Source organism: Phyllostomus hastatus, unplaced genomic scaffold, assembly GCF_019186645.2.
Source record: "Phyllostomus hastatus isolate PE091 unplaced genomic scaffold, TTU_PhHast_1.1 phas_contig_41, whole genome shotgun sequence".
NCBI lineage: Eukaryota > Metazoa > Chordata > Mammalia > Chiroptera > Phyllostomidae > Phyllostomus > Phyllostomus hastatus.
This window is the reverse complement of record NW_025333876.1, coordinates 4,427,777-4,716,134: the sequence shown is the minus strand read 5'-3', so window position 1 is coordinate 4,716,134 and position 288,358 is coordinate 4,427,777. Positions and strand designations below refer to the sequence as shown.

Sequence of the window (288,358 nt, the reverse complement as noted above, 5' to 3'; positions counted from 1 at the left end):
GGGACCTAATTATTTGCAACACTGAACTTACTCATGTATTAGCTCTGTGGAATAATTTACAGGGTAAAGAATTGAAAATCCCTGGAAGACAGCTTAAAGATCTGAAAACTTCTGTGCAAAGACAAGCAGGAATCTGGATGTCAGCAGCTTTTTCTTGTTCCTATTCATGCCACATAAAGTCATCTTTTAGGCACTAGGATCGCTGGCCGTGTTGCCTGAACATGTGGGTAGTTGTCTGAGCCTTTCTTTTATCTCTAGAGTCCAAGAAGAGCAAGTGCTTTACAGAAAATAGATATACCCACTGTCTGAGAATAGTGCCCGTTCCACCTCAGAGAGGTTTAAGAAATACTTTCTATTATCATAAAGGTCCTCTCTCTTATTTCCTGCCATTTATCTAGACATAATGACCCAAGGAAAGAAGGAAACAGATTCAAAATATTGTCTATTATAAATAAGAATTTTAAATAAATATGAGAGCACCTTTGAATACATAATAGGAGAAGAGACTAAGTGTGAAATTCAATTTTAGTGGATTATTTAAAAGGGTAGAAAAATATACTGAAGAACATGTATGCAGAAGCATGTAACCCAATGGCCTCAGGGAATCCAAGTTTATATTCTGATTTTGACATACATCTTAGAAATGTTAACCTTTCACTTTATTTTAATGAGAACTACACATGCTATTAGAAGAAATACATAATGATTGCTTAACTATGCTTATTTAATAATAAGTAAATTAAAAATATATTTCAGACGAATCCTTTTCCACTTATATATGCAGTGCTTTTTGCTTCTACAACTTTAAATTTTGACCCTCTTTCCACTGGTACAAATTGCATCTTCTTGGTGAGAAAAATCAAGTCAGTCAACTTAGAAATTAATTTTATGTCTTTCAACAAGAGTTTTGGAAAGTGCCTGGAAACTAAAGCTATAGGGTTTTGAAGCACTGAGTTAGTGATTTTTCTGAAAGAATATCAAACCCACTGGTTGCTAAGCCCACTCCCTAAAGTCACTCAAAAATGTATTTAGCCCTGGCCAGTGTGGCTCAGTTGGTTGGAGTGTCGTCTGATAAACTGAAAGTTCACGGGTTTGATTCCCACAACCAATCGAAGTTTCTCTCCCATCCCCTCTCCTTTCCTTCTCCTCTCTCTAAAATCAATAATTATGCCCTCGAGTAGTGATTTTTTAAAAGTATATTTAGACTCCACAGCAGTAAACAAAAAGGAAAAAAATTTTCCCCAACATTTATGTTTTTGAGTGTGCTTGCTGTGGTGAATATTTGCACTGAATGTTGACGTTTAAGCTTTTGTCTGCTTATTTTAATTTGAGTCCTCTTCTTTGGCTACTCTGTATGTGTTTTAGATATGTGGAAGATGGCATATGTTATCTTTAAGTTTCTATATTGCAAAAGTTGTTAGTGTTCTGGAACCAGTTTAAGCCCCTAGGTGCATGTACAGCACCATCTATTCAATACTAGTTATTGATTTACTTTGAATCTCTTGCGTCTGAATCTTTTTAGAGTTATCTCCAGAGAAGTAATCCTGATCCATTTCTTAATGATATTGTAATAACTACCTCAGCATCTAAATTAGAAAATAAAAAGTAATGCTGGTAAGACTTTTTGTTTTGTTAGGGTCGTAGTTTCCAAAGTTAATATATTTTTTAAAAATATTTATTTATTTATTTTTAGAAAGAGGAGAAGGGAGGGAGAAATAGAAGGAGAGACATATCAATTGGTTGCCTCTCACATGCCTCAACTAGGGACCTGACCATCCACCCAGGCATGTGCTCTGACTGGGAATCGAACCAGTGACCTTTCACTTTGCACTTTAACACCCAATCCACTAAGTCACACCAGTCAGGGATAAAGTTAATATGTCTTCATTATTTAAAGTTTACCAGTAGTAAGATAGACTTACTTCTGCTTTGGACACCATTTAGTATATAAGCTACTTTTGTATAACCCCTTGATATATTCAGTGGGGTCCAAATGTTATACAACAACTTTGTAAGTCTCTAAAGACTTTGGCTAAATGTTTTCCTCTCGGTTTTAAATCATTATTTTGTCGGGAATATTTAATTTAAAAAAATGTTTCTTTTCTAACTGCAGGCCCATCCACTGAGCCAATAAAGAATTTGAAAACAATTCCCAGCTTCTTGAACTACTAAGAGAATAAATTTTTTTCCCTTTAATTAGTATCTTAGATTTTTTTTAACCAATGCCAAATGCAATGTGAGCTCAAGTTTTTTAATTCAGTTCTAAACTTAGAACCCGTGATTTTCAAGTGGATTCTAAATTTGGCAAAAATGTCTTCTCCCTGCCATAGTAGCTGGTGTTTTCCCATTCTTAACGGTTCCTACATCTTATTTTCTAAGCAAGTTGTACTGGTTTTGTGCACTTTTTAATAATTTTTCCATTTCCCTTTTGTGGAATACCAAATTTAATGCAACATTTTTTAGATCATAAAATAAAATAGATATGGCAGCTTTTTGAAAGATGAAGGGGGAAATGGTTAAGAGGGAAAAAGTCTTTTAGTTTCATTCCTATAATGAGAAGATAAATACCGTATGTCTTAGATACTGAGTTACACAAGTTTATATATAAGTTGATAGAAATCACCAAGTCAGAATTCAATTCAGATGCCTATTTTTTCTGCAAATTTCTGCATGAATTCACATGAGTCCTGGTTCCTTCTGGAGAAGAACCTGTGAAAAGGTCACCACTTACAGAACTGTGTCCGGCAAAGCCATCTCCTGCCGTCTGTTTTTGCTACATGTTTCATCCTTTTGCTGCATATGAAAATATTAAGGCAAAGGGCTAAATGGAAAACTCAGACCTAGCAAGCCGGGGACACTGGCCTCTGCGGAACACAGGTTATTAGTGCACAGAAGTTGTAGGTAGTTGGAAATAGCCACTTCCTCATTCTGCGGGGTATGGGAGGGAAGGACACCAAGATTGGTCCTAGAAACAGGCACTCACAGGCTTTTCACTCACCTGCATTTATCTCTGCCCTTCAGGTCCAGGCTCAAATCGCTCAGATCTCTTACTGTCAGATCTCTTACTGTCATGTTCCTCGAACCCTTTTTCCTCCCATTAGAACCATCCTTTCATTAAAATGACCCAGAGGAAAGAAGGCAAGTGTAAAGAAAGGGAGACATGGGGCTTTTGTCCCTCCCGGGACAAAGTTTTGGAATCTGATCCCTGAGCTGCACACCTCTGCAGCAGAATGTTTGAGCAGCTTCCTTCCCTTCCCATGATTGTGTTGTTTAGGCATTTACATATGTCACCGGAGCCCAAAGGGACGGAGATCAACCACAGAAGCTCAGTCCCTCACACAGCATTCCCCAGCACGTTCCTCTAGATCTCAGCAAACAGGCATCCTGTTTGCTCAGGTCTCTCTGGTCTTTGCCCTCCTCTGCTGGGAAGGAAGAACCAACAGGCCTCTTCTAGCAGGGGGAGGCCTCCAACAAGAGAGCAGCCTTGACGGTCTTGTTCAACAGGTTCCCCTGCTTTATTTTCTCTTGCTTCTGCAGCACCAAAAAGGGAGGACTAGAATACTTAAGATATTTCCCATTCCCAGTCTTCCAAGGTACCGAACATTCTGATGACCGGACTCCCAACCGAAGCAGCAGTAGAATTTTGGAGGATGGACAGCTTTCTCATCCTCCATACCACTTCCACTGGCAGCTGTCTTCCCTCCCCACCCTGCAAGTGTTGGTACAGTTCCATCCACCTCAGCGTTCTGAAGGTGGTTGACATTGGCCTGGACATCCAACCTTAAGGGGAATGCAGCAAAGCGAACCAGCTTATATTGTGCCCTGCAGACAGCATTGGTCACTCAAGCCCAAGGAGTAGGTGCTCCAAGTAAGAAACTCACATCAGCAGATCAGCAGATCATCCAGGACAGTCTCCTGCCTCTGACAGTGTCACAAAGGGTGATTTTGTGAGAAAACATTGTTGCTCTCTACCAAGTTAGCCTCAAAATTTTAGGTTACTCCACACAATATGCTGGTTTCCCTTAATAATACATTATTTATGTGGCCTTGTACCCAGCTTCTCTATTTTGGGCTTCAATCATCTGTCAAAATGTGTTTATATGAAATAATCAAAAAGAAAGAACATTTGTTAGGCTAGGAGTCAGGAGACACAGGTTTAGTCTTAACTCTGCCATGAGGTTCTGTATGACCGTGGGCAAGGCATTTACAGGCCTAGTTTCCTCATCTAAAACATTGGGGTGGGGGACAGATTTTATTATAACTGTTCTAAAATTTCATGAATCTTCTTTATTACTTAATAGTAAATATAAAATAGTTTTTAAAATACTATTGTAGGATAATATTTTTCCCCACAGTTGTCTCTAAATTACTTTGGTCACACCGTAAGTAAGGATAGGTTCACCCTATCTGTGCTTTACATGACTGAATTAACTTCATCATGCTCCCCCTTTTTTCTTGAGCTTTACTGATTGCAGACCTACTATTTTTTCTTTTGATAAATATACTTTTATTTAGACAGTTTCAAATTGCTCTTAATTACTTTTACTACCCATCTCTAGCAGGACCCCAGCTTTAAAGAAAGTAATGTGTACTTAAGTCAGGGTTATGGTGTTCTCTGTGTGTTTCCTCATGATCCGCTGCAGTGTGGTGGCTTTGTGATGGCAGCAGAGCACCAAGTTGGTGCCTTTTGGGGCTGCCCATGTGTCTCCCAAGACCCATGTGCCTTCCTTTGCTATAAATAGGAGTCCAAAGTCCACCATCTTATAAGTACATTCAAAGTATTTTCTACCAAACACTTGACTCTTTGCCACATGAATTCCTGTCTCCCACTTTTTTGCATGTTCACAACACTTTGAGAGACCTTTTGGCTATGTAACCCCTTGGTTGTTCAATACCTGGAGCAAGAGTCATCTACAGAATTAAAGGATTTACAGAATTAAAGAATTACAGAATTAAAGAATCTACAGGATGTTGAGTGAGGAGCAAGGTGAAGGTCCTTCTTGAAGAATGTGGAAACTTAGCATTTGGTTTTACTATGAATTTCAGTAGCTGGTGGCAAAGTCATGATTAGACTCACATCTCTTTATTACCTTCCCAACTTATTATATCATGAATTTAGTGGCTCCTATAGGCTAGGTACTAAGCTAGATGCTGAGAAAAATGGTGACTAAGGTGCCCCCTGCCCTTGAGGGGTTTGTAGCCTGGAAGGCTACAGACACATGGGCAATTGCAGACCTGGGTGAGAATGCCAAGGGAGAAGTGGGTTCAGGATGCAATGGGAGGGGAGTGCACACCCAGGGTTGGGCTCAGACTGAAAGACAAGCAAGAGTAGGTAAGTGGAGGATTTTCCTGACTGAAGCAATAGCAATTGCCTGAGGAAGCATACACATCTCAGGACCTCCCAAGGGTTAAAGATGGTGGGATCTTGGGGCCTGGGCCTGGGGAGAGAAGTGGGCGCTGACCATGAATGGCTTAAGATGTTCTGCTAGGGAGGTTGAACATTCTCTTAAAGGCAAAAGGAAGTCATAGAAGGATTTTTAATGTAGGGGCACATCACGATTATATTATATCAATATTTACTTTAGAAAAATTGCCTGAAGTTTTCTAAGGGATATTAGGGAGTTTGCTCAGGGATATTGGGTTGTTAGAAACCATGGGAGTAAACCAAGCAGGAGACAGTGACTTCAACTAAGATGGTGGCCTTTGAAATGGAGAAAAGTGTTAGCTCAGAGACATAAATTAAAAAGGGAGAGTCCACTGAATTTGATGATTTGTTGACTATAGGGACTCGTGGAAAGGGAGGAATCAATGATGAAACTCAGGTTTCTAGGCCAAGCAGCTGAGCTAGAGAATACCATGAGAGGTTTTAATGATGAGTGCAAAGGCGAATCAAGTCCTGAGTCTCCAAGTTTCCAGGCCCTGGTGGACTCAGAATGTTGAGGGCTATTTTCAGAATGAAGTGGGTTTTCTTTGCCTACTTGGCCCACTTGCCTTTGGGTAAAACACGCCTGGTGCTACCCCTTGGCCACCCCTCTGACATAGCATCCATTCCATTGTGGCTTCTCCTCAATAATTGGCAAAGAACACCAATTTCCTCATTCCCCAATAGATCTTAGAAGAAGGCACTGTTGCACCATTTTGATTACAGCTGTCATTTTGCTACCTTTAGAATACATCTTTTTGTGATTTTTGGTTTTTAGTGCCACAGCAGACACCAGGAGGAGACACCCAAGCAGGGCGTCATGTTAAGGGCTTTGGAGCTAGAGAAACTAACTGGGTAAGCTTAGGCAACCTTAATTTTCTCCTCTGTAAAATAGGAAAATAGCACCCACTCCAAGGACTTGCTTTGAGAATAGTAATGAACCATAGCATTTACAGTGCCTAGCAGGCAATAAATGATCAATAAATATTAGTTTTTGCTCACTCTCCCACCCCGACTCATGGACACTAATAGCCTTGAACAACTCTGCGTTCTCACTCTGATAAAGGAAGTTCAATGCTACCCTTACTTTTACCAACTTAGTAATAACTTTTTGTGTGTATATGCTCTCAATTTCTTAGACAATGGAGAGAAAGAGAAAAAAGAGAGGAAGAGGAAGGTATTCAAATTAAATTTAGGATTTTTCTAAGTAAGTGAAAATTTTGCCTGAAAGATCTCCTTCAGGTTTCTAACATCAGTTCTTTCTCAACTACAAATGAAATGTTAACCTAGTGCTTGTGACAATAATATGTGTCTATGGTAGCACATTTAAGATGCAAAATACTTGAACCGAGCTGGAATATGAGCTAATAAATAAGACAGTAGCTTCCTTCCTTCAGAGGCTGACTTTGCTCCACGAGTCTGTCTTCAATCTTGCAGTTCTAAGCTATGATGCAACTGGCATCTCTCTTTAGGAAAATGCAGGTTTCCTGCCTTGAGTCCTCTCCAAATCTCTAAGCTTTTGGAAATAGCCTTCTTATCAGACTTCTTATAAGCCTTTCTGGATGTAGATAGCGTCTAACCCTTGCAGGTGATAAATGTTCAATAAATGCTCAATACATGGCCCACCTACTCCCTCAAGCACCTTTCTCAGATGCAGAGCAGATTCAGGAAGCATTTCTGAGTGGAACACTTTGTCTTCTAGTTCTTCAGCCTCCCCCTAGCCATCCCCTTCCCCTTCTTTCCTTCCATCGTTCTATCAGTTCCTCTTCTAATCTCATTTATGTATTTTTTGCTTCATGCAAAAATCTCTTTGTAAATGATACAAAGTTCAGTTTTAGCCACTGAAGAAATTATAGCCACGTAAAAATGTTCTTTGAGTCTTCCAGTTGTCATTAATAAACATAGCTTTGAAGACACATGTAACCCTATAACACTTAGGTCAGGATATAGTTTCTGACTGCAAAAAAGTTTACATTTCTTTAGGTAAGGTGAGAAAACACAGGAGGAAAAAGATTCAAGAGACTATCTTTGAAAAGATAGGAAACCATAGAGATAGCCTCACAAAATCCATTTTTTCTGCTTGGGATGAGATTATGAATTTCCTCAGTTATTATTTCTCCCTGAAGTGTTGAAATAAGTGCCTTTTGATGCTTGAGCTTGAGAAAAGCTTGTTCCCTAAAGTCACATGGCAAGTATAAATCCCAGGAATGAGGTATTTTAAGCACTGTGTTTGTGGAGCTAGAACTATTGTTAAGAGAGAAGAAGGCAGGGAATGAGGAAAGTGGGAAAGTGATGGTAGTAGAAACCACAGCAGTGAGTGGGAGTGACCACACTACAGGAGAGCAAGTTGGTCCACTCTACACCCCCTGGGTGAGGACTCCCATCTTCACACAGACATCCACATCCCCTAAACTAAATCTGGAGTCATTTTGTGCAAGTCCAAAATGATTTCATCTAAATCTAAAACCTAGATTGAATGCATTGAATTCAACAAGCACACATTTTTGGTGTCAAAGCACCATATTTCTCCTGTGTATAATGTACTTTTTTACCCAAATTTTTGAGGGGAAAAACAAAGATGTGCATTATATATGGACAGTACTAATTCCGTATTTATAGAAATGTTAATTATTTGTATGCTTATGCATTAGAAGGGTAAATCTAGAAAGCAATAACAATATCCATATATAAAATAATACCCTGTACAATACAAAAAACAAGTATCTACATATAAATAAAGAAATAATTGAATTAAAAAATTAAAACAAGCCCTGGCTGGCGTAGCTCAGTGGATTGAGCACAGGTTGCAAACAAAAGCATCGCAGGTTCGATTCCCAGTCAGGGCACATGCCTGGGTTGCAGGCCACGGCCCCCAGCAACCACACATTGATGTTTCTCTCTCTCTCTTTTTCCCTCCCTTCCCTCTCTAAAAATAAATAAATAAAATCTTAAAAAAAATTAAAACAGAAGATTTTTTTCCTGAAAGTTTGGGCCAAAAACATGAGTGCTCATTATACAGACCAAATACAGTAAATTTCTTTCTTTCTTTTTTTTTAATCCTCACCTGAAGACATTTTTTCATTGCTTTTACAGAGAGAAAGGGAGAGAGAGAAACATTGTTTGGTTGCCTCCCTTGTGCACCTGGACCAGAGATTGAACCCACAACCTAGTTATGTGCCCTGAGTGGAAATTAAACCCTTAACCTTTTGGTTATGGGATGGTGCTCTGAATAACTGAGCCACTCTGGCCAGGACTCAAGGTAAACTTCTACACAAGAAGGATGGTAACATTTGGGGGGAGTTTATAAACATTTGTGATATTTTGTAATATGCAGAAAAAAAACCCTGTGTTAACCTCAAAAAGCATCTTTGTTGCCACACAAGTATAGCCATTTAGAAACCCAGCATTATTGTTTTGACTTTAAAGATTTTTAATAATATACATGAATTAAAACAAATATATTTACAAGCGTCTCAACACCTCACACAGTAAAAACTTTGGTTTTTACTATTTTTGAATAGAAAATCTGTTAAAAAGACTGATCATAGAAAGATTGCCCAAAGTCTTTAGAACATGGGGCCAGCCTTTGAAGAACTGAACCACATGAAGTTGCCAGTATCACTGATTTTGACCAACAAACATGATATCATGACCATATGTTTAGCTCCATGCACCCAAAGTCAGTACACTAGAATGTGATGAAATCTATGGAGGGAAGGGAATTCTAGACATAATGTATTAAAACTGAATATCAACAATATGATAGGTGTGGACAGAAAATCAATCAAATATGACCTTAATGAATAAAGTTTGGGAAGGTTTAAAAGGACAGGTTGGATTTTAGCAGCAGAGATGGGGGAAGGACACTACAACCAGAAGAAACAATGTGACCAGAAGCTCCAAGGTAGGACAGTACAAGGTCCAGCTTGATTGGAGATTAGGAGAACAGTGGGGAGGGAAAGCAAGAGGGAAATTTTGCCTTATCAGGGAAGGTTCTGAAGGTCAGGTAAGGATATTGTAGTTAATTTTGAAAAAAATTCTATAATTAGATGGGAAGTTTTTAAGCAATAGACTTTGGTGCATTAGGAAAATATTAATACCACTTTTTAAAGTAACCTAAAATAAACAGCCAACATCGGTTGATCATTTACAATGTTCGAAGCAATTTACATACTAGGCTCAGCTCTGTTATGAGCTACTTTAAACTCACAGCTCCCCTTTAAAAAGGATATTACACATTTTACAGAAGCAGCTGAGGCTCAGAGAAGTTAACTCACTTTGCCTAGGGTGACACAACTAGCTAGTGCTGGGCCCAGGATTTTAACCTATGGGTGTCTGTTTCCAAAGCCTCCATTCTAAACCACAAAATAATAAATACCATAATAAAGTTGACAATAGAAATGGAAAAAATAAAATGAAATGATTCAAAAGTAGTGTGATATGGATGTTGTAAAATTTGGTGTGAGAGAAAGGGAAGAAGGGGGATCAGACCCCAAGAACTGGAGCCAGTTTGGGAAATTGGCAAAAGGAAAGAAATTGGAAAGAGGTGTGGTTTAGAGAGCAGACTGGTGAGCCTGAGAAACTGGTAAGTGTTGGGGTCCAAGAGAGAGCCTAAGTCTGCAGGGGAAACTTAGGGTCATTTACATAGAGATGGAGGTTAAAACTATACAGTGAGTTGGTCCCCGAGGTCTCTAAAAGAGCTGAGAAGCAAAGAATATGATTCAGGACCAAATTATGGGGAAAAAAGGAATAGCCATTAAAGAAGACACATGAGTAGAGGTGAGAGGTAAAAGTTTTCAAGTAGACAATTACTGATTCTGCTTTGTGTTATCAGAGCAGTCACCTTAGAGATGCTGTGGTGACTTTAGAGCTAGAATAAATATGCATAATCTTTATAGATGTTGTATATTTCCTTGTAGGGGAGAGTTTCTAGAGCAAGGAAATCTGAAATTTTTTTTAATGATCTGAATCTTTGAGTCTTTTATCAGCAAATTTCTTCTCTTAATATATTGGAATTTTAATATAATCTTGTACAATTGAAATCTATGTAATTGCATTAACCAATGTCACCTCAAAATTCAATTTTTAAAAAATACAAGAGAAATGTTTGTCAAGTCCTGTAGCTACACCAAACAATAAATTGGAGGCTTTTGTTTCTAATTATAGAACTAATGTGAATGGATTGTACAAAATTGAGGAAATATTATAGAAGGAAAAAACTATTACCTTTCACCAGAAATGAAAGATAATATTTTAGTATATTCTTCCAGTTTTTTTAAATTATGTTTTATTGATTATGCTATTACAGTTGTCCCAATCTTTCCCCCTTGGCCCGCCACCCAGCACCACCCACTCTCTCAGGCCATCCACAAACCATTCTTCTTGTCCATGGGTCATATGTATAAGATCTTTAGCAACTCTATTTCCTATACTGTACTTTACATTTCCATGGCTATTTTGTAACTACCTATTCATGTTTCTTAGTCCCCTCATCCCTTCACTCATTTCTCCCACATTTCCCTCCCATCTGGCAGCCATCAAAATGCTCTCTACATCCATGATTTTGTTTTTTGTTCTTGTTTGCATAGTTTGTTTTTTAGATTCAGTTATTGATAGGTATGTATTTATTGCCATTTTATTGTTCATAGTTTTGGTCTTCTTTTTCTTAAATAAGTCTCTTTAACATTTCATATAATGCTGGTTTGGTGGTGACAAACTCCTTTAGTTTTTTCTTGTCTGGGAAGCTCTTTATCTGCCCTTCTATTCAAAATGATGGCTTAGAGGAATCTTGGCTGTAGGTCCCTGCTTTTCATGGCTTTGAATATTTCTTGCCAATCCCTTCTAGCCTGCAAAGTTTCTTTTGAGGAATCATCTGACAGTCTTTGGGAACTCCCCTGTAGGTAACTAGCTGCTTTTCTCTTGCTGCTTTTAAGATTCATTCTTTATCTTTAACCATTAGCATTTTAATTATGATGTGTCTTGGAGCGGCCCTCTCTGAATCCATCCTGTTTGGGACTCTCTGTGCTTTCTGGACTTGCATGTTTATTTCCTTCACCAAATTAGGGAAGTTGTCTTTCATTATTTTTTTCAAATAGATTCCCAATTTCTTGCTCTGTCTCTTTTCCTTCTGGCACCCCTATAATGTGAGTGTTGGAATGCTGGAAGTTGTCCCAGAGGCTACTCATACTACCCTCATTTTTTTGGATTCTTTTTTCTTCTTGTTGTTCTGATTGGTCTTTTTTTGTTTCCTCATGTGTCAAATCATTGATTTGATTCTTGGCTTTATCCACTGTACTGTTCTTTCCCTGTAAATTGTTCTTTATTTCAATTAGTGAATGCTTCATTTTTTACTGGATCTTTATGTTGTTGAGGTCGTCACTAAGTTCCTTGAATATCCTTATAACCAGTGTGTTGAACTCTGCATCTGATAGATTGCTTGCCTCCTTTTTTTGTTTCTGGAGTTTTGATCTGTTCTTTCATTTCGGCCATGTTTCCTTGTCTCCTCATTTTGGCAGTCTCCCTGTATTTGTGTCTATGTATTAGGTAGGGCTGCTATAACTCCCTGTCTTGGTAACATGGCCTAACACAATAGGTGTCCTGTAGGGTCTAGTGGCACAGCCTCCCCTAACACCCAAGCTGGGTACTAGAAGTACATTCTCCATGTGAACTGAGTACATCCTCCTCTTGTAGTTGAGTCTTGAGTGCTGTTTGCAAGTCATTGGGAGAGATTGAACTAGGCCAGTCAGCTGCAAGGACTGGCTGTCACCACTGACCACCAACAGAGGGTGGAGGATCAGCTGTGCAGGGGCAAAGTGTTGGTGCTCTTACATGGTCTGTAGTTATCCTCTGGGTGTGCAGGCTCTGGGATTTCCCAGGTGGTGCAAGCAAATATCAGCCCTAAACTGTGTTCTGCTCAGGGCCACCCTGCATGAGCTATAAAGAAATCCAAGATGGCTGCTACTTGTGCTGGGCTTGGAGATTCCCAGTCAAAGCCAAAATGTGAATCTAGGCTGACTGCTGCTAGTGCTGGGCCTGGGGCCACTTAACAAGAGGTATGGGGACCGAGGGCTTACTGAGGCCAGCTGTTGCTTGTTTGCAAGCATTTAGGAAGCTGTGAAGCATGAACCAAGACTGGCCATTCATATGGAAAAGTCATGGTTAACAGTTTAGGTGGTCCTGTAAGTTGGGTGGGATGGAGTGTCAGGGGATTTCATGAGGTAGGGAAAACAGTGTTAGGCAGGATGATGGAGTTTCAAATACAGCACCTACCTGCTGACTCTGTGGCTCTATGGGGGGATGGCTCAGACACAGGCAATGGCTTCTGACTGCCTTTCTGCCAGAGAGAAAACTGTCCCCCAGCTCTTGCCTTGATGCCAGACGCTTCAGTTCCTCCCCTTTGCCACTGGTGTCTTTCAAGGTGCTACCCTGGTGCTGGAGCTCAGAAAGAGTGAGTCTTGAGTAAGTCTGTGTGTGAGTTTTGTAAGGGGAACTGCTTGGGACTTCCATAGTTCCTACACTGAGCCAGTCCCTGCTGGGTTTTGCAGCCAGAAGTTATGGGGACCTGTCTTCCTGGCACTGGGACCCTGGGTGGGAGACCTGGGCTGGGTGGATATGGTTTCTTTAATTTCATAGTTGTCAGACTTCCATTCAACTAGATTTCTGACTGTCCTCAGTGTCAGTTGTTCTACATTTTAGTTGTAATTTTGATGTGGTTGTGTGAGGAGGCAAGCCTATGCTGTCATCTTGACTGGAAGTTTCTAGTCTTTTTTGAATTCACATACACACTTTTTTCAAACTGAGGAATACTTCTAAAATGGTTTTTGTGATGATAAAATATTGTAAATATTTTTACATGACATTAAATGTATTATTCATAACAATTTGATAGTGGCATAATAGTAATCCATCATCCAGGATGGACCAAAATTTATTTAACCAAGCCCCTTTCATTGGACATCTAGGTTGTTTCCACATTATAAATAATGCTGCGATTAATATTTAAATATTTATGCTCTTCAATTATTTCTGATTATTATTTTCTAAATATTTCCTAGAAGTAAAGTCACTGGTCAAATGCCATGAATGTTTCTAAGACAGAGTTCATTTCTGAATATACACATTAACTATCAATGGCTGGTAGTACTTATGTTAAAATATACTAAATAGTGCTATGTCTTTCCTACTCCCTCATTTCTTACTTTGAAAGTCAAAAGGAAACCTTAGAACAAGGGTCAACAGCAACCTTTCAAAAAAAGCCTACAAGTTTTTTATGAACAACAGATAGGGTTGGCAGTTCCCTTCCATTTAGCCCCAATAGCCATTGTTCTTTTAAACAAAAAGGCCCAGAACCTTGGGAGAGGAGGCTGTCTTCCCAACAGGTCCACCTCCCCACTGACAACGCTGAGGTGGGGAGCTCACCAGGTAAGGAATGTACTTACTAAGTCACCTAGGATTTCTTTCCTAGGCCTCAGGATTTGCAGGCACCTTCTTTGCATTTCCTGGGTCCCTGGCCTGGAATGCCTGGTTTTGTCTGAGGTCTCCATGACAGAGGGCGGCATTCTTTCCTGAGTCTTTCTCTGGGATAGTCCTGCAGTTTTGGCACCACCCCTGTTGGGTGTGCTGGGGAGCTTTGGCTGCAGGTTCTAGGTGCTGGGCACCTCTCCTGACATGCTCCTCTCTTCAGTCCTGTACAATCAGCCTGCAGCACTGGGACTTGTCAGTTAGGGTGGATGTCACCCTTGATGGTAAATGGGGCTTATTTGCTATAGTTCCAATGCAATGTTTTGCTCTTAGCAGGGCCTATTGGTGGGTTTGGAAGTTTATGATTTTAAGAAAAAACAAAATCAGATTCCATCACAATAATGGTAGGTGTTGTTTCATTAAACTTTTTTCAAATTTTATATCTGCCACATGTATAGGTCCTATTCTAAAACCTTGAAAGCAAGGCTATAAACTTGTGTCAGGACTCCCTTGAGAATATGAGGTATGCTTAGGTGGGAAATGTGATCCGTGTTCATTTTATTAGTGAGGCTAGTGAGTGGAGGAAGGTCATATGGCTTAGTGGTGAAAACTTTAGCTTAGGAGTCAGAACCAAGTCAATATTGTTGCTCTCTCACTAGCTGTGTGACCTTGGTCAACTCCATGATATCACCAAGCCTCCTTAACATTATTTGTAAAAGAGAAATAAGTATCCTAGCCAGTAGGGTCACTGTGAGAATTAAATGAAATAATCTATGGATAGTGCTCAGCACATAAGAGACACATGATAAATAATGCTTATTTTCTAGCCTTTTGTGCGGGCCATAAGACATCTTATGCAGAATAGCTATATTCTCTATTCCTCATCAAGAGTATATCACCAAAATGGTCTGTTTCTCACTCGAGGGACCCCTCTAGTTCAGTTTGCCACTCTGTTATGTGTGATAATAAGTGATTCCTATGAGAGGAATCTCTGATGATGAAAAATTTACAATCACAGGTCGTAGTCATGAAATATCAAGGACCCAACTTCAGAAGCCAGGTAGATGACATGAGTAAGTCAGGTAGAATGACTAATCAGGGAATGGTGGGGACTGCAGCAAACTATAGAACACATACCCACTTCGAGGAAGGCAGCCCCTTGTCACTCCACCAGGTTGTCACCCTGCCAAAATGTGCATACAAGCTTATTAGGTCCCTGATCTTTCCAACTTTTAAAAACATGATGTTGGCCACATGAAACATCTGTGTGTCAGATAAAGCCAGAGGCCTGCCAGTTAGCACCATCTGACCTCACCCTACAAGGCTCAGCAGATTTACTGCAGCTAACCCAGGCTCTCAAGAAAAACCTCACAAGGTACCCTTGAAAAGCACTCTTTTAATACTTGTTTTTGAAGTTTTTATTTATTTATTTATGTATGTATGTATGTATGTATTCATGTATGTATGTATGTATGTATGTATTTATAGAGAGAGGAGAAGGGAAGGGGAGAAATATTGATGTGTAAGAGAAATATCAGTTGGTTGCTTCTCATATGTCCCCTAACCAGGGACCAAACCTGCAACCCTAGGCATGTGCCCTGACCAGGACTTGACCCAGTGACCTTTTGCGTTGGGGGACAATGCCCAACCAACTAAGTCACACCAGTCAGGGCTTTCTTAAGACATTTTAAGGACAGAATATGTAACCCCAATAATAGATGAAATGTCCACCTAATGAAGAAAAAGGTCCATTTTCACATGGTATTTAACACCATGGCCTACAAGAAGGTATTGGGTACAACTGGCAGGTAGGTTGTGTGCTGTTGTCCTATTCTGTTTGATTAATCAAAACCATTCATAAAACATTTATAAAACAGCTTATTGAGATATAATTCACACACATACAAATTCAATGATTTTTGGTATTTTTATAGGGTTATATAACCATTACTATAATCTTAAAATGCTTTTGTCCTCCTAAAAGAAGCTCCATGCCCATTAGCAGTCACTGCCCCTCACCTTTATCCTCAACTCCTGGCTACTACTAATCTACTTTCTACTTCACAAATATTCCTATTCTGGATATTTTATATTAATGGAGCCATATAATATGTGATCTTTTGTGGCTGGATTCTTATACACTTAGCATAATGTTTTCAAGGTTCAACCATGTTGTAGCCTGAATCAGTGCTCCACTCTTCTCTTGGTTGAATAACATTCAAATCATACAAATAGACCATATTTTATTTATCCACTAATTCACTGATGGACTTTTGGGTTCTTTCTACCTTTTGACTATTACAGATAATGCTGCTATGAATGCTCATGTACAAGTTTTTGTGTGGGCATATTTCTGTTTTTCTTGGGTTCATGTCTAGCAGTGGAGTTGCTGGGTAATTGATATGGAACTCTATGTTTGACTTTTGGAGGAACTGTCAGACTGTTTTCTAAAGTGGCTACACCATTTTACATTCCCACCAGCAGTATCTGATGGTTCCAGTTTCTCCACATCCTCACCCACACTTGCCATTGTGTCTTTTTTATTATAACCAATCTTGTAGGTATGTTAAGATATTTATTTTTAAGGTTTATGGAACTTTTAATAGGGCAGCTGAATTTGGTATGTTATGTGGTTCTTGAGATCAAGAGTTAAAATAGTGATCTTTTCTGAATATAGATCATCATTTCATAAAATCTTTTACTAAGGAGTAATCCCTTTTCATGTGTTTCATTCTTTGACTAACCAGAGAACAGGCATCTAATATATAAAAAAGAAACAAAAGTAAAGTTATGATATTTCTTCCTTATTCACCAGTAAAATATTCCAATTCTAGAGAAATTATTGGTATAAAATAGTTTCTGTACCATTTTTCATTGATGACCTCTGCCATCAATGCTGCCCACAGCTGAAGTCCCTGATTTTCCCACCTGCAAGCCACATTTGGCCAGAAACCTCAGGCTCAGTCAGAAGTACTTAAGCAGCTCAGGACAAGGTTCCCCTTCTCCACACACTGACAAATAGAACATCACTTCTCTGCCCTCTGCCTCTGGTACCTGTCCATTTGGTTCTGTAACATCCTTGTAAGTTAGATAAGGTATCATAGCCCTCAGAGTTAGAGAAACTGAGCACAGTCGGTGGGATTGGTACTCACTGTCCTATTTTGTAGTGCAGAGTTCACAAACCTTTGCTGTTTTCTTTTCCTGAATTCTTCTCTCCTTTATTTTCAGCATCCTAAAAAAAAAAAGTTTTAAGTATGGTTGTCCTCATCAGACATTTTGGTTTACTGTTTCTATCTTTTTCAGAAACTGGCCCTTTTTGAGGAGGAGAAACAAGAGACTTCACATAGATGGACTTTAGGATTGATTGCAATGGGAAGAATCAATATCCCTTAGTCAAAGACTTATGGTGTCAGTATTTTTTTTTTTACATTAGAGTTAAATTTCAAAGGCCTGTTGGAAGCAACCTTTGGGCAGACATTCTGGTAGTCTCTGTGATAAATTCTTATTTGGCTTGCTGTAGTTCAGTGTATCCAACAAGGAATAACCTTGGCCCTCGTTGGGAACTGGTAAATACTAAAAATTTCAGTGTTTGTCTAAACACTGAAAAATTTGAGATCCTCTGAGCCCCCCAATTCTGTCTTCCTCCTTTTAAGTTATAAGAATGAGGTGCAATTGGTATCTATCTTCAATGCTGTACCCTAACATGAACTTATTATTATTCTATTTTCCTACCTTCTGATTTAGAGACCCCAATGCTTATCTCTGAAGATGGAAATAGATTAAAGCAATAATTTTCAATAAATACTTTTCACCTATTAATTCATTTATTCAACAGACTTTATTTAATGCCTGCTATAAGCCACACACCCTACTAGGTGCTTGGGAAACAAAGATAAGACAGGGTCTGTGCTTATAAGGGGTGCAGTACAGTGGGACAAACAGATACATAACTGGATAATTACAATTGTGAGCACAGCAATTAATACACAGAATATTATAGGATCACAGAAGGGAGGCACTTCACCTACCCCAGAGGGGATAAAAGTCAGGCTTTAAGAAGGACATAAACTATACTAATGAAGATCTATAATGAAGATTCATTTGGGTAACTTGGCATGGGAGAGAGTGTTCAGGCTTTCTGAATTAGACAACTCTGTAATTTGGGATAAAATACCCAGTAACTCTAAAGTAAAATATATGCCAGATTTGTGGTTAATGATTCATTTTGAAAAAGGAAAGAGTCTAATATCATAAATAAGTAAACATCAAGTTTGCGGGACTAGAGCTAGAAGTTGCTGGGTTTTTTTTTTAAGTTTCTTTCCTTTTTATGTTCCTCCCTGCCTATATTATGGAAAAACAAATATGAGAAATGTTATGCCCATAAGGAAGGTTCTTTTCTCTGATATGGCCTGTGTTACATTTGAAAATAAATAAAGGGACCATCACTAGACTGGATGAAAATCAGTGCTGTTTGAGGCCAGAATGTATTTATTTTTCTTTGTTTTAATTTTTTTTTAGATTTTTGTTTATTGATTTCTAGAGAGCAGGAAAGGGAGGGAGAAAGGGAGAGAGAGAAACATTGATGTGTGAGAGAAACATTGACTGGTTGCCTCTTGTACATCCCCATCTGGGGACCTGGCCCACAACCCAGGCATGTGCCCTGACTGGGAATCAAACGTGCAACTTTTCAATTCGCAGACCGGTGCTCAACCTACTGAGCCACACCAGCCATGGCTGAGACCAGAATTTTAAAAAGAAAAACATTAATTAGTTTCACAACTACTGCTGTTATGTAAAAGTATGAGGAAAAATTCAATGTTAACAGCATTTGAGGTTTTCTAAGTCATGGGTTTGAAGGGATCTGCATAACAATTTTAAATCTTTGAAAAAAAGTTTAGTCTTTCTAACAACACTATGAGCATTTCATAGAGGAGAGAATTGGGAGAATTGAAGCACAAGAGGTTAAAAAAAACCCTTGCCTAACTTCTCCAAGGAGGACATACAGAGGATCCAGAGACACATGAAAAGGTGCTCAATATCGCTAGCTATCAGAGAGATGCAAATTAAAACTACAGTGAGATACCACTTCACACCAGTCAGAATGGCCATCGTAAACAAAGCAACAAACAAGTGTTGGAGAGGTTGTGGAGAAAAGGGAACCCTAGTGCACTGTTGGTGGGACTGCAGACTGGTACAACCACTATGGAAAACAGTATGGAACTTCCTCAGAAAACTAAAAATGGACCTGCCTTTTGACCCAGCAATTCCACTGCAGGGACTATATCCTAAGAACCCTGAAACACCAATCCAAAAGAACCTAGTCACCCCAATGTTCATAGCAGCACAATTTACAATAGCTAAATGCTAGAAGCAACCTAGGTGCCCATCAGTAAATGAATGGATCAAAAAACCGTGGTACATTTACACAATGGAATTCTATGCAGCAGAAAGAAAGAAAGAAAGAAAGAAAGAAAGAAAGAAAGAAAGAAAGAAAGAAAGAAAGAAAGAAAGAAAGAAAGAAAGAAAGGAGCTCCTACCCTTTGCAACAGCATGAATGGAACTGAAAAGCATTATGCTAAACGAAATAAGCCAGGCAGTGAAAGACAAATACCATATGATCTCACCTTTAACAGGAACCTAAACAACAAAACAAAGAAACAAGCAAAATATAGTCAAAGACACTGAAATAGAGGACAGGCTGACAGTGACCAGAGGGGAGAAGGGAGGGAATTTCAAGGGAGAATGGGAAGGGTTTACAGGAACAAATATAAAGGACACATAGACAAAAACTGGGGTGGGGTGGAAATGGGAGGGAAGTGGGGAGGGATGGGTGGGTGCACTGGAATGGGAGTAAAGGACAGAAAACTGTATTTGAACAATGATTAAAATAATTTTTTAAAAAAAAAGGCAAAACAAACAAGAAAATCCTTACCTAAGATCATACAGCTGGTTAGTAGCAGAGCTGGGGTTTGAACCCAGTCTGTTTAAGTCCAGTGTTTATTACTCATCATACCATCTAGCTAAAATAGACACTAAAATAGAGAACAGGCTAGCAGAGACCAGAGGGGAGAGGGGAGGGAATTTCAGGGGAAAAGGGAAAGGGTTTACAGGAACAAGTATAAAGGACACATGGACAAAAACTAGGGGGTGGTGGAAATGGGAGAGAGGTGGGGAGCACTGGGGAGTGGGCTGGGATGGGAGTAAAAGGCAGAAAACTGTACTTGAACAACAATTAAAATAAAAAAAAAGAAATCTGTGTGGGTCCATTGCTGTCATGTTGTTTTCTGGCAGGAAGAAGTAGACAATTAGTGAAGTGTGTGATTGGGCCACTATAAATCCAATATACAATATAATGTGAAAATAACAATATAAAAGTTAACTTTAGATGTTTACTTTTTACACTGAGTGTACCTTATACTATTTTATATATTCTTCAATATTATACACTTTTTCATGTGCATGTGTTGTACATTATCTGTTCATCAAGACTATAATCCCTGATTCTAATCATGTATTTTAAAAAAGGAATAAACATTAAAATCATAGGTCAGGAAAAGTTAATGAAGCTGATTCTCAAACACCTTAAGAAATTAGAGCAAATATATTAGGTTATGGATGCTTAGAGTGGATATAAAAAAATAAAAAATCATAATAAAGTGATTAACTTTGCTGTATTAAAGTGATTTTTCAACCCATGTGCAGCAAGAATTTTTAAAACATGCAATACCTGACTGTTTAGTCAGGGGCCCTGACCTCTTTTCCCATAGATTGTCAAATTTTTTAAAAAATGACAATAGCCAGCACAACAGATAGCTGTCTGGTGTGAATCAAAATTACACCAATTTTTTGCCTGATCAGCAAAAATTATATTTTTTAGTGTGTCCCAGAATTTTAGTAATTAGTTTATGTGTGCTGTGAGATGAAAAAGGTTGAAAACCGCTGATCTATTACATCAGGGGAATTGGCTGGTGGATTTAAAAATGTATAATCATAGCATTAGAGTGTGAAAAAGGGGAAGTCTGTTATAACTGAATAGGGGTGTGGTCTGCTCAGGCTAAGGAGGACTAGATAATGGTTTCATAAAGCCCTGATATTTGTGTATGGTCTTCAGAACTGGCTGATATAGCTATCACATTTTCTTTACAGACATAACAATACATGCATCTGTAACTACCAGCCAGCTTTGTAAGCTAGAGAAAGCACAGCCTGTGGATTTGAGTGTACAAACTCTGTGCCTCCATCTAGACCTCAAGGTAACCATATCTCTACAGCTCCTGTAATCCTAGAGCAAGTACATGGATGCACTAAGTGGTGTGATGGGAGGGAGAGATAGCATCACAAGGATTCGTTTGATTATAACAGTAATCCACACCAAGTCAAATAAAATAGCCAAACAGTTAAAAACGTGGTCCCTAATGAATTTGCTAATTCTAGCAAGCCCTCGCAAACATTTCCTGCCGGAGTGCCCCATATCAAAATGAAATAGCTGTGCTTTAATTACATGGAATAATTATTCGATTTCCAGGAAGTTAATACAGTGCTTTGTATTTAAATAAAAAGTTCTAGACACGCTGTGAAACTCGATCAAACCAACAAAAAGGGTGAAACCAAATGCCTGTGCTGTGAGTCAAGATTTCAGCTGCTCAGCAAGCCTGACGTTACGGCTTACGAGCCCAGAAAAAGGGGCATTTTAAAACTAGCCAACCGGATCATGTCACTTTCTTATAGGAAAAGCCCTGCTTTTGCAGAGATCTAGTGTAATGTAGCCACGTGGTGTCGAGGGGCCCCAATCTTGCTGTCTTCACCCCTGTGCACTGGCAGGAGCCCCACTTTTCAGGGGACGCTGCCTCAGACTGTCGCCCTCACTTTTGAAGGTCTGCTCAAATTCTGGGGTCTCTTAACTCAAGCGCTTTACGAGTGAGTTTGGGGTAGGGAGGGGGGGGAGGCCTGTGGGTGTCTGTTTTGCATGAGGAGTTGGAGACTCTTGTGGAGAAGTCAGGCCTGCGCCGCTCCGGCGGCCGCTCCGGCGTGGGGCCGGCTTGGGTTAGAGACATGCACACACACCATAGAGCTCGCTTTCCCGTAGCAGCTGCTGCCTCTGCCTCTGCCTCTCCCGCCTCAGCCTCTTTGCCCGGCTTCCACACACATTCAGATTTGCGCGCTGTTTCAATCCTTGATGACGTGTCTCCGGAGACAGCCAATAGCCGACGGGCTCTGGTCAGGACAATGGGAAGAAGCGGACCAATGACCGGGCTCGGTGAGTTGGCGGTAGCCAATAGGAGGCGCGCTGGCTGGAGAGTAATGTTACAGAGCGGAGAGTGTGAGGAGGCTGCGTCTGGCTCCCGCTCTCACAGCCATTGCAGTACATTGAGCTCCATAGAGACAGCGCCGGGGCAAGTGCGAGCCGGACGGGCACTAGACGACTCTGTGCTCGCTGAGGGTGAGTCCGGGGCAGCGCCGCGGTGGGGAGGGCGCCTCCGGCAGCGCCCGGCACGCGCGGCGGCGGGATCCCGCGGCCGGGAGCGGCGGGTCGGGATCCACACAAAGGCGGATGAGGGGGGACGGGGGGGAACTGCGCACGGAGCGAGCCTGGGGCGCCGAGCCCTGCCCCGCGCAGGACCCCGGCCCCGCTCACCGAGCGCCGCAGCCCCGCGCCCGTGCCGCCCACCCGCCGGCGTCCGCGCTGACTGGCGCAAATTTTTTTTTTTATTAAAAACATTTTTAACGTGTTTTCAGCCCCCGGGCCGAGCGTTCGGACGGCCGCCGTGAGCGGGGGACGGTGGGGCCACGACGGGAGGGCGGGCGGCGGCGCCTCCTTGGGCTGCATCGGCCGCCGCAGAGCCGGGCGCGGGCGGGCGGCGCGGTGGGCCCGGCGGCCTGCGCCCGGGCGGCGGCGCGGCGGCGGGGGGAGCGGCGCCCTGCGCCCGCTGGAACATGGCTGACTCGCCCGGCGCTGCCGGCGGGGAGAAAACAAGGCGGCGGGCGGGCGGGGGAGCGGGACGCGCAGTTCCGAGGCAACTTTTTTTTCCTCGCCCCGCTCCAGCCCCGCGTTCCCCGTGCGGGGGTGGCGGGCGCGCGGGCCGCGGAGGGAGACGGGCGCGGCGGCGGCGGCTGCGGGCGGGAGCGGGCGGGAGCGGGCGGGGGAGGGGAGGGTCCGGCCGCGCGCCCCCCGCCCCTCCCCCCGGCCGCAATGGCCGAGCGTGCGCCAGAGCGCGCCGCGCACCCCGCCCGCCCGCGCTCGCACTAACACACTCACACACATACACACACAAAGGGAAGGAGCCATGTTCGCGCTCGCCCTCGCGGCGGCGCAGGCGGGGAAGACGCGCAGCGGCCATTCCGTGCGCGCCGGGCCGGCAGCCGCGGGCGGAGCCAGCCCCCATTTCGAGCGGGGCTTCTCTCTCGGCGAGCCCGACAAAATGGGGGCGGCGGGCGCACGTGGCGGCCCGCGGTCCACGCCTGCCCTCCCCGTGCTGCCCGCCGCCCCCGGACTCCTGGGGCTAAGTTGCGAAAAGGTGCGTGGAGCCCGGACGCTGGGAGCCCGCCCTGTGCGGCGCCCCAACTTTCACGGATAAAAAAAAAATACTCCGATGGGGGGGGGTCAACCCCAGCTACAAGCAGGAGTGGCTTTTGTCCCTCATCCTTGTTTACGCGGAGAAACTTCAGACCGGACGTGTTGAGTCAGAACTGAAATACATCTCGGGGCCAAACCGATAGGAGAGAAGCTGCCTCGCGATGCGGTGGCAGCGGCACGGATAACGCTGCCACCCCAGCCTGGGTCTGAGCGTGGCAACTTTCTCCCCCGCCCTTCTCCCAGGAAAGTTTATACCGAGCGAGTGTTTTTCAAGTAATCACTAAACATTAGTGGTTTAGGCCCATTATTGGGAAGGGCCTACTTACTACTTCCTTGGGCTTGTACCTGTTTATTACTTAGGTCGTTTAAATTTACAAGTCTGCAACATTAGTTTTCTGACATTTGATTTTGTTGATTTAAAATGGTTTTGAACGCATAAGAAAAATATTAGAGAACCTTTTAGGTATTTTGAACAGACTATACAAGTATACCATTGTGCCTACACTGTTTTGAGAGTACACTGAAGGACCGTTTTCTGCTTGGTATTGCTGCTTCTAGAAATTGGCTATTACTACAATTTTTTTGGTTTGGTATTATGGGAGGTTGATGTCACTCCTGTGTTGAGTAACCAGTACATTAGTTTTTATACACTCTCCAAGAAGTCAAAGTGCTCTTAAATGTCATAGTTGAATTGCAGACATCAAACGTTTTATTTTTATATTTTTTAGAAAAGTAATTAAACATGGGCAAAGGAGATCCTAAGAAGCCGAGAGGCAAAATGTCATCATATGCTTTCTTTGTGCAAACCTGCCGGGAGGAGCACAAGAAGAAGCACCCAGATGCTTCAGTCAACTTCTCAGAGTTTTCTAAGAAGTGCTCAGAGAGGTGGAAGGTAAGAGGGCTTAAAACATAAGAGTTCCACTCCTAATTAGGATTTTAAAAAGCCTGTGTGCAATTTGGGTAATGTGAGGTGGTAATGTTAGAACAGGCTACTTATAACAAGGGACACTGGTTTTATTCATTTTAATACTTCTGAGGGCAGTTTATTGAAAATTTTATTTTACTTATAGTCTACAAATAATTCTTTTGTAGACCATGTCTGCTAAAGAGAAAGGAAAATTTGAAGACATGGCAAAGGCGGACAAGGCCCGTTATGAAAGAGAAATGAAAACTTATATTCCTCCTAAAGGGGAAACAAAAAAGAAGTTCAAGGATCCCAATGCACCCAAGAGGCCTCCGTAAGTATCTTGCCATTTTTCTTTCAAGGAGTGTTTTGCAGTAGAATCAGAAATTCAGCAAAGCCACCTTGTGGGTTTGGAGTGTATAATCAAAGTTTCTTAGCTAATAGTGGGTCGCATTGGTATATTTAAGTATTGTAAGTAAAATTCCTGTGGGGTGGGAGTTTAGCCAAAGCATTTGAATTTGACGTTTGTTTCCTTGACCTATTATACTTTTAAATGTAATTTTGAGTCTTTTCTCGAAAAATATGTCTGACATACTTAATTTGTAGAATGTCTTGTTGGAGGTGTCTGACATTAATGTATGTTCAATTGGTGTCAGGAGTTACATAATTATAAAACAATTTTGGTTATGAAGGATAATTCGCATATTATGGTATTTATACCTTATCCAATGCATGCTGGAAATTAAAGCAGTTTTTATATAGCAATACAATATACACTTGATAATAAACTTAAAATTCTAAAATGAAATTCCTCTTCGTAGTTCGGCCTTTTTCTTGTTTTGTTCTGAGTATCGCCCCAAAATCAAAGGAGAGCATCCCGGCCTATCCATTGGTGATGTTGCAAAGAAGCTGGGAGAAATGTGGAACAACACTGCTGCAGATGACAAGCAGCCTTATGAAAAGAAGGCTGCTAAGCTGAAGGAGAAATACGAAAAGGTAAGAAGTGCGGATTTGCTTGGTGTGATGATGATGAAAGGGTATGCCAGGTGTTAGGTAATTATATCTAATACCGCATCTTAATACTTTATTTTCTTAGGGATTTCTAAAGTTTGATGTGTGATGCGTTTTTTTAATACTAACTACATTCACTATGTCAGTGGCTATACTCTTAAGTCCTTTTCCTTTCTTCAAATTATATAGAATATTAAGTTCGGTGATAATTTTTTTTACTCTATATAATTTGACTTTGGTAGAGGCCATACATTTAGGGTGGGTTTGTTAATTCCCCAGTATGTCCAAATCTATAAAATTTTTGATAGTTACTTTGAATGAGATGATTAGTTATTTTAAATGGTCACAATATAAAAATGGGCTAGAGAAAATAATATAGATTGTGTTCTTCATAAACATACCTTGGAACATTTATGTTCTCTCCCCTAGATAACAAAAAAAACCTCAATTTTAAGTTAAAAAGTTAATGTCTATAATAAATTGATATGAAGAAAAATATATAACCCCTATACTATGAATTGAGATTTAAAAAGTTAAATTTTAGCTTACTTAGTTATTTTTAAAACAAATTTCTTACTGTAGATTAGTGTCTGACTATATAAACCTGTAGAATGCTTTTTTGCATTCAGAAGGTGGCAGTGTCTACCCTTTAATCAAAGTCTCTACATTCTAGTTACAATAAACGAGTTAGGATGTGGTGCATAATTTCACGTAAGTGAAGCATAACATAGCAAATGTTAGACCATGGCATTCAATGAGCTATGGGTTATTAACAATCATTTCAGTATTTTTATGCATTTTTCAAAGTCCTGATTAATTGTGGAGTTGGAGTGAACCTTCAGATAAATGTGGTATTTTCATATAATTGGGCTTGGTAAGTTTTGGCATATTAATTTATTTCTTCTCTTACTTAACTGTATTGTCTTTCCTACCAATTTCTCCTGCCCTTATTTTGGAAGGATATTGCTGCATACCGAGCTAAAGGAAAGCCTGATGCTGCAAAAAAGGGAGTTGTCAAGGCTGAAAAAAGCAAGAAAAAGAAGGAGGAGGAGGAAGATGAAGAGGATGAAGAGGATGAGGAAGAGGAGGAAGACGAAGAAGATGAAGATGAAGATGAAGAGGATGATGATGAATAAGTTGGTTCTAGCGCAGTTTTTTTTTTTCTTGTCTATAAAGCATTTAACCCCCCTGTACACAACTCACTCCTTTTAAAGAAAAAAATTGAAATGTAAGGCTGTGTAAGATTTGTTTTTAAACTGTACAGTGTCTTTTTTTGTATAGTTAACACACTACCGAATGTGTCTTTAGATAGCCCTGTCCTGGTGGTATTTTCAATAGCCACTAACCTTGCCTGGTACAGTATGGGGGTTGTAAATTGGCATGGAAGTTTAAAGCAGGTTCTTGTTGGTGCACAGCACAAATTAGTTATATATGGGGATGGTAGTTTTTTCATCTTCAGTTGTCTCTGATGCAGCTTATACAAAATAATTGTTGTTCTGTTAACTGAATACCACTCTGTAATTGCAAAAAAAAAAAAAGTTGCAGCTGTTTTGTTGACATTCTGAATGCTTCTAAGTAAATACAATTTTTTTTATTAGTATTGTTGTCCTTTTCATAGGTCTGAAATTTTTTTTCTTGAGGGGAAGCTAGTCTTGCTTATGCCCATTTTGGATCATGGTTTATTACAGTGTTTGTCTTTTCATATAATTAGCTGATAAAAAGCTTTTGTCTACACATCCTGCATACTTGTGATGAGGGTAATAAGAGCTGAATTGAGACAGTTTTCATCCATAAGTGAAACTCTAAAATTGTGATCAGTTGGTATCAAATTTCACATAGCCCAGTTACATTTACAAAGTGAAAAGTAACCACTCTACTCACAGCATGGGATTAGAATCAAACATTTTGAAAGTCTGTCCTTGAAAGAGTAGTAGAAAAGTATGTTCTAATCTTTTCGTGAGGACTCTACATTTTTAAACTCCCATTACCATGTAATGGCATTATATTTGCAGTTCCTACATTAAAGAAGACCTGAGAATGTATCCCCAAAAGCGTGCGTTTAAAATACAAGACTGCCATGTGAAGTGTTTTGTTGACATTAGTCCTGGCGAAGCCTCTGGGAAAAAAATGCTGGCTGTAAATGTCTTCTATTTAAATATGGGTGGCTTAGGAAACAAGACTCCATTAAAGGTATTTTTAATTAATTGGACCTACTTTTAAAATTGTATGCTACATTTAAAATCAGGTATATTTTCCCAATTATTATTTGCCCCTTTATAAACCAAATAGATAATGAGGGAAGACAACACTTTATATCACAGTATGAATTGTCCAATTTATTTGAACTTGATTTTTCCTTGTAAAACTCAAAACTCATTAGGGTCATATGTTTATCCACTTAGCCATTTAGGAAATGATTTGGCAGTTTTTGTGGTTTTTGACATTCTTACAGTGCCAGTGTTTTAAAATAGCATTCTTGTAATTTTACACGCTTTTGTGACAGAGTGCTGTTTTGTTATATAATTTGACGTGGACCTTTCCATTTGCATTTGTTTATGTAATTTCAGGAGGAATACTGAACATCTGAGTCCTGGATGATACTAATAAACTAATAATTGCAGAGGTTTTAACTATTAGTTACATGGCTTTCACTTAAGATTTTAAGATTTTGTTATGTACATACTTTAATCTTGTTTTTGATAATAAGCAACACCATTTAAATAAGGGCTGGCTTTTAAAATACTCTGCTTATAAATAGGTTAATGGGCTGATAAAAGGTTTTTGTCAAATATTCCAAGTGGTCTCAGATATTAAATATAAATGAGGAAAAACTAATTTTGTAGAATTTTGGGTTAAACAAAATAGTTTCTTAAAGAAAGGCACATAAGTAAAAAGTGATTACAAATATAAAAAAAGTTTTCTAAGCCAAATGACAACATAAATGCTGAAATTGTGTCCAAATTTATCAAGTTTTTAGTCAAAAGGAATAAATCAGTATCATCTCTTGATTTATATGGAAGTTTTTGCTATGGCTATAGAACCACATTTAAAATACCAGTTGCTGGCAATGATGATCCCTTTAAAAGTGAATTCCTCAAGGAAACTAGCAGTTTAGTAATGGAAACTACCTTTTTTTTGTTGAGGATCTGAACAAGGCTTTTTGGGCTAACTGGCTTCAGATAACTGGAAAAGGATGAAAACACTTTCAATCTGAAAGCCATTCTGCCCAGTGTTTCGACAGACCCCTGGAAGGTGGGCAATTCAGGTAATTCAGTGTTAAATTACACATGATGTTTTTTAAAGTTACTGTAAGGAACTTAATGTTTAGAAGTGGTTTCAGGACTATGGTGCATAAAGATAAAGGTATTAGCATCAAGGAAAGATTAAAAGGTAATAAATTTAAGTAGTTGCATTCTTAAAAATTGGTATACTGAATGAACCTTAACATAATCCAATTGCCTAGTTTTCCTGTACAAAGATTGAGAGCTACAGCTGGGTAGTTATAATCTAGGTGTTGGTATTTGCCTTATCTTTTTTTTTTTTCTTTTGAGCAAAATCTAAACAGTTTTTGAGTCCTATGCATCACCAGGGTAAAAATTAAATGATAAGTGTGTGATAAGAGGAGCCATTTGACAAATATTTCACTGCCCAGGGAATTGGAAGTATTGCTCAGACATCAGTGTAGTATCTAGCTATACTGAAAACTACATTCAAGAGACAGGAGATTTTTTGAATGAAAATCATGGCCAGCTGTTTTGGCAGCATGTAATCTATGATGAAAGCTCAAGTCAGCTTGGTACAACACCTGAGAGGTCCTGAAATAGCTCTTTTTCAGTATTAGCCTGGCACCTTTTCCCTATGATAGTATTACTGCATATTTGCATAAATCCAAATATATTTTCCGTCTTGGAATTAACTATTGCTTGATTATGGACCACTGGTTAGTAATTAGACTTTTATTAATAGTGATTGTGGTAAGTTATTTAAAATGTTTTCATATTTGTGCTTTGCCTTTTTCAAATGGCTCTGAAACTTAAAAACTGCATGAAAGCCGGAAAATTTGTATATCTATGCAACATAAGATGCAAACTGGGTTTTTTGTCCTCTTCTAAGCAAAGAAGTGAACAGCAGTGCTAACACTTGCCATAACTTTGGAAGTTCCCTGGATCTGAGCCAAGTTGCTCCCTGGAGTAATAAGACAAAGTATAGCTTTAAGACTGCTGCAACTTAATGATACACCACAGCACACAAATACCACACAACACGGAATGACAAGCATAAGCCACACTCCAGAATATACAACACCCATTTTCCAGTGGGTTTCAATCTGAAATGTATCTGCCAGGAAGAATGTGATAGCGTATGCCTTTAGGCATATCCATTGATTGGTACCTTTGATATAATTCAATTTATTGGTTACCCACTCAAAGGGAAGTAGTAATACAGCCCTGGGGTAATGAGGGATTTTGATAGGTCTGTAGGTGACCACATGAAGAATGGCAGGTGAAGGTTGGTGTGGAGACTGAAAGCCTTGTAAATTATGAAGTATTTATTTTCATTTTCACATATAAGCGGCATTCCATAATATGAAGCCCATAAATTGATAATTCCTTTACTGATGGTCATTCACATTTCCTATTTTTTTTCTACTTCTAACAATACTGCAGTGAACTGTGTACATGTCTCTTAGGCACATGTAGGTCTTGAGATACGTCAGAATAGAATTGCTGAGTCAAAAGGTTTGTGCATTAACAACTTGGCAGACTGACAAATTGGCCCCCTAAAAGGGTATACTTTAGAACATTTTAGCAATAATTTTTTAAATGATAAGATTTTTACTGGCTATTCTATGGCTCCATGAAATAACCATTTTTAAAAGGTACGAAATTAAAATACTGAAGTATTGTCATTTGTTCAGAGCCACCCAAACACAAGAAGACAAAATCAGAACTAAAAGACCTTGTATTGGCTATTAATTATTTAAACTACTGAACAAATTATTTCTCCAAAAAGTTACTACAGTAACTAAATATTTAAGTTAATTTGTTGTGTGAGAATGAGGAACTTCCCATTTGACATCCTCCATGCTAAATGGGAGCATCAGGTAGTTTTTACCTGGGGAGGGATTTTCTAGCAGAGACTGTCAGTCTACAAACATTTGGAAAAGCAGTAAGTTTTGGCTACAGATTATTCTCAAGGACTGTGTGGACAAGTTTCTAGGCACTAGGAGATGATTGGTTACTTGGAAAAGTGAATGGACACTGAAGACTTGCTTTAAATGGGATAAAGAGGACACCTGCTTCACCTCCTGGGGATGGTAATTTAGGGTGCAGGACTCATGCCAATGCATTTGTAAACCCTTAAAGTGGAATTAAACTTCGTTCCTTAGAGTTACATAGACTCGAGTTACAGGCTTCACCATATTTTTGTTCATTGGGTTTTAATTAGAGATCATCTTATAAAATGTTCTGAACATAACCAAGTAAGAATAAAAGATCCTAAAATACAAGTATCAGGTGAGAGAGAATACTCGTACAGAAAAACAGGGAGCTCAGTCACCACATCCTCAGATACCAGTGTGATGCTCAGGTGTGAAGAGAGAGCTTGGAGGCTACTCAGCAAGGACATGGCAGCCCCCTCTCTGATCTGAATCCCAAGGAAGCTCAGGTCTTGCTGTGCATCTGGTGTTGGCCTGCCTGGGACTTGAGTATAGTGACTGGGTGAGGCACGCTCAGACTGTGAAGCAGAGAGCCTGACCCAGAGCTTCTTTCACAAGAGGAACAAGAGTTGCCCTTGCTTTGGGGGCCAGTGCAGGCTCATAGCACATTAGAGGCAAAGGGCTTTGCCAGTCTAGCCTGTGGTTTTTACAGAGTAGAGGGTAGAGGCCCACAGAGACTCAGAGGTTTGCTCAGACCAAAAGTAGCATCAAAACAATAGAGCAGTGCCAGGCTCACAGCAGAAAAAAAAGTGAGTTCTTCCCTCTTCTTTATTTTTATTTATTATTTTTTGTTTTATTTTTAAATTGAATTTATTGGGGTGACATTGGTTAATAAAATTACATAGGTTGCAGGGGTACAATTTGATAATACATCATTTGTATATTGTGTGTTCACCACCCCAATCTTTCCTCTTCTTTTAAGGATGATAACAAGGGTCTGGAAGGCTTCCTCCCAGTCCCTCACTTTCATGCCTGGTTCTCATATCATGACTACAGTTGTTAAAATGCAAGCAGGGCAGCACTCTGCCATCACTGTGATTCCTGTCTGACTTTCCTCCTCCTATTTACTTAGACTCAAGACACTTCCAGACAAAACAAAACAAAATTACTGCTTATTGTATAGGACATTATAAGCTACCCAATTCTAAAGAGCTGAAAAGCACCAGAACTGTGCTCCTTGGAGTCTTTACATTAGCAGCATGAACCTCCAGAAGTAGAAGGTAGAATTGCAATACACTACACACTGCAATAACTTTTGAAAAACCCTACCTTATTCTGAATGAAATTTGCACTAACTGAAAGAAAATAAATAAGAAAATAAAAATTATAGACCGATAACAGTATGGTGATGACCAGAGGGAAAGGGGAATGGGGGAAGTAAGTGAAGGAGATTAAATGATGACAGAAGGAGACTTGACTTGGGGTGATGAAAATACAGTATAATATACAGATGATGTATTGTAGAATGGTACATCTTAAACCTATGTAATTTTATTAACCAATGTTACCTCCATAAATTCAGTTAAAAAGTAATAAAAAGCTACAAGTCTAGTCAGAAAGACAAAAATACTGTGTGCCCTTCAGTTTATATATAATATATAAATATATACATTTAATAAAAATATATAACACTTTAAAAGCTATGGGAGATTCACATAAAATTAACCATTTTAAAGTGACAATTCACTGGCATTTAGTACATTTACAGTATTGTGCAACCACCACCTCTATCTAGTTTCAAACATTTTCATTGTCCCCAAAGACAAACGCATACTCATTAATTTCCCCAGCCCCTTGGCCCTTGGCAACAACCAATCTGCATCTATGGATTTACCTGTTCTGAATATTTCACATAAATGGAACCATACAATATGTGGTCTTTTGTGACTGGCTTCTTTATCAGCATGTTTTCAGGGTTCATCCATAAAGAGCTTTTATATTCAAGTAATTGCAGGACTTCAAAAGAGAATGTATAGATTAATTAGAGTGGGTGAAAAAACTTTGAAAACTTTACAAAAACATTACAGCTTTCTTGATTTTCATTTCATTATATCACTGTTCTTAATTATATAATTTTCGAAATCTATTAGTTGTTTGTATCAGAATTTTTTCTTAAAATAAGATGAATTGTATTTTTACATGTAATTAACACTAAGACATAGGTCGACAGTTATAGAGAGTACATGTTTTATTTAATGGCAATCAACAAGTCAACATAAAATTGGATTAATTATAAAAATTTATCTTCTAGTCAATCCCATAGGAATCTATTTTATCCGTTGATGAGCTTGGACTTTATACTATACAGATCAAACCTGAAAAGCAGTGTAAATTTCATGTTTCCTTTAAGAACCTAAATTTTTTAAAAAAACTACATTTTAGAGGTCAACATTGCAAAATTTTGTCATCAACTTATATGTTGAGCTTCTCAGATAATTATAATGGGCCATTAGAACAAATACTGATTTTATTTTTTAAAATTAGATACGTTATTGTTAAATAACTTTCTATCTCTATTATACATAATAGATATCTGTTACATATATCTATATCTCATTTAAATATAATACTTGAAGTTTCTTTTTAAGATTTTCTTTATTTATTTTTAGAGAGAGTGTAATGGAGGGAGAGAAACATACATTGACTAGTTGCCTCTCGCATGCTCCCAGCTGGAGGCCTGGCCCAAACCCAGGCATGTATCCTGACCGGGAATCAAACCAGCAACCTTTTGGTTTGCAGGATGTCCAGCCCACTAAGCTACACCAGTTAGGGTAATACTTGAAGTTTTTGAAGAAACTAAATATTAAGGTCTTGAAGGTTTTTAAATAATTGTGAAAAAATCAACTGATCTGGAAAAAACACAACAGAGATGCAGTTTGTTTGGTGATTTATTTTTGCTTTGTCTTCATTTTTAGGCCAAATCTATTTTTTTCTCACCTTTATGACCAGTCTTAATAGGCTTTTGCTTATAATAATGTTTAAAACGTCACTAAAAAATCATAAAATTACACCCAGTTTTTTTTTATAAATATTTCTCTTTTAAAGCGGGAAAATTCTTAAGAAGCTGCTGTTCCAAACAGAAATTACTGGGTTAGCCAAATGTTAGTTTATTCTTTTCTGTAAAAGACATTTTTAATTTTCACCATTAACTTTATTGATTTGGATATTTTGAGTATGTTGACTATCTCCCGTGTGGTATAACCTTGATTTTTCTTAATTAATGTCTTGATTTGATCACTATTAACTTCAGCTGATCTACTTGAACCAGTTGAGCATCATCCAATGAGAAATCTCTAGTGTGAAACTTCACAAACCACTGTTAACACATTCAATCAGTCACAGCACCTTCTCCATACACTGCACAAATCTTTTTGTTTGTTACAGTTGCATTTTTACCTTTCTTGAAATAATAAAGCATAATATGCCAAAAACGTCACGTATTTTCTTCCACCTTCAATATTAAAATGGCTACAGAAAAATTCACCAATTTTGATGGTGTTTTTTTTTTCTAAACATACACTGAGTCCTGGCTGGTGTGGCTTAATGGTGGATTGAGTGCCAGCTGGTTGAACTGAAAGGTTGCTAGTTTGATTGCCAGTCAGGGCACATGCCTGGGTTGTGGGCCAGGTCTTCAGTTGGGGGCATGCAAGAGGCAACTGATTGATGTATCTCTTGCACATCGATGTTTCTCTCTCTTTCTCTCTCCCTTCTGCTTGCTAAAAATAAATAAATAAAATCTTTAAAAAAATAAATGCACACCAATATGACAGCTGTCACAATACAACCTAACAAAATTGTTTTGAATGAAGTTAAAGACAGCTAAGCACTTACTAGAACCATCTTACAGAAAAAAAAAAAAAGAAAGAAAGAAAAAACTTTTTGGCCACCCCTTGATGGCATTCATACCTCCACCATCAAATAGGATGAAAGGATAAAAAAAGAATGAATGAACGCTCATGTCAGAGTTTCATACGAGACTTGGCTTCTCTGTAGATCAAGAGGAAAGCATATGATGAATGTGTAGAGTCTGATAGTTTGGGGACATTCTAGTCTCATTTTGGGAAGTGTGTGGACAATGCTGGCCCCAAGGATGTTGGTCAGAACTGTCAGCAAGATAACAGGAGCTCAGCTCCAGCAGGAACTCCCATGTAACCGGGATGAAGGGCCCGTTTTAGGGAGTATTTTTTTACAACTCTTAACATTTCCTTCTTTGACAGGAACTGAATGCTCAATCAAAGCACCTCCTTCAAAATGGAGCAGCCCCTTTGGAATCATATACCAGGGAAAGGGAATCTGGTACCATTTTTTCTAGAGATAGGCAACCTGCTACAGGTGTGCTATGTAATGATTTCACTGCAGCAGACTTACAAGGAATAGCTTCTGCTAATTTTCAGAAATATTAAAAAATTCCTAGAACCATTATTCCTTTCAAGAGCTCAGGAATATGGATCCCCTTGAGTTTCTGGCCTTTAAAATTCCAGGAAGTCAGGTAAGTAATAGACATTGTCAGATGAGAGTCATCTTCTTAGTATCTACTCTGCATTCTTTCCCAGGACCCAATTTTAGCTAAAAACAAAATAACACCCACCTAGTAGCACTTCAAGAGTTAAGAGGAGAAAGTCTGAGGAAGATTTTTAAACAATAAACTAGCAAAATACACTCATAATCAAGCTGATCAAAATCATGAGTGAAATCTAATTTTAACCCAGTATGAAGAAGTCTTTCAATGTTTTATAAAAGGAGTTTAAGAGAAATTTTATTCGTCTAAATGTGTTTGCTTCAAGTACATGATATTGTACCATTCAATATATGTAGGTGTTCCCTCACAGCCTTAAACTGGTTAGCATGACGTCTATTGTATAAGAATGATCAAAACTGGGAAACACTCACATGTATTTTCCTTGAGAGTCCAAGGTATGTGAAGACCGCTGGGTAACAAGTAAGCCCCCTGATCTATAAATTCTGTAATGAGGCCAGCCCCAGCCTCTCCTTTCCTCTTAGGAAGGTTCTACTGGTCACACCAGATCCTTCCTCCCCTGACCCAAACGTCCAGTGAAACAAGGTGCCTGTAGCCACTAAGGAAGCCAGTCAGAACCTCTGCCATCTCTAGGGTCTGTGCACATCCCACAACTCTCTCCAGTGGGGCTGTGGCAGGCCTCATCACCAAATTCTCTTCTAGTCTCCAAAAATCTGTAGGCAGTGGTGTTGGATTCCCAGTCCCTTATCTCCAGGCACATTATCTCCAAGCCAAGTCCTTTCCCACAAGACTTCTGTTTTCTACTTTCTTTTAAGAGAAAGGTAGGGAGTCAAAACACAATTCAAATTACATGATTGTTTGCAACTCTGTTCAAATGATGTGGTTATGTTTTTCTGGCAGGGCTGTCAGTTCCAGGAGGGCTGGTACCACTCCTGTTTTTGACTGCTGGACTACCTGAGCAGCTGCTCATAAGTAAGGGCTTCAGAAATAAATTCATTTTCTATACCACAGCAAACTACAAATTCTAACATGTTGTTTCCAATACTAAATGGGATATAAGTAATTTTTAGAAATTTAGGTTGACATACCCTAGCTATCACCCAGTTACCTGGGATAATGCCAGCGAAATATGGGGATGTTTCATTATAATTATAGTGAAATAAGTTATAGAATCTGAGAGCTTTGGAAGAATGGACACTAATATGTCCAGTCAATATCATAATTGTTTACAATATCTCCAGATGTGTGTATCATTATCAGAAATAATTGTCACTTTGATAAGCTTTTTCTTTTCAGCTGATTTTCTTCTTGAGTATAAAATATTCAGGTTTAGAGAACATTTTTTTAATAGTTAAGACTCCTTCAGTTCCATTAATACATAAAAGTAATTTCATTAATGTCATTAAATGTTCCTAATACATAAAGGAAAGAAATCTTCCTTTCTTCCCTTAATAAGAATCTTCTGAATTCTTATTAAATACAACAGACTACATTGGACCTGTCACTAAGTCAAATCTGCTGAATTGAACTGAGTCTTTCCCAAATGTATTTTAACCAAGTTTTAGGTGAAAATCATCCTCTAAATGTGCTTCAGAGAATATTATTGTGACTTTCTAGTTATCCTATAATTTAACCTTCTTTACATGATATCAGGTTATTACATTAAATAGTGACAAGTGCAATACATCCCATGGAGAAAATGCAAAGACCACTAACATTTTTTAGCTGAATCGCACACAGTGGGTTGGAAAAATATATAAACCCAGGGAGAGTAAATTTCCTGACCCCAAATAAATCCAATTTCTCTCCACAAGTTAGGTGGAGGTCAAGTCAAGAAATCCAAGGAATGGGTAGCCCGCTAGTGGGATCCATATGACACAAATGAGTCAGGCACCGTCCTTGGCACTAGAGACCCAGAGTCAAACAACATAGACCAAGGCCCCCCTCACCGCATTTCCACGAGCTTATAGCGTCGTGGAGAAGACAGTGAGCAAGTCAACACAACACCTGAGAAAGATAATTTCAGATGCTAAGAGCCATGAAGACATAAAGTAATGTGACAGAGGGTGAGTAAGGAGGTGGGCTACCAAGGCGGTCCGGAAAGGCCTCTCTGAGGAGCTAACAGGAAGTTCATCCATTTTCGAACTTTATTAGGACCGCCGCCAGCTTACTCTGTAGCAATTGGCTAGGACGATTGCTGACGGGCTAATGTCTAAGGGTCCCCTGGGGCAGCCCCAGCGGAAGTTCCTCAGGACCCTTCCACGATCCCGGAAGGCCCAGCCTGTTTTCCGTATCCACCGCTCCCTCTGTGTGTGTCTCACTCACACTCTCCTAGCAGAGGCTCTGTATCCAGTCCTCAGGATGTGGAGAGCTGCAAATAGCACCGACAGCTGCAGCTGGAGGTGGCTGCCCGGGAAGCGCGCCAGCTGCCGCCGCCGCAGCAGGAGCCAGGCCTGCCACGGGCGCCTAGAGCCCTTGTGAGTAGCCTAGCAGAACCCTCGATGACAGGCCAACGCACTAGTGCAACTTACGGCTTTTGGTTTTCCAACTTGTGCACACGTAATGATGGAAGACAGGAAAAGAATATGTGCCTTAAGTGTTTTTCGACACATCTTCAGGCAGCCTCCGAGGTCGGTGAGCACTAATAATTACCTCTTCTGTCCAAGGTGAAGTGGGTACATGACTTTGAGCAGAGCAGTTGAGCCAGGAACCAGGACTCAAATGCAGCCCTCTGTGTTCCTGGGGCATGGACTTTCCCTCAGAGTATGTTCAGTCCCTTCACTTTAGCTCCTTAAAATATTTTCCTCCTGAGCTTTCTGCTAGTTCTGAGACTCACATTCTCTTTGGCCACATTCCTACACTTGAGAGTATAAGTATTATTTATAGAGCACCACGGGAAATTTGTCTAGGGAAGAAAGCCTAAAAAGATTAAAATCCATCTCCTGCTTCTGCCACACACGGAACAGGGATGGGGTCAGCCAGGCACAGCTCCCGTCAGTTCTTCCCAAAGGGAAGTGGGAGAGGTGACGTTTGGGAAACAGCTCATTCGGCGTCCAGGGGTTTCACCCTTCTGGAAGGTTGGTGTTTTCGCGCAGTTTTGCCTTAAGACCCAAGACCGCTCCCCCCCCCGCCCCGCCCTCTGCCCCACCCCCCTCACCTCGGGCAGCACTGAGCTGGGTGAAGACACATGGCTCCTTCTGGACCTACCCTTGCATGGGGACATGGATGTGCTTCCCCCTGGGCCCTGCGGGGTGCTGGAGGGGAGTTCTGGTCCCTTGCAAGGCCGATGTAGCCTGGCAGGTGGCTGTAGATCCAGTCTGAAATGGGCACTTGTCCAGCAAGGTGCGATTGTGAGTGCTGCTGCAAAAGGAGAGAAACTGCTGTCCTGAGGTAAGTGGGCTGGACAAAAACACGGCTACTGGTTGTTGGCCCTGGCCCTGGCCCTGGCCCTGAGGGAGCATCTCAGGGCAGGTTTAGCTCCTCTCTTAGCTTTTATGTGTGAAGAAGAGACAGAACACAATCCAGAAATGAGCAAATACTGACAAATACAGCACAGTAATTGTCATAGGTAACTGCTGCTAATAACACTGGCTTAAATTGTATTTTCATCTTTCTGTCTTCTTTTTGTTTTATTTTGTGTTTTGCTATGCAACCAAAAAGGTTAATATTTATAATCTAAATGTTAAGACTTCTGCTGGTATTTAACACATGTTACTGAAGGGACTTACCTAAAAAAAATCTTTTAAACCCATACATGTTTACAGGTCAACACCTAAGATTTTACAAAATAAGACTTGCAGTGAACAGGAAGCATTATTACATTCTGAATTTTTTAATGAAAGTTTTTTTTTAAGATTTTATTTATTTATTTTTAGAGAGATGGAAAGAGAGAGAGAAAAAAGAGGGAGAGAAACATAGATATGTCAGAGAGACATTGCTTCTTGCCCACCCGCAACCAGTGACCTGGCCTGCAACCCAGGCATGTGCCCTGACTGGGAAGCAAACTGGTGACCTTTTGGTTCCCAGGCTGGCGCTCAAGCCACTGAGCCACACTGGCCAGGGCTATATTCTGACTCTTTTTCAACTAAATTTTCAACATGCTTTAGCAAATATTTCTGTTTACTCCAGGTGCATGTTTTGTCTCAGGCTTCTTTTTTGAGTGCTATAAGTCGGCCAGAACCTCCCTTGAGAGAGATCTTCATGTGGGATATTAACTCCACTGCCTATAATACCCATAAAGCCAGGCCTACCTAACTTCCCAGGGTGTCAGAAGTTGCTTTTGTGTGCTGTTTGGAGAGGCCTTGGCATCCAGAACAAACTAAAGTAAAATAAACCAGAACCCCAAAGAGATAAGACAATGAAGTACAAAGACCTAAAGCTGTTCTCAATTTTAAATCACTGGTTTTCAAAAACAACTCAGGCATAGGCTTTGTGGTCACACTACTTTCTAGCAGCTCTCAAGTTGACCATGTGCTTGTTGAGTGTCCTTGGGCAAGCACTTAACCTCCTGAGGCTCAGTTTCTACATCTGTAAAATGGGAATAATAATCACATATGTGTGTGTGTGTGTGTGTGTGTGTGTGTGTGTATATATATATGTATGTGATTAATTAAATTCTCTCATATATATATGAGAATTTAATAAAATAATCCACATAAAATGATGGCACAATGCTTGGCACTTGGTTAGAACTCAATAGTCAGCTATTATTTTAAAATTTTTTAAATATTTACTTATTGATTTTAAAGAAGGGGAGAAGGAGAGAGAGAGGGAGAGAGAGACAGAGAGAGACAGAGAGACAGACAGATATCCAATTGTTCCACTTTATTTTTATGCATTCATTGGTTGATTCTTGTACGTGCCCTGACTGGGGCTAGAACCCACAACCTTGGCATATATTGGTGATGCTCCAACCAGCTAAGCCCCCCCAGCCAGGGCAGCTATTACTTTTTATATAACAAAATTAATTATGTAAGAAATAATTAGCTTGCAATAATTACCATTATGTTATTACAAAGTCTCTTTTCTCCTCCAACTTAAGCTTCCACCTGAATGTAGAACAGTATAGCAGCTTCATTCCTAATTACTTGAACTTGATGTCAGTGGTTCCCAAGCTTGTCTGAAAACTGGCGTCACCTGGTCTCACTCCAGAGATTCTGATTTAGATGATCTGGGCTGTAGGCAGGGCTTTGGGAGTTTTAAATGCTTCCCAGAATTCTAGTGGACAGCTAAGTTTGAAGATCAGTGCTTTTTGGTGTTGTCCTTATCCAAAAGGCAAACAGACACCTACAGTTTAAAGCAAATTAAAGCAGTATGTATCCCAAGCTCATCATTTGACTTAATTCTGCTGCATTAGGCATTCAATTCAGCCAGTCAATCGGACTTATTTTTTCACTGAATTTATGTTTTGACTGATTTGACCAATTAATTCAGTAAAGAATTTGATTCAATATAATCATATGGCCACAGCCTCAAGTGAATTGAATTTGTTGGGAATCAGCTATGATGGTGTGGTTATTTGGAATCTTTTAGATGATACATTACCACAGAATTCACATTACTTAATTTCATCTTATACATTCGCTAATCTGGATATTAAATAAAAATGCTGATCGTTTTGGATTGACTTAACCAATTCATTTAGTTAAAAAAAAAGATTTCTCAAGCTCCTGTAGCTGCAGCTTAAAAGAGGTTGAATTTGTGGGGGACCAACTAGGGTTGTAAGTGTAATATAGATTAGAACTGACTACAGGAGTACACATCACTTAATTCCGTCCTGCACATTTACTAACCAACTGAATGTCAAGTCAAAATGCTGACCGTTGGAGTGAGATTAATGTTGTCTCATCCCTTTGATTTCATCTTGGGACCTCTGAAGGCATGTAGGTAGCTATTGGCTTTGTACACTACCGGCTATGTATTATTAACCTCTTTAAAAATTAATGAGCATGTCCGTCCACTTAGTGCTTTGGTCATACTGACCCATCGGATGAATCATGAGTGAGGCAGCACTCAGCCTCCATCAACTTCCTGTCAACATTTTCCATTAGAGGCATGAAATGGTAGGTTAGAAAAAGGTCCTGCACCCCAGGAGTTCTGCATATGGCCATGGACTGGTTTTTCACAAGCCCCTTTCACTAGCTGGGCAGAGCAAACCTTTCTGGGATGTCTCTGTAGTCAGAATTCAACAACCATGTGTCTCCCAGGGCTTCCATGTAAAACATAAAACAGTTATCAACTAGAAAACCAGGCAATTTTATGTGTATGAGCTACTTACTCCACCGTAGAAGAATTATTTATTAGGATATTTATTTGTAACACACAAAGAAATGGTATCATTAGAAAATGGAGAGCGTAAGAAAGGTATTTTTATTTTTCCCTTTTGATTGTTTTATTTAAAAAGGAATTTTAGCTGAAGATTATGTTTTAAAAAATAGCTTATAGTGGTCAAAATGGTCAGAAGGGAACTAGTATTTAGTATGTGCCTATTGGATGCAAGGCTTTGTCTGTGCACAATCTCTCTAATCCTTACAACAACCCCTCAAGATAGAATCAGTCCCAATCCATAGATAGGGTAACAAGTTCAGAGAGATTAAGCAACCTGCTCAAGACTGCACAGTATGAAATCATAGAAGGGATTTGAATCCTAGCCAGTCTACCCCAACATCCCATGAGCTATTCACTGCATTGTCAGGGTGACTCAGAATCCTGGTTTGCCAAGAACTAAGGGATCTCCTGGAACCTGGGACTCAGTTTTAAGACCAACCCTGGAGAACCATGACAAGCTAGCTATTCTACTTGATAACCAGAGGCTAGTGCTCCCATAGGCAGCTAGATTCCAGGCCTCAGGTCTGCCCTGCTGGGAAGGGCACTTATTTCAGAAAATAACATATCCAACCATATCACACTCCCACTGGAAAAGGCATGTTAATGACACTTCTAGCCAAATTACTATATCCTCAGGTCATGTAGGTCAAGGATCAGCACACTTTTTCTCTGAAGGGCCATGTTTGATATTGTGGGTCACTGGGTCTCTGTCACAACTACTGTCATTGTAGTGGGAAGCAACGGCATGAATAGGTATGACTATGTTCCAAGAAAAATTTATTTACCCAAACTGTAAGTTGTCTGGATTTGGCCCATGGATACTTTGCTAAAACCTGATGTAGGTAAATAAAGAATCCTTTGTATAGATTTGAAAGAGAATTATTTCTTAAAATTACTTTAATTGGAATAGAGCCAGTGACAGTTGGGAGCTGTCTGTTGGACCAACCTCTTCACCAGTTAGCCATATCTATTCTTTTCTAATATTTGGGGGCTATGGAATTTGACTTTTCTAACCCTAGACAAAATCACATTGTGGGTGTATGAAGGCAGCTGAATGACATCTCCCATCACAAATTTATATCCCCTTTCTTGGTTGTGGGGAGATATTAGTCACACTCATTTCTCCCTGGTCTTTCCAACTACTTCTTTTATTTCCAAATGCCATTTAAGAAGTAATTCTTATTGCACTCTACATAAACTGAAGAAATACTCATTTGCTTTAATATAGCATCTTGTTTATCTATCTATTTATTTATTTATTTAGATTTTATTTTTAGAGAGAGGGGAAGGGAGGGAAAAAGAGAGGGAGAGAAACATCAATGGCTGCCTTGAGCATGCGCCATGACGGGACCAAACCCACGGCCCACACAACCTAGGTATGTGCCCTGACCAGAAATTGAATGCGACCTTTCATTTCACAGACAACACCCAACCAGCTGAGCCATGCTGGCCATGGCATCTTCTTTATTGTGTGCTGAGAACACCTATTAGATTTATCTATACTGAAACACAAATACTCATTTACCACTAGAGCAGCCTCTGCCATCCCAGCATGCATTCATTCATTGGTATCCTCCCTCCTGCACTCTGGGTGCTTTCTGAGCATTTGCTTTTTGAGGTGAAGGAGTGGGACCACTCCAGACTCTGCCCCATCACAGAGATGCTCCCAAGTGGAGGAGCCCACACAGCTTCTCAGATCCTCAAGTGCAAAAGGAACACAGGTGTGACTTGAGGACCCACAGGGGAGGAATGCAAATTTGGGGGGAGAGAACAAATGGGAAGGATTGGGCTCAGGAATAAAGCAAGCACAGGAGGGGACAATGAATAGATTAACTCAGGAATGAAAGACGCTCAGCCAGAAAGGGCCAGTGTTCAAAATAATTTCATAGGAATCAGGAAGGTGTTGGGAGCATCACTAATTCCAGAAAAATTGGGAAGAGGTGATGCTCATTTAAAAAGATGATTTCAGCCCTGTCTGGTGTGGCTCAGTGGATTGAGCACCAGCCTGTGAACCAAAGGATCACTGGTTTGATTCCCAGTCAGGGCACATGACTGGGTTGTGGGCCAGGTCCCCAGTTGGGGGTGTATAAGAGGCAACCAGTCGATGTGTCTCACACATTGATGTTTCTCTCCCTCTCTTTCCATCTCTCTAAAAATAAATAAAATCTTTAAAATATATATTTAACAAATTTCAAGATTCAGCTTGAAAAACTTCAGATATTTTCATGCTCCTTGAATAAAGGTGTTCTCTGAGCCAACTCAGGTAAGAGATTAGGACTGTGTTTTATGTAGAACTCTCTATACAGATGGTAACTGAACCAGGCAAGGAGTTTTCAGTGTTTTTTTTTTTTTTTTAACTTTCACTTTCTTAATGGTCTCTGCCTAAATTAATGTGTGTCTGAAGAGCAACGTTGGAACTAGTGTCTCCTCTGACTTACTCTGGCTGCTCAGTGCACAAACCTGCAGATGACATCTATACTGGACACTTCTCCACTAATTTTAACTTCCCCAAATTATGGCTTTTGAGGTAACCTGTGAGTGGCCTGAATTACCAGCTCTGGCTAGGTTGGGTTCTGACAGCTGGTTTTCATTGCTGGGTCCTGCCTGTCTTGCCCACGCCATACCAGTCACTGAATTGGTGATTGGTAAACTTGCACTTGACTTAGGAGAACTAAATCAAACTGCTTATGACCCTAAAGGAGAATAATTTAAAGAAGTTATTACAACATTTAGGAATACATAAACACATACTTAGATAAATATTTAGATGATGCATGCACTAAGCAAGGCATTATTTTGGTTTGATAATAAAATCAGAATCAACTATTCGCCTGAAAAAATGCTGTAATTGTTTATCAATTTAACCCACTGACTACAATTTTCCAACCTTATCCTTGTAAGAAAGGCATAAATGTTGAAGATTACAGTGATCACCAGTATAGAGAATACAGCAATAAATAATTTAGTTTCTTTATGCTTCAGTTCCTTACCTGAATTACTTATGAAACAGCAACAAACACTGGTGCTATTGGGAAGTTGACATTATTACCTATTTCTTATTTAACAACAGAATCATTTAAAAAGAGAGATAAGGGACACTGGCAGGGAGAAACTCATTGTTGTATTAAATACAGATGCTGTATAGGAGGAGGCTACATGTTTGGTTTAGCTAAAGGATATTCAAAAGCCACTAAGCAAGAGAATGATTTCTGTTGAGGCCCAAATCAACACTTTTTATTTCTGTTTTCCATAGACAAGCATATGAGTTGAACACAGCTTATTTTATATTTGTACATTTGGGGAAAACATGTAGACTTAGAATCATCATACTATGACACATCCCTTATGCTCTGAATGTTTCCTTACTGCTTTGGGAATGCAGCATGAGCAAAGAATATACTAATTAGTGACCTGGTGACATTCCAGTAAAGTGCTATCCACGGTCTGAGATAGTCCACACAGGAAGAGCCATTCCGGAATCTTCAGTTATGTGAAAATCTATTGTATAACCTGTGCCCAAATGTCATAACTTACCAAATTGAACCCTCATTGCCAGGGAATTTTCCTGTAGACTTACAGAGATTATCTTCCGGATCTCACCAGAGATGGGAGCGTCTTTCACTCTCCATAAATGCCAAGGTTTTTCCTCTTTCTCCAGGAGAGGAGAGTGTTCTGAGGCAGTACTCCTACCCCTCAGACATAAACATGTGAAATGTATGCATTTCCAGAGAGGCCTTCGCCAAAAGTTCAGGCATCTTGAGAGCCCTTTTTATGAAATATTATTTTTCTACACTCTGCAGTTGCACCTTTCAGACAAGATGTTTACAATAAACTTTGTAAACCTCCACATTTTTAGAAAAATACTTTATTTATTTTTAGAGAGGGGAAGGGAGGGAGAAACAGAGGGAGAGAAACACTGATATGTGGGAGACACACCAATCAGTTGCCTCTTGAACGTCCCCAACCAGGAATCTGGCCTGCAATCCAGGCAAGTGCTCTGACTGGGAATTGAACCAGCAACCTTTAGGTTCACAGGCCAGCACTCAATCTACTGAGCCGCACCAGTCAGGGCTATAAACTGCACATTTTGAGAAATCAGTTGTAGGTGTTATGACTGCAAATAGAAGAAATTAATGAAAAGAAGTTACTGATAATGTAAATAAAGTCTTCAACCAGTACTTGGCACATAGCATGTACTCAATAAATATTATAAATGGTAGATACTGTTTTATTATTTGGGAGTATACATATTTAATGACAAATGGTAGTATGTATATACATACTCATAAATATATGCACATATTTATGTATATAATGGGTATATACAATATAAACAGAGAAGTGTCCGACTTTTCTAATTGCCAAAAATAATCTTTGCCCATGAATTAGTTCATTGCTGTTTACTGTTATTTGTTCTCCCGTTAAGAAAGTTGGAAAGGTGAGAACTACTAGAGGTGTGAAATGGCTCATCTATTTTAGTTAATTATTAACCCAGAAGCCTCACCATAATTATTTTAAGCATAGCATTAAAGCAACTTTGGTAACTGATAAAACACCTAATCAATGAATTAAAATTACAAAACATACTGCATGATGTCACCTTTATCACAGAATAGAAGGTGAGAATAAGCAGGGACTTCATATGGCCTCTAATACAATGCCTTCAAAAGTGCAGAAAGTGGGGCCCAAAGAGGTAAGGTGACTGGGTCAGAGCACACAGTTAAGTATCAGAGAGGTCATTCTGAGGCTGGACTTTTGCCCCCACATCCAGGCTGTGTCCTGTCTCCTTGTCTGTGCTTTTTCCCCTTCTAAAAAAAACAAGTATGATTACACTGAGTCTGCATGAAGCCATTACAGTCGGAGTTGCCTCCTTGGCCTCTTGTGGGTGATGACCTTGTAAGCCTCTCAAATGCAGTGAAGAGGGATTATGATTCTAAGATGATTGAACTAGTTTCCCCTTACCCTCACCTTTTCTGCTCTGCTGTTGTAGACACCCACAAAAAAAGAAAAGAAAGAAAAAAGGGTGCCCAGCAATATCACCTCATTTTTTAATAAAAAAGGGCATTATTTTACTTTTGCTTTCCAAGTGTATTTTTAAAGTCTTTGAAATAGGTCACGGGAATCTTTGTTATATCCAGACATAGCATTTTTAGCAAGAACTGGTTATTGGTAAGTTCAAGAAATCACTTCTCTCTAATTCAGCTGTTTGGAATGGATAGTCCAATTGGGTGAATTAGCCTAAAACCCTACCTGCAGAACCTAAAATGGGGTAAGGGCTGCAGAACCAAAGGCAGAATTTGGGTCTCCTTTTTGTTTGCATTTCCAGCAGTAAATATGGGCTTGGGACATTGTAGGTGCTCTGTAAAGTTTGTTGGCAAATTAATGAAAGAAGCAGCAAACGGAATTTCTGATTCTTCAAACCGTCCATGGGAACAGAAGAATATGTTGATCTAGCAGCGGGCGTTTTTGCTTTCTCAAACTGTGTACCCTAAACATGATGAACTGGGCCGTTTCAGTGGCCAGAAAACCAACCAACCAGCCAAACAAAAACCCAAACACCTTTTCAAACTTTCCATTCACTTCTAGTGGCCACTGCGAAGCCTATTTCCATGTCTAAAGGGGCATCTTTTGAACTTGAGTGGGTGACCCAGGAGTGCACCTCTCCTTCCTATGGAAGGCTATGCTGTTCAGAGATGCCAACATACATCATTTGCTCACTGCACGGCCAGCTGACCAGCTGCTTGTGGCACCTCACCTCTTTTGGGCACACCTATGCCAAGGCCCATTACCAAGTTTCTTGCCATGGTGGGGTTGTGTGTTGTGTGGTATTTCTCATCAAGAAAAAAATTAACACTTGAGTTTGCTTGATGACATTTTAGAAAATTTCGTCCTTTATGAAGGAAGGCCTTGCCTCCCTGTCATTAGAATCCCGGCCAGCCTGACTTTGGATTAAATTTGTCCATCAAGTGGTAGAAGATGCTTCAGTGTATGCTGTCGAAAACATGGCTCCTCAGACAGCCGTGCGCTGCCAAGCTATGCTATGCCTGTGGCCTCATGGTAGGGAAAGTCAGAGCAGCAGAGTGTGCATGTCAGTGCTGCCCAGAGACCGTGCAGGGCATGAATGTGTGTATTTCAAGGAAGGAGCAACAGTTGAGAATGGACAACAGACACAGCCAAGGGCACACTCCCAAAGCCTGTGATTGCACCAGTAACCAAAGCTTTCTTGAAGAAAGCTCAGTCCCGCTCACTTTTAGAGTCTAAAATCACATCTGAAGATGTGTTTTTGGGGTGGGGGCACTAAGGAGCCTTTAATGTCAGTATCAGCATAAAACTTTATGTGACCACATTTCTTCTTCCCACAGACATCAGAAAGGAATAGGACCTGCCTTGTAGGGCTAAAAAGGACACTCTACTTCCTTTCATAAAACCTTCCACGATATCCTTCCACCTTTGGTTTTGAATTACAGAAAGACAGATATTTTTGTCTCTGAGCCAAGAAGACTGCATGCCATGTGTCTTTTATACGACAGCTACATTTCATAGAAGAGATGTTTTTACCTGATTTTTTTTCCTGTGGCATTTAAAAACCCTGCAGTGGACTTTGCCACATTTATTTATTTATTTTTCTGTCCCCAAGGCACCACTGTGAGTTGGTGAGAGGAAAAAATACTAACTTCACACAAGCCTGAAGAGAGGTCAGCAACATGTCCAGAATCATATGGTGACTGGTGACTCAGAAGACCTGCTTGGGCGGTTTCTTAATCAGCTGGAAGGTTGGCTATTTAAACAGCAGGAGATGTTTATTCATTTTGGAAGTGTCTCACATTGTGTTTCTAAACGGCTAACGTTTAGATTAAGGGGCAATCACTTAGATTTTACTCACTACCCCAACTCAACCAAGTAAAAATAAAAATATATTCAAGTTTGTAGAAAATTTATCTCATGATAAATCAATAGTTGGTTATTATTAAGCTAGAAAAATCTATTTGAAAGATACCTCAAGCTTTTCAAGTTGATTTCATGGAGTGGGTCTCTGCCCTCATGACCATCCCCCCCCACCCCCCACCCCCCCCCCACCCCCCCCCCCCGCCCGCCAGCACAGCCACTGTGAGAGGAAAGCTGCAGGGTATCAAGACCAACACCAAAGCCCACTGGAAAGCTTTAAAATTTTCTTGTTTGGGTGAAAGCTGACTTTTCAAATACCTGGGTGACACTTTTTCAGTCTTTATCATGATGCTTGTACTGTGGACAAAGTGTCAGAGAATTGAGGTTCTATTAATGAACTCATGGCAACTACTGATTCTAAATCAAAAGTTTGCTCTTTTTATGTTCAGCTGTGGTTGAAATTCATATTTCCTTTGTATCGATAAAATAATCTTTCCCTTCCTTTACCCTTTGCAGGTTAAACAATTCTAGTTCCCTTAACTATCTGATCTGTTTCTAGCTCCCTCTCTGGCTAGTTGTGTGATTACTCTCTGAGCCTGCTGAGTTTCCTGACTGCGTTCTACCTGCACCCGCCAGCCCTCACCTTCCAAAACAAAACAACAAAACTCACATATTCCCCCACCTAACAAGAGTGGCTCACCTTCCCCAGTCAGCACGTGTCATTTACGTCATATGTATTAGTACCTGTAGTCATTTGTGGGATTCTGTGGCCACTTTATTGAAAAAGTTAAATTCTAGATAGTCAAAAGTTTAATAAATTGACCAGAAAAGTCTTACCTACCATCCCCCCAATGAAATAAAAACATATCTATCATGAAGACATTGGTGGTGACCATGATTAGAGAAGAAACCTCTGGAATTCTTGGCAACATGGTGATTTAATGCTGCTCACTGAGATACATGGGTTTCCTTGAAACGGCAGTTATCATAAGAGCTGGTCATGCTAGGTGTACAAAAGGGAACTTAAGAAGGAGACTTTCTTTACAAGTTGAAAGTAAAAGAGGGTAGGCTGATAACAATTACTGTAGATTTTAGCTATGAAAAATTAAAGACACTGGTCCCATTTATTTAAAAGCATAAACTTAAGCTTTTTAAGCATATTTAAAGTTCTTATTTTTTAAAAAATGTGTTCAAACACAGCTTTTAACAGTGTGATTTCTAAAATAATATAAAAGCAGAAGAGTGACCAAATCTGGATGTATCTGTACTACAAGAGGAACTGTGTCACCAGTTACTAAAGGGAAGTGCAGAAGTCCCATTGTGCCTGTTAAAGATCTTACTGGAGAGGTATTGGGACGGGGCATGAAAATGTTACCAATGAAAAGGAAAACCTAGGCATGATAAAAGATCCTGCAAAAACTAGAGCTGAAGAAGCTGCTTCTTTTTGGCTTGTAAAATCTGCTTTTGTTTGTTTCCTTTACTGATGCCATCTGAGCCCCTTGCATCTCCCCTCCTATGTCTCCACCTTGAGCCTAAAGTCAAGACACCCAAGTTATGGGGTATGTTCCAGGTATTTCTATCACTAAGTCAGTTCGGTGGGGGGAAACATAAATGAAAACAAAAGTGGATTTCTTACAATTATTACTGTGGCTTTGCATAGGCCCAGGTTCAAAATTTTCACCCTTATGCCACCTCCCATCTTAACCCCCTAGGGAAGAAAAAGAAGTAGAAAGGAATGGAGCATATGATTTCTTTTTTTTCAGGTTCTCTGAGTAACCATGGGTTCTGCACTGTGTGTTAACATCATGAGGTCTCAATTCTTATCCTATAAGAATAGCCAGCTCTTATAGTTTTAAAATTCCAGCTGCTCTTATGGGTAGGCCCATCAATTCAATGGCCACTTTCAAAGGTGGTCCATGTACACATTCCCCAGTTAAGTTCCGATGCATCAGTTTAAACTTCTACTAAGCACAGCATCTTGCCCACTTATTAGCATGAGTGTCCATGGTCCAACCACATTTAATTCTACTTGTATATTTACCAGCTGTCTGATTAAAAACTGGTATGTCTTCTACAAAGTGCATCACAGGACAAAGTGAAATCCTTGGTGTTTTGTTTCCCAAAGACTTTCCATTAACCCAGTTCATTTTTCTTAACAGGAAGTCAAATGGACTTGGGAAATGATAAAAAGTATGCAATTAGGAGCCAAAGATGACAGCAGGTAGAGGTCAAATATACAAATATACCCATGCAGTAATAGAAAGAATACATTTTGAGGCATTTTCACAAAAAGTTACCTTTTTAAAGAAGAAATTAAATTATATTTCTTTACCTGAATTTTCAGATGTAATCCATTTTGTAGAATATTTGGAATACTGAAATCCCCTCTCATTTTTATTATCAAATTAGACTTCTAATATTTCTCTAGAATGAGTATTGCATCCAGAAAAATACAAAGAGCTCAATAATGCAACAAAATATACCTAAAAAAGCACATATTTAAGGATAAGATTATCTTTTACTTATAAATTATTTAAAGTACTACTCAAAGTAACTTATGGACTATGAATGCAAAGTAGTCAGTTGTTTTATATTTGACATAACAGCTCAGAGGCTGAAAAAGAAAAGCAGTAGGATAACAGAACAAAACAAATGAGAGCAGAGTCACAACTTCTATCAAGCCTAATATTTTGTAAGAAGAGAATATATATACAAGTTGTGCTTTTAAAAGCCTGTTGTGGAAACTTAATGGCTTTTGGAAATGAGAGGTTAACCTTGGGTAAAGCCTAAAGGAGATACGGACGTTTTGTTTCCAAATTCATCTGCATAACAGCAGAGCACTCAGTCACAGATAGAATTGCCACTGAGTAAGGGTTATGCAGACCAGGGTTGGGAAAGAAGTACACCTGGCAGGGAACTGAGGTAGGAGTCAAAGCAAACAAGATTGCAGCAAATGGCAAATGTCAGGGCATAGATAATGATCGAATACACAGGAATTCAAAACAGGCTGTTTATGTGGCCTTTCTTCCCGGACTAGAATAGAAGTTCCACGTGGGCAGGGATTTTTAATTTGGTCACTGCCATACTCCCAGCTTCTGGAACAGTGCCTGGCTCACAGAAGTTGCTCCATAAATATCTGATGGGTGAAGGAACATAAACTGAGTTTCGAAAGACAAATCTGTCAAAAGAAATTAAATTCCACGACTATCAAATGAACACCTAAGCATGCTATGCCAAGTGCCTACGTGTAACATGGAAATAATTGTTCTATCAGACTGCAATGTGACACGAGAATTAAATGGTAAAATGTCAAGCTCCAGAGCCCCATTTAGGATTTCCTGAGTCAAAATCCTGGTGAGAAACCCAAAATGTGGCCTTTTAAACAAGTATCCAGGTAAGTCTACATATCAAAATTTGGATTCTACTGAAGGTTTTGTAGTTAAGAAAAAAGATACAATACAGAATTCTCTCTCAGGTACTCACATCAGTAAGTAAAATCTCAAGGATAAGGGAAGCTAATATTTAGGGTGATAATTGTGGGCCAGGGACTGTTGAAGATGCTTTCACACATAATAATTTAATATTCAGTAATGCGAGGAAGTAGATTTATTATATCTATTTTTAAGGAAACAAGTTCCAGGACAGTAATGAACTTGCCTAACCTTGCATAACAAGTACCTACAGAGAGTACAAGCCAGGTTTAAGTCCTGAGGCCACATGCTCCAGGACAGGGACATTCCATGGCACCTGTCTTCAGGAAACATAGATAGAGTCAGTTTTTGATTGGCTGAGTCTGTCAAGATGAATTTGTGGAAATTGAGATTTTAATTATGAGTGTTTAGGACTAGACCTAGAGTATATAAACCATCTATCACTTTAATAATAATTTTTTAAAAAGGAGAGCACTGGGTAATGTAGTTTGTTTAAGGCAGAACTAGAAAACTCAGGTGCACAGGGTGGGGAGGAGGGGATAACAGAGGAGGTACAGACTGTCACATCTAACATGGGCTCTGCCCTGGCAGGCCAGGCGCTCTGGTCTTCTCATGTTTCAAAGGAAGTCAAAAGTCCACCTTACTGTATGAAACACCCTGGTTTTTAAATACAGATAACTAATTCAAACATTTAAAAACACACCTTGAAGGCCTAACAGGTCTGGAAAACAAGGACAGGCCGATGGGCACCCAACTGCAACCTCTGGTCGGGATGATGCAAACCCCAGGAGTACAGCTGCACAGATTAACTGATATTGTTTAGTGAAAATGGTGCAGACCAGAGGTGTGTGTCTGCATCCTACACACACGAAGGCAGAGACTGACTGTCACTACTGCTGATTCAATTTGATAAAACACATCACATCGTCTTTTGATTTTCTACAGATGTATCAGATGTGGCCTGAAGGCCAAATTTGTGTAAACTGAACTGGGCCTTTCTAGTAACTTAGCATTGCAGGGTTGCCTCATTTGGGTTTCGATCTTCAGCTGGCATTGACCAATTAAAAATTTATGATTCTCAGTCCTTTCAGCTCCTTTTAAAGGTAAACGGTGTAAACTTTGGGGGAAGAACTTCAGTTTTAGGAAGCACCCCGTATTGCTTTATAATAAACGCATTTGGAAATTTCCTAACTGGGACTTCTTGCTATTAAACAAACAGTTCAGGTTGCTCTGTTTCCAAGCAGAACTTCTCTCACACACAAAAAGACCTGATATACTACATGATACGATAAACGTGCTAGAACTAGCCTGTGAGGTTATTTTTTAACATTACATGGTCTAAATAACTTTCCATTCTTTCAGTATTGGCACTGCTTTAGGGGACATTTTCATGTCTGTCACAGCAGGGCTAAAAAGACCACTCTCCCTCTGTGTCTTTATTTCTGCAACGTGTGTGCATTTACTTCATGTTATCCAGAGGGGCGATGTTAACCGACCAAAGCAGACGTCATCATTAAGTCAAGTTCCTACAAAGCACCGTCCCAAGTCTGACGTTGCTTAACACAGTACAGAAGCATCAGCACCGGTGTGAACGGACTGAAAAGGCACTTACAAGGATGGGCTGCCAGGATTCCTTGTTTCAAGCCCCGACCAAAAGCCTCCAGGAAGTGAAGTCGGAAGGTTCTAATCTCATTTTCACGGCTGTGTGTGTTTTTTATTGTAGTTTTCCACTGTAAGACGAAAGAGCATCAAAGGAGTCGGGTGGAGTTTTCAGAAGAAAAGCCGCCTCTCTCCTGGAAGCGTGGCGGCGCCGAGTACCCGGAACTGCGTCCCCCGCGCGCTGCCGCCCCGTCCCGGGGCAGAGCCCAGCCGGGCCGTGGCGACAGGCGGACGCTTTTTTTGGTGGGTTGTTTTAGGAACGCTCCTGGCGGTAGCTCCTGGGCTTTAAACTAGTCTACCTGCTCCTGAACTTCAAAGAAACTAAAGAACTTAAAGAAGTTGCTTATCACGTTCACAACCTCCCAAGAGTCTTCTTCTCTGCCCCTGAGCAGGGTTTGCAATCGCTACCAGGTCCTCCAGCAGCTGGGGGGCTCTGAGCCCTCCCTCTCCTTTTACTACTTACTCCCCCAACTTTCTCCGTACCCTCCAACGGCCTCCCTCCTTCCCCCACTTCACTCCTCCCCCAGTCTCCCATCTCTTCCTTCCTTCACTACCCCCCTCCTCTCCCTCCCATTTCCTCCCGCCCCGGCTTTCTCCTCCCCCACCTCCTCCTGCCTCCCTTCCCCCACTTCTCTCCCCCCTCCCACCTCCTCGTCTCCCATCTCCTCCTTCCCTCATTCTTCCCTCACTTCCTCGCCTTTCCCTCTCCTGGCGTCCCCGCTTTCTCCTTTCCCACCTCCCACCTCCTTTACTCCTCTTCTCCCGCCGCCTAGCTCCCCCGCCGGTCTCCTACTTCCTTCTTCCCTCACTTCTCCCCTCATCTTCTCTTCCTCCCTTCTCCTCCTGGCCCCACTGCTTCCTTTCCCTACTTAAGGCCCCTAACCCTCTCCCATCTCCCCTGACCCCCGGGGCTGCGGGGCTGCGGGGCTGCGGGCGGCTCCCTCTCTCGATGCTGTACACGGATTTGGGCTCTCTGTGGCTGCAAGGCCCTGGGTCAATTATTTAGATGAGAAAGTTTGCTGGCAGCCCCACTGGCTGCTACGCTGCAGCCGGGCCTCCTTACTCCTCTCCGGTCAGCCTGCGTTTGGGAGGCCATCCTTATGCAAGGGCTGGTGGCTCCCACCCAGGGTCGGCGGTCTCAGAGGGCACGAAAAGAACTGCGAGGGAGCCTGTGAAGGAGGGGGAAGGGAGGTTAGAGCGTCGTGCGGCGCAGGCGTAGGTTTGGGTGCGAGCAGGGGAGGTAGGTGTTAAGAAGTGATGAGTAGAGTTGTGGGGAAGGAAGTGTGTAGTATTTCTGTTGCCAGGTGTGATGACCACTTCAAATTCACTGGATCCAGCACTACAGCCTGAGAGCACAGTGCCTGCTTTCCCAGGGGACCGGCCCAATATGTAGTAGGTACCTGATTTAAAAAAAAAAAAAACACCTAACTTGTAAGCCGTTGTGCTAAGAACTTTGCCAAATTTGTTGCATTTAATCCTTGTAATGATCAGGAGAGCGTTTTATTCTCATTTTACACATGTGGACACTGAGGCATGGGCAACCTGAGAGACTTGGCAGTAACTGCACACTTCTTAGTGGTCCACCCAAGACTTAAACCTGCATCTGCCTGGCTCCAAAGCCCACATTGTAGTATTTGCTGATGTGAAATAAAATGGTTTACCTTTAGCACTGATGAAACTGACACCTTGTTTGGAAGATAGGCAGGTTAGGTTTTGTGAACCCAGAGAAAGGGTGGGGGAAGACACCTAAGAAAGGCTCCTTGTGGCTATCGGGGCTCAAATAAAAAAGCAGAAGGTAAGTCTGGCAGAGTGGTTCAGTTGGATGGAGTGTCCTCCCACACAACCAAAAGGCTGTGGGCTTGATTCCAGTCAGGAAACAATGGGTTAGCCAAAAAGTCAGTATAGTGTTTTTTGTTTTTGTTTTTTTGTATGCTGGCTCTAGTAATGCTTAGTTGTCTTTAACTTCATTCAAAACAATTTTGTTAGATTGTATTGTGACAGCATGCATTTAGAAAAACATCAAAATTGGTGAACTTTTGTGCAGCCATTTTAATATTGAAGATGGAAGAAGATATCCAACATTTTCAGTGTGTTATGCTTTATTATTTCAAGAAAGGTAAAAACAACTGAAATGCAAAAACTTTGTGCAGCCCTGGCTGGTGTGGCTCAGTGGATTGAGTACCAGCCTGTGGTGGACTGAAAGGTTGCAGGTTCAATTTCCAGTTGGGGCACATGCCTGGGTTGTGGGCTGGGTGCCCAGTTGGGGGTATGTGAGAGGCAACTCATCTATGTTTCTTTCCTCTTTCTCCTTCCTTTCTCCTCTCTATAAAAAATTAGAATGAATAAATAAAATCTACAAAAAAAAGTGCAGTGTGGAGAAGGTACTGTGACTGATCAAACATGTCAAAAGTAGTTTGTGAAGTTTCTTGGTACTATTGACATTTTGGCCAAATAATTCTTTGCCGTGGGGCTGGTTTATGCATTGGAAGATGATTAGCAGCACCTCTGGCCTCTACGGACTAGAAGTCAATAGTGGCAAATAGCTGACATAGTCAAAATATCCAAATCAATAAATTTGTTTGTTGTTTGTTGGATGTTTGTTGGTGAAAATGAAAAACGTATCTTTTATTTTACATGAAAAAAGTATATGAACTTTTTGGCCAACCCCGTACTAGGTTGCGGGTTTGATCCCCAGTTGGGGCATGTATAGGAGGCAACGGATGGATGTTTCTCACAGCAGTGTCTCTGTCTTTCCCTTTCTGTTCCCCACTTCCTTTCTAAAATCAGTGGCCATATCCCTAGGTGAGAATTTAAAAAAAAAAAAAAAAAAAAAAGAGCCTAGCAAACAACTCTACACAGGGGCCTCATATGCAAACTACACTTCACGGTCGCACTAAACAGCTTGCTTGTATTGTGTTTCTGCCTTCTAAACCAACCCTTATAAAGGAGTCCCTGGAGTCTTATTTCAACCAATGGGACCAAAGGCTTTCCTCATCCAATCAGAGCTGTGCAACACTAACCAATCAGGGCAGTACCATTTGGATCAGTCAAACTGCAAGGATTTGGAGTCTTCATTTGCAAGTAGACTTGGGTGGGTGACTCCTTTCCATATAAGGCAGCTTTCCTCTGGCTTAAAGAGAACACTTTCTAGTGAAGACAGAAAGTTGACACTCCCTTCCTGAGCTGAAATACCAATCAATATCTTGCTAGAGCATACCAAGACAGAGCAGAGCTGTCCAGCCAGAGAGGGGCCTGGCCACAGGGCTGCCTCACCACTGCAATGTTTTCACAGCCATCATAGCCATGAACTGTTCCACAGCATGTACAGTATCACAAATGAACTGTTTTGCACTGAATAAAGTTTTCTTCACTGTACCCCAAATTCGGGGTTCCTGTTGGTTTCAATTGGTGCCAGTGACCATGGGTTGACAGTTTGTAGGTAGGTAGATGCTCAAAGTTCTCCTAGACTTGTATCTCACTTGATTATCTCTAGGACAAATCAGCACCTCTCTACCTTTCAGGATGTAACATCCTGAGGTCTTTCATTAGCAGGAGCCTGAATCCTGCTAATGAGGAGGAGTTCCCAGGTGGGAACTAAGGAGCTATTGTTTCTATTAGCCAAAGTCTCCTGTGGTTCCTTAGGGAAATCCCCAGAGCCGTAGGCTGGTAACTGTGCCTCCTGTTACTGGTTTATTCAATAGGATTATTGAAGAATTCCCATTCTGCTACAAAGGAATATTCAGTTGTGAGGAGGCAACAAGGGAAGTTAAACTTGAAGATTTAGTGGGACCTTTTCAACAAAGCCAGAAATCTCTGCTAGATTATGAAGAACACTGAGAAAAAACTGAGATCCTTGGTCCCTGTGGTATTTTATAAGGTGTTCACTCTGGACACTAAGGAGATGGATGGTTTGTGGTGATGGCGATGGCACCTTTGTTCAGCATGGATGTGTGTTCCTTTCCTGTTTATTCCCAGAAATTATAAAGGCATACCTGGTGCTGTTGGGCTCCTCCAATAGTTTTTTTGTTTGTTTGTTTTCCTGAAGGTTTCAAGACACCACTAAGGATGTTTTTGCTTAGTAACTATTTTTACTACCACTTAACATCTATACTCCTAAGTCACCAGAACACACCCCAATCTTCACCCAAAAATGAAATAAAGATTTGACAAGCTGAGCCTTGTAAGAGAGGCAATGGGAAGCCCGGTTCTCAAATACAGTGTTGTACACGTGTTCCAACAGAGTGCAGATGTCCTGGTGTTTAAGACACTGTGTGTGGATAATACCTCAGGGTGCTGTCTGAGAGTACATTTATTTCTAAACCTTGTACAGCTGCTCTGTTGAAAAATTCCCCACAGGAGCCCCAGGAAGTTACCCTGCTGGTTATTACTCCATTTTTATAGGTGAAGAGCCAAAACCACCAAAAAGGGCTTATGATGACCTGACACCCAAACCTTGTGGGGGTGGGTGAGGTAGCAGGCCTGTGGCTCCTTAGGTGGACAAGCAAGTAGAGAAGAAAACATCCCCTACCATGGAAGAGGCCTCAGGGGTTCCAGGCAGCCTCTCCACAACAGAATTGGGCCATTTTTTCCAGGGTGGCCAACTTTCTGGAGAATCCTGTTATGACAGCCTGATGGTAGTGGCTGAAGCCCAGGCTGCCTCTTCCTTCAGGTACCTAAATCAGGCTTTCCTTGTGAGAAGGAGGAGTTCTGGTGGCTGGCCAGACAGTCTCCTCCCCACTGCAGGGCACCCAAAAGAGGGAAAGGGAATCATGTTATTCCACACAAGCACAGACACTGCAGAGTCTGAAACTGACAACCCACCTGCCTCCCTGAACAAGTACAATGGCTCAGAGTAGGTCCCTCATCTGGCCCTTGGAGCTCTCTGCTGTTTGCAGGCTGCCTTGTCTGCCACTGCCACGCACCAAACCCCTGACTTTTTTGTGAGACACACCGGGCAATGCGGGTGTTTGCCTTTTGACCGCCCACCCACAAAAACACTGTGTGGGTCTCAGGTACGGCTCTGGGGCCAGGCACTCTTAGGCCTGTGTCAGAACTGTGAAGGAGGCACTCAGGCCTTTCAGCACCTCTTAAATCTTCCCAGATAGAGCCACATACTTCCTCACACTCAGGCTGCCACTGGCTCTGTCGCCAGAAATGAACCACAAGTCATAAAATCAAATGAAGTTCTGTGTAAATCTTGCCAGCTCACAAAGATTATAGAAAGTTGAAGATGAAAGTTCTACCCCCTCATTCTGCAGCTATAAAGACTGAGGCTGGGGTGTGCTGGTGACTTGATTGTCTCACAGCTGCTCTGTGGCAGGAGTCGCACCAGCCTCCCAGGGCTGTGGCATTACCTCTTTGCTGTCCCCCTTGTCTGCAGCACTACAGCATCTTTCGACTTCCAAAAACAGCTATGAAGAGATTAGTTCTCCAGCCTCTTCATCTCTGTGTTTCTAGCTGATTAAAATGGACACTTTGGAAAGTGAGTGGCCCCACTAGTCATGGAGGGCCAGTGCTCTGGGGAGTGCTGATTGAGAGGAGTGGAAAACAGGCAGGTGAAGGAAGGCATAATTGCCAGCCTTTTTCCCCCCGGCACCTGGGGATATCTATCATTCAAGTCGCTGGGTTTGTGCCCTAGGCAAATACCAACCCACAGAGTCTGTACTTAACTCCAGTCACCTGATTGTTGGCCCTCTGGGAGGGAAAGCTGGAGGAAATGCTATTTCATCAGCTCGTTGGCCTGGGATGGGAAGCTGTTTGGGCCCTGCAGAAGCCTTCACAGTGTCAGTAATGCAAATTCAGGACCTACAGTGACCTTGGGCCTTTCAGGGAATGCTGTAGAGAAAAACTCAGAGATGGTTCTGGCTTTGTCTTTACCTTAGTTAAGACCCTTTGGTTGCAGGTCATCAACTTGAGCTTAAGAGAATTATGTGTGTAAAGCAGTATCTCACGAGGCCCAGGGACAGATGGCTACTGTGACCCCAGGCAGGACTCCTTCTCTAGCTCGGCTTCATGTGTCTCTCTGTCACCAACTTTCCTTCCTTCTTCTCTATCATCCTCAACAATTACCACCATTCCAGGTCTGATCCTGAAGGGGTTAACCCTGGTGACTGGCCATGCTGGGGCCAATACCAAGTTCCTGGGAGAGATGTTTTTTTCCAATGCTCAGAACAGTTTTTGAACTCATCAATTTTGATACCTTTTAGTGCTTCTGCCATTTTTTGTTTCACCTCTTCCACATTGGCAAAACCATTCCCTTTGAGGACTGTTTTCATCAGGGAAACAAACAAAAAAGTCACTTGGGGCAAGATCTGGTGAATAGGGAGGGTGGGGCATGGGGGTCATGCTGTTTTTGGTCAAAAACTACTGAACACTCAGTGAGGTGTGGGCAGGTGTGCTCGTAAATCATCCGTCATGAAATGGGCAAACATGTTGAAAGAGTCTTCAAAAAGAATTCACTGAAGCCAAACACAGGCTCTCAGAACAACATCAGCTGGCACACGGATACAGATGGGCTCCTAGAGTGCTTACTTAGCAGGGGAAGCCTGTGCTACAAGGGGCCTGCCCTCCAGAAGATAATTCCATTTTTTGGGGGGGTCCTCCCTCATATATATAGGTAGGCATGAAATATATTTATATATGAATGTAGATAGATATAGATCTACAGAAAAAAATATAACTAAAAATTGTTAACACTAGAAAAGAAATAAAAACCAAGAAGAAACAGGTAGCTATTGAGCAGAGTGACAAGAGATGGATGGACTCTAATTCCAGGCCTGGACTGATAGTTAAACTTCACTGTGAGCTTTAATATTCAAGGCAAAGACAAAAATGTTATGAATGAAATAGCTATTATTTATTTTAAAGGAATAAATATTTAGAATAGTGGTTCTCAAAATACAGTCCAGGGACTCCTGGGGTCTTCACAACTAGTTTACCTCTTTTACTACCCTTCTGTCAAGAGTGTACAGTGGCATTCTCTAGAGACTCCGTGGCATGTCACGTGACCATAGATTGACTGCAGAAGCAGATACAAGAATCCAGCTGACTTCTACTAAGTCAGACATTCAAGAGATTTGCAAAAGTTTTAAATGATGTCACTCTCCTCACCATTGTTGATTTGGAAAATATATATTCATAAAACATTAATTATGTTGATATATGATGGATTTATTGCTATTATTTCAAATGAATTAATAAACACTTAAATTCTTGTTTTAATTTCTAGTATGATAAGTATTCATAAGTATACCCTATATAAGCAAAAACTCTTTGGGGTTCTCAACAATTTTTAAGAGTGTAAAGACCAAAATGTTTGAGAACTGCTGATTAAGAATATTACTATTATTTGTACATCGGAGATGGTGATTTTTGCCCCGAAAGTTCCCCTCTAGAAGGCAATGTTTATGTCTACATTCAATCCTACACAAAACTATAGTTGTTAGGAATAGATGAGGTATCATTTATATACATACATTCACTTATTCCTCATTGTATCCATTCCAGAAATACTCATTGAGCAACTGTTATACATATTCCAGGTATTAACACCGACTCTGTGAATCTAATGAGGGGCCGGACAGACTGATCCCTGTCCTCGTGGGGCTGTGGTGTGGTTCCCCAAGGAGGAACTATGAGGACTTGAAAATAATTCAGGGTCCATGTGAAACTAGATGGAAACCTCTTTTGTTTACAAGCTACCAGTTACAGAAAAATACTATTTATTTTACTGAGGCTGAAGATTTGAAGTGAAAGAATTTCCTGGCAGCAGGACATCACATGTCAGGTACTGGATTTACTGTTGATTTAAGCTATAGCAGCCCTTGTCTGTAATTATTGTTTAAATGTATGAAGCGTTTTAGAGAAGTTGAGTATCTACATTAGAAAGTATTATATTTGTATTACAAAAGGACTTTCACTTTGGAAACACTGGACTTACAAAAGAAGTACCATAATCAATAAGATTATTGATTAATTGATCAGTTCATTGTATACTTAAAACATGATTCAGATAATCACATTTGACTCACAATTTTGTAGTGACATGTATAATGCATTTTGTAGGAGGACAAAGTTGTCTGGTAGAAGTTACAGTAAAAAACAAGAGAGCAAGCTTCTAGGTATATCCAGTGTCTGATGTTAGGTGAGCCTCAAGCCAGGAGAAAAAGTCCAGGGCAGGTAAAAGAGAGGTATCCAAGAAAATATGAACTACAAGGAGTAAGAAAAACTTAATTTTTTGTTTGACATTTCTTCTGGCATGGTTGGGCAAGAAGGTCAAGGCAATACATATAAATTTCAGTATGACGTTAGACAAAAATCTTTTATAGTGTCCTGTTAATTAATGGAGAGATGTAGGGTAAATTAGATTGCTTTGCAGCTGGTCGAACAATCACTTCCCAAATCTCGGCGATGGATCCATTTTAACTTTGATGGAGGTCTCTATTGACTTGCCCCAGGTCTCTATCTTCAGCCTTACTCACTCAGCACAATATTGTTCCAAGTGATGCCCTGCAGAAATCAGCCATGACAAAGAGGGAAAGAATAGCTTCTATATTAAGGTGCTAGAATCAGGGCCTGAAAATATTTGTAAAGACTGGGAAAATGTGCCAGGTCTAACAGGATAGAACAGGGTAGTATCCACCATTGGGCCCGGAAAATCCATCCAAATTCAGGATGTTTGAAACTGGCATGTTTAAATGGAGCCAGGATGAGGCAAATGCAAAAACGTATCTATAAAGACTTTGTTATAATCGGGCCACTGCTTGGCTTCTGGGTGTTTCCTGAAGCTCTGTGACTTTAGTAGGTGTTGGGCCACGGGCCAGGAAGGTGAGGGTAGGGAACAAACTCAGATGAGGAGTGTGGTTTAAGAGTGTAACATGTGAAAGAAAAACAATACACTCAGTAAATGGCTTCTTTAAATGCTGCAGGAGGGGCCCCAGATTGCATTAACAGAAATACTATGTCCAGAAAAAAAAGGAGAAGTTAGGCCTCATGTGGAATATTGGAGGGAGTTCTGGGTTACTCTCTTTTACAGAGACTGAACATTTAAATATGGAGAGAAGACAGCAATTAAGATGAAAGGGGTCTTGAAATCACATCACATCCTTGCTCTCAACTCTGCAGAGTGTGACCCTGTCAAGGCCATGTGACTCCTGGCTACCTCTCAAAGCTCACTTCTGATCTTCTCTTCACTGACTGTCTCCACTTCAACCATACTGACTTACTTGATATTCCTCAAACATCAAGTATTTATCATGGTAGGGCCTCTGCTCTCCCCACATGTATTCACATGGCCCATCCCCTCAGTTCAGTCAGGTCTTTGCCCAGATGTCACCACCTCGTTAGGACCTAGAAGCAGTCCTATTTTCTAGTCTCTTTACCTTGATTTTCCTTAAGTGTATGTACCATTACATGACATTACATTATAAAGTTGCTTGTTTAACTGTTTATTTTCTGTCTTCCTTAGTACAATATAAGTCCAGGAGGGCTGGAGCTTTGTTTGGTTTCCTCTTCCATCCTTTGCTCCTTTACCTTAGGGATTCAATGAGCACCCTGTGACAGGCTCAGTGAATAAAACAAGGCCATACTGCCAAGTACCAAGGAAAGTCTCTGAGAGCTGCGTCAAACGCTGGAGGAGCTACTTGATGGGAGAGGCTTTCCCCAATCGGCCAGCCTAGAATGACCAGTGGGCACTTGAGAAAGAGGTTGGGAATCTTGGCTCTGTGTAAAGAGAGGTTTCTAACAGATGGAAAATGTGGGCCACTCAGAGCCTCACAGCCATGAGGCGAGTTTTCCTCAGAAGTGAGAAAGCCATCTGCAAGAAATTTTGTTTGGAACTGGGATTAGAGAATATTTAAGACTTTTTTCTGTTCCAAAATTTTATGAAATCATCACAGGTCAGGCCACCTCTTTCTTGTTTAAACATTTTTTTAATTTGGTCTACTGAAATTTTCTTTCTTTGTTTTTAAGATTTTATTTATTTATTTTTAATGAAGGGAAGGGAGGGAGAAAGAGAGGGAGAGAAACATGAATGTGTGGTTGCCTCTTGCTCGCCCCCTGGGGACTTGGCCCACAACTCAGGCATGAACCCTGACTGGGAGTCGAACCAGGAACCCTTTGGTGCAGCTCAATCCAAGGAGCCATACCAGCCAGGACTGGTATGTGAAATGGTTCTTCTATGTGAACACATTTACACTGTGTTGAATGTGATAATGGAATTCAATCTGTAGAACAATGTCTGTTTTTTGAAATATGGTTTAGAATATGTGGGATTTAGAGAGTTTTAACGTCATGGGAAGTGTGTGTCATTCTCACAGAGCTAAGAGGGATTGAAATGTACCTAATTTTTCTTATTAACACGTCAAGTGTGCTTACCAGCCTTATAAATAATTATAAGTGTTGCTTTCTGAGTATCACTCTAGATAAGACATGGCATCTGTTCTAAGGAGAACGATTTTAGCACTCAAGGGCTGAACTGTCATCAGTTCGGGTCGTCGGGCAGGAATTATCCCGGTATGGACAGCCAGACAAAAGAGTAAACAAGACTCTGGGATGTCGTTTCAATGGGGCAAAAGTTTCCTTTTTTGAAAAGAACACTCAATGTTGAGTATTAACATAGAGCTTAGAGAACACAAAGATCTGTGTATTTTTGTAAGTTAAAACAAACAAAAAAACATAACACTGTAGACGACTCTGTGTTTCTCACTCAAAGGAAAAGGGACAAAATATCAGTGAGGAGAGACTCCAGCTGCCTCTCAGCTAATATGTCCAGTGCGGACTTATTCCTACGATCCTGAAGCAGGCCAGGAACAGAGATACGGCCCGAAAGTATGTCATGGGAATCTGTGACTGTTTGCCTGGCTATGTGATGAGATTTTGCTGCCTAGACACGTCAGAGGTTGGAACCCCATGGCTAGTGTTCTGGTAACCTAACAAGTAGAAAGTCTTTCCTGGAATTCTGAATTTTGAAAATTTATTTCAAAAAGCCCAAACATAATTTCAGCACATGAAAACAACAATAAATAAAACTGAGCTGTTTGAGAGCTACATAAAGTCTGGCTGAACCTTCTCTCTCTCCCAGAAGCAACCAGATTCTAGAACACAGTTTCATGAAAGGGGAGGAAAGTACAATACATGGTTGTTTGATATTAGTTCCCAGGAACTTCCCAGGAGATGAATTTGTAGGGAAATGGGGTCCATGAAGCCAGAACAGACCCAAGCTCAGAAACTGGGTGGGGGGGGGGGGGTGCTCCTATTACTTTGTTCTGGGATACAAAGCAACCAATATTCTTTCTTGGGCATCTGCACCAGAGAGGGGTTTTTCTAAGGAAAGTGGCTTTCCTTTGGGTCTGACCCAGGGCTGCCACCGGGGGTCTAACTCTCTGGGTTCATCTTGTGCTTTACAGAGTAAATCAGTGCAATCAAGACAACCAAGTATCAAAGCAATTCCGTTGGAGTTTCTTGTCGATGCTTCACTGGCCTCCCATCCCCACTGAGCTGCCAGCTGCCTTAGGACAGGGGCACATCTCGTTCACCATTGTATCTCCACGCACCTAGTACAGCCCCAGTGTCGAATGTGACTGAAACTGAAAAGCTCCAAAGGAACACAAGTCTACATTTACCCTCTACAAACCCACAGCACAGATCACATGGCTTAGTATGACAGTGGAGTTTTCTTCTGCCAAATTGCCTTTGATTTTCAAGGCAAGGCACCAGTGGTGCATCTTGTCACCTGAAGACTCAGTTCCTGGTGGTCCGGGGTTGAGGGCAAGGACTGAGTCCCCGTTCACCTGAATCTCCCATACAGTGCCTGGCACCCTGCAGGTGACCAGTAAACATGTGTTGAATAAAAGAACATAGTGATGGCTATTGGCCCGCCTGGAGATTGGCTGGCTGCTGTCATTGCCCAATAGATGGGTCTCTTTCAAAACAAGACATGTTAGGAAAGTGGATTTCCCTTAAGGGGAAAGCTGTGGGGGCAGCGAGCCTTTTTCCTACCGCTTTCTGGGAGGGTAGGAGAGGAGAAACAGGAGACAAAACTTCCCCAGGTCTTGGTCCTGCTTGAGGACTTAGCGGGATCAGGCGCTCCCGGCTCAGCCGCTTAGATGATGAAAGCCCCAGAAACAGGAGCGGGCAGGTTTGGAGGCAGACAGCGCAGCGTTTCCTCTCCATGTGACGCGGTGACTCCGAGCGCTGCCACCAAGTGTCTCAAAGGTGAGGAGGCAGACCGTGGCCGCAGAGGCGACTGCCCGTCATGCAGCTCCTCCTCGGGGCCTCCATTTGCTGACTCTGCCTGGGGCTCCGCTGCCAGGAAAGAGACACCTGCCGGTGGAGCGCGGCAGTGCGGGTCTGCGTGGCCCTGGAGACAAGCAGGCCCAGGCCCGGGGCGGGGGAGGCCAGGGAGGGGCCCGCAGTATGCCAGGTTCTTGACAAGCCGGTTCCTGAATTACACTTTCAAGGGCACGATGTAATCTCGTCTTTGCACATTCTATGAAAGACTGTAAAACAGGCAAATGGTCAGGTAGAGGAGTGTCCACATGTTCCCTGCCTTGGTCCTCCTTGATATCTTCAGCCAGCGAGGCCCTCACACCTGCTGTTCCCTGAGCTGCCAGGCCAAGAGAACATAAGAACAGACCCCAGACTTACAGGGTCCTTGAAAGGGAGGGCAAAACCTCGCTATATTTAAGTTCAGGTAGGCCAGCCAGACTGTGGGAGGGTGGGGGCGGGCGGGGGGAACACTTACCCATGCTCTGTTTCAGGCAGGGCCCCCAAACTTGCACACGAGGAAGAAAAGTGGAGGGAAATTTGACAAAGTAACTGGTAAACACTCTTCAAGAGTGTTAAAGTTATAAAAATCAAGAGAAGTCTGAGAAACTGTCACAGATTCAGGAAACTATGGGAGAAATCATCTAAATCCAACGTGGGATTCTGGAGAGGATCCTGACACAAAGGGGACATAAGTGCAAAACTGGGGTCTTTACTTTTGTTAATAGTATTGCACCGACGATAGTTTCTGGTTTTGACAATTGCATTATGGTTTTAATAAGTTATATGATTAATACTAGGGGAAGCTGGGTAAGGATGTCTTAGGTCCTTAAGGCTGCTATAACAAAATGTCACAGACTGGGTGGCTTATAAAAACAAATTTATTTCTCATAGTTCTGGAAGTTGGAAGTCTGAAATCATGGTGCTGGCAGATTCTATGTCTGATGAGGACTGCTTCCTTGCTCATAGGGGGTGCCTTCTTGCGATGTTCTAGGAGCTAGAGAGCTCTCTGGAGCCTCTTTCATAAGGGCACTGATCCCATTCATGAGGACTCCCTCCGCAGGTCTTAATCACCTCCCAACACCCCACCTCCTAACATCATCACATTGGGCATTAGGATTTCAACATACCAATCTTGGGATGACACAAGCATTTAGACCATAGCAAGGGATATGTGGAAATCCTCTGTGCTATTTTTGTGACTTCTCTGTAAGTCTAAAATTAGTTCAAAATAAAAAGTTTAAAAACAATGTATTTTTGTATATGTGAATTGGGGTGGGCAGCGAGTGGTTCATGATGTAAAATAGGGTGAATTGTGGAGAAAAAAGTTTGAGAGCCACACTGCGTGGGTGTGGAGGGCATGTGGGCCATGCAGTGAGGGCCAGCTCCTGGAGCTGAGGTTCCGGAGGATTCTGTGGGTGCTGTTGGGGAAGGTGAGACACTGCAGACCACACACTGTGGTTAGTGAGGGGTTGGGGTTGTCATAGTGCCATCAGGCAGTTAGATGTAGTCCTCAGTTCAGCTGTTTGACAGTGGCTGTGGATTCTGGATGGGGAGGAACTCTGACCCCAGCAAGTCTGAGAGGTGAGTGGACACTGTGGATGTTGAAGCTGTCACAAGGCTATCCTGCTATCACCTACAATATCCACTTTGGGGGAGGTTACATGCTAGAAGCAATCCCATGCTGCCTAGGGGAATTTGATAGTCTCAGTTGTGTTATTTCTTTTATTTTTTTTGGTGGGGGAGGTGGAATGGGAACCTAATTTCAGGTGTCTGTTTCATAATCTGTTTCACAATCAGAGTTATGATTGAAGACCTATTTCAAAACTGAAACTTCTCTCAGTCCTAAAAGCCCTAGGCAGATAAGTGTCCTTCTTTCACTAGAAATTCTTTATGCAACCTGGAAGAATGAAGATTCTGGTAATTCAGTAACTTCTAACCTGCCTTGCAGATGTATTGCGTTAGAGCAGTGATTCTCAACTGAGGGCAGTTTTGTTCCCCAGGAGACATTTGACAACATCTGTGGACATTTCACTTGTCATAACTCTGTGTGTGTGCACATGCTACTGGCATCTGGTGGGTAGAGGCCAGGGATGCTGCTAAACATCCTGCAGTGCACAAGACAGCCCCTCCGCCCCACAGCACACAATTACCAGCCCCAAATGTCAAGAATGCCGAGGCTGAGAAACCCTGAGTTAGAGGAGGTGAAAATGTGAAGTCAGTTTATAGTCAGGAGAGTTGCCTGGGTGCTTTTAACAAAAGTAGGGTATTAAACTTAATTTCTTGGCTTGATTTCAAGTGGATAATTATAACTTGTCTACCTAAAATTTACACTTCATTTTTAGCTGGTATCTTCCTTCAGTTTATGCATAAACGGGTCCAGTGTGATTGTATTCCTGACAAAAGGGTGACCTTCTGTGCCTCAGTTATAGGCCAGCAGTGGGTGAAAGGGTTGGTCGTGAAGCGGTTTGAAACCTTTGGAGGATAAACAGCACTAAAATGAGAAACTCAGCATATTATTGTCAGTATTAATTATTAGTAGTATTTCAGCATGCATTCAGCCACTCTAAGTATCCCGACAGGATTGCCATTAGTACAAAGATCAGATTCCCGACCTTCGGTCTAACCAGATGCAGCCCGGAATTAATACGTGAGCCTTTAAAACCAGGGAGTGAAGGCTCTGCAGCCCTGGCGCCTGCTCCCAGCCTCTGGGAGAGGCTGCACCAGCAATACCCAGATTCAAAGAGAATCTTCAATCTTCTATTTGTACTCACTGTTCCCAAATTTAGAGCAGAGCAGCACATACTTGTCTATTGCTTCAAGGCAAGAGCAAATTTTGAAGGTATTAAATAGACTCTTACTTAAGAAAACAAGACAGCCCAGAAAACGTTCGGGACAAGGCTTCGCCTCTCCCTTTCCTTACTTTTTAAAGGCTATGATCCTGTACAGTGGCAAAATTTAAAATCAGAAGTCGGCTGCTTACTGATGGACAATCCAAATAACTACCTTTCTATAAGCCACACAGATTAGTTTGTGAAACTGAATTTTTTTTCAAATATTTTTACATTAAACAAGCCTGGACAGCTACCGGCGGTGTAAAAGGAGCAGGTTGGGCCTTCTTTTTTTCCTTTGTAGGGTTTATTTTGGGGGGGAGGATGGTTGTTTATTTTCCCTAGGATTTTTGTATTGGGAAAGATAGTATCAATCTCATCTGTAGTAATCTGGACTTTCGGCAAAGTATAACTTCTGGGATTGTAAATGGTGGTATATGGGGTTTCTCTGCCTGACATGTCTTTCTTTAAGTAGATTTGGAATGGAGACTCTCCTACCTTTTGTATACACACAAGATTTCCACATCTTCATCCACACCCTCTTACTTAGCCCCTTAAGAATATTATGAAGGTGCTAATTTAGGTGAGAGGCAGAAACTTAAGCCAGCAGGCAGAGTTTGTCTTTGCAAATCAAACTGGTATATCCCAGACAAAGCTTGAGACCCTGGCTCCTGGTTGGGAAGAATCACACCATAATACATGTTAATATTTATTGGCTGTTTAGTAGGTGCCAATCTGAGTTCAAGTTTTCCTGTGGAATGGCTCATTTAAGCCTTGCCACAACACCTTAAAGTGTGTGCTACTTGTAGCCTTTATTTTACAGATGAGGAAACTGAGGCTCAGAGAGGTCAGATATTTTACCCAAGGTCACCAAGCAGAAAGGTTCCCCTAGAATTTGAAACAATCCTTGTGCCTCTAGAGCCCTTGCTCTTGACCTGTTCCAAACAAACAAACAAACAAATAAACAAAATTAACCATGAATAAGCCTGGCCAGGTGGCTCAGTTGGTTGGAATGTTGTCCTGTACACCAAAAAGTCGCAGGTTTGATTCCTGGTCAGGGCATATACCTAGGGTATGGGTTTGATCTCTGGTCAGGGCATGTGTGAGAGGCAACTGATTGATGTTTCTCTCTCCCTTCCTCTCTCTCTGAAATCAATAAACATATCCTTGGGTGAGGATTAAAAACATATAATATTAGCATATAATAACTAAATAGTTTGTTTTTTAAAAATATTTCAAGCTATTTTCACATTCATCACCTTTTTTGTTCAGGAGCCGTGATGGTGACTACACTCCTGAAAGGTGTCTCTTCATAAACTGAACTTTGAAAATGACAAGACACAGCCATACGCACTTTCTTCCCAATGCCTCATCACAGAAGGCTGACTTGAGCAAATCTCGTGCCTGAGAGATCACTTGTTTATTCTCCTCCTGCCCAAGACAAATTTAGATGGTGGGTGTTTCAGGTTTTCTTTTCATAACACTTCTCTTTTTCTACACTTTTCCAGAACACGATGCAATGGACACCCTTTTGAAGTTTAATTACACCTCTGGCCTTGCACTGCACGAGCATTTTACTTGTGGCTGTGTTTCTGGAGGCTAAGAACATGGCAGGAAGGGCATGTTCATCTTGGAAATGATACTCGAGAAGTGAGTTCCTCCCTTGAACATGGCCTGAGATGTATCACCACCCCATCTGGGAGTCCAATCTCGGGTACATAAGGGACTGACTATAAATTTTAGCAGTGAAAGAGAGCAAAAAGCCATTAATTTGGATAAAAGTTGATGAGGCAAAGTACAGCCATCTATCATTTCTTCCTGTTTTTGTGCACATATGTCCCTCTGCTGCCTCCCTACTTATTCACAGTGGTGGGGGGGGGATCAGAATAGTTAGCAAATCACCACCTTCCACAATGTCTGTTCTGGCCTCAAGATGGCCTTTCTGCATGAAGTTGGAAATGGAACAATTGATAAGGTACAGACATTCTCTGCTTATGAGAAATGTAGCAACTTGTTGGCACAGGCTATGATATGGGGCCCTTTGAAATTGGTTTCCAACCTTTGTGTCTAGATATAGCATCTGCCACTCTCTACCCTGCAGCTATACCAGATGTTGTGTCCCCTTTTACTCCAGGTGAGGGATGAGGCAAGTCAAAGCCACGTTTTAGACTTCTGAGTACTGGTTTTCTACTTCCTCTAGGCTGCAACTTTGAGCCTTAGAAATAAGACTAGGATGAGTGCTGTGGTCTTAAGATGACCAACTTGGAAAGCTCAAATCTACAAGAGACAGGGAATTTAAGGTAGGAGGCATTTCATGCCTCTGCTCAGTCCATCTGTGTGGCTTCCTCATCCCAGAATGCCTTTCTTTCTTTATCTCGAATTATATTTTCCTTTCCATATCTAATCATCTTTCAGAAAGAAGCTTTCCATGCATGCTTTATTTGTTACTTTCTAGGCCCTAATTAAGTATAAATACCTTAAGCACCATCACAACCTTAAAGGCACAGGTCAGGTGTTATTGGTGAATCTGAGCTCCCCTGAGCTCCCCTGAGTACCCTGTGCTCAGCATGAGGACAGCCCTTCCCATCCCCTCATTTTCCTGAGCTCCTGGGGATCAGGGGTATTCCCCTTTCACGTTTCTATTCCTCACAGCACTCAACTTAACAGTTTATGTTTAGGAGCTCACTGTGTGTCTGGGCACTGAATTGGATATAACAACCAGGACTCATGTTAACTGGATAAACACCACTCTTGTAGAACTCCAAAAGATACAGGAACCTGGGTAAGCTTCATAGTTAACACTGAATGGTTTGTCCATAGTGGGCCCATGAGAAGGGTTGCACACAACCTGGAATTTTCCAGACAGTCTTGGGTTGAAATAATCTATCTTCTTCTGTGCCTGAGTATATTGCATAAATCTTACACTAGAAGTTCTAATTTGGGACTTGGAAAATAACAATGATTGCTTCATATGGACAAAACCAAGGGGGAGGGTGGAAGCAAGGGAGGGAGGTGTGTTTGGCTGGGGATGGGAGAGTGGTGGGGTGGAAATGCAGGCAACTGTAATTGAACAACAATAAAGTAATTTAAAAAATGATTGCTTTATCTGTGGAACATCCAGAATAACAATAATAATAATAATCCACCCAAATGAGTCAAACATTTGTTAAAGACAAGCATAGAGGTAAGTAAGCATGACCACAAAATGAGGCAGGTAGGTGAGAGAAGTTCATACTATTTTTATGGCTTTGTCATTTGTATGTTTTTCCTAACAATTTTTCAGTCTACTTGAGGTTCTTCATTTTGGGCTCTGCATAGGTCTGACCCAATGAAGGTGTCAAGTCTGCTATAGAGCTGCAGCAGAAGTCTCCGATACATGACCTGTTTTTGGGTTTATGGATTACTCATGGCGACTGTCAGCTCTTAATATAGATAACAATTTGAGGCTGTCCTAACCACTAGCTTAACTTCTTCCAAGGATGCCTGTGGCTTTTCCTTGTGAGGGTTACCCTTCCTTTCTTGCAGCTAAAAGGACCCTGTTTACTTAGAATTATTAAGTACTGTGGACCCTAAAAAAGAAAATATCTACTAAGAAGGGTTCCTGATGGCTAACTGGGCTATAAAGACAAAAAACAAAAAACAGAGCCTAGCAGCCATTTGTACACAGGGGCCTGTCACACAAACCACATTCCAGGAAGAAATCTGCACTAAGCTGCCTGCTTTCTGCACTGAACTGCCTGCCTGCACTGCATTTCTGCCATCTGAGCCAGCCCTTATATAAAGGAGTTCCTGGTGTTCTATTTCAACCAATACAACTGAGGCTTTCCCTGTCCAATTGGAACTGTGCAGCTATATCCCCCCCATCAGCATCTCTACAGACCAATCAGAATCTCCGTTCTGACCAATCTGAGTAGTGTCTTTTGGATCAATCAAATTTGCGTGAGGATGGACCAATCAGGGACCAGGAGTGGGGACTTCTGTCTATATAAGTCAACTGCCCTTTGGCTCTGGGAGTGCACTTTTCCTTTCCACTGAAGACTGAAGACTGTTTCCCCTGCTGGAGCCAAATGCTGAAGATACCTTGCCAGCAGATACCTTGCCTCAGGGCCAAGTAGACTGGTACAGAGCAAAGCTGTCTAACTGGAGAGAGGCTTGGCCCCAGGGCTGCCTCTCCCCATAGCCCCTAACAGCTGTGTGGTTTCACAGCCATACTGCTTCATAATTGAGCTCTAACACTATTGAGCAGTTCTACAGCCTTGCTGTTCTTACAGCCATGCCGTATCACAGTTGAGCTGTTTGCACTAAATCAAGTTTCCTTCTTCACCACACCCCCACTGAGGGATTTCCTGTTGGTGTGAAATTGGAGCCCTTTATATAAGTATAGAAGGCTCCTTTTGTTTCTGGTAACATGCACTATTCTATTGTATGTTAAGTCTTAAAGCCAAGGTAGAGGACATTTACAACTCGCTGTCTACAATCTCTTCTCTCGTGCTTCCTGGGATGTTCTTCCCTCATATTCCTAAAGCCCAGCTGTGGTGCCAACACTGCGTCAGGCATTTCCCATGACCTGCAACACCTGTCTGTTAATAGGCGAGAGAAAACTTACAAATGCAGGCACAGTGATTTGTTGCAGATCTATAACATTTTCCATGGAAAGCAGTGGAAACGGGTCAGGCAAGTGGTGTTTAATCCTTTATCTTACTCATATGCTATCATTTTTCTTGCGAGTGAGTCAGATCAGGGGCCAGAGGGCTGGTGAGGGTGAGAATGGCCCAATGAAGACTAAGTCCTCATGTCTCTGGGCTGTAGGCATCACTGAACTAGGCTGAAGGCCAAGAGAGAAGGTGTCATGGTCCATGTGACCACTTTTTAATTTCAACTCCTTGGACATCCATCAGAAGGGTTAGGATTGGTGGGTAATTCCCAGAGATCCTGCTGCTATGATGGACACAACTTCTAGGGCAAAGAGTGTTTGGGGTTACCTGAAACTCCAAAAATGTCCATTCAATCATCTGACATGCTTAAAAAATGCGTTCTATTGTGGTAAAATACACATCATATAAGATTTACCATTTTAATATTTTTAAGTGTACAGATCGGTGGTATTAAGTACCTTCACATTGTTGTGAATTACTGCAATCCATCTCCAGAACTTTTTCACTGTCCCAAACTGAAATTCTGTCCTCATTAAACACTAACTTACCATCTGCCCTCTCCCCAGCCCCTGGCACACAGCATTCTACTTTCTGTTTCTAAGAATTTGGCTCTAGGAACCTCATATAAGTAGAATTGCACAGTATTTGTCCTTTTGTGACTGGCTTATTTTACTTGGCACAGTGTCCTCAAGTTCATTCATGTTGTAGCTTGTGTCAGAATTTCCTTCCTCTATTTTTGCCACATCTTCTGTGAGAATGAAGGCCATTCTCATCAGTCAGCATGTCGACATTCCCGAAAATGTCAACATCACTCTGAAGGGGTGTACAGTTATTGAGAAGGGCCCCAGAGGCACCCTGTGGAAGAACTTCAACCACATCAATGCAGAACTCTGTCTCCTTGGATAGAAAAAGAAGAGGCTCCAGGTTGACAAATGGGGAAATGAAAAAGGCACTGGCCACCATTCACACTATCTGCAGTCACGTACAGAACATGATCAGGGGTGCTACACTGGGCTTCTGCCACAGGATGAGGTCTATGTACACTCGCTTCCTCAGCAACGTCGCTGTCCAGAACAGGCCTCCTGTGGAAATCTGAAATGTCTTCGGTGAAAAATACATCTGCTGGGTTCAGATGAGGCCAGGCGTTACTGGTTCAGTATCTCAAGGCCAGAAAGATGAGTTAATTCTCGAAGGTAACAACAATGAACTCATATCGAATTTAGCTGCTTTGATTCAGCAAGACACAACCTTTAAAAATAGGGTGTTAGAAAAATTTGGGATGGCATCTATGTTTCGGAAAAAGGAACAGTTTAGGGGGCTAATAAGTAATACCTAGTTATCTAGCTACAAAAACGGCAAGTTGCTGGATGATGTTAAGACCTATTTGTGATATTTTAAAGATCCAATGAAAACCCTGTAGTGAAAAAATGTCCCTTCTTTTTTAAGGCTGAAAAATATTCCATTGTATGTACACATCACATTTTGTCTAGCCGTTCATCCTCGGACACTTGGGTTGCTTCCACCTTCAGATGCTGGGACTGCTGGGACGTGAGTGCACAAATATCTGTGACCTTGCTGACAGTTCTTGTGAGCATATTCCCACAAGTGGAATTGTTGGATCCTATGGTAACTCTCTGGTTACTTTTTTGAGGAACTGCCATGTCGTTTTGCATAACGGCTGTACCACTCTGATACTCTTGGCAGTGCAGGTCTTTGCAAGAGGCTAGCTTGGAGAAGACATGAATGTTCTTTAATTTTTCAAGGACTTGATGCTGAAGGTGTTACCAAGTTTCTGCCTTTGGTCCCTGTCTACAGAGGGGAGAAGGCTATTACTGCTCTTATCAGGAAAACCGGGGACTACGAGGAGTTGTTGAGATAGGCTGGGAAAAGAAATCTGGTTTCAAAAACCTTGAGCTCCCAGGGCCAGAGCCTGTGCTCTCCCTTCCTCCAACATGAGCCACCCCTCCTGCAGATGCACAGATCAGGGCTGGGGATGGCTGGTGGCCACGTTTGAGTAGCTAAGTTCTCATATCAGTCCTGCTGATCAGACAGGGATATCAAGGATCTTCTCTGAGGTCCTTGTAGAAAGGATCATTCTCAGTCAGCAGACCACTGTGCCTGCATTTCTGACTTTTAAGCTTGTCATCTTCCTCTTCCTTTGGTGTGGCATACACTTCTGGAGAGAGGGGTGTCTACTGAATGTCCATCAAACTCTAATGAAGATTTCATTAAGAATATGATGGCTGCATTCTTTCCCTCAGCCTCTCCCTTCCTGACCCCTGGCCGGTTCTTACTCAGGGTGCCAGAAGCACTGCCTAGGCCCTGTCAAAGGAGAGAAGTTCCCATGCCTGTCTCTCATTGAAGAGTACAAACAAATTGGCATCTTGTCCTTCGGAAGGCGGCCTGAGGCTACACCTTGCCCCTCTGGCACTAGGACAGGCTGCCCTTTCGGCAGCTCCTGCCAGAGTTGCTCAGGAGTCCTGAAGGAGGACTGTTGGAGAGGCCGGGAAGTGGAGGGCGCTGCTGCACTGGCTGGAACTCTGTCCTGCAACATCTTCATCACAGCTCACGGAAAGGTCACTCCTGAAGAATTCTGCAGTGTTTCTCGTCAGGCTGCCAGCAGCCACGAGCCAAGCTAGCCACACCAACGACTCTTGTCCATGCGGGATTAGCAGCAGGGACCTCATTATCCTTCGTGCTGACCTAGAGCGTCTCTAAGAAACAAGTTCCTACCTGTATCTGCTCTCTCCTTTGCAAAGATGTGCCTCTTGCTTCCAAAGCATCAGCTGGCAAATTCATTAGGCCTTAGTGGCCTGGAAAGGAGGGCCCCGTCTTCTGAGCCATGGCCATGATACAGACGGGAGCCCGAGGAGCTGTGTCCCCATCCCAGTCTCCTGGCCGGGGCAGGTCTCTTGGGTGTGGCTTCTGGGAGATGACATCCTCTTTCCGGAGTGAGGGTCTGTGGGTGGCAGCAGGGGTCCCTCCCTCCCTCACCTGGAATAGCACCAGGCAGAGGAGGCACTCCATGAAGACTGTCCCCAGCTGAGACCTGGCCTGGGTTGGAGAATGGGCTCACCTGCTGTTCTAGAGGACAAGCACTGCTGGGAAGTGACTGCTACGGGGAAGCCCTTGGCAGTCTCACTTAGAGAAGGCCTTGGGCAGCGATAACCAGTGCTGCTCCTCCCTCCTCTTTTGTAACTGAGCCCTCACTGAACACTACCTTAGAGATCGAGAAAGCAAAAGTATTGCCAGGCTTTTTCCAAATGGGGGAGGGGACGACTGGAATGGTGGTGGGGACCAGTTTAAAATGTGCATAGTAAGGATGCCACTTCCAGGGTGGGCTTGGGGGGAACTTTTTGAGGCCATTGCACATATTTACATATCCACACATACAACCAAACCTGCCAAGGGGCACCCAGCTTTTCCCACCCAATCCTTCTGCTCTCTCCTTTGCAGGATGTGCTGAGTCGAAATTTAACTGCTAATGTTTTACATATCTTAGGTGAAAAAACCCACAAACTGAACATGCCATTTAAAATTTAAATGAAAAAAAATGTCATTTTTAGTTTCCAGGTTTTGTAAGTAACGAAGAGCATATTTCACAGACTTTTTCCAAAGAGGGAGAAAGTGTCCATCTTCAGCTGGAAAACAAATATTGGATTTACTTATTCTTTCTTTCTTTATCGGTGTGTGTTCAGTCTTCTACCTTAAGCCAACAAGAGGGCTAACTTGGCTTGGAGAAATTGAGTCTTCTTTTCTCGGGATTATCACACAATTTCCAAGTGGGAAATGGATTCTCACTTTAGAAAACAAAAAACTGTTTTCTGTTGCTTAGAAATCACCTCCCTGCACGGACCGAGGGGAGCCTGCAGGCTGGAACGCTGGGGGCGGGTCCCAGGCCCGCAGCGCGAGGTGTGACCCTCCAGGAATCACTATGCCAAGACCAGCCGCACTAGCTATTAGTTTAACAATAAGCTTGATCTTTTTCTTCAGATACAAAGGAGAACCGCAGCGGCTCCAAGTCACGTGCCCCGGTCACGTGGTGCTGAGATTCTGAACCCGGCTGGCAGTCGTTAACTAATGCTGACGCCCTGGGTGAAAATACAGGTTTTGAAAACACGAGTTCAATTTTTACAAAACAAGCAGGACTGCGATAGAAGGTATTGGAGTGGGTGGGTGTCTTAATCTTGCTCAGAGCTTTCCGAGTAAAGGAAAAGAGCCAACAACCATTCCCTTGCTTTTTTGTTGCTGCGCACTTGCCAGCTGGAGCCCCCGTTTTGCAAACCTGGAGGGCTCCTAGGCTGCAGCGTCCGGGCCTTTGAGTTGAGGGAGGAGCAAGCACTGGGCCCCGTGGCTTTGGAAATGGAAGGCAGAACTCTGAAATTAGTAGAAAGCAAATTGTCGCTTCCTTATTAAATTCATGCTTCTGGCCCAATCAAAGTTCAGTTGGGGCGCAAAAGACACAGTGAGTTTGTGGGCTGTTCTGGAGTTTTCATGAAAATGAAAACGAACATTAAGCTTTTGTCTCCTTTAAGACCTTCTGTGGTTAAGAACAGAAACAGGGAGGACTCAGCCTACATGAATGTTTCCTTGCTCAGTCATTTGAAAGAAAGAGGTTCTTTCACTTTCTCCAACTTATATGGTGTTGCTTCATGCTTTCAAAAAGTAGTTATATGCTGACTTTGTTTGATTTTAGCACAAAAGCTACAATAGTGGGGGTAAATAGAGTTTAGAATCTTTGCTGGAGGGAAGGGATAGATAAAGTACAGATAAAAGACCTTAGCAGAAATGGCCAACTTTTTTTTTAAAACATAGGTGTGTTTGATTTCACACTATAGAAAAAGTATTTTCCCCAAACAGTATGCAATATCGACTCAGCCTTCCCAGAAAATCCACCTGCATAGTCTGGAGCCCGAAATTCTCATTTCATTTAACTCTTTTCAGAAAGAACAAATCCATAAAGGATTTCCAGTTTTCTAGGTTCACTGTGTCACTGAAATATTTCAGGAAGTTTAGTTATGGAGTTTAGTTGTCTCCCTCCTCACCTTTCCCCCACTCTACTCTCTCAAAAAGATGAAAATATGTGACCTAAAGGGATGGATCCTGGTTTTCTAGAGCCTGAAGCTTATATAATTTGGGAGGCCCTTTTGAAGAAAATATAAAATTGTATATACAAAGTTAGGCATTAAAGCATCACAAAATTCAGAAAAAAAATCATTTGCCTAGCATACCTCTAAAATCCTTTTACGCTATCTTGCATTTTGGGGTACATGTTTTTGATGGCCTCATATTCTTCTTGAAAGGAGAGAACTTTCATCTTGACCAGTCATCAATTTTAAGTGTGCCTAGAATTGTCCAAGGTTGATGATTGAAAAAATTTCCCTGGACTAGCTTCTGACTGGTTTGTGCTGGCTGCATTTCCCATCTTGTGTCCCCTGCCTTGGCCCACAATACCTCAGGTGCAGGATCTACTCATATCAACCTGACCTCCGGGTCTGAGCCCTCACATCTCCAGGCCAGTCCGTGGGCACAGTGGGCCCTGGAAATATTCCCCAAACCCTCTCTACTCCAGAACAACCAGTAGTCACTAACTATAAACACAGTTTATAGATTTATAAATATATCTTAACCCAAAGCACAGGTATCGCGAACTGAGATTCCTTTTGGCCAGATCCCAAAATTGCCCATGGCCACTCCGGAGTCACCCAAAGAGCAGCAGTCTTAAGCAATTAAAGTCATAGTGTGTTACCATTGCCAAGTTTACAAAAGCAAATGACCACGAATGTGCAGCTGGGAGGCCTGGAACTTGATTCTCATTAGCTTCAATCTGGGTTTTGGTGACTGCTGGGGCATACTAAGTATGTCTCAAGGAGTCCTTTTCTGAATCCTTGAATCAAAGATACTTAACTTTGAGGTGCCATTCCATGGACACCATGGAATGATTCGTCAAGGTAAATTCTATTTAATAAGAAGCCTCTCTTGGGCTCTGACTCAGGCCCCCCAGTGTGGCCTTCTTGGGGCTAGGCTCTCAGGGAGGCCAGTCCTCTGCTCTGGACTCACAGTAAAGGGAGGAGGGTCGGAGGGGGCAAGGAAGCAGCTTTGTTACACATGTCACACCTTAAGGCTCAGGACACCCCTGTGGAGTGGCTGTTACAATTAGTCCTGTGCTCAGAGAGATGGTTTCCTGCCTGCAGTCCCAGGGTGGGGTCCTTTCAAAGTTGGAACTCAAAACCAGGCAGGTCTCTGTGACTCCCCAGGCTGGTTCCTTCGAGGCAGTCATAACTCTGACCTTATACTTCTCATGATGTAAATGTGACATTCATCCTGTTTAGCCACTGGAGTGGCCCACTGTATTTCCGGGTATTTCTGGTGCTAGCCCCGCTTTTTCCCTTGGTGCTAGTGTTGTGAGCTCATTGCCTGCCCAAACAGGGTGTGGGGCCCACAGAGTTCCTTGAAGTTCCCCTCTTCCCCTCTGAGGGAATGTTTCCTCCTGGCCTTACCTGCCAATGCCCCTTTAACCTTATCAACGTGACTCTGCTCTCACCAAACCACCCCCTTGATGTCCCTAAAATATGCCTCCCTCCCTTATGCTGCACAGCAGAAAGAGTCACCTTGTTGAATCACTTGCTTTGCTTGTCAGGATGGTATTTTGAATTGGACAAGCTTGCCAACTTGCTGTTTAAGGGGGAAAGGAGGCTGTCAGTTCAGGCAATCCACCAAGACACTAATTAGCAGGATGGAAAGTGCCCAAATGTGAGCCAGCGATAGCTCTCTCCCCTCCCAGATGAGATAACCCATCAGATATGTTTCCAATGGCTGGGAGTCTTCCTCCCAGGCCAAGCTGCAGACACAGGCTCAAGAGTATTACTGATTTCTTTAGTGCAGGGTTTTTCAGCTTCAATGACATTGACATCTTGGGCTGGACCAGGATGAGGGAGTGAGGACCTGCCCCTATGCCCTATAGGATGTTTAGTAGCATCCCAGGCTGCTCCCCAACCCCAAATTGTGATAATCAAAAATATCTTCAGACATTGCCAAATGTCCCCTGTGGGGCAAACCACCCCTGGCCGAGAGCCACTGCAGCAAGACCCACCAGCAGACTGCCCCCATCAGCTCTCAGTTGTGGTGATTCTTAAGGTGCGGGGTCAGGGGACAGAGGAGTTCTCCGCTGTGATAGGGAGGTGACCCCACAGCGGGGATGTTCTAAAGCAGGCACAGGCTCATGGTGCCAGCCCTTGGTGAGAGTGTTGTGAGGAAAAAGGTACACAAAGCTTTGAGTACAGAAATACACTTATTTCTCCACAGAATTAACCTGAGGCTGAGGGGGTTGCCTTGAAAGTTTAACTTGGAAGTTAAGAGCTCTGCAGTCAGCTCTGGCTGCTTGTGCCTCAGTGGACCATCATAGCTCATCAGCTGATGAACGGGAAGGCCACTGGTTCAATTCCTGGTCAGGGCACATGTCTGGGTTGGAGGCCAGGTCCCCAGTTGGAGGTGTGCAAGAGGCAATTGGTCGATATTTCTCTACCTCTCTTTCTCCCTCCCTCTCCTCTCTTTAAAAATAAATAAATAAAATCTTAAAAAAGAAAAAAGAGTTTTGCAAGAGACCCAGGTTTGTTTGAATTCCAGCTGTGCCCCTGAGTAGCTGTATGACTTTGGAAAAGTTACTTTACCTATCTGTGTCTTGGTTTCCTTATTTGTAATGTGGAAATGATAATGTCATCTAACATGAGGATGGATGGTGGGCAAAGTAAGTTTTTAGTTGTGGGTACATGAAACAGTTCCTGTTGTATTATTGTTTACTTATTAATTATTGTATTATTTATTTGTATTGTCTTCTTACTGTTTTTATTCTTTCATGTCCTTACTTATGATTTATCTTTCAGTTAATGATGGCTGGTAATTTAACCTACTTTTGCCCACCCCTGTATCTTAAAGTTGTTCTGAGAATTCAGTGAGAAAATACATGTGCCTGACTCATAGTAAGTGCTTTGCTAATATAATCTACTTTTTAAATTTCTGGACCAATTTTTGATTCTTTTAAAAAATTACATAGATAGGTAAATTCCTCTCCAAACCCTCCAGATAATTGTGTCAACCATCTGCTTGACTGATTCTGAAAAGAGTGCACCAAGCACCAACTTTAGATGACTGCCTTCTTGCTCTTCCTGGGCAGTACAGATGCCCTGTCTTTGAGAACGTCCATGGTGATCTGCAAAGCTGTGCTTGCCACCACTGACCCAGCAGGGTTCCTGGCTGCACAGGCCCACAGGCTGCATGCTCTGTTCGTTGTGAGCCTGGGGTGTTTTACAAGCATTTTAACCCCAGTATGTTCACAAAAAAATTTACTAATCCATTCAATTACAGACAAAATATAATTTTTTTAAAAAAAATGGAAAACAGTGAAAAAAACAATGAATGTACCATCATTTCCCATCAGGCCAGATTCTAAAGGACAAAAGGCCATATGTCATGTATAAAACCTGCCTTGCCCTGTAGTCAGAAGTAATCAGCCAGGTCAAGGAATGGACAAAAATGAAAGGATCTGAAGTGTCGTGTTTTGGAGGCGCCACTCAACAAAGACTCCACCAGCCTCCATCAGGAGCACACCCAGAGTTTCTTTGAAGAAAGTCTTAGAGGCTGGAGTGATGAAATGTTTGCCCCAAGCCATGGCTATTTTCTCTGTACAAGCCCCCTTTGAATTTGCCTGACTTCAAAGTGCAGTGGGGTGGGGGATATGAAGCTGCTAAGGAGAGTTTGCAGATACTATCTCTCTCAGTGCACTTTCAATGTAGGGGGCAATATACATGAGAGAATACACACCAGTTAAGAGGAGGAGCATATGCTTGCTTTTAAAACACTGTTATTCGCTTGGCACCCATCTTCGGGCTGCAAGCCTCAGCCTTCCTAGGCAACTGGATGACAAACAGTGCACTTAAGAACAGCCTTTCAGGATCTAACCTGCTTGTACATAAAGAGCTTCTGAACATGAACAGTCTTGCTATCGCCTGGCAGCTACTTAGTTATTTCCTCACAAATATGACATGTAAGCTCAGATTTGTAAATACGGGGATCATTTTTAAAATTCTGAAGGCAGAAACTGGTGGTATAGTTACAAACTTGACTATATCATCCCATAATCTTTTGGACACAATAGAAGAGTGGGTAGCTTCCGCAGAGGATTGAGCTGCACAGCGCCGGAGGCAAGAGCAGTTTAGAAGAAGAGCACAGGAAAGCAGCTTCCATCCCTACGGCTATTGGCTTCCCTTTCCTCTTCCTTTCTCTAGTCCAGTGAAGTCCAAGGCCTTGGAATTCAGGCCAAACTTGTTGGCTGCTGTGGAAGAGAACCAGGGAGAGAATCAGCTAGGTTGCTGGCCCATGCACCAATTGGGCGTAGCTCTTTCCATTTGTAAGTCCACATTGTTACTGAATAAGCCTTAAACGGTACCAGTGACAGGTCAACGTACGATGTCAGATGACTTTATGTACTTTGAAAAGGCTTTGTATTTTGCAATAAGTTTAGATTTACAGAGAAGTAAAAATTGTACGGAGGATTGCCCTCTATTCTTTGCCTAGCTTTTCTTCATGTCTACATCTTACATAGTCACAGTCCACTGAGTGAGACCAGGATGAACTCTGATATAATACTATGAACTGAACTATAGCTTCATGTAGAGTTTACCAGTTTTTCCTCTAATGTCCTTTTTCTTCCCCAGGATCTAATCCAGGATTTCACCTGGCATTTGATTGTCATTTCCCCTTGTCTCTTCCAGTCTGTGACAGTTCCCCAGTCTTCTCTTGTCCATCATGATTTTGTCACTGTTGAAGAATACCAGTCAGTTATTTTGTGGGTTGTCCCTCCATTTGGGTTTGCCTATTGATCTCTCATGGATTTTTAGCAAAGATGCCACAGAAGGATATGCCCTTCCTTCTCAGTGTATCATATCAAGAGATTGATGATGTTGATAATTCTTATGATCTATGACCTATGATGTTAACCTTGATCATTGCATTAAGGGGCTGGGTTTCTCTGCTGTAAAGTTACTGTTTCCCCCCCTTTTTTAAGTTAATATCTTGGGGGAAAGATTTAGATTATGCAAATATCCCATTTCTCCTCAAACTTGTACCCACTAATTATAGCATCCATTGGTGAATTTTACCTGCAATAATTATTTTTGTGGTGTTTAATGGTGATTCTGTACTTTCTTCATTTTTTCTGTATTTGTTAATTGGGGTTTTTCTGTAAGGAAAAGCTGCCCCTTCTGCCCCCTTACTTTTCTTTTAATCCTTCTTTCCCTTCCTCCCTTCCCCTTCCTCCCTCCCTCCCTCCCTCCCTCCCTCCCTTCCTTCCTTCCTTATCGGTATGGACTCATGGGTATTTATCCCATGGGCTCTAATCTAATCACATTGTCATTTATGCTGTAGGTCACAGTGTTCCAGCTTTTGCCATTGGCAGCTCTTCCAGGTTGGGTTCCTGTGTCCTTTCAATGTTGTACCTCCATCTTGTGTCAGCACTTTCTTAACTTCTCACACCACAAGATCCTCAAGGCTTATCTTATATTTTCCCTTTCCCAGCTTCTCCAAAAGAGCTCTGGCTACCTGCAATGGATCATAGTATTTATAGGCCAACATTTGGGCACTAGGTGTGTTCCCTGTGATTGGGTGTCATTTCTTCTAAGCCATCTCAGCAGACAGAGCTAAGAAATATGTCCATGTATAATAATCCATGTATACACACATATTTATATTTACTTTGTCTATCAATCTGTATACATATTTTAAAAATATGGGTTCATACTGGTACCTCTGATTCCACCCAGCACCACAGGGTTCATTCTAGCCTTTCCCTTTCCCTCATTTGAAACGTTTTTTCTGATTATCAGAAGCCTGGCTGTCCTTCCTACACTGTATCTACTGTTTTGTTCAACTGTAGTGTATACATAAGTGATTTGAGAATTGCTAATCCTCTGAGAAACAAATTTATTAATTAGAGTACAGTATTTGTGTAGAGTTCTTTTTGTCTTAAGCCTTTCCATATCCTGTTAAGACAGTGTTTTCAAAGTTCCAAGGTTCTTTTCTTCACCCCTTTTGGGGTGGTTCTGTGATGCACTTAGGTTAATTTGTTAGAGTTTATATTCCTTTTCTGGTTCTCCCCACATCCTGTTTTTTTTGTTTGTTTAAATTTACATATAGCAAATTTCATTCTTTGTGGCTTATGGGTTTTGAGAAATGCATAGAGTTGTGTATTCATCACTACAGTCATGATGGAGAAAAATTCCATCACAAAAATTCTCCTATGCTGCCCCGTTATAGTCATCTCCTTCCTGCACCTTGTCCCCTGTTCACTGACCTGTTTTCTGTCCCTATATTGTGGCCTTTTCTAGAATGTTAAATACATGGAACCATACAATAGTCTTTTGGATATGGCTTATTTCACTTAGCAAAATTCATTTGAGTCATCCAGTCTATTGTATGAATCAATAACTTGCTCCTTTCTATTGCTGAGTAATATTCCATTTTTTAGGCACTGCAGGCTATTGCTGCCATCACTGTCACACTGTCTTGAGTCAAGAATGTATATGCTAAAGGAAAAAATGATACTGCTGGTTTGGTGTTACCTTGGAATCTGGTCATTTTCCTCAGTGTGCCTGCTACTATTTAATTTTCAGAGCCCTCAAACAGCTGCTGTGTTACTCTATCCAGGTGTTATATGGGAGACTCCAGGTGGAGAGTGTGCTCACCATCTTACCCAGAATGGGAACCTCAGTCTATGGTCTTTTTGCTTTTAAAAGTCTAAAGTCGATGTGTTTCCTGATCCTTATAATTGACCTATTTTATCTCCATGGAAACCCATAGGATCTTTACTTGGTCCCAGTGGTACCCCGTGTTTAGAAATTATCCAGTGATGTTCCTTGATCTATTTTCATCCACTGTGTTGGGTACTTGGTAGCACCTTTAATTTGGGAAACTCATGTCCTTCTGTTCTGGGAAAACTTCTTGAATAATTTTGTTGTTAATTTTTTCTCTATTTCTATATTACCTCTTTCTGAGGTGCTGTCTATTATTTAAATGTCAGACTACTTTTTTCTTTCATTATCTGTCTTTTTGTTTTGTAGCTCTAGTTTCTGGGATATTTCCCACTAACTGTATTTTCCAGCCTCTCTATTTAATTTGTCATCTGTGCTCTCATGTTTTTAATTTCCACAGGTTCTTTTTGTTCTCTCTATGTTTCTTTTTAAATAGCATTCTGTTCTTTTTGCATGGATTGCCTGTCATCTCTGAGGACATTAATTATTTTTTCTTCTCCATGCATAGACTTCAGGTTGCTTTCCTTTTATATCTGTCTTTATGATAAAGAGCTGAGGACCCAAAAGCTGACTGGGAGCTCCAAGCTCAAGACAGGGCTAGTTGACTCTGAGCTTCACTGTAGGATGAGCTGGCTAGGTGGACCATTTCTGGGGCATCCCCTAATTTCAGTGTCTTTGAGACATTTCTCTCAGGTTACTCAGATGCTGCAGAGCAGTTTTAAGCCTCCTGCCTGGGAAGCTTAAGACCTGGCTGCCAGTGTTCTGGGAGCTAAGTTGGGGGAAAAGGGCTGGGGGCACCTCAACACTTAGCATTCCTGGTGCATATATTTATTTAATCTTTATGGTTTTGATGTAGTGCGTTCAGCTTCCCAGTCTAGATGTTGCCAGTAAAAATGGGGTCCTTGTGGTGTTGCAAGAAAAGCATTTCAAGGAACACACATGGGAGGATGAGGTATGCTGGTAAGATTTATTGAGGCCGGAGCAAACACAAGGGACTGAACTGGGTTCAGCTCTGTCCCACTGAGGAAGAAGTCCAGCTTTGTCTTCATCAGGTCCAGAAGGAAGGCCAGGGTCTAGAAATTCTGTGTCATTGGTTCAGTTCATATTAAAGCTTAGTCCCTTTCAGCCTCTGTCCCTGTCCAGCTGACGGAGCCTGTATTCCTGGCTGTGCTCTGGGCCAGCATTGCTTTACCACATGGCTGCTAGGCCTGCATGGCTGCTACAAAGAGAGAATGCTGAACAAATGGGCAAATGAACTTGTGTGTGTGTGTGAGAGAGAGAGAGAGAGAGAGAGAGAGAGAGGGAGAGAGGGAGAGAGAGATCGAGCATGTGAACACATGAGCCCTTGACTTTGGTAAGCTCTGGTTATCTTGGGTTTAGGAAGGACCAGGAGCTCTTTCAAACTAAACAATTTCCCAATCCTTCTACTGGGACCTCCCCTTAAGCAATCAATTTCCTAGATCTTCAGGGGTTCAGTGTTCCTTCTCCAATCTGATCCTTCTACCAGGCTAGACACTTCCTCCTTGTGGTCCCATTTTAGCTTCCACTGTGCATGTGCTTACCTCCCCCTGCCATCTTGGCTTTTACTGGGTATGCACCCAGCTGAGGAATTTTCCCCCTTCTCTCTCCAGATAATCCTGGTATTGTCTGGTTGTACCCTGGAGAGAGCGGAAAACTGGTCCTTCCTCCCTACATGGGGTGATGGAGAGATGTTATTCCCTTTGGCAGGGCAATGCTATGATTGCCTGGGATTCTGAAACTGTGAGTTCTGACCTAATTAAGCCTAGCCAGTTTTACTCCCTGCTCTTTTATTAATCTAGCTACCTATGCTAACACAGACACTTCTATTTTGCACTTTTAAGAGCGTAAAATCTCTAAACTCTGGTCGATTGGGAAGAAATCAATCTTCCAATGGTGCATGGTCGGGGAAGAAATCTGGAGACCTGTGTCTCTGGAGGCTTTACCCAGTCCTTATTTTAGTCACCCTCTGTGCCTTCACTTCCAGAGGTATCTGGTGCTGTTGGCTCCTGAGCTTTTTGAATATTTTTTAGTATAAAATAAATTAATCCTTAGGTTTTTCTACTGGCAACTCCAGGCCTGCATCATCACTTTCTAGCTTCTGTAATTTTATGGCTGTTGTCTCCACTCCTCCCCTGCCTGTTCTGGTGAGGTATGTCTTTAAAAAAAAATCCCTTTGCTGTAGTTTTACTGTTTCAGTAGTGAGCAAGTGAGATGTGTATATTCAGTCTTACATCCTAGAATGGAAGTCTAGACTGTGTTTTTTGTTGTTGTTTTTTTTTTTGAGCCATTATAACTCTTAACACTAAAATAGGACCTAGATATCATCTCAACTTTGCCAGGCCTCAGTTGGGCAAGTGATATATATAAAGCCACACAGTTGATTGCTGAAGAGCAGCCTTAGAATCTGGGACCTGACTTGCCTAATGCTGTTTGTTCTATACCACCCCAGTGCTCCTTGTTATCATGAACTAAGAAGCTACACAATAATACATAGAATTTGCATGCACCCTTTACTCAGTCCCCCAAGGATAAAATCTTATATAACAGCAGTGTATTGTCAAAACCAGGAGCTTGATGTTGGTGTAGTGCTCTTACATTAGATACAGGCATTTAAGTAACCTTCAGTATATAAATTTGTGTATTATGCTAAGCAAAAGCCAGAAAAAGACCCAATCTTTTCATATTAAAGAGGTTACAGTCTAAGTGGACATACAGATATAATTAACCAAGCAACACTTAAATATAACCCAAAATACATTTTAGGACTTTTTTTTTTTTTCAGAAGAGTGAGAGGTGATGGAGAAACTATGGGATTTGAAATTAGTCAAATCTAGGTCTGAATTCAGCTTGCTGCTTAAGAATTGAGTGTTCCCAGGCAGGGAATTTTCCCAATTCTCATTTTCTTGATGTAAAATGGAGGATATTATTATTCACTTCTTAAGATGGTGAGAATTAAATTTATATGTAGAGAGAGTCTGGAACAGTGCTTGGCACAAAGATATTTAATAAATGGTCCACATGATAATAATTAATAATAAAATAATCTGTAATCATAATTCTCTAGTTGCCCACATGATCTCCAGTTGAGCTCAAACACCAGGTCAGTCCTTCTGCCTTTTAATTTACTCTGTGAAGTTTAGATAGAAATCAAAGAACCAGCAGGTGTTCCTTGCGAAGAAAGAGAATCCTAGAGAGGACAAAGTGACTCTGCCAAAGAGGCAGCACAGGTGGGTCCTCGGAACCTCCTTACTCCCACATCCATGTTTCACAAAAGTTCGGGAAGATTGTCAAACATGCAACATGAAGCACGTAATGTACCTTTTCTTTTATTTTTATTTATTTATTTTAAAATTTTATTTCATTATATTTAGAGAGACGGGGAGGGAGGAAGAGAAACATCAATTGGTTGCCTTTCACACACAACCCAGCCAGGACCTAGCCTGAAACCCAGGCATGTTCCCTGACCAGAATTTAACTGGTGACATTTTGCTTTGTGGGAGGACACCCAACTGAGTCATACTGGTCAGGGCTTACCTTTTATTTTAAAGAAACCTTTAGGTAAATGTCTGTGATTCTTTTGGGGGTAGTAGGAAGTGGGAGTGTGTGTCTAACAGCCCAAGGAGTAATGTTTATCTGACCCATGTGATCAGTTTACAAGCAATTCAGCTCAAGCCCAGGGTAAGATAGTCTTTGCTCCATTGCCAGCCTCCCCAATTCCACATGCTAGGCCAGGGGTCTCACCCCAAAAAGGAAGTTTTCATCACAGGCACAGAGAATGATTTGGAATTTAGAAACCCATGCAAATTCTTAACTGAGCTTAATTAAACAATGTGAATGAAAAACATAAATCACCTGGCTGGCATAGCTCAGTGGATTGAGTGCGGGCTGCGAACCAAAGCATCGCAGGTTCGATTCCCAGTCAGGGCACATTCCTGGGTTGCAGGCCACGGCCCCCAGCAACCACACATTGATGTTTCTCTCTCTCTCTTTCCCACTCCCTTCCCTCTCTAAAAATAAAAAATAAAATCTTAAAAATAATAATAATTTTAAAAAAGAAAGATCTGTCTGAAAAAAAATATATATATAAAAGAAAAACATAAATCAGTGTGTGAACTCGCCACTAGGGGCTTTTCAAAGGCCCACACAGGACCCTCCTTGGCAGGTGGTTGTCCTATAAACATCCTGGCTTCACACCACACCTGATCTTCCCCTGCCTCACTCTTGCTTGGATTCCCTGCCTTTGGAATCAACAGAAAGAGGGGCTCACAAAGGCAGCAGCTCCAGTTTGGCCCCGCAGCAAGAAAGGAGCTCTGCCTGGAAACTTGGCCATTTGTTCAGGTCAGCAAGTTATGATTTTCCTCTACAGGTTGGGGGATTAATGGGGGCTAAGAGGCTTCAGACCAGACTAGGCAAACACCTCATTTGGGTCTCCCTAAGCAGGGTGATGGTGAGACAGGATCTCAGCATAAAGAAAAAGCTACTTTGTAAGAATGTCTCTTTTCTAATTCCTGGAACATACTCACTACAAAGAATAACTACCAGGTCTTGCCCACGCACCCACGCCTATCTCCACCTCCAAAAAGATCTCATTTCCCTCTGCCTGTTTATCTCTTGTCTCTGTGTGGGTTTTTTAGGGCCTGAGGTATAACTTTTGGTAGTGTAGTAGAATTTCTAATTCAAGAAAATCTCTCTTCTATTAATCATGCAATTCACAATACCAGAACATCCTAAAAGAAATTAGTCTATGTCTAAATTAACTGTGTTATGCTATGCTAAAAATGAAAAACATGGTTATGAACTGAAGTGTGACCCCCTACCCCTTAACCAGATTCCTGTGTTGAAGTCCTAACCCTCAGCTGCTCAGAATTTACCTGTGTTTGGAGATAAAGAGGTGATCAAGTTAAAATGAAGTTTTTAGTGTGGATCCTAATCCCATATGACTGGTGTCCTTATAAGAAGAGGATATTAGGCCCCAGACATGCACAGGTACAGAAGGAAGACCATGTGAGGACACAGGGAGAAGGTGACCATCTGCCAGCCAAGGTGGTCACAAGTCTGCCTGAGACTGTCCCTGTACATGTTAGTCCCACTTGGCTCACCGGGAATCCAGGTCACTGTGCCTTTTCCAGAGTGATTTCTCCCCAGTTCCTTCCTTCCACATCCTCATCCCCAGAGACTGGAGCCCAGGTGGGCCACTTCTGCCTTGAGAGGCTCTGAGATGGATTCTGTTCCTGGGAAGATGAGTTACAAAGGAGTTTGGAGTGAACCCTCTGTCCCAGGGTATGCAGAGCTTATCATTGTTCCACTGTAGCCTCCAGACAACAGATGCAAACTGTCAAGCTGCCTGTTCACCACCACAATTTGTGGTCAAGTTTCTTCTCTGCAGCTTCTACGGCTTGCTTAATTCTCCTGAGTATAGGCCTGGAGATGCGAGTTGGGGACCAAGAGCAGGTGTGACCAGCGTTCAGGCAGGAAGTTCCAGCCCCTTCCTTTAAGGAAGTCACAGTGTCACCCACAGATTTTGCAGACCAGGGCATGAGCAAACTGTTCTAAAATTCTGGCCTTGTGTACTAGTGTCAGAAGCCAAGCTTTAAACAGAGAGCAGTGTGACAAGCAGGAGGGCTGGGGACTGGAGACAGAGGGTCTCCAGGATAGCACCTTTTCTTTTGATTGACAGGTTGTGTGAGTGTGACTCTGCACACATTTCTCAACCTTTCCTTGCCTCAGTTTCTTCACCTGTACAAAGAGAAAACTCTTCCTCAGAGATTCATGAGGATTTAGTATAAGGTGCTTGATACATGTTTTCCAATGGCAACAGTTATTGATATGTATAGCGAAGATGGTCCCAGGCTTCATCGCTCACCAGATATGCTCAGAAACTCGAGTCCTCATCTCAGTGTGTGGGTAGTTGGAGTGGAGTGGAGACCCCACTTGTAAACGGGATTCATTTGCCAGGGGTCTCACCCTGAAAAGGAAGATTTCATCACAGGCACAGAGAATGCTTTGGAATTCAGGAACCCATGAAAATTCTCAACTGAGCTTAATTAAATGATGTGAATGAAAATATAAGCCCTTTCTGGCATGAGGCAGGTGTAAAAATTATTTCCTATATTATACACCCATTGAGTAAGTGAACCCTTCTAATGATGGGCACTGGAGATTCAGTCTTAAAGGAGACAGTATCTGTCGCCAAGGATCTCACAGTCAGGGCCCTGGCTGACACGCAGATCTAATCACACAACAGTGAGCCGGGTGTATCACAGGGATGTACGTGGTGCTGAGCCCAGAAGAAGGGCAGTGGAAGCTCTATCCTGCGGGCCTTTGGATGCCAAGCTAAGCAGCTGGAACTCTTATTTTGTAAGTTCAAGTAGTGGGGTGCCCCACTGGGAGAAAGAGCTGATTGAATTTGCTTTTGGAGTCCTTACTTGTAGCTGTGGCTGGAGGGATGGAGGACAGGCTCTGCTGCAGGCACAGAGACCACCAGTCCAGGGAGCACGGTGAGGGGATGAAGAAAGGCCGTGAGTAGGTTCCAGGGCTGGTCACAGGTCTTTTCAACAGGATGAGGTGACTGACTGGATGTAAGGAAAGCCACGAGGCAAGGACTTGGGTGGCTGTTGGGCTTCTGGCTCATGTGACTGGATGAATGGTCATGCTTTGGGCCACACTTTCTTTGCACACAAGAACAAAAAAAATAATGGAATAGTCTTGGTAATTCCGATTTTCCATGGGTTACTTTTGATACCCGAGTTCATTTAATTGTTCCATATTTTCTAACACAATTCTGTCTCATAACTAGTGGGGACTGTGATTAAAACATAACAAGGGTGGGAGTCTTTGCCCTTTTCCCCAGTAGGAAGCAATCTAGGGTAATCTATTTGCTGTGACCTTATACAGCCCACCAGAGAACAGAGGGAGAAGGGTTACTGCTTGGCAGGCAGGGGTGGGATGATGATGGTGCTGGGCAAGTGGTCAGAGCTGGGTCTGGCTTAGCTCCTTTACCCAGCACGAAGCCCACAGGTTATGAAATATTTAATCCCATATCTGTATAGGAGCTATGCAAAGGTAAGAAAGAAGTGTGTTTTAAATGTGGTCTGCCCAGCTCAATTGACGGGCTTAAAGAACAGGGACAATTCTGACTGATGGATTTAAGGAAAAGAAATGAAAACCAAAACAATCAAATTGCATTTTTCTTGGATTTGGGTAAACTTGGAGGGAAGCTGTTTGCTTACTTTGAGAGAGAATGTTTCTTCTAATTAAGATGAATTTCATTTTTAATTAAAAATTAATTAATTTTACAAAGAACCCAGGTAAACTAGAAAATTTACTGCTGGGAATTTTAAAAGGTGAGGGAACTCATATTGGAAGAACTAGGCTACAGAGAGTTTGAGACAGATGATTCAAGTGTCTTTTGTATTATTAAGCACTGAGACTCCAAGCTGCAGAACATACATGCTTTCTGTTGGTATGTGTTGGTATGTATGTGCATGCTTGTGTGCATGTTTGTCTCACACCAAAGACTGAAATCTCAAAGAAACCACAGTTAGCAGGTGTAACGATTCTGCTACCAATGCACCGGTCTACTTTGGATGGCTGCCATACCATTATTTTCTTCAAACATATCTTTCTGGTGTAATGTTCTCTTCCTGAAAGCAAACGACTTCTAATACTGGATTCTTGAGTGAGTCATTAAGCCTTACCCAACACAAATACAGCTCAGATTCTTTCAAAGTAATGGCCCCAGCAGCCATTTATCTCTGGCTGTTGGTGCAGCAGCAGTGGATCTAGGGAGCATAAATGAGGTAACCATCCCTGAATATCGAACTGTTAGAGCCCAGCCCTCCGATTAACACCACAGCATGTAGGAAGGGACAGGCGCACGTTAGGTCGAATGCTACCTGAGTGTCTTGCTACCTGCGACAATGCAGAGTAGCCTGAGCAAAGGTGAGTCTCCAGGCTCAGTGAGCTGCTTGGAAATCCCCACTGGAGGACTGGGGGTTGTGTGCTTACTTTTCTCAAATCAAGGTAAAGGGACAGCAATACGAGGATGACTTGTAATTTATAACTGAGTGGCTATGCTTGACCAGCCTGATGGATTTTTGAGGGGGGACCCAAAACCCAGCACAAGTAGCAGCCATCTCTAATTCCTCCTGGAATTATTTTCTGGAAGGCAGGCCCCTTGTAGTACAGGCTTCCACTGTTAGATGAGTGTTCTAGGAACCCACCTGTATCCGTGTACCAGCTGGCATTGTTGTGAGAGGCTGTGTTTGGCTCCAGTGAGTTTTTTTTTTGAAGACTCTTTCAACATGTTTGCCTATTTCATGACGGATGATTTACAAATGCACTTGCCTGCACCACACTGAGTGTTCAGCAGTTTTTGACCAAAAACAGCATGATGACCCCTGTGCCCCATTCTCCTTAGTCCCCAGTCTTGCCCCGAATGACTCCTTTTTTGTTTCCCAGATGAAAAAAGTCCTCAAAGGGAAACATTTTACAGATGTGGAAGAGGTGAAACAAAAAAACAGCAGAAACACTAAAAGACATCAAAATTGATTAGTTCAAACACAGTGGAAAAAACTGTTCAAATAGGTGTATTGCATCAAATGGTATATACTTTGAATGAGACTGAAGTTTAAACTTGTAAGAATAAATACACAAATATAAAAAAATTCCATGGGGAGTGGTGGAGGGAAAATGCAGACAATTGTAATTGAACAATAATAAAATAATTTTAAAAAATTTCCAGGACTTTCAGTCCAGATGGCAGCATAAACACAACTTACCTCCTCACACAGCCACATCAATGTATGACTAAGTTATAGAACAGCCATCTCTCAGAACTGTTAAGAATCGAGCTGAATGGAAGTCTGTTAAAACTACAGAATTAAAGAAACCACATCCATCCAGACTGGTAGGAGGGGTGCAAATATGGAATAGACTGGTCCCACATCCATGTGTGGTGCATAAAAAATCAAGAGGAATATCTCAGGAGCAAGGAGTCTTAATCCTACACCAGCTCCCCAGCCCAGGACCCAGTTCCAGGAAGATAAGTCCCCATGACTTCTGGCTGCAAAAAACCAGCAGGGACTGAGTTGGTAGAAGAAACTTCTGGAGTCCCAAGCATTTCCTCTCAAAGAATCCATATACAGACTTACTCAGACACACTCTCTCTGAGCTCTAGCACCAGGGTAGCAGCTTGAAAGGCACCAGTGGCATACAGATAGGAATGTGAAGTGTCTGGCATCAAGACAAGAGCTGGGGGACAGCTTTCTCTCTGGCAGAAAGGTGGGCCAAGGCCACTGTACCTTTTCTGAATCCTCTCCCCATACAGGCACAGAGCCAGCAGGCAGGTGCCATATCTGGGATTCCATCAACCTGGATACCACTGTTTGCCCTGCCCTGGAGATCACCTGAGACTCTGTCCACCCAACTTATACTCCCATCCAAGCTGTTAACAGAGACTTTCCCATATAAATGGCTGGTCTAGGCTCATACTTCACAGCTTATTAAATCCTCTCAAACAAGCAGCTGCTGGCCTCAGTAGACCCCAGCCCCTGTACCTATTGCTAAGTGGTCCCAGGCCCAGCAATAGCAGCAACCAGCCAGGATTCACAGCTTGGCTTTGCTTGGGAATATCAAAGCCCAGCACAAGTAGCAGCCATCTCTAATTGCTGTATAGCTCACAGGGTAGCCATGGAGAAAACACACGTTGGGGCAGACATTGGCCTGCATCACCTGGGAAACCCCAGAGCCTGTGTACCTAGTGGACAGCTACAGACCATGTCAGACCACTACCACCCTGCCCCAGGACAGCTGATCCTCCACAGAGGGAAGAGGTTGGTGGTCAGTGGTCACAGCCAGTCCTTGCAGCTGACTGGCCTGGGTAAATCCTTCCCATTGATCTGCCAACAGCAATCAAGGCTCCACTGCAAGAGGAGGGTATACTCAGCCCACATGGAGAATGCACCCTGAGTACCCAGCTGTGGTGATAGGGGAGGCTGTGCCACTGGACCCTATAGGACACCTACTACATTAGGCCACACTCCCCAAGACACAAAGTCAAAGCAGCTCTACCTAATACATAGAAACAAAGACAGGGAGGCTGCCAAAATGAGGAGACAAACATGACCCAAATGAAAGAACAGATCAAAACTCCAGAAACAAAAAAAGGAGGCAAGCAATTTATCAGATGCACAGTTCAAAACACTGGTTATAAGTATGCTCAAGGAACTTAGTGAGGACCTGAACAACATAAAGAAGATCCAGTCAGAAATGAAGCATTCACTAATTAAAATAAAGAACAATTTACAGGGAAACAACAGTAGAGTGGATGAAGCCTAGAATCAAATCAATGATTGGGAGCATAAGGAGGAAAAAAACAAGCAATCAGAGCAACAAGAAGAAAAACGAATCTGAAAAGGTGAGGACAGTATACGCAGACTCTGGGCAACATCAAACATTCCAACATTCACATTATAGGGATGCCAGAAGGAGAAGAGAAAGAGCAAGAAAATTAAAATCTATTTGAAAAAACAATAGAAGAAAACTTCCCTAATTTGGTGAAGGAAATAGACATATAAGTCTGTTGGGAACCGCCCTGACTGGTATCAGAAGCTGAAACCCCCACCTAGGCTAAGGCTAAGGGAACACCCTTGGAACCGTAAGCCAGCAAGGAGACAAAAGCTTATCTCCCTGGCAGGAATGCTGCTTCTGCTGCTTTATTCATAACTGAACCCCTAAAAGCTTGGTCGGTTAGCCAAAGACAGGTAAGATTCCCCAAGGGGGGAACGACCTAAGACAGACACGATCACTTTGGGAGGCCCCCCAAAAGAAGGACTTTGGGGGCTGCAGCAAAAGGGGGTGATGGACCCTCGCTCCTCGGCTTTGACATAGCCTGAGTTTTCATCATCTGGGAGAAAATCTCCTTATCTCTTGGTTGCCTTAGTTCCCTTGCTCCACCTAAGCCTGAAACAATGACAAGGTGGTGCAGCTCTGTGCTGGAAAGGGCGGGTTCCCTGGGTGATCAGGCCTAAGAAAGAATATGTAAATTACTGTGAAACCTTCTTTGTTTAGAATGCTCTCAGTTGAATGAGAGGGGTCCAAGGAGGAAGTTAGTTGGTTCCTCAAAGTCTTACAGCTCTTTGACCCTGACTCAAAATAGACTGGCAGAGTTCCTTGTTTTCTATGGTTCCTTACTTCCCCCTAATGAGTACTGTACTTTACCTGAATTATTATGCAAAATGAGCCCAATAAAAGCAGGTATGGACGGTATCGGCGCGTTCCCCACTAGAGGGGGTGGCCATTTCGTCCCTACTTCTCCATAGAAACTAGTTTGTCTCTGTGCATGTTTTTTCTCGCATGTTCTCGTCGAGCCATCCGCAGCGTTCCGTGATCACTGCTGGCCGGTGACCCACACTTCATAAGTCCAAGAAGCACAGAGAGTTCCAAACAAGATGGATACAAAGAGGTGGACTCTGAGACATATCATAATTAAAATGCCAAAGGTTAAAGATAAAGAGAGAATCTTAAAAGAAGCAGGAGAAAAGCAGTTAGTTACCTACAGGGGAGTTCCCATAAGACTGTCATCTGATTTCTCAAATGAAACTTTTAATTTTTAAACAATTTTTTGAAAAGATTAATTATTTATTTATTTTTAGCGAGGGAGAGGGAAGGAGAAAGAGATAGAGAAAAACATCAATGTATGGTTGCCCTTCGTGTGTCTCCCACTGGGGACATGGCCTGCAACCCAGGCATGTGCTCTGACTGGGAATCAAACTGGTGACCCTTTGGTTCACAGGCCAGTGCTCAATCTACTTAGCCACACCAGCCAGGCTTCAAAAGAAACTTAGCAGGCTAGAAGGGACTGGAAAAAATTATTCAAAAGCAGGGACCTACAGTCAAGATTGCTCTAGCCAGCAAAGCCATCATTTAGAATTGAAGGGCAGATAAAGAGCTTCCCAGAGAAGAAAAAACTAAAGGAGTTTATCATCACCAAACCAGTATTTCATTATTATATTAAATGTTAAAGGGACTTATTTAAGAAAAAGAAGATCAAAACTACAAACATTAAAATGGCAGTAAATACATACCTGTCAACAACTGAATCTAAAAATCAAACTAAGCAAACAAGAAGAACAGAGACAGAATCATGGTTATGGAGAGCATTTTGATGGTTGCCAGATGGGAGGGTGTTGTAGGGAAAGGGGCAAAGATGTGAGGGGATTAAGTACAGATTGGTAGTTACAGATGTACTTAACATCCCCATTGATAACCATGGGGATGTTAAGTACAGTACAGGGACTAGGGTAGCCAGAGAACCTATGCATGACCCATGGACATGGACAGTGGTGTGGGGATTGTCTGAGGGAGTGGGGGTGCTGGGTGGAGGTGGGCAAAGTGGGGAAGAAATTGGGACAACCGTAATAGCATAATCAATAAAATATAATAAAAAAATTAATAAATAAGTAAATTCCACTTTGGAGGTCCCCCCTCATATAATCTTTCAAAGCCAAGCACCAAGGCCCCTGTGTATCATTAATCATCCCATGACAACTTTCCTGTTCATCATGCTATTTATCACCTCAAAATCTGAAATAAAGTAATTTTTTCCCCAAGTTTTCCCTTGGAGTAGAAAAGCTGCTTCTTTAGGTTTTGTAAATCATAGCATTGATCTTTTTCATGGCACTGGTCCATGGGTACTGGAACTACAGATGTGTAATATGGCAGTTATGTCATGTGGCCCAAGAAACCACAGGGTACCAAATGCTTCCTGCCAAGCAACCTTTGGTGGCTGAGGGCCCTGTGCCCCCTCTGAGCCAGTATACATGTGCACACAGGTCCCTGCTATTCCTAGGGTGGCTGGTGCCTGCCGGAAATGCTGAGTCATCTCGCTCTGCACTGTGCAGCACTCTGCTGTGAATGGAGTGGCTTGGTCAAGTGTTCACTGGCAAGGATGTTTGTTACTTTGCCTTTGTTTTTATAAGAAGTACTGGTGTTTAGCATGAGACATTTCCTGCTTTTGAATCAGCGTAGAGTACTTTCCTACTAAAAGGACAAACAATAGCTTTACAAGGATGCAGAGCATCCTGCCCCGTTGAACCCTGGAGGAAGAAGGCCTTGCATGGAGACTGTGGACAACCTGTTTGGTTGTGAATGCTGGAGGTGTTTGAACCTGGTCTGGCTCACATTTCAGGCCTCAATTTGGATACTGAGAAAGATATTCAGGGCTGAGTGAGAAAAGGCAGTATGAGTCCTTCTCTCCCCCAGGCCTCTGCTCTACAGACTCTGGGACATGTTTTAATAGTAAAGAGATGTCCATAGAACAAGATACCATGTACTGGTTTAGGGGTGGCCCTAACTTTGGTATTTCCTCTTGGAAGGCTGGAGACTCCTAGGCTGCAGCTTGCGCTATAGATTTCCATCATATAATTCTGCTCTAGGATGGGCCAGGTGCTATTCTGTGGGCTGGTGATTCAATAACAGTAGAAAACACAGCCCCTGCCTTTAAGGTGCCCTAAAGTACTTCATAGAAAAAGACAACACATAAACAGGCAATATCAATCAATGGGGTCATCCAGCAGTATGCACAGGGGATAACAGGACCTCTGAGAAGGGTATTTAACCTTGGGAAGGAAGAGGTGGGATCAGAGATGACTGGCAATACCTGCTGAATGTCAATCTTCAAAGCAGAAGGAGGTGGCAGCATGATCAGGTAAAAGCAACAAGAGACGCACAGTTTTGTCTTGATGAAGCTCAAAATATTCATCAAGGTGAGGTAGAGGTGGAGGTGGGGCCATGCGTAATACATGAAGAACCTTGGGCTTCTTTGACTGCCCACCAGTGATGGTGTCATTAGTTATGCGAATGGCTTTGTAAGTAGATCTTCTAATAGCAGAATGGAGGATGGAATGTGTGGGGGAAGAGGCTGAGCCAGAGACCTAAGACCTGCTGTAGGAAATGCAGATGGTTGATGAGGGCCTGAGCCACAGGACTGTGGCCCCAGGAAACCCAGGTGCATGAAATGAGCAAGACTTCATGTTTGATTGGTGATGGGTGCAGGGTTGGAGAAAAGAGAATGAGAATTCAGTGTTGACCCCAGGTTCCTGGTGTGGGTGACCTACTGTGTTTGAAATTATAAGAGAGGAGCTGGGTCAGGATAGGAGATGATGAAGTTAGTCTTAAATCTGTCCAGTTTGAGGTACCTGATGGCTGTTTAGGTAGAAGGTCCGGAGGCCTATGCTAACGTTGTTACCTAGTGGGTTATTGAAACCTCAGGGGAGAAATGAGCTCAGCAGGGGACAGACCACTGCCCTCAGAAGCAGACTTGATCGCACTGGCAGTCTGATGCTGTGATGTAGGCAGCTCTGGGCCTCTGTGCAGACCAGGCTCCAGTGGGCTCACACCGGCTTTGCAGGAGCATTCAGCACAGCCAGCCTCTTTCAGGCTTGCAACATTGTGTTCCCAGCACTATTGCAGGGTTGGGAGAAGGGAGGATGTGGGGAGGAGACCTGACTCACAGATCCTACTGGCCAGAGACTCTTTAAAATGGGAACATTTAAACCACTGGAGAAACACCATTAAAGGTCCTGGTCACTGGGTCTAGGCAGGAGTTCCTAAGTAGGTGAAGGGGCAGAAATCACTTGTTGGCCTGGATTCAAATTGTTCATGCTCTCCTCCTCTCCTTCCCATGGGCCTCTATGATTCTCACAAACCATAGGCTGGAGACAGGATCTTGGGTGCTGTTCTCAGGGCTGGTGGCAGAGTGGGTCCATTTTGAAAAAGCTTCTGGGTGATTCTGATACATCCTCACTGCGTAGAGCATCCCAGGGAAAACCTAACAATGTTAAAGCCACCATTTAGAATTTCTACACTTTTATTCACATTGCAGTAAAATAATCATAGCATTGTCACTTAGCCATGCGGCATATTAAGAAGGTGAGGGAGAATACCTGAAGCCAAGGTGCTGTTTGTAGAATATAATGAAATATTGATGTATTTATTTCTATTAAATAATAAAGAACAATTTTATGGGTGGAAAGCATGACTCTGTAATATATGGATACAGTCTAAAATTATCACTGACTGTCCATGAAGGAAAAAAATCAGGCTTTCACCCCACGCCTAATGGGTTATTTCTGTGGGGTTTTTTTTTGCTGATTTTTGTTAGCTACACTTATTTGTTTTGTTGTATAAGTGTTCAATGGCAGACAAGTGGTAGCAGTTGCCAAAGTTTTAAGAAAAATTTGAGACAAATTTCAATGGAAAATATTGAGGTTGAACACTCTTTATGAACACTTTAGAACACTCTTTTGATTCCACCACCCTGAATCCAAAACTCAGGAGCATAGTTTGAGAACTACCAGATTTATTGCTTCTTTAACTGTTGACCAGTAACTGTGTTTATGTAGGTATGTATGTGTGTGTGTGTATATATATATATACAGATAGATAGAGATATATAGATAGATAGATATAGATATAGATTTTGTTTTTACCCAAGTAGCGGGTGAGCTCTGTGGCATGTGAGTCAAACCAAAAGGCATCTCCTGTGTGTTCTTGCTCTGGGTTCTTTCTACCCTGAACACCTTCTCCTCTCAATCCACATCTACAATCAGTCTTCCTTCCAGGCTCAGCTCCCAGGCCGTTTGCCAAAATCATCACCCAAGGGCTGAAGAACTCACAGAGGCACCAGGTCCAGGCACTAGCCTAGTGCACCCGAGATTGCAAGATTCTCATGAAGCACTTTTTTCCCCACCTCCATCTTCTAAAATAACCGAACTCTTAAATTTTGCTTTGTGTTTGCTTCCCCCTTATAGTATCATTCTTTGGGTACCAATCATGTCCTACAATGGTTAAGGGCTCAGGTTTTGAAATCATTTGAGCCAGAACTCCAAAATCATAATTACCTTCGCCACTTAGCAGCTGTGTGCCTTTGGCAAGTCACTTGACCTCTCTGAGCCTCAGTTATCACATATGTAAAATGAGAGTAACATTAGTATCTATTTCAAGGATTTTTATGAGGACTAAGGTAATGGATGAAACTGTCTTACAGATAGAAAGCTGTCAATTAGTTTAGATATTATTATTCTCCCTTCTCCTTGATTACAGAATTACTGGGGACAGGGACCTCTTCTTGGCTGTCTTTGCATCCCTCCATAGCAGTCAGCAAAGGGCCTGTATGAGGAATTTAATAGCATACAACATGAAAGAGACCGGGCTGAACAAAAGATAATTATTTGATGCTGAGATAATTTGAAGCAGTTAATTGAAGTAGTTAAAGCCATCAGAAGGCTGAGATATGTAATGCCAATGCTTTAGCAAGAGAAACAAGTGGAGCAGAAAGCAGAACCCAGAGCGGGATACAAAGAGCAAGAATTATTTAGAACAGGAAATGGAGAAGAGACTGGGGAAGGGCATGCAGTGTCAGGTCACATTTTGGGGCAAGAAGGAGCAGAGACACGCAAGGATCAAGTGCTAATTAACGTGGTGAAGGAGGACAGGGTGGTATAGTAAATGTCAGCAGAGCAAGGAGCCAGCCTTGAGGCTGACCTCACACCACGGGTTCATTCAGAAGGAACAGTCCTTCCAGCTACAAATCATCGTATGAGCCTGCCACACTTCCGTGGATCTGTTCTTCTACTCTCATGGCTATATAGATATGATGGCAGAGTGACCTGACACGTCCTAACCTTAGAACCTCTCCTACCCCCTGAGGAGGCCGTGGCCTCTTCCTGCCACCCCTTCCTGTCTGTGCCCTGTACTTGCTCATCCGGGAGCAGGAAGCAATGCCATGCCGGTGCTTTTCTGCAATTAGTCTTCTAAACCAAACAAGGAAGCTAGGTGTTTAGGGATGTTTAAAGACTAGCTATCAGTTGAAGCAAGGAGAGAAAAAGGGAGGCCACTCAGATACTCTAGTAGGCAGGGGACTGGTAGGGATTCATATTGGGTTGGCTTGTGTTTATTCTGTACTTCAAAATGACTTTGAAAGTACATTTGTTACTTCGGGTCAAAATGGCAGCATGGGTACACATGCTTGCCTCCTCGCACAACCACATCAAAACTATAACTAAATTATAGAACCATCACTTAGAACCAGCAGAAATCAAGTTGAATGGAAGTCTGACAACTACAGAATTAAAGAAACCACATCCACCCAGACTGGTAGGAGGGGTGGAGATGCAGAATGGGCTATTCCCACAAACACATGTGATAGATAAAAAATTGGGAGGGATATCTTAGGAGTCAGAAGTCCCAGCCCTATACCAGGGCCCCAGCCCAGAATATCGGTGCCTGGAAAATAAATCCCTATAAGTTCTGGCTGCAAAAACCAGCAGAGATTCAGTTGGTGGAAGAAACTTCTGGAGTCCCAAGCAGTTCCTCTTTAAAAACCCACACATGAACTTACTCACACTCACTCCCTCTTAGCTCCAGCAATGTGGTAATGTAAGAGGGTACAGCCAGGGGGCCCCCAAAAGAAGGATTTGTAATGGGGTCCAGAACTCAAGGTGTCCATGAAATATTAGAAAGATATATAGGATGTCCTCACCCCTGCCCCACCCCTGCTTCCCTCTCCCCCCACAGGTGTGGGTTGGGTGAAGGGACACATGGACCAGGGCCATTGAGAGCTGTTTTGCATAGCAACAACTTTGCAGCTAACCTCTGGCATGGTCATTTAACATACCTATAACCTTTAACTGGTTTCATGGATATGTTAAATAGCTGTGGCCATGCTTTGAGCCAGGGAGAAGGGAGTGACTTCTACCTAAGATGTAACTGCGAGGCAACTCCCCCTGGTTACAGCACCTGCGTGAGAGCTTGGAGATGACTGGCTCCATGCCAGGGGGCCACGCCTGCTCAGACTCACTAAGGTTGCCCAGTGAACCTGGAAGGATATGGGAGTCCTGGCAAGTGTAGCTGATTGTGGGCGGAGTCAGAAATGGGGCTGCAGAAGAAGATTGGCTCAGGGATTTAAACCCAGCCATGGCAGCCATTGAAGAGAGGACCACAGCCAGTGCAGAGAGAGCTATGCGGCTGTGGCAGTGGAGAGAGAACCACAAAGCTGCAGCCATGTAAAGAGGACCATACACTTTTTGCAGAGTGGGGACCCTTACAGCCTTAGGGATGGAGGACCACGTGGCTTTGCCCAGAGTGGGGACCCCCCCTCACCACAGCCATGAGAAGAATCACCGTGCGGCTTTAGCAGAGAAGCACCACGTGGCTTTAGCTATAGATCCTGGCAACACAGCTGATGGTGCCGGGAACCAAGGGAGGCCTACCTGCCAAGCACAGATTACTGGGAAGAACTGGGGGCTGCCTGAGCCATGGACTTCTATTTCTTTTCCTGAGATGTGGTACCCTGGACTGGGCAAAGCAGGGAAGGAAGGACTGTGTGTGTTTCTGGGTGTTTTAAGGGATTTGGGGATTTTGATGAAGACATTAAGTAATTACTCTTAAGTCTGTATAACTTGAATAAATAACTCTTTTCCTTTTGACCAATCTCTAACATGGAGAGCTATAGCCCTCTGGCAAAGGGAAAGGTGAACCTAGTACAGCGGGACCCCAGGAGAAAGGGGGGTCAATTCGGTAGCATCGTGGGACCCTCTTCCCTGGCGGCCAATCAAGGAAAATCATGGGAGACCACATGCGCAGTAGCTTTAAAGTAATATAGCTACTTGTACATGTGCAGTAAAATCCTGCCAAAACTAGCCAGGAAAGATCCACCCTTTAAGAAGAGTCCCTCTAGCCCATGAGGTCAATCTCTGCTTGGAGTTGGCCTGCTCCCATGTTCTCTGCTATAAACTCTGGGTGTTTGGTTCAATTCTTTGTCCCAATCACCAAGAACCTGGTTACCTGTGCCCACCGGTGACAGTAGCAGCTTGAAAGGCATTAATAGCACACAGGGAGGAACTAAAGTTGCTGGTATCAAGAAGAGAGCTGGGGGACAGCTTTCTCCTAGAGAGAAAGGTGGGCAGAGCTACAGAACTACAAGGTGAGTGCCATATCTGAGACTCTGTTAACTTGGCTAACACTGTTTGCCCCACCCTGGATATCCCCTGAGGCTTCATCCCACCGGACCTACAGCTCTTAGGTCCATTAACAATACATTTTCCATATAAATGGTTGGTCTTGGCTCAACCTTCACAACTTATTAAATCCTCTCAAACAAGCAACAGCTGGTCTCAGCAAGCCCCCAGCCCCTATACCCATTGCTAAGTTGCCCCAGGCCTGGCAATAGCAGCAGCCAGCCAGGATTCAAAGCTTGGCTTTGCCTGGGAATCTCCAAGCCCAACACAAGTAGCAGCCATCTCAGATTGCTCTATAGTTCAGGCAGAGTGGCCCTGGGCAGAATACATGTGGGGGATGAACTTAGCCTGCTCCACCTGGGAAACTTCAGGACCTGTGCACCCAGTGGACAGCTACAGGCCACATTGGAGCACTGCCACACTGTCCCTGAATAGCTTATCCTCCATGGAGGGCAGAGGTTGATGGTCATTGGTTTAGCCAGCCCTTGCCACTGACTGGCCTGGGTAAATCCCTCACATTGATCTGCCAATAGCAACCAAGGCTCAACTACAAGGGGAGGGTGTAATTAGCCCACACAAAGGTTGCACCTCAAGTACCCAGCTTGGGTGATAGGGGAGGCTGTGTGACTGGAGCCTCTGCAGCCTCCCCTATCACCTGTTAGGCCATGATACCAAGACAGGAAATCATAGCAGCTCTACCTAAAAAACAAAGGGAGGCTGCCAAAACGAGGAGACAAAGAAACATGGCCCAAGTGAAAGAACAGATCAAAACTCCAGAAAAAGAACAAAACAAAATAGAGGTAAGGAATCTATCAGATGCACAGTTCAAAACATTGGTTATAAGGATGCTCAGGGAACTTAGTGAGGACCTCAACAGTATAAAAAAGATCCAGTCAGAAATGAAGCATTCACTAATTGAAATAAAGAACAATTTACAGGGAACAAGAGTAGAGTAGATGAAATCTAGAATCAAATCAATGATTGGGAACATAAGGAAGCAAAAAACAACCAATCAGAACAACAAGAAGAAAAAAGAATCCAAAATAAGAAGGATAGTATAAGCAGCCTCTGGGACAACTTCAAGCATTCCAACATTCAAATCATAGGAGTGCCAGAAGGAGAAGAGAAAGAGCAAGAAAATAGAAATCTATAGAAAAAATAATGAGAGAAAACTTCCCTAATTTGGTGAAGGAAGTAGACATGCAAGTCCAAGAATCACAGAGTCCCAAACAAGATGGATGCAAAGAGGCCCACTCCAAGACACATCATAATTAAAATGCCAAAGGTTAAAGATAAAAGGAGAATCTTAAAAGCAGCAAGAGAAGAGCAGAAAGCCACTTACAAAGGAGTTCCCAAAGACTGTCATCTTATTTCTCAAAAGAAACTTTGTAGGCTAGAAGGGACTGGCAAGAATCATTCAAAGTCGTGAAAAGCAGGGTCCTATACCCAAGATTGCTCTAGCCAGCAAAGCCATCATTTAGAATTGAAAGGCAGATAAAGAGCTTCCCAGAGAAGAAAAAACTAAAGGAGTTTATCATCACCAAACCAGTATTTCATTATTATATTAAATGTTAAAGGGACTTATTTAAGAAAAAGAAGATCAAAACTACAAACATTAAAATGGCAGTAAATACATACCTGTCAACAACTGAATCTAAAAATCAAACTAAGCAAACAAGAAGAACAGAGACAGAATCATGGTTATGGAGAGCATTTTGATGGTTGCCAGATGGGAGGGTGTTGTAGGGAAAGGGGCAAAGATGTGAGGGGATTAAGTACAGATTGGTAGTTACAGATGTACTTAACATCCCCATTGATAACCATGGGGATGTTAAGTACAGTACAGGGACTAGGGTAGCCAGAGAACCTATGCATGACCCATGGACATGGACAGTGGTGTGGGGATTGTCTGAGGGAGTGGGGGTGCTGGGTGGAGGTGGGCAAAGTGGGGAAGAAATTGGGACAACTGTAATAGCATAATCAATAAAACAGAAAAAAAAACCCTAAACAAATAAAAAAAGCTTATGTGTATATTCTCACCCAAGAGAGGAGTCCCTGGCAAACTCTCACCTGTACAGTGTATCTTTTGGAGGGCAGAAACTGTTCTGGGAGAGCCTAGGGGATCAGGCAGAGGGGACAGGGCCACCCACAAGCTAACCTCCACCCTTTCTCTGTGCTGTCCATGGAGACGTGCTGGCCCAGTTGCAGGTATTAGTGTACATTGGACGTGTGCAGGAGCTGTCACACAAGCCCTCTCCCAAACCTGGGGTCAGGGACAGGCAGAAATCTGCAAACACTCGAAATCGAAGCTTAGTTTGATTTTTTTCCCTCCCCAAGAATCTGCTGTTAAACATTTACCAGCTCGCCACTATGTACAAACAAGACTCAAGAAGCACCAGTTAACCTACTAGTGTGAACAAAGACTTCAGCAGAAACTGTGTGCAGACAAGCAGATAAGGTCCATTGTATTATGTACTCATTGTTAATAAAGCCTGCCAGCTATGCCACCCAAGTGAATCAGTATTAGTTCCATTTACCATGTAGCCTGGGAAGTTATAGAATGGGCTTCTAGTATTTCTTTTAATTATTTTATTTATTTTTCCCTAAAATGGAGGCCTGCAGATGTAAAACTTTCAGTTTGCAGACCATACATGCCTGATGGGCATGGAAAGTCCACAAGGGCCCAGTCTAAAAAGTCAAGGTGTTGCCTGCAACTGGTATGTGGAGGAAGGAGGGGGAATCTGAGAAGTGTGGACTGGAGGCTGGTGTTTATCTCCAAGTTGAATTTTGATCCCTCTCTTTTTAAGCTTAAGACAACTTTCCTTCAGTGTCCCTAAGTACCAGGAGTGCTGTTGAGGCCTGGGAGCAGAGCATAATTTCCTAGTGTTTATCAGAAGTAGGCCTTTATGCTGTTTTGGAATCACTCTCCATACACTCCCAAAATCTCAAGCCTCAAGGTCCACTCCACTGGTTGGTCTACTTTCGTGGCTGAAAGACTACGGCCAAGCTTCCTACAGTCCTACCTATGTAGACTCTAGCCTCCCCCGGAGGCTGGGACCTCTGGTGACTACTGAGTTAACTTCAAAGACCTGGAATGGTGTAATAGAAAAAGAACAAAATGTGAAATATGGAGTTGGGAGTCAGAGACAGTTTCAGGGCACACTATTCTAAGGCAGAGAAACCAGAACATGATTGAGGCATTACTAGGAAAAAGCATAGGAGAACTTCCTGGGTGATGAAAATGTCCTATATTCTTTTTGGGTGTTGGTTACACAGGTATATACATTTGTCAAAATTCATCAAACAACACTGAAAATCTGTGTGTTTAATGGAATGTAATTTTTACAGCACTTTCTAAAAGGGCAAGTTCAAGCTCTGGCCCTCTCTCTTACTGTTTAGATAAGTGCCCCACCCTTTGAGCCTTGGTTTCCTGTCTATGAAATAGCAGGGCCACTTGTACTGGCTCTCCGGGTGATTGTGGACATTAAATGGGACCGCGTGAATCAGAAGTGCTTTGTAAACAATAAAAAGCCCTCGATATTGTGTTATGCTTCTCATCCAGCTACTTTCTAGAGCAGATTATTAAACTGGTACAAATCTGTGAGCTCTACCTTGCAACTTCCCTCAGAGATTAGTGTTTATCTATTTTAAGGAGACTCTGGAGATATCAAAATGCTGCTGAAAAGCAAATGGAATATGGATTTGCTGGGGAGAGGAGGGTGGGCTGGAAGGGAACAGCTGGGGAGAAGAGAAAGCCAACAATTTACTAAATGCCTGCAAGGGAGTCATGACCAGTAGGAACAGTGTGAGTTAAAAAAATAAAATCACATCTTGCCAAACAAACTGGGTCACATTTGTGATGGACCCAAGCACTGAGCAGAGCCGGGAAAGCATTTTCAGGGGAAAAAGCAAATGGTTTGGGGCCCCTGGTGACCCCGCTGGAAGTGGCAGAGGCCGCTTTGGCCTCCTGGTCTGGTTTGGCAATGAAGTGAAAGATTGTCCCTGTGGCTCCTCCATGCGTCACATGTTATTTTGGTTTGAACTTGATCTTTACTCCTAAAGTCAGTCATGAGCAACCTTTACATTGGAATCACAGCACACATTTCAAAATGAAAAATCTTAAGAGACAAGCCAAGTTTAACGACGACAGGGCAAGTGAGAAGGCCATTCCAAGTTCATCCTCGGATTTCGATTGGGAGGTGACAATTGCTTGAATGACATCAAACTCTGTAGTGATGACACTGACAAATCCTTTCAACTGAGGAACTTTAACATCAGAGCAGAGAGCAAATGTCCTTTGGCAACAAAATCCTATAAGGTGAGTGAACAAGGCTAAACACAAATTGTAAACTATTGGCTCCAAAGATAAAGTTAAAATTGGAAATGATTTAACAAGAAGAAATAAACTATAAGAGAAATCTGATGTGTGAAATTTAAATTTTATCCTCATTATAAAAATTTTGGTGTTTTCTGCTAGATATTTCTGCCAAGAAATGTGAAATGTTGAAAAAGAAGAGGAAATGTACTTGAGTTGCTGTGATTTATGAAAGGCCACTCAAAGTGATGGGAATCAGTGGAGGTTCTGGATGTTCTCCCAGTGACCGAGGTTGTAAAATTAGGGACTTAAACTACTAAATCTGAGTGAGGAAACAAAAAAGAAAAACAGAAACAGCTTTAGTAAAAGTGACATTTGGATTTATTCTAACTTAACTTACACTTCCTCCCAATGTTTGCCTTTTCTCTGGGCATGTCAGATCTCTGTGTAGTTCCTGCCTCTGAAAGCTGACCTCCTGCATGGGCACATATATCTCTTAGGCGTTTGATGATGACACCAGGGACCCAAGTACACGTAGTTTGGACCCACACACTGTGCAGCATAGGGCAATGGCAAACCACTGCTGCTTTTTCTTCAGGTACCTCAGGAGAAGGCTGGAGGTAGCAGGAAAAGAGAAAGACCAAGTAAGAGATTGGTTGACTCCATAATAAAAGCCAGAGGTACGAATCTGTAGGAGCTGAGCAGGGCTGCTGAGCATAGGACATTATAGGCGTCACTCTTTCATAGGGTCACCAAGAATTGGAGCCAACTCAAGAATGTGTAACAAAAGCTGTCCTTATGGGAACAAGGTAGGGGGTTGGGAGAGGTGGGGTGCAGAGGTTTCTCTCCTGTGACTTTTTAATTGGAAAGAGGGTATGAAAGCCATGAAATGCCAACACATGCATGTGGGGTGTACCAATGTGTGGATGCCAAAATTCAGGATGCTGAAGGGAGCCTGGGGAGGGGGGAGGAGTCTTCCCCACCCAGGTTTTTATCTACTGGACACAACACTTAAGGACTTCATTTTCTAGCTGTCCCACTTTGTTAATCAGCATGCGGAATCTGCGCCTGGGCCTTCTGCAACCTGGCGCTGGCTCCATGTGCTTCTTCCAGGTCCTCAAGAACTGATAATATAACTTCTCCACTAGGTCATCTGTGGGCTGTGAATCCTAAGTGAGTCTTTGATTTCTCCCTGGCTTCAGGGCTACTGACAGGGGCTTATACTTCAGGTCCATCATTTTAGCCAGTCAGGAAACCTTTATGAGCACTGATTTTCTTGCTTTGAAGATGGCACAGTGTAGGTAAGTATCCAATATACACATGCTGTAATTAGCTGCTTAACATTTTTGCCAGTGACTTGAATAAACACTTAGGGTGAGATAGCCACACCAGCAGGCAATCAGTTATCTTCTAACTGATGGAAGGGAACAAGAGAGACCTCTGATCCTCAAACACTGTGTTTTTGTCCCAGATCAACTGTCTAAGTACAGCACTGAGGACATGAGATTTAATGGTAGCATCTGTGGGATCCTGTGATATAATAAAATATAGTTATTTGGTTTTCATCTCTGGTTCCTGGTAAAAGAGCTTCCCAAACTCTTGGAATTTCTTCCTTGATAGGGTGCAAGAAGCAGCTTTTATTATTCATTATAAGACCCTTTCAAACATACCTGAGTTCATGCTAATGAAGAGACTTCAGGGGTGGTGGGGGAGTGGTGGCCCACAAGCGCAGAGCCTTGAGAGCTTCAGGATGGATTCAGGATGGATGGCCAGAAATATTCAAAGTCATGAAAAGCAGGGACCTACAGCCAAGATTGCTCCAGCCAGCAATGCTATCATTTAGAATTGAAGGGCAGATGTGATTAGAGGGTTGAAACTTTCTGTCTGTACCCTGCGACCTCTAGGGAGGAGAGAGCGGCTAGAGGTAAGTAATCACCAATGGCTGATGATTTAGTGAATCCCACTTATGTCGTGAAACCTCCATAAAAACCCCTAACTGAAGAGGTCTGGAGAGCAGCTGGGTTGGCAGATACACTGAGGTCCTAGGAGGGTGATGTGCCCAGAGAAGGCATGGAAGCTTCCGCTCCCTCTTCTGACACTTTGCCCCGTGCATCTCCTCCACTCAATTGGTCATTTATATTCTTTATAATGTCCTTTATAAAAAGTGGGTCCTGGTAGGTAATGTGTTTCCCTGAGCTCTGTGAACTGTTCTAGCAAATTATGGAACCTGAGGAAGGAGGTGCAATTGGCACCTGAAGTAAAGCAGTTTTGTAGGACTGAGCCCTTAAGCTTCGGGGTCTGTGCTCCATCTGGAGAATTAGTGTTAGAATTGAATTAAGTTGTAGAATAGCCGATTAAAGTCCAGAGAGTTAGAGAATTGGTTGGTGTGGGGAAACCCCACATCCTTCTGGTGTCCGAAGTGTTGTGAATAGAAACAGTTCATACCGAAGTGTTGTGAAATAGATTGAGGAGTCTGGCCCACAGTGAGCCCTGTGGGGACTGGGGCAGGACAAAGTAATCTGATTGTGTCAGAGTTCTTCAGTTGCAAGCAATGGAGACAGATTCTGACAAACTTAATTAGAAAAGAAATTTGCTGGAAATGTCTGGAATAGTTGTTGGATGCAGAAGAGCCAGGCCTCAGGAGGAAGAGGAACAGGCCACTAGCAGGAATGAGTGGGCAGACTCTGTGTCTCCCACCCGATCAGAACTGCTCTGCTCCATGGTGTTCTGTTGCTTCATTCTCCCCTAGACTCAAGACCCAAGGAACCAGAGTCAGAGTGGCCTATATTGCGTTCTTTGTGTCACCAACCTCCCAGTAGGAGGGATAGGGAGAAACTCGACTAAAGGGCCCTCAAGACTTCTCACAATAAGGGAAAAGTTATTATTTCCCAGTGGGAAATCAGAGTACTTTCACCCCAAAAGTGCAAAGGCATGTTTGACAGGCCAAACCCAGAGATCTCTGGCTTGCTGATTTTGGGCTCGACTGTTAAAAGACGGGAGGATGAAAAACAAGGGAATGTTCCATCTCACCCTCCCAGGCCTGGATCAGGCACAGTTCTGGATGGGACAGTTCTGGATGGGAGGCCTATGACTGCTTGGGAGGTGTTCAAAAAAGGCCACTGAGATGGTGACCATCTGGAAAACAAGAAACATAAGAAAAGTAAGAAATGGTTAAAAGGACTGAGGAGATTGAAACTGAAGAGGAGAAAAGACAAAGTGGGCTTCTAATGGTCGTTCTCAGACAGCTGAAGGTCTGGAACATACTGTTCCAGACATACTAATTTTGTATTTAGTATAGAACATACTAATTTTGTATTTGGTGGCTCCTATAGTCTTGGCAGAGGAACAGCTATCAGCCTAGTATATATAGCGAAGATCTTTCAAAAAACCTACCACTGGAAATTAAACAAGCTGAGGTAAGGTCGGGAACTTCCCATCCCTGGGAAACCTCAGTGTATAGTTAGTGAGAGCAATGCACACCCTCCTCACACTGGATTACAGCACACCAGACTGGTGGGACCCTGACCTAGTGCTGTCTGTAGAACAGCACTCCCTGTCTGGCCACAACTGCTGAAGAGTGCTTTCTCCTACGTGGAGTTCCAGGTGTGCACAATGTGTGTGACAATGCATGGAGAGGACAAGAGGGCCCCTAAATATCCTTTCTAACCACCTGTTCAGGCCCACATGCTACAAGCAGACCATGGGAGGGTCCTTAATTTAGAGCATTGTTCCACCCAAGGGCTTCTTTGGGTTGCCTTGCATTAATGTTCATCCTTCATAAACCTTCAAGTGCAGATTAAGCCAATATCTTACTTTATTACTGAGCAATATTCCACCAAAATAGATAATCTCTTGGGCTATGCCTATTATTAGAAAGCTATCATATCAGAGTTGGAAAGGACTTTTGTGATCAATGAGTTGACAATGCTTGAATATATTCAATGGCATCCTGGACAAATTGATTTGCAGCCTGGACTTGATTTCCTTCAGACACACACAATCTCCAAAAATAGTCCGCACCAAGTTGGGAAGTTTTGGTTGCTAAAATTCTTTCTTACTTTGGGGTAAAATCTACTCACTATGTGGCTATATCTATCAAAATTTAAAATGCACACATCTTTTGACCAGCAAGTCCACTTTTACCAATTTATCCTACAGATATATTCTCCACAGACTTAAGACATAAGTGCAAAGATATTCATTGCAGTAAAAGGCTGGAAATAATTTAAATGTTTAACCAGAGGACTGGTTCAATAGATTATGAAATATCTCTTGTATGGAATAGTAGGCAGTGGTTTAAAAATTAAACCATTCTTATGCACTGACAGGGAATAGCCTTTACATCAGTTCTTCTGCTCCTGGCCATCTCTAATTCATGTTAATGTCTGAGAAAAAGAGAGTGTCTCACAAAGATATGTGACATTTATGGGATTGAAAAGAAGAATACTTATGAATATATGTTTGGGTCTTATCTGAAAACATAGTGGTGGCCGTGGTTGCCTCTGGAGAAGGAAATTGAGAATGAGTGTCAGGAGTGGAAGGGAGAATTTTATGTTTATATCAATATCTATATGCAAACCTACACATGTGTTCCTACTTACCTCTCTCTTTTTTCCTTTTGAGTTATTTTACCCTGTGCATGTATTACTTGAAAAACTTCTTTAAAAATCTGCTGTTTTAGGCAACATAAGCAAAAATAGACAAAAGGGACTATATCAAAGTTAAAAATTTCTTTGCATCAAAGGGAACAATTGACAGAATGAAAAAGCAACCTACAGAATGGGAGAAAATATTTGCAAATCATATATCTGATAAGGGATTAATATCCAGAATGTATGAGGAACTTCTACTGGTCAACAATAAAAGACAAATAATCTGGTTTAAAAAATGGGCAAAAGACTTGAATAGAAAATTCACCAAAGAAGGTAAAAAATGGCCAGTATGAAAAGATGCTCAACATCAGTAATCATTAGGGAAATGCAAATCCAAACCACAATGAGATACTACTTCACACCGGTTATTATGGCTGTTATCAAGAAGTCAACGAATAAGTGTTGGTGAGGATGTGGAGAAATTGGAAGCCTGTGCCTTATTGGTGGGAATGTAAATTGGTACAGCTACTATGAAAAACAGGATGGAGGTTTCTCAAAAAATTAAAAAATTAAATTACCATGTGATCTAACAATTCTACATCTGGGTATTTATTCAAAAAATTCAAATCAGGATCTCGGAGAGATAATTGCACATCCAAATTCACTGCAGCATTATTCATAAGAAGCAACAAGTGGAAGCACACAGATGTCAATCACCAGATGAATAGACAAAGAAGATATGATGTACACATACGGTAAAATATTACGCAGCTTTAGAAAAGAAGGAAATCCTGTCACACACTATAATATGAATGAAACTTGAGGACACAAGGCTAAGTAAAACAACGAAGTCACAACAGAACAAACACTGTATGATTTCACTCCTGTGCAGTATCTCAAACAGTCCAAGTCATAGAGACAGAAAATTGAAAGGTGGCTGCCAGAGGCTGGGGAGAAAGGGAATTAGTGTTTAACGGTGTAGACTTTCAATTTTGCAAGATAAAAAAGTTCTGGAGATCTGTTGTATGACAATGTGAATATATTTAACACTCTTGAACTGTACACTTAAAAATGGTTAAAAACCCCCCAAAATCCTGATCTCTTAAATTCTAGCACAGAACCCATCTGGTTCTACCTCTTAAAGCTTTACTGAACATCTTAATCTCTTTTCAACAATAACATGCATTTGAAGATTCCTACCATGGTCCCTTAAACTGGCTGCCTCTTTTCCAAGTTGAACAGGCTCTCCAAAAAGCTTCTTCTGCTCCTGGCCATCTGGCCATCTGGCCACCTGGTGTCTGACTCTGGCAGACACAGACCTGTGGTGCTGCAGTAGGACTATGGTGTCCTTGGAGCACTGAAGCCCACACACCATGGGAGAGGAGTGCTCCCAGAGGCACCCCTGCCCAGGGAGACCCTGTCCTGAGCAACTAGTGGACACTGGGTATCTGGGGGGACAGGGGAGGGGCATGGACCAGGAGGGAACTGAGGCTGGGTATGCAGAGGCGGGCTAGGCTGTGTGGTGCCATGACTGTTGGGCATGACTCTCCCTACACACGGTCACGAGATGGCTGGAATAAGAGAGAAAGCCAGAATCCCTTAAATATCCATAGCCACTTTACATATTTTAAGGCATTTTACAAACTAGATAAGATTTGCTATTGCTACAACCCTTTGAGGCAAGCAGTTAGCAACTGTTTTTCTCATTTCATCAAGAGCTGGCCTTGGCCAGAGAAATTAAGGATTGGCTCCATCTTCTGGGTTCTTCCTGGGTGGACCCTTTCCACTTTGCGGCCTGCCTTTGATTTCACATAAAAACAAACAAAAAACAAGCAAAACCAAAAAGTAACAAAAAAGACCATTTACTAAATTGTCTCAAGTCTCATAATTTTGACAGATTAAGAATGTTGTCTGTAGAATGAACAAGTCCCCAGATCACATGCACATCTGTGGGCACAAAGGCTGTTTGTGGGGTGGCCTTGGATAGGGCCTGGGCCTTTTCCTTGACTCCACTGGTGAATCCTGAGCCTGCCTCCACCAAGAGTGAGACACCAACTAAACTTCCCATTATGAGAACAGATCACCCCTTCCCCATGGCTGCGTAAGAGGAACCCAAAGTGTTCTTAGGGATACCCTCAGGTATGTGACATGGGCTCCATATAGGGCCCTGGGAATCCCTTTCCTGCAGGGGCTGGGCCTGGAGTGGCAGCTGAGAGACGGGGAAAAAGGGCGGAGGGTGGTGCAGAGAAGTCATCTAGCAGCAAGGATTCAAGAATGGAGGCTTCCAGAGGCCTCCAGCCAAGCCACTGTGCTATCTCCATGCCCTGGCCTTTCTTCCAGGCTGTACCTCCCCCTTTAGAAGCTCTCCCTGGCCACTTTAACCTCATTCCATTGGGACAAATAAGTTAGGGAAGCAGAAGGGAGAGATACATAGGATGATTTCCTGGCAGCCTGGACAACCAGAGTTCCCATCAGAATGAGAAAAAGGTTAATCTTCCCTGCTCACAGAAAAAGACTCTTTATGTGAAAGATACTCTCTGTCATTGTAAATTGGCCAGCACTAAGCTAGGGAGAAAGGGGGCAGGAGAGGAAGGTGCGGAGGGTGGGGTTCTGCATGAAGTCCTCTTACTGGTGGACACATCTAGTGGCAAGAAGGGATATTTAAAGTATTTAACAAGTGGGCCTGACCAATCAGAGCTGAGCTAGCTCCTGGAGGCCCTCTGCTGGGCCATGTGTTCTCCCTTTGGTTGCAGGCTGGTGGGAGGCAGGGGGACCCAGAGACAGGGCAGGGGCTGGGGCTGCTTACCTACCATTGGAGAAGTTTCCATACAAACACATGGTACAGCTGTAACATTTCACAGTAGCTGAACAGAGGTCTCGATAAGGATAACGACTGGTGGTCTTGATCACCTCTAACTGGTCCTTCTTAAGTGCTTATTGCAAATTGCTTCCAGCCAGCTCAGGGGACAATTGCAATTCCTCACCAGCTCAGGTACAATTGCAGGTGTTTGTCCTGGGGCACAGCTGGGTACCTCTGTGCTTACAGCAGCTCCTGCCTGGTCTGACATCTGAGAAGAGAAGCGAAGTAAGCCAGCAGCTTTTGCAGAAAGATCCTGCTCTCTCCTCTTATCCTCCTTCCAGGATGCCTGGCTACTGAAACACACTAGTGGGACGATGCTTCATCTCCTCCAGAATCCAGGGCTCTTCCTCTGGAAAGAGGAGGGGCTGGGCTACTACCACCACTAAAAGATGTGTGTGGGAAGGGCCTCTGCAACCGTCAGACCGCCAGCTTCCTTTCTCATCTCCAGGGCTCTGGGTAACATGAGCATCTGGGAAAGGTGCCCTGTGCTCTGTGGTTTGCTCTGCCCCAGAAGATTGGCTATCTAATCTCCTGAGAGTGAAAAATCAGTCAGTGAGTTTCCTAAGATGGGAGGTGAGAAGTGGCATGCAAGGCAGTATCACTGTCATCTGACAGCCAGCCTGGCACAACAAGGGGACCAGTTATCTGCTTTGTCCTGAAACAGGAGGCCATACAGTAGACCCCTTTTCATCTTTACAGTCTGAGAACCTCTGTTTCGGGGAGGCTTGAAATGGGGCACTTCATTTTATAATTTTTATTTCTATACATATTACTTTTACTTCAATACATAATGTAGTTTAAAAATTCACATATTTATGAGGCTTATACAAAAATCATAGCCCCCCCTCATTCTTACCTCCAGCCACAGCTCCCCAGAGCCAGCCATCATCTCTGACTTCAGCTGTGCTTCTGGCATTAGTAGCAATTATTTTAAATAATATGTTTATCAAGCTGTATTTTAACTTTTCCATTTAAAAAATCATCTCCTAACTTATTACTGTAAAGATGAGGGTTTAGGTCCCTCCTCCAGACACAGATGTTCACATTTCCCCTCACTTCCCAAGAGTTCCTATATTTCTTCCTATTTGAGATGCTATTCATTATAAGATGTTCCATTATTTATGAGTCACTACACAAGACAAAAGTGTTCCTGATGAAACTGTGACCTGCCTTCTTATCATGTTGACTACATGATACAGTCTGATTTTCAAAAGTAGAAAATATGTGTTTTTAGAATATTATGAATTAGGGGACATCACAATTTCTGATTGAATTGCCAACTGGTATTTCCATTGTTTTCACTATGAAAATTCACATTGTACTATAATTACACTGGTCTTTCACATTCACCCCTTGCATGGAGGTAATACTTGCCTTGCCTGTTTCATTGTGTAGTTTGGGGTATTTTTGAGTAATGCATCTAAGCTCTCCTCAGTGTGAAGAGCAGGCTGGTTTTTTCTAGGGTGCATTTTCCTCCCTGCATGAGGAGCACATTGGCGCCCTCTCGGTTGTGTTTTCTTCCCAATGGGGATGTCCTTCAGGAGCTGCCTCCATGCTTCAACCTCTGGGCTGGTTCCTCTGTGGCCCGGTGCAGTTACCATCTCAGCTTCCCTTCAACATCACCTGTGAATTCGCCTTCCTTCTCTCCTATGCTGGATTCCCCTGTGCATTGGAGCTCCTATCTTCTCTGTAGGTTAATTCCCGGTTTTGTTGGAGCATAACCTCTGATAGCTTCCTGAGAAAGACTTCATGGCTGGTCAATGTCTGGAGACCTTGTAAATGTCTTTATTCTGCTCCTGCATGTGATAGCTTGTCTGGATTGAAAACTTAACTTTGGGAATCACTTCTCTTTATGTTAGAGGCTTCCCATCAATGTATGGTGATTCACAGCTGGCACTTGAGTGATGTATGTATGTGTGTGAGACACTTGTTGATTAGTGGGTTCCCTGTTGGTGATTCTTCAGTGACCTGGATGTTTCAGTGAGGGATGCTGCTAAGTCAGTCTCTGTATCTCTTTTCTCTTGAAGCAGTCAGCTTCTCTAGAGATTGAATCATCTCATCTTCCTCCTGTGGGGTATAAGCCTCACTGCTGGCATTTTGGGAGCTAAGAGGACAAATGGGATGATGGGTGTCTCAGTCCAAAATGCAGATTTGCCCTGGCTGTATGGCACAATCAGCCGGAGATCATCCCATACACTGGAAGACTGTGGGTTGGATTCCTGGTCAGGGCACATACCTGGGTTATGGATTTGGTCTCAGGTTAGGGCGCATGCAAGAGGCAACTGATTGATGTTTCTCTCTCACACTGATGTTTCTCTTTCTCTCTCACCCTCAAATCAAAACATATCCTCGGGTGAGAATTAAAAAAATATATATCAAAATGCAGACCGTCATTTAATCCTGTTTTGGAAGCTTGTTGTATTACCAGCTTTCACATAAGCTCACTGTCTAGATCACCTCTGATCTGACCTTTTCCCCCCAGGTGGCACAGAAGCAGTGGCTTGACTGCACAGGTGTAGAAAGAACTGTGGGACTCTCATTGCTCCTGGCAGAAATGTGCAACACACTTGTTCTCAGCACACCTGCCCAGAGGGAACGAATTTCTGTTTTCTTTCTAAGGTTCTGTGGTATAGCTGGTTTGCCTCTTACAGGCTTCCATCCCTAAGGGTTCAAGTTTTGGCTTTATCTTCTCTGTTAATTACCTCTCATTCATCTGCTTTTGTAGTCTTCAGAATATTGTTGACATTTTTTTTTGCCCACCGTTGTCTTCATTTCTGTTCTTTCTTTGTCCTTCTGTTCTAGACTGTGGTGTGCTGATAAATGTTTGACAACCAGCTTTTGCAGGAAGGGAGAGCCCCTACTTGCGGCAGTCCAGTTTCTTTGGTGCAAATATTCCTACTGCGGCTAATTTCAAGCTACCAAAAGGATATCACTGAACATACAGATGAGAAGAAGCATACTACTATATAGTATTCCCACCTGACAGATACCATAGACAAAAACACTAGACATAAGTAACCTCAAAAGAATATCTGGTTGTAATATCATTATGGAGTGACAAGTTTTAAGAATTGGTTAGCTTTGTTTTTAATATAATATTTAAAATTGTATGTTTATATAATTATTTTTTTAAATAACTATATTTAACAGCTGGCTGGAAAAATTCCTAAAATTTAACAATCAGTTCTCACAAGCCAGTATAAGCTGGCCCTACTGTTCCTTTAGGTTAATGCCTTTTGAATGGCTTAATTGTCATTTTAGTATATATATATTAAAAAACTGATTTTTAACTTGCTGCTCTACAGCACACAATTACCTATCTTCATATATTTGGATTTTTTCTTTATTTAGGTATAATTGACATACAACTCATATATTGTCAACACCGTACTAATCCATCCTCATTCACATTCTCTGTTAACTTTCAAACTGGTGACAAAAGGAAGACATCTCAGTGGACAGAGGTGATACTTGGTTTGAGGAGTCAAGAGAAGAGTTAAAGTAAAATGAAGAGTGAGTAGGTAATCAGTACTCACTCTGAGGAAAAGGATTGGGTGTGAGGTCTTACTAGGACTAGGCAGTAACTGGGCCAAACTTTCTATTCTGATTAACCTTAGTTTTTAACAAGACCATTTAGTGCACCTATATTTTGCAGTACTCTGAAGTTGTGCCAAGCAACCTCTTACTCCAAACACGTGCTACTAAGGGGCTGTGTGCTGATGCTCGACCTCCACAGAGCCTTTCATTAGCTGAACTCGAAGCATTTGACCAGCAGGGCCTCGTTAAGTCTCACTCCACATGCGTGCCTCAGTGTGGGGGTAGGAGGGAAGTTCTATTCTCCCCATTTTACAGATGGAAGAAACAGAGGTGCTGAAGCACATCAATAAGAGCTGCTCTTAGCTAGTTGTTGGCCTGCAAGCCCAGTATGCTTTCTCTTTATGACAATAGGATCTTAGGCACTAATTCATTTTCTGCTTCTACCTAGCCGGATAAATGTACAGTTTTATTATCTGAATTATCAAGGAGTTCTTTTAAGTCCTAAATTGTATGATTCTGGTTTTGGTCATTGTTGACCCTCCCACACCTTCTTGCATGCACAATTTAATGGTATTTTATGTACATTATTCAACATAACTCCAGTCTGGCTGTAGGAATAAGGGAGTTTTGACAAGAGCAGAAGACTGCACCATTCAGGTACAAATAGAAGATCAGATACAGTGGTTTGGTCTCTATGTTGAGCAGATCATAGAATATTAATAGTTGCCAAAACAGGTAATAGTCTTTTTGAACATTGAGTGTGTGCTTTATATGCATTGTCTCATTTAAATTATTTTGCTTTTTACAACAACAACAATTTGTGGTTGGTACTAATATTATTCCTATTTTACAGTTAATGAAAGTGAAGCTTAGAGAGTCACAGTAAACACTGCTGTCCTCTTGGCTATAGTGATTAGAGATAGATCTGTCACCCAACAGAGTCCTAACCCAGGATATTTCCAGCAGAAGAATTCTTTCTTCACTGGTCACAGAGTCACTCGACTGAAACCAGTGAGGTAGGCTCCCAGGTCCCCTGTTGTGTGAAGAAAGCTCTCCATAAGAGGAGAGAAAGGAGTGTACACACAGAGAAAAACAGAGACAAAGATGGGGAGAAGGAATTCTGATGGCATTCAAAGCCTTACCTCTGAGCCCCTGCCTCCCTTTATCTAAGCTACTTTGAGGTCACCTTTTGTCGCTGGGCCACTGAGAGAGTCCCAACCAATACAGGGTTGATATACCATGCTATCCGCTGGTAGATATTACCATAGTTACTGGAATAGAGAGCCCACCATTGGGCCCTGGGACTTACCCTAATCTTTGTTAAATCTGTAAGTGGATAAAAGTTTCCCCACAAAACAAGCCTTCTTCTACTTCTAAGCATATGCTGTATCTCATCTGTAAAGTTCTCTATCTCTTGTTACTTGGTTCAAGCCTCCTAGTGGAAATGTAGTATGTCGTGACTATGCAGACATTTTAGGGTTAATATACATTACTTTTTCTTCTGGCCTCTAAAGGCAGGACAAGAGTCATGGTCCTGGCAATACTAACACCATGATGATACTACTGGCCTCAGCTGTGGGTCCCCAGACTGTAAAATTTCCCATGCCAGAATTTTTTTTGATGTGAAAAGGGTTTTGGGGGGTGGACATCATAGAGTTGTCAACTTTTTATTTTGCCCAACAGGGCTAGTAGGCTTAAATTCATCCTCCTCCAACTCTTCATTCATTTATTTACATGTCTAGTAAATTCTTATCCATAAACCCTGAGGGTATAAAGCAGTCCTACAGTCAAGTCTCTAGAAGACTACGAAGGGCCACACTAATTCTTCTTTTATTCTTTTTAAAATTCCACTCTTCACTACACTTGATAATTTGGATGACCTTACAGAATTTAGGGGAGAGTATATGGAGACAGTCAGTCACACTTGTTAGCAATAATTTAAAAAATGAGTTTCGGACAAGGAAGGGAAAGGTAGTATGGCCTTGGGGCAGGTGTGGCAGGCAAGCAGAGAGCAAGGCCTGCACTGCAGAGGCCAGAAGCCCAGGAGCCGTGGTCTGACATGCTTTGGAATGGAGCAGGTGAGGGTGATGTTGAGGCTTTATCTCCCTGATGTTAGGCTTGAGGGCTGGCAATTCCCCTCGCCTTCAGGCAACCGAGCAGTAAACTACATTTGGCCAAAGTTGCCTTGAGGATTATAGCTAAAGTGACTCAGAGCAAATCAGTGAAAAAGGCATTCACATTACACATAGGCCAGTCATGAAAAAAAAAAAAAAAACCCAAACCACTTCTGAGGTGTGTTGTACCTGCATCTAAGCAAAATATATTGGTAACAATCTTTTTGAAAAGGCTGGCAAGAAAATCTGAAAAAGTTCCTAGTAAAGTGAAGCATAAATAAATAGAAGTGCATTTATATAGGACACAGTACCTTTATTTAAATGTCACTGGTAAACTCTTTATTTACTGCGTTGTTTTATTTTATTGAAAGTAAAAATAAAAAAGACACTGGCTTCCGGGTCAGGTGCTTCTCTCTCCCTTTCTCTTGAGTCACTCATGCAGAAAGCCAGCTGTCATGTTACAAGGACATGCAGTCAATGGAGAGAGGACCGTGAGAAAAGGAACTGAGGTCTCCAGACCATAGCTGAGTGAGGCCACGAAGATGATATGGGTGCGCCTGGAAATGGATTATTTGGTCCCAGTTAAGCCTCCAGATGACTGTTTGACTGAAATCTATGAGAGACTTGAGCCAGACCCAGCCAGTGAACTTACTCCCAGATTCCTGACCCACACAAACTGTGAACAATCATGCATGTTGTTTTAAGCTACTGAGTCTGAGGGATATTTGCTATGCAGCAATAGATAACTGATACTTGGAGGCAAGATCATCTCTACTCCCTGTAACCTTACTCTCCCTCTCATTACTTCTGCAGGGAGAGGTGTCCAGGTTCCTGAGTAGGACAGGGACGTTGCCACTTCTATTGCTTTACTGAAGTGCTATAGAGAGGCATTTCCTTTTTTAAAAGAATATATTTTATTTATTATACTATTACAGTTGCCCTATTTTCCTCCCTTTATTCCCCTCTGCCCTGCACCTGCCTCCCACCCTCATTCCCCTCCTTAGTTCATGTCCATGGGTCATACTATAAGTTTGTTCTTTGGCTTCTCCATTTCCTGTACTATTCTTAACCTTCCCCTGTCTATTTTCTACCTACCATTTATGCTTCTTATTCTCCATACCTTTTCCCCCATTCTTCCTCATTCCCCTCCCTGCTGATAACCCTCCATGTGATCTTCATTTCTCTGAATCTGTGCCTGTTTTAGTTGTTTGCTTAGTTTAAGCTTTTGGGTTTTTTGGTTCAGTGGTTGATAGTTGTGAGTTTGTTTTCATTTTACTGTTCATAGGTTTTGATCATCTTCTTTTTCTTAGATAAGTCCCTTTAACATTTCATATAATAAGGGCTTGGTGATGATGAACTTCTTTAACTTGACCTCATCTGGGAAGCACTTTAACTGTCTTTCCATTTTAAATGATAGTTTCGCCAGATAGAGTAATATTGGATGCAGGTTCTTGCCTTTCATGACTTGGAATACTTCTTTCCAATCCCTTCTTACCTGCAAGGTTTCTTTTGAGAAATCAGCTGATAGTGTTATGGGCACTCCTTTGTAGGTAACTGTCTCCTTTTCTCTGGCTGCTTTTAAGATTCTCTCCTTATCTTTAATCTTGGGTAATGTAATGATGATGTGCCTTGGTGTGTGCTTCCTTGGGTCCAACTTGTTTGGGACTCTCTGAGCTTCCTGGACTTCCTGGGAGTCTATTTCCTTTGCCATATCAGGGGAGTTGTCCATTATTTTTTCAAATGAGTTTTCAATTTCTTGGTCTTCCTTTTCTCATTCTGGCACTCCTATGATTTGGATGTTGGAATGTTTAAAGTTGTCCCTGAGGTTCTGAAAACAGAAAGACTAGCATTCATGCTGCCTGTTACATACCAAACCCAACAAATAGAGACAGGGATTGAATCTTTATTCAGATGGCCAGCAATCTGAGAAGATGGTGGGTTCATACCCTAATGGACCACCTTACATTTTCTTTTAAGCCAGACTTTTTATACCAGGGAATATACAAGGTGTGGTGTGGGGTTTTGAAATTCAGGGGAAATTAGATGAAAAAAAAAAAAAAAACAACCCTGCAGCATTCTTGCCCTGGGCAGTTAGCTGTTCCCAGAGGCAGGTGGTTTTCTGTCTATCCCTGGAACACAATGTCCCAGATGCTTCCACTTGTTCCCTAGGCAGTAATCTTTAGCAGTGCTCCAGGAGGTCAGCTGTCTCTCCCAGGAGTGGTGGGCTTTATCTGCAGTTCCTGAAACAATAGCTTTAACATATGCATGACCTACTAGGCTTATTAGCTATTTATCTTAAACTAAAATTTTCCAACACTACCCCTATCAGTTCCTAAGCCTCTCCTCATTTTTTTGAATTCTTAATTTTTCCTTCTGTTCTGGTTGAAAGTTTATTTCTCTCTCTGGTCCAAACTGTTGATTTGAGTCCTGGCTTCCTTCCCATCACTGTTGGTTTCCTGTATACTTTCCTTTATTTCACTTTTCATAGCCTTCACTTTTTCCTCTATTTTGCAACCACACACATTCATTTCTGTGAGTATCCCGATTATCACTGTTTTGAACTGTGTATCTGATAGGTTGGCTATCTCTTCATTGCTTAGTTGTATGTTTTCTGGACTTTTGATCAGTTCTTTCATTTGAGCCATATTCTTTGTCTCAGTGTACTTGTTACATAGTAAGGGGAGGAGCCTTAGGTATTTGCCAAGGCAGGGAAATACCTCCCCCACATACAGTGCCACAACACGGTGAACCACATTGCCCCACCCTGGCAATACCCAAGGCTCTACTCCTTACAAATGTAACAGGTGCACCAAGACAGGGTGTCAACTCACCTCACTGCGACATGGCACTGTATGTGGGGGAGGGATCCAAGAGGGAACAATGTCGCTTATCAGATCTCAGTTGGCTTTAGGACTCTGTGGGTCTCTGCAACAAACACTCCTGTGAGGCTGGGAGTTTCTCCTGCTGCCACAACCTCCACAGGTTTTTTCAGTCAGAGGTTTTGAGGTTTTATTTCCCCATGCTGGAACCCTGGGTTGCATGGTTTGTCTTGCTCCCTAGTTGTTCCTTCTGGTTTATCCACATGCAAATGTGGGACTGCCCAGTCCTCTAGTCCCCACCTTGCTGCGAGTCCTCTCGGCCAGGTTTGTTGATCTCTGCCCCTCCTACTGGTCTGGATGAACGCTTCTTTTTTAACTCCTTGGTTGTAGGATTTCCATACAGTATGATTTTCTGGCAGCTCTGTTTGTTTGTTTGTTTTAATTTTTTGTTGTCCTTCTTTTGGTTGTGAAAGAAAGCACAGTGTATCTACCTATGCCTTCATCTTGGCCCAAGATCCTAGAGAGGTATTTTCTTTTTTTTTCTTTTTTTAAACATTTTTAAAAAATATTTTTATTTATTTATTTTTAGAGAGGGAAGGGACGGAGAAGGACAGAGAGAGAAAAACATCAATGTGTGGTTGCTGGGGGCCATGGCCTGCAACCCAGGCATGTGCCCTGACTGGGAATCGAACCTGTGATGCTTTGGTTTGCAGCCCGTGCTCAATCCATTGAGCTATGCCAGCCAGGGCTGAAAGGTATTTTCTTTATACTCATTGTCACACATCTGTAATCCCTTGGCTGTATCCTTGTTATTGGATATAGGGATTATAAACACACATAGAATCTAGAAGAGGGTGCAGACAGTTCTTTTTGTCCCTGTCCCAGCTAGATGGAGTGTAGAAATCTTTTTTCTGTATGTGCTTTAGAAACTGGCCTAAGTAAGAAAAAACAACAACAACTTTGTGTTTCACTCATTACAAAAGCAATGATATCTGTGGTGTAAAAAATAAAAAAGCAGAACCAGGGGGTGCTGGCTCTCTCTGGCTCTTAGGCTCTCTTCTTCCTAGAAGATGCCTGGATGACCATGCTGCAGCTGCTTGCATTTCCCAATCTACGGCCTCAAGACCAAGCTCAAGAGTCATCTTCTGTGTATACAGGTTTGTGGTGACTGCTCTTTTCCCCTTTCTCCAAAATCTTGTCCTAACATTTAATAAAGAAAAAAGAGACAACTATGTGACTTCTGTCCAAGATGGAGGCATAAGTAGACAAACTTTGCCTCCTCCTATAACCATAAGAAGGATCACAACTAACCTCAAGACAAAAAACAAACCCAACTGTCAGAAAATTGAACTGTATGGAAGTCCAACAACTAAGGATTTAAAAGAGAAATATTCATCCAGGTGGGTAAAAGGGCAGGGACAGGAAGCCCAGGTGGAGAGGACGTGGTGTGGCAGCAGTGAGGCAGCAGGCAGGATGGATGGTCCCACATTCATGTGTGGTGGATAAAAACTAGGAGGGACACCTGGGAAGCAAGCGATCCCCCTGTAAGCCAGACTTCACAGCCTAGGGTACCAGTGGTAGGAAAATAAACCTCAAAACTTCTGGTTGTAAAAACTAGTAGGGGTTGGGGTGGTGAAAGAAACTATAGGTCTCTTAGGAGAGCCTGTTCAGTCACATATTGGAAATAGGTGAAGTGACTGGAAATGGAGCAAATACCGAGCAAGCAGCATTTTTCCCTCCAGCCCCTCCCCCACATACAGTGCCACAACACGGTGAACCACATTGCCCCACCCTGGCAATACCCAAGGCTCTACTCCTTACAAATGTAACAGGTGCACCAAGACAGGGTGTCAAAGCAACTCTACCTAATACACAGAAACAAACACAGGGAGCCTGCTGAATTGAGGAGACAAAGAAACATGTCCCAAATGAAAGAACAGATCAAAACTCCAGAAAAAAAAGTAAGCAAAATGGAGATAACCAACTTACCAGATGCAGAGTTCAAAATACTGTTGATAGGCTGTTCAGAGAACTCATTGATTATGGCAAATGGATAAGGGAAGAAATGCAGGTTACACTAAGTGAAATAAAGAAAAATCCATAGGGAACTTACAGTAAAAGGAAAGAAGCCAGGGTTCAAATCAATGATTTGGAGCAGAAGGAAAAAATAAACATTTGACCAGTACAGATGAAGAAATAAGAATTTTTAAAAATGAGGAGAGAATAAGAAAACTTTGGGACATCTCCAAACATGCCAACATTTGAATCATAGGGCTGCCAGAAGAAGAGGAAGAACAAGAAATTGAAAACTTATTTGAAAAAATAATGAAGCAGAACTCCCCTAATTTGGCAAACGAAATAGACATGTAAGTCCAGGAAGCTCAGAGACTCGCAAACAAGTTCCCAAAGAGGATGGCACTAAGACACATCATAATTAAAATGCTAAAAGTCAACAATAAAGAGAGTATCTTAAAAGCAGCAAGAGAAAAGTAGTTACCTATGAAGGAGTCCCCGTAACACCATCAGCTGATTTTTCCAAAGAAACCTAACAGGCAAGAAGGGGCTAGAAAGTATTCAAAGTGATGAAAGGCAAGGATCTCCATCTAAGATTACTCTATTCAGCAAAGCTATTATTTACAATTGAAGGGTAGATAAAGTGCTTCCCAGATAAGGTAAAGTTGAAGGAGTTCATCATCACCAAGCCTTTATTATGTAAAATGTTAAAGGGACTTATCTAAGAAGAAGAAGATCAAAACTATGAACAGTAAAATGACAGCAAACTCACTATTTATAACTGAATCTAAAAAACAAAAATGAACTAAGCAAACAGAACAGGAGCAGAATCATAGATATGGAGATCACATGGAGGGTTATCAACAGGGAGGAGGAGGGGGAGGGGAGAATGAGGGAAAAGGTACAGGGAATAAGAAGCACAATTAATTGGTAGATACAAAATAGAGGGATGTTAAGGATAGTATAGGAAATGGAGAAGCCAAATAACTTATATGCATGACCCATGGACATGAACTAAGGGTGTGAGATTGCTGGAAGGAAGGGGAGAACCAGGTGGAGGGAAACAAAAGGGAAGGAACTAGGACAACTGTAATAGCATAATCAATAAAATATACTTAAAGGCAAAGCTATTAACCATAATTCTACTATCTAAATAGAAACACTGTCAACAACTGGAGTGTCTGTAATTATTTCTTTAAAAAAAGATTTTATTTATTTAATTTTTTTGGAGAGAGGGGAATGGAGGGGGAAAGAGAGGGAAACATCAATCCATGGCCTCTTGTATGCCCCCATGCAGGGATCTGGCCCTGGCCTTGGCCCTGGATTGTGATCCAGTCAAGTGCCCTGGCAAGGAATGGAACCAGCAACCTTTTGGCTTGCAGGATGACACCTAACCCAGTAAGCCACACTAGTCAGGGCTGTAACTAATTCTATCTATTTATTTTTTGCAAGTAGGTAATATAATAAGTGCTATTTTATGACTTGTTTCTTTGTTAACTATATTGTGAGCCTGTGTTTATATCATTAATAGATCACATTATCTATAGTTATAATTTAAAGTGGTTGCATAGTACCCCATTGTAAAGATGTGTCATAATTTCTACACCAGTTCTTTTTGGGGGGCATAAATTTATTTCCATTTTTTCTATTATAAGAAATGCTATGAAGAATATGCTTTTAGATAAACATTTGTACCTATCCTTGACTTTCCTCCTTTAGGATAAATCATTAAAGTAGAATGGTTAGAGTAAAGCTCAAATACCTTTTTGAGCTTTTCCTACAAATTGTCAAATTGCCTTGATGAGAGGTGCTACCAGTTTATATACCATGACATTTATTAGTGTGTCTACTCCCTCATACCTTGCCAGTGCTGAGTAATTATTCTTTTTCTTTCTGATCTGGTATTTAAATGGGAAACACAAGGACTTTTGAAGATGTCACTCTAACGCAGTGCCCACTCAGGTGTAGAAGAACAGAAGAGATTAATTGAATCAGTCTTGCCCAATTATACTTAGAAGATGAGAAGAAGAATGTTGAAACTCATATGTATGTGTTCAGGATGTAACAAAGATGGTCAGGCATAAAAAATTCAAACCCTTTGATCCTATAATTATACTTTTAGGAACTTAGCCTAAAGAAAAATCCCAGTGAAAGGAAAACATGTATATACAGTTAAAAAACTTATTGTAACATTTTTTAATGTTAGGGAAGCATTATAAACAATTCAACATATGGGAAATTGTTTAAGAAATTGAGGTATATCAACTCAATGGATTTTTATGCAGTTGTTAAATTCATAATCATAAAGACTACATAGAAACATTAGAATGTGTTCAAGATACAATGTTAAGTACAAAAAAGGAGGATATACAATTTATAGCACTTAAAATGATATACTGGTGAAATCCTCATAGATGAAGACCAGGAGGGAGTAGAAACTAGAAACATTGTGAGAGAGAGTGACACCCATGTTTGAAATTTTTCTTGTAGTTCATCATGCCATTACAATGAAGAATAACAATTTTGAAAGTGGGTGAGGGGGTTTGTGTAAAGAGGCAAGTGGGTGTGCTAGAGGGAGGATCGTCGAAAATTCTTGGTCTGTCATTACTTAGGGCAGCCTGGCTGAATGTTGGTGAGAGCAAGGGAGCAAGAAGGCCAAAAGGGCTGGACTTGCAGCTGGGCTGCACTTCATCTCAGAAGTCTATGCCCAGACAAGTGACTTCACTTGCTGCAGCTTCATTTACAGAGCTGCAAACCTAGATGAATAAGGCCCTCCTGGGCTGCCATCTGGGAAGAGGGCAGGAATGTGTGGAGCCAGGTGTGTAGCAGGTGCTTCTGCATGCTGATGACTCTGAAAAGTTATGTTGTTCTTTTTCTGACATCTTTTTTTCACTATCGATACTACAATAGAGAGAAGGAAATCCAGTGAAGCAAAATATTTGCCTATAGTCTATTTCTGGCAAATGTAAACCCCACACATTATCCTGGACAGAAGGGAATGAGTCCTTTCTCAGCTGCCAGATTACTGAGCAGCCTCACAGCACCTCTACTGCCTCTCTGTCAGGTAATTTCCCTGCATACCTTGATGGATAATGACACATCATACAAAGTATCACAAAAATGCATACTTCCCCTGGATACAACAGGAGAAAAATTGGTCATGAAAAGGGAATGGTCAGAAAAAAATTTTGGAAAACAGAAAATCTGTAAGATGTATGCCTGTGTTATTTGTAAAAATCAGTTATGCAGTTTAATTTGTGGGGGGCGAGGGCACAAAAGTTTAATGTCTCTTTTTAAGGCAGTGGTTTGAAATCAGCCTGGAAGAGAGGCAGCACTGAAATTCACTCTATGACATCAACACAATTTTCCGACCACATGAGGACTTCCAGAATTTCTCTCACCAAGGAAAACTCAGAGGGTGAATAGACAACAGCCTGACTCACAGATGTTCAGCAGAGAGACCCAACAGCCACCTGATGCAGGGAAAGTTATGACCTGCAGAAGTCTGCCTGCCTGTGTCTCTTTGGGACCACAGGCCAAGAAACCCAGGACAATTTGTCAACTACACCCCCCACTTTTATAGGGAAAAAAATTAGCACCTTGTTTATCCTCAGTCCTTTCCAACAAATTCCCCATCCTACTGAAAAGCTTTTTTCTTTTTCCTCTTCAAAACTTCTTTAGTAGTGTCAGCAACTCAGATAACTGTCGTCAATGCGACATGCAGGTTTGGTGGCTCCTTATTCAGACAGATGCCACTTCAAAGGAAACTTCTTTGGCTGGCATGTCAGTGTTACACGGGGATTTGGGGAGTTAATCTCTACTCTGTTGTGGGAGGAAAGGAAAGGAGAGCCGCCACTCTTCCCTGTTCCCTGGAATTATGGAAAAACCTCCAAACCAGATGGTGTGGACCGAAGTTTTGAAGTCCCAGGGCAGACATCTTGCAGCTTCTCTTGTTGACTGGTATCAGTGCTTAACTGTCCTTCATCGGAATAATTTCATTTTTCAAGTTATACCAACAACAGTGGAAATTTTTAAATGACCCCCCTTCCTCAAGAAAACCACATGCACAAGGCCTGGCCGAAATAAATCACCATAACCATGTTGCTACAGCTTACATTACTGCAGAGAGAGCTGGAGTTCAGAAGACACATTTATAAAAATATGGTATTTTTGAGAGCTAATTATAAGTAAAAACCAGACCTATTCCTCCAGGGGTGGGGGCTGCTTTCCCTAGGGTTCTTCTGCTGGCTGAAACCCCAGCTAGGAAGCAGGCCCTGGCCTTAACATGTCCCCAGCATTTGGAACACAAGCGCCCATACTATGCTCTCATCACACTTGCTCTGTTCCAAAATAGAAGTGAGATATCACTGTGCCCTCAGGCTGGCCCCCAACAGTGTCTGCCCATGACTCTCTTGGATTAAGGTGGGCAACCCAGGACCAGGGACTGAACCTGGACTGCTCTCTGTTTTTCTAAAGCCTGTGTGACAAGAATATTTTTTTAAAATATTTTTTATTGATTATGCTATTACAGTTGTCCCATTTCCCCCCTTCATTCCCCTCCACCCTGCACACCCTCTCCCACCCACATTCCTCCCCTTTAGTTCATGTCCATGTGTCATAAGTTCTTTAGCTTCTAAACTTCCCGTACTATTCTTGCCCTCCCCCTGTCTATTTTCTACCTACCATCTATGCTGCTTGTTCTCCGTACATTTTCCCCCTCTTTCCTCCTCCCACTCCCCTATTGTTAACCCTCCATGTGATCTCCCTTTCTATGGTTCTGTTCCTGTTCTAGTTGTTTGCTTAGATTGATTTTATTCTAGGTGTGGTTGTTAATAATTGTGAGTTTGCTGTCATTTTACTATACATGTTTTTTATCTTCTTTTTCTTAGATAAGTCCCTTTAACATTTCATACAATAAGGACTTGGTGATGATGAACTCTTTTGACTTGACCTTATCTGAGAAGCACTTCATCTGCCCTTCCATTCTAAATGAAAGCTCTGCTGGATAGAGCAATCTTGGATGGAGGTCCTTGCCTTTCATGACTTGGAATACTTCTTTCCAGTCCCTTCTTGCCTGCAAGGTCTCTTTTGAGAAATCAGCTGACAGTCTGATGGGAACTCCTTTGTAGGTAACTGTCTCCTTATCTCTTGCTGCTTCTAGGATTGTCACCTTCATTTTTATCTTGGCTGATGTAATGATGATGTGCCTTGGTGTGTTCCTCCTTGGGTCCAACTTATTTGGGACTCTCTGAGCTTCCTGGACTTCTTGGAAGTCTATTTCCTTTGCCAAATTGGGGAACTTCTCCTTTATTATTTGTTCAAATAACTTTTCCACTTGTTGCTCTTCCTCTTCTCCTTCTGGTACCCCTATAATTCGAATGTTGGAATGTTTAAAGATGTCCTGGAGGTTCCTAAGCCTCTCCTCATTTTTTCTGAATTCTTGTTACTTCATTCTTTTCTGTTTGGTTATTTCTTTCTTCCTTCTGATCCACTCCTTTGATTTGAGTCCCAGCTTTCTTTCCATCACTATTGGTTCCCTGTGCATTTTCCTTCATTTCACTTAGCATAGCCTTCATTTTTTCATCTAATTTGCAACCAAATTCAATCAATTCTGTGAGCATCCTGATCACCAGTGCTTTGAACAGTGCATCTGATGGGTTGGCTATCTGTTGGTCACTTAGTTGTATTTGCTGTGGAGCTTTGATCTGTTTTTCTGTTTGGGCCATTTTTTTTTGTCTTGTCGCGCCTGTTATGTATGAGGGGCAGAGCCTCAGGTGTTTACCTGGGTGGGGCAACCCAGTTGCTGGGTTGTGATGCTGTGTGTGTGGGGGGGCAGGGTTCGAGAGGGAACAATGGCACTTGCTCTGCTTTCCCTCTAACTTCAGTCCCTTCTGCCACTTCCCCCAAGCAATCTGGGACTCTCTGGTACTAATCCCTGTGTGGGTGAGCTTGTGCATGTTCTAGGATCCCATGGGTCTCTGGAATAAACTCTTCTGTGAGGCTGGGAGTCTCTCCCTGAGCCTCAACCCCCACAGGTGTTTTTAGTCAGTGCCCCGAGGCTCTATTTCCTGGTGCTGGGACCCTGGGTTGTGCATAGTGCCTTGCTTCACAATCGCCGCCTCACTGGATCTGCTGGTTGCCACCTTGTGCCTCGGATCTGCCAGCCGCCGCCTATGCACCCAGGGTCTGCCCACTGCAGTCTTGCATGCCTGGAATGCCTTATGTGCCTGGTCCCACTGCTCTTTGTGCCAAGACCCCTCTCTGCCTGGCTGTCCAACTCTGCCCCTCCTACCAGTCTGGATGAACATGTCTATTTTAACTCCTTGGTTGTCCAACTTCCATACAATTCACTTTTCTGTCAGTTCTGGTTGTTATTTTGTTTTTAAATTGTTGTTGTCCCTATCTTGGTTGTTCAAGGAGGCACAGTGTGTCTACCTACACCTCCATCTTGGCCAGAAGTCCTCCGAATATTTCTTGTTTTACCTTTGTAAGTGGCTGAAAAAAATGAAAGAATACCATTTCAGGACATGTGAAGATCATATGAAATTCAAATGTAAGTGTTCATAAGTAAAGTTTTAAAGTATATTTTATTGATTATACTATTAAAGTTGTCATAATTTTTCTCCCCTTTATCCCCCTCTGCTCTGCACCCCCTCACCCAGCAGTATTCCCTTTACCTTAGTTCATGTCCATGGATTGTCCATATACGTTCTTTGGCTTCTCCATTTCCTATACTATTGTTAACCCCCTCCTGTCTATTTTGTGCCTACCAATTATGATTCTTATTCCCTGTACCTTATTTCCTTATTCTCCCCCTTCCTGTCCCCACTGTAACCCTCCATGTGATCTCCATTTCTCTGAATCTGTTCTTCTTCTAGTAGTTTGCTTAGTTTGTTTTTTTTTAAGTTCACTTGTTGATAGTTGTGAGTTTGTTTTTATTTTACTGTTCATAGTTTTTGATCATCTTCTTTTTCTTAGGTAAGTCCCTTTAACATTTCATATAATAAGGGCTTGGTGATGATGAACTCCTTTAACTTGACCTTATTTGGGAAGCACTTTATCTGCCCTTCCATTCTAAATGATAGCTTTGCTGGATAGAGTGATCTTGGATGTAGGTCCTTGACTTTCATGACTTGGAATACTTCTTTCCAGCCCCTTCTTGCCTGTTAGGTGTCTTTTGAGAAGTCAGCTGATAGTCTAATGGGCACTCCTTTGTAGGTAACTGTCTCCTTTTCTCTTGCTGCTTTTAAGGTTCTCTTCTTATCTTTAATCTTGGGTAATGTAATTCCTATGTGTCTTGGTGCACTCCTCCTTGGGTCTAACTTCTTTGGGACTCTCTGGGCTTCCTTGAATTGAATGTCTACTTCCTTCACCACATTGGGGAAGTTTTGCTTCATTGCTTTTTCAAGTAAGTTTTCAATTTCTTGTTCTTCCTCTTCTCATTCTGGTACCACTATGGTTCAGATGTTGGAACATTTAAAGTTGTCCCAAGAGGTTCCTAAGCCTCTCCTCATTCTTTTGAATTCCTATTTCTTCATTCTGTTCTGGTTGGATATTTATTTCTTCCTTCTGCTCCAAATTGTTGATTTTAGTTCCAGTTTCCTTCCCTTCACTGTTGATTCCCTGTATATTTTCCTTTATTTCACTTTGTATAGCTTTCAGTTCTTCCTTCATTTTGTGACCAAATTCAATCATTTCTGTGAGCATCATGATTACCAGTGTTCTGAAATCTGCATCTTATAAGTTGGCCATCTCCTCATCACTTAGTTCTTTTTCTGGATTTTTGATCTGTTCTTCCACTTGGGCCATATTTCTTTGCCCCAGTGCACCTGTTGCTGTGTAAGGGGCGGAGCCTTAGGTATTCACCAGGGAGGGGCAACCCAGGTCACTGTGTTGTGGCGCTGTATGTGGGAAGGGGTCAGGGGGGAACAATGACACTTGCTTGGCTCTCACCTCCTTTCTATCACTTCCCTCTTTCCCACAAGTGGATTGTGCCTTTTTGGGTGCTGACTCTGAAGTGGGTGGTCTTGTATATGTTCTAGAATCCCATGGGCCCTCCAGTGGACTCTCCTGTGACACTGGGAGTTTGTCTTGCCACCACAACCCCCACAGGTTTTTACAGCCAGATATTTTGAGACTTTAGTTTCCTGTACTGAAACCCTGGGTTTCATGGTCTGTCTTGCTCCCCAGTTGTTCTGCCTGGCTTATCTGCTCTCAAATGTGGGAAATCCCATCTTCCAGATGTCGGCTCACCTGTTGGGTCCCTTACCTTGTTGTGTATCCTCTCTGCCCCAGCTTCCTGTCTTGAGCCCTCCTACCAGTCTGGATGAATGTTTCTTCTTCAATTCCTTGGTTGTCAGACTTGCGTGCAGTTTAATTTTCTGGAAGTTTTGTTTGTTTTTTTGTTATTAAATTTGTTGTTATCCTTTTTTTGGTTGTGTGAGGAAGAGAAGCATCTCTACCTATGCCTACATCTTGATTGAAATGCTAATCCATAAGCAAAGTTTTACTAAGACACAACCTTGCTCATTTATGTCTGTCTCAACTCATTGCTGTTAATGGCAGCTTCACGATACGTGGCTGTGCTGAGTAGTTGTGAAAGTTGTTGGTGGGAAGCACATCCTACAGTGTTGACCATCTATCTGTCCCTTCACAGAGAAAATCTGATTTCTGTCTTAGAGCCTCCCCTTATCTTGGAATCCATCTTCTCAATTTTCCCACAGGGAGGGCAACATCTTTTCTCATGAACATTGCAGTCCTCCCTCCCAAGGCAGGAACCCCCAAGTGGTCACTCCTTCCCCAGTCTTCTTGTTGGGTTTATCATGGTAGGGCTGGTTCTGCTAAGGTCATATTTGGGAGCCAGGGATGAGGAGGAGGCAAGGGCATGGGGCCAGAAAGAGGAAGATGTCTGTTCTGGTTCCAGTTGTTTGCAGTTATCTTTAGAATGTGAGATATCTAGAACTTGCTGGTTACCAGCCATGGGGTTCTCATTCTGGAGAATTAGGACCAACAGGATATGAGATGTAAGACTCAAGGACAACATCTCTATTTTGGTCATGTTTGATGCTGCATATGGCAATAGGAAAGACTGGGGAAGGAATAGATTTGGGCAGGGAGAAGTGCGAGTATTAGATTTGTGATTCATTGAGAGGACAAGTGGACAAGTGGCCACCCAAGTCTGGGGTTGGAAGTCTGAGTTTGTGAGTCAACAGCAGATGGGTGGTATGGCAAGTCTTGGTAGTAGATGACATTGCCAAAGGAGTGAAGATGTCTGAGGGCTGGTAATAGGCCCTTTAGCATTTAGAAGTCATGCAGAGGAAGAACTCATGAGGACAGGGCTCTAAATATCTTGTTCATCCATAGATCCCTAGCCTAGCACACACTACTTGCTCAATTTATTATTTATTGACTGTATAAGTGAAATCAAATGCCAATTAACTAGAATCTTCCACCCTGATCACATTTCACAATTCCAGCACAACAATTTACTATTTCCTCTTCCCCCCTCTCTTTCTCATTTTCTTTTGCCTGCCTTTTGTTCTGTCTTCTTTCCTTCTATTCTGTTATGTGTTACCTGTTGGGGAACCCAAACATGCTGGCTATTCTTAAAGCATTGCTCACTAGGCTACAATTCTGGGTGGAACTGGTGGATTATCCAGAGATATGTTTTGTCTCTATAGGTCGTTTAAAATATATTACTCTTGTTCCTGTTGAAACCCACCCTCTTTAAGGACTATTTCTGAGACTTCCAGACAAGATGGAGGCATAGGTAGATACACTTTGCCTCCTCACACAATCAAATGAAGGACAACAACAAATTAAAAAAAAATAAATAGCCAGAACTTCCATAAAATCAAACTGTATGGAAGCCTGACAACCAAGGAATTAAAGAAGTAACATTCATCCAGACTGATAGGAGGGGCGGAGATGGGTAGCCAGGTTGGAGAGGACTTGAGGCAACGCTGCAGCTGGAGGACTGGGAAGTCCCACATTTGTGTGTGGATAAACTAGGAGGAACAACTGGGGAGTGAGACAGACTGAGCAATCCAGGTTTCCAGTGTGAAGAAATAATGCCTCAAAACCTCTAACTGTAAAAACCTGTGGGGGTTTCAATGGTGGGAGAAACTCCCAGCCTCACAGCAGAGTTTGCTGGGGATACCCACAGGGTCCTACAATGTACACAAACCCACCAACCCAGGAATCAACACCAGAAGGGCCAAATTTGCTCATGGGTAGTGGGGGAAGTGACTGAAAACAAGCTAAGAGCTGAGCAAGTGACATTGTTTACTCTCAGACCCTTCCCCCACATACAACACCACAATGTAACAAAGTGGGTTGCCCCACCCTGGCAAATACCCAAGGCTTCACCCCTTACTATGTACACAGGTGCACAGAGACAAAAAAAAATATGGCCCAAATGAATGAACAGATCAAAGCTCCAAAAATAGACCTAAGCAATGAAGAGATAGCCAACCTATCAGATGCAAAGTTCAAAACACTGGTAATCAGGATGCTCACAGAAATGTTTGAGCATGGTCAGAAAACAGAGGAAAAGAGGTAAAGGCTATGCAAAGTGAAATAAAGGAAAATATACAGGGAACCAACAGTGAAGGGAAGGAAACTGGAACTCAAATCAATGGTGTGGACCAGAAGGAAGAAATAAATATTGAACCAGAACAGAATGAAGAAACAAGAACTCAAAAAAATAAAGAGAGGCTTAGGAACCTCTGGGACAACTTTAAATGTTTCAATATCTGAATCATAAGGGTGCTAGAATGAAAAGAGGAAGAGCAAGAAATTGAAAACTTATTTGAACAAATAATGAAGGAGAACTCACCCAATCTGGCAAAGAAAATAGACTTCCAGGAAGTCCAGGAAGCTTAGAGAGTCCCAAAGAAGTTAGACCCAAGGAGGATTACACCAAGACACACCATAATTACATTACCCAAGATTAAAGATAAGGAGAGGATCTTAAAAGCAGCGTGAGAAAAGGACACGGTTACTTACCAAGGAGTTTCCATAAGATTATCAGCTTATTTCTGAAAAGAAACTTGACAGGCAAGAAGGGATTGGAAAGAAGTATTTGAAGTCATGAAAGAAAAGAACCTACATACAAGATTGCTCTATCCAGCAAAGCTTTAAGTTAGAATGGAAGGTCAGATAAAGTGCTTCCCAAATAAGGTCAAGTTAAAGAAGTTCATCATCACCAAGCCCTTATTATATGAAATGTTAAAGGGACTTATCTAAGAAAAAGAAGATGATCAAAAACTATGAACAGTAACATGAAAACAAACTTACAACTACCAACCACTGAACTTAAAAAACCAAAACCAAAACCAAACTAAGCAAACAACTAGAACTGGAACAGATTCAGAGAAGTGGAGATCACATGGATGGTTATCAGCAAGGATAGGGAGGGTGAGAATGAGGGAAAAGGTACAGGGAATAAGAAGCATAATTGGTAAGTACAAAATAGACAGGGGGAGGTTAAGTCTAGTATGGGAAATGAAGAAGCCAAAAAACTTACATGTACGACCCATGGACATAAACTAAGGTGGGGGGGCAGAATGCTGGTGGGTTGGGGGGCTACAGAGTGGAGGGGAATAATGGGGAGAAAACAGTGGAACAACTGTAACAGCATCATCAATAAAATGTTTTCTTAAAAAGAAGTATTTCTTTAGTCTGTTAATGTTATATAATATTTGGATTTCCATGCCTATCTTCTTACTGATATATCACAATGTTGTGTCATCTGTGATCTTAATTAAGACATTTTCAGTTATCTCACTGGGATAAAGACAGACACGTTCCACATAGGTCCAGCTCTGCCACAGTTGTGATTGCATTGCATGCTCTCAGGGTGGGGCTGAGTCATTGATAAGCTGCTTTTTGGAATATTATTCAGCTCTTGCTGCCTGCATCTTAAAAAAGTAAAGGAACTCTCTGATTTCTTTCTATCTTGATAATGAAAAGTCATTGGTGATGAAATTTAAGGTCATACTCCAGCAAAGAGAGATTACATCTCTTGCTCATTCCTTATGTATATGGTCTATCTATCATTGAAGAAAATTCTATTGTCCTGCCAAGATTTGATCTTCATGTACCAATGAAGTGAGGGCAAATTGATTGTTGTTGCTGGAATCACTCTTTACACTGAAGAGAAGTGGACTTGTATTGCACCTTCTTGGAAGTTGTGTGGGGTTGGGCGAGGGAACACAGAGAGACCTACCAAGGTTCTCAGCCATGCTTTGCAGCAGGCAGTATGCCAGGTGTTTTTCAAAGATTTGCTTATTTAATATTACCTCCCAGATAGGTTGCTATTATCATTCCCATTTTCCAGTTATGAAAACTGAGGCTCAGAAGTTATAAAAGGATCTTGTGCAAAGCCACACAGCTGGTCAGTGGCAGAGGTAGAACTTGAATTTCAAGTCCTTCACATTGACTCCCTGCAATTATAAGTGTGGTATCCTCAACAGTATCACATTGTGAGAAAGACCATCTTTAAACTTCTAAGGCTTCAAACATCACCTGGGTGGGTATGAATTACTTCAAAATTTATAACTTTGCCTTCAAAGACCCAGTCTTCATGCACTCTTGACTCCTGGACATTTCTACTTGAACATCTTTCTCAAAACTATAGCTCATTGTGTGAACTTGATCAACAATTACCTTCCCTTCAAAACCCAGGACCTCACCCACTGCTCCTACAACTGCCCTGTGTTTTCAATGGTACCTCTGCCAAGCTTCTCACAATCTGACTTCATTTAGCCCCCTCCTGGGGATTCTTTCTCTAAAATATTTCTTGATTCCATCTCTCGTTTTTTATTTCCACTGTGCCTAGGGCTTAGATTACTGCAGCAGGTAAATACATCTCTCACCAGCTGTCACAGTTGAAACACCGCTTAATCAAGTCAGTTTCTTCAATTCATGGTCCTCATTTTTGTCTGTGTATTAGAATCACTTGGGAAATTTAAAAGTACTAAGAACTGACTTCCTGCCAAGATGGAGGCATAGGGAGACACACTGTGCCTCCTCGCACAACCAAAACAAGGACAACAATAAATTTAAAAACAAAAAACAGCCAGAACTGACAGAACTGTATGCAAGTCCAACAACGAAGGAGTTAAAAAAGAAACATTGCATTCAGAAAGGCAGGAGGGGTGGAAACAAGCAGCCATGTAGAGAGGACTCCCAGCAAGGCAGTGGCTGGCAGACCAGGATGGGCAAGGCGGCAGCTGGTGGACTGGGTAAGGCAGTGGCTTGTAAACTGGGCAGTCCCATATTTGCATGCAGATAAACCAGGAGGAACAACTGGGGAGCGAGATCGACTGCACAACCCAGGGCTCCAGTAGGGAAATGTAGCCTCAAACCTCTGATTGAAAACACCTGTGTAGGTTGAGGTGGTGGCAGGAGAAACTCCAGGCCTCACAGGAGAGTTCATTGGAGAGACCCACAGGGTCCCAGAATGTACACAAGCCCACCCACTTGGGAATTTGCACTAGAAGGGCCCAATTTGCTTGTGAGCAGCAGGGGAAAGGACTGAAAGCTGGCAGAAAGTGGAGCAAGTGGCACTGTTCCCTCTTAGACCCCTCTTCCACATACAGTGTCACAATCTAAGGCTCCTCCCCTTATAGGTGTGCCAAGACAAAAAGATGGCCCAAATGAAAGAACAGATCAAAGCTCCAGAAAAAAAAATATAACTAAGTGACAAAGAGATAGCTAACCTATTAGATACACAGTTCAAAACACTGGTTATCGGGATGCTCGAGGAACTCACTGGGTACTTCAACAGCATAAAAAAGACCCAGGCAGCAATGAAGGTCCCATTATGTGAAATAAAGAAAAATCTACAGGGAACCAACAATGACGGGAAGGACACCAGGACTCAAATCAACAGTTTGGAGCAGAAGGAAGAAAGAAACATTCAACCAGAACAGAATGAAGAAACAAGAATTCCAAAAAATGAGGAGAGGCTTAGGGACCCAGGACACCTTTAAATGTTCCAACATCCAGATTATAGGGATGCCAGAAGGAGAAGAGGAAGGGCAAGAAATTGAAAATTTATTTGAACAAATAACGAAAGAGAACTTCCCCAATCTGGCAAAGAAAATAGACTTTCAGGAAGTCCAGGAAGCTCAGAGAGTCCCAAACAAGGTCGACCCAAGGAGGAACACACCAAGACACATAATTACATTACCTAAGATTAAAGATAAGGAGAGAATCTTAAAAGCAGCAAAAGAAAAAGAGAGAGTTACCTACAAAGGAATTCCTATTAGACTATCAGCTGATTTCTCAAAAGAAACCTTACAGACAAGAAGGGGCTGGAAAGAAGTATTCAAAGTGATGCAAGACAAGGACCTCCATCCAAGATTACTCTATACAGCAAAGCTTTCATTTAGAATGGAAGGGCAGATGAAGTGCTTCACAAATAAGGTCAAGTTAAAGTAGTTCATCATCACCCAGCCCTCATTATATAAAATGTAAAAGGGACTTATCTAAGAAAAAGATGATCAAAAATATGAACACTAAAATGATAACAAACTCACAGCTATTAACAACTAAACCTAAAAAAACCCCCAAAACAAACAAAGCAAACAACTAGAACAGGAACAGATTCAGAGAAATAGAGATCACATGGAGGATCATCAGTGGAGGAGGGAGAGAGAAAAGGGGAAAATGTACAGAGAATAAGTAGCATAAATGGTAGGTAGAAAATAGACAGGGGGTGTTAAGATAGTATGGGAAATGGAGAAGCCAAGAACTTATATGTACCACCCATGGACATGAACTAAAGCGTAGGGGGAGGGGATGCATGTGGGAGGGAGCGTGCAGGGTGGAGGGAAATAAAGGGGTGGAAATGGGACAACTATAATAGCATAATCAATAAAATATATTTTAAAAAGTACTAAGAATTAGCCAAAGTGTTGGGTCTCCCCTTTCAGCATTTCAAGGGCCACATCAGCATTATTTGTGTCTTTGAGAGTGGTAATGTTGTCTTAGCCTCTAGAAATCAGACATAGTCCCCAGGCATTAGGGAAATGTGACTCCTTGTGTCCTTGGCCTAGATGAAGGCAAGCCATGTTGCCTGCCAGTAGAGTCAAGTAATAAAATTTAGCATCCTTGCACTCTCCACTTTCCAGTATTCTCCCTGAAGGTATCTGTTCTGTTTCCCAGTAACTTATTCAGGGAAATGGTGACTCTATGAGGTCTTCGATCTTCCCACTACAAAGCCATGCTTCAGAGTTGCTGGTTTCACAGTTTACGTATTTTCTGATCGACTTTCTCAGAATTCTCTTGTAGAGGTCAGTTGGTTGGCAAATCTGATGAAATAATCCAAACCGTAATGCAGTGTTTTAAAATTTATGTTCAGCCCTAGCCAACGTGGCTCAGTTGGTTGGAGTGTCATCCTGTAAACTGAGAGGTTGCAGGTTCAATTCTTGGTCAGAAACATACCTAGGTTTGATCCCTGGTTGGGGAACGTGAGAGAAGCAACTGATTTATGTTTTTCTCTCACATTGATATTTCTCTCCCTCTCTCTGTCTCCCTTCCTTCCTCTTTCTTTAAAATCAATACACATGTCCTTGGGTGAGGATGAAAAAAATTAAGATAAAATTTATGTTCTACATAATACTAGCACTATAAGGTGCTATAAAAAAAGAAAATTCCATGGCCAAATCAACATTGTTGTTTAATTTAGTTTATTCTACTACTAATGTTTTCCAAACATATTTGGCCATGGAACTCTTTTATTTTCAAGCACCATATTCCAATAACTAAAACACCAGTGCCTATAAGACACATTATGATTTCAGAGATGTTAAAGAAAGAAAAAAATGACCCAGGATGATTATGAGGTACATTGATTGTAACCAACATCCTCGTTTCAGAAATACTGAAGTGTGAAAAAATGTGTGTCTTAGTCTTAATTAAATCCAGTAATATACAATAATTTCCTTGGAGACTAAAGTTTTGTGCACTCACTGGGAAACCACTAGGCAAGATCACTCTAACTTAACAGGGATGTTCTGCATATGCTCCAATGGTGGAACATAGATGACGTGGTAGAAGGGGCAGTAGAGGAGGCGTTTGAGAGGAGAAGAGATTTTCAGCAACTGCCACAGGTCTATTTCCAGGAAGACTCCTCTGGAAAGGGAGGGACAATGTCCTTATTGCCAGCATCCTAGGCTCCGATTGACAGAACATGATGGTCCAGTACTGGAAGGAAGAATGACAGACCCAGAAGCAGGAAACCCCAGGTTCCCAAAGCTAAGAAAGAACCTCTTGTTAGCTCATTGAGAAGTAACATGGAATTGTAAAAGGTTCGTGTGTTTTGAAATCAGGTGGCAGGGGATGGGTATAACTGTTGAATACCAGCTGTGCCCTGTTCTGGCTGTGTAAACTTGACTGAGTATCTTATCTGAACTTTCTTTTAAAAAAAATTAGTATTCTTTTAAAAAAAATTTTTGAGAGTACTTTTATTAAAATTGGGGACTGTCAGACAAGGTAGGGTTTAGGCACAGAAGAAACAACAAGACAGCCTAGACAGAGCAACTTGGGCTCTCTGAAAATGTTATAGGAAAGAAGTGAGCCAAGGCAGGACTGCTGTCAGCTCCCGGGACAGTCAGAGAGAAAGGGGGTCTTGGAGATGGGGTCAAGGGTTTCGCCCTTGATGAGTTGCTGCTGTGCATTGCTCCCTGGTTGCGACCCTCCTGGGGTCCCTTAAAGTTTAGGTGTCCATGTTGTGAAGGAAAAAGAGGAGAAAGGGAAAGGTGTGGCATACTCCCAGGAGGGAGAGCACCCTGAACTTTAGTATCTGAATACCTAAGTAGAATTATAATAATAACAGTCAGATAGATTACATTTGGGCTATATGTAATGGAAAACTGACCAGGGTAGTTTGTCAAACATTTTTTTTTTCACATTTCTCAGGAATTCCAGTGGTAGGGATTTGGGAGAGGGTTAGAGACATTGGAAAATTTGCTTTTTTCTTCTAGCTGCGTGATCCTCAGTGTAAGGCTTTTGTCTTCATGGTGGTTTCTTTGTAGTCACAAGATGGCCACTCTACCTCCCACTAAACTCTACTTCCCATACAGGAAGGTGAGGGAAGGAAAGGAAGAAAGGGCCCCCCACTCCCGCCAAAATGTTCTGAAAGATCTCTAGCCCTCTTCTAGCTGGAACCCATTGGTCAGGATTCACACGCAGCCACTCAACTTATGAGGGAAGCTGAGAGAGTCAATGTTCATGGGAGCTTTGCCACTGTGAACTAAACTGGGATTCTGCTAGAAATAAAGAAGGCAACTGTGGATCTGAGAAGGTACCTAGTAGCATTGCTACCAATGCTGGCCTCTCAGTGCTGTGAGAGGTATGGTAAGATGACACATGAATGTGCCCAGCTCTGTGCCTGGCACAGAGCATACCTGCACCCAGTCCTCTTTCTGCAGTTCCCACAGTGGATTCTGGTTCATCACTTCCCCCTCCTTCATGGTGGGAAAATATGTGTAACTTGTGATCATAACACAGAGTGGCATGTAACTAAGAGGGAGCTAGAAACCTGGCTGTGAGACCTTTGGTCCAATACACACAGCAGAAAAGAATGGGCAGGATGGTTTGCAACAGGAAGGTTACAGGGGATGCCAACATGTCACCATGGAAACAATGTTCTATTTTATATGGAAAAAGTGAGTACTTGGATTGAAGTCCTTCCCCGACTGCCTCAGTGGGTTGTTCCCTTCCTCTCTGTGCTCCTGGACGGAATACTACACACATCGTCGGTAACACTCTTCAACACCTCTTTTATCATTAAATTACTTTTTAAAATTAAAATATAGTTAATATACAATATTATATTCAGGTATACAACATATTTATTCAACATTAAAAATCTAAGGAAGTGACCACCATACTATGTCTAATAACAATCTGTTATTGGAGAAGGTTATTTACAATATTATTATTATTGCATTTTAAATTATACTTTATATTCAATATTATTTTATATTAATTTCAGGTGTATAACATAGTGGTCAGACAATCATATACTTTATAAAGTCCTCCCCCCCAGTATTGCCAGTACCCACCTGGCACCATAAAAAGTTATTACAATATTATTGACTGTATTTTTCCTATGTTGTACTTTATATCTCCATGACTATTTTGTAACTACCAATCTGTACTTCACAATCCTTCGACCTTTTTCACCCAGTCTCCCACCTCCCTTCTTTCTGGTAACCATCAGTCTGATCTCCGTATCAATGAGTCTGTTTCTATTGTTTGTTTGTTTATACTGTTTTTTAGATTTCATATATAAGTGAACTCATATGGTATTTGTCTTTCTCTGACTGACTTATTTCACTTAGCATAATACTCTCTACATCTATGCATGCTGTCACAAGTGGTAATATTTCATTTTTTATGGTTGAGTAATATTCCATTATATATATGTACCACTACATTTTGATCCACTCGTCTATTGAAGGGCACTTGGGCTGATTCCATAGCTTGGATATTGTGAACATAGGGGTGTATATACTCTTTTGAATTAGGGTTTTAGGTTTCTTTGGATATATATCCAGAAGTGGAATCACTAGGTCATAAAGTGGTTTCATCTTTATCTTTTTGAGGAGCCTCCATACTGTTTTCCACAATGGCTACACCAGTCTGCATTCCCACCAATAGTACATGAGGGCTCTCTTTTCTCCACATCCTCACCAACACTTTTTGTTGATTTATTGATGACAGCCATCTGACTGGTAAGAGGTGATATCTTACTGTGGTTTTATTTTGCCTTTCTCTGATGATTAGTGACATTCAGCATCTTTTCTTATGTCTATTGGCCATCTTTATGACCTTTTTGGAAAAGTATCTATTCAAGTCCTTTGACCATTTTTTAATTGAATTGGGTTGTTTGTGTGTGTTGAGTTGTTTGAGATCTTTACAAATTTTGGAAATTAACCCCTTATCAGAAGTTCTCCCATTCAGTGAGTTGTCTTTTCATTTTGTTGATGGTTTCCTTTACTGTACAAAATCTTTTTAGTTTGCTGTAGTCCCATTTGTTTATTTTTTCTTTTGTTTCCCTTGCCCACAGAGATATATCAGAAAAAAATAATGCTAAGGGAAATGTTCAAGATTTTACCACCTATATTTTCTTCTAGGGGTATTATGGTTTTGACTCTTACATTTAAGTCTTTAATTCATTTTGAGTTTATTCTTGTGCATGGTATAAGAAGGTGGTCTGGTTTCATTTTTTTTGTATGTATCTGTCCAATTTTCCCAACACCATTTATTGAATAAACTGCCTTTACCCTGTTGTAGGTGATTATAATATTATTGACTATAATTCCTCTGTTGTACATTATATCCTCATGACTCATTTTTAAACCAGAAATACTTAATAAAAGAAGTTAGAATGAACAAAATTATGCTGTGCCTTATTTTTACTTTTACCCCAATCTGTTTATCTAACTCCCCATTTTAAACAAAAGTAATGTTGGAGAGTTATCTTAATATCTTGTCATTATTGATGCCCTTGGATGAGAGAAACTTCTTGAACACTGTGGGAATGTCTATACACTATTGCCTTTGCTTTAATTGGTTCTAGCTTTGGGATCTTGGATTCCCTCTGGCTTAAAAATCCCATTTTCTTGCCTCTGCTCAATTGGCTGTCCAATGGCATCTTCTCCCTAGTCCCTGGCCTCAGTGCTGTCTTCATTCTTCCTGCTCCCAAACTTCCTAACTCTTTTGGCTATTTTTGATCATCCTAGGCTTCACTTCACTTGATTTTGCCTACAAGATACACACACACACACACACACACACACACACACACACACACGGCAAAACACTCTGCTTCTGAACACCTTGGCCATATTTTTATTGCATAAAGCTGGGAGGAAGCTGAGACACTGTCTAATCCCACCTGCTCATGTCACATAGATGTGGGGTTCTGTGGCCAAATGAATGCAGGAAATCCTAAGTTTAAAAAGTTAAACAGGGGCAACTACTTTGGAGAATATATCTACTCCATGGCTCAACAAGTCCTCTTAAGTGTTTGCTCAAGCAAAATGAAAACATATGTCCACAAAAGGACTCACACAGGCATGTTCATGCCTGCCTTATTCATAATAGTCAAAGCCCGGAGACAACCCAAATGTCCATCAAAAGGAGAATGGATAAATGAATCATGATATTTATAAGTATATACATATACACAATGGAATACAGCTCAGTAACTAAAAAAAGAGAAGAGCAAACCACTGATATACACAACAGCACTGATGAAAATCAGAACTCTCACACTGAGCAAAAGAAGATAGACCCTGCCCCCCCATACCTGAGCATGATGTCATTTTTTGAAGTCTTAGAAGTAGTAAAAGCAGACCATGGTGATGAACAGTTAACATAGGTTGCTGCTGGACAGGAGTAGGGGACAGGGAACTTTCTGGGATGATGGATACATTCTATATCTTGTTTTTGAATGGTGGTAGATAAAGTATCTGTCTCTCAAAACTCACAGGACTGAACACTTAAGATCTGTGTCCACATTAATTATACCCCAATCACATTTTTAAAAGCCTGATATACCAAGATTATGGGTTCAGTCCCCAATCAGGGCACATATAAAAATCAACCAATGGATGCATAAATAAATGGAACAACAAATCAATGTTTGTCTCTCTCTCTTTCTCTCAAAGCAATTAAAAAAAGAGAGAGAAAGAGACACAGTATGGGGTGTTTCTTAACTGTATTTGAAGATAAGCCACTCTTTGAAGGAGCATCCAGAGGACAGAAGACCCTGGATGCTCCTGATGCTTTAGATGATGTTGTGGTTCGCACATTGACCTGGTGTGTTTCACTGTGTTGTTTTTCTCCTGCTCAACATATGGACACTCATTATCATCCATGGGGCAAGGTCATGAATCACCTGCTGTGGTCCAATGATCCTGTCTTCCTGTCGCCATACTAGGTCCCTCTGTTGGCGCCCTCAGCTGTCCTAGACCATTGGGCCACCACTGCATGCAGTTCCCAGTGTCAAGAGACAAGGTTGAATGGGGAGAACATGGTCATCTACATGTTAGCAGGACTTTGCCTATATCAGTCACACAGTCAATTTATTTAGTCACATTTGCCTTCATTCACTGGTTTACAACCTACATTTATGTGAGCGCCTCTATGTGTCTGTCACTGTGCAAGTCTCTGGAGACACAGAACTGAGTAAAGCACCATTCCTGCTTTAGGGGGAGGGAGTCACACAAACACAACTTTGAAACAAGGCAAGACTGTAGTAGTGGGGTGGGGCTAATGGCCTTGAGTTTATCTCATTTCTTTCCCAAAGACATATGGAATCCCTTTTCCTTCTGTGTCAGTTCCATTGGCAGAGTCTTCTGCAGTGCTATCTGGATTTCTCCTGAATGTCCACCATCTCATGATCAGGCTGGGACCCAGGTGGTGATGTATCTATCTGTTGGTTCAGCTCTTAAAATCTTTGTTGTGCTTTCATAATCAAACCCAGGATGTGTAGCTTGGAGGTAAGCCCCAAAACTAGCAAATAACTTGATGGGTTTGTTTTTGCCACTTCCTTTCTCTCCATGGTATTTTTCAGTTTCCTGGGGGTTCATCCATCCACAAAGCTGGGGTTTTGTTTACCCTGTTCTTCTGTACAATTCCCATGACTCTGGCCAAACAGTGGGAGCACAGAGGGAGGAAAAGGCCTGCTCTCAGGACCACCCCTCCTTTAACTGGAGAAGAAGGTTCCCCTTGTTTGGCCTTTTTCATGCTGTGGACCTTCCATGTTGCTGCTGTCACTTCCAGAAGACTCTTCTCTCACAGCTGGTGTCTGAACTGGAAGGTTTCTGCTAAAATGCTCTCTGTCCACACCGATGCCCACTTCTGCGCTTCAGGCTACCTCAAGTCCTATCCAGGGAGTACCAAAGATAAATCACAGCCAGTTTGATGGTACTGTGAATTCTTGTTTTCTTCCCCAATTGACCTGCTGCTCTACTTTTTAAAGAGTCTTTGGGTAGCTGTTCCTGCTTTCTGTTCAGGTGCTACAGCTGTATTCACTGGGAGACAGGTGCAGAGTGCTTACTTCACCTTAGCTGAAACTAGAACCTGTTCATTGGCTTTTGCTGAGCCATTTCTTGTTGCGCGTGGGTCACCGGCCAGCAGTGACCACGGAACACTGTGGATGGCTCGACAATAAACACGCGAGAAATAACAACATGCACAGAGACAGACTAGTTTCTGTGGGGGAAGTAGGGACAGAATGGCCACCCCCCCTAGTGGGGAGCGCGCCGATCCACCGTCCATACCTGCTTTTATTAGGTTCATTTTGCATAATAACTCAGGTAACGTACAATACTCATTAGGGGAAGTAAGGAATATAGAAAACAAAGAGCTCTGCCAGTCTATTGAGTTGGGGGTCAAAGAGCTGTAAGGCTGAGGAACAAACTAGCTTCCTCCTAAGACCCTCCTCATTCAACTGAGAGCATTCTTGAACAAAGAAGGTTTCACAGTAATTTACATGTTCTTTCTTAGGCCTGATCACCCCGGGAAATCCGCACTTCCCAGTACCGAGCTGTACTTCCCCGTCATTGTTTGAGGCTTAGGTGGAGCAAGGGAACTAAGGCCACCGAGAGATAAGGAGATTTTCTTCCGGACGCTGAGAACTCAGACTTTGTCAAAGCCGAGGAATGAGGGTCCATCACCCCCTTTTGCTGCAGCCCCCCAAGTCCTTCTTTGGGGGGCCTCCCAAAGTGATCGTGCCTGGCTTGGGTTGTTTCCCCGTGGGGAATCTTACCCGTCTTTGGCTAACCGACCAAGCTTTTGGGGGTTCAGTTATGAACAAAGCAGCAGAAACAGCATTCCTGCCAGGAAGATAAGCTTTTGTCTCCTTGCCGGCTCACGGTTCCAAGGGCGTTCCCTTAGCCTTAGCCTAGGCGGGGGTCTCAGTTTCTGATACCAGTCAGGGCGGTTCCCAACAATTTCTCCAATATTCCTTTGCTCTGGGAACTAAAGACACATTTCTAGTTACAAAGGTAGAATGGGCATGCCACTGTAGGAGTTTGCAATGGCCATGGCAAAATATCTGAGTTGGTATATTTGTATATGAGTGCTAATTAAGGGTTAAAAAGACAATGCTGGTCCTTATAGGCAATATGAAAGCTTCAAAGAGAGGCCAAGTCCTTGTCCTAGGCTGAAGTGGTGGTCACCATGTTATTCCTAGCCACCCCTGGTGGGAAAGAGCCACCTGCCCAGAAACTGTGGTCCTGCAGACAGCAGCTGTTCTGCAGCTCTGTTCCTAACAGCCAGTCGGCACATAGTATTCTGGTGGGGAGCTGTCAGCCCTGAGTCTCTTTGCAGGTTCCTTTGAAAGTTTCTTTTCATCTCTTTTCCTTTTATCCATTTCTTCTGCCAGCCCCTTCGATGGAGTAACGTGACTTTCAGAAAGAATGATTAGATCCAGACAACAGAGGGGTTGGGTGGAGTGTTTATACGAAGAAAGGAGGCTCTTACATATTGCGAATGTTGTGATCAAGGCGGGGGCAGTCTTTGCAGCACAGAAAACTCTTGACTGATAAGGATACAGCTGTTCTTGCCAATGTCACCCAAGGGATAAATGGCTTGGCTGCCATAAAGTCTCGTTAGTCCCGACAGGAGAATGAAGAAATGTCAAGATTTGCGGCCCCAGTCTAACGAAAGCCATTATCTCATGAATGTCTCAGCAATGCATTATGGGTCTATTTGAGGATTTCAATTTACCTGTAGTAGGTTTGCTTCCTTTTTTTCTACTGGAAAGACATTCAGCCTGTTTTATTGTTTGGATTCATTTCCAGAGGACTGAAACTTAACTACAGCCCTCCCTCCAAAAAAGTGAAAACACCAGGCACACGAGCCCTAAAAAGAGATTCTGTCTGGGCAGTAGTGGGGCCAGTTTGGTGGGTGCACATATTAGGGGATGTAGTTGAAGCAGTCATGAAGCCATCTGTGGCTGAAAAACATGCTAAGGATTTAAGAAAAATTCAGAGAGTCTCTGCAAAAGAGGCATTGTCAGGATTATAACATTTTTCTCTTTTGTGTATTTGGTGAGTATCAGAAACATTAATTGTCTCAACCTCTGGATGTATCATTGTGTATTAGGAGCTTACTGGAAAGAGTAAGTTCTAAAATTTAAAAAGAATTAGAGGAATATTCTATTTCCATAGAGACATGTCTCAATAAAACATATAACTATATAAAATATGTATGTATGAAAGACCTAAATTTATTGTATTTTTAGCCATGTGGTTCTTCATTATGTTTCTGCTTCCCAGCCTTGTGTGGGCCACGATGTACACATATACACACCGCTTCCCTGATGTAAAACGTGATTACTGGATTCCTGGACCCCACTTCACATATGCGGAAGGTGTTGGGCAGAGCTCCAGCATCTGCATTTCTAATCTGTTTCTAAGACACACCCGCAAGTGATGCTCATGCTGCCCAATCCAGGTACCTACTCTGAGCAGAGCTGCTTTACATGCCACTATCCCCTTTACTAAATTTATCACAGAAAACACTAATCCATATGTAACTTGCTGAGTTGAAAGGCTTTTTAAGAGGTATTCTAGATAAATCATCACTTTAAACTGCTACTCAAGGCACGAATGTGTCTTCTCCAATAAGGCATTAAGTCAAAGTGAGTGACTGCAGTTTTATGTCTGGATACTCATAGAACTTGAAGCTGGTTGTTCTGGTTGTTACATGTTATCTTGAAAAAGAAATGATCCTGTGATGCAATATGAGATACATTATCATATACATAACAAATGACACAGCCTCCTAAATCATGATAGCTAATGCCTGAGACTAAGGTTACTGGTTATTTAAGCTTTTTTCACTTGACCTTCAAGATGTAATTGTTATCTCTTTGTATGTTTGACCATCAAACTTGCTTTGTTTTTTAAATTAACTTTAGGAATAATTAAAGTACAATAAACTGTATTGCTTTAAAGTATACAATATTCTAACCTTTTAAACTACTAATTTACTAATGACATTAATTTAAAATTATTCAATGAAAATAAAAAATAATTTTTAAAACTTGACACAGTTGGGAAGTATTAGGAGACCTTCGGAGGGAGCAAGATGTGAGTATGTTTTCATCCTACTGTCTGGCTTCTATTGGACATTCACACGATAGAAAAGCAAGAGCGAGAAAATGGGAATGAGGATGTGGCAGCCCACCAGGACACTGGAGAGGTTACCTAGAGGCTGGGCAGGGGGGTGGGGGCTCTGTCCTCCAGCACCTGCAGCCCAGGGCCCAGGTACCCCCAGAAACCTCAGAAATGCACCTGCCCTCCTGAAGTTGGTCTGCTGGGCTCAGAAAACAAGGGCCTGGGCTAGGGGGCATTTTGTCTGTGAAAACAGAGTGAAGGGCACAAATTTTTGTCATGCCTTCATGGCTGCCTCTCCCTTTTTGTTCCCAGTATCCCCATTTTGGACCATCATCTTATACCTGAGCTTTTATGAAAAGTCATTCAACTTTTCTCTTTGCTCCTAATTTCTCCCCCCAAGAACTCATCCTGTATGTACATGTGTTCATGTCACTTCCCAACTAACAAATCTTCAGGGACTTTCAGGGTGAAATCAAACTTTTCAGTCTGGAGGTGGAAGCCCCCAGCCTTGCACCCTGTGCCCTGAGTGGCTTTGACAATCTCTTTCGTCTAATTTCAAACACCAGTCTCCCCAAACTGGGGCTTCTACTTGCCTTAGCTTCATGCCTTCCCTCTGCTCGGCACCCTTCATTTTCCTTACCTGTATTCCATGGTCCACATGCAGCTCCTACACATGAAGACTCGATTCCTTCAGAATTTTCTTTCGTATTTCTGTAGCTCTGTGGTTGAACTACTTACTTATACATAATAAGGAAGTGCTCTGGATTTGAGTTACATCTTGTGAGCACATTCTGTCCCTCAAACACAGAATAAACTGGTTGAAGTCAGGAGCCACATTATGGAATACTTCCTGAAATTTAGGATTCCATGTAATAACAAAATGATACTCTAAATGTGTACCTCCATGGTTTGTTGAGACTTCTCATATAACTATATCCATGAATCTGAAAACAATTCTCTGTTAGACCAGATGTCTTGTTTCTTATTTTTAAACAGTGTTAAATATTTTTATAGGCACTGAGGAAAATGCAAAATGCAGTGATAGTAGTGAACCTTTATTGAGTTCTTACTGTGTATTGGCTACTCTTCCAAGTGCTTTTCCATGGAACAACTGCTTTAATTCTTCTGACAACCCAATGAGGCTGGTACTATTGTTATTCCCATTATATAGCCAAAGCAACTAAGACACAAAGAGGTGATGTCATTGCCCAGGTCAGACAGTTTGAACCAGGAAGCTGACCCTGGTGCCCAAGACCTTAACCACAGCACACACTGAATCTCATTTATATAAGGAGTATATGGAATATAGACTGTGTTGGGGAATAAGTAGCAGAATTGTAATTAAAGGCCAGAGAAAAAGACCTTGAAGACCATTTCCAGATTTATGCCCAAGAGATGGTGAGATGGAACATACCTTCTGTACAATGAAGTTTTATTCTCACAGACTTGGGAGAAAGAAGAGTTCATTATCGGTAGAGTCTATTTTTAGATCCTTTTCTCTTATGCTATTATAAAGAAAATATAGTCTCCAATTTGATTACTCTGTATGTGATAGGAATAATTTAAATTATTTTAAAGATGCCCTACACAATGTCTATGCATGTTGCTGAATTTTTCTTTAAAAATTTCCTTTTTGGACTTAGCAAATGTTTCATCTTTTCTACTTCACTAGTTGGAAATTCTCCCATGGGGGTCCTAAGCTCTTTAAATGTTTTTAGGTCACCAGATTTCTTCTGTTGGTTTCCAGGAAGCCTATTTTGTCCCCAAGCCCTGGAGAGTAGCCCAGCTCCATCCTCTGAACACTCACTGCATCACAGTCAAATGGTGCCTACTTACTTTCTTTGTGGGTCCCAGACTATCAACTCTCCTCAGATGAGAGATAAACCTATTTGTTATTTAAATGTCCAAGTCTGGTAACAAGAGTTTACCCCAGCCACATTGTCTCTGGTCTTGTGAGAGAAGTGATCAAATAGACTGTGCAATTTATCTCGAGATAATCTCTAATGGGACCAGTTGAAGGGAATGTTTCCTTCCACTGGTGCCCAGAACTAAAGAGGGATTCCTTTTATTTATTTTGTTTCTTCATTTGTGGTATGAGAAGGGAGTTCAGAGGTGAGAAGTTGAAGAAGTATTACTTCATCTCCTATGAAGACACAAAGTCAAAGTTCTAATTATAGTCTAGTTATAGTCTGGACTTTTGCTAGATATTTTCTTCCAGCAAAATGGATAATGGCTTCTTGAGGAAATTTAAGCCGAATAGCTAAAGCTAAGTTTTTATTAGAAATTAAATACTTTGAATAGATGTGAAATATATTGCATTTATAAAGTAAATTTATGCCTTTTTGGTTAACCTTAAAATGAAACATATAGCATGTGGTAATTCACATGTGCCATAGAAATGAGTGGAAGAAACTAGTATTGAATAAGGGATGGTTATTTCCTTATTACCAGTGGGGAAAATTGTAGGATTGGCCACTTGCAGATTGTGGGCTTATTTTCTGAGATTAAAAAATAACTAAAGGTGTTTAATTTTGAAATGCTTATGACAGAGAAGTTACTGTGGAACGTTTTTGAGAAGCAGGACTTCTTGGAGAAACAGTGCCAAGGACAGGGGTGGGGAGGGGCTCAGTACAGCTCAGGCTTCTTTCTTCCCTGTGCTCACCCTCTTTTTCCAGCACTGACACATTACGCTCGGTACTTTAGGATCTGTGGCTCAAGGTCCAGCTCCTGGATCTTTTAAATGATCTCAGATACACTCAGCTCATGGACTTCTGTGGAACAATAGACGGATTTGTAGCCTCTACAGCAGGGATTCTCAGCCTCAGCTGACAATCATAATCACTTGGGAAACTTCTTCTCTCACCCCAGATTTGAATTTTGATTGCCCACAGTGGGGCCTAAACACCTGCATATTTGAATTCTCCAGGTGATGCCAATTTGCTGCAACATTGAGAACCACTGCTCCAAAGTCACTCTGAGGAGAAAGCCCCCTCCCGGCCCACTGCCAGTGCACCTGTGGAGGTGGTAGCAGGGGTGTTATGTAGGTGATAGTAGACTGCAAAACTTGAATGGCTGCAGTGAAAGGCACTGTCAAAGTAGAAAAGCGATAACAAGTATTACTCTTACTATTTTGTTAGAAAAGATTACTAAAACCCAACATTACCCTCCCAGTTAGAAAGCACTTCCACATATACCAGCAGGTTTGTCCTCATAAGTACCTGTGAGGCAGATAGGGAAGGTATAATGTACAGTTCTTACAGGTGAGGAAATGAAGCTCAGAAAGGCTGAATGTCATGTTCAAGACCACACCGCTCTGTTGCTAGCAGTGTTGGGGGTAGAATCCAGGTTTCTGATTGCCATTCTCTTGAAACAAATCAGTGCTATTATAAATTAGAATCCCATTCGGTTCCAGTTACTCTCTTGTTGTGGGACCCATGCTGTTATTAAAACTCTCTGCTTTCTTATCTATAAAATGGGGATGATACTTGGATCTACCACAAAGGGCTGCTCAGGACTGCATGAAATAAAGCTTCTTGGAGACTGTCAAAGTCAGTACCAATATAAGATCTCACTATTATTACTAACTAGACAGAGACAGTAGTGGTCTGAGTGAGGTCAGTTATTGTAATGCTGTTCTCCTGTGCCTGAGATTTTAAAATAACCACAAAATGTGAGTTGTTACCTTACAATATTCTATTCTTTCTAGTATACTCTGCATGTTTTTGGGGGCCTGGTTTATTCATTAATTTTCCAGCCAGGATCACAGAACTGACCTGAGTAGACTGGGCTTCCTGGGGCCAAAGATGTGTCTGAATCCTTTTGAATTCAGACTCCCCTTCCTGCCGTGTTCCCGGAGGTTCTGGCCCACAACAGCATCGGAAGCAGCTGCTACAGGTGTCCTTAACCACCCTCAAGGTCTAAATGTAAAGTTCCTCCTTTTGGCTCCCTGGGCCTATTTTGGAGGGCCCCAAATTAGTCGTGTGGGGTACTTAATAAAAAATTCTAAACAGCTCTGTTCTTTAGCTCAACACTGGGCCTCTCTGTTGGAGAGCAGACCTGGGTTTGGGAAGAAATGTCTGAGGAATGTCTGAGGTTTTGCTCCTTAGAGATGGAAACAAGGGATTGGTTCAGAAAAGGGAGGAAAGAAATGAGTTCTTTCAATCCCACATTCATCATTCAAGCCGCTCTCAGTGAGACATCTGATAGCACTTAGTTGTAGATATCAAAGTCCTCCTTATTTATAAAAGCAGGTCATTCTATACAATTTTTTAAATTCATCACTGTCAAGTTCCACTATTCTTTTCATAATTCTCTTCAGCACAAGGCTGAAATCATACAATAGATTTTCATAAATGTTGTCAGCAGCTCCTTACTCTATGACATTTATTCACTTATTTATTCATGTAAGAAATGGTTATTAACTTTTGACTTTATGTCAGGCACTATGCAAGGGCTAGGGACACACAATTGTAAAGACACAGTCCCCATTCTCAATGAACTGATTATTTAGTGGGGGACAGAGTGTGACAGGTGACTAGAGTCAGCATAAGGGCTGTGGTGGTGGGAGACACAGAGTGCCATGGGGCACAGGAAGGAAATGGGGCCTGAGAATGGCTTCCAGAGAGAATGCTAGAGCTGGTTCTTAAAAAGCAAAGGGGATCTGGGAACGTGGTTTATGCAGAAGGAGGAGGTATATAGGCACAGTGGCTGGGAGCACGCACAGCCAGGTCACTGTGTACTCTGGACTGTATCCTGCAGGTTAGTGTCTCCCACACTCATTAACAGTTTGTGAATTAAATGCCAAAGAAATAGAATAGGGAATATGCATGATATGTAGTAAGGGTGAGTTTTTATTTATGAAACTTAGTTTCAGTACAGATATATGTTTGAGTGTGTGCACGCATATACATGTATGTATGTACTAAGTACAGTGTTTAACGGTAAAACACGGGGTGGGACAAAAGTAGGTCTACAGCTCGTATGGAAAATAATACAATAATTAATAAAAATAATGCAAGAATAAATTCTGTGTTTTGTATACTCACAACTGTAAACCTACTTTTGCCCTGGCCTGTGTGTTTGAGATACTCTGCTCTAGGCTAGAAGTGTCACTATAGGGTTTTTACCCAGAGAAGTGACATGATCGGGTTTGCATTTTAACATTATTATTCTGGCCAAGGTATGTAGAAGGGATTCGAGTGGTTGGAGTGCAGCACGGTGGCAAATTCTGTGGCAGCTTTCTTGTGCACTGAGGTAAGAGCCACATGTTGTGAATGGCAGATCAACAAGACAGTAAGAGCATGGGTCCCTGATGGTGATAGCGCTGCCATAGCAGCCCAGAACTCTAAATGGGAGAGAAAGAAATCTCTAGTCTTGTTTAGCAACTCTTATTTGGGCCTGTAATGGCAGGCTAATCAATATCCTTAACTATTATGCCTGTCTGTGGCAGATGGACTCTAAGGTGGCCCATAATGACCCTCACATCCTAGTCACACTTCTAGGGAATCTCCTTTCCTTGGGTATGGGCAGGACCTGTGACTTGCTTGATAATGCAAAAGATGACATTTCCATGAACAGATCACTTAAGATTCTGACTTCCATCTTGCTAGCAAGTCTCACCTTTGCTGATTTTGATGAAACAAGTTGGCATATAAGAAGCTGCCCTATAAAGAGGCTCAGGTAGCAGAGAACTGAGTGCAACCTCTGGCCAACAGCCACCAGGAACAATGGCCCTCCATCCAGTTGCCCGCCAAGAGCTGAATGCTGCCAACAACCATGCCAGCTGGGGAGTGGGTCCTTCCTCAGTCAAGCTTTCAGGTGACACCCCAGCTCTTGCAAACACCTTGATTATAGTCTCGGGAGAAACCCTGAAGCTAAGACCACACTAAAATGTGCCTGGATTTTTGACCCACAGAAACTTGAGATAATAAGTGTGTGGTGATCCTATAAGGTTATGTTAATTTGTTATGCAGCGGTAGATAACTAACACATTGCTCAATTTATAATCAACTACTCTGCCTCTCTGGCTTCAGCTTCAGAGTCCTGACTTGACAACACTCATATGGTGACACCATATCAAACCCAAATACAGCTTCATACTTTCACACTCATCAAACTAGCAAAAATAAAAATGCTGGATAATTCCAAGATATGATAAAGTAAGAATTCTCTTCCACTGCTGTCATGAGTGTAAGTGGATACAAAACCACTTTAGGAAATACTTGGTAGAATCTAGGAAAATCAAAGATGAACATGCTTTGCTATACATTTTTCTGCTGTTTGGCCTAGACCCTATAAAAGAATATTCATTATATAATCTTTAATATTAGTGAAGTACCAGGAATGAGGTACTGCTGTAACAAGTACTTAAAAATGTTGATGTGGCCTGGAAACTGAGTAATGTACAGGCTAGAAGAATTTTGACATGCGAAGTAGAAAAAGTCAACATTGCCAGGGATAGACCATTAAGGGAGATTTTGATGAGAGCATAGAAAGAGGGTAGCCTTAATCTTCTTGAGTAATCCTGATTAGAATTCTGCTAGTATGAAAGCTGGTAGGATAGTAAGAAGCTAGGGAAATTCCTTGACAAGTGGAATAAAGGAAACTGAGACAATAGAATTAAACAAGGCCAAATGATTTGAGCAATTTATAGTCAGCTAATGAATCACAAGGTTTTATCTTCCCTAACCAAGGACACTTAGGAGCAAAGGGTTTGCATGTTCCAGACCATCCTAGGACAGAACCTAGGTCCCCGTCCCTCTTCAATGACATTCTTGAAGATGTTCTTTAAAAATGAAACTAATCGGAAACTAACCCTTGATCTCTTTATATGCACATTTTGATGAATCAATGTATTGAAGGACACACCTGAAAAGCTAATGAATATTCTGTTAAGACCCTCCCCTGAGAACTCCCATAGGATTTCAGGAGGTCAAAGAAAGAGAAAAAGCTTCAAGACAAAGAACACACAGCATGTTCTCACTAGAGCATGCCTGTACCTTGTATCTCTGCTGTCTTTGTCCTAAACTCTATGAGTCCCCATGAGACTTGCAACCAGGAGAGCAGTGGGTAGCAGCAGCTCATCTTGGGCTTACTCCCGAACATGTCTCCAAGGCCCCCTTTTTCTATGACTTTCTCCTGTTGCTTCTTTTACCCTAAACCCTTCCTTTGTTTCACTGTCCACAGCTTTAATAAACATACTCTCAAAGTCAGCTGGACTCTTATGATGAAATCTTTCCTACACACAGTCAAGAACCCACACACTACAGGCCAGACTGAGACAGACCTGCTCTGGGGCCAGACCCCATCCCATCAGACCCCAGTCTGATGAGGCCTTGGAAATGAGGAACATTTTACTGGACAATGGAGGAATGGCCATCCTTTAAAAAAAAAACTGAATTGTGTTCATGTTCTAGCATTTCATGGAAGTTAGAACTTTCAAGCAATGACATTGGACATTTAGCTGAAGCAGTTTTTAAGTGAAGTATTTTAGGAGCAGCCTGGTTCTTCCTGACTCCTTAGGCTAAAATGCAAGGAGAGAGAAATAGTGTAAAGACTGCAAGTTTCATCAAAAAGGAATTGGCATTGAAGAATTTGGAAAATGCTCAGTCTATTCATATTGAAAAGAATGAGAAAGTCTGTTTGGGAGCAAACACCGAGGATGTGGCCCAAGACATCATTTGACAAGGAGATTAGTACTGGATCAGCCAGCTCAGCAGAAGCCAGAAGCCCTTCTCCAAGAAACTGGAAGAAAGATTCCACCCCCCTGCCCCACCCTCATCCCAGCAAGGTGACTCAGAGATCCTCCTGGGTCCCACCTACCATCACAGACCCAGAGTGCATGGAAAGGAGAACAGTTTCAAAGGAGAAGCTGCTGGCCTGCAGGACCTCAATGGGACCTGGGGAAGGCGGTTTCGCATTGCAGGTGGCTTTCCTCACTCTGGCAATGCACTGATCAGCTGTCCCAGGTGAGGCACCAGCAGGCCCAGGTGCAGCGTAGGCTGCAGTGACTGCCCCTTCAGAGGGCACAGGAAGCAAACCCACAGAGATTTCAAGGGACAGAGTCAATGTCCGATGGATCTGTGGAGTGGTGCCACTGAGAGAGCATGACCATTTCAGAGACGCCCCCATGAAGGCAACACCCAGCAGAGCCATGGGGAAGAGACTATCCAAAGCCATGGGAGCAGGGCCCTCAGAAGCTTAGGGCCCAACCCTGACCTTCTGTACAATTCCCATGACTCTGGCCAAGCGGTGGGAGCACCGAGGGAGGAAAAGGCCTGCTCTCAGGACCACCCCTCCTTTAATTGGAGAGGAAGCTTCCCCTTCCTTGGCATTTTCCATGCTGTGGGTCTTCCATATTGTTGCTGTCACTTTCAGAAGACTCCTTTCTCATAGGTTAAGTCTGAACTGGAAGGTTTCTGCTGGGAGAGCAGGACCATCATACCACCACACCGGTGTGTTTGGAAGGTGGAGCCCCTGCCCTCAGGGGCCTGGAGGGTGGAGCATAAGCCAAAGAGGATTACTCTCCAGGTCTCCTTTAAGGTCTAATGGAAATTGTCCCACTGGGTTTTGGACTTGCTTGAGACATGCCAGTCCTTTCTTTTCCCTTATTCTCCCTTTTGAAATGAGAATGTTTGTCCGGTGCCTGTCCTACCATTTTGTATTTTGGGAGTACCTCGCAAGTTCATGGCTCACAGCAGGAGAGAAACTTGAGTTAGAATGAATGTACTTTAAATTTTATGCCTATCTGATTTAGATGCTATTTGGATGAGATTTTGGACTTTAGACTTTTGAATTGACACATGCAAGAAGGACGTTAATTTTTTGGGGGGGGGGGTTGCTAAGGGTGGAATGTTTTAGACTGAATGTGTCCTCTCCCAAATTCATATATTGAAACCCCACCCCCATCCCCCCCGTATGATGGTATTTGGAGGTGGGGCTTTTGGAAGCTTATTTGGTCATGAGGATGGAGCCCTCATGAATGGAATTAGGGCCATTATAGGAGAGAGCTCCCTCTCCTCTTCTGCGTATGAGGGCACGGCAAGAAACCTGTTGTCCATGAACTAGGAAGTGAGTCCTCACCAGACACTTCATCTGCTAGCACCTTGATCTTAGACTTCTCAGCCTCCAAAAATGTGAGAAAAACACTTCCTTTGCTTAAAAGCCATCCAGTGGTATTTTTGTGATAACAGCCCAAATGCACAAAAACATGAAAGTTAGGAAGAAACTAAATACTGATTAATAGAAAACAGATGAGCTGTATAACATGATTACAGCAAGTAAAATGAATGACCTAACTCTAAGTTCGTAAACATGAATAAACCTCAGAAACACAATGCTGAACAGAAAAAGTCAATTTCAAGAAAGCATAGTATAATAACACTTATATAAAGTTTGAAAGCATGGAAAGCAATATAGTATATAATGTTCACACTATAAAGATACATAATAGTAAAAACATGCGTCTAAAAATAACATCAAAATCAGATTGTGATGGATACCAGGTTTTTTGTTTGTTTTTGTTATGCAACTCTAAAATGTTCATGTTGGTTACAAAAACTGAAATGCTTATTTGTCATGAAGGCATAAATCCTGGCATGGATCAGGAAGGAAGAAACATTATAAAACTTAGGTAATTGCTGTCCTTACTTTATTTCATCATACTTCATGCTCAGATAGTACAAACAGGTAATTGGTAACTGGTGAGTTGGGGCAAAGGGACAGAGATGGTTTTGGGTAAGAGGGTTTTAGAACTCTTTATTACAGCTGTCAGTGACCGTCTGGGAAACACGAAGTTTGAAGTGTGAGTTGAGAAAGGAGCCAGGCATCACAGCGAGCACAAGGAGAAAATATCAAGGAGAATGGGATGATGGACTGTCTGCTTGAATAGTTAACCATTTAGGAAATATTGGTACTCGATAAGCCAACATCTATGATTTTGTGTCATTTATGCACAACACTCACAAAAAAAATGTAGCAGAAAAACAAGAGGTAAGAAAGGAAATAGAATTTATCCCCCAAAGCCGTCACTCTCCATTGCCTATATCTGAAGTAGAAGAGTACACAGACAAATAGGAAAAGAAAGGATTCCAGAAATGGGGGGGGGGGTGCTCTCCAGAGTAGCTTTTATCTTCTTAGAAGGGGGCATGAGCCCTGGCTGGTGGAGCTCAGTGGATTGAGCACAGGTCTGCGAACTAAAGGGTCATTGGTTCAATTTCCAGTCAGGGCACATGCCTGGGTTGTGGGCCAGGTCCCCAGTAGGGGCCACATGAGAGGCAACCACACATTGATATTTCTTTCCCTCTCTTTCTCCTTCAGTTCCTCTCCTTCTAAAAATAAATAAATAAAAATCTTTTGAAAAGGTTGGGGGTGGGGCATGGGATCCCAGCTGGCCAGTTCCTTTTTTTATTCAGACATGAAGTGTTTTGTGGTTGGGGTTGCTTGGCACAACATTGCCTTCTATGAATGAAAAACCTCATCACAAGCTGCTTTTCTTCTGTGACATTGCAACATGCTGTAGTGGCTAAATTAGAAGGTGACATGCTTTTTAATTCACTGGAAGAGACTGAGTATCACAAATGGAGCAACTCCTGCCAACATGTTCCTAATTCACATTGGTTATGTATTCCTCTATTAAATGTAAGTTCCTCGAACAGAAAGAAGACATGTTGTTAATGTATTAGCTATCTTGCAGAGTCTACACAATAACTTACTACAAGACTCAGTGAGAATGCTGTGACTCTATCACTGATGACTAGATGCTCATTCATTAAGTTACATACCCACAATGATTCAGTGTTACAAATCTACCTAACAGCTTTGAATCTTGGACTTTCTGTTTATATTTCTAAATTAGCATCAAGAGATACAAAATCATAAGCAAGGAGAATCCCCATAGGCTACTGCCAAGAGGTTTTGTGTTTATTTTAGCATACATAAGAAATGTATTGAATTCTTAAAATGTGAAGCAGTTCTTTTCATTAACAATATATGATTAGGTGAGCCTGGCCTCATAGTTCTGGTCTTTAAGATTAAGTCTCACCTTTAATGGGAGCACTGAAACTGAAGTATAGTAAGTTCATGAATAAAACAGAGCAAAAGTCTCATTTTTACTAAATAGGGTATTAAGTATTAGGTTCTTTATTTTCTTCTCTTTTCTATGATATCCTCATATTACCTGTAAGAAAAGGCAGTGCTGGAGAGACAAAATTTGCACACTTGAAAATTTATCTTTTTAATACTCTCCTCTTACCCACAAAGTTCCATGTCATTTTATGAGGTCACTGGTACCACCTCCCAGCCTCTGTCATCTTTATCTTTTTGCTTCCTCCCACTTGCCAATGAGCCATAGACTGAAGGCAAGTTAAGTTAAGAAGCTGAGTTTCCAACTGTCTGAAAGAGGTCAGGGTGGGGATGCAGCTCGGGGTTCTAGCCAAACTCTGGGAGAACATGTTAGGTTCATGGGCAGTGATCCACACATGTCAAGTTAGGCTTGGGGTCCATAGATATCATGGCTCTTGTGGCACTGGGCCCTCACTCTTCACAGACCTGAAATGCAGAGACCTCCACATGTTAGCCCTGGGCCCTTGGGCACCTAGGACATCTGGCTGTTTGCTTAAAAGTTCCTTCATCCTCTCAGGTAGTGTTCCTTAACCCTTTCTCACTGGCATTCATGGGAGGAAACATATTTTACTTCATATCCATGTTTGTCAGGGTCCACCAGTCAGGCAAAAAGAAACCAGAATATTTCAACAAAGAGAATTTAGCATAGGAAACTGATGAAACAAATGTTGGAAGACTGAAAAATTTAGAAAGAAACACTGAAGGAACACATAATTACTAATTGCAAACAGCAGCCTCTGTGGCCTGAGGTCAAAGAGAGGAAAGGAGGGTGGGCTATCAGGAGGCCCAGTGGCTTTTGGGACAGGCACTGTGAAGCTGACACCCAGACTTCTGATGCTGCTAGTCTGGTGGTTTTGGGAGTGCAGACAGAAAATACTGCTACCGGGCTGTGGAGGAACGACCATCCCAGGATGTGACTGTTGCCAGATCCATAGCTAGATCCTGTCCAGAACAGAGACTGCTTCCTGTAAGCCCTCAGAGTCTATATGATGAACCTCTCTCCTATACCCCAGGCGTGCTGGTTCGTGGAACAGGCCACTGCCCTGCTGTGCAAAACCATGTAAAGCATTTTCCCCTTTTCTGGGGTGGGTTACTGGTGTGTGACCCATTCACCCCGTCCTGTTCTGTGCAATTCTGTAACATCTGCCATACAGCCTGGCAGATACCTATTTGTCTTGCCCCTAACCAAGGCACACCTCTGTTAAAAACTCTTGATCTGGGAAATTTTATGAGCACAGGCTAACAGGCCATTGCTGAGGTGATGCTGACAGGCAGAGCACACCAACAGGAAGCAACCCTGTGAGCAAGCTGCTTACCCTTCTCCAGCCTGTAGGGCCCCAGATGACAATGGAAAAAAGTGCTTTGCACAGTTCCAGCTCCACCAACACAAAGCAATAGGTAGAGAATAGGCCTGAAGCTGAAAGACATTGGCCCAATAACTGCAGTTTATGAAAAAAGGGGTTCTATGAGAAGTAACCTCTCTGGGAGACCTGGTCATAAATCCCTGATTGGGCTGTCATAGTGGGTAGATAATTCCAGGCACATAACTTTTTAGAAAAAAGTTTATCTTTGCCTTAAGCAAACCCTGTTCATTGTTTCTGTCTTTTAAATTAGTTTAACAATCCTCAAGAAAGCACATGATCTTAACTATCCTGTAATCTAATTCCATTTCCATGCTTTCTTCTCTCATCCCCCTTAATTTCAAATGTATAAAAGAAGATGCAAAATTGTTATTCTCTGGAGTGTTTGAGATCTTTCTCCCTAGCATATATTGTCAGTTTGGCTCAAATTAACTCTTACAAAAATTCTCTGCAGGTTTGGATGTTTCTTACCTTAACACTGCCATACACTACCTTACCAGAACTGTGAGCACACACTCTGCATTTAATTTTCTATTGCTTTCTGTTCTAAGTTACTTTACCCTGCTCTACCTTACCCTATCCCATTTTAAATATTAAAAAGCTGGATGAGACCCATCAAATTGGTTTCATGACCCACTAAATGCTCCTCTAGGACATTTTCAAGTGACTTTGAGTATTGGAAGTCTGTGCCATTTACCTCCTGACCTCTTTCCACACGAAAAGTGACTTAAAGGAATTGGCTCTCAAGATTGTCTTCCACTGAATACATATGGGGGCCTACACTCTTCCATGGGCTTCAGGTTATTTCCATTAGAGGCTGCAAGTGTCCTGTACTGTACCAGAAGGGGTACATTCCCCAGAGTGGAGGTTTTACTAAGGAGAAAAGTTAAGGAACCACCAGTCAAAAGTACTTACTGTGTCTTTCTTATATAAAAGGCATTATAAAGATGTTTTGGGGGATACTCAAAAATGTACATCAGAGGAGTACGAAATCCAGTGAGCAGAAGATAAAAGCCAAATGAGTAAACAACACATGAACTGCCACTAAGGAGGATGGTTAGCTGTTGAGTGGGGGACTTTCGGCAGGAACATTGTGAGTACAGAGCAAGGTGATAGGATTGTAGCAAGAACAAACTGGATGTTTTCATGCAAAGGCCTGGATTAGTTCTTGCAAAATAGGTAGGATTTAGTGTAGGGGTTACCTTCCTGGTGAAGAGAGCAAGCAAGGAGCACATGGCGTGCTCGGCACAGTCCTGGAGCTTGGGCATCAGAACTAGTAAGAAAAGTCCAAGCACCAACCAGAGCTGAGATAGAGAACCTTGGACATGGAGAGGGTGTACAGACTGAATACAGGGAACTAGTCCCACATTTAAGGAGCAGGTCGTAGAGCTGGTGAATGGCGCAGTGAAGTACCCTTTGGCAAAGACCAAAGTCATGGAACATTAAGGAAGGTGGTCAACAAAGTCAAATGTTCCAGAGGCCCAGACAACTGAGCACTGAGGAAGAACCTCTGGCTTTGAACTAGATGTGCCAAGTCTCTTTAATGAGGGTAGTAGCTTTTGACCAAATTGTCTACCTGTGTGGACTAATCTGTTATCACTTTCAGCTCCATTTTTTGGATTTTCACACTGTGTTTAACTATCATATGAACTGGTCCAAAGTATCCAGTGAAAACAATAAAGTTCATCGTCAGTCCTCATTCCTTCCCAGCTGTCCAGAGCCATGTGAGGTTTTTAAGGTCTTCCTTCCGTAACCACCCTTTTTCTGCTCACAGAAAAGCAGCTGTTTCCATTTACTACTGTCATCCATTCTCTTTAAGTGGCTTGTATTGGGACCTTGCATTTGGAGTTTGCACTGTAACTGTGGCCAGCTGCCTTGCAAATGCAAGTGACTGACTGGTCACAGGGGAAACCAGATGAGGGATGGGTAGATCAGGTGAACCTATCATCCCTACTACAAAACATGTGTTCAGCTGATAGCAGATCAGTATCATCTTCTACAGGAGTAAAGGAATCTATTTAAATGCTTATTATATATGCAGAGTTGTGACTGAATTGACAGAGGTGACAGTCTTGGTGTTGCTTCTATAAGGATGTCACTACTGCTTAATACTCAGATTTTGTTCTGGATTTTATTACTTGCATGCTGACATTTATTCTGCACAATATAAGCTATGATCGTGTAGACTTTAGTTTCTTTTCTTTGTCTTAGAGATTGGATTCCAGCTGCTATCAACGGCTTCCTAATTTATACTGAATAATTTTCATAATTGAACCCACTATATAGGTAGCTCCTTAATATTTACTAACTACATTGTGGGCTGAATCAGATAGAATATGCAGATATATACTGGCATGAAGAATATTATTTTAATAGTTGGCACTAGAGTTTTCCTGGTGTTTTCTTTGTGTAGAAAAATAAACAGTTTAGGAATAGTAGGTGGCCCTGAAAGTAGGATTAGGAGACAGGGATACTAAACATACTGTATAATAGAGAGGAGAATGGAAGCAATGGGAACAGACAGTGGAGAGTGGGAAGTTGCAGTTTACACTGAAAGAGGATGGGATCCGTGTATCCAAATGCTGATGGGATACAGGGAACTCTAAGAGGAGGGAATTCCAATTTTAGGTCACTTGCAACCTTCATTTAAAACCCCTCAGTTGTTCCAAAACTTCAGAGGAGTCTGCTACACAAACAACCAAAGAAAATGTTGTGTGTCAGCAGGAGATGAGATATGAGGGGGCCTTCATGTTCAGAGAAAGCAAAACTTGGAGCCAGAGTGACTCTGAAGTCATTAACTCCCAGGGCATATGGGATCTTGGAGAGAACAGTGGCCTCTCCACAGGTGGTGGAAAGGGACTTGAATCAATCTCAACAAAATTTCTGTGAACAAGGTGACCCCAACTGGAATGGGATAACATACACAGGAGCTTGTTCTTTTTAATCATAATTTCTCAAGAGACATTTATTACCAGAAAATGATATAGTCAGTAATTTCCCCCTACTTATTTAACCTCAGGCCTTATTTTCCCCATGAGCAAAATCTGGAAATTAGACCTAAACTATCTCTATGGTTTATGTGAGTTTATAGCTCTAATAATACTCTTGGAGATACAATACAAAGAACAGATTGGTGGTTGCTAGAGGTGCAGGTGGAGGGTGGGTGAAATGGATGAAGGGGGTCAAAAAGTACAAATTTCCAGTTATAAGGTAACTTCTGGGGATGGAATGTACAGCATGGGGACCAATAATACTATATGGTACATTTGAAAGTTGCTAAGACAGTAGATCTTTTAAAAATCCACTCATATTTTTATTTTTTGATGCAAATTCACATACAGTGAAATGTACAAACCATAGGTATATCATTCCATGGGTTTTGACAAATACATATACCTCTGTAACCCTAACACTAAGTGAGTTAGAGAGCTTTACCAAAACTACAGAAAATTCCCTCTTAAGTCAAACCCACCCTCGCCTCCAGGCTACCCTTACCACGATGAATAAATAATTAATAATTAAAATTTATTGTTGAATGCCAGGCTTTGTTTTATAATGCTGTACCAGCATCAAGGCTTTCATTTCTCACAAGCTCTACTGTAAGATGGATATTACCTGGATATATTGAGGATATATATTACCTGGATATACCTACCCAATGTAGCTTAGGACCTCAACGAGGAAGGAGGTAGAAGCTAATCTCAGTTTGTACCACACTGCATTGTGGGGGTTCAGAACAAGTCATCCCAAAATGTGCCTCTGGTAATGCAGATTGTTTTAGGCTAAAGGAAACTTAAGCCACCTGCTCAAGAAAAATTTCTTCCTGTCCCTTAACTACTTAGTGGACTTGAATTAGGGGCCTTGCCCATAATGAGATTATCACTTTTGACCTCTCTTATAGGGTAGGCAAACATTTACTAAACATCTGTTTTTCTTATCCTCTTGCAATGATCCTTTGAAGCCCCAAGGTGCATTACCTCATCCCTAGCTCAGGTTATCTTATACATCCATTTCCCCCTTTCTGTCTTTGAACCTCTCCTGCATGTGGGGGTCTCTGATCTCTTATATATTAAGTTTGGTCATTTTCTCTTGCTTATCTGTCTAGAGGACAGAGGAAAGTTGGCTCCTCCCCCAACAGCATCTGAGATGGTGCAGGGAGTCCACAAAATATTACAGATCAAAATGCAAGGGAAACCCATGCTACTTGCAAGTTCCCAAACCTCCTGAATCATCCTAAATGCCGAATGCACTATACCTTCCTAAAAGATTCCCTTCTCTCCCATTGCTCAGAATACAGTGGGAGCAAGGAGGTGTGAAAGGTTGCAAATGCGATTACACTGGTGAGCAGCTCAAACCGAGGTGGCTCAGACAGCAAACAGGTCTTGGGCAGAGCCCAATGGGCGGCGGGAGGGGCCGGCTGGGTCTCCCTCCTTTGATGACACAGGCGTCTTCTCGGAATTCAGCCGCATCCACGAGCTCAGCCGCAGGAACAGGACAGGAGTCCTGCCACGCGGATGGCCGCTGGCAGGGCTCGTCAAGCAGCTCCATTGCTCAGTCAGTCAGCCGTTCTCATCAACGTCACTGTCTTCTCTTCCAGGGGCACCTTTGCGCCTCCTTTCCCCACGCAGGCCGGGCGGGTTCTGGGCTCCTCCCCTGAGCAGACTCCTAGCACTCCCTCACTACCACCACCGCGCAGCTCGCGCTGCCATGGCAACCGTAGGCCTGTTCACGCTCGTCGTGAACTAACGGACTTGGCGTTGTCCGAGGCCAGGGCCCCACCCCCACCGCACCCCACCTGGACCGCCATTATCAACAGACGGTTGACCTACAGCACCTGGGTAATGAGGCCAACAGAGACCGGGCCGAGGGGGAGAGCAGGCAGTGGGGTGCCCAGGGTGACAGCCACACCCCATTCCCCGTGGCTGGCCCTTGGGCGCCGAGAGCCGCGCGGAGACGGATTGAGCCTCGGGGCTCCAGGCTCGTGGGCCATTGTGGGGATTGTAGTTCCGCGGCCCCTGGGACTCGCGGCTTCGGCTGGGGGGCTTGGACGGGAGAACTACAAAGCCCAGTGGCACCTACGGCTGGAAGGGACTGGTAAACTTTCAGCGGACCGTGAGGGAGGAAAAAAAAAATCTCTCTTTGTGGTGAGGGGCTCCTGGGTGGTCACGGAACCGGGCGCTGTGCATTAGGAAAGGGAATTGAAGGTGAGATTTGACTTATCGCCGGTCTATGGTGCCCGCCTCGGCTGCCGGGCTCTGTTCTCGCCGGCGGGGCAGCGCCTCGCTAGGGCTCGGGGTGGAGCAGCCACCCCGCAGCGGGGCCACCGGCCTGCGGTACCTCTGACCCGCCCAGGTTGCTGCCTCTTCGTGCAGAACCGTGTGTATAGCACACGTTTGATGTAAGACCTGACAAGCTGTATTTTATCAGGCTCTCTTCTTTTCCCTGATACGTTTATTTCTAGGTTTTTAATCATGTGTATTTTGCAGTAGCCCAGAGGCGTTTGCATATTAAACCCATTGATTAATAATTTCCCAACGGGTATTGATGTTTAAAGGTTAAGTGTAGAAGTGGATCAAAGATACCGTGCTATTATTATATAGTAGTATCTGAAGTTTTTACCGTTTTGCATTTTTGAATTTTATTTTTGGGGGGACAGGATTGCAAAATGGGTTACCCTCACCCCCAGCTTGAGCAGTGCCTACATGTATTTTGATTTTACGTTGAAGATTAATTGAACTTTAAATTACAGTACTAGTTATTTTTAAAGCACAGACTTTTTTTTCAAGCACTGAGTACTAACATTTTCTTTGATTAATCCATTGTTTTTTGGAATTTTTTAGGCGCATGTTTTCAGGATGGAAAATGCCATATTCTATTTGTTATTATTATTATCATTACTCTGGAGTACACCTTAGTCCCTAGAGTTGGTTGGTGGCCTGAGGCTCCAGTGGTAGTAAGAAAGCTGATACAGATTTAGGCAACCTTACTTGACCCTTTAACATTTTTTTGATAGGTAGATAGCCATCCTAGAAATTTGGCATTTTTATAGTATGTTGTAAAATTATTGGTATTATTGTATGCTCATTTGTGTGTGTGTGTGTGTGTATGTGTTTACAAAAATAAAGCAACATAAGTCCAGTGTAAAATTCCTTTTCTCTCAATTAAAATGAAGCTGGTCTCTAAATTTTACTTAAAACAGCAATTTTGTGCAAAGGGATGGAAAGTAGGTTTAGTAAGACTATTAGAAAAAAAAATGGAAGCCTTCTGTTATATAGTAGAGGGATTTGAAGTATTTTATTTATTCGTTCAGGATTTATTAAGAACCTGTTATGTGCCAGACATTATTCCAGGTGGTGGGAATATAGAGATGGTAGAAGATAGTGTGTGTCCTGCATGGGGAAGAGTTGTAGTGTGATACATACAGTGCAAGTTGCTATAGGAGCCCAGAGTGGGAATGAATAGTAACATAACATTGACATTTATTTAATGCTTACTCTTTGGGAAGCACTGTGCAGTATATTTTTTAATGCAGCATGTTATCAAATCCTCACAATCTTGTGAAGTAGCTACTGTCATTTCGAGATGAGGAAACAGATTTACAGAGACTTTCCTAAAGTCATAGCCGATAAGTTGTGAGCCTGGAATTTCAGACCACATGGGTCTAACTCATCTAAGTCAGGATCTCAAACTAGTGCCATTTTCTGTACACATTGGTAGGAAGATCCTGATTTTGTCTAAGGAGATCAGGGCAAGTCCAGTATGATAGGACGTTTGACTTGTGCTGAGAAAGTTGAGTAAACTTTCACTGGAGAGAGGATGAGGAAAGTCATTCTGGGCAAATGGAACAACTTGCTTTTTGGATAGATTTGAGTGCTTTGTATTTGGGGAACTCTAGGCCATTCTGATGACTGAATCCCAGAATACATGCAATGTAGCAGGACAGGCCAGATCTCAAAGTGCTTGGTAAACAGTTTAGAATTTTTCTTCAATGTGGGGTGACCATTGAAGAGTTTCAAGTGTAGTGTTATGTGGTTTGTAGTTTAGAAAGAAAACTCCAGCTCCAGTGTGGCAGACAAGCCTACCAGAGGATAGAGTGGTGGTGGGGAAACCAATTTTAGAACAGCAACAAAGTCCTGTAGAGAAATGAAGAGAGTTTGAACTAAGCCATTGGAGTTACAGAAGGGGATGGATTGTAGAATTACTTGCGAGGTAAAATTAATCAGACTCAGGAGTTTGATGTTGGGGGCTAGAAAGATACAGAACCCTAAGACAACTGATGCCTAGTTTTCTGGCTAGAATGAGTGACAGGATCATGAAACCATTGATTGAGGTGAAGTAGAGCAGGTTTTTGTGGATGTGAAAGATAAAGATAAAGTAGTTCAGTTTTGAGTATTCATTCCAGGTTCCTGTGGGGTATTCAGGTAAGCATGCCTGTGGATCTGGAGTTCAGGAGAGAGCTCACGGCTGGAGGTAGAGGTTTGCATACAGATCAGTAGTGAAGTGATAGGAGGGAACGGACCACCTCAGAGGAGGATGCTTAGAAATGAAAAAGGGAGAAGTTTGAATATGGAACTCTTGCAAAGTAGCGGCATTTACACTGTGTGTGTGTGCGCACACACGCAGGTGTCTTGGGACATTTTGAGAGGAAGTGGGAGAAAAGCTGACACAGGATGCTGAGATTAGGAGGTAAGAGGAAGAACCCCAGAGAGCATGCAGAACAAACAACAGAGGAGAAGGAGAAGAAGCAGTGAGGAAGCCAGAGTATCAGGTGCCTTAGAGAGGGCAAGTAAGGTAAAGATTGAACAGTGTCCAAAGAATTGGTGGCTCTGAATCATTTCTAACCTTTGCAAAAACGAGGCAGAGGAATCTGAGCATAGGCTGTTTGAAAAAAAAGTTTAAAATTTTTCATAATGACACATATCAAAAGAAAGTGAATGAGCCCCCATGTAGCCATCACCTAGCTTGAAGCATGAACACATAACTACTTTTGTTTCATTTATAATGCCTGCCCCCCCCAACTGGATTATTTAAAGCTAAACTCAGATATCATATCATTTTATCTGTGATTTCAAAATATGTATCTTTAAAAGTTATGGATTAGTTAAGAATATATAAATATAATATCCTACTTTAAAAAATTGACAGTACTGCCTTAATGTGGAATTTCTAGTCCCTTTTTAAAAAAGATTTTATTTATTTATTTTTAGAGAGGGGAGGGAGGGAGAAAGAGAGAGAGAGAGAGAGAGAAACATCAATGTGTGGTTGCTGGGGGCAATGGCCTGCAACCCAGGCATGTGCCCTGACTGGGAATTGAACTTGCGATACTTTGGTTTGCAGCTCACGCTCAATCTACTGAGCTATGGCAGTTAGGGCCATAGCTCATTTTACTGAATTTCTACTCTCTTTAAAAAGAAGTTCTACTTTTTGAAAAGAAGCTTGGCTATGTAAAAAAGAAAGTGATAAGGCAGTAAGTCAAAAAGTTTGTAGGGTTTTTTGTTTGTTTTAAAATTGATAACAAATTATTAGGGAAAAAGCCAATGAAGAAGAAATGTTTGAAGATGTAGGGGATGAAGAAAGAGGAGAGAGCTGATAGAGGTCTGTCTCCCTAAATGTAAGGAAGGATGGGATGAGCAGGGTGAAAGAATTAATTTGTTGCATTTTATAAGTATCAACTAAGTGCTGGCTGTATTCCTAGTGTTGATAGAAGAGAGATGTACTGAAAAAGGAAGAGAAGAGGTACAGGGATATTTACAGGTTGGGTAATGAAAGGTGAGCAAGTTCTGCACTATGGTTTCTAAGAGGTGGGTGCAGTAACAGTCCACTGATAAGGGAAGAGACTGGGGTTAGGAACGGAGAGTGTTGGGATATGGCATAGCTGTGGTGAAAGGGGACTGAGCTGGAACAAGTAAGAATTGTCTCACTGAGCTGAGATTAGAAATAAGTAATTTTCATTGACAGCAAAACACGAGGTTATGTGATTATTTTCCTTAAATTTTGATTGATTGATTTACTAACGGAGAGCTTAATATATTGAGGAAACTTGTGCTACTGAGGGGAAGAGATCAAGGCTAAGAATTTATAATTGGACCATTCCTAAACAGTTTTGGATTTATTAATTTAATTGATAATTATTATATATTTTATGTAAATATCATAGTAAAATTAGGCCCTTACAGATAGTTTGGATTGATACTTTGTACTTTATTTTCTCAACATGTGCATTTGTATTCTTTTAGAGAGAACATTCTCCAGGGGTCAGTCACTGAGTGGTGTAGTGAAAGGAGTCAGGCAGACAGGTTGTCTAGTTCTGGAACTACACTTAGAGTCTGTGATCACAGGCAAGTTTCCAGACCTGTACCCATACTCAAAAAGATGTAAATACTGTCTATATTTTATAAGATTATTGGGAAGATTAGACAGTTTTATGGAGGTAAACCTTTAGTGCTCAATAACTGAAGACCTTTCTCTTCCTTGTCTCCCCCTCCTTACCAACAATGGGACAGGATTGTCATTTCTGTTGGACACAAGGCCATGTTCTGGGACTTGACGTGACCATATGAGGCAGGTAGATCAGGTAGTAACATTTCAAAATGATGATTTGATATGTAAAAGATTCATCAATTATTCTTTTAAATGAGGCTTCCTTAAAAACTATAAAGTGTTATTTTACAGTCTGTTAATAATAGTAATGCCTTTGACTTGGTTTCATATTCAAAGAAACAGAGTTCCATTATGTGATTTGAGATCCCAGTAGTACTAAAATTTTTCGATTCTCTGACTACATCTCATTTCTGTGCTGATTTATATTATGATTTCACTAATAGTTGAGCATCTGTTTATAAAGGAACATATATGTACCGCATTTTTGGACTATCAGACGCACTTTTCCTGCCCCCCCCCCCCCAAATTTGGGAGGAATAATGGTTGTTAATGCTGCTGTTGAGTTCTGTTTACATTTATATTAGTGTAATATTATGTTTTTATGTTATTAAATATTTTGCCACATTTTTTGCTTCAATTTTTTTTCCTATTTTCCTCTAAAACCTACATGCGTCTTATGGTCCGAAAATGCAGTATATTTTAATGTACTCAGCATTTTTTAAGTACTTTCTCTCCTAGATAAACATACATGGTAGACCTAGTGAAAATATGCATCAGAATACCTGATAAAAGTCAGGTATGTACAAGCATGTGTTAGATAAAGTTAAGGCATAGATTTGTGAGAGTAGTGTAAAAAATGGAGTAATTTTCTAAAGTGAGTTTTTTAATCTCCATTAGCTGTCTTTTGGTAGGATGGTTTGATTGCGGTTTTATTTGAAGGTACGGAGCTGGAATAAATGACCTGTTAAGTCTCTTTCTAACTTTGTAATTGTAAATTAATGATTGTCCATTAGTAATTGTTGATGAGAAGCTCCTATTAAGCCTGTCTTTTTAGTGAGCCCCAGTTATTATATATTCTTTGAAGTCAAGAATTAGGTTGGTAACTCCACACGGCCTTACATAGTTTCTTACATAGTTATAGGTATTTGCTAAATGGGGTAGATGCTTACCAAATAGTGTAGGTTGGATGATGAGTTTTTGAGTGAATAAATATGATAAGAAAATTACTTGTTTAAAGACTGCTTGATAAAGTAATGCGAAACAGGATTTTGAAAGGTTTTGTGTTATATTATTTAAAAAACTATGAAATTAAGGAACAATTGTATTTGTATAGGCAATCTGACCAAGATACATTATTTTATTTCCACTAATTAGCTTTTTATTTTTATTTTTTGGTTAGCTGTGTAACTGAAGGAGTTGATATATTTTAAAGGCATTTGAGGCAGGAGAGAGTATAATGAGCCAACAGAGCAGGCTCTGACTTAAACATACCTGGGTGCAAATCCAGGCTCTGGGTAAGTTTAAATTCTTTAAAGTCTCAGCCTCCTCTTCTATTAAATGGGATTCATCATTTTTATTTAGTAGTGTGGTTAGGATTAAATGAGATAATGACTAGTAAGCCATTTTCATCACATTGCCTGATGTGGATTAAGCATTCTATAAATGTTGTCACTGTTATTTTCATGCTAAAAGGGTATTTATGCACTTCAGACTTACAGTTTAAGTTGCCATTTGAGACAGAGTGGCAGGTGATAAACATTTTTTTTATCTTCTGTAATATTTTAAAGATGCCAGTAGACATTAGTACATGGGCAGAAATTACTGTGATAATTATTTTTGAGAAACAGTTAAGGTCTTAGAATTATCTGTCTAGATTCTTTTATGTTGCATGGATAGTTATTTTTCTGTTCTTTAAGTATTTGGGAAGTGAGCTTAGGTAAGGAAACAAATGAAAAGGCTTCATTTGCTACAGACATTCACCTGTTATTTCTGGTTTGTGATTAAGTTCGTATTTTCTATTATTCATGGCAAGTTCTTGAAAATATAACCCAACACAAAAAGGTGCTAGGAGTTGTAACTTTTCAAATTAACTATTTTACTGATGAGTATTCATGTAGTAGGCTAATTTATTGCTGTTAAAACATATTTCAAGATGTAATCATTTGAGAAGTTGTGGTTATGTGTTTTTTAAAATTGCTTGTATTTATAATAGTCATTGTGTGAAATAAACTGGACTTCGGTGATTTGGATAAGTATTAAAAATATGACATAAACAATGTTGGGGTATTACCTGAAGGAGTGGGGATTGTTGGGTGGAGGGGGCAAAGGGGGAAAATCAGAAAAACTGTAATAGCATAATCAATAAAATGTAATTAAAAAATGTATGTAGAGCCTGGACATAAGTAGAATTCATTGTAGAACAAAATGCTGAAAACCAGAGTTGATTTGTTGTTGTTGTGTTGGTGGCTGCTTCCATATTTCTAGAACAGATATCTGCTTTGAAGAATTTATAACTCACAGAAGGAAAAGAAGCAATATGAGAGGGATATGAAAGTGTGAGAGTGAAAATAGTTTAAAGCAGAGATTTTTTCTTAAATCCCATATGTATTATAACTACATTAAATATCATTCAATAAAATTTAGTTTGAAAAAAATGTTTCTATATAAAAACCAGTCGAATGTGCAGATATAAGAATTATAAATATTGCCCTTGCTGGTGTAGCTCAGTGTATTGAGCGTGGGCTGCAAACCAAAGCATCGCAGGTTCGATTCCCAGTCAGGGCACATGCCTGGGTTGCAGACCACGGCCCCCAGCAACCCCACACTGATGTTTCTCTCTCTCTCTTTCTCCCTCCCTTCCCTCTCTAAACACAAATAAATAAAATCTTAAAAAGAATTATAAAGATGATGATTTCATCAAAAAAGAATTATTAGTGACATCTTAAGCAGTATTGATTTCTGGGTATAAGCTAGTTTTTAGTTTTTTCAAATATGTGTATTAGTCTTGATATGAAATTAAAAATCTAAGTATGTTGGGAAAGGTGTGTGTGTGCGTGTGTGTGTGTGTGTGTGTTATGGGGGAGTGGTCAATTTTAAGGAGAGGAGAGTGTGTTGGAGATGTAGCTGGAGAGGCAGGTTGGAACCAGGGCTTTATTTGTTACATTTAGATCTGAGTGTTGGAGAAGACAAGTCTTAATTACCTTGAACCTGATTAAGCAATAATCCTTATTCTTGGTCTGAGTATGAACTTGAACTGAGCTCTGTTTTATTTTGAGTATAGGATTCTACATGAAGATATTACTTAGATCGTTCTGTATAAGGCAACATTACTGTGTCAGTTTGGCAGTAAATATTGCAAGAAGATGCTGAGTTCATTTTTTGAATATATGATAAACTCAAGAGAAATATTGTCAAATACTACACATTGCTAAAACCTTTCATACCTTGTTTAGGTGGAACCTGACCTTTTAAAAGTCCTAGAAACTCTTCTCACTTATATTAAATGAGATTTAAAAAACTATATATTTCAAGATTATGGTTGGAAGTAATTAAAGTTATATATATATAGCATGTAGAAATTTACAGTAAAAACTGGGTCAGTTTATTTCTTGTTTTTTTGAGGAAAAATTTAAGCTGCTCCAAACCTCTATGTTAATGTCAAATATAGGGTAAAATAATAGCTTACATTGTTTCAGTGCTCATTATATACTATGAGTGATATTAACATATTATCACATTTAACTTTTACAATAATCTCATGATATTAAATAGTATTTTCCCTATTTTATAGATGCGGAACATGATTTGCCTGTGGTCACAGCTGAAAATTTGTGGTGCCTGTATTAAAACCAGGTTTTTCTGTCCGGAATTTTTTATATTGCCTCCACACATGAATAGCTCAGTTTGGTATACAATTCTAGGTTGGGATTCTCCCCCTGCCCCATTCCTTAGCACTCAGGAGATACCCCACTTACTCCAGGCTTCCAGTGTTCCTTTTAAAGAGTTAGCTGTCAATATATTATCTTTCCTTTGTAGATAATATGTCATTTCTCTCTTGCTTTTAGCATTCTTCCGTTCTACTACATTGTCTCTAGGTGTAGACTTATTTTTATTTAAGAGAGTTATATGTCATCTATAGATTTTGGAAGTTTCTTTGCCACTATATGCTTGAATATTGCTTCTCCCTTCTTTTTCCTTCTCTTTCTACTTTCTGCATTTCTTTTTTTTAATGTATTTTATTGATTATGTTGTTACAGTTGTCCCATTTCTCCCTTTATTCCCCTCTGCCCTGTGCACCCCCTCCCACCCACATTCCTTCCCCCTGTAGTTCATGTCCATGGGTCATACTTATAAGTTCTTTCACTTCTACATTTCCTATATTATTCTTACCCTCCCCCTGTCTATCTTCTACCTACCATCTATGCTACTTGTCCTCTGTGCCTTTTCCTGATCTCTTTCCACCCACTCCCCTGCTGATAATTCTCCATATGATCTCCATTTCTGTGATTCTCATCCTGTTCTAGTTGTTTGCTTATTTTGTTTTTATTTTTGTTTTTGTTTTAGGTGTGGTTGTTAATAACAGTTTGTTGTCATTTTATTGTTCATATTTTTAATCTTCTTAGATAAGTTCCTTTAACATTTCATATAATAAGGGCTTGGTGATGATGAACTCCTTTAACTTGACCTTATCTGGGAAGTACTTTATCTGCCCTTCCATTCTAAATGAAAGCTTTGCTGGATAGAGTCATCTTGGATGGAGGTCCTTGCCTTTCATGACTTCAAATATTTCTTTCTAGCCCCTTCTTGCCTGCAAGGTTTCTTTTGAGAAATCAGCTGACAGTCTTATGGGCACTCCTTTGTAGGTAACTATCTCCTTTTCTCTTGCTGCTTTTAAGATTCTCTTCTTATCTTTAATCTTGGGTAGCTTAATGATAATGTGCTTTTGTGTGTTCCTCTTTGGGTCTCTCTGAGCTTCCTGGAAGTCTCTTTCATTTGCCAGATTGGGGAAGTTCTCCTTTGTTATTTTTTTCAAATAAGTTTTCAATTTCTTGCTGTTGTTCTTCTCCTTCTGGCACCCCTATGATTCAGATGTTGGAATGTTTAAAGATGTCCTGGAGGTTCCTAAGTCTCTCCTCATTTTTTGGAATTCTTGTTTCTTCATTCTGTTCTGGTTGAATGTTTCTTTCTTCCTTTGGGTCCACACCGTTGATTTGAGTCCTGGTTTCCTTCTTGTCACTGTTGGTTCCCTATACATTTTCCTTTATTTTACTTAGCATAGCCTTCATTTTTTCATCTAATTTGCGACCATATTCAACCAATTCTGTGAGCACCCTGATTATTGGTGTTTTGAACTGTGCATCTGATAGGCTGGCTATCTCTTCACAGCTTAGTTGTATTTTTTCTGGAGCTTTGATTTGTTCTTTCATTTGGGCCTTTTTTTTTGTCTCAGAGCACCTGTTATGTAGTAAGGGGAGGAGCCTTAGGTGTTCACCAGAGCAGGGCAACCCTCATCACTGCTTTGTGATGCTGTATGTAAGGGAGGGGTTCGATGCCACTTGCTCCACTCTCTGCTGGTTTTTAGTCACTTCCCCTGATACCCACAATCAAATTGGGTCCTTTTGGTGCTGATTCCCAGATGGGTGGGTTTGTATACATTTAAGGACCCTGTGGGTCTCTGCAATGAACCTACTGTGAGGCTGGGAGTTTCTCCCGCTGCTGCCTCAACTTCCACAGGTGTTTTCAGTCAGAGGTTTGAGGCTTTATTTCCCCAAGCTGGAACTCTGGGTTGGGTGGTCTGTCTGGCTCCCCAGTTGTTCCTCCTGGTTTGTTTACATGTGAATGTGGGACCACCCAGTCCACCAGCTGCTGCCTCATCAGGTCCGCCAGCCCCCACCTTGCTATGAGTTCTGTCCGCCTGGCTGCCCGTCTCCGCCGCTACTATTGGTCTGGATATTTTTTCTTTAACTCCTTGGTTGTCAGACTTCTCTTTGTTTTTTGCTTTTTAATTTGTTGTTGTCCTTCTTTTGGTTGTGCAAGGAAGTACAGTGTGTCTGTCTACACCTCCATCTTGGCCAGAAGTCCTGTTTCCACTTTTTTTGGATTATTTTTCCTTCTTTTTGTTCTGATATTTTTATTTCCTTATGTTCCAAATCATTGATTTAATTCTCAGCTTCATCCACTCTACCGTTGCTTCCCTGCAAATTCTTCTTTATTTCAATTAGTGTATCCTTCATTTCTGACTTTTTTTATGTTGTTGAGGTCCTCACTAAGTTCCTTGAGCATTCTTATAACCAGTGTTTTGAATTTTGCATCTGATAAATTGCTTATCTCCATTACGTTTAGCTTTTTTTTTGTGGAGTTTTGATCTGTTCTTTCATTTGGGCCATGCTTCTTTGTTTTTTCATTTTGGCAGCCTCCCTGTGTTTGTTTCTGTGTGTTAGGTAGAGCTGCTATGACTTCATATCTTGGTAGTGTGGCCTGATATAGTAGGTGTTCTGTAGGGTCCAGTGGCACACCCTTCCCTGTCCCCCAAGCTGGGTACTCAAGGTACATGCTCTGTGTGGGCTGAGTATACCCTCCTCTTGTACTTGAGCCATGATTGTTGTTGGCAGGTCAATGGAAGGGATTTACCCAGGCCAGTTGACTACAAGGATTGACTGTGACCACTGGCCACCAACCTCCATCCTCTGTGGAGGACCAGTGATACTGGGGCAGGCTGGTGGTACTCTGATGTGGTCTGTAGCTGTCCATTGGGTGCGCAGGCTTTGGGGTTTCCTGGGTGGTGTAGGCCAAGGTCAGCCTTTCAAGTGTGTTTTGCCTGGGACCACCCTCCCTGAGCTACAAAGTGATGTGCAGATAGCTGTTACTTGTGCTGGGCTTAGAGGTTTCTAGGTGAAGCCAGGCTGTGAAACTAGGTTGACTACTGCTAGTGCCTATCCTGGGGCCACTGAACAAGAGGTATTGGGTCTGGAGGCACCCTGAGAATGCCTGTTGCTTGTTTGACAGAATTTAAGAAGTTGTGAAATATGAGCCAAGACCAGCCATTCATAAAGACAAGCCACTGTTAACATCTTGGGTGGGCCTGTAAATTGGATGGTGTGGAGCCTCAGGGAATCACCAGGGTGAGGCATACATTGTTAGCCAGGTTGATGGAGTCTTAGTCTGCTATTGCCATGGCCTGGAGCTCTGTGGGTCTGGGTTGGGGGAGGGTTCAGAAAAGGAACAATGGCCTCTGCCTGCCATTATATTGGGAGAAAGCTGTCCGCCAGTTCTCGCCTTGATGCCAAACACTTCAGTTCCTTCCTGTATGCCCCTCTGGTGCCTTTCAAGTTGTTACCCTGGTGTGGGAGCTCAGAGGGAGTGAATCTGAGTAAGTCCATGTATGGGTTCTTTAAGGGGAACTGCTTGGGACTCCAGTAGTTCTTCCACTGAGTCAGTCCCTGCTGGTTTTTGTAGCCAGAAGTTATGGGGACTTATCTTCCTGGCACTGGAACCCCAGGCTGGTAGTCCTGGTGTGGGGCTGGGACCCCTCCATCCTGAGATATCCCTCCCAAATTTTGTCCACTACATGTGTGCACCAGCCAATTCTGCATCTTCATGTCTCCATGCCTCCTACGAGTCTGGATGGATGTGGTTTCTTTAATTCTGTCATTGTCAGACTTCCATTCCCCTCAATTTCTGATGTTTTGATTGATAATTGTTATATAGTTATTTGCAATTTTGATGTGGTTGTGTGAACAGGCGGCTGTGTTTATCTATGCCTCCACTTTGATCAAAAGTCCTCCCTTGAGTATTCTTATTATCATAAGTTTGAACTCTGTATCTGGTAGTTTGCTTACCTCCATTTCATTTAGTTCTTTTTTTAGAAACTTCTCCTGTTCTTTCACTTGGGACCTATTTCTTTGTCTCTGCATTTTGGCTGCTTCCCTATTTTTCTTTCTGTGTATAAGATTAGAGGTGCTACATCTCTCGGACTTGGTTGAGTAGCCTTGTGTAGTAGGTGTCCTGTAGGACCCAGTGGCACAGCTTCTCCAGTCACCTGAGCTGGGTGCTGTAGGTGCACCCCTCTGTGGGCTCTGTACACTGTCCTGTTGTAGTGGAGCCTTGATAGCTGTTGGTGTCACTAAGGATTGACCACAGGCCTGTCAACTTGGAGGACCAGCTGCAACTACAATGGAGGAGCTGCTGTGCTTGAGTCGACCCTGTAGAGCAAGACTTGCTTCAGTGGGTCTTCGATACTCACTCAAGTTGCCCATTGAGTGTTTCGCTGGTGGTGTTGGTAGGGTTTTAATCTAATCTGGTGTAGTCTGAAGCTGTCTACTGGATGCACTGGCTATGAGTCCTCCCAGGAGGTGTAGGATCACCCACTGCCTGTGCCCTGCCTGGGACCACCTGGCATAAGCTAGAGCAATCTGCAGATAGATGGCTGCTACTTGTGCTGGGCTTAAAGTTGCCCAGGAGAGGCCAAGCTGTGAACCAAGGCTGGCTGCTGCTAGTGCTGGGCCTGGAGCCACTTAGCAAGAGGTATGGGTTATGCAGAGGCCAAATTGCTGTTTGAGAAATTTTAGGAAAAGTCCCTGAGAGATTTTAGGAGAGTCTGAAGCATGAGCCAAGACAGGCCATTCATATGGAAAAGGCACTGGAAACAGCTTGGGTGGGCCTGCTTGTTTGATGGGGTGGGGGTGGCAGGTCTCCTGGAAGGGCAAACAGTGAAAGCCAGGTTGATGGCAACCCAGATATGGAGCTACCTGCTGGCTTTATGAGGGGAGGGCTCATCAAAGGAACAATGACCTCTGCCAGCACTTTTGTAAGGGAACAAGCTGCCCCTCTCTCTCAATTCTCACCCTGATGCCAGATAGTTCAGTTCCTTCCTGTATGTCCCTGGTGCCTTTGGAGCTGCTGCTTCAGCGCTTGAATTCAGAAGCAGAGTAAGTCCATGTGTAGCCCCTTTAAGAGGAACTGCTTGGGATTCCAGAAGCCCTGTGCCTCACTCAGCCTCAATTTCTGCCAGTTTTTATAGCCAGAAGTTATGGGGACCTAGGTTTGGGGGCCTGGTATGGGGCTGGGACCCCTTGCTCCTCAGGGGATACCTCAACAGCCAAGATATTCCTCCTGATTTTTATCTGACACTCACAGGTTTGGGACCAGCCTGTTTCTCATCTCTGCCCCCGTCTACCAGTCTTGATTTGGCTTCTTTAATTCCCTAGTTGCAGGACCTCCATTCAGCTGTATTTCAGGCAGTTCTGAATGATGGTGGTTCTGTAGTTTAGTTCTAATTTTGATATGGTTGTGGAAGGATGCAAGTACCACATTGGTCATGTTGGCCAGAAGTCTATCTTATGATTTCTTTTTTTTTTAATTTTAATGATTTCTTGATTCTCCTTTCATCTCTGTCTAATCTGCTATTTTCTCAGTTCATTGAATTTTTTTTAGAAGCCACATTTTTTTATTGACAACTCTATCACTATATACATTCAGTATTGCAAATTATAAGTGGGTTGACAATTATATTATTACAGGCTAATGAGCATAAAGCTACTGATCTAAGTTTTGGTGCTTTTTATGACAGGCACATTAGTAAATATGATAAACATCGAGGAACTCAGCTACTTCAATTTATAAGACTTGACTTTCAAAAAAACCATGTCACAGTCTGGTCAGTTAGCTCTGTTGATTAGAGCATTGATCCAAAATGCCAAGGATGTAGGTTCAATCTCTGGCCAGGGTACATTACAGGAATCTATCAATGAATATGTAAATAAGTGGAACTATAGATTTATGTCCCTTTTCTTTCCTCTCTGTAAAATCAGTGAATAAAAATAAAAACAAACAAGAAAAATGAAACCATGTCATCTCTTAAACACTTAATATGTCAAACCCAGGAAATTCAATAATTAAATTACAAAGGGAACACTGTTAAAAAGAAAAATTGGTGATAAAAACATTAGACTTAAAAATGTTAGCAATTAGACTTAGGATCCAGAAAGTGTATGCATATTGGGAATTTTAGGGAAAGACCTCTAAGTTCTGCTTTATAATCATGTGCTACTGCATTCCAAAAGGGTATTTTGGGTTGCTACAATGTCTTACCTGCTAGTATAAATCACTGCTTTATACTTAAAAACAAACAAAAAAACCCACACGGTAATTCCCATAAAGGGGCTTTAAAATAAGATTTTTCTCACTCAAATAAAAATATGATCTCCATCAAATTATACAGAAATGTTATCAAAATATCAATCAGATGGAGAAACCAGACTCCCCATTTACCTTCTCTGCCTGCTTCTGGTGTGTCACCTGCACAGAAGGGGAGATGTGAGTAGTCCTCTGCAGCGTGTGGGAGGACACAGGTGCTTATCTTTCCCTGGGGTTTTGCTTCCTCAGGTATGGAATTGAGGGGATGGAGATGGCTTATGCTCTTACAAATGAAAAGATCTAAGTCAGCTTGAGATCCTACCTTGGGCAGATGTTTAGAGTGACAAAAGAAATGGATGAAGAATGGTGGGTGATGTAGTTTTCACTGTTTGATGCCATCATTTAAAACCATTCAGGACCTGGCCATGGGGCTCAGTTTGTTGGAGTGTTATTCCGTGCACCAAAAGGTTGCAGGTTTGATATTCGGTCAGGGCATGTACCTAGGTCATGGATTTGATCCCCAGTTAGGGTGCATACAGGAAGCAATGGATTGATGATTTCTCTCTCACATTGATAGCTCTCTCTCTCTGTCTCTCTCACCCTCCATCCCTTACCTTCTTTCTAAAATCAATAAACATATTGTTGGGTTAGGATGAAAACAAATTTTGTGCTGCAATTCAAGGAAATCTTTGATACTTTCATCTAATGGCTGATACTGCTAAAGGGTGAGCAAATGACAATAAAATTTTGGATAAAAATGTAGAAAGGCATGCCAAATTCAGGTGGAAAAACAGTATACCCTTATGTGAACCCAGCAGTTGGGACAGTCTGCCTCTGAATTTTAAGAGTCATCAATCTGACCTGGAGAGATGCATGTTCAAGCCATCAACAGAGCTGTATATGAGGGTGGACCCCACAAGAACCTGGGATTTATTTATTAAAAATTGTGTATTCTTACATGTTTAAATTTCAGTCACCTTCAGAGTACTCTCCTTGATGCAATACACCTATTGAGACATTTTTTCCATTGCTCAAAACTGTTTTTGAACTTGTCAACTTTGATGCCTTTTTGGTGCTTCTGCTGTTTTTTGTTTCACCTCTTCCACATCGGCAAAACTTTTCTCTTTTTGAGGACTTTTCTCATTCAGGGGGTACATTGATGTCCACTGAGTTTTTAATTTAAGTGACTATATTTTTTTAATGCTAGAATTTTTCTTGATCCTTTTTTATGTCGTGCATTTTAAGATATCTCATCTGTATGTTTTTAAGTATATTTAATGGATAGTAAATTATAGATTATCAAGAGCTTTAGATCAGCAGTCCCTAACCTTTTTGGCACGAGGGACCAGTTTTGTGGAAGACAGTTTTTCCACGGCCTGTGGTGGGGAAGTTGATTTTGGGATGATTCAAGTGCATTACATTATAGCTCATCTCCTACTGTGTGGCCTGGTTCCTAACAGGCCTGGACCAGTACCAGTCTGTGATCTGGAGGTTGGGGACTCCTGTTTTATATAACAGCATTAATTTTTGCTTTATGTTGTATCATTTGCTTCTACCTCATAATGGATTATATTTTTCATGTCTTAACATTTTGTATGTAATCTCAGTAGAAATACTGTGAGGCGTGGGTCAGGGATATACTATACTTTTGTGTTTGTTTCTGCCAAATGCCTTTTGGAGAGTAGGTAAATGAAAAACAAGTTTTAGTATATCCATAAAATGAGATGCTACTCAGCAATAAAATGTTGAGTTACTAATACATGCAACAACATGGTTGAATCTCAAAGGCATTATTCTAAATAAAAGAAGTCAAAGAACAGAGTACATATGATATGATTCTATTTATGTCACATTCTGTAAAAGACAAAACTATAGTGATGAACAATGCACGATAGGAGTGGTGACTGACTGCAAAGAGTAGAAGGAATTTCCCAGTGTGACGGAAATGTTCTATACACCAACTTTGATGGTGGATATGCAATTGTATACACTTTTCAAAAGGAATCAAGTTGTACACTTAAAATTAGGGAATTTCATTGTATAAAAACTACATCTCATTAAAGCTGATTAAAGCAAGCAAAACTTATCGATGGTAACAGAAGTCAGAATATTAACTTGCCCTAGAGGAGAAGTGCTAACTTAAGAGGACATGAAGGATCTTTCTGGGGGGTGGAAATGTTTTATATCTTGATGTGGGTGTAACCTGGGTGTATCCAAAGTTAAAATTCATAGTACACTTAAGGCTTGTGCATTCTATGTCTTATATACACAATGAAAATAATAAAATAATGAAAATAATAAATTACACAAGGAAAATACTTTGTAGAAGTGATAGAATGTAAAGTTGATGAAATCTTGAAGAATGTAGAGCAAAAGGATAAAGAGATGGAAAATAGGAGAGAAAAGCTAAGAAAATTAGAGGGCCAAGCTAGGTAGTCCAATATCTGAATTAAAAATGTTCCAGAAAGAACAGAAAAAATAGAAATCACCAATGAAATAATTCAGAAATTTTACTAAAATTAAAAGACGTTGATTTCTAGATTGAAAGAGTTTCATACAGACCCTTTTTCAAAGCACATCATCAACCATTATGGAGGCTATATTTTTTAATTGAATTTATTGGGTGTCATTGGTTCTCAAAACCATACATGTTTCAAGTGTACATAACTCAAGAAAACATCATTTGGCCCTGGCTGGATGGCTGAGTTGGTTGGGATGACATTCTGTGCATCAAGGTTACAGATTTAATTCTGGTCAGGGCATGGACCTAGGTTGTATTTTTAGTGGAGGCAAACCATCAATGTTTCTCTCTCACATTAATCTCTCTCTCTCTCTCTCAACTACATAAACATATCAACTGGTGAGGATTTTTAAAAAAGCAACACATCATCTGCACACTGCATCATGAGCCCATCACCCCAAGCAAAGTCTCTTTATGTCCCCATTTTCTACCCCCACCCCTCTTTCCCCCTGGCTATCACCACACTGTTTTCTGGCTCTATGTGTTATGTCTATATGGTTTTTGATTAATCCCTTCACCTTCTTTCATCCAGTTCCCCAATCCACTCTCTTTTAGTCTGATCCATGTATCCATGCTTCTGTTTCTATTTTGTTAGTTTATTTTGTTTATTAGGTTCCACATATAAGTGAGATCATATACTATTTGTCTGTCTCTGACTGGCTTATTTCACTTAGCATAATGCTGTCCATGCTGTCACATTCTGTCACAAAAGGTGAGATTTCCCTTTTTATGGCCGAATAGTATTCCATTGCATAAATGTACCATAGTATTTTATTCACTCATCTACTGATGGGCACTGGAGCTGTGTCAAGATCTTGGCTATTGTAAATAATGCTGCAATGAACATAGAGGTGCATATGTTCATTTGAATTAGTGTTTAGGTTTCTTAGTATATATTCTCAGAAGTGGGATTGCTGGGTCAAAAGGCAGTTCCATTTTTAATTTTTTGAGGAAACTCCCTACTGTTTTTCCACAGTGGCTACATCAGTCTGCATTCTCTCCAGCAGTGCATGAGATTTATCTTTTCTCTACATCCTTGCCAACACTAGTTTTTTGTGGATTTATTGGTGATAGCCATTCTGACAGGTATGAGTTGATAGTGCATTATAGTTTTAATGTGCATTTCTCTGATGATTAGTGATACTGAGCATTTTTTCATATGTGTATTGGCTATCCGTATGTCTCTCTAGATGAGTGTCTCTTCAGGTCTTTGCCTGCTTTTTTTTTTTAATTGGGTTGTTTGTGTTCCTAGTGTTGAGTTGTTTAAGTTCTTTATATATTTTGGAAATAACCCCTTATAAGATATATCATTGGCAAATATGTTTTCACATTTAGTGGGTTTCTTTTTCATTTTGTTAATGGTTGCTTTTTCTATGCAGAAGCTTTATAGTTTGCATATAGTCTCATTTGTTTATTTTTTCTTTATTTCCCTTGATAGAAGACATATCAGCAAAAATATTGCTATGAGAGATATGTGAGATTCTACGGTCTATGTTTTCTTCTAGGATTTTCATGGTTTTGTGACTTACATTTAAGTCTTTTATCCATTTTGAGTTCCTTCTTGTGTGTGGTGTCAGTTGGTGACCTATTTTTTTTTTTTTTTTTTTTTTAGTTTCATTCTTTTGCATGTACCTGTTCAGTTTTTCTGGCACCATTTATTGAAGAGACTGTCTTTACTCCACTTACAGTCCTTTGTATTTCTATGATGTCAATTGTTACTTCTCTTTCATTTTTGACTTTATTTATTTGGGTCCTCTTTCTCTTTTTTGAATTTATTTTGTACTCATTCTTTTAAAAATATTGTAAATTAAATTTGTTGGGGTGACACTGGTCTGGGTAAAGATTTGTCAGTCTTTATCTTTTCAAAGAACCAGCTCTTGGTTTCAGTGGTCTCTACTGTTTTTTTAGTTTTTGTGTCATTTATTTCCACTCTAATCTTTATTATTTCTTTTCTTGTACTTACTCTGGGCTTTGTTTGTTGTTCCTTTTCTAGTTGTTTTAGGCATAGGGTTAAGAGTGTTTATTTGAGATTTTTCTTGCTTCTTGAGATACGCCTGTAATGCTGTAAACTTCCATCTCAGGACTACTTTCACTGTGTGCCATAGATATTGGGTTGTTGTGTGTTTCTTTTCATTTGTTTCCAGGTAATTTTTTATTTCTCCCTTGATGTCATTGTTAACCCATTTGTTGCTTAATAACATGCTATTTAGCCCCCATATGTTTGAATGGTTTTTATTTTTATTTTTTATTTATTTTAAAATTTATTTATTTTAATTTTTTTATTTTTTAAAGATTTTATTTCTTTATTTTTAGAGAAGGGAAGGGAAGGAGAAAGAGAGGGAGAGAAACATCAATGTGTGGTTGCCTCTCACTTGCCCCCCCCGGGGACCTGGCCCACAGCCCAGGTATGTGCCCTGGCTGGGAATTGAATTGGTGAACACTGGTCCACAGGTTGGCACTCAGTCCACGAGCCACCCCAGCAGGGCATGAATTGTTTTAGTTTTTTAAAATTAAATTTATTGGGGTGATATTGGTTAAGTATATAGCTTTCAGGTATACAACTCTATAATACATCATCTATATAATTATATTGTGTGTTCATTACCCCAAGTCAAGTCTCCCTGTGTTTTCAGTTTTTTTCATTGTAGTTGATTTCTAGTTTCATACCAGTGTAATCAGAGAAGATACTTGATATGACTTCAGTCTTCTTTTTAAAAAAATAATATTTTTTGAGAGAGGGAAAGGAAAAGGAGAAGGAGAGGAACATTGATGTGAGAGAGAAACATTGATTGGTTTCCTCTTGTATGTGCTCCAACCTAGGACTAAACTTGTAACCCAGTCATGTGCTTTGACCAGGAATCGAACTGTGGGGAGATACCCAACCAACTGAGCCACACTGGTCAGGGCTGATTTCAATCTCCTTGAATTTAAGACTTATTTTGTGTCCTAACCTGTAATATATCTTTGAGAGTATTCCATTTGCACTTGAGAAGAATGTATATTCTGCTGTTCTGGTATGAAATGTTCTATAAATGTCAATTTAAGTTCCCTGATTTAGTGCATCATTTAAGGTTGCTGTTGCCTTGTTGACTTTTTTGTCTGGAAGATCTATCCATTGATGTTAATGGGATGTTAAAATCTACTATGACTGTATTGCTGTTGATCTCTCTTCTAATGTCCACCAAAATTTTCTTTATTCCTAGCTGGTGTGGCTCAGTTGGTTGGAATGTTTTCCTGCAGACCAAAAGGGCCACAGGTTGATTTCTGGCCAGGGCGCATACCCAGGTTGCAGGTTTGATCCCTGGTTGAGGCACATACAAGAAGGAAACCAATTGATGTTTTTCTTTCACATTGATGTCTCTTTCTCTTTTTCTCTTTCCCCCTTCCTCTCTCTCTCTGAAAGCTGTGAAAAAAATATCCTCAGATGAGGATTGAAAGAAAAAAGATTTTCTTTATCTATTAGGTGCTTCTACGTGGGGTGCATATATGTTTATAAGGGTTATAGCCTCTTATTGGATCAGTCCCTTTAGTATTATGTAGTGAGCTTTGTCTCTTGTTATGGCCTTTGTTGTGAAGTCTCTTTTGTCTTATATAAGAATTGCTACCTCAGGCTTTTTTCATTTTCATTTGTATGAAATATTTTATTCTATCCTTCATTTTCAGTCTCTGTGTGTCTTTTGTTCTTAGGTGAGTCTTTTGTAATAGCATATATATGGGTCACTTTTTTTTATCCATTCAGCTACCCCTATGTCTTTTAAAAATGTTTTTCACCTGAGGATATGTTTGTGACTGTGTCTACTGGGCTTGGGTGTGCCTGGGTGTGCCTGGGACAGGTCAATCTGTATACAAGGTTGTGAAAATACAATCTGTATACAGCTTAGAGCTGGGGCAGATCTGTAAAATATCCAAAGCTCTTTGATGTCTGCTTCCACCTGTCACCTACTCTTCCTCCCCCTGAGGTTGACCATTTTTCCTTCAGAGCCTTCTGAAGAAAGACTGTAGAGTGGGCCCGGGCTGGCTGCAACAGATTCTTCCACAGGTTACAAGCTTGGTAAGGAAGGGTGACTGGGCTTGGAAGTTCAGCATTAGAGGGTTCCCTACTTGGGGGCCATGTGGTCAGGCCTTTAGTGAGGGCAACGTGGCCCCTACTCCAGAGCCAAACTATTCAGTCTCTGCCAGAGTCTCCAACTCTAGCTCCCTCAGGAGGAGTGTGCCATAAGTTCAGGTTGGGTGCAGCCAGCCATCCTCTCTGTAAGAGCAAGCCCAGCTGGGTGAAACCACTGGGGCTGGGAGGGGGAACAGATCAAAAGAGTCTCCCATAGGGGGTAGTGCATGCTGCATCTGCAGGAGGGTGTCAAGCACTTAGTCTTGGTTCAAGACAATAGCCTTTGAGGGAGACAGTCTCCAAATGTCTCAGCTCCAAGCAGACCTTCTTTCTGCCTGTAGAACTGAGCTCAGCAGGGAGATGCCAATGGGATTTAGGGAGGGCAGGTCTAAAAAATCTCCCACTGAGGGTGGTGCCTACAAGAATGTAGGAGGAGGGCAGCTCTTCTTCCTCATTCTGGAAATAGCATGGGCTAAGCTCGCAGAGGAGATACCAGTGGTCCCTCCCTCCCGTTCCCAGCAATGTAGCCACACAAACCAGCACTGGCTGGTCAGATTCCTGGACAAAAGCCTTCCTGGGAGATGGCTCTTTGGAAGTCCCAGCCTGCATAGCACTTTGATCCCTGTGTACCACTGAACTCAGCAGAATGGGGCCACAGAGTGGCCAAGTGATTCAACAGGTGCTGGCTGTGTGCTTGAGGTAGGGAAGAATGGTCCCCTTTACAAAACTGCACAGTTCATTCATTGTTTGAGTCTCTGCTAACAGCTTCTCCAGAAAAAGAACACCCCAAAAGTCCCCGCTGGGTACAGCTAGCAGACCCTTCTGCAGGACCTGAGCACAGCAGAGTAGAGTCACCAGTAGTCAGAAAACTGGGCAGTGCATTACCCTGGCTGGTGCTATAAGAAGAGGAGTGCTTGACCCTGGGAAGGTGGTGTCTGGGTCTCTTGAAGACCTTCTTCTTTCGTGGCTGGATTGAATCCCCACTGATTTTCATCACCAGATACTATGCAGGCTTATCTTCCTTTCTCTGTTGCCCTGGGTTAAGGGATCCCTGTATGGGGTTGAGATTCCATGCCCCTGGGGGCAGGGAGTTTTGTATCTGAGATATTTCTCTGGCTTCTCAGCCACCACATGTAGGCATGGGGGCCAGTCCTGTCTTTGTCTCTGCCCTTTTTACCAGTCTCTCTGGCTTTCTAAAATTCTTCATTATAATATTTCAGTTTAGATAGCCTTCAGTTTATTATTCAGGTTGATCTATAATTTAGCTGTAAATCCTGTTTGGTGCCAGGAGCAAGTGAGTGCTTCCACCTGTTCTGCATCTTGAAACACCATCATCAACAATTTTAGAAACCATGTATCCAAGAGAAGTTCCCACACACTTGCAGAAAGGGCAAAAAGCCAAACAAACACCCCCTTGGAAAAAAAAAACCCCAGATGATAATAAAGGATCACGAATTTGAATGACTTCCATCTTCTTAAATCGAAACCTAGAAGGTAATAGAGCAGTGCCTTCAAAATTCTGAAGGAAAATTATTTCCATACTAGGATTCAGGAGCCTGCCAAAACTATCATGGAAGTATGAGAGTAGAATAAAGGCATTTTTCAGATGAGCATAGTCTCAAAACTTTACCTCCCATCTGTGGGGAAAAAATGTGCTCCATAGGAAATGGAGTAAACTAAGAAGAAGAAAGACATGTGCTAGACAAAAATGAGAGAAAAACATAAAATTCACTAGTTAATTCTAGTAGCTATTGTAGATTCCCTAGGATTTTCTTCATTAACAATCATGTTGTATGTGAATAAAACTAGTTTCTTTTTTTCAGTCTATATGCCTTTTAATTTTTCTTGCCTCATTGCACTGGTTAGAACCTCTAATTCTAATTTTGAATAGAAGGGGTGAGAACAAATATACTATCCATATTTTCTTGATCTTGGGAAAGAGCACCCAGTCATCCACAGTATGTATGATGTTAATCTTAGGAATTTCATAGTGCTCTTTGGCTGAGGAAATTCTGTTCTTAATTTGCTAAGAGTTCTTATGAATAGTGTTGAATTTTGTCACATGCTTTTTTTTGTATCTGTTGAGATAATGATATGTTTTATTTGTAGTCTCAAAATTATGTTGATAGGGCAGCAGAGTAGGCAGAAGTTATACCACTTAACCTCCTCACAGGACCAAACTAGAATTACAACTAAAATATAGAATAATCAATCTGAATAACCAAGTGAAGATTAGCTGAATACAAGAATTTACAGAAGAAGCCACATCAATACTGGTAGGAAGAGTGAAGATGGAAAAAAGGGCTAGGAGAATTCAGAGAGATAACTCAGCTGCAAAATTCTCCCTGAGGAGTATGGTCTCAACTCCATGTCAGGCTTCCCAGCATGGAGCAGAGCGAGGAAAAGGAGCCCACAAAATATCTGGCTGTGAACATCAGCTGGGATTTTGCATACTAGAGAGAGACAAGAGTCTGCTAGAAGCCCAGGTGCCCTCTTAAAGGACCAGTGCACAACATCTTGTTCACAACCACTCACCCTGGTTTCCAGGAGAGGAAGGAGGCTCAGAGTACACTAGTAGAAGGAGAGACTGGGTTGTGTGGCTTCAGGGACAGAGCTAAAGGGACAGCTGCCAGGGTTCCTGTGCTGAGTCCTTCTCCCACACTGCCCATAGACAACATCTTTCTTGGGGTAAGCACGCCCCTCCATATGGCATCAGCCAACGCCCTATTGCCCTGCCCTGCCAACCTCACACCCTGTGGAGGATTCAGCTGCCTGGGTTGGTGGTGTGGAGGTCCCAGTGGACTCAGGGTATCAGAGACTGTGTTGTGTGGTACTGGGGTAGGGGCCATTCCTCTTCATCCCAATCTGTCTCCTGTTTGGTGCTGCACTCGCATGGGAGCTAGAAATAAACCCTAGAAATAATGGTCAATTAATATTTGACAAAGGAGGGAAGGACATACAATGTGGTAAAGATGATCTTGTTCAGTAAGTGGTGTTGGGAAGAGTGGATAGACACTTGCAAAAAAAATGAAACTAGACCACCTTCTTATACCATATACAAGAAGAAACTCAAAATGGATTAAAGACTTAAATTTAAGAATTGAAACCATAAAACTTTTAGTAGAAAAAATAGGCAGTAAAATTTCTTGCATTTCTCTTAGCAGTATTTTTTCTGATATATCTCCTTGGGCAAAATAAATAAATAAACAAATGGGACTACATCAAAGTAAAAAGTTTTTGCACAGTAAAGGAAACTATCAAAAAATGAAAAGACAACCTAGTGAATAAGAGAAGATACTTGCCAATGATATGTTTGATAAGAGATTAATATCCAAACTTTATGAGGAATTCATATAACTCAACACCAAAGAAAACCTAATTCAATTAAAAAAATGGGCAAAGGACTTGAATAGACACTTTTCCAAAGAGGACATACAGATAGCCAATAGACATAAGGGGATAGTCAATGTAACAGAGAATTGTGGATTAAAGCCACAGTGAGGTATCACCTCACACCTGTCAGAATGATCGTCATCAATAAATCAAGAAACAAGCATTGGTGAGGATGTGGAGAGCAGGAAACCCTCATACACTGGTGATCGGAATGTAGATTTGTACAGCCACTATGGAAAACAATACGGAGAGTGCTCAAAAATTAAAAATGAAACTGCCCTGTGACCCAGGAGTTCTATTTCTGAATATGTATCCAAAGAAACTCAAAATACTAATTCGAAGAAATATGTGCACCCCTGTATTCCTTCCAGTGTTGTTTACAGTGGCTGGGATATAGAGGCAACCCAAGTCCCGTAGACAAGTGAATAAAAAAGTGATGGTGCGCACACGCATGCACACATGCACACACACACACTCACACACACAAATGGAATATTACTCGGCCACAAAAAAGAACGAAATCTTAACATTTGTGACAGCTTGCATGGACCTGTAAGGTATTGTGCTGGGTGAAATGGGTCAGCCAGAGAAAGACAAATACTATGTGTTTTCCCCTTCATAAATTACATGTGAGATCCACTTACATGTGGAGTCTAAAGGACAATGTAAATGAACAAACAAAACAGAAACAGACTTTTAGATACAGAGAACAGACTGATGGTTGTGGGGGCAGGGAGATTAGGGGACTGGGTGAAAAAGGAAGCAATTGAGAAACAGATTGGTGTTAAAATAGTCACAGGGTTGTAAAGTACAGCATAGTGAACACAGTCAATGTAATAACCATGTATGGTGTCAGGTGGGTACTGGAAATATTGGGGGGAACATTTTGTAAACTATGGTTGTGTAACTGCTATGCTGTACATCTGAAACTTTATTACAAAATAATACTCAATGTAAACTAAAAATAAAATTATATTGATTTGTTTTAAATATAATAAAACACCTTCAACTTTTGGTATAAACCCTTGTTGGGCATAATGCATTATCTTTTTATTATATTACTGGATTTGATTAGCTAAAATTTAAAGATTTTTGTATCTGTGCTCCTGAGTAATATTGGTGTATAAATTTCTTATAATGTCTGATTTTGTGTCAAAGTAATGCTGGTCTTGAAGTATGAATTGGATATTTTTCTATTCTCTTTTTTTTCTGAGAGATTTTGTTTAGAATTGACTTTATTTTTTTCCTTAAATGCTTGGGAGAGTTCACTAGTGATGCCATTTGGATCTAGAGTTCCCCTTCACCCTGCTGCCCTGGGAAATCTTATGTTACAACTTGAATTTCATTGAATGCTATAGAACTATTCAGGTTAATTACTCTGTTTTTTCTTGAGTAAGTTTGATATGTGGTGACCTTCATAGAATTTGTCAATTTCATAAGCCCTCTTTTACCTTTTAATATCTCTGAAGTTTGTAGTTGTAGCCCCTTCTTCATTTCTGCTTTGGTAGCATGTTTTCTCTCTCCCTTTCCTGGTCAGTGTCACTAGAGGTTTATCAATTTTAGTGATTTTTCCAAAGAACCAGCTTTTGGCTGTGTTGACTTTTTCTGTTTCTGTTTTACTGATTTCTGCTCTTAACTTTGTTATGTTCTTTCTTCTTCTTTTGGGTTTAATTTACTTTTATTTTCCTAGATCCATCCTTCCTACCTTCCCTCCCTTCCTTTCTTCCTTAATTACTTTATTGTTGCTCAATTACAGTTGTCTGCATTTTCTCCCCACCACTCTGCCCCACCCAAGCCAAACCCACCTCCCTCCCTTGCTTCCACCTCCCCCTTGGTTTTGTCCACCTGTTCTTTATAGTAGTTCCTGAAAACCCTTGTCCCCTCTGCCCCCACTATTATTTCCCTAGATTCCTATGACAGGCTGAAAGCAGGAGTTGGCAAACTATAATGTAAGGCCAAATTCAGACTGCCACTTGGCTTTTGAATGCCCGGTGAACTGAGAATGGTTTTGCATTTTTTTAATGTTTAAGAAAGTCAGAATACTATTTTGTGACATGTGAAAATTAAGTGAAACTCAGTTTTCAGTGTCTGTAAATAAAGTTTTATTGCAACCACACTCATTTGTTTACATAATGTCTATGGCTTCTTTTGTGCTGGAATGACAGAATTCAGGAGTTGTGACAGATTTTTATGGCATTCTCATTGCTTTGCATTGTTGCTTGGTACACTGTAATTACAGTGATTCAAGTGCCATGATTTCACTGTACTGTGATGTTTTACATTATTTATTATCAGCACATACACATGTCAAAACAAGAAAAGATGAGAAAAATGGACTTGACATGTTATACTTTCAAAGCACAATGGAGTGTAGACTACTGAATTAGATGACAAAGCACTGTGATTATTATGCAGTGACACTATAGATGTGCTAATGAGATGCAGTGTATACTGACATTACCAGACTAATCATTCATCATAATATTCCCAACTGATAGCAGAGCAATGGTCAGCAAAATTAGAAAACTCAAAGAGGAATATTTTATCACAGCAGAATTTGTTTACCAAGTTAAAAAACAAAAATCAGGCTGTACCAAGCAAGGAAATTGTTTACTGATGGGGAATTAACTAAATCATGTTTGATTATAGCGGGCAAAGAAATGTGTTTGGAGAAAATAAATTTAAGACTATTAACCTCTTTTTTTCTAAGATTTTATTCATTTATTTTCAGAGAGAGGGGGAGGGAGGGAGGAAGTTAGGGAGAGAAGCATTCATGTGTGAGAGAAACATCAATTGGTGCCTCTTGTTGCCCCCAAATGGGTGTTACAGAACAACGGTGGGGGGGGGGGCAAAGGGCGATATGCTATTACCCGAAAGGAACCCCCCAGGTTCATTATGTCTGCCACCTTATAGGAAAGACATCTCTCAATGCCAGAGATTCGTGAAAAGGAAAGGAAGTGTTTATTTAATGCTATATAGACTTAAAGTAGCGACCTAATGTTTTCATCAAAATCCTAAAGTCCCTTAAAACACCCACAAACATACACAGTTCCTTCTTCCCCACTTTGCCCAGTCTGGGGTACCGTATCTCAGGAAAACAAATAGAAGTCCATGGCTCAGGCAGCTCCTGGTTCTTCCCAGTAATCTGTCTTGGCTGGTAGGCCTCCCTCGGTTCCCGGCACCATCAGCTGTGTCACCGGGATCTCTGCTAAAGCCAGGTGGTGGTTCCCCCTTCTAAAACTGTGGGAGTCCCCATTCTGGCAAAGCCGTCTGGCTCTCCTTTCTATTGCCACAGCCATGTTGTCCCCTCTGCACAATGGCCGCGGGAGTCTCCACTCTGCCAAAACCACGTGGTTCTCCTTCCCAGAGATGTGGGAAGGGGGGTCATCACTCTGCCAAAGCTGCATGGTGATTCTCTCTCACAGGGTTGTGGGAGTCTCCACTCTGCCAAAATTGCATGGTTCTCCCAGCAATGGCTGCTGTAGCTCAGTTTAAATCCCTGCTCCAATCTTCCTCTGCAGCTCCATTTTTGACTCCTCCCACAATCGGCTACACTTGCCAGCACTCTTCATATCCTTCCAGGTTTACTGGGCAGCCATAGTGCGTCTGGGCAGGTGTGGTTCTGTGGTGTGAAGCCAGTCATCTCCAAGCTCTCATGCAGGTGCTGTAACCAGGGGGAGTTGCCTCCCAGTTACATCTTGGGTGGAAGTCGCTCCCTTCTCCCTGGCTGAAAGCATGGCCACAGCTATTTAACCTATCTGTGAAACCAGTTAAAGGTTATAGGTATGTTCAATGACCATGCCAGAAGTGAGCTGCAAAGCTGTTGCTATGCAAAACAGCTCTCAATGGCCCTGCTCCATGTGTCCCCTCCCCCAACCCACACCTGTGGGGGAGGTGGGTGAGGACATCCTAATATTTCCTGGACACCCTGAGTTCTGGGCCCCACCCTCTTGGCTGCACCCTGTTACATGGGGACCCAGCCTGCATCCAGGCATGTGCCCTGACAGGGAATCAAACCAGTGACCTTTCGGTTTGTAGGCCGGCACTCAATCCACTGAGCTATGCCAGCCAGGGCAATATTGACCTTTTGGTAGGAATAGTTGCTGGAAGAGTTGAGGGTACCAATAATGAATTGAAAAGAAGTCAAATGATTTTCGGTGGTTTTCCTTGGCTGTTGATGAATTGACAGATGTTACAATGGTCAATTTGTTGCTTACTTGAGAAGTCAATGATGAGTTTGAAGTTACTGAAGAATTAGTTTTAATGAATAGTGCTCATGGAATAAGTACAGGCAAGAATATTTACAAAAACTTGAGAAAACACTAAGTATCCTACCTGAAGTGTAATCTGCTAAGATGTCAGACAAGCTAAAGGTGTAGAACAAAAAGGCTTAGGTAAACAAATTTACAAAGCTGTGAAAATGTAAGGTGGTAAAGGTCTATATCCATTGTTTATTTATCAGCAGCCTTTTTGGAGAGAATATTTGAATCTATCATGCAATATGGAACTAGCAGTGTCTCAAAAGTATTGCTCTTGTAGACTTAGCCATTGTCAGTCCCATGAATTTTTGTCAAAAATTGAAGCTAAATATCTGAACTTGTTCTACATGACAGATCAGTCAGTGGCTTAGCAGTGGTAAAGTTCTATTACAATGCTTTTGAACTTAGGGCTCATTTGCAGCTTTTCTGAATCAGAGGGACTGCTCTCTACCACTATTACTGAACACTGAATTGCTTTGGAAATTAGTTTTTTACTGCAGACTTGATGTTTTTTAAAGGATTCCATCTAAAATTGTAAGACAAAACTGGTTTATATGCAAATCTAGAAATTGTTTCAATGCCACCTAATGTTGTTTAACTCACGACTGCTGTTTAAAAAAAATTTTTTTTTATTCTGGCCCGAGGACATGCTTACTGATTTTAGAGAGAGGAGAAGGGAGGGAGAGAGAAACAACACTCCAACCAACTGAGCCACACTGGCTGGCTATGGCTATCAAGCTGTTTTATATAGCTTTCTATGCAGTCAAAAGTTAAAGCAAAGAAGTGAAATCTTCACTACTCTTTCCCCCTCTGACTAGATTGGCAGGACATGTATTTTCTGAGCTCAAACTACAGTTTTAGCAGCATTTTTCAGACTTTGATGCAAGTGCAAAGGGTATTTTCATACTAAAAAATCCATTTAACTGCAGGTAAGGCACTTCCTCCTAACCTTCAATTAAAAGAGATTAATCTACAATGTAGTAACATGCAAGAGACAATTATCAAGAGTAAATTCTTTAAATGCCTCCTAAACAACAATTATGCTGAATGAAATTGTATGCCTGTGATTTGATATTTGTATGTGACAGTCCCTATCTGGATCAAAAGACATTTTCAAACATGAAAGACATAAAATCTTATTAAAAATCAGTACTAATGTATGAACATTTGCATTTGCTTTTGATGGTAGGGAACAGTAACTTTGAATCCAAACTAACAAGTCAAATATTTTTCCTCCCCACAAAAGTTTCATTTCCATTAGGAGACCTGTTTTACAAAAAGTTTCGCTCAACTGTTATAACATTTTGAATTTCATCAATAAAAATTGTGGAAAATTTTGTATCATTAATGTAACTACTTAACTAATGTCCTCAGTATTGCCTGTTGGTTCTCAAAACCTAAAATATTTTCTGTCTGGTCCCTTACAGAAAAAGTTTCCTGACTCCTGCTTTACATCAGGGTATTTTCATTTACACAGTAACGTACCTGCATATATCAGCAGAATTAATGTTTAGTCTCACAGTGCCTTTAAAAGAAAATAATAACATGGAACACCTTTACTGATTGCAGATTATTCACTGTAAAAATACCTTACTGCTTTGTGTTAATATTCTAATTTGAAGAAGACGTTTTCCATGGTTGTTCTATATTCTGTGATAGATCTACACAACTTTGGAATTTCTTACTGTGTAAAAATAGTGAACTATTTGCTGCAGTGTGACTCTCAAATAACATAGATGCTGCTTCAATGAACCTATGCTGGGAGAAGGGGCAAATATAACACATAGAGGAACAGTTCTATTTTCAAGAATGTACTGGTGTCACTTAAAATGCCTAGAACCAGATATGGTTAATTTTGAGGAAGAGTGTTAGAGCCCATGAAGAAAAGTGGCAGAGGAAAAGAGCCAAGCTATCCACACCAAACTGACTCTCTTGGGAAGGCGCAGAAAAATACTTACTGGTCTATTGTTCCATGAATTGAGAATAGGGTGATTTGGACTTCTTCCCAGGATGTCATTCTTCTGTAACCCTGGACTTTTTACTATTTGTAGTCTTGGGTGCAAAGTCTGGGATGATTCTGGGAGATGTGTGGAAAGCCTGAAAGAAAAACCAGAAGGATGGGCTGGAGGGCTTTGGTACAAATCAGAGATTCAGATGATGGTTTTCTAGCATCTTGTAGTATAGAAAAGATAGTGATAGTTGCTTGCACAGACAAAAAGCTACAGAGAATGACAGGGCCATGAGTAATTACAGTTGAGGAACAGAAAGGACTAATGTTTAATTCACAGGATTTTGTTTAGATATAAGTTGTATGACACATTAAATGCATATATAAATTATGCATGGGTAACTATAGGACTGTTCCTTTAAAATGTATTTCTTCCATGTGACTTTTTGTTCTTGGGCCAAATAGTTTCAGTGAGAATTGATTTCTGCAGTTTTAATTGACATCAGTGGAAAATATGGGATATTCATATATTTCTACATTGCCAAGGGTAAATTGAAAGGAATATAGCAAGATCATCTTTACTATTATTGCAGCTTGTAGTCATTATAAAGGAGCAAGGAAAACCAGTACCTGTAACATGAATCAGTAGTGCAGAGCTGTGTAATTTCTTATCATCTCTTGGGGTGTTCTTTTGTGATCTCCTTTGTGTTGCCAAAAATTAGAAACTTTGTTCAGTACTGTAAGATCCATTCAGATAACCTGAAGAAGAGAACCATCCTGACTTTCCAAGTAGTTTTAAGCTGATATTTTAAGGAATAATAAAAAATATTTTGAAGTTGGTGATAAAAACTTAATAAAAAGCCATTTTATTTATGTTTAGGTCTCTGAAGAAAGATGAACTTGGCTGAGATTTGTGACAATGCAAAGAAAGGAAGAGAATATGCACTTCTTGGAAATTATGACTCTTCAATGGTGTATTACCAAGGGGTGATCCAGCAGATTCAGAGACATTGCCAGTCAGTCAGAGACCCGGCTATCAAAGGCAAATGGCAACAGGTAAGGTCACATTATCCGTTGAGTCAGGGCAGTAGTCTATTGTACTTGAAAGATTGGAGCTTGAGATGTTGTAAATAGTTGTTATATGGCTGAATACTGAGATATTAAAACACATTCTAAATAATTTTTTGTCTTGCCCAGTTAATATTTTATGTATTTTTGATTATTTCATGATGAGACATACATCACAGGTAATTGGGTTGGCCAAAAGTCCATTTAGTTTTTTCCATAAAATAAAAGACATATTTTTCATTTTCATCCATAACTTTATTGATTTGGATATTTTGAGTATGTCATCTGTCTACCATTTGAGTATGTATAACATTGATTGTTCTCAATTAATGTCTTGATTTGATTACTGTCAAATTCACCTGGTCTACCTGACCATGGAGCATCATCCGGTGAGAAATCTCCAGCATGAAACTTTGTAAACCACTCTGGTTACATTTGATCAGTCACAGCACCTTCTCCATATACTGCATGAATCTTTTTTTGCATTTCAGTTGCATTTTTACTTTTCTTGAAATAATAAAGCATAATAGTCTAAAAATGTTACATATTTTCTTCTGTCTTCAATATTAAAATGGCTACCCCAAAATTCACCAATTTTGATAATTTTTGTAAATGCATGTTGATATGACAGCTGTCACAATACAATCTAGCAAAATTATTTTGAATGAAGTTAAAGACAACTAAGCACTACTAGAGCCATCTTATGGAAAAAACCAAATGAACTTTCTGGACAACCCAACTTAATTCTAATTGAATCTACTTTTAATTTTTAAAAATTTTCATGATCAGTTGCCTAATTGTGAGTACAAATTTTTGAAATAAGGTATGGCTACTTGCCCTTTCCCCTTTCAATTTAACAGGTAGTTTTGACCCATTTCATGAAACTTCTCCTTGAAGAAAGTTTTCTCTTTTCCCTGGCCTGGTAGTTCAGTTGATTGGAATGTCACCCCATACACCAAAAGGTTTCGGGTTTGATTCCTGGTCAGGGCACATACCTAGGTTACAGGTTCGATGCTTGGTTGGGGTGCATACATGTGGCAACTGATTGATGTTTCTCTCACATTGATGATTCTTTCCCTCTCTAACCCCTTCCTTCCTCTCTCTAAAATTAATAGAACATATCCTTTGGTGAGGATAAAAAAAAAGTTTCCTCTTCTTTTGAAAGACTCCTTACAAATACAAAGAAGTCAGTAATCTAATAAAAAACACTAATATATTTGCTGTCTCTTGAGTATACAACTTGATTATATAATAGTACAGTTAATAAAAACATGAATTATATTTTCCCCACTTATTCTTAAAACTTAAAATTCTTTTAAAATTAATAGTGCAGAGTCAAGCATTTCTTTGAAGTTTCCATTTTATGTACTAATGCCTTTTAAGTGTTTCTTCTAATTTTTCTGCTAGTCAGATTGATGTATACTAAATTTTCAGGTTAAATTTGGCTTATTTTTCAGCCTAAATGTTACCAGATTATGTTGAGTGAGAACAATATACTTGCTCTAACTCAAGTTGAAATTGTTAGTTGTTTTTTTCTATCGTGCATACTAGCCACAGATAAGAATGCTTTACTAATCTAGCATGGAAATATTTTTGATATGTTCTTAATTGTGTTAAGTAGTTGCCATTTCTATTCAGATATTTCTACTATATTTCTATTAGTTTCTAAAATTTCATTTCTTTAAGTATATCATATAATTGCATCTATGAGCAATTGAATTTTATCTAGGTTTTTCTTTGGTTCTTCATCTCCTTTATATGTTCCTTTCTATATATTATTCAAGATAAAACTAAGGGAAAGTTACTCATGCTGTGCTAAATATACTTTCTGATTAAAAAAATAGAATTGTTCAACTGAGTTTATAAATGTAAACACACAAGAATTTCTACATAATAAGTACTCAGTGAGGTTTTTTTAATTATTTTTTTTCACATTTTTAAATTTTAATTGTTGTTCAAGTACAGTATTCTGTCTTTTACTCCCATCCCTGCCCACCCCCCAGTGCTCCCCACCTCCCTCCCATTTCCACCCCCTGAGGTTTTTTAAGTATAGGAAAAAATCTTGCCTTTGAGCTCAAAATAAACTTTACCTAGGACTTGGAAGAATTTAACAAAGCCAGGTGAAGGAGAATTCAAATAAAAATTAGAAGTGGGCTTTCAGATGCTCATGACAGGCAGGCATTTCATATTTAGTGATATTGGGGACAGGAAATTGTGGTCAAAATTTTGGTTGATAATTTGTTTGGAAGCTATTGCCAAGTATGTTAAAAGGATTTAGCATTAATATTACAGATTTCTGGGAATGGCTACTTATTACTGACTTAGTTACTTATTTTAAGTTGTGTTCATGGTCATTGCATTCCTTGGTAAAAATAAAGTTCCATTATGAAGGACATATAACTACTTGCCCTGTGAAGGCTTTTTTCCAAATCAGTTCCTGAGCTGCCTTCCTGTCTCCATCACTGTAAATAGTTCTTTGTTTTTAATATGTTTTAATGACTCATTTTGCATACTTTGAAAAACATTAAGAAAACTTACATTCTGTAGCAATTTACTATTTGCAATATATAAACTTTAAAAAGTTTTTGATATAAAGGCTACATATATATTTTTTCAAGGTTCGGCAAGAATTATTGGAAGAATATGAACAAGTTAAAAGTATTGTCAACACTTTGGAAAGTTTTAAAATGGACAAGCCCCCAGATTTTCCTGTGTCCTGTCAAGAAGAACCATTTAGAGATCCTGCTGTTTGGCCACCGCCTGTACCTGCGGAGCACAGGTGAACGGGACTTCATGTTGTCGTTAGGTATTTCTGTAGCTAGTCAGTACTTAGAGTGAGTAAGTGAAGCTTTATTTGAATGAGGGATGAAAAGTCTTTTGGACGGGGGCATGTAAATATAATATCTGTATAATTGTTACACCTATAAGTTTAATGGACTTTGTATTTGATAAAGAACAGAAGCTCATCACTTGTCATATATCCTGCTTTTAGAACGTTTTACTACTGTACTTAAAACAATAGAAATCTACTACTCCTAAAATTTATCTGTTAAGTGAGATCTTTTATTTATTTTGTTTTTTAGTTTCCTTTTTTAATAGTTGATTTTTTATTGCATTTTTTCCATTACCATTTATCCACTCTGGCCCCCTTTCTCTCCCTCCACCATCATCAGCACGCTGTTGTCGGTGTCAGTGAGTTCTTCTTTGTTGTTGTTTGATCCCTCCACCTCCCCAAGCCCCTGCCAGAGTTGTCAGACTGCCCTCTATCTATGAGTATGTCTCTATTTTGCTTGTTAGTTCAGTTTGTTCATTAGATTCCACATAGGAATGAAATCATATGGTATTTATCTTTCTCTGACTGGCTTATTTCACTTAGCATAATAATCTTCAGGTCCACTCATGCTGTTGCAAATGGTAACATTTTCTTCTTCTTCTTCTTCTTTTTCTTTTTACGGCTGAGTAGTATTCCATTGTGTAAATGTACCTTAGTGTCATCTACTGACGGACACTTGGCTGCTTCCAAATCTTGGCTATTGTAAATAACACTGCAATGAACCTAAGGGTACATATATTCTTTTGAATTAGTGTTTCAGGTTTCTTCAGATAAATTTTCAGAAGTGGAATTGCTGGGTTATAAGGCAGTTCCATTTTTAACTTTTTGAGGTTAACTCCATACTGTTTTCCACAGTGGCTGCACCCATATGCATCCCCACCAACAGTGCATGAGGAGTCCCTTTTCTCTACATCGTTGCCAACACTTGTTGTTTGTTGATTTATTAATGATATCCATTCTGGCTGTTGTGAGGTGATATCTCATGGTGGTTTTAATTTGCATTTTTCTGATGATTAGTGATGTTGAGCTCCTTTTCATATGTCTATGGGTCATCCTTATGTCTTCTTTGTAGTAGTGTCTATGCAGATCCTTTGCCCACTTTTTAATTGGATTTTTTTTGGTGTTAAGTTGTATAAGTTCTTTATAAATTTTGGAAATTAATCCCTTATCAGATGTAGCATTGGTGAACATGTTCTCCCATTCAGTGGATTGTCTTTTCATTTTGTTGATGGTTTCCTTTGCTGTATAAAACTTTTTAGTTTGATTTAGTCCACTTTGTTTATATTTTTTGTTCCCTTGTCTGAGATACATATCAAAAAAAAAAAACTGCTATGAACAAAGTCTGAGATTTTATTTTATTATTTTTAGAGAGAGGGGAAGGGAGGAAGAAAGGGAGAGAAACATCCATGTGTGAGAGAAACATTGATCAATTGCCTCTCACACGCCCTCAATCAGGGGCCTGGCCTACAACCTAAGCATGTGCCCTAACTGGGAATCTAGTTGGCAACCTTTTGGTTTGTGGAATGATGCCCAATCCAGGTGCCATACCTGTTAGGGTATTATCTGAGATTTTACTGCCTATGTTTTCTTCTAGGATTTTTATGTTTTTGTATCTAACATTTAAGTCTTTTATCCATTTTGAATTTATTCTTGTGTGTGGCATAAGAAGATAGTCCAGTTTCATTTTTCTGTACATATCTGTCCAATTTTCCCCACACCATTAATTGAATAAACTATCTTTATCTCATTATATGTTTTTGCCTCCTCTGTCATATGTCTGTTTTTATGCCAGTACAATGCTGTTTTGATTACTGTGGACTTATAGTTTGATATTAGATAGTATGATTCCACCAATTTTTTTCTTCTTTCTCAAGATCGCTGTTGCCATTTGGGTTCTTTGGTTCCATATACATTTTTGACATGTATGTTCTAGTTCTGTGAAATGCATTATTGGTATCTAGATAGGAATTGTGTTGAATTACTGATTGCTTTGGGTAGTATGGACATTTTAATGATGTTAATTCTTCCTGTGCATGGACACAGTATATGTGTCTACTTACTTGTATCTTCAGATTCTTTCTTCATTATCTTATAATTTTCTGAGTATAGGCCTTTTTCCATCCTTGATTAGGTTTATTCCTAGGTATTTTATTCTTTTTGAAGCAATTATGAATGGGATTGTTTTCTTCACTTCCTTTTTTGATAGTTTATTATTGGTGTAACTCTTTTCTGGATATTAATTTTGTATTCTGCTAACTTGACTGAATTCATTGATCAGTTCTTATAATTTTTTGGTGGAATCTTTAGAGTTATCTGTATGTAATATCATGTTATCTGCAAATAATGACAGTTTTACTTCCTCCTTTCTAATTTGGATGCCTTTTATTTCTTCTTCTTGTGTGATTGCTGTAGCTAGGACTTCTAGTACTATGATGAATAATAGTGGTGAAAGCATGTGTTCCTTTCTTGTTCCCAATCTCCCAATCTTAAGGGTAGTGCTTGGCAGTTTTTACCCATTGAGTATGATGCAGTGGATTTACCATATAAGGCCTCTATTATATTTAGGTATGTTCCCTCTATTCCTACTTGGCTGAGAGTTTTTTATCATAAACGGGTATGGAATTTATCAAATGCTTTTTCTGCATCTGTTGATATGATCATGTGATTTTCATCCTTCATTTTGTTTATGTGATGTATCATGTTTATTGATTTGTGGTTATTGTACCAATCTTGCATCCCTGGAATAAATCCCTTAAATTTTCGCATCTGTGTTCATCAGGGATATTGACCTATAATTTTTTTTCTTAATCTGGTATTATAATTAGGATAATGCTGGCCTTGTTAAATGAGCTTGGGAGTCTTCCCTCCTCTTAAATTTTTTGGAATATTTTAAGGAGAGTTTAGTTCTTCTCAAATTGTTTGGTAAAATTTGTCTGTTAAGCCACAGGGCTTTTGTTTGTTGGGAGGTTTTTGATTACTGTTTCAGTTTCTCTAAGTGTAATCTATCTATTGAGATTCTCTGATTCTTCCTGATTTAGTTTTGAAAGATTATATGTTTCTAGGAATTTACCCATTTCATCCAGGTTGCACAATTTATTGGTATATAATTATTTGTAATAATTTCTTATGATACTTTGTATGTTTTTGGTGTCAGTTGTTATTTTTCCTGTTTCATTTTGATTTTGTTTATTAGGATCCTCTCTCTTTTTGTCTTGATGAGTCTGGGTAAAGGTTTGTCAGTATGGTTTATCTTTTCAAAGAACCAACTCTTGGATTCATTGATCTTTTGTATTAGTTTTTTTATACTCTATTTCATTTACTTCTGCTCTGATCTTTATTATTTCCTTTCTTTTACTTCCTTTGGGCTTTGTTTGTTGTTCTTTATCAAGTTTCTTTAAGTATAAAATTAGATTGTTTATTTGAACCTTTTCTTGTTTCTTGAGATAGGCCTATAATGTTACGAATTCCTGTTTTAGTACTGCTTTCCCTGTGTCCCACAGATTTTGGATTTGTTGTGTTCTCATTTTCATTTGTTTCCAAGTATCTTCTGATATCTTCCTTTATCTCATTGTTAACCCATTCATTGTTTAATAACATGTTATTTAGCTTCCATGTCTTTGTGTGTTTTTCACTTTTCTTCTTGGAATTGATTTCTAGTTTCATAGCATTATGATCAGAGATGATATCTGATACGATTTCAGTAAATTTATTTTATTGAGACTTGTTGTGTGTCCGAACATATGGTCTATCCTAGAAAATGTTTCATGTGCACTTGAAAAGAATGTATGTTCTGCTGCTTTGGGTTGAAATGCTCTGAAGATACCAATTAAAGCCATTTGATCTAGTATGTCATTTAAGGCCACTGTTTCCTCATTGATATTCTGCATGGAAGATCTATTCTCTGAAGTCAGTGAAGTGTGAAAATCCCCTAGTATGATTGTATTTCTGTTGATCTCTCCCTTTATGCCCATCGGGATTTGTTTTATATATTTTGGTGTACATTTATGCATTTATACATTTATGTTTACTAGGGTTATATCCTTTTGTTGGATTGTTCCCTTTATCATTGTGTAGTGTCCTTCTTTTTCTCTTACTATAGCCTTGGTTTTAAAATCTGTTTTGTTGGACATAAGTATTGCTACCCCAAGGTTTTTTTTCTTTCCATTTGCATGAAATATCTTTTTCTATCCTTTACTTTTAGCCTGTGTTTATCTTTCAATTGAGGTTGGTCTCTTGTTTTCTTATTCATTCAGCTACCCTATGTCTTTTGATTGGAGCATGTAACCATTTACATTTAAAGTGATTATTGATAGATAATGTATTTGTTGCCATTTTATTTTTTTAACCACGTTTCTCTTTTTTCTTTTTCTTGTTAAAGCAAGGCCTTTAACATTTGTTTTGATACTGGTTTGGTGGTAACAAACTCCTTTAACTGTTTCTAGTCTGGGAAGTTCCTTATTTCTCCTTCAATTTTATATGATAGCCTTACTGGGTAAATGAGCCTTGGTTTTAAGTTCTTGCATTTCATCACTTTGAATTTTTGATGCCATTGCCTTCTGACCTAATATGTTTCTGTCGAGAAATGAGATGACAGTCTTATGGGAGCTCCCTGGTAAGTAAATATCTGCTTTTCTCTTGCAGGTTTTAAGATTCTCTCCTTGTCTTTAAGCTTTGCCATTTTAATTATGATGTGCTTTGGTGTGAGCCTTTTTGGGTCCATTTTGTTTGGGACTTTGTGTGCTTCCTGCATTTGTGTGTCTTTTTCCTTCACCAGCTACTCACATAGCTGTAGTGCACTCTGCCCTCCCGGTGCAGGGACCCAGGGGAAGTGGCTACAATAGAAATTTTGTGTGTTGGCCCTTTGAAAGGCTGTCTGCATCTCAATCTATCTCTCCATGGTGGACAGAAACTCTGCTGCTTTATATAGCCGGATGTCATGTGGGCACCTTTTCTGGGTCTGTGCTCTAGACTGTGGAGCCCAGATTGGGGTTTAGACCCTACACTCTTCAGGGGGGCTTATTGGCCACTGGAATATCTCTCCAGAACTTCAGCTGCCACTTGTGGGAGCCCAGCCAGCCCTCTTGCACCTCTGTGCTCCCTATCAGTCTTGTGGTGATATGGTTTCTTCCATGTCTCCTTGGTTATAAGGCTTCTCTCCAGGTAGTGTTCAGTTGATTATTCAGAATGATTGTTCTGTAATTTAGTTGTAATTTCAGTTTGGTTTTGTGAGGCTCTTTGGTGTAGCTTCCACCTATTCTGCCACCATCTTGGATCCTCTTAAGTGAGGTTTTTTAGATTTCATAATGTCATTATGAAAATTTGGTTGACTTTTTTTTTGCTTTAAAATATTTTGCTTTTAAAAAATCTTAACAACTTTCTGTGAAATACTAGACAGATTGGATTCATCTGGTTGGGCCTACAGCCAATTTCTGGAGTCTTAGTGTAGAAGAAACCTTACTTTTTCATGAAGATTAATGATCAGGTTTTCTAGTGTGTCAGATAAGGCTCTAAGTTTATCTCTCTGATGCCCAGCTTGTGTATCATCTACATAAACCCCTCTCTTCTTGTTCTTTCCCGTTGTCTTTGCAGTCTCTTTGCACGGTCCCCACCTAAGCAACTTAACATTCATCAAGTCTCAGCTCAACTATAATTCCTCTCTGCAGTCTTTTTAAGTTTTCCCAGGCATGATGGTTTGTTTATAGCAATTAGGTTGCATTTTCGTCTTTTCTCAAAACAAAAATAACAAAATTCCATTGCTAACACAGGGTTTGACACCTAGGCATTCAATCAACATTTAAAGAATAGCTCCATTAATTCCACACATGAGGAAAGTGAGGCCTGAGAGACCCTGACCTGTAAGGTAGGCTAGATCAGAATCTGAATTTAGTCTTTCTGGCTTTCATTCCCCCAGACAGTGAAGTGGTGTGGCCAGAGTGTTGCATCACAGAAAATGTTTCTCTTTAGTCACTAATAAGATTCTGTGTTTAACTTGTTGATCTTTTTCCAAAAGTATTTAAAGAAGTGTGAAAAATGGCTAATTTATTCCTTCAGTTTTTTTTCCATTGAGTTACAGATAATTTGATGATTTCCGTTATAAAAACACATGATGATTATTTTCTAAGGTCTGCAACAAAATAGTGCTTTCCTCGGATGTAACCACTTTCAGCTGTTTTGTATTAAGGTAATTTAACCCTCAAAAGGCAGTATTTCAAGAATCATAGGATTGTTACCATGGAAGTTCCAAAGTAAATACTGAAATAAAGAAGTAGTGCCATTTTGATCTATCAGAACTTGAAAATTTTGTGTATGTATAAATAGTAAAATACCTTGTTTTTATGAAAGTCATTAATTCAGAAATATACTTTGTTTAAAGCTAAAAGATGGCAATGACATAAACATTGTATAATTTAAGGTGTAGAATGTGCAATTTGATACATTTATATATTGCAATATGATTACCACCATAGCATTAGTGGACACCTCTTTCTCATCACATAATTATTATTGCCTTTTTGTTTTTGTTTTTTTTTTATTTTTTTTTTAAAGATTTTATTTATTTATTTTTAGAGAGGGAAGGGAGGGAAAGGAAGGGAGAGAGAGAGAGAGAGAAACATCAATGTGCGGTTGCTGGGGTTTCTGGCCTGCAACCCAGGAATGTACCCTGGCTGGGAATCGAACCTGGGACACTTTGGTTCCCAGCCCGCGCTCAATCCACTGAGCTATGTCAGCCAGGATTATTGCCTTTTTGTTTTAGGAACAGTTAAGATCTAGTCTCTTAGCAGCTTTGAACTTCATAATAGAGTATTACTGACTATAATCACTATGCTGTGCATTAGATCTCTGGGGTTTATTTATTTACTGGTTGCAAGTTTGTACCCTTAAACATCTCCTCAGTTCTCTTAACTCTCCAACTCCTGGCAACCACAATTCTGTTGCCTGTTTTTGTAAGTTTGGCTTTTTTAGATTATACATATATGTGATACCACACAGTATTTGTGTTTCTTTGACTTATCCCAGTTAGCATAATACCCTCAGTGTCCACCCATGGTGTTGCAAATGACAGGATTTTCTTCTTTCTCACGGCTGAATGTACCATATCTTCTTTATCCATTCATCTGTTGATGGATGCTGAGGTTGTTTCCTATGTTGGCTATTGTGAATACTGTTGCAGTAGTGAATAGGGGGATGCAGATAGCCCTTCAATATCCTGTTTTCATTTTCTTTCGATATAGACCCAGGGTTGGAATTGCTGGATCATCTGGTAGTTATAGTTTTAATTTTTTTATGGGAACTCCACACTGTTTTCCATTGTAATGGAACCAGTTTGCATTCATACCAACAGTGCACAGGGATTCTTTTTTTTCCACATCCTTGCCAACACTTATCTCTTATTTTTGATGATAGCAATTGTAATAGGTGTGAGGTGATATCTCATTGTGTTTTTAACTTGCATTTCCCTTGTGATTAGGATATTGAACATCTTTTCATGAACCTCTTTGCCATTTATATGTCTTCTTTGTAAAAATGTGTTTTTAGTTCCTCTGCCCATTTTTTAAATCAAATTATTTGTCTTTTTTATTGAGTTGTATGATTTTTTTGTATATTTTGAACATTAACCACTTATCTAATATATGGTTTGCAAATATTTTCTCCCATTTGGTAGGTTGTCTTTTCATTCTTTGTATTCTTTTGCTGTGATAAAGCTTTTTTTGTTTGGTGTAGTCCTACCTGTTGATTTTCACTTTTGGTGATTTTGTTTTTGGTGTCGTAGACAAAAAAATCATTGCTAAGACTAATACCAAGGGGATTCTTTACTATATTTTCTTCTAAGAGTTTTATAGTATATCAGGTATTATATTTAAGTCTTTTAAATCCATTTCAAGTTTATTTTTGTGAATGGTGTAATTTAGGGCTTCCAATTTTATTTTTCTGCTGGTGGTTCTTCAGTTTTCACAGTATCATTTGTTAGACTATTCTTTCCATACCGAGTGTTTTTGGCTTGCTAGTCAAATATTAATTAAACATATATAGAGGTTTATTTCAGGCCTCTATTTTGTTGCAGTCATCTGTGTCTGTTTTTATGTCAGTACTATACTATTTTAGTTACTGTAGCTTTGTAATATGGTTCAATATCAGGAATATGATGTGATACTTCTTGCATTGCTCTTTTTTCTCATGATTGCTTTGGCTATTTAGGGTCTTTTGTAGTTCCATACAAATTTTAGGATTATTTTTCCTGTTTCTATGAAAAATGCCATTGGAATTTTGATAGGGATTGTGTTGATTCTATAGATGGCTTTGGGTAGAATAGACCTTTGAACAATATTAACCTTTGATCCATGAACACAGGATATATTTCCATTTGTTTGTATGCTCTTTAATTTCTTTTATTAAAGTTTTGTAGTTTTCATTGTACATATCCTTCACTTCTATTATCAATTTCATGTTATTGTGTGAATGGGGTGGGTTTTTCTTTATGTCTTTTTCAGATATTTTGTCATTAGTTTGTAAAAACACACTGATTTCTATATGTCAATTGTATATCCTGCAACTTTACTAAATTCATTGATTAGTTCCAACAGTTTTTTTGGTTGAGTCTTTTCTATTTTTATGATCATATCACCTACAAATAATGCCAGTATTTGCATCTTCCTTTTCGGTTTGGATGCTTTTTTAGTTCTTTGTCTTGCCTGATTGCTCTGGCCAGGACTTCCAGTGCATTGATTAATAAAAGTGGTGACAGTGGGCATCCTTGTCCTATTCATAATCTTAGAAGAGAAGCTTTCAATTTTTCACTGTTGAGTATAATACTAGCTGTGGGTTTGTCATATACATGGCCTTTATTATGTTGAGGTATGTTCTTTTTATACCCAATTTATGTTGAAGGTTTTTAATTATGAAAGAATGTTGCATTTTGTCAACTGGTTTTTCTGCATCTATTGAGATGATCATACAGTTTGTATTTTTCATCCCATTAATATGGTGGATACATTTATTGATTTGTATAAGTTGAACCACCCTGGCATGTCCGGAATAAATCTTATGTAGTAATGGTGTATAATCCTTTCTAATATGTTGTTGAATTTGGTTTGTTAATATTTTATTAAGAGTTTTTGGCTCTGTGTTCATTAGGGATATTAGTCTATAGTGTTTTGTTTTGTTTTTAAATTTCACTGTCTTTATCTGGCTTGCTATTAGGGTAACTCTGGCCTCAGAAAATGAGTTTGGAAGTGTTCCCTCTTCAGCTTTTTGGAAGACTTTGAGAAGGATTGGTGTTGACTCTTCTTCAGATGTTTGGTAGAATTTACTAGTGCAGCTATTTGGTCCAAGGAATAACTTTCAGTATAGGAAATACCTGTTCTGAATGGCTAGAGCACCATGATGTATTTCAAAAAGCAGTGGCCACAGATAATAACTCTAATATTCGTGGCTCAACATGAATAAAAACTGTGACTGACTTTTCCCATTGATGAACACTTACCTAAAAACTTCTCATTAGAGAAACACTAGCCCAGGTATTTCCTTTTCTTTGTCCTCACTAAACTGCCCATAATACAGACCTGATTTATTTTTATACTTGTGCTTTAATTTTTACTCTTTTTTTAAAAAAATATTTTATTTACTTATTTTTAGAGAGGGAAGGGAGGGAGATAAGAGAGAGAGAGAGAGAGAAACATCAATGTGCGGTTGCTGGGGGTCATGGCCTGCAACCCAGGAATGTACCCTGGCTGGGAATCGAACCTGGGACACTTTGGTTCCCAGCCCGTGCTCAATCCACTGAGCTAAAAATTAGAGCTAATTAGAGCTAACTGAGCTAAAGATTAGAGCCAGCCAGGGCTCTAATCTTTACTGTTAATGAAAGTGAAAGATGAATGGACAAGAATGTAGTTCTCTGAATGGCCATCCTTTATGCTAAATTAAAAAAAAAAGTTTTTCTTGTATATAGCCATTGTGTGTATTTTTTCCCTCTGTCGGTCAGAAACCCTTAATAAAAAATTGAGCACTGTGCATTGGCTGGGGAAAAATCTTTATTCTCATGTATATCATCAACAACAATAGAAAAATACCCATCAACTCCACAGGGTTCTACGAGTGAAGAAATTCTGTTTAATACCTTGACTACTAGCATGGGATAAACCTTATGAATAAAATTGTTACGTAAGCAAAGGCACAGATAGTTTATCAGATAGCATCATGGTGACATATGTGTGAGGCAGATGTTAATGAAGTAAAATTTACACAGGTTTGCAGCACAGAATGTGTTCATGAGCTAATAAAATAAGTAAAAAGATTGTAAGTTTAGGGTTAAAAGTTATGGGAAGTTAGAGTTATATAATATTTTTCTGCTTTTACTATTTTTTTTTCTAAAGGTTCCAGAAAACAAACAATAAAATTTTCACTGAGAGATAGTGAATAGTGAATATAGTTATAAGTTATTTTTTGGTCTGTACGATCTAGGTTTGAAGTCTGCTTCTGACACTAGCTTGCTTTATGACCATGAGCACATTTTTTAGCCTCTTGTATTATTAGCTTCACTCTCTATAAAACTGAGATCTCTACCTCATTAAATTAATTAAGATAATTTAATGTCTAAGACAGGAACTGGCAAGTAATAAGTAATTAAAATACATGGTCAGTTTTGAAAGAAAGTACTACAATGTTTTTTTCAGATAAGTAAGTGAATAACAGAATTAAAAAATGGTAGCCTCTTTCATAAAATTCCTCCAGGAAATTTATTGTTTTTTTCCTGAACAATCTGCATAATTCTTTAATTTTCTAAAACATTTTGAATAAATCTGGCAAGAGAGGATATGGTTTTTTTAAATGGCTAAATCTCATGAAGTTAGTTATCATTTTCAGGGAAAGGATGATAACCAATTATTGGCCACTTATTGAATGTTTTACAAACATTATCTTATGTAACCTTCCAGTGATGTCATGAAGTAGATACTATTATTGTGTACCCATATTACTATTGCTAATTTATTGTTATGAACCCCATTTACATCTGAGAAAATGGTAACTTATAGAGATTATAATTTTCCCAAAGTTATCTGAGCAAAAGAGAGAGGGAGACCTAGGATTTGAACCCAGATCTCCTCCAGGTCAGGAGTCTTATTTATATCTACTCTGCTATGTTACTTTCCTATAAAACTCAGTGGTGTCTGTGGGTATGTTTTCGTATCATTTGTATATCCTTATACATCCACTTGATTAAATTCATATTAGAGGTGGTAGGAGAAATGCTAAATTAAATAAATACTGATATTTTAAATGGAATTTAAAAAATTTCTCTATGGGAACATCACACTGAAATTACAGTGGAAGTCCATAGGAACATAACATTTACTTTACCTCGTTTTGCACAAAATGTTTCCATGATGCATCTGATGTGTTTGGCATTAGTCATGAATTTGGTAGCCCTGTTTGTGACTCTGTCCTTTCCACTTCATGGACTTCGAACACAAAACTCATATATCCCTATTGCTTCATAGCAAGGCACTCTCTTTACCATGGGTTCCAGCAGTGGTGTGCCACATTTTTGGAAGTCACACCCTATATATCATGCTTATGCTGAGTTCAGTCATGATCCTCTTTTCAGTCACCAGCAGCTGCTTGGATAAATCAAAACAACCTTTTATTATTTTTTAAAGTATATTTTCTTGATTTTGCTATTACAGTTTTTCCGATTTCTCCCCCTCTGTTACCCCTCCACCGCACTCCCCCAAACCCTCCAGCATCCCTCCCATTTAGTTCATGTCCATGGGTTGTACATATAAGTTCTTTGAGTTCTCTGTTTCCTATACCATTTTTTTATCTCTCCCTGTCTATTTTATACCTACCAATTATGCTTCTTCTCCCCTGTACTTCCCCCCCATTCCTCCCTTCCCCCTCCCACTGAAACCTCTCCATGTGATCTCCATTTCTCTGATTCTTTTCCTGTTCCAGTTGTTGGCTTAGTTTTTGTTTTCATTCTTTTTCTTTTTCTTTTAGGTTCATTTGTTCATAGTTGTGAGTTTGTTGTCATTTTACTGTTCATATTTTTGATCTTCTTCTTTTTCTTAGGTAAGTCCCTTTAACATTTCATATAATAAGGGCTTGGTGATGATGAACTCCTTTAACATGACCTTTTCTGGGAAGCACTTTATCTGCCCTTCCATTCTAAATGATAGCTTTAGTGTATAGAGGAATCTTGGATGTAGGGCCTTGCCTTTCATGACTTGGAATACTTCTTTCCAGCCCCTTCTTGCCTGCAAGGTTTCTTTTGAGAAATCAGCTGACAGTCTTATGGGCACTCCTTTGTAGGCAACTATCTCCTTTTCTCTTGCTTCTTTTAGGATTCTCTCCTTATTTTTAATCTTGGGTAACTTGATTATGTGCCTTGGTGTGTTCCTCTTTGGGTCCAGCTTCTTTGGGACTTTCTGGGCTTCTTGGACTTCCTGGAAGTCTCTTTCCTTTGCCAGATTGGGGAAGTTTTCCTTCATTATTTGTTCAAATAAGTTTTCAATTTCTTGCTGTTGTTCTTCTCCTTCTGGTACCCCTAATATTAGGATATTGGAACGTTTCAGGTTGACCCGGATATTCGTCAGCCTCTCTTCATCTTTTTGAATTCTTGTTTTTTCATTCTGTTCTGGTTGGATATTTATTTCTTCCTTTTGTTCCAAATCGTTGCTTTGAGTCCTGGTTTCCTTCCTGTCATTGTTGGTTCCCTGAGTATTTTGTTTTATTTTGTTTTGAGTATCTTTCATTTGTTCTTTCATTTTTCAACCAAGCTCAATTAGTTCTGTGAGCATTTTGATTACCAGGGCTTTAAATTCTCCATTAGAGACATTGACTATCTCCTCATTGCTTAGCTCTCTTTCTGAAGCTTTGTTCTGTTCTTTCATTTGGGTCATATTTCTTTGTCCCAGTGCACATGATAAGTTGTAAGGGAGCGGGGCCTTAGGTATTCAACCAGGACAGAGACAACCCTCTTTGTTGCGCTGCTGCACTATGTGGGGAAGGGGCCAGAAAGGGAACAATTCAGCTTGCCTGCTCAGCTCTAGCCCACCTTCCAATGAACTGTAGTGTGAGACTGGGAGTTTCTCATAATGGGGCAACTGCTGTAGTACACAGTCAGCTCTGAGTCTCAGTTTCCCATTCAGCCAGCCCCACCCATGCAGTCCTCCACCTTGCCGCAGGTTCTTAACAGTTTGGTCTTTCTGTTTGACTCTTTCTTTAATTTCTTGATTGTCAGAGCTCCATGTAGTTTGATTTTCTGGCACTTTTGTTTTTTTATTGATTTTAGATTGGTTTTTATCCTCCTTTTGGTTGTGTGAGGAAGCAAAGGGTTTGTACCTATGCCTCCATCTTGGCTGGAACTCCAAAACAACCTTTTAAAATGAATTAGATTCATCACCTTAAACCTGAGGAAATGAGCTATAAAAGTAGGATTATGATGGCAGGTAGTGGCAATATTAGCATTAAACTCCAAAAGGATGAAGCCACCAGGTCATTCTTAGTGTTCTAAGTTTAAAAGTATCTTGTGTAAATTAAATTGCCATAATATTTTCATATGAGTTTATTACACATATTCTCTTTAATGAGACCATTTTGAAATGGCCTCTCTCAGCTCCCTGGAGCACAAAACTAAGATTTTCTGTACTGGAGCAGTATTTGACATAGCATACATTCAATAAACTATTCTTTTCTTTTTAAAGACTTTGTTTACTTATTTTTAGAGAGGGGGAGGGAGGGAGAAAGAGAAGGATAGAAACATCAGTGTGTGGTTGAATCTCAAACACCTCCCACCTGGTACCCAGCCGGTAACCCAGGCATGTGCTGCGACTGGGAATTGAACCAGCAACCCATTGGTTAACAGGCCAGCACTTAACCCATTGAGCCCCACCATCCATAAACTATTAATCCAATAGCAATAAACTATTCTTTATTCAACTTAAAAAGAGTTTTTTTTTTAATTTTTTCCAGTTATTCTTTTTTTAAAATTATTTTTAAAGATCTTATTTATTTATTTTTAGAGAGGGGAAGTGAGGGAGAGAGGAAGATAAACATCAATGTGTGGTTGCTTCTCATATGCCCCACACTGGGGACCTGGCCCACAACCCAGACATATGCCCTGACTGGGAATCAAACCAGTGACTCATTGGTTCAAAGTCCAGTGCTTAATCTACTGAACCACACCAGCTTGTTTTTTTTAGGTTCAGTTGTTCATAGTTGTGAGATTGTTGTCATTTTACTGTTGATATTTTTGATCTTCTTTTTCTTAGAAAGGTCCCTTTAATTATTATTTCATTTAATGAGGGCTTGGTGATGATGAACTTCTTTAACTTGACCATATCTGAAAAACACTTTATCTGACCTTCTGTTCTAAATGAAAGCTTTGCTGGATAGAGTAATGTTAGATGTAGGTCCTTGCCCTTCATGACTTCAAATACTTCTTTCCAGCCCCTTCTTGCCTGCAAGGTTTCTTTTGAGAAATCAACTGATAAGTGTTATGGGAACTCCTTGGGAGGTAACTCTCTTCTTTTCTCTTGCTGCTTTTAAGATTCTCTCCTTAATCTTTAATCTTTAATCTTGGGTAATGCAATTATGATGTGCCTTGGTGTGTGCTTCCTTGGGTCCAACTGGTTTGAGACTCTCTGAGCTTCCTGGGCTTCCTAGAAGTCTATTTCCTTTGTCAGATTGGGGAAGTTCTCCTTCATTATTTTTTTCAAATAAGTTTTCAATTTCTTACTGTTGTTCTTCTTCTTCTGACATCCCTATGATCCAGATTTTGGAATGTTTAGCATTGTCTTGGAGGTTCCTCAGCCTCTCCTCGTTTTTTTTTTGAATTCTTGTTTTTTTATTTTGTTCTGCTTGAATGTTTATTTCTTCCTTCTGTTCCAGACTGTTGATTTGAGTGTCGGTTTCCTTCCCTTCACTATTAGTTCCCTGTATATTTTTATTTTCACTTTTCATCGCCTTCACTTCTTCCTCCATTTTGCGATCATACTCGATCATTTCTGTGTGCATCCTGATTACCAGTGTTTTGAACTGTTCATCTGATATATTGGCTGTCTCTTCATTGTTTAGTTGTATTTTGGAGCTTTGATCTGTTCTTTCATTTGGGCCATATTATTTTTTCTCTGTGTGTCTTATGTAGTAAGGGGCAAAGCCTTAGGTATTCCCCAAGGTGGGGCAACCAGTGTTGCTGCTTTGTGGTGCTGTTTGTCAGGGAGGGTTTAATGAGGGAATAGTGCCACTTCCTTGGCTCTTGGCAGGCTTTCAATTACTTTCTCCACTACCCACAAGTGCCCTTCTGGTGCTAATTCCCAGGTGGGTGGCTTTGTGTACGTTCTAGGACCCTGTGGGTCTCTCTAATGACATCTCCTGTGAGGTCTGGAGTTTATCCTGCTGCCTCAACTCCCACAGGTTTTTTTCAGTCATAGTTTTGAGGCTTTATGTCTCTGCACTGGAACCGTGGGCTGTGTGGCCTTTCTTGTTCTTCAGTTGTTCTCCTGGTTTATCTGCAAGCAAATTATGGGATCACCTGGTCTGCCAGCCACAGTCTCGCCTGCTGGGTTTTCTAGCTGCTGCCTTGCTGTGTGTCCTCTCTGCCCATCTCTGCCTGTCTCTGCCTGTCTCTGCCTCTCCTACTGGTCTGAATGAAATGTTTCTTCTTTAACTCCTTGGTTGTCACATTTCCATACAGTTCGATTTTCTGGCATTTCTGGTTATATTTTGTTTTTAAATTTGTTGTTGTCCTTCATTTGGTTGTGCAAGTAGACAAAGTGTATCTACCTACACCTCTGTCTTCAAATGTTAGTTATTTTAAAGTTACATATTTTAAGACAGATGGAGTAAGAATATGATACACAAGCCTGAAGTTAATTCTTTGTCTTATTCTGTACAGGTGAACTGGAACACTAATAGGCCCTCTAATTAGTTATTTCATCTGGAAATAGCATAATGTGTTTCTGTGTACATGTTCAAAAGAAAATTGATTTTTATTAAATTTGTGCTATTTTGTAGATATTGAAGTTGTTGCTTTATGTTTCTTTGGGTACCCTAATAGATTAAGTAACTGCTAGCATTTAAAATTCCAATTTGCAGTGGGAAAAGACCAGTTAAGGCCAAGGTCAAGTACCAACAGACAGTAAACTACCATCTCATCCTCATAAGTCTTTCCCTCAGGCTCTGGCTCAGTTACTCTCCTGGGATTAGGAAGTAAGAGAGCAAAGTTTTCTGTTAGTTCTACTACTAATTGAGTGTTTCTCCAAATTGTTTACTCTTCTGCATCTCATTTTTCTCCTCTGTAAAATGTATATTGTGATAAAATTGTTTTGTAAACTTGTTTTGAAGTCTTAGGAAGAAAAACATATTATTGATCTATCCAACATATTTTATGAGCATTCATCATATGTTAGACATTATCTCTGTCCCTGTGGAATAAAAGTAATCATTCCCTCCCTACCCCCTACTCTCCCCTACCCTCAAACACAGACCTTGGGCTCAAGAACCAGTAAGAGAAAATAATCCAGACGTCCTGGGAAGCTTGAGCTGGGATGTTGGCACCTATTATGTATCAAGTACTGTGCCAGTAGTATGCTATGATGGAGAAACAGACACTATCCCTGCCCTCTTAAGCATACGGTCTTAGGGAAAAATGGGTGTGAGAACCATTACTGAGGCAGAATGGACTGGATTTGCTGATTAATGAGATACAGAGAATGAGAGAAAAATTGGGGCAGTTAATGAAATTTCTAAACCAAGCTATTGAATAGAAATTGGAAATGAGAACCAGAGTTGAAGAGAGATTGAGACTAGTGGTAGTTATTTAGGAATCATCAGCAAGCAAGGAATTTTAAGAAAGAAAATTTAAGGTCATTCTTTATATAGTAGAATAAGTTCTTTGCCTGATATGATTCACAGGTTGAGATTATACTCATTTTCTTAACATTCTGGAGTCATATTCTTTTTCACAATCTTGTTTGTGGAGAGTGGGGTGGACTTTTAATTTTAGACTTCGGGTAGAATGTAGGTAGCAGTGCTGATTAACCACAATAACTGACATTTACCGAGTTCTTGACTGTGAACCAGGTACTGTGCTAATAAGCTCTTTACATGGTTTGTTTCTTAGTCTTCACAACCACCCTCTAAAATAGGTACTATTATTATCATCCCTAGTTGTTAGAAGACATTGCAGTTTAAAGATTCTAAGCAGTTTTCAAATTCTGTGTGGGTCAAATAAGGTAGGGTTGAGAATTGAAATAAATTTAGCAACATGGAGTTCATTGGTGATTTTGATGAGCATTTTGGGTGGAATGGTGGAGAGGAACACAGTGGGTTCAGAGAGTGGTACGAGAGGAATTGAAAACAATGAATATATGCAATTGTTCAATAAGTCTTGCTGAAAAGGGGAGCAGAGAAATTGAGTGGTAGTTAGGAAGGAAAGACATGGAGTCAAGATTTGTTGTTTTGGAGGGAAAGGAATAACAGGATATTTGTTTGCTGATGAGAATGCTCCAGAAAGATGGGGAACAGCCCTGGCCAGATGAATCACTTAGTTGGAGCATTGTCTTGTACACCAAGAGATTACAGGTTCAACTTCCAGTCAGGGTATATACCTAGGTTGCGGGTTTGAGCCCTGATTAGGATTTGTATGGCAGGCAACTGATTGATGTTTCTCACATCGATGTCTCTATCTCTATCTCTATCTCTCTCTCCTCCTCCCCTCCCTTTCTCTCTCTACAAAATCATTAAACATATTCCCAGGTGAGGATTAAAAAAAGAAAAGAAAACAGGGGAACATTAAAAATGCATGAGAGAAAATGGACAACTATGGAGTGATGTCCTTGAATAGACAAGAGGAGATGGAACCTAGTGCACCAGTGGAGGGTGTGTGCGTAGCTGACTCAGGGTAACAGGAGAGAAGGTGGTTAGTTATTTGAGCGTGGATGAGAGAAATAGGTAGATATGCAAATGAGCACTTGTGGAAGGTCTCTTCTGATTATTTTACAGGGAGGAAAAGCAAGATTGTCTGAGAGCAGTGAGGACAGAGGGCAGATGTTTCCAAGGGTCTAGATTCTGATCTAAAGTATGCCAGGAGTCAAAGTCATTCATTTGGCTGTTTTATTTCTTTTATGTTTTCTCTAGGGAATATTTGTCTTATTTTATAGGACAGTACTCATTTGAAATCTTCATTTTGGAATTCTAGGTATTTATTACAATAAGTGCCTAAAAACTTGGTGTTTTGTTATTTTTTTATATTACAGAAAACACAACTGAAAGATAGAAATTTTAATTCATTAGAGATAAACTAAGGAATGGGAACGAGATAGTGGTAAGTGAGAATGAGATCATAACACATTACTTTAAAATTTTTATTGAAAAAAATATTTGCCTTGCTGTACATTAGCCACTGTCATTTCCCTTCTTTGCTCATTTGGTATCTGCTAAACCGTACACTGTTCATCTATTGTCTTTTACTGCACCTTCTCCTTAACTGGAAATCTTGGATCTCTGTTCATTAAATTGGGGCTGAATTCTTGAAGATAACTTCCTGATTTAATAGTGGAATACCTCTATTCAAGACTGACTGTGTTTAACTTTTGTAACACTTGATAATCTTTACCATCTTTCTTCTTTGGAACTCCATTCTTATGGCTTATGTAGCATTACACTATTCTCCTTTTCTCCTGCTTTTCTTTTTCCTGACGGTGGCCTCTTCTCTTTGTCTTACCTCCTCCTCATGTTCTGTAGTTCTCACCCCACTGCTCTTCCTATATTCTGTTCAGCTCAACATATTCAGCAACTACTATGTATTAGGCACTATGGATACAAGGAGCAGGAGACTCATTCCTGCCCTCCAGGAGCTCAGGTTCTACACTGTTTCCTTTTCTCAGAGCTGGGTAATTAACCAGGCTTTGAGGTTGTCATCTTAACTCTTCCCCTTAGTGTCTGCGAGACAGTCATTCAACCTCTCTCTGTCTCTATCTTTCTGACCCTTAGTGTCTGCAAGAACCAGCCATTCAACCTCTCTATCTTTCTCTTCTATAAATCAGAGATCAGTATTACAGTTACCTCAAGGGGCTATTTTGAGAATTAAATGATTGAATACAAGTAGAGTATAAAGAACAGCCTGGCACATAGAAATACTCGTAGAATTTGTAGTTTTCATTACCTACTTGCCTGCCCCCTCACTCCTGTGCCACTCGATATTCAGGTAGCTAATGCCCTCAACCTCATTTTGGTCTTTGTTCACATGTCACCTAAAGAGTTTTACCCTGCCCACCTTATTTAAAATAAGTGTTCTCTCACTTGTCATTATTCTGTACCTTTACTCTGCTTTATTTTTCTTTATAGTATTTATTGCTAACTGGTATTATATTGTGTTTGTAAGCTCTGTAAGATCAAAGCCTTTGATTTTTTCACTGCTTTCACCTCAGAACCAAGAATAGTGCCTGACACAAGGTAGGCAATAAATGTTTGTTGAGTGAATGAATAAATAAAATGCTTATTTAGACCATGTGTTTACCAATTACTTTGTTCACTATTCCTTGCATATCACTTTTTCTAGATTCAGTTTCTTCTTTGCTGAGGCATATCTTTAAAAGTTCTTACAAATGTCTCTATTAATGGTAAACTCTCATTTTGGTCTGAAAATATCCTTATTTTCCTATCACTTTTAAATAATAGTTTAGTATAAAACACTAGATTGAGAGTTATTTTTAAATTTTTTAATTTTTTTTAACTTTTATTTATTTATTTTTAGAGAGGGAAGGGAGGGAGAAAGAGAGAGAGAAACATCAGTGTGTGGTTGCTGGGGGCCGTGGCCTGCAACCCAGGCATGTGCCCTGACTGGGAATTGAACCTGCGATGCTTTGGTTCACAGCCTGCACTCAATCCACTGAGCTACGCCAGCCAGGGCAGATTAAGAGTTATTTTTATCCTCTGTAGATGATGACATCATCATCTTCTTGAAGATGACATTCATAATAGTATTATTTTACCTCTGGCGTACTTTATCACTGTAACTGTTGTTTGTTTATGGATAACTGATTCTCTCTCATTTTTTTAATACTTTTTTTGGTCCTTGGTATTAAACTGTTTCACTGTGAATTTTGTAAGTGTGGATTTATTCTTATTTATACCATCTAAGACTTGGGCTTATTTTTTTCCTAACTTTTTATGCTTTTAACCATTTTAAGTATTCACTTTATAGTCCATAATCATGGTTCTATTATCAGAAATTATTGGAAGTCATATCCTTTTTATTTCTGATGGCTCTTGTTTGTGGTAAAGTTGAAAATGTCTCCTTAAGGTTTCAGTTATTCTAATGTGTGGCTTGTTTAGAGAAATGGTATTCCTGTGTTCGTTTCATCCAAGTGCTTTGGGGATGTCACTTGCTTAAGACAACTCTTAGGTAAATTTCTTTGCTCAAAGTAGTATAAAACCGAATCCCAAGTCACATGTTCTCATAATCTAAAAAATACAATTGTCTACTGTTGTCCATCTAGTTTTAAGGTCTGTAGAGTGAGGCAGAAAATACATTAAATATTTTAAGATTTTCAAGTTCAGAACTCTTTAGAGTTAAATGGAAAAGACAAGGGCCTGATTTTTTAATTTTTAAAGATTTTTAATTAAATTTATTGGGATGGCATTGGTTTATGAGATTATATAGGATTTAAGTGTACATTTTTGTGATAACATGATCTGTATGTTGCATTGTGTGCCCACCATCCAAAGTCAGGTCTTCTTCCATCACCATATATTTAATGCCAAAGAAGAACAAGGTACAATCAAATAATTAACCTGCCTGAGAGTGGTGGAATTCTACCATTAGGCTAAAGAATTAGTAATATTATCATCCTGTTTCTCCCCACCTTTGAAGTGAGAGAATGACTGACTTTGTGACTTAAAATCAGGCTTAGACGTCCCATCAGAATCACTGATAAGAACCCAGTAACTATCCTAGCTGAAATAATCTGGTTGTGGGTAACATCAAAATGCTAAGAAGGCAACCTCCATGATGTTAAATGGAATTGTATAACATTTGTGTGCAGCTCCAGGTTTTGTACCTGATGAAATTTCTAGTTAAATGTTACTTTTGTTAACTTGGATGGTGGTTATCTTGTGTAGTGGGTAAGCATTCTTCAACTCCAGGGAGATTTAGAATTAATAAAAATATCTAAGAGTATTAAAGTTATAATTTTTTCTGCTAAGAGATATGCACATTACTACATATTATTTTTAGTATTTGTAATTAAAGAAAATATGGCTAAAAAGTATACAATTGCTGTTTAAAATGTATTAGGGAATGATTTATATCTCTGGGTTTTTTTACAAAAAATTATGTTAACTATTTTTGGGGAACATTTAGGAGAAATATATGCTTATCTTGTAAGTTTAATTTACTAGGCTTATAAAAGTATTTATATGCAATTTATTGTGCTTCATTAAGTAAGACAGTTATGGAACTAAGGAGGAAGTAAAACATATTAAGTTTATAAATATAGGTAAAAATTTTGGGTGGCATCTTATTAACCAGGTTTGTAAATGGGATCAAACATTATTCAAAAGCCTCTGGAAAGTGATTTCTGGAATATGCTACTCTTATATATAGAAAAATACTTGTATAAGGGGAGACCCAGAAAACACCAGGATTGTCTTCTGGAGGGTTTGGCCCTCTGTAGTACAGGCTTCCCCACTAGGTGATTGTTCTAGGAACCCATGTGTATCTGTGTACCAGCTGGCGTTGTTCTAAGAGGCTGCTTTGGCTTCAGCGAATTTCTTTTGAAAGCTTTTTCAGCGTGTTTGCCCATTTCATGATGGATGATTTGTGAGCACACATGCCCACACCTCACTAAGTGTTCAGCAGTTTTTGACCAAAACAGCATGACCCCTGTGCCCCACCCTTCCTATTCATCTATTCTCCCTTCATCTGTCTCAAGTGACTCTTTTTTCTTTATCTGCGTGAAAAAAGTCCTCAAAAGGAAATGTTTTGCTGATGTGGAAGAGGTGAAACAAAAAAATGGCAGAAGCACTAAAGGCATCAAAATAGACTAGTTCAAAGACTGTTTTGAGCAGTGGAAAAAACGTCTGAATAGGTATATTGCATCAAATGGAGAGTACTTTGAAGATGACTGAAGTTTAAACATGTAAGAATAAGTACACAATTTTTTAAAAATATATTTTATTGATTATGCTATTATAGTTGTCCCATTTTTTCCCCCCTTTATTCCCCTCTGCACTGTACCCCTGCTCCCACCAGCATTCCCCACCTTAGTTCATGTCCATGGGTCGTACATATAAGTTCATTCTTTGCCTTCTCCATTTCCTGTACTATTTTTAACCCCCTGTCTATTTTGTACCTACCATTTATGCTTCTTATTCCCTGTACCTTATCCCTCATTTCTTCTCCTCCCCCTCCCTACTGACAACCCTCCATGTGATCTCCATTTCTGGTATTCTGTTCCTATTCTAGTTGTTTTCTTAGTTTGTTTTTGTTTTTGTTTGTTTTAGGTTCATTTGTTGATAGTTGTGAGTTTGTTGTCATTTTACTATTGATAGTTTTTATCTTTTTCTTAGATAAGTCCCTTTAACATTTCATATAATAAGGGCATGGCGATGATGAACTCCTTTAACTTGACTTTATCTGGGAAGCTAAGGCTCTACCCTGTACTACATAACTGGCATGCCGAGATAAAAAATATGGCCCAAATGAAATAACAGATCAAAGCTCTGTTTTGAGAAAAAATACAACTAAGCGATGAAGAGATAGCTAACCTATCAGATGCAAAGTTCAAAACACTGGTAATCAGGATGCTCACAGAAATGGTTGAGTATGATTGCAAAATAGAGGAAGAAATGAAGGCGATGCAAAGTAAAGTAAAGGAAAATATACAGGGAACCAACAGTGAAGGGAAGGAAACCGAGACTCAAATCAATGATTTGGAGCAGAAAGAAGAAATAAACATTCAAGCAGAACAGAATGAAGAAACAAGAATTTAAAAAAAAATGAGAGGCTGAGGAACCTCCAAGACAACTTTAAATGTTCCAAAATCCAAATTATAGGGGTGCCAGAAGGAGAAGAACAACAGCAAGAAATTGAAAACTTATTTGAACAAATAATGAAGGAGAATTTCCCCAATCTGGTAAAGGAAATAGATTTCCAGAATGTCAAGGAAGCTCAGAGTCCCAAACCAGTTGGACCCAAGGAAGCACACACCAAGGCACATCATAATTGCATTACCCAAGATTAAAGATTAAAGATTAAGGAGAGAATCTTAAAAGCAGCAAGAGAAAAGAAGAGAGTTACCTCCCAAGGAGTTCCCATAACACTTATCAGCTGATTTCTCAAAAGAAACCTTGCAGGCAAGAAGGGGCTGGAAAGAAGTATTTGAAGTCATGAAGGGCAAGGACCTACATCTAAGATTACTCTATCCAGCAAAGCTATCATTTAGAATGGGAGGGCAGATAAATACATATTTTTTTATAAATACTTTTTGTTTTGGTTTCCCTTTATCAGCTGAATTTACAAGCTTTAAGGAGTAATTAATTTTTTGCATTTTTACTAAGTTGAATATTTTAAAAAGGAAAGTAAGCCTTTGAGGTGTATTTTCTGCACAAATAGCACCCTTGAAGACACAAAACAACTCATATCAGCATGGCTTGTAGTACTCAATGTATTTCTGAATATGATTGATTTGCCTGTTAGGTAATGAGGGGAGACTTAACCCAGTATAGCATTTTGAATTATGTAGCATGGTGCCTTGTATTCCTTAAGTATTTGGGTGTGTGTGTTGAATATTTTGAACAGATTGACTCCTGAATATATCATAAAATATTTGTTTTTAATCTTTTGATAGTAAAAAGCTACAATTTCTAAAGTTCTTTTTAGAACCTGAACTTATCATTAAAGATTAAATTCTTTATTTAATCTTTAATGATAATCTTTATTTAATCTTTATGTGACATTTAAAGTCACATGATTTATGAAGACAGTACCACTGCAGTTCAGTGGGAAAGGTGGGTCTTATCAGTAAAGGCTTCTAGGTGAACTGAATGTCCATGTCAGGGAAAAATCTTGAACCTCTACTTCATACCATGTAGAAAAATTAATTTGAAATAGATCACTACCAAAAATGTAAAAGGCAATAAAATAATTCTTACAGAAGGTAACATAGAGGAATGTCATCATGATCTTGGGGTAGCAAAGATTTATTAAAAAGTAGACACTAAAGCATTAAAGATAAAAGATGTGTAAGTCATAATTCTAAAATTGTGAGCTTCTCTTCATCAGGAGACTCACTATAAGAGTATAAAGGCAAGCCATATACTAGGAGAAGATAATTGCAATGTGTGTATCTCAGAAAGGACTTGTATCTAGAATATATACAGGTACATCTCATTTTATTGTGCTTTGCTTTATTGTGCTTTTCAGATAATTGCATTTTTTTTTTTTATCAATTCAGGGTTTATGGCAACTCTATGTCGAGCAAATTGATCAGTGCCATTTTTCCAACTTTTGCTCATTTCAGTCTCTGTGTCACATTTTGGTAATTCTCATAATATTTCAAACTTTTTTATTACTATATTTGTTATTGTGATCTGTGATCAATGATCTTTGATGCTACTAATCTAATTGTTTTTGGACTCCATGAACTGTGTCCATGTAGACAGTGAATTTCATCAATAAATGTGTGTGTTCTGACCTTTCCACTAACCCCCGAACTTGTATCCCCCTTTGCCCTCCCTATTCCCTGTGAGACAATAATATTGAAATTAGGCTAATTAATAGCCCTCCAGTGGCCTGTAAGTGTTCTAGTGAAAGGAAGAGTCACATATCTCTCACTTTAAACCAAAAGCTAGAAATGATTAAGTTTAGTGAGAAAGGCATGTTGAAAGTTGAGATAAGCTCAGAGCTAGTCCTCTTGTGCCCAGTAGCCAAGAGAAAAGTAAATGCAAAAGAAAAGTTCTTGAAGGAAAGTAAAAGTGCTACTTCACCAAACATATGCATGATAAGAAAGTGAAATAGCCTTATTGTTGATGTGGAGACTGTTTTAGGAGACTAGATAGAAGATCAAACTAGCCACAATATTCCCTTAAGCCAAAGGCTAATCCAGAGCAAGGCCCTAACTCTCTTAAATTCTAGGAAGTCTGAGAGAGGTAAAGAAGCTGCAGAAGAAAAGTTAGAAGCTAGCAGAGGTTGGTTCATAAGGTTTAAGGAAAGAAGCTGTCTCCAAACATAAAAGTGCAAGGTGAAGTGCAGCAAGTGCTGATGTAGATGCATTAGCAAGTGATCCAGAAGATCTGGCTGAGATAATTGATGGAATGGTGGCTACATCAACAGTAGATTTGCAATGTAGGGGAAACACCCTAATTGCAAGAAAATGCCATACAGGTTTTTCATAGCTAGAAAGAAGTCAGTGTCTGGCTTCAAAGTGTCCAAGGACAGGCTGACTTTTCTGTTAGGAGCCAATGCAGCTGGGGACTTTAAATTGAAGCCTAAGCTCATTTACCAGAAATCCAGAAATCCTAGGGCCCTTAAGAATTATGCTAAATCTACTCTGCCTGTGCAGTGTAAATGGAACAGGAAAGCCTGGATGACAGCACAACTGTTTATAATATGGTTTACTGAGTATTTCAAGCCCACTGTTGAGACCTGCTCAGAAAAAAGATTTTTTTCAAAATATTACTGCTCATTGACAGTCCACCTGGCCACCCAAGAGTTCTGATGGAGATGTATGAGAGTAATGTTGTTTCCATGCCTGCTAACACAACATTCATTCTTCAGCCCCTGGATCAAGGAGTAGTTTCAACTTTTAAGTCATACTATTTAAAAAATACATTTTGAAAGGCTATAGCTGGTATAGATAGTGGCTCCTCTTATGGCTTTTGGACTAATAAATTGAAAACCTTCTGGAAAGGATTCACCAAACCATTAAGAACACTTGTGATCATGGGAAGAGGGCAAGATATCAACATTAACAGGATTTTGGAAGAAGTTGATTCCAACCCTAATGGATGACTGAGGGGTGCTAGACATCAGTGGAGGAAGAAACTGCTGATGTGGAAATAGCAAGAGAACTAGAATTAGAAGTGGATCCTGAAGATGTAACTGAGTTGCTGCACTCTCATGCTAAAACTTCAGTGGCTGAGGAGTTGCTTCTTAAGGATGAGCAAAAGGAGTGGTTTCTTGGGATGGAATCTACTCCTGGTAAATATGCTGTGAAGATTGTTGAAATGGTAATGAAGGATTTAGAATATTACATAAACTTAGTTGATAAAGCAGCAGCAGAGAGGGAGGATTGACTGTGGGTAAAATGCCATCAGATAGCATCGCATGCTACAGAGAAATTGTCCTTGAAAGGAAGAGTCAGTCGAAGTGGCAAACCTCATTATCTTGTTTTAAGCAATTGCCACAGCCAACCTGGCCTTCAGCAACCACCACTCTGATTAGTCACCAGCCATCAACACTGAAGGAAGAGCTTCCACCAGCAAAAAGATTGACACACTGAAGACTCAGATGATGGTTGGCATTTTTTAGCAATAAAGTATTTCTTAAGATATTATATAGTTTTTCAGACATAATACTATTGTGTACTTAGCAGACTATAGTATAGTGTAAACATAACTTTTGTATGCACTGGGAAATGTAAAAATTTGAGTGACTTGCTTTATTTTGATATTTACTTTGTTGCAGTGGTCCGGATCAAATCTACAATACCTCTGAGATATGCCTGTAAGGAACAACAATCAATAAATCAATAAGAAAAAAAAATCAGACAACCTAATTGAAAAAAAATGGACTAACAACTGCAATAGATCTTCTACAAAAGAGATATTCACATGGCTAATAAGCATATTGTTGGAAGGGTGTTCAACATTCATAAGTCATTCAGAAAAGGCAAAGCAACGCCACAATGAGATACCATTACTCTCCTTTTAAAATGGCCATGATGGAACAGGTGGCATTCAGACACTGTTGATGGCAGTGTAAAATGGCATCACCACTTTGGAAAACTGGCTATATATACAAAAACTAATCTGTCATATACCCTGTGATCCAACAATTTCAGTCCTGGTATATACTCCAAAGAAATGAGTACTTAGGTTTATCATGAACATATTCCCCATATTCCTAGAAGCTTTAATAGTAACCTCAAACAGAAAATAATTAAAGTGTTCTTCAACAGTAAGCTAGATAAGCTGTAGTGTGTTTATGCAGTAGAATACTACTCAGCAATGAAGAAAGATAAACTAATGCTATCCTTAGGAGCATGGATGCATTTCACAGGTAATTTTTTTTTTAAGTTGAATTTATTGGGATGACATTGGTTTGCAAAACTATACAGGTTTCAAGTGTACAACTCAAAAAAACATCATCTGTATACTGTATCATGCACCCATTATCTCAAGCAAAGTCTATTTCTATCCCCACTTTTCCCCCCTTTGCCAACTTCCACCTATACCCATCTTCTTCCCCTCTGACTATCATCACAGTGTTGTCTGTGGCTTTGTGTTACATATGTATGTTTTTGACTAATCCCATCACCTTTTATCCACTCCTCCCTCCACCCCTCTGACAGCTGTCAGTTTGTTTCATGTATCCATGCCTCTGTTTCTGTTTTGTTCATCAGTTTATTTTATTCATTAGATTCCATAAGTAAATGAGATTATATGGTTTTTGTCTTTCTTTAACTGGCATATTTCACTTAGCATAATAATCTCCACCTTCATTCATGCTGTCACAAAAGGTAAGATTTCCTTCTCTTTTATGGCTGAATGGCATTCCATTGTGTAAATAAATATACTACAGCTTTTTTATCCATGCATTTATTAATGGGCACTTGGGCTGCTTCTAAATCTTGGCTATTGTAAATAACACTGCAATGAACATAAGGATGTATGGTTTCAAATTAGTGTTTTTGGTTTCTTAGTGCATATTCCCAGAGGCGCAGTTACTGGGTCAAAGGCAATTCCATTTTTAATTTTTTGAGGAAACTGAATACTGTTTTCCACAGTGGCTGCACTGCATTCCTACCAACAGTGTAAGACAGTGCCCTTTTCTCCACATCCTCGCCAAAACTTGTTGTTTGTGGATTTATTGGTGATAGCCATTCTGACAGATGTGAGGTGATATCTCATTGTGGTTTTAATTTGCATCTCTCTGATGATTAATGACATTGAACATTTTTAATACAGCCATTGGCTATCTATATGTCCTCTTTGCAGAAATGTCTGTTTTTGTCCTTTGCCCATTTTTAACTGTATTGTTTGTCTAATGCTGTGGATTTGTATAAGTTCTTTATATATCTTGGAAATTAACCCCTTAGCAGATGTATTGTTGCAAATATCTTCCTCCATACAGTGGTAACGTTGAAAGAAAGAAACCAGACACAGAGTATGTATTATAGAATTACATGTACATCAAACTAGAACAGGCAAACCTAATCTTTGATAGTAAGGTCAGAGTAGTGATTATTTTTAGGGGCTGATAATTTACTAAGAAGGACCATGAAAACCTTTTTGGGATATTGGGAAATTCCCCATCTTGATCTACCTATGGTTATATGGTATGAAAATGTATTGAGTTGTGTACTTAATATATGTGCATTTTACTGTATATATGTTATATCTTAGTGAAAAAGAAATTTAAAAAATTCTATGAAGTATTAATCTCCATTTACAGAGGAATCACATGAGGCTTGTAGATGGTAAGTGATATGCCTGTGTAATAGGTAGTTGGTAACCCAGGGAAAAAGGGCACCCAGGTCTTAGGGTTCTAACTCTAATGCTGACTCCAGGTGTCCATGCTCTCTCTCTGAAGGTAGGGATAGTGCTACAACATTTTTATGTCAGTGTAACATCCAGCATAGTTCATGTACTAATTAGGTAAACCATAAATATATACTGATTTGAAAAAATAGCAGTTACATATTTGATGAGAGTAGTCACTAAAGTTCTTAATCATTAATGTCTATTTCACATCATAGGTCCTTTAATTTCTATTTAAGCTTTGTTTTTTTGCCTCACGATATTTTAAATTTATTTTTAATTCTTTTCTTTTTTTAAAATATATTTTATTGATTATGCTATTACAGTTGTCCTGATTATTAACCCTTTGCACCCCTCCACCCAGAAGCCCCTACTCCCTCAGGCAATCCCTACACCATTGTTCAGTCCATGAGTCATGGGTAGGTTCTTTGGCTACTCTGTTTCCTATGCTGTGGTTATTTCCAGTGGCTATTCTATAATTACCTATTTATACCACTTAATCCGCTCCCCTCTCATCCATTTCCCTACACATGTCCCTAGTCTGGCAACCATCAGAACCTCTCCATATCCATGATTCTGTCTCTAGTCTTCTTGTTTGTTAAGTTTGTTTTTTAGATTCAATTGTTGATAGATACGTATACATTGCCATTTTATTGCTCGTAGTTTTGATTTTCATTTTTTTCTTAAATAAGTCCTTTTATCTTTTCATATAATAATGGTTTGGTGATAATGAACTCCTTTAGTTTTTTTCTTGCTGGGGAACTCCTTATCTGCCCTTCAATTCTAAATGATAGCTTTGCTGGGTACAGCAATCTTGGCTGTAGGTCCCTGCTTTTCATGACTTTGAATATTTCTTGCCAATCCCTAGAAACTTCTAGCCCGCAAAGTTTCTTTCGAGAAATCAGCAGACAGCTTTATGGGAAATCCCTGAAGGTAACTACCTACTTTTCTCTTGCTGCATTTATGAGTCTCTCTTTATCTTTAACCGTCGGCATTTTAATTACGATGCATCTTGGAGTGGATCTCTCTCTGCATCCATCTTGTTTGGGACTCTCTGTGCTTCCTGGATATGCTTGTGTATTTCCCTCAGCAACTTAGACAAGTTTTCTTTCATTATGTTTTACAAATAGATTTCTGATTTCTTGCTCTTTCTCTTCTTCTTCTGGTACCCCTATTATGTGAATGTTGAATTGCTTGAAGTTGTCCCAGATGCTGCTTACATTATCCTCATTTTTTGGAATCTTTTTTCTTCTTCTTCTGACTGGTTGTTTTTTGCTTCCTTATGTTCCAAGTCATTGATTTGATTCTAGACTTCATCTACTTGACTGTTGTTCCCTGTAAATTGTTCTTTATCTCAATTAGTGTATCCTTCATTTCTGACTGGATTTTTTTTATGCTGTGAGGTCCTCACTAAGTTCCTTGAGCATCCTTATAAACAGTGCTTGGAACTCTGCATCTGATAAATTGCTTATCTCAATTTCATTTAGCTCTTTTTCTGGAGTTTTGATCTGTTCTTTCATTTGGGCCATGTTACTTTGCTCATTTCAGCAGTCTCCCTGTGTTTGTTTCTGTGTATTAGGTAGAGCTACTATGACTCCCTGTTTTGGTAGTATGGTCTAATGTAGTGGGTGTTCAGTAGGGTCCAGTGGCACAGCCTCCTCTCTCACTGAAGCTGCGTGCTCAAGGTGCACCCTTTATGTCAGCTCAGTATACCCTCCTCTTGCAGTTGAGCCTTGACTGCTGTTGGCAGGTCAGTGGGAGTGATTTACCCAGGACCGTCAGGTATAAGGACTGGCTATGACCACTGATCACCAACCTCAGCTCTCCATGGAGGATCAGTTGTGTGGAGGCAGGGTGGGGATGCTCTGATGTGGTCCATAGCTGTCCACTGGGTGTGCAGGTTCTGGGGTTTCATGGGTGGTACAGGCCAAGGTAAGCCCCTACTTGTGTTTTCCCTGGGGCCACCCTGTGTGAGCTGTAAAGCAATATGAGATGGCTGCTGCTTTGTTCTGGGCTTGGATATTCCCAAGCAAAGTCAAGCTGTGCATCTAGGTTGGATACTGCTAGTGCTGGGCCTGGGGCCCTTTTAGCAAGAGGTATGGGGGGTTGGGGGCTCCCAGAGGCTGGCTGTTGCTTGTTTGAGAGGATTTAGTAAGTTGTGAAGCATGAGCCAAGACCAGCCATTCATATGGAAAAGTAGCTTGGATGGGCCAGTAAGTTGGGTGGGATAGAGTCTCAGGGGATCTCTAAGGCAGGGCAGTGTTAGCCAGGTTGATGGAGTCTCAGCTGTGGTGGGGAGGGGGTTCAGAAAAGGGACAGTGGCCATTTTGTCTGGGAGGAGGTTGTTCCCCACCTTTCTCCTTGATGCCAGACACTTCAGTTTCTCCCTGGTGCCTTTTAAGCAGCTACCCTCCTGTTGTAACTCAGAGGCAATGAGTCAGATTAAGTCCATGAGTGGGTTCTTTAAGAGGAACTGCTTGGGATTCCGGAAGTTTCTTCTACTGACTCAATCTCCACTGGTTTTTGCAGCCAGAAGTTATGGGGGCTTACCGTCCTGGCACTGGAACCCTGGGCTGGGGACCTTGGTGTAGGGCTGGGACTCCTTGTTCCTGGGATACCCCTCTCAGATTTCTACCTACCACACATGGATGTGGGACCAGCCCTTTCCCCATGTTCATCGCTCCTACCTGTCTGGATGGATGTGGTTTCTTTAATTCTGTAGTTAGACTTCTGTTCAACTGGATATCTGATGGTTGTGATGGTTGTTCTATATTTTAATTGCAATTTTGATGTGGTTTTGTGAGGAGGCAAGCTGTGTTTGCCTATGCTGCCATTATGACTGGAACACCTTATGATTTTTTAACAAATGATTTTTTCCTGGACTCAGAGTCTGATAAATTGATTCCAAGTCTTTTTAGCAAAAATGTTAGTGTGAATTACTTGGGATTTATGTTTTTTATGCTTTTGTTAGCTGTGGAGAGAGATGTTTTTCTGTTTATTTAATTCTGGGCTTATATATATTAATGTAACAGCAAAATCAGATTATTTTTTTCTTTTTCAAAGGTTAACTTTATGTAATCTTGGCTTACATTGTTGGGCATATAGAGGACTTGTTCCAAATTACTTATTCTTGTACCAGAATTGAAACAGTGTTTGAACAAATAGGTAAAATCAAGTCATTTAGAGTAATCATTAAGCAGAAAGCTAGAAGAAATTGAACAGCTCAATAGATGGAATTTTTAGAAAGGAGCTTACAGAGCAATTAGAGAAAAATGTGATATATCTTAGACCCTATTTGTTAACATGGCATAGCATGAAGATACTGTCACAGAGGCCCCTTTTGCTTTGACTTCAGGAATTGTGGTGGTGCAGTGCTATGAGTCAGAGAGTCCTATTTGTATAGTCCAGTCTTCTCTGGAGATTGGCCAGGTAGTGGTGCAGTAGGTTCATCTGAGGCTGGGTACTTGGAGCCCACATCACTAGAATATGTGTGTTTCTAGAACATGCTGGAAACTTTGTAGCAAACCTATAATTTCATTTTTAGGTGCTCAAATGTCTTAGCATTGTTGTAGTATGAATTCATATTTCAGTTTTATTAACTACTGAGGAGATAATATAAACATTAAAATTCATGTAAGGTATAAGGTGTCACAATACACTAGCATCTGTATACTCACCTTGGAGTTAAAGATAAAGGACTGCTGATACCTTTGAAGTTCCCCTGTGGACCCTTCTGCATCCTATTCCATTTCCTTCCTTTTCACAGTTGACACTACCCTGTATTTGGAGTTTATAATTAATTCCCTTGCCTTTCTTTACATTTTAATATATACATTTGTATCCCCAAATAGCATCCTGTTTTACTTAGAATTACACTGCATGTTCTTCAAACCACTGCATGTTTTTTTTTGAGGTGGTGGTCCTGAGATTCATGCTTTATCATTGTGTGTAGCTGTAAACTATGTTGTGAACACAGGATCCCATTATGTGAATGTACAGTACTTTATGTCTGTAGTCTGATACTTGACATTTGGGTTGTTTCCAGGTGCTTACAAGCAATGCTGATGAGAACATTTACTTCTAATATTGACATTTAATAGTACAGCTTAGAAAGAGGAAGTACTGGATTGTGGAGGAAATCAGGTTTATTTGCATATGATAAAATAAGGCATATTTCTTCCCATTCCTACAGGGAAATGTCTTCAAGTAGGACTGAGCACAGTGTAGACAATCTAGTCTTTTATCTGCAGATCTGTGAGTTATTCTCTATATTTGAAACAGTGTAAGCTGGTACATTGTCAGTCCATTCAGATGGAGGTTGATAATGTTTTGTAACCATACTAAAGTCTCTTTTTAAAAAGAGACCAGTAAAAGCCTTGAGACATAGGTGTTACACAGCCTGAAAGCTGTCACTGAGTCCTTAATTTGAAGCATGCCATTGTGCAGTGGTGCACTCCTAGAGGACGGTGAACAGACCAGAATCAAAGTTGTCCTTTGGGACACTGACAGAGTCTGTTACAAATGTAACATCCAGCTGCAGTGAGATGGAATTGAAGACTCACCAGGCACAGGCCCAGTTTTTGTGAGATGGGACTGGCCACAAATGGCATATGTGGCTTCTTGAGCAATTTCACTCAGACCGTGTCTGAGCCCATCAAAGTACTGAGTGGCAGGGCAGGTCAGCAGCAGCAAACCCTGGGCATGCAGGCTGTGCAGGAGCTTTGAAAAAAGTCTTCTGACAACACAGCCTTCCTGAGCCAGTAGTGTGCCCAAGGATTACCTGTGCCTCCTCAGCAGCCCCGATAGACCATGCCAAGGAGGAGCACAGTCTGGGGAGGTGGCAGCTGTGCTTCAGGATTCCCTACCCTGACCATGAGGCCTGGGTGCAGGCATGTGGTCGTGACTGCTGCCGGTGAGCACGGGCTCCAGGCTGGCTGTGTGTCCCAAGGGCAAGACCATAAACAATGACAGACTGTTTAAACCGGTGCAGAGATGACAGGCCAAACTTGCCTGTGTTCTGTGTGGAGGAGATGGTTGTCTTACTGTTGGTCATACCCATGAATTGGGTTCCAGAAAGGCACTGATACACATGCAGATATATATATGAACAATCTGTCCCTCATTAAAACAAAGTTCAGTCAAAACACCAGTGGTTGCAGTGAAATAGTAAGAATAGAGCAATGTAACATTTCTAGTTTTTTATTTTTTACCAGTCTTATCACATCTTTCTTTTATTGGCAGAATGCTTAGAGACTAATGATGCACTGGAACCAATCATATAACAATACCTTTAAATTTGAAAATGTCTTATAATCAGTTTACTGTACACCATTTTCTAGTTCCTTCCCTGTGGATTTCTTTCACACCATTGTGTGTTCATCTTTGTCTCTCCTCTGAGGGCCCAGCACACAGAGACTGAATGCCTCCTAATGGGTGTTCAGTACACCACTGTTTGAATGGACTCCCAGGGTTCAGCTGTCAGTGTGTGGGAACCTCATAGTTAGACATACAAAGGGGGACCACCAAAAAATGGAATTTATATATTAAAAATCATGTACTTATTGTTACATGTTTAAACTTCAGTCACCTTCAGGGCACTCTCCATTTGATGCAATACACCTATCAGATGTTTTTTCCACTGCTAAAAACAGTTTCTGAACTTGTTGGTTTTGATGCCTTTTAGTGCTTCTGCCTTTTTTGTTTCACCTCCTCCACATCAGCAAAATGTTTCCCTTTGAGGACTTTTTCATCCAGGAAAACAAAAAAAAAAGTTGCTCAGGGCAAGATTGGGTGAATAGGGAGGGTGGGGTATGGGGGTCCTGCTGTTTTTGGTCAAAAACTGCTGAATACTCAGTGAAGAATGAGCAGGTGTGCTCGTAAATCATCTGTCATGAAATGGGCAAGTATGTTGAAAGAGTCTTCAAAAACAATTCACTGGAGCCGAATGCAGCCTCTCACAACAACACCAGCTGGTACACTGATACAGATGGGTTACTAGACTACTCATCTAGGGGGGAAAACGTGTACTACAAGGGGCCCATCCTCCAGAAGATAATTCCAGGTTTTTGCGGGGTCCCCCTTGTACAGATTTTATCAGCCTCTCTATGCTTAGCAGGTTCATGTAGTAGTCTAGTTCCAACAAACTGAAGATACTACATTAGACCTGCAATATGCTGTCAGTTTCTTTCCTTTTTGCTTGAAATTTGCAATGCTCCTGGCTTTTTATCCAATTACCTGTTTTGCTGGGGTCATTGTGTTGTGTACATGTGCCACTTTTTCTGATACCAGGAAAAGAAGCTTCACAATGAGTTAGTGAATTAAAAGCATGAAACTGGAAAGGGCATAATAATAGATATGTCCAATTGATGAAAAAGGAATACACTTGTGGGATCTGAAGGGCTGCAGAGAGAAAAGGTATGGAAATAGGCAGAGATGGTTCAAGAAAGAAAGGATTACACACATAGTGACAGAGTACCCCCAACACTCAGAGAGACAATACTGTGCTGAGTACCCTCAAAATTTTGCTATTTGAAGAGGACATTTTTCACATTACAGGAACCAAAATATGCCACTTTGTGTGCATTGTTACATTTATATAGTCATCAAAAAAAATTTTTAGTGAGGTATTTCTGGCATAACATTATATTCAATTCAGTACAACATAATGATTCAGTATTTCTATAGATTGCAAAATGGCCTCAGTAAGTCTCATTAACACCCATTACCATTTGTAGTTATCAAAATTCTTGATTCATATTCGGGGACATGTATAATCTGAAGGATCCTGTGATTTTTGACAGGATCAAAGCATGAATAATATTTTTAAATAAATTACTTTATGAGGTTTGATTGCTGAGTCCTGCCATTTGATAATTACAGCTATATATTATTATTTATATGTATTTAATAACTGTATTAATCAGTATATTTTAAAGAAAAGCACTTTTAAAAACTGACCTAATCAATATGGCCATGAACTGGCCAAAGGGGGAGGAAATGGGGAGTTTCTGTCCTTCTTAACTTAATCATTTTGTTGACTAAGGTAGTATCAAAATACTTTTGCCTTTGATTAACTTTTATTTTATTTTTCTTGTCAGAGTTCCACCTCAGATAAGGCGTCCCAATCGAGAAGTAAAACCTCTGAGGAAAGAAATGCCAGGAGCAGGAGCCCGGGGACCTGTAGGCCGAGCACATCCCATATCGAAGAATGAGAAACCCTCCACAAGTAGGGACAAGGATTGTAAAGCAAGAGGGAGAGATGAAAAGGCAAGACTATCTATCTCTTTCTGACTTACTCACTGGAAGGCCTTTGGTGCATATTGTAACTTCTATTGGCTTTTCAGAGTACTCTGGTTTTGATGTAGAAGAGATTAAAAAAAGGTCTGAATTAAAAAACTATGTTGTCTTTGTATTTCAAAGAGCATTCTGTAATGCCAGTAACTTCAGAACTATGTTTAAAACATCCTACCCCCGCCACACAGAGAAATATTTAGTAAAATGGATCTTCTATAGAAATATTCAAAATAAAATTTAAAATTTATAAAAATATTTAATAATTATTCTGAATCAAAATGAACAATAAGTGAAAACAATTGTGTGGGAAAGACTTATAAGGAAGTAGATATATATATGGAGCAGGGCAAAAGTAGGTGTACAGTTGTTCATATGGAAAATAATACAAGAATTAAAAAATAATAATGCAAGAATAAACTATTTTGCTTACTTATAACTATATACCTACTTTTGCCCCACTCTGTATTCACAGAGTAAGATGATGGGTATGATTTACTATGGATAAAAAAAAAATCTTTGATTCAACTGTAAATTTTTTTTTTAATGAGAAAATTCCCCCTGATTAGGGTTCACTATATACATTTACTTATCTGGATAATTGATCAGATAAAGTAATTTATTTGAAAATTACTTTATCTGGAAAATAAACATAATACTGGGCCAAAATTCTGTATAGCCCTTAAAATAGACTTTAGAAAAATGGCTGAAGAAAATCCTACAGACTAAGGAGTGAGTCAGAATGACCTGACACATCTCTTAGCCTTAATTGTAATGAAAAGGTAAAAATAAATCTTTAGTGATAGCATTTCCCATTTTCATTGTGATGTCCTACATGAATGATGACACCGAACTGCCACAAAGTGCTAACTAGCACAGGGTTCAGGATATGTAATCAGTCACATTTATGCCATGATATTTATAATGGAAATATAACCAATAGCAAGTGGTTATCATTTAAAATTATATGCTATATTTGAACATCTTTACCATATGTATATATTCAATCAGTAGATAAGGACTATGTACAGCCTTATGGATGTTTAGACCATGATAGAATAAAACTGGTGTTTTCTGAGTGTTACTTTTTTTTATACTTTGTTTTATTGATTATGCTATTATACTTGTCCTGATTTTCCCCCTTTGCCCCCTCCACCCAGCAGCCCCCACTCCCTCATACATTTGCCCCACCAATGTTCATGTCTGTGGCTCATGCATATAAGTTCTTTGACTCCTCCATTTCCTATGCTGTACTTTATATCCTCATAGCTATTCTGTAAGACCTATTTGTACTTATTAATCCCCTCACCTCTTCACCCTTTCTCTTCCTCCCATCTGGCAACCCTCTGGCAACTAACTTCTTTTCTCTTGCTTTTAATAGTCTCTCTTTATCTTTAACCTTTGGTATTTTAATTATGATGTGTCTTGGAGTGGGCCTCTCTGTATCCATCTTGTTTGGGACTCTGTGCTTCCTGGACTTGCATGTCTGTTTCCTTCACCAACTTAGGGAAATTTTCTTTCAGTATTTTTTCAGATAGAATTCCAATTTCTTGTTCTTTCTCTTCTTCTGGCACCACTTTGAGGTGAATATTGGACCTCTTAAAGTTGTCCAGGGGCTGTTTATACTATCCTCATTTTTTTGGATTCTTTTTTCCTTCTTTTTGTTCTGCATGGATGTTTTTTGCTTCCTTATGTTCCAAATCATTGATTTGATTCTTGGCTTCATCCACTCTATTGTTGTTTCCTGTGAATTGTTCCTTATTTCAGTTAGTGTATCCTTCATTCTGACTGGGTCTTTTTTATGCTGCTGAGGTCCTCACTGAGTTCCTTGAGCATCCTTATTCCAGTGTTTTGAACTCTGCATCTGATAGATCGCTTATCTCCATTTTTTTTTTTTTTTTTTTTTTTAGTTTTTTTCTGGAGTTTTGATCTGTTCTTTCATTTGGGCCATGTTTCTTTGTCTCCTTATTTTGGTAGAGTTGCTTTGACTCCGTGTCTTGGGGCCTGTGGCCTTAATGTAGTAGGTATCCTGTAGGATCCAGTGGCATAGCCTCCCCTGTCACCCAAGCTGGGTACTCAGGGTGCGCTCTCCACATGTGCTGAGTATACCCTTCTGTTGTAGTGGAGCCTTGGTTGCTGTTGGCAGATCAGTGGGAGGGATGTAGCCAGGCCAGTCACCTGCAAGGACTGGCTGTGACCACTGACCACCAACCTCTGTAGAGGATTAGCTGTACAGGAGCAGGGTGGTGGTGTTCTGATGTAGTCTGTAGCTGTCCACTGGGTGTGTCGACCCTGTGGTTTCCCAGGTGATGTAGGCAAAGGTCAGTCCCCACCTATTTTGTCGGGTGCACCCTGCCTGAGCAGTAGAACAATCTGATATGGCTGCTACTTGTTCTGGGCTTGGGATTCTCCCAGGTGGAGAAGCCAAGCTGTGACTCTAATCTGGCTGCTGCTCACGCTCACTGAAGCCAGCTGTTGCTTGCTTGATAGGATTTAGGACCAGCCTTTTTTATGGAAAAACAGCTTGGGTGGGCACATTAATTGGGTGTGGTGGAGCCTCTGTGGATCTCCAACGTGGTTGTTACAGTGTTAGCCAGGTTGCTGGAGTCTCATGTAATGGCACCAGCATATTGGCTCTGTGGTGGGAGGGTTCAGCAGCAAAGAGGCAATGCCCTCTGCTAACCCTCATGCCAGACACTTCAGTCTCTCCCTATATATACCGCTGCTGCTGGAGCTCAGAGGGAGTGAGTCTGAGTGGGTGAGTCTGTGTGGGTGAGTCTGTGTGTGGGTTTCCCAAAAGGAAATTCGTAGGGCTCTAGCAGTCTCCTCCACCAACTCAGTTGCCTCTGGTTTTTGCAGCCAGAAGTTGTGGGACTTATCTTCTGGCACTGGAATCCTGGGCTGGGGGGCCTAGTGTGGGTCTGGGACTCCTGGCTCCCTAGGTATGCCTCCTGAATTTTTATCCACATGGGTGTGGGGCCAACCTGTTCCTCATCTGCGCCCCTCTACCAGTCTGGATGGATGTAGTTTCTTCAGTTCCATATTTGTGAGACTTCCATTCAGCTTGATTTCTGACGTTCTTGAGTGATGGTTCTATATTTCAGTTGTAATTTTGATGTGGTTGTGCAAAGAGGTGAGCCGTATCTGCCTACATCATTTTGACCAGAAGCCCACAGAGTATTTCAATTCATGAAATACTAGATTCAAGACATATTCTACCTCTCTAACTCACTAGGATACTGAAAGTGAATTAGATTATTTTGTTTGTAATTTGTTGGAGCTATGTGCCATAAAACAGTGAGTGATTCCATTTCAGATTCTTTTCAGGATTGTGAGGAATACTAATACATTAACTTTTCCCACTGATACAATTAAACTGATTCTTCCTCATTATCAAAAGCCACATAAATGGATATTTTAAAATCTGTATATTATGTATCACTTTTGTTCCTTACTCTGTTCTTCATTTAGTGCAGCTAACCTTATTTTTATTTTTTTTAATTATATTATTGGTTATGCTATTGCAGTTGTTCCAGTTTTTCACCCTTTTCTCCACTCAACTCAGTCTTGCCCTGCTCCCTTAAGCAATCCTCATACTGTTGTCCATGTCCATGGGTTATGCATATACGTTCTTTGGCTACTCTATTTCCAGTGACTTTATGCCGCCATAACTATTCTATAATTATCAATTTGTGCTAAATCCCTTCACTTATTTCACCCATCCCCTCAACCTCCCTCCCAACTGGCAACCATCAAAACTTTCTCTGTATCTATGATTCTGTGTCTGTTCTGCTTGTTTGTTCAGCTTGTGTTTTAGATTCAGTTGTTGGTAGATAGGTATTTATTGCCATTTTATTATTTATATTTTTGATCTTCTTAAAGAAGACACTTTAACATTTTATATAATACTGATTTGGTGCTGATGAACTCCTTTAGCTTTTTCTTTCCTGAGAAGCTGTTTATCTGTCCTTTGATTCTAAATGATAGCTTTGCTGAATAGAGTAATCTTGGTTGTAGGTCCTTGCTTTTCATCACTTTGAATGTTTCTTTCTGGCCTGCAAAGTTTCTTTAGAGAAATGAGATGACAGTTTTATGGGAGCTCCCTTGTAGGTAAAAAACTGCTTTTCTCTTGCTGCTCTTAAGATTCTCTCTTTCTATTTAACCTTTGGCATTTTAATTATGATGTGTCTTGGTGTGGCTCCCTTTGGGTTCATCTTATTTGGGACTCTGTGTGCTTCCTGGACTTGTATGTCTGTTTCCTTCACCAAGTTAGGGAAGTCGTCTGTCTGTTTTTTTTCAAATAGGTTTCTAATTTCTTCCTCTCTCTCTTCTCTCCTGGCACCCCATGATGTAAATGTTGGTATACTTGAAAGTTGTCCCAAAGGCTCCTTATATTGTCCCCATTTCTTTGGATTCTTTTTTCTTTTTGCTGTTCTGATTGGTGTCTTTTGCTTCCTTGTATTGCAAATTGCTTATATGATTCTTGGCTTCATCCATTCTACTGTTGAGTCCCTGTAAATTGTTCATTTCAGTTAAGTGTATCTTTAATTTCTGACTGGATCTTTTTTATGCTCTTGAGTTTCTCACTAAGTTCATTGAACATCCTTATAACCAGTGTTTGCTTGTCTCCATTTTGTTTAGTTCTTTTTCTGGAGTTTTGTTCTCTTCTTTCATTTGGGCCATGTTTCTTTATTTCCTCATTTTGGCAGCCTCCCTGTGTTTGTTTCTATGTGCTAGGTAGAGCTACTATGTCTCCCAGGCTTGATAGAATGGCCTGATATACAGTAGTAGCTGTCCTATAAGGTATAGCAGCACAGCCTCTTCTATTACCCAAGTTGGGTACTGAAGTTGTGCCCACTGTGTGGGCTGTATACACATTCCTGTTTTAGTTGGGCCTTAATTGCTCTTGGTATGTTCAAGGTCAGCCACCACCTTTGTTCTCCCTGGGGTCACACGGCATAAGCTACAAAGCAGTCTGCAGATGGCTGCTATTTGTGCTGGGGTAGTAGGTGCCCAGGCAATACCAAGCTGTGAACCAAGGCTGGCTGCTGTAAGTGCCAGGCCTGGGGCAACTTAGTAAGAGGATGGGGCTCTCTGAAGCCAGATGTTTTTGTTTGAGAGAATTTAGGAAAATCTGATTGGGCCAAGACAAACCATTCATATGGGAAAGCCACTGGAAACAGATTGAGTAGGTCTGAAAGCTGGGTAGCGCAGGGCCTCAGGGAATCACCAGTGGGGGCAAACTATGTGAGCCAGGTGGATGGAGTCTCAGATATGGCATTCGCCTGCTGGCTAAGTGGCTCTGTTTAGGGAGAGCTCAGAAAAGTAACACTGGCCTCTGCTAGCACTTCTCTCTGGAAGAAAGCTACTCCCAGCTCTTGCACTGATGCTGGAAAATTCAGTTTCTCCCCAAATGCTTCTGATATCTTTCAATCTGCTGACCCCGTACTGGAGCTCAGAGGAAGTGAGCCTGAGTAAGTCTGTGCATGGGTCCTTTAAGAAGAACTGCCAGGAAGTCTAGCAGTTACAGCCTCAATGCCCTCTGGTTTTTATAGCCAGAAGTTATGGAGACTTCTCTTAGCACTGGAACCCTGGGCTCGGGTACCTGGTGTGAGGCTGGGACCCTTCACTCCTGAAATATCTGTCCCTATTTTTACTCAGCACACATGGGTGTGGGATCAGTCCGTTCCATGTTTCTGTCCCTCCTACCAGTCTCAGTCAATGTGGTTTCTTCTTTAATTCCTTAGTTGTAGGACTTGCATTCAGCTTGATATCTGGCAGTTCTAAGTGATGATTTTTCTGTAGTTTAGTTGTAAATTTGATGTCTCAGTTTGCATTTTAGAGAATAAAGTGGGAGTAAAATCTATCCCTTACTCTGCTAATAGCTTTTAGGTGAACTTTTTGAACTGGGTGAGGAACTTTTAGTCTTCCCTTAATTTCACATAACACAAGAGCACAACCTTGGTTATGGGTGCTTCCCTATTAGACATCATTCAGAGTGATTAGACAGTAATTCATGAAAACAGCCCCATGAAGTCTGGAGTTGTGTTACCCCCATTTTACAAATGAAGAGACTGAGGTCCACAGAGCTAAGTAAACCTGCCCAGGGTCACAGAGTAAGGAATGGAGCTAGGAGGGGAATTAGGGAAGTCACGGATCTTTTTTCTCATTTAAGGACTTTTCATATTATGTAGCATGCCTACCAAACTAGGTTAAAAATCTGGATTGGATTTGAAAGAATCCCAGAACAATTAAGTAATGTTGATTTTAAAATGTGATTCTTAAGCAAAGAACAAAACAATCAGGCAGCATTTGTTGAATGTCAAATAAATTATTCTGGAGATTGGAAATTGTTTTTCCCATGAAAAGTTCCAAATAGTTTTTTAAATCTTCGCAATTTTTTCATTGATATCTAAGTACTCAGAAAGCTATATGTCATGGCAAGTAAGCCCTTTATTATTTAAAAACAAAACAAAACAAAACTTCATTTGTTTGAAGGTAATGCTGAGTTCACAGAAATTTTCAGGAATTAAATAAGGCAGTATATGTAAAAAGCTTCAAAAAGAGCCTGCACAGGTTCACTGTACTCGAGGAAAGGTGCCATCTGTTGCTGCTGCTCCATCATATAGCTCGCAGCACTAAACTAAAAATTCAAAGGTCCTGGGAATGTTGGGCAAGATCTATAATATCTCGTGTCTTCACATTTTTTTTTTTTACATCTACAAAGGTAAGTGGCAGTATAGCAGCATCGTTAAGACTTTGGACCATGACACAAAGGTAATAAATTCATTTTAGATCATTAGCTAGTATACACAAGCATATAATAAGTGACTCAGGAAAGGGGGACTACAATTTTAAAAAAACTCACAGGAACTTGATTAGAATATGAAAGGTATACTTAGTTATGATTATCATAAGCAATAAAATATTCATTAGAATCTAGAGTCTCTAAAACTCACTAAAGGCTGTGAGTTTGAAGTACCTTAGGTGAAATTGACAGATACCCACTGCCATTGAAAGCTAATTTGAAAATGAATATTGGAAGGATTCTCAGAGATATTGTAGTCCCCAGTGTTGTTGGTTTTTCAAAATCAGTTTTGTGTGTTGCAGCTAGCTTTAAAAAAAAAATGAAATAGAATAGTAGTTCCTGAAAACCCTTTCCCCCACTGCCCCCTTCCCACTCCCCTCTGGCTATTGTTAGATTGTTCTTAATTTCAGTGTCTCTGGTTATATTTTGTTTGCTTTTTTCTTTTGTTGATTATGTTCCAGTTAAAGGTGAGATCATATGGAATAGATTAGAAAGTTTAGAGTGTGTTGCTCATAGTAAGGACAGTATTATTTTGAGAAAAAATTGAGTTGTGTGAACATATATAAAACATTTTTTTATAATTTATTGCTTATTTAATTCCTGAAAATTTCTGTGAACTCGGCATTATTTTCCCTATCCTATGTATGAAGAAATTGAGGCATCAAAGTCATAATTGAAGTACATAATGGAACTAGGATATGAACTTGAACTCCAATATCTGAGCTTTTAGTCCTTATGCTATACAGCTTCCTGTTTGAAAAGGTTTTCTATCTTACTTTCATGTCTCACAAATACTTACTTCTTATGAGTACCAGTTCATATTCTGAGAGTGATTACTCTTTTTTCTTCTTTGTTTTAAAAATGCTGACAGGCTTCAAGTTTGGTCCAAGTTTAAAAATACGGTTCTTCATTAAGTAAGAATCACTTTGTATAGTGATGTGTTTTTCTGTCTTTAGTTTTTCACTCCTCACACCTAGAGTTACTGTAGGCCAGTTTGTTGCCCCATTTACTTAACACACCTTAAGTGCATACCTTGTGTAAGTCATACTTCTAGGATCTAGGAATATAAACTTTAATAAAGTGTGCCTCCTGGCTACAAGCTGATTATTTTCCTATTGACTAGAGGGAATCAGATGAGTAAATTAACCTTTACAACTATATTTTTCAGTCTTATTTGAATATACCTGAGAAAATTGGCTATATTATTACTTTGTTATTTAAGCTTAGAGTCAGTAGAGAAATATACATAGAAATAACAGATGCATTTTTTATTTAAAAGGGATAGTTTATAAAATACTAGTTAGCAGAAGAAATGTTTTTGTATTGTTACCAAAAATAAATTTAATTCATTCAGCTCTGATTCTCAAATATTTTGAAGACTATAACTTTATGGTTAATTAATTCTCAGTGAAATGAGCTGTGTTTCCATTATGATCTTATTATGAAAGCTGTATTTGTTTTTAAGGAGAATTCAGATTAAAGTGTGATAAATTATATTTATAGAATTAATTTAAAGGTATTAAACTTAGAGGACTTAATTTTACTGAAATGCATGTAACAAATGGGCATTTTTGAATATTTTTCTTCTCATGATTGAGTAAGTCTGGGGATGTCTGAAGTGAAGGGATGTTGTAGACTGAATTGGAGTATTCTTTGAGAGCTGTCGGTTGGTGGTTATACACATGAACAGCGACTGTAAAAATTTTTTAATAAAGGAAAGTACATAAAATATAAGGGTACTATTTGAAGAATGATGATCATCCAACCACCAGTATACTGGAAGGTGCTTAATAACTTTTTCCGAAAAATAAAAGTGTATATGTTTATACACACACAAATACATATTCTCATGAGTTTTTCATATATTTAACTGATAGAAAGAATGTGTAGCATGCAATTTACAAAACATTAAATATACAATACTCTTTATTATAAATTTTAGAGTCACTGGACTCTCACAGAATGCCTTTGCTCAACCCTTGCATCTGTAGCCAATTTACGGCATTGCAATGGACAGATGAATAGGAATGTTGTTCTGTCATGAATGTTGGTTGATAATTTGTTTTTGTTAATGAGTAAAATGAAAGTAAAATGACAGAAATATGTTGGGGCTTCACTCATACAGTACTCCAATTTTGATGGCTCCAATAATTTTCAAATACTGGACAAGTATGTCCTTAATTTTTTTTGTGCTATTTACAGTGTAACAACTGTAGAAATGAGACAGTTTAAAGCAGCAGTCCCCAATCTTTTAGGTACCTGGCATGCTTTTCATGGAAGACAGTTTTTCCACGGACCGCAGTAGGGGGTGTTGTGTGGCAGGGGAAGGGGATGGTTTCAGGGTAAATCAAGTGCAGTACATACAAGCTCACCTGCTGCTGTGCAGCCTGGTTCCTAACAGGCCCAGACCTGTACTGGTCCAGGACCCAGAGGTTGGGGAATCCTGCTTTAAAGTTTCACCTGCTTTATTAACATTTTCCTTATTACCTTCTTAAGTCTGGGCAGTTAGCAAACAATAAATCAAGCACTGATTTGTAGCATTTGCTGATTTATAAGGAGTAAATACTGTATCTTGCTGTGTATAATGTGCACCCATATTTTGGGTCAGGAAAAAAACTTTTGTCCTTTAATTCAATTATTTATTTATTTTTTTAAATGCATTTTATTGATTATACTATTACAGTTGTCCCTTTTTTTTCTCCCCTTCAATTCCCTCTGCCCTACCGCTCCCTCCCACCATCATTCCCCCCCTCTTTAGTTCATGTTCATGGATCATACACATAACTTCTTTGGCTTCTCCCTTTCCCATACTGTTCTTAACCTCTCCATCTCTATTTTGTACCTACCATTTATGCTTCTTATTCCCTGTACCTTTTCCCCCATTCATCCCCCTCCCCACTGATAACCCTCCATGTGATCTCTATTTCTGTCAATCTCTTGCTGTTCTAGATGTTTACTTAGTTCATTTTTGTTTTTTTTTAAGTTCAGTTGTTGATAGTTGTGAGATTGTTGGCATTTTACTATTTGTATGTTTGATCATCATCTTTTTCTTAGATAAGTCCCTTTAACATTTTACATAATAAGGGCTTAGTGATGATGAACTCCTTTAACTTAACCTTCTCTGGGAAGCACTTTGTCTGCCCTCCCATTCTAAATGATAGCTTTGCTGGATAGAGTCATCTTGGATGTAGGTGCTTGCCTTTCACAACTTGGAATACTTCTTTCTAGCCCCTTCCTGCCTGCAAGGTTTCTTTTGAGAAATCAGCTGATAGTCTTATGGGAACTCTTTTGTAGGTAACTCTCTCCTTTTCTCTTGCTGCTTTTAAGATTCTCTCCTTATCTTTATCTTGAGTAATGTAATGATGATGTACCTTGGTGTGTGCTTCCTTGGGTCCAGCTTCTATGGGACTCTATGAGCTTCCTCGATTTCCTAGAAGTCTGTTTCCTTTGTTTTTGTTACATAATGAAGGAGAATTTTATTATATTTTCAAATAAGTTTTCAATTTCTTGCGGTTGTTCTTCTCCTTCTGGCACCCCTATGATTCGGATGTTGGAATATTTAAAGGTGTCCCAGAGGTTCCTAAGCCTCTCCTCATTGTTTTTGAATTCTTGTTTCTTCACTCTGTTCCAGTTGAATATTTATTTCTTCCTTCTCCTCCAAATCATTGATTTTAGTCCCACTTTCCTTCCCTTCACTGTTGGTTCCCTGTACATTTTCCTTTATTTCACTTTTCACAGCCTTCACTTTTTCCTCTATTTTGTGACCATACTCAACCATTTCTGTGAGCATCCTGATTACCAGTGTTTTGAACTCTGCATCTGATAGGCTGTTTATCTCTTCATTGCTTAGTTGTATTTTTTTTGGAGCTTTGATGTATTCTTTCATTGGGCCATTTTTTTCTTGTCTCCGCACTCCTGTTATGTAGTAAGAGGTAGAGCCTTAGGTATTCGCCAGGGTGGAGCAACCAGTGTTTCTGTGTTGTGGCACTGTATGTGGGGAAGGGGTCCGAGAGGGAACAATGCTGCTTGCTCAGCTTTCAGTAGGCTTTCAGTCACTTTCCCTGCTACCCACAAGGAAATTGGACCCTGTCTGGGTTTGTGTACTTTCTAAGACCCTGTGAGTCTCTCCAATGAACTCTCCTGTGAGACTGGGAGTTTCTCCTGCTGCCTCAACCCCCACAGGTGTTTTCAGTCAGATGCTTTGAGGCTTTATTTCCCTGCACTGGAACCTGGGTTATGCAGTCTGTCTTGCTCCCCAGTTGTTCCTCCTGTTTTTTCTGCTTGCAAATATGGGCCCACCTGTTCCGCCAGCTGCCACCTTACCTGGTATGTCAACTGCTGCCTTGCCATGAGTCCTCTCCACTCTGGCTGCGCATCTCCACCCCTACTGGTCTGGATGAATGTTTCTTATTTAACTGCTTGGTTGTCAGACTTCCATACAGCTCAGTTTTTTGGTACTTGTGGTTATTTTTTGTTTTTAAATTTGTTGTTGTCCTTCTTTTGGTTGTGCAAGGAGGCAAAGTATATCTATCTATGCCTCCATTTTGGCTGGAAGTCCTGAATATTTATTTATTTATATTTAGATACTTGCATTTTTTATTATAAAGGAATTTTAGCATTTATTTTTGAACATATTGTACAAGAAATTTTATGTAACAAATTTATAAAATGAACAAATATGAGGCTCAAGAAATTTTATATACCAGTAACAAATTTATGATATATATGCATCATAGAAGGCCAAGAAATCTTTGTCACTGTCAATATCAGAAGTATCATCTTCTTCAATTTCTATATTACTGTATCTTCTGAAGAATCACTTTCCTCATCCCAGTAAATTTCATTGTCCTCAGTTTCATGCATAGCATTGCTGATGTCCCCTTTTCTTCTTGACACTGTTTCACAATCTTAGGATCCAATCACAAATGTGGGCGATGGATGCTTTCTTGATTCTACCCGTAGGTCTTAAATCATTACCAGCTGACTACATCCGTGATTTCCATTCTTTCTTCATTAGGGCCTTAAAGAGCTTGTTTACCCACATATCAAGAGGTTGCCGTTGGCAGGTTAGCCCACCAGGTATCATAGCAAGTTGGGTTTTCAAGTCCATTGAGATTGTTTTTGGACTTTGTGTAACATGGACTTTGAAGTGGTCAAAAACAAGCAAAGCTTTTTTTTTTTTTTCCTGCAGTAATCCACCAGGCCTTCATGATTAGACTTTGTACCAGTTTTTCATGCCTTCTTCATTCATCCATCTATTTTCACACATGTGGACAATAACTCCACTTGGAATCTTTTCTTTTGGAAATATTTTTCTTTTAAAGATGATCATAGGTGGTATCTTTGTCCCATCTGCACAACAGGCTAGAACAACAGTGAAATGTGTTTTCTCATGACCACTAGTTTTAACAGCCACAGCCTTTGCTCCCTTGATGTCCACAGTTCTATTGTGGATGTTATCAAATGTGAGTGGGGCCTCATGCATGTTAGGCAATTTGGGACAGCTTAAGGTTGTAAGTCTTTGAAAGATTGCTGACATAAGAATGAAATTCCAAAACTTGATTCCCAAAGGCTGCTGGAAGTCTTGAGCCAAGTTTCATTCGTGGCCTCGTGCTCAGACCTTCTCTCTTCATAAAGTTAAAGCACCATTTAAGTGTCCCTGAGAAATCATCACTGTTTTTTTCTCGTGCAATTCTTTTACCTACTTCTTGTACCATCTTGGTTGAAACAGAGATCCCAGTTTGACGCTGCTCCAGAATCCAGGTCTTCACCTCCTGCTCCACCTCCCACCACTTTGGAGGTTTCCCTCACATTGCCTTCTTCTGTCTTGGCTTCTGAAGAAGCTTTTCTTTCTGTTGTCTCCATAATCTGATGACACTCTCTGTGGGAGGAGGTCCGAAGTATCTCTTGGAAACTCTGTTGCTATGCTTTTTAGCATCTTTAATAACTTTTAGCTTAAAGCTTGCACTGTACGAAAACTGTTTTGACATTTTCCAAGGGGTTTTCCAATGATTTATCCTGCCTAAAGTGTGTGAAGAAAAATATTGTGCTGTTTACTCTGTGGTAATGAATTCAGGATCACCTATCTTATCAAGTGAATACCAATGGGCATCATGTACCTTATCAAGTGCGTTAACAGTCAGCATCATCTTACTCTGTGGATAACAATATATATATTTGGTTTATTTCATTGAATCATTTGCCGAAACTGCTTTCGTTGCAAGTTTGATGTAAGTTCAACAAAACCAATTATCACACTTCATGTTATTATTTTGTATATGGATATCGTTATTGCTTTGTAGAGTTACACTTATAATGCATAAGTATAAATAAAAGAATTTAAAACATTTATATAGATACAAATTAGTACTAGCTGTATATAATGTGCGTCCTTATTTTTTCCTAAAAAATTTGGGCAAAAAAGTGTACATTATACAGGGCAAAATACTGTACTTCCAGTGTGTCTCATTTCAGGCTATCCACATGATGTCACTGAACTTGATAGAGATGCAGTAGGCAGCAGCCTACCATTCTACAGTGTTTCCTCTATAACGATACAATAGACCAAAGTAACCTCATATGCATAGGTTTCAATTAAATAATGAAGAGTTTTGAGTATTTATTACTTTTGTTTTTGATATAATTTATCCTAAGTGTGTGTAATTTGAATTTTATTAGTAGCTATGTTTCACAGCTGGCTCACAAAATCCCTTGAAATTTAGTAATCAGCCCTTGCAAACCAGGAAGAGCCAGCTTGAGCACACCAGTGCATGTAAACCCTATAACTACCATGTAAATATGTAACTATGTCCCAGTCCTGGCCACTTTATCCCCAAAGTAAACACTGTCTTACCCCTTCCTCCCCAAAGTAACCTTATTCTGATTTCTCATACCATAAATTAGTTGTGTCTGTTTTGAAACTGTGTACAGTAAGTATTCTTTTCGGTCTGGCTTTTTTGTTCAACATGTGTAAAGACTCTTCTATGCTGTTGCATATATCTGAAGTTTGTTTATTTTCATCGATATATAGCATTATGCCACAGTTAATCTGTTTTACTGTTAATGGATATCTGAATTGCTGTTAGTTTGGAACTATTATTAGTAATGTTGCTTTGGGTAGTTTTATGCTCTCCTTTGGTGTAACGTGTGAGCATTTCTAGTGAGCATATACCTAGGAGTGGAATAGATGACTCATAGGATATGTATTGTTAAACTGTAGTAGATAACACCCAGTAGTTTTCCAAAGGGATTATACAGATTTCCACTGCTACCTGCAGAGTATGAAACTTCTTGTTGCTCTACATCCTCACCACATTTGATATTGCCTGTCTCTTGTGTTTGTAATCATATCTCATTGTGATTTAACCAGCATGTTAACTCTTACTGTGAATTACCTGATAATTTACGAGCTTGAAAGATCTTTCATGTGATTATTGGCCATTTGTATTATCAGTGATTTATTTGTAAGACATACTTTATTCTGTCCTTTATATGGTAAATCACTCCACAAATTCTCTGATGGCAGCTCATTTATAGCATTGGTTTTTGCTTTGACTTTGTTTTTTCCTCTTATTAGATTATAATCTAATCTAGTAGTTAGTTACTCACTGTTCTGTTCCTAATTGTTTTACTTATTTATGTATTGTGTTCCCTCACGTGACTGTGTGCCTCATGAGAGCAGGGATTTTTGTCTGTCTAGTTCGTAGTTATTTCTCAGTACTTGGAGTAGTATCTGCCACATAGTAAGTATTTGCACATATTGTTGAAAGAACACATATATTGAGAAAGATTGAAGAATGCTGTGGATTTATTATTTCAGTGTAACTGTATTTTGTATTAACACTCCAGTGCAGGGCACAGCACTGAAATTAGGAAAGCTCTATTTTGCATTTATCAACCTGTTTTTCTTTTGTGAAATAGTAAAGTGTTAGAGTGGTGTGCAGCTTAGAGATCTTGTCTAACTTTTCCTGTGTGTGCTGTGCACACTGGAGTAGGAGTAGTGCACAGTGTGCAGCAGGATGTCATTGTGTGCCAAGTGGTTGAAAGCACTGATTCTGGAACCAGACTGCTTAGGCTCTAGCTGTGTGTCCAGGAACAATTTACTTGACCTCTCTGTACTTCACTTTTCTCAGGTATGAGATGGAAATAATAAGAACCCCTACCTCATAGGACCTTTAAAATGGTTACATTAGGCACTGAGGACAGTGCCTGGCACAGAGTAGGCAGTGCTTAAGTGTTAGCTATAAGGTAACAGGAAAGTGGGGAACTAACACAGACATGATACAGAATGCAGATCACTTTTTTTAAAAAAGAGAAATGATGAGATATCCAAGAAATTTTGCATGTTCTTTGGGCTATTGAAACAGATGAATAAGTGGGCAAGTGGAGGCAGTAGCTTTATAGAAAGAACCAAAGGTCAACTATAAGTAAGCCTGTACATCCCTAGTTAGTAATAAAAATGACTGTGGGCCAGTAATTACTAACTAGTCTGAAATTCTGATGTTGGGTAGCTTACTACCTAACAAGAGAGATGACTCTTTTGTTCGACAGAAATCACTGTTAGAAACTTATTTTGATGATCTGAAATTTACCTCTGCTGTTGCTTTATATTAGTCCTGGTTCTTTCCTTTGGAGGAACATAGAATAAATAGAGGTAAACAGGTTAGTTGGTTGTGTGTTGCTTCATTAGTATTTTCTTCTGCAGCTTAAATATCTGTGGTATCTTTGGTCCTTTGGATGTGGCATGGCTTCAAACCCTTGATCATCCTCCATCCTTCTCTGGGTATAATTCACTTGTCAGTATTTCTCTTGAAATGCAAGATCTAGAGCTAGTGACTGACCACATTGTGCTTCATCTGCCAAAGATAAGAGGAACAAAAATAAAATGAAAAATAATTGGCCTTTTAGGCCAACTGGGTTGTTAATTGACTGTAGTATTGGGTTAGTTGCTAACTTTAGCACTATTCGTCTCGAATAGAATGATTAAATTACTAATGGAAGATCATTAACAAACCTTTCTTGATATGGGTAAATTCAGATATTAGTAAAAAGCTAAAATATTTTGCTTTAATAATAAAAAAATACATCAATATTTATGCTAAATGTCAAATTCTTTCCAATGTTGACCTTATTGTCAATGTGGAAATTTAAGCACAGAATTCTAAGATCATTTCAGTGACATCACAGTTAGTGTTACTAGTATAAACTGCACAAGTAATATCTAGGATGAGGTTAGCTTTATCGCCTGAAAAATGCTTCTTTTAGGTATTGTCGTTACTCCAGCATGTTGGTTAACTGCAACCTCAGTCACTTAATTTGAGACCCCTATTCCACTTCATCTAGTTGTTATGGAGGATAATTGTCACCCATTTTGTTGATTTCCCAATGTAAGCATATTAATTATTTATTTTTAGTTTTCCTAAATTAATTTTTTAAAAAATAACCTCACTATCACTATTTTTATTTGAAAAAGTCCCTTGAATCTTCTTTGGTCTTAATTTATATTCATGTCTCATCTTTACCTCTGAGGAACTTTGAATTCTAGGCCCGTAAATTGACTGGCTTATTCCCAAATTTCTGCGTCTGTGGATGGAGAAGCCTGTCCTTGAGTATTACAACAGGCTTTTATTTCTTTGCTTCTACTTTTCCATTCACCCATCTTTCCACACAGCAGCCAGAGGGCCATGTAAAAATGTAAAGCAGATCCTGTCATTCCCCTGCTCATCACATTTCAAAAATTTCCCATGCACTCAGAATAATAATTCCACACCCCTTCCCAGGGCCTCTGGGGGCCCAGGTGAGCTGGCCTCTGCCTGTCTTTATAACCTGTTCCTTCTAGCCACACTGACTACTCAGTGTTTTCATAGCATTTCACAGTTTATAATTCTGTGTGTTTTGGGTTTGTTTACTTGTTACTTATTTTCCCCACAAGATAGATACTCAATGAGGGAAGATAAATTATTTTCATTTGCTGATTTAAAACCTAATGCTTAATAAAATGTGCCAGGCATGGATGCTCACGTATTTATTGTTCTTAAAATCTTGTGATTTCGACTACTTTCAGATAACTGTCCAGCTGTTCCTTTTCCATGGCAGTGTTTGCAAGTCCTCCCTACCACTTGAATATTCATATTAAAATGGCTGTGTGCTTACATTTTTTTAATACTAATTTTTTGGTAAGTCTCAAATTACTGTGCCACTTGAAGGCTAGTTAAGTCCCAGATACATCAGTTTCTGTTGCATCTTTTAGTTGATTTATTTCTAGAAAGCTTTAGAATGATCACAGAGTGTTCCCAGTGATTTGTTTGAGTATGACTATAATACACACAGCCTTGGCCGTGTGTATTATAAAATATGATTCTAGGATGAGATTATTTTAAATTGGTTGATGTTATATATGTTATGTAGATATGTCAGAAATTTTGCTCCTTTTCATACTGGTGTCTGGCATCTGAAATATAATAATCTTGCTGAAAATTTAGTTTAATACTGTAGCCATGATGCTACCCATAAACAGTAAATGATTCATTTTTTGGTCAAATCACTAAGGTACTGTTTGGTGATTCACCTGGTGTCTTAAAGAACTAGAGCATCTGCCAAAGGGAGCCATTTAGTCCCTTCTCAGCTATGGTTTATCTCTGATGAAGTATGTGTGGTGGAAGAGGGTCATCCTGTTCTCTCTCTTCAATTAAGCTCAGGAAATTGACTTATTTTTTTTTTACTGTTTTCCACTTTTATTTTTGCATAAGGCAGTAATGGCGAGTCTGAAGTTCTGGGGAGGTGCTTGGCTCCGTCTGCTAAAGCAGCTCCAGTAGCTGAACTATCTCTGGCAACTAAGCATGTTTCATTTAAAGCTCTTCAAAGTTCAGTAAATCTTGGCAGAACCCCACAGAACTATAGCATATGCATTTTAAAAAAACACACCATATTATTAGATAAAGAATTTGGAGTAGGTATATTGCTTTAATGGTCTTAATAATACTGTTTAAAAAGGTCCTTTACCATTGTCATTTCAGTGACTTTATGGTGTGGCCCAAGGACTTTGCTAGGAAGAAACTGAATCCTGATGGGGTACTTACAGTAGCAGGGAAAAGGCTTTGTGAGATACAGTTCAGACCCAAATCTTTTCTTGTCTACATCCTGTTTCTTGAATGCTCTGGAGGATGTAATAGTTACACCACCACTCTTAAGCTTTAAGCTGGCTCAGCCAGGGGATCCAATGCTGTGGAAAGGGCATGGGTTTGGGGTGTCAGGGCAACCTGAGTTAAAATCTCTACTCTGATATTTAATAATTTTGAACTTGATTAAGTTATTTAATATTTTTTGAGTCTCAGTTCCATATTTGTAAAAAGTTAGGATAGTAATATTCACATTGTGGTTGTATTAAATTAGGTGATAAATGTGAGATTTCTTGCTGTGTAGTAGGTTTTCAGTAACTGAATTCTCTTTCTTTCTCTGCATTAATATTCTCAATATTTTCTGGCTGTGGTGGAAATCCCCTATATCCACCAATTCAGAGGTATTTTGCAAGGATCCTTTTAGTCTTACCTGTGGCGCTCCCCCCAGGAATGTAAGTTTGAAGACATGTATACTAAAGCAGGCCAGTTCATCTGTTCCTGGTGAATTGAAAAGGAGAGGATGGCATTTGGGTAATCAGAAAACACTATCTTAAAAGTAACCAAAAGTTATTTTTAAAATGTTTACATTATATTTTTATAGTTTAATGATGCTAATTAAAGTTACGTTGTTTTTGACCAGTACTTTTTTAAATACCTGTTCCCAGGGAAGGAAAAATACACAAGATGGTATGAGCGATGGTGAAATTCCAAAATTTGATGGTGCTGGATATGATAAGGATCTGGTGGAAGCCCTTGAGAGAGACATTGTGTCCAGGAATCCTAGCATTCATTGGTTAGTATCTTTTAAATTCTTAAATTAAAGTAGTGGAGAAATTAAATTACAGGTTGGCTTGGTATGAGTCTTCCCTTTTAACCATTTTCTCCTGTTTATGACTTCATCCATAATATGAGTGCATAGAATTGACAGGACAGTCCTTTTCTCAAAATATAACTAAGATACTTTACATGCTAATTTGATGTTGACATAACTGACAGAAGTTGTTAATTGAATAACATGTTCTAATTAATAACTGGAATGTTATTTGATCTGATAAAATTTTACGCAGTAAGAATTAAAATAATGTTCTTAATATCAAAATAATTACATAAGTAACAAAATTAAAAGAACTGGTATTGACCATCAGTCAAAGGTATTCTTGAATAAACATGAAACTTTGCTGTTCTTGCAAAGGGATGATATAGCAGATCTAGAAGAAGCTAAGAAGTTGCTAAGGGAAGCTGTTGTTCTTCCAATGTGGATGCCTGATTTCTTCAAAGGGATTAGAAGGCCATGGAAGGTGAGAATTTATTAAAATAATATAGGTATAAAAATGTGGCTTGCATGATAATGAAAGACAGCATTGTAGTTTCTATATGTGTTTACTAACACCAAAGGTTGGGGGAGGTTTGTATACACCCCAAATTTGTGGATTTGAATTTGTAGTTGAGTTGTGTAGCCTCTGCATGGCAGGAGAGGAATCTGGACTGTTGAAACTATAGTCTGTAGTCTTTAGTTATGTCACTTCCCTCAGGGTTGCTCAGTTAGAGATTAGCTTTAAGAATTTTCTAGATGTCTGTTTCTGTAAATAAGTTAACAAGCAAATTAAATAGTAATAGCACATAGTCTTAGAGAATAAGAGTTTGATCAAATAGATACCTTTCCAAAAGTTGGCATATTTCTCACTGATTATTTTGATCACTTCATCTAGACTTGGTATAAATCTCAGACATAGTCAGTTTCTTTTTAGTTTGCTTTCTGCCTTAGAGTTTAAAGCCTACCCAGAACAAGTTCCCCCTAAGTCCAGAGTTTTCCTGTTAGCATGTTGAAAAATCCTTTAAATAGCTGCTGCCCGAAATGTAGTTTGGTCTTAGCATAGGCAGAGTCTTCCTTTACTCTTACTGGTAGAGTGCAATAAAAGCATGATCTTACTTTGCTCTTCTGAATTAACTGGGAAGATCTGTTTCTCTTCTCCATGCCCATCTCAATCCTTGCTTGTTTACACAAAACTGGGGCACCCATAGCATTTTGATTGCCTTTCACAACTTAAATACTTTTAAAGACTGTTGTAGAGTTTGTTACCTAATTTGGGGGACATATTACCATACATTTTCCCTCTATTATACTTCTAAAGCAATATTTAAAAGAGAATAAGGTCTTAAAATAGGTATTTAAAGGAATTTTAAAATAGCTGGAGTAGTAGGTGTAACCTACCTTCATAAGGAGCCCTGTACGTTTTTAGCAGGAGGATGATTTGCAAATGTGGAAGATCTCCTTGGCAGCAGTGTAGAGGATAGATCGGAGATGGGCATGGATTGCATATAGGTGAGGAGTCGGGTCTGGAGGCTCTTGCAGTAGTCTAGCCCAAGGATGAGGACCTGCACTAAGGCATTTGTTATTTGGCTAGTGAGCAGATGGGTGAACTTATGAGAGATGTTTAAGAGGTTTGTGACAACATTATGGCTGATAGTTTATAGAGATAAAGGAGAGGGACAAATTTTATGCCTTGCCAGTTGCAGGCTTGAAGTGAAGGAGTATGCAGTTACTTCTAATACCTACTACCCAAAATTGGGCCTGGTTTTACAAGTTAAGGGCAGTTTTCTACAAGACTGCCCTACTTGATATGCCAGCTGCAAATGTGAGGGTCCTTGGTGGGGATCCCACTTCTGACCAGCTGGCTGTAAATTTGGGGCTTCTCACTACCCGCTCAGGTTCAGTAATTCTCTAGAATGATTCACAGAAATTAGGAAAGCATTATACTTAAGATTACAGTTTTAGTGTAGCAAAAGGAAGCCATTCAGAGTTAGCCAAAGGAAGAAATGCATAGGGCAAGATGTGGGAGGATGCTGGAACTAAAGCTTCTGTGTCCTCTCCCTGTGGAGCCAGATGCTTTACTCGCCTACTGCATGGATGTGTAACAATACATAGAGCGTTGCCAATAGGGAAGCTCACCTAAGCTTCACTGTCCAGTTTTTATTGGGGTTTTATTATATAGTCATAATTGATTGAATCATTGTCCATGAGTCTTAATCTCCAGTCCCCCCTTCCTCTCCCCAGAGCCTCCATCCTCTAATCACATGGTTGGTTTTTCTAGAAAGGCCAGCCCCCATGCTGAGTCACTCATTAGCATAAAATTTCAGGGTTCAGCATAGACAACAAAGACACTCCTGTCAGTTGGGAAATCCCAAGGATTTAGAGTTTTCCTCTCAGGAAATGTGGCAAAAGGCCAGCCAAATTATTTATTATGTAAGGTACAATGAACTGATTTTGGAAATTGAGAAAAGGAAAAGGTTTAAATAGAAACAAGATTAGATAATGCTCAGCAGGTAATTGGAGATAGAGGTCTGGAGCTTAGGAGAATGTTTGAGTTAAAATTGCTAGATATAAGTGGTGGTTGACAATAGGTGTGTAGATGAAATTGTTCAAGTTTTATAAAGGGAAAGGAGCACAAAAGACTTAGAATTGCTTTGGGAATGTCAAGGGCTGAGAGAAGAGGAGACCTAAACACACTGCAGATAGTCATGATGGAGAAGTAACAGGAAGGGGGAGTATCACAGAACCAACTCAGGGAGGAAGGGTTTCAGGAAGAAGGGACTGAATACCAAGTATCAGCAACATTAAAGGTCAGAGAGAAAGGAAGAACATTCTAGTTGAAAAGTGGCTGGTGGATTAGTAAATTAGATATTTTTAGTGAAGTAGTAGAGGCAGAAGGCAGATTGTAGCTCGGGAATAAGCAACAGTAAGCTTAAACCATTTCTTTAAGAAGGTTGGCTGAGAAGGCAAGGAGAGGTAGACAGTAGCTAGAGGATTTGTAGAGTTAAACAGAGGAATTTTTGAAAAGGAATGTATTTAAGTATGTTTATATACCAAGGGGAAAGGGCCAATAGAGAATGAACTAGAAGAAATAATCAAATGAGTAATGTTATGAGAAAGTCAAAGTATAAATACTGTGCAATATCTAATGTTGGAAAAGGAAGGAGACATTAGAAAGAGAAGTATGAACTTGGTTATAGCTGTGCCCATACCTTTGACTGATTTTGTAGTTTTCAAAATAGCATTCTCATGCACAGTTAAAGGCTCCTTACAAAACACAAAGTTTTTAATAAAACTAGTGTTTCAGATCCTGGTGATCCCTGTTTGTTCTGGGTGTCAACATTCTATAGCTAGGAAAGGATTTGGCCACTTTCTGAATTTAGTTTATGACACTTTGATGTGCACATAGTTTGTAATGTTTAAATTCCCAGCTTATTAAACTAAATCAACAAGTGGGTCAGAATTAATTTAAGATCACAAACTGCTGTGCTTCCGAGCTCCCATTAGAAATGGCTAGTGAATTAAGTGTTTAAGAATCCATTAGTGTTTGGAGTTTCTTTAGATAAATCCCCAGAAATTGAATTACCGGGTCATAAGGCAGTCCCAGTTTTAATTTTTGAGCTGTTTCCATACTGCTTTCCACAGTGGCTGCACCCACCAAGTCTGCATTCCCACCAACACTGCAAAAGGGTTCCCCTTTCTCCACATCCTTGCCAGCACTTGTTGTTTGTATCCGAAGAAACTCGAAACACTAATTCAAAAGGGCACAAGCTCCCCTATGTTCATTGCAGCATTATTTTACAATAGCCAAAATATAGAAGCAGCCCAAGTGTCCTTCAGTAGATGAGTGAATAAAACAACTGTGGGATATTTACACAATGGGATACTACTCAGCTGTAAAAAAGAAGAAAATTTTACCCTTGTGACAGCATGGGTGGACCTGGAGAACATTATGCTAAGTGAAATACGCCAGTCAGAGAAAGACAAATACCATATGATTTCACTCATATGTGGAGTCTAATGAACAAACTGAACTAACAAGCAAAATAGAGACAGACTCATAGATATAGAGCAGGCTGACAGCTCTGGGGGGCTGTGTTATGGGGTGGAGGGATCGAGCAAAAAGGAAAAAGGACTCATGGATATGGACAACAGTATGGTAACTGTGGGGGGGGGCGGGGGTATAAAGGGGATAAATGGTAATGGAAAAAATACAATACAATTTTTTAAAAAAAGAATCCTTTAATCTTCAAGGCAAGAGGATTAATGTTCTCAAATAATTTTTACTCCTTATTGATTTGTTTTTAAAGAATACCTTTCTTCTTATTTTTAAAGGTGAGAAATAACTAGTTTAGTTTTTAGTCTACATTTAGTGGCTCTTTCACCATATAGTAGTATTTTATGTAAGCTGTTACCTGGCACATTAAACTGATAAAATACTAGCTAATTTGATTATGCTTGAATTACCACTAGATTTTAGTTACTGTATTAACTGATAAATGGATCTTTATTGTTTATTAAATGTTGTATATTTTAAGTGCATTGTGGAAGATAGGTTTTTTGGTTTTATTTTCATTCTGTTTACACAAAACAGTCAGTCTTAAGTGGTATTTAAGCTTATGCATATTTATCCTCTGCCAGGTTTAGGAAAATTGGGGAGGTTCTTTCAAAATGTATCAGAGGATTCCTTGTTGTCTAGACCCTTTGTTTAGCCCATGTCTGAGTACTTCTGATTTGAGACATTCTGTGAAATCAGTCTTCATTTTTTTAATCTCTAAAATGATAAAGAAAAATTTTCCTTGTACATTGATATGTTATAAGAAAGCATTTTACTATGATAAATAATTTACTACATCTTCTGAAATTTCAGGGTGTGCTGATGGTTGGACCCCCAGGCACTGGAAAGACCATGCTAGCTAAAGCTGTTGCCACTGAATGTGGCACAACATTCTTCAACGTTTCCTCTTCTACACTGACATCCAAGTATAGAGGTGAATCTGAGAAGTTAGTCCGTCTGTTGTTTGAAATGGTGAGTGAGATATGTTTAGATTTCAAAGGGCTGTTGATATAAGCAATGATATCCCTATAATCTAGATCCATTCATCTAGGGAAAGTGTTATAGTTCTTGACACACTAAGAGGCTATGGGGTGCTGGGGTTTCTGGAACTGTTGATGTGTCTCTGAGGTACCTTCCGCATTGAGGAAAAGGAAGGCCCTTTGGCATCCTGTCCAGTGAAGCTAGAAGAGACTTTGGAAATATGTGTGGTGTGATTGACATTTCTGGATCACTAATGAGCTTGTTGAGCATAAGTCTATTTTAATATATATTTTAAAAATCAGTTAGCAGTTGATCTATCATTAAAGTTGGTTCTTTTTCATAAGGAATTTGTAATAGTTACTTAAGAATGCATATTTGAGAAAAGAGGTTAATGATTTATTTATCTTTTAAAAGTGTTTTCTATTATGGAAATTTTCAAATACAATAGTCAAAAGAATAGTAATGTGATTTACTGTGTATCAGTCCTCAAACTTCAACAACCATATAACTTTTATATTTAGAAATTTACTTTTTTGGACATGAATGATTGATTTAACCTCTGCCAATAACCAAATGGGGCATTAAAGCAGTGAGAAACTTCTATTCTTTAACCATGATTTTAGAAGGAGGAAGTGGCACTTTAAAAAATTAAGACTGTTGTATGAGATAATCAACTGATTCCTTTAAAATGTTTTCACAAAGGCTAGATTTTACGCCCCAACCACAATCTTCATTGATGAGATAGATTCTATCTGCAGTCGAAGAGGGACCTCAGATGAGCATGAAGCAAGTCGCAGAGTCAAGTCTGAGCTGCTCATTCAGATGGATGGTAATTGATATTTAATGACTGTCTCAAAACTATTCTATTTCCTTTTTGAACTTTGTGTAGATTAATACTTTGGAAATTCTCAGTGAATGGACTTGAAGGCAACCTGAATTTATTTATAATCATCTGCTCATCCACATTATTTCTCCATTTGTTCTTGCACTCAAAAAGCACTTATAGTATACTTGTTATGAACTGTGTACCAGTTCAGGTTCTGGGGATACAAAGAAAAGGAATGCATGGTTCTCAAGGAATTTAACAAAGATTCTAGAGATTTGGTCTGGTGTACGTGGGGTCTTTAAGATCCTTTCAAAAGGTCTGCAAGGGCTAAACTATTTTCATAACAATGTTAAGACATTACTTACCTTTTCCACTCTCATTTTCTTAAAGTGTACAGCAGAGTTTTTCATAGGCTACAAGACATGTGGGATATAATAGATGAGAAACAAAAGCAGATATGAAAATCTAGCTATTCTCCATTAAAGCCATTTGCAAAAATGTTTAAAAAATGCACTCTTATTCAATTTTTGATTTAGAAAATCAGTTATTTTTCATAATATGTAATTTACATTAACAAGTAATGGATTTATTGTCACTTTAAAATAATTAATATTTTAAAAATTCTCAGGTTTTTAATTTCTGATGATACATATTAATAGATGTGCTCTACACACACAAAGGATCATCAGAATTAAATAATTTTTAATGATATGTAAAGATTCTGAGACCAGAATGTTTGAAAAGCACTGATCTAGATGGGAAATGTGCAACTTAACAGACAATTAAAATACATTATAGTGTCTATGGTAACTAAACTCTGGGCGTATGAGAACACTGCAGGAAAGGTGCCTCCAGACTAAGGGAGTTATGGAAGGGAATAACTAACTTGGGCTTTGAAGCATTAGTATAACTTATTCAGACGAAGAAGAATAGGCATTGGGAAGCCATTGAAGGAAGAGAGTGATGAGCCCTAAGCTGCGTTTTAGAGATATATTACTCTAGTATTTGTGTGGCCAACAGGAGGCTATTTAAGCAAACTATGAGAAGACAAAATCTGTTAAAACAAATATCCAGAGTACGTTGTTTTAAAAGAGCTATGGTTATCCACAAGCCATGGATATTTACTGAACATTTATAATGGTATTTTACTAGGGGGGACCCCCAAAAACCCTGGAATTATCTTCTTGAGGGCAGGCCCCCTGTAGTACAGGCTTCCCCAATAGGTGAGTGTTCTAGGAATCCATCTGTATCAGTGTACCAGCTGGCGTTGTGAGGGACTGTGTTCAGCTTCTGTGAATTTTTTTGAAGACTTTAAGTGCATTTGCCCATTACGTGATGGGTGATTTACAAGTATACCCACCCACACTGTACTGAGTGTTCAGCAGTTTTTGACCAAAAATGACATGACCCCCATGCCCCACCCTCTGTATTCATCCACTGTCACCCTGAGCAACTTTTTTTGTTTTCCTGGATGAAAAAAGTCTTCAAAGGAAAATGTTTTGCTTATGTGGAAGAAGTGAAACAAAAAATGGCAGAAGCCCTAAAAGACATCAAACTCAATGAGTTCAAATTGTTTGAGCAGTGGAAAAAATGTCTTGATAGGTATATGGCATCAAATGGAGAGTACTCTGAAGGTGACTGAAGTTTAAACATGTAAGAAAAAATACAATTTTTTATAAATAAATTCCTGTTTTTGGGGGGTCATCCCTCATATATAGTGCCAGGCACTGTAAGATAAACAAAATAATGTACTGCAAATCCCTTCTTTAAAAGATTTTCCTGCTTTAATTTATGCTCAAGTATGAAAGAATGAAGTGACTTATATTTGGGAGGATAGATATAGAGGAAAATATATTACATGTTTTAAAAATATCACTGAATATGAATTTAGTCAGCTGAATTTCATTTGGGCACAGGTGGCAAACACAAGACCCTCAGGCCGAATCCAGCCCTCCACCTTGTTTTATCCAGCCCAGCACCTTGTTTCTACCTGGTGGCAGCGCTGAGCTCTCAGTTAAATGTTAAGGAGCAGTTACATGTATACAGTCCTAAAATTACATTTGGTCCTTTAAAGGCAACTCGAGGCTGATGTGGCCCCCCAGGTTAAAATGAGTTTGATACCCTTGATTTAGGGGTATTTGTGACTGTTGGCTGATAATTAATTGGATAGCTGATTCTCTGTGATAATGATTCAAATAGTAGTTTAGTAATAATTTATTAAGAAAATAGTATATTAAGCTGGACTCCTTTAAATCCACTACTTTGTTATTCCAGGTTAGAAACTCTGATAAAGTTTGTAAGTTTTTGACATTTTTTTATTGAATATTTTCCAGTGTTTTTATTATATAACCTGAAGTTTTTTATTCTAAAATTTTAATTCTAGATAAAGTAGAATCTATGTATATATGTTTGGCTTGGTATAATAAGAAACAGCATTTTCAGTAGTGACTGATAATTATGTTCATTCTTAAATTTGTTTATTTTTTACAAGTTACTTAGAAGTTTGAAGGACAGAACTATTACAATATAATCTGCCTTTCAAACTTATGATTGCATACTGTTATATGAGTATTACATAAATGTGAATCCCTTTCTGTTCTCTTTTCTTGAGAAAATTGAATAAATTAGATTAACAACTAAAATGAAATTTTTGAGGAGGGTGATCCAAGATGGTGGTGGAGTAGGTTGAAGTTACACTCACCACCTCCCGGGAACAAATTGGAATTATAACTGAATTATAGAACAGTAAATATGAATAATAGCCCATTGAAGACTAGCTGAACAAAATCTTGTAACTACGGATCTGCATAAGAAGCCATGCTGAGACTGGTAGGAAGGGCAGAGGTGTGAAGTAGGCTGACTCCACACCCATATGAAGTTCAGAATGTGGAAGGATGTCTCAACTACAAAGGTGCCTGCTGAAGAGTGAGAGATCTCAACCCTCTGTCTGACTCCCTAACCCAAAGGACTATTGCCAGGAAGAGGAGCCTATATAACATCTGGCTGTGAAAATCTACAGGGATTCTGTCCACCAGGATGAGGCAGGAGACTGCTAGAATCCTAGGTGCCCTCCTTAAGGGCCAGTGCACAAAATCTCATCTGCAGGCACACCCTAGGCTCTGGCAGAGGGATGAGATAGGAGTTATACAGGAAGAGATTAGACTGTATACTTTGGGGGAGAAGGCGGGAGAGACGGCCACTGGTGTCTCTGTGCTGAGTCCCTATGCCAAGCTGCTCACTGATGCCATCTTTCCTGTGTTGAGCACTCTTCTCCATACATCAGCTTGGGGAATGCACTAGCCCCACACTTCAGACTCCCTGTAGTCTCACCCCACCAAGCTCGCATCCTGTGTAACAATCATCTAGTTGCAGCCAGCATGGGCTCCCTTGCAGACTTTCTTGGAAGTTTTGGCAGACTCACGGTATTAGAGATAAGATACACAGGGAGAGACTGACTGGAGTGGCTTTAGGATGAGGGGCAATTTTCCCATGTGTTCAACAGGCATTGTCCCTCCACCACATCAGCCTGAGGAGGTGTACTATCCATACCCTTCTGACTCACTCTAGTCCCACCCTGCCAAGCTGGCATCCTTCAGGGATTCTGCTGGCTGTGGCCAGGCTGGACCTGAGATGCAGTCTTTCTTGGAAAGCCCTCAAGGAGGTCTCAGCAGACTAGGGATGTGAGAGATGTGCACAGGGAGAGACTGAGTTGTGTGGCTTTAGGGCAAGAACTGCTTTTCCTGCATGCCTCAACTGGCGCCACCCTTCCTGTGCAGAGCCCTCCCTTCACATGAACAAATCTTAATCTTTTTTAGCCTGATACACTTTTCTGGCTCCGCCCTGACAAATCTCTAAGACCATACTCTGCAACAAAAGTCCTTGGTGTGCACTCATACTTTTGCTGAGTGGACTGAGAACTAGCACTGGCACAGAGTTCGAATCTACATCAGCCTAGTGAATACCACTTGCCCCTACTTGGTGACTCAGAACCTGCCTCTCACACAACTTATGTACTGCCAGAGGGTCTTTCATTGTCTGAGCCCAGTAGGCAGGTGGAAGTGGATCTTGGGGTACCTGGACCTCTTGCTGACCTGCCCCAGGCTGGTGCTAGTGGAAGCCAGCCTCAGTATACACACCCAGGCCCAGCAGAGCTAGCCACCAACTGTAGATTGCTTTGTGGCTCCTAACAGGTACCCCACAGTGAGACACAACATCTCACATGGACCTGCACAAGAGCCCATCCCAAGAGGCCTGAGAATAAACCATCCGATGGCTGGCTTTAGACCATATCCAAGATGACCTGATTAGCTCCACAGGTGGCACACCCAAAGGGAGATCTTGGCAGACATGCTGGGTGGAATTCTGCTTTGTGGGGTCAGCCCCCACACATCAGCTCATACACTGTAGTTGGTGTTAATCCTCACAGCCAGCCAGCCAATGGATGGCCAACAGCAATCAAGACTAAACTACAACAGGAAGGCTCACATAACCCACACAAAGGACATTGCTGGAGCACCCAGCTGAGGTGATTAGGGAGACTGCACCATTGAGACCCACAGGATACCTACTACATACGACCATCTTACAAAGACTTGGAGACACAGCAGATCTAGCCAATACCCAGAAACAAACACAGAGAGTCAGCCAAAATGGGGAGACAAAGAAACATGCCCCAAATGAAAGAACAGGAGAAATTCTTAGAAAAAGTACCAAATGAAATGGAGGCAGGCGATTGCCAGATATGGAGTTCAAAATTATGGTCATAAGGATGCTCAAGAACTTAGGACTTCCAAAGAGATAGCAAGTATTAAAAAGGATATAGAAATCATTAAAAAGAACCAGTCAGCAATGAAGAATATACTAGAAGGAATCAACAATAGTATAGGTAAATCAGAGGATCAAGTCAGCAATTGGGAAGTCCCAAAGAGGCCCATCTGAAAACACATCCGAATTAAAATGGCACAGGTTAAAGACAAAGAATCTTAAAAGCAGCAAGAGAAATACAGTTAGTTGCCTACAAGGGAGCTCCCATAAGACTATTAAGTAATTTCTCAATAGAAACATCTCAGACCAGAATGAATTGCACAAAGTATTCAAAGTGTTGAAAAGCCAAGGACCTTACAAGCAAGATGACTCTACTCAACAAGGCTATCATTTAAAATTGAAGGAGAAATAAAGAGCTCCCAGACAAGAAAAAATTAAAGACATTCATTACCTTAAACTAGAGTTACAAGAAATGTTAAAGAGACTTCTTTAAGAAGAAGAAATTTTAAAAAGAGGAACATAAATATGTATAGTAAAATGGCAATTAATATGTATGCCAATAATCACTTTCAGTATAAATGGATTCAATGCTCCAATCAACAAAATATATATTGTATATGTTGTCTATAAGAAACTCACCTCAGAACAAAAGACAGATATTGACTAAAAGGATGGAAAAACATATTTCATGCAAATGGAAATGAAGAAAATCTAGGGTAGCAATACTTATAGCAGTCAAAATGGACTTTAAAACAAAGGCTATAATAAGCTACAAAGAAGGACATTACATAATGATAAAGGGATCTAGGGAACAAGATATAACTCTTGTAAACATCTATGTGCCCAATACAGGAACACCTGAATATATAAAGAGAATTCAGATGGACCTCAATGACAAGATTATAATGCAGTCATAGTAGGGGATTTTAATCCCCCAGTGAGATGGATAGATCTTCCAGACAGAAAATCTGCAGCCTTATATGACATACTAAACCAGACTGATTGAATTGTTTTCAAAGAATTTAACCTTAAAGCAGCGGAATATACATTCTTTTCAAGTGCACATGGAACATTTCTAGGACAGAGCACATGTTAGGACAGAAAATAAATTTAGGAAGATTGAAATATTATCGGTCATTTTCTCTGACCACAATGGTATGAAACTAGGTATCAGTTACCAAAAAGTAACTGACAAATACACAAACACATGAAGATTGACTAACATGTTCCTAAACAGTGAATGGATTAACAGTGAAATCCAGGAAGAAATCAAAAGATACCTTGAGACAAACGAAAATGAGAACACAATAACCTCAAATCTATGGGTCATGATGAAAGCAGGCCAAAGAAGGAACTCATTGCATTAGAGACCAGGCCTAAGAGGGAACTTAGTGCATTGGAAACCCACTTTAAGACACAAGAAAAATCCCTAATAATCCATCTAACTTTACATCTAGGGGAACTAGAAAAAGGACAACATAGAGCCCAAGGAAGGAAGGAGATAATAAATATTAAAGCAGAAGTGAAAGAGTTTTAAAAAATACAAAATATCGATGAAATCAAAAGATGGTTCTTTGAAAAGATAAACAATATTGATAAACCTTTGAACAGACTCATGAAGAAAAAAGAGAGGACCCGAATGAAGAAAATCAGAAATGAAAGAGAAACCAACACCTTAGGTGGTAGCAACCAACACTGTAGAAACACAAAGGATTATAAGAAAATATTACCAACAACTATGCTAACTAATTGGACAATCTGGAAGAAATGGTTGAATTCCTAGAAACATAAAATCTTCCAAGATTGAATCAAAAAGAAATAGAAAATCTGAATAGACCAATTAAAACCAACAAAATTGAAGCAGTAATAAAAAAGACATCCAACAAACAAAAAGCCCTGGGCCAAATGGCTTCACAAGTGACTTTTACCAAGGATTCAAAGAACTAACACCTGTCCTCAAACTATTAAAAAAAACTCAAGATGAAGGAAGTCTTCTAACCTCATTTCACAAGGTCAGTGTTGTCATAATCTCAAAACCAGATAAAGACTTTACAAAGAAAGAAAACTATAGGCTAATTTCTCTGATGAGCAGAAGCAAAGTATTAGTAAACTGAATTCAGCAATATATTAAAAAGATTATACACCATGATCAAGTGGGATTTATTCTTGGGATGCAAGGTTGGTACAGTATTTGCAAACCAATTAACATGATACACCAGCTACACAAAATGAAGGATAAAAATCATATGCTTATATCAATAGATACACAAAAACATTTAACAAAATTCAGCACTTATTTATGGTAAAACCTTTCAGCAAATACAGAGAACATATAAGGGAACAAAGGGAACATACCTCACCATAAAAAGATCATATATAAAACCAACACCTAACATACTTAATGGGGGAAAACTAAACATGTTTCCCTTAAGATAAGAAGACGGGGATGTTCACTTTTACCGGTCTTGTTCAACATAGTTTTCTAAGTCCTAGCCACAGCATTCAGATAAGAAGAAATAAAAGACATCCTGATTAGATAGGAAGAAGTAAAATTGTCATTATATGCAGATGATATGACACTATGTACAGATATCCCTAAAGTTTCCACCTAAAAACTACGAGAAGTGATAAATGAATTCAATAAAGTAACAATACAAAACAAGTATTCAGAAATCAGTTGCGTTTTTATGTACTGCTAATATCAAAAAGGGTAACTAAGAAAAAAAGTGTCACATGCAATTATATCCAAAAATACCTAGGAATAAATTTAACCAAGGAGGTAAAAGACCCATACTCAGAAAATTATAAGACATTCAAAAAAGATATTGAAGAAGATACAAATAAATGGAAGCATATACTGTGCTCATGGGTAGGAAGAATTAATATCATTAAAATATCCTTATTACCCAAAAAGAATATGTAGATTTAATGCAATTCCTATCAAAGTACCCATGGCATTTTTTTCACAGAATGAGAACAAATAATCCAACATTTATATGGAATTATAAAAGATTTTGAATAGGTACAGCAATCTTGAGAAAGAAAAACTGTTGGAGGTATCATGCCACCTGATACCAAACTACTGTAAGGCTGTAGTAACTAAAAGAGCATGGTACTATCATAAAAACAAACACAAAGATCAATGGAACAGAATAGAGAGCCCAGAAATTAATATATATGTTCAGTTAATACATAATAAAAGAGGCAAGAACATACAGTGAGATAAAGACAGTCTGTTCAATAAACGGTGTTGGGAAAATAGGACAGATACATGAAAAAAAATGAAACTAGACCACCTTCTTACACCATATACAAGAAAAAACTCAAAATGGATTAAAGACTTAAATATAAGATTCAAAATAATAAAACTTGTAGAAGAAAATACAGGCAGTAAATTGCTATTTCTCTTAGAAATATTTTTTGTTTATATGACTTTTTGGGCAAGGGAAATAACAAAAATAAAATGTTTTCACACAGCAAAAGAAACCATCAACAAAATGGAAAGAACCTAATGAATAAGAGAAGATATTCACCAATGATACATCTGATTAGGGGTTAATATACAAAAGTTATAAGGAACTCATACAACTCAACACTTACAAAAAAAACTAACCCAATTAAAAACTGGATGAAAGACCTGACTAGACTCCTCTTCAAAGAGGCCAGTAGACATATGTAAAGATGCTCAGTGTCACTAATCATCAGAGAAGTGCACCTCACACTTGTCAGGCTGTCATTAATCAACAAACAACAAGTATAGATGAGGATGAGGAAAAATGGAAACCTTCGTGCACTGCTAGTGGGAATGTGGATTGGTGCAGCCACTATGGAAAAGAGTATGGAATCTCTTCCAAAAATTAAAAATAGACTTTCCTTAGGACACAGCACTTCCACTTCTGGGTATATATCCACAGAAACCCCAAACAGTCATTCAGAAAAATATATGCACCCTTATATTCATTGCAGCATTACTTACAATAGCCAAGATATGGAAGCACTCTAAGTGCTTCTCAATAGACAAGTGGATAAAAAAGTGGTAGTACACCTTTAACTGGAACCTAATCAACAAAAGAAAAAAGCAAGCAAAATATAACCAGAGACACTGAAATTAAGAACAATCTGACAGTAAACAGAGGGGAGGTGGGAAGAGATAATGGGAGAAAGGATTTTCAGCAACAGTTACAAAGGACACATGGACAAAACCAAGGGGGGGATGGAAGCAAGGGGGGAAGGTGGGTTTGGCTGGGGTGGGGGGAAAATACAGACAACTGTAATTGAACAACAATAAAATAATTTAAAAAATAATAATAAATTTTAGTAACTAAAAAAATGGTGGTACGTATATTACAATGAATATTAGTCATAAAAAAAGAGTGAAATTTTACCTTTGTGATGATATGGATAGACTAGGGAGTATCGTGCTAAGTAAAGTAAGTCAGAGAAAGACAAGTTTCATATTATTTATATGTAGAAGTTAAAGAGCAAAATAAACAAAATAGAAACAAACTGGATCAAAACATTCTTCATATCCATGGTTCTGTCTCTGTTCTTGTTTGCTGTTTGTTATGTAGATTCATTTGTTGATAGATAAGTATTTATTGCTATTTTATTGTTCATAGTTTTGATGTTCTTTTTCTTAAATAAGTCCCTTTAACATTGCATATAATAATGGTTTGGTGATGATGAACTCCTTTAGTTTCCTCTTGTCTGGGAAGCTCTTTATCTGCCCTTTAATTCTAAAGGATGGTTTTGCTGGTTAGAGCAATCTTGGCTACTATAGGTCCCTGCTTTTCATGACTTTGAATATTTCTTGCCAATCCCTTCTAGCCTGCAAAGTTTCTTTTGAGAAATCAGCTGACAGCATTAGGGAATTCCCCTGCAGGCAACTTTCTGATTTTCTCTTGCTGCATTTATGAGTCTCTCTTTATCTTTAACCTTTGGTATTTTAATTATGATGTGTCTTGGAGTGGGTTTCTCTCCATCCATCTTGTTTGGGACTCTGTGCTTCCTGGATATGCATGTGTATTTCCCTCAGCAGCTTAGAGAAGTTTTCTTTCATTATATTTTTTTCAAACAGATTTCCAATTTCTTGCTCGCTCTTGTCTTCTGGTACCTCTATTATGTGAAGCTTGAATTGCTTGAAGTTGTCCCAGAGGCTGTTTACACTATCCTCGTTTGTTTTGGATTCTTTTTTCTTCTTGTTCTGATTGGTTGTGTTTTGCTTCCTTATGTTCCAAATCATTTATTTGTTTCTTGCCTTCATCTATTCTACTGTTGTTTCCTTATAAATTGTTCTTTATTTCAATTAGTGTATCCTTCATTTCTGACTAGATATTTTTATGCTGTTCCTCACAAAGGTCTTTGAGCAGTGTTTTAAACTTTGCATCTGATAAATTGCTTATCTTCATTTTGTTTAGCTCTTTTTCTGGAGTTTTGATCTGTTCTTCCATTTGGGCCACCTTTCTTTGTCTCCTCATGTTGGCAACCTCCCAAGGAGTTTTTTTTTTAACACATTAGGTAGAGCTGCTTTGACGCTTTGTCTTGGTAGTGTGGCCTAATGTAGTAGATGCCCTGTAGGATCCAATGGCACAACCTTCCCCATTACCCAAGCTAGGTACTCAGGATGTGTCCTTCATGTAGGCTGAGTACATCATCCTCTTGTAGTTGAGCCTTGACTGCTGTTGGCAAGTTAGTGGGAGGGGTTTACCCAGGCCAGTGGGCTGCAAGGACTGTCTGTGACCACTGACCACCTATCTCTGCCCTCTGTGGAGGATCAGTTGTGCAGAGGCAGGGTGGTGGTGCTCCAGTGTGGTCTATAGCTGTCCACTGGGTGGACAGGCTCTGGGGTTTCCTAGGTGATACAGGCCAAGGTCAGCTTCTACTTGTGTTTTGCCTGGGGCTACCCTGCATGATCTATAAAGCAATCTGATATGGCTGCTATTTGTTCTGGACTTGGAGATTCCTAGGTGAAGTCAAACTGTGCATCAGGTTGGATGCTTCTGGTGCCGGGCCTGGGGCCAATTAAAAAAATAACAATAAAAACAAACTCATAGATACAAGCTCATAGATGATTGCAGATGGCAGAGAGTTTGGGGCAGGGGCTGGGTGAAAAAGTGAAGAGATTAAGAATTACAAATTGGTAGTCACAGAATAGTCCAGGCTATGTAAAGTATAGCATAAGAAATATAGTCAGTAATACTGTAATAACTATGTATAATACCAGGTGGGTACCTGAAATATTCAGTCACTTTATAAAAGTATATGAATGCCTAACCACTATGCTGCACACCTGAAACTAATTCAAAATAATATTGAATGCAAATTGTAATTGAAAAATAAAAAAATTATTTTAAAGAAAATTAAAGTGTTTGAGGAACTCATGATTTTAGTGGAACTCACAAAAAAAATAAAGGAATAAAACAGCAGAGTCTTTTATGCCTCTTCCTGAGGAATATACATTCATTTTCTTACAGAAAAAAATAGTTTATTGGATTACAGTCATGTAATAGATTATGTGAATTCTTCTACCTCCTTTTTTAAAAAAAATTCTCACCCAAGGATATTTTTTAATTGATTGTTTTGAGAGAGAGAGAGAATGAGAGAGAGAAACATCAATGTGAGAGAGAAACCAATTCATTGTCTCACATACATACTCCAACCTGGGATCGAGCCTGCAGCCTAGGTATGTGCCCTGACTAGGAATTGAATCTAAACCTTTTGGTGTATTGGGTGATGGGCCAATTGAATGAGCCACCCAGCCAGGGCCTCTGCCTCCTTTTTTAATAGCTATCTGTTCATGTGCCTGGTTCTGCCACCATCCAGAGGTCAGAAGGACTGCCTTATTTATATCACTGAGCTTGTCACCAAGTATATGATTGATGCTTAGTAATGTTAATTGAATGAAAGAATAATGGACTTTTTCCTCTTACTGTGTGTAGGAGTTGGAGGAGCTTTAGAGAATGATGATCCTTCCAAAATGGTTATGGTATTGGCAGCTACTAATTTCCCATGGGATATTGACGAAGCTCTTAGAAGGAGATTAGAAAAAAGGATTTATATACCTCTCCCAACAGGTATGATGCATTCCCTTTACAATATCTTGTTTTTTTTTTCTTCTTGTTACCCTTTCCCCCCCTCTTAATTATTTATTCCATAACATTCTGGTTAAAGAAGTTTATAACATCACAAAACCTATTTGTAGTAGATGAGAGAACAGAAGCCAGGGTACTCTAAGTTCTTTACATTCAGAGCAGTGTTCGTGTTAATAAATTAGGTAGGACATCTAAGGGTTTTTTTTTTTTTAAGATTTTATTTCTTTATTTTTAGAGAGGGGAGGGAGAAAGAGAGAGAGAAATATCAGTGTGCTGTTGCTGGGGGCCTTGGCCTGCAACCCAGGCATGTGCCCTGACTGGAAATCGAACCTGCGATGCTTTGGTTTGCAGCCCGCACTCAGTCCACTGAGCTACACCAGCCAGGAGACATCTAAGTTTTTAAATTTTAATCTTGAGTCTTTATTAAACCTTAAGTGTTTAAAAATAAAGTTTTCTTGAGATCCTTTTCAAAATATGCTGCTTGAAAAGTATTTTCTCTTATTGATGAATATAGAAATTGTCATAAGTGAATTTTTCTTTTTATATTGAGATATACAGGGAAACATATAAATCTTAGTGTATAATTTGATGAGTTTTAACAAATGAATACTCCTGTTTAATTATTATCCTACTCAAGATGTAGGACATTTCTGTTTCCCCAGAAAGTTTTTGTGTGCCTCCTACCAATTACTATAAACCCTCCTTTACTTTCCTGATTTTTATCACCATGGGTTAATTTTACCTATTACTAAATTCCATATAAATAGAATCTGACATATGTACTTGTCTGTTTACTTTCACTCAACATAATGTTCTTTAGATTTATCCATGTGGTTACATGTATCAGCAGTTTATCCATGATATCATACTACATTTTGTTTATTCTCTTTTTGGTGGACATTTGCGTTTTTTTTCTAGGCTTTGGCTATTATGAATGAAGCTATAAATATTCTGTTTATTTGTGCATGTTTTCAGTTCTTTTGGGGAATGTAGATAAGAATAGAATAGGTGGATTGTAGTGTAGGTGTATGTTTAACTTTGTAACACCCAAACTGTTTTCCTAAGTGTTTGTGCCATTTCATATTTTCCTCATCAATAAATGAGACTGTGGCTTCAAGATAGTCAGATTTTACACATGGTAGCTCAGGGCTCCAGGTGTGATTGTTCCCCTGGAAAAGGAGCAAGGTGCATTATTACCTAGCCTTCCTCTAGGCTGAGGTATTTACAAGCCCAGCCATTTTCAGGAGGAGGGGAATTGAACTGCCTTTAAGTGGGAGAGTGGCAAGTCCCCCTTGTAGGAGCATGTGTGGGATAGAGAAACTCTAGCAGTCATCTTGTTAAATTCAGTCTTACATGGTCAATGAAAGGCAGGAAGTCAAGTAACCGGACAGGTGGAGCTTGGCCTTATCTTAAGTCTCTTCTTAGTTCTTGCATCTAAATATGGCAGTATCTACCTGGTCAGCCTAATGGACTCCTTTCTCTAGACCCCTTTATTTGATTCTGTTTTGCTTTTAGACTAACCTCCATAACTACCAAGGCATCATCAAGTCTCATATTTCCTCTCACATGGGAGTCAGAGTTTTCTTTTGTTTTTTTTTTCCTGCAAGTTCACATCTTTGCTCTCCTGCTTGTGTCATTTGCCTTTTGTAGTGTTCTGTTGCACTTTTCTACTGACCTTTTTTCACTCTGGTATATGTTTGCTTCTTTCTACTTCCATTATTTATGATGCTCCCATTCCCTAGATTTTTTTTCTTCCCTTCCATTTAAGTTTTATTATTTTTCAAAGTCAACATTAAACTTTTGATTCTAAGGTCTTCTTTGCCCTGGCCTGTCTCCCTGTGTGGACTCCATGTCCCTGGGTACTTCATCCATGTTAATTGTCTCCCAGATGTTGCTTTGTAGAAGGAATCTGGGTTTTCTTAGTCTCCCTATATTCCTGTTTGTTGACTGATTAATGGTGGTGGCGATAGGACTACAGACATTTGCTGAATGTTGACTCTGGGCCAGGATTTCAGTGTATTAGCTCATTTAACTCCAGCAGTTTTACGAGGTAGATTCTGTTCTTGTCTTTATTTTACTATGAGGAAACTAAAGCACTGAGAGTTAAACATCCTGCCCAGGGCAGCAGAACAAGGACATGAGTACAGTCTGGCCCCAGTGCACCGTTATCCACTTCACTGAGCTGCCTGGAGTGCATAAGGAGAATTGTTATCACAGTGTTTGTTTACATCTAGAATGTGTGTTAACTTGGCTTTGTAGAAGTGGCAGATCTTTATACTATTAACACATTAACCCTTCATTATATCCTTTCACAAGGCTATTACATATCATTAATTCAGGTTATAAAACTGAAGTTGAAGTATAAAAACTGAGTTGATAAATCCTAGTTAGAACCTTTTAACAAATCACTGATACAACCAGTACTAAAAGTTAATTTTTCCCAAATCACAGTTATTAGGGAAAAGGGGGACGCTTCCATCTAGGCTTTAGACCACCAGGCTCTCACTTATGAACAGGTTTATGCTACAAAGTTCATTTAAGTTATCTGTGTAGAACTTCCTTTGGGGGAGAGTACATTGCATTAAACTTGGTGTTGAAGTTCTGATGGCAGGTGATAGTAAAACATTTGCTTTACAAATACAGTGGCTTTCTAACATTGGTACTAAATGAGCAAATTGATAATCGCTCACTAAGTCAACTGCTTTGTGTAGGGCACAATGAAATGAGTTCTCAATTCAGAGCTCCTATGGGGTGTTAGGAGTACAGCTTTCTTCTGTAGCAGGGGGCTCTGGAGCTTCTTCCCCTCCCCTCTTTCTTCCCATACCTCTGCTGACCACCTGAGTAGAGGAGTTCTTTGGTCCTATATCTGCCACGTACCATGGTGAGCTGCAAGGAGGGCTCATTGGCAAGGGATGGCCAAAGATAGGAAGCTCCCAAGATTAAGGAATTCTAGAAATAAAGGTTTGTTAGTCACACCTTTTCTTTTTCGTCACTCCAGACAATACCTGGTTGTTTCTTATTCCACTGTGGCTGCTCTTTGCTTTGCTTTGTCTTACTTTATGTGCTCACCCATGCGTGTGTGCGTGGGTGTGTGTGTGTGTGTGTGAAATATTACTCAGATGCAGAAACACAGATTAAAATACTTAATTTATACAATATTTGGCAAAGCAAACAACCATATAACCACCTCCTAGGACAAGAAATGGAGCATTGTCAGAACTCAGAATCTCCCCAGTATGTTCCTTCCCTAGCACAACTCTCTTCCTGCCCCCAGCAGTAATCACTGCTATTCTTTTTATGGAAATAATTTATTGTTTTTCCTTATAATTTTATCACCTAATAATGTATCCCCAAACATATTTTTACCTCCTGTGGAACTTGACATAAATAAAATCACAGTAATTGTGTTTATTTGTATCTTGCTGCTTTTGCTTAGTATATTTTTCAGATTCATCCATGTTGTGACATATAGATGGAGATTATATTTTTCCTGTGTGGTATTCTATTGCATTAGTATTCTTCTGAGACCACCCTAACAAAGTACCACAGACTGGGGGGCTTATATAATGGATGATTATTTTCTCACAGTTCTTGAGGCTAGAATCCAAGATCAAGGTGTCAGCAGAATTGGTTTCATTCTTGGGCCTCTTTTTTTGGCTTATGGATGGCCGTTTTTCCCATTGTCTTCATGTGGTCTTCCCCTAATATATGTGTCCAAATCTTCTCTTACGAAAACAGATATGAGTGGATTAGGGCCCACCCATATGACTTCATTTTATCTTTAATCACCTCTTTTAAAGGCATCATCTCCAAATACAGTCACATTCTGAGGTGCTAGAGGTTAGGACTTCAACACAGGAATTTGGGGGGAGGATACACTTCAGCCCACAACAACCATTATGTCATTATACCACAGTTATACATCATATTACTTGATGGGCATTTTGATTGTTTTAAGTTTTATGCTGTTATGAACAATGCAGCTCTGAACATTCTTATGCTGCATAGTAGTACAGATGCCTAAGCTTCTCTGGGCCAGGGCAGAACATTCCCTTCTGGGAGTGAAACGGTAGGTTGTGTCGCATCTCTGGAGCATCAGGAGGTAATCCAGTCTGTCTTCCTGAGTGGTCACTCCAGCTTCCACCCCCGCCAGCACTGTGTGAGAATTCTTGTGGTTTCATATTTTGCCAGCACATGGTATTGGCAGACTTTTAAATTTATACCAGTGTCTTGGTATAAATTATTGTGGCTTAGTTTATTTTTCTTTTATTATTAAAGAATTAAATATCTTTTCTTTTATTTATTGGCCATTGGATTTTGTAGTGAATTTTATGTGTTTTTACTGTGTTATAGTGTCTTTTGATAAATAGGAATGCTAATTTTAATGTGATTAGGTTATCAATCTTTTGTAGTCTGTTTCTTGAATATGTGTCTTAAGAATCCCTCTGTGAGGTCATTAAGATGTCTTCCTGTTTTACCTTCTAAAATGCTTATAATTTTGCATCTTAGTGTTTAGATTAGTAATATATCTGGCACTGATTTTTTTATGTACATGTGAGGTAGGACCCAGCTTCATTTTTGCCTGTGGATAGTCAGTTGTTCTGGTGTGATTTATTGAGAAGACACTCCCTCCCCCCACCAACTGCCTACACCACCTAGTCCTAAATCAGGTGTGCACAGTAAATGCTCTGACATGCCATGCTTCCAGGCACCTATTTTATGTCATTGATCTGGTTGTCTCTGCAAGAGTATCACACAGGCGCAAATTTTACTGCTTTTGACAGGGAAGTTTCGCCCATTTTGTTGCTGTTCTTCTAGTGTCTTGGTTGTTCTTGTTTCTTTTCATTTCCATAAATTTTAGTTGGTTCCACAAATGGGCGTGTTCGGGTCTTTATTGGAATGCCTTGGCTCTGTAAGATCACTTGAGGGAGAATTGTCAGTGTTATGAAAGACAAAGAAAGAATAAACACTGTGGAACTGTTTTAGATTAAAGAAAAGTAAAGAGATATGATGACTAAATGCAAAAGTATGGGTTTTAAGAAAGTTATAAAGTTCTGGGACAAATGGGGACATTTTAATCTGGATTGTATATTAGGTGATACTAATGTTACCAGAGTTAAATTTCCTGATGAGTGTGATAACTGCATTGATACTTCTGTTGTTAGTATGTGCTGAATTTAAGATGAAGTGTTGTATATCTACAGCTAGCTCTTAATTCAAAAAAGGGTGGAGAGGAAAGGAAAGAAGGGAGTGGTAATGGCAAAATGGTGACAATTGATGAATCTACATGAAAATTAAATAGCTGTTTATTGAGGTTTTTAATTACAGATTTAAAAATTTTCAAAGTAAACATTGGGGAAAATTAGATTTCATTTTATATGTCAGGAAGTGGGAGAGAGCCAGCTCCAGGCTAATTATGCATTATTTTAGTGTGCTGTATTAAGCAGATTTGCCACTTAAATTGATGGTAAAACATCAAGCATGATTGCTTATTTAAAAAGTTATGTGGGTTTTTCTTGAGCTTTCTCAATCCACATTTTAGACATACTGGAACAGCAATGTCTGTGGGCTGGCTCTCCAGGTAAAACATACATTAATAAGCATTTTGTGCCAATTACAGCTTTCCAGAAAAAGAAAATTGGATTTAAAAAAAAATTACTGGCTAGAGTTGTTAACTCTTTTCCTGTATCATACTAAAGAGGTAAGCAAAGTAATTCATAGGAGTTAATCAATGCAGTCTAGTTTTATAAAACCTTTTTTTACTAAAAGCATTTCTGGTGCTTGAATACTAATGTTTTCATTTTTTATAAAAAGATCTCAGACTCATTGTTCTCATAGCAAGTATCATCACAATTTTTAAGGAAAACCTTGAGTTTCTTTCTATGTTTAGTGATTTCAACCAAGGCATGTAGGAAGTTACATAATTCCAGGAGCCATGCAGTGAATTAGAATGCCAGTGGACCCGTAGTTACTGACTCTCTTTCCTCTCCTGAATGTTAATATGTGATTTCTCATTAAAATGATTTATTTAAAAAGTGTAACATTATCAAAAAATCTTCTCACAGCAAAAGGAAGAACCGAGCTTCTAAAGATCAATCTTCGTGAGGTTGAATTGGATCCTGATATTCAACTGGAAGACATAGCAGAGAAGATTGAGGGCTATTCTGGTGCTGATATAACTAATGTTTGCAGGTATTTTTTTTAATGATCTGTGACCTCAAGGGTTAGTTATAGGATTGGCAGGAGGACTGGTCAGAAAATCTGTGTAGTTATTGGCCCTTGACATGAAAACAGCCACCCATTTCCTTGGAATGATCTCCTGTTTATCTTGTTTTTTCTACAGACCTTCATTGTTCATTGTTAAGATGAATAAGGACATGACAATATGGTCACCTTCCCTATCCTTGTAGTTTTTTAAGTCGTCGTGCCTAACTTCATAATGACTTTGACAACCTAAGGTTAATTTGGCCCCAAATTGGAGCCTGGCTGCATCAATGTAAAATAGTATCATTTAGGTTTGATTGGCATTATTTTACCATATGCAGATGAACAAAGTTGACCAGTTTAAACTGTGAAATTTCCCTTTCAATTTAGTGATACCATAATTTTAGACAAGGTACATCACTTATTGAAGATGATTTTTTTTCTTTCAGTTCTTCTCTAATGATATTTAAGTTTACATCAATGGTCTTTCTTTAAAACCACAACTGTGTTTCACACTTTTTTATTGGTATTTTTCCTCTGTGCATTTAAGTTTAGTGGCACACAATAAGTTCAAAATAGTTTTTAATATCATTGTTTAAAATATAAAAAATGTGAAGTTTTGTTTGGCTTGGTATCCTAATAGCTTTTTCATAAGCACTAATTGTCCATTTTTCCAAAACCTTCATAGTGATTTACAAGTGACCAGAATGGGCTTAAAAATTGGATCTGGAGAAAAGTCAGATTTTTTTTTATCCTTTAATTGCCAATAGATGCTCCATGAAAGGAATTCTACGTCTACTGTATGCAGATAAAAGCATGTTGTAGAGAGAGGTTCCTGGCTTTACCTCCTCTAATTAGACTGCAGCAGACAAACCAGTGTAAGATTTGAATTATCTTAACATTTAGCCATATGTTCATTTCCAAGTGTACAATTCAGTATTTCAAAATTCTGCTTTGGTTTTCTAAACTTCTTGGCTGTCTTTGAGGAATAAGTGGGCAAAATAAAATTCCGTATTATCTGAGCCCAGCATGGACTTTTAGGGTTCATTCACAATGCATTTTATGTTTAAGTCATTTGCATCCCCTTTTAACCTTTCCTACACTTTCAGGATGTCTTTGAAATTAGAAAATTCTATACAACATCATAAAAACATATGACATGTCTTTTGAATGTTTTTCCTTTGTTACAACTGGAAGTGTTTACAGCATTTGCAACAATGAGTATTCACTGACTTTGGTACATTTTTAGGGATGCATCCTTAATGGCAATGAGACGGCGCATCAATGGCTTAAGTCCAGAAGAAATCCGTGCACTTTCTAAGGAAGAGCTTCAGATGCCTGTTACCAATGGAGACTTTGAGTTGGCTCTTAAGAAAATTGCAAAGTCTGTCTCTGCTGCAGACTTGGAGAAGTATGAGAAATGGATGGTTGAATTTGGATCTGCTTGAATTTTTGTCAGCTCTCTCATTCTGGTATTTTTATTTATAAAATGTGAAGAAATTCATGCATTTAAAAAATAGGTTTGGAAACTTTTCATTGGAGAGATTTTCACTTAAAGGCAAACAATCTAAAACTACAGAGTGTAAATGTAGTTGGAAAATAAGAGAAGCTTACGTAGAAAACCTGATGGTCCCTGTCACCCGACTGTGTGCATTAATATTGCAGTCCCAAACCAGGATGCCAGGACAGTGGAGGAAAGGGATAAGTATGCTATTGTGAAAGCTCGTTTACAAAAGATTTAGAAGGACCTCTCTTTCTCACATGCATTTGTTGTCTTTTGCTTTTTGTGTTTTTCTATTCTTTTCTCTAAACATGAGGGCTCTACACATGTTGACTTTTAACATCAAAACTGAGGTTGTATCAGATTGATTATTCATTAAGAACGATAGTTGTGGATTAGATAATGAATTTACTAGTTAAACCTCTAGAATTCAGCTCTTTACTGTTAGAGTCTATTATAAGGTTTGAATTTTTACCCTTCCTCCCCCCACCATTTCTTCTATTATTAGCCTTTAATCTTTTATTAAGTGCTGGGTGAGAAGATCCTCATGCTTTGGTGATTTTTGAGTCATTTTGCCAGGTCATTTCTCCAGTTGTTAGTATTTTTGCTGGTACTTCTCATATTTCACATTGGAAGGGTGGGAAGAATATTATGGTGCACTGCACTTCTTCACTCTAGACCTCTGGGTTTGTTTTCACTTTTCTTTCAATGCAGTCAAACAGATAAACCCATTATTTTTTCCAGCTCCAACATTGTTTGATTTGTGTTGAATTTGACTTTTATATTCTAAGTAAATACTTTTGTATTGTGAACAAGTCTACTCTCTTGTGACTAATGCAAAGCAAATAAAACCAAATTGATAGTTTTCCAGACAGCTTGTTTAACAGAATAGCATTGTACACAATGAGTGATGTTCATCTGAAAATTTTTTTGATTGTGCTTTGTCAAGGTTGAGAACTTGGGCACAAAATAAAAAGATTAGGATAGAAAAATGCCATGCTTTATCAGTTCAGTAGGAATTAGACTGAACGAGGCCAGAAAAAAGTAGACAACCTACATCTAATCACAAATGGAGTGAGTCCCGTGGTGTTTAAAATTACATTTATCCTATTTTGATTGGGCAGCCTATGCTTTAATGGCCAAGCTTTTAAACTTTTTATTTGATCATATCCTGACTTTTCAATTTTGGAGAGTACCTACTGGTTTAAACAAACAAACCCATGACTCTTTAGATACTTTATAAAAAACCTTTTAGTATCTTGGGAATTTTTTTTCCCTACTAAGAACTATGTAATTTACAGATAACTTAAATCTGACTAAACTCCAGTATTCATCTACTGCTATAAATTACCCACCTTCCTCTGAGGGATAGATTATAAGAATTTAAATTATAAGTTTTTTAAGATTTTAAAACCATTGTTTTATTTTAATTTGAATTCATCTTAAAAATTAGATGATAGAAGTTTCCTTTTCTTAATTTCTTTCTGCCCATTTTTATTTTTATTTATTTAATTTTTATATGTCAATTACAGTTGACATACAATATTATGTTAATCTCAGGTGTACAGCCCCTTAATTAGATATTATATAACTTACTAAGTGATTATCCCGATAAATCTAGTACCCATCTGATACCATATGTAATAATTACAATATTATTGACTCATATTCCCTATGCTGTACTTTACATTCCCATGACTATTCTATAACTGCCAATTTGTACTTCTTTTTTTTTTTTTAAAGGGGAAGGGAGGGAGAAAGAGAGGGAGAGAAACATCAATGTGTGGTTGCTTCTCAAATGGTCTCCACTGGGGACCTGGCCTGCAACCCAGGCATATACCCTGACTGGGAATTGAACCGGCAACCTTTGGTTCTCAGCCCACGCTCAATCCACTGAGCTACACCAGCCAGGGCCCAATTTGTACTTCTTAATCCCTTCTCCTTTTTTATCCATCCCCCAACCCTGATCCCATCTGGCAACCATGAAAATGTTCTCCGTATGTAAGTTTGTTTCTGTTCTACTTGTTTATTTATTTTGTTTCTTAGATTCAGTTATTGATAGAGAATGTATTTATTGTCATTTCATTGTTCATATTTTTTAATCTTTTTTTTTTAATGAAGACCCTTCCACATTTCACTCAGTACTGGTTTGGTGGTAATGAACTCCTTTCGCTTTTTCTTCTGTGGGAAGCTCTTTATCTATACTTTGACTCTACATGATAACTTTGCTGGGGAGTAATCCTGGTTGTAGGTCCTTGCTTTTTATCACTTTGAATATTTCTTGCCAACCCTTTCTGGCCTGCAAAGTTTCTTTTTTCAAATATTCTATTTATTTTTTTAAAATATATTTTATGGATTATGCTATTACAGTTGTCCCATTTTCCCCCTTTTATTCTCCTCTGCCCTGTACATCCCCTCCCACCCAAATCCCCCCCCCCCCCTTTAGTTCATGTCCATGGATCATACTTATCAGTTCTTTGGCTTCTACATTTCCTATACTATTCTTAACCTCCCCCTGCCTATTTTGTACCTACCATTCATGCTTCTTATTCTCTGTACCATTTCCTCCTCTCTCCCCCTCCAACTCCCCCACTGATAACCCTCCATGTAATCTCAAATTCTGTGATTCTATTCCTGTTATAGTTCTTTGCTTAGTTTGTTTTTGTTTTTGTTTTAGGTGTGGTTGTTAATAACTGTGAGTTTGTTGTCATTTTATTGTTCATATTTTTTATCTTCTTTCTCTTTGATAAGTCCCTTTAACATTTCATAAAATAAGGGCTTAGTGATGATGAACTCCTTTAACTTGACCTTATCTGAGAAGCACTTTATCTGTCCTTCCATTCTAAATGAGAGCTTTGCTGGATAGAGTAATCTTGGATGTAGATCCTTGCCTTTCATTACTTGGAATACTTCTTTCCAGCCCCTTCTTGCCTGCAAGGTCTCTTTTGAAAAATCAGCTGACAGTCTGATGGGAACTCCTTTGTAGGTAACTGTCTCCTTATCTCTTGCTGCTTCTAGAATTCTCTCCTTAATTTTAACCTTGGGTAACATAATTATGATGTGCTTTGGTGTGTTCCTCCTTGGGTCCAACTTGTTTGGGACTCTGAGCTTCCTGGACTTCCTGGAAGTCTATTTCCTTTGCCCGATTGGGGAAGTTCTCCATTATTTTTTCAAAAAAGTTTTCAATTTTTTGCTCTTTCTGTTCTCCTTCTGGTACCCCTGTGATTCAGATGTTGGAACGTTTAAAGTTGCCTTGGAGGTTCCTAAGCCTCTCCTCATTTTTTGGAATTCTTGTTTCTTCATTCTGTTGTGGTTGAATGTTTCTTTCTTCCTTCTCCAAACCATTGATTTGAGTCCCAATTCCTTCCTGTCATTGTTGGTTTTCTGTACATTTTCCTTTATTTCACTTAGCATAGCCTTCATTTTTTTCATCTAATTTGTGACCATATTCAACCAATTCTGTGAGCATCCTGATTACCAGTGTTTTGAACTTTGCCTCTAATAGGCTGGCTATCTCTTTTTCACTTAGTTGTATTTTTTCTGGAGCTTTGATCTGTTCTTTCATTTGGGCCTTTTTTTTTTGTCTTGGCGTACCTGTTACATAGTAAGGGGCAGAGCCTTAGGTATTCACCAGGGTGGGGAACCTGTGTTGCTGCTTTGTGATGCTATATGTGGGGGAGGGGTCCAAGAGGGAACAGTGCCTCTTGCTCTGCTCTCTGCCAGTTTTCAATCACTTCCCCTGCCACCCACAATCAAATTGGGCCTCCTGGTGCTGATTCCCAGGTGGATGGGTTTGTGTACATTTTAGGACCCTAACGGGGTCCTAAATGTGGGTCTCTCCAACGAACTCTCCTGTGAGGCTGGGAGTTTCTCCCGCTGCCATCTCAACCCCTGCAGGTGTTTTCAGTCAGAGGCTTTGAGGCTTTATTTCCCCACACTGGACTCCTGGGTTTCAAGGTCTGTCTCCCTCCTCAGTTGTTCCTCCCAGTTTAACTGCACTCAAACATGGGACCACCCAGTCTGCCAGCTGCTGCCTCGCTGGGTCTGCCAGCTGCCATCTTGCTGCAAGTCCTCTCTGCCTGGCTGCCCCTCCTACTGGTCTGGATGAATGTTTCTTTTAACTCCTTCATTGTTGGACTTCCATACAGTTCAGTTTTCTGTCATTTCTGGTTGTTTTTTGGTTTTGAATTTGTCATTGTCCTTTTGGTTGTATAAGGAGGCACAATGTGTCTACCTATACCTCCATCATGGCCAAAAGTTCTCTAGCCTTCAAAGTTTTTGTTGAGAAATCAGCTGACAGTCTTATGGGAACTCCCTTGTAGGTAACTAACTGCTTTTCTCTTTCTGCCCTTCAGATTCTCTGTGTTTAACCTTTTGCATTTTAATTATGATATGTCTTGGTGTGGGCCTTTTGGGGTTCATCTTGTTTGAGCCTTTCTGTGCTTCCTGGATTTGGATGTCTATTACCTTCACCAAGGTAGGGAAGTTTTCTGTCATTATTTTTCCAGATTGGTTTCCAATTTCTACCTCCCTCCTTCCCCTTCCCGGACCCCTATGGTATAAATGTTGATACACTTGAAGTTGTCCCAGAGGCTTCTTACTCTATCCTCACTTCTTTGGATGCTTTTTTCTTCTTGCTATTCTACTTTGGTATTTTTTG

The 288,358-nt window shown here is 40.3% G+C and overlaps 2 protein-coding genes, 1 long non-coding RNA gene and 1 pseudogene across 5 annotated transcripts; 3 read left to right on the top strand and 1 right to left on the bottom strand.

The window, feature by feature from the left end:
• Positions 1–22,164: 22,164 nt before the first annotated feature.
• On the top strand, positions 22,165–26,968 carry HMGB1 (high mobility group box 1). 2 transcript variants are annotated; one of them, XM_045844789.1, is made up of 5 exons: positions 22,165–22,322; positions 24,185–24,348; positions 24,549–24,694; positions 25,182–25,356; positions 26,331–26,968. In XM_045844789.1, exons 2-5 carry the CDS (start codon positions 24,199–24,201, stop codon positions 26,505–26,507), a joined length of 648 nt encoding a protein of 215 aa, XP_045700745.1. In that variant the 5' UTR covers positions 22,165–22,322; positions 24,185–24,198; the 3' UTR covers positions 26,508–26,968. The 2 variants fall into 2 exon arrangements, with proteins under 2 accessions (XP_045700745.1, XP_045700746.1); XM_045844790.1 differs by lacking the exon at positions 22,165–22,322 and adding an exon at positions 23,245–23,397.
• Positions 26,969–45,448: 18,480 nt separating this feature from the next.
• LOC123822729 lies at positions 45,449–53,455 on the bottom strand. Its single transcript, XR_006786405.1, has 3 exons — positions 53,322–53,455; positions 50,611–50,761; positions 45,449–45,507 (listed from the first exon to the last, which is right to left on the bottom strand). It is a non-coding gene; the product is annotated as an uncharacterized LOC123822729 (long non-coding RNA).
• A 20,401-nt stretch (positions 53,456–73,856) lies between these two features.
• Positions 73,857–74,447, top strand: LOC123822749 (annotated as a pseudogene).
• Positions 74,448–168,939: 94,492 nt separating this feature from the next.
• Positions 168,940–285,043, top strand: KATNAL1 (katanin catalytic subunit A1 like 1). Of its 2 annotated transcripts, XM_045844827.1 has the most exons (12): positions 168,940–169,049; positions 177,017–177,078; positions 200,467–200,642; positions 203,273–203,433; positions 239,346–239,514; positions 258,129–258,256; positions 258,656–258,761; positions 263,145–263,303; positions 264,015–264,141; positions 275,841–275,975; positions 282,059–282,185; positions 283,447–285,043. In XM_045844827.1, exons 3-12 carry the CDS (start codon positions 200,481–200,483, stop codon positions 283,643–283,645), a joined length of 1,473 nt encoding a protein of 490 aa, XP_045700783.1. In that variant the 5' UTR covers positions 168,940–169,049; positions 177,017–177,078; positions 200,467–200,480; the 3' UTR covers positions 283,646–285,043. The 2 variants fall into 2 exon arrangements, with proteins under 2 accessions (XP_045700783.1, XP_045700784.1); XM_045844828.1 differs by lacking the exon at positions 177,017–177,078 and having other exon boundaries at positions 168,964–169,049.
• The last annotated feature ends 3,315 nt before the right edge of the window (positions 285,044–288,358 follow it).

Excerpts from the sequence above, each read along its gene's own strand:
- HMGB1 (XM_045844789.1), top strand. The coding sequence starts at position 24,199 with ATGGGCAAAGGAGATCCTAAGAAGCCGAGAGGCAAAATGTCATCATAT. Across the intron at positions 24,349-24,548 it reads AGTGCTCAGAGAGGTGGAAG|ACCATGTCTGCTAAAGAGAA; the intron begins GTAAGAGGGCTT and ends ATTCTTTTGTAG. Across the intron at positions 25,357-26,330 it reads TGAAGGAGAAATACGAAAAG|GATATTGCTGCATACCGAGC; the intron begins GTAAGAAGTGCG and ends TTATTTTGGAAG.
- KATNAL1 (XM_045844827.1), top strand. The coding sequence starts at position 200,481 with ATGAACTTGGCTGAGATTTGTGACAATGCAAAGAAAGGAAGAGAATAT. Across the intron at positions 258,762-263,144 it reads GGATTAGAAGGCCATGGAAG|GGTGTGCTGATGGTTGGACC; the intron begins GTGAGAATTTAT and ends CTGAAATTTCAG. Across the intron at positions 263,304-264,014 it reads TCCGTCTGTTGTTTGAAATG|GCTAGATTTTACGCCCCAAC; the intron begins GTGAGTGAGATA and ends GTTTTCACAAAG.